General features: G+C 39.4%; 2 protein-coding genes across 3 annotated transcripts; one reads left to right on the top strand and one right to left on the bottom strand.

The window, feature by feature from the left end:
* Window positions 1-85,089: 85,089 nt before the first annotated feature.
* Window positions 85,090-151,553, bottom strand: LOC136857410 (type 1 phosphatidylinositol 4,5-bisphosphate 4-phosphatase). The gene is made up of 7 exons (XM_067136060.2): window positions 151,233-151,553; window positions 150,843-151,009; window positions 129,975-130,184; window positions 123,630-123,679; window positions 118,163-118,253; window positions 117,790-117,844; window positions 85,090-87,668 (listed from the first exon to the last, which is right to left on the bottom strand). The coding sequence occupies exons 1-7, from the start codon at window positions 151,324-151,326 to the stop codon at window positions 87,583-87,585; spliced, it is 753 nt and encodes a 250-aa protein (XP_066992161.1). The 5' UTR covers window positions 151,327-151,553; the 3' UTR covers window positions 85,090-87,582.
* A 117-nt stretch (window positions 151,554-151,670) lies between these two features.
* LOC136857407 (WW domain-binding protein 11) lies at window positions 151,671-249,386 on the top strand. 2 transcript variants are annotated; one of them, XM_067136056.2, is made up of 9 exons: window positions 151,671-152,038; window positions 152,157-152,282; window positions 177,151-177,248; window positions 205,362-205,791; window positions 215,191-215,414; window positions 231,095-231,551; window positions 239,293-239,563; window positions 241,603-241,700; window positions 249,071-249,386. In XM_067136056.2, the coding sequence occupies exons 1-9, from the start codon at window positions 151,975-151,977 to the stop codon at window positions 249,175-249,177; spliced, it is 1,875 nt and encodes a 624-aa protein (XP_066992157.1). In that variant the 5' UTR covers window positions 151,671-151,974; the 3' UTR covers window positions 249,178-249,386. The 2 variants fall into 2 exon arrangements, with proteins under 2 accessions (XP_066992157.1, XP_066992158.1); XM_067136057.2 differs by lacking the exon at window positions 151,671-152,038 and adding an exon at window positions 175,582-175,671 and having other exon boundaries at window positions 152,172-152,282.
* Window positions 249,387-266,078: the final 16,692 nt, after the last annotated feature.

Genomic DNA, 266,078 nt, shown 5'->3' with positions numbered 1-266,078 from the left:
CTTCTAACAACATCGAGGGTGGCAGCACCTTTCAGGAATCCGCTGGTGGATTTGTCCTGGGATGAATTCCTCCCTTTTGTCCCATTCGTTTACTGTGCAGCGACCATCACACAGGGAAATAAAACAGTATTATTTGGTTCCACAAATATATCCATTACCATTAGATTACCTCATAGTATCTAAGATTTAGTTCAAACTAACAAGGGAAATGTTGAATATTGAATGAAAATTGTCTTGTAGAAAGCAGGTGCAAAGTTGACTTCTAAAATGAAGTGTATTTTGGCTGATGTTCATGCATTGAAAAGTGACAAGGCTTCATAAGTCGTGTAGCAACACATTACTGTATAGAAATACAAAAATGAGCTGTGTAAGGCATTTTGCATGTGTTCAGTTTAGAGTTACGGTCTATAATATTGTGTACATCAATCAGCGATTACATGATAATAATTCGTTCAAAAAGCACATCCATAAGGTTGTAGCGAAAAATGCACAACTGCCTGGGGATTTGCAGATCTCATTCTTGAAAAGGAGAAAAACATAGAGTAAAATCAATATAATTTATGAGATCATTTATGCACTCAACAGCAATAACATTTATTTAGCATTTGGCGTTTAGTGCTGAGAATGTCAGAACATACTCTGCTCATATGGTGCAGGTCTTTTCTATTTGACACCCACAGGCGACCAGCACATCTGGGTGTGAGATGACGAGGTAGGGAGAGGGTGAAACCCCATGTCAGCACATAGCCTACTTCTGTCAAATAACACCAAGGGTCAGTTCAAGGCTTAACGTCTTCGTCTGACAAACGAATTACCATCAACTTATCATATGCCTGCACTCCATTTGGAATTGAATCCAGGCTTTTGGCAGGCAATCGAGTAGAAATTGTATACCACCACCTCTCCTATTCTGCTGGCCAACACTCTGACTGTGAACATTTTTTTGATCTATGGGTCTCAAACTGGCTAACCTTTTCTCTCTGAGGTATCTGTGTATGCATGTTCCATTCGAGGTTATTTTGGATATTTTGACACTAGCTAATATTTATTTTATATTTACAAAGTTTTAGGGCAAACATGAAATTAAAACATTGTTTCTTCACATTTTCATCAACATTTCATAATTATTCCTACATTTCCTCCTATCACATTCCACAGAATCATTAACTAAGATATAATCTTTACTATCCTTGTAATAGTCAGGTTTGTCATCATTACCTAAAACATCTAAATATCTAAAATATCATCTTCCTTTAAACTTTGTTTACTAGTGGATGCAGCCATCTTGAGCTGTCAAAGAATAAGCCAATGGACAATCATCATAAGAATATAGTTCTCACGATGTATGTAGCTGGCATCTCACATTGAACAAGAGAACCGGATCATACAACTAAACACGGGACTGGGAGAGAGCGAGATGTTTGAAATACGAGTTGACTTGTGGTTGGGACAGCGAAAGACACACAGATTTCAGAGTTAACTCGAGAGTGGGAGTGGGAGTGAAAAGGTTGAAGATCATTGCCACCAGGCAGGCAAACAGCAGATAAAAGCATATGGACAAACGACATAAAGAAAACATTCAAGGCAACAATATTGCATAGCATTTTGGAGTCTACTATGTGCCTGCTTTGTGCAAGTTGTTTCATTTAGCTGCTCAACCTACACTTCCCTCGTGGAAATATTTGTTGCATCCTGCAACGTGAAGTAAGGGAAATGATGTTAATTTATTTTTTGTTATGGAGCAAAACTGCTTTTGAACTTAATTTTTAGAAATTGAGAAACAGTCACCACAGACATACATGAGTAGAATCCGTCATAATGGTTTTGTGCCTCAAAATGTTTTATTAGAGCATGGCCGACTTGATGCATCGCTCTAGCTAGCTCCTTACTGGCCTTAACAATTGGGTTCACGCACTGTAATCGGAGTAGTTACACAGCTCGACACGTGGCGCTGGTGGCCTAACTATTTGCGGTAGAAATGCATACTTCTTTATGGAAAAGATATTGACTTTGATTGCCGATTTATCGTAATTTAGAGTTATGGAGAATGTTACATAGGTTAATACTGTTAAAATGATTAATCCTAAAGGCTACTTTCATTGATATGTGCCAAAATAACATAGTGAAATGAAACTGCGGAGAGATGGACTAGTCCAATTGTGAGGAATAATAGTAATCGCTTTTATTATCATGGCAAGAGTTTTAAAATTCTAAAATTCTTCAAGTGCTGCTCTCAGGAAGGGAGCTGGACAAAACATAAAAGTCTTACTTTTTTCTATATTCGTTGTATGGATAACGTAAATATTTTGACTCAAATGTGTTTAAATTTTAATTTCAATATATGTAGTGTCAGATTACATTTCATTCATACCTTGCACTAGAATTTTAAATACGAGGCGAGTTGGCCATGCGGTTAGGGGCGCGCAGCTGTGAGCTTTCTTCCGGAAGATAGTGGATTCGAACCCCACTGTTGGCAGCCCTGAAGATGGTTTTCCATGGTTTCCCATTTTCGCATCAGGTTGTACCTTAAGTACAGAAGGAGGCTGATTCCTTCTCACTCCTAGCTCTTTCCTATTCCACCGTCGCCTTAAGACCTATCTGTGTTGGTGTAACGTAAAACAAATAGCAAAAAAAGAAGAATAATTTTAAATAAAGTTTCAGTGAGAGAAAAATATTTTGAGTAAATACATTGTAAACTGTTCATTGCTCAGGTAACCACACTTCATATGTTGGTCTTACTATCATAACAGTAATGGTTGTTACTTGTCAGTGTTTAAATGTTAAAGTTCATATTATCTTGGATAAAAATGTGTTGTGTTGCTGTCATATGGCAAATACGACTCCACCTAAAGGATTATTCAATGAAAGAAAATTTTGGGGTAAAAAAATACTCGATTAGCATGATTAGCTGCCAACCCCAGAGGCCCGGGTTCAATTCCTGGCCCTGCAACGAAATTTCAAAAGTGGTACAAGGGCTGGAACGGGATCCACTCAGCCTTGTGAGGTCAACTGAGTAGAGGGAGGATCGATTCCCATCTCGGCCATCCTCAGAGTGGTTTTAGATAGTTTCCCACTTCTCCTCCAGGCAAATGCGGGGATGGTACCTAACTTAAGGCCACGGCCATTTCCTTCCCTCTTCCTTGTCTATCCCTTCCAATCTTCCAATCCCCAACATAAGGCCTCTGTTCAGCATAGCAGTTGCAGCTGCCTGCGCGAGGTACTGGTCATCCTTGCCAGTTATTTATATAGTGTCTCATGCTCCAGGACACTACCCTGAGGTGGTAGAGGTAGGATCCCTCGCTGAGTCCAAGGGAAAGGCCATCCCTGGAGGGTAAACAGATTAAAAAAGAAAGCAGATAAATACCCTAAATAGAAACGGAAAACTAAGATGAAAGTGCTAACTGCTTTGAGCCACTCCGTAGTTTTGTCCTGGTCTACAGAGAATTCGTGAAATGATAGTGTCTCTTTGCTCTTTTCTTTTCCTGTTCGAAATATAAAAAGGCACACAGCAATACATATTCGAATATTTCTGAACACAGTTAAAGAAAAGCAAATCACTACACCATTTAAAAAAAACTAATTAGTGCATAAATTAAAATTCTTGTTTAGGACAAAGTTACAGCGAGAAATCACTTGGAGTCACTCATTACATTTCTTCTTGTTTGCAGAAAATTTCCGCTCAAAGTACGAAAAGGTGCACAATAACGTCACTAATTCCAAGATTTGTAAACACAATTTTAAAAATATAATCGCCACACTACACAATAAAAAAATAAATCACTAGCACATAACTATCAGCTCTCAATATCAAGCCAACAAGCACCTCATTGTGAACACATTGCCAACATTTACGACAGCAATACAATATAAATAAAACTGCAAATGCGGCAATTTGCAGTACACAGCTTCCTGTCAGTGATTAGGAGGCCAGGGCTCCAGCGGCATTATGGTGAAACTGTCCAATTACAGCTTGATGCTGGGCTTCACAAACAATTGTCAAGGGCGGTATAAGGAGCGCAGCGAGGGATCCAGTCGGCCGATATTAGAGTGACATTCAGGAAGTTTATTTTTTGCTCCAGCATTATTATTTTTTTCAGCTTACATTAATCACTGTGAATTACCATAGCCTATTTTATCTACTCATTTCAGTTTGTCATGTCTGATACCGTAAACCAAATGCAGAACTTGCTGCTCAGTGCATCAACTTTAGATTAATTTCATTACAACATTTCCACTTGCAAGGTATCACTCATTGTCTGGAAGCTGTAATGCCTACACCTTTCATTTTAGTTCTTTTAAGTATTCACAAATATAAGTACACCATGACCTTCATAGTGCCACATTTAGTTGATGTGTTGCAGTAAAATGACACCACTTCAACGAAAATGATGTCGCTCTGGCCGATGGATACTGCATCACAGTTTTCACTACTGACTATCAACAGTCCACAAACTCAGTTTAAAATAATCTTGAAATGCATACATGTGATGTTTCAGATTCGGTAGCAACCTCTAAATGTTAATGCTACCTAAGCAAAATTATATTTTCCCATCGCGGTAGAGATTAATTTTAAAATCCAAGATATATTAGGTTTTACTTGAATATATTCAGGCAGTAAACAAACTTAAAGCTCAAATTTAAATGTTTTGTACACCTAGTTATGTAAGTGTCCACAAGATGTCATAAAACTTCACTGTTACTTTCCAAATTCTCAGACAAATTTCTGTCACAGTACAAAGGTGGAAAAAAGAAGTAGGGAATTGAACTACATGTGTGTTTTTGAAGACTGTGATGTAGTTCAGTGCATATCATACAGCAAAAAAACATTTGAAAGTGATTTATGACCAGAAGATAGACAAAAATTTCATTGCCTTTTCATTTTAATATCTTCTTTAAAATTTTATTCTAATTTTTGAGCTGTCTCTGCAAATTTTTAAAATGGTATTTGTTCACAAAATTAAAATTTTTAACAGCAACATATGTATTCTGGCTTTTAATATTGGTTCTTTAAAGGAACCAAAGTTTATATTTTAAAAAGATAAGGGGTTAAAATTCCCACCCTGGTGGTATGTTGGTTTAAGGAGATGAACGCTCCATTCCAGTAATGCCGTCAAGTTGTCTCTCCCACTGAGGTGCATAAGCAATAGAAAGCATAATTGGAAACTAGCTCTTAACTGGTGCTGAATAAATTCTTAAGGCCTGGTTTATTCAATCTCAGTTAAAAGAACACTAACACACTGTTTGTTAACATAGCATTCAAAATTTAGCAGCATGTTAAGATTCTTGCATTTATCCAAACATTTCCTGAGAACTGTTAGCTAACACGGTGTTGAACTCTCACAAGAGTCATGATCATTGAGAATCTAGATGGCAGTGGTAGAACCATGGAGTTTGTGAGTGCATGTCGATGCGCTTTTGTTTGAATACAGCTGTAAACCAAGGCACGTGAAGTCATCGTTTATTCAAATTTTTTGTCTCGGCCGTGAATTTTCTATTGCTCTATAGACTAATATGAAAAAAGCTGAGAAGAGAATGTATGGTTCAGATTTCTCTTATTTTGGAAATAATTTCCAAGTATATACCAAGTGTTCTCCCTAGGACCTTTTTAATAGACCCTGCCGTTTTTACAGACTGCCCGACTAACATAACCTAGATGTGTGTTAGTTTCATAACATTAATACGTATTTGAGTCAAAGGGTATTCCAAATGAAAATGTAAATACTGCAAAACTGTTTATTTAAATGATAAATCTTCACTTTTGTCAGCACAATTGCATCAATTACATCCAAGTTCAAATGTTCAGCTTGACTATCTCGTACTATCGTGCACGAGCAGTATTCAGATTAGCATGTGAGCACTAGATTCCGCATGGCATTCTACAGCAACCAAGCTGCAAGTCCCAGTGTTACAAGATGATGAACGAGCAGCAGAACACTAGAAGTTCAAAAATACCATACTCTTATGTCTTGTTTGTGATAACTAAAGACTGGATTATATGCAACTTAAAAAGCTCGAAATAAGTATGAAAAGTGTAAAAATATGCAACATCAAATAATAAAAAGTAAAGTAATGATTAGTTATATAACTTATATTATTTCAAAAACAACATACAATTAGAAATTTTTATTCAGAAAAAAGTATTGTTTACAAATTATTTTACATTTTGCTGCTATGGTAAACAGAAATGATCAGTTACTGTTCCAAATGTTCAGTAGTAAGATTGGGTCATCGATTGCTCAAAACATTTTTATAAGCAGAAACGGACCGTTCGACATCAACTGAGGTAACGACAGTATTTGAATTAGGGTGCTATGTTGGCACTTATTGTTTCTGGCAAAAGTTCACCCATCCAATTAATAAAACTGTATATTTGACACAAAGGTTCAAAGCCTGGGTTATTGTTCAAAATGTTTGCAAACTTTTAAGTTTCTTCGGGAATACCTCTCTGGCAAGGAGGAGTTCACTAGACAAATTTTCTTCATTACCTGAATAGATTCAGTCAACGCCAAACCTTGAGTTTCAAGCTTTTTTAATACTCACAGGTATATGAGAAAAATGACTGCTAATGACTGCAGTGTTTTTCTGAATACTGGAATCATTAAATGCTTCCTTGCACTGACAAACTGCCACAGCCTCTACACTATCGAAGTCGTTTATTACAGCTTTGATTGCCTCGAAATGTTCATAGTAAAATAGCGCAGTTTCGATCCAGGTACCCCAACGAGTTACCACTGGTTCGGGAGGTAAAGGCACATTTTGTAGTTTTTCTTTGTAGGCCTTGATGCGAGCAGGTACCTTAAGAAACGCTAAACACTTTCTTTGTTGATGAAATCAGTTAGTTTACATTCCCAAACATGGATCGTACTTCTTCAGCGAGGCGATGTACTCTGTGAGCAAAGCACGTCGCATGAATCATATTCATGTAAAATACTTGGAGGGCTCTTCCTGCTTTGATCATGTAGGGAGCAGCATCTGAGAGAAACACAAACATCCTTTCATCTGCAGAAGATTCGGGAAATATCTTTTTAATGCCCTCATTCACAAATCTGGCGATCTTAGAATGTTTTACATTTTGTTAATTCTTTGCAGGCCACCAAATAGGGAGAAGGCTCTTTTTTCTAATGCACCAACAATTAAATTAGCAACATAACGGCCACAGTTGTTGGTAGTTTCATCAGCTGAAATCCAAATGATGATATCCTTGAGTTCATTGCGAATTTCTTCCAGAACATGTAGATAAATTGTCTGCATGCAATTTTTCATCTGGTATATTTTAATTTAAGCAATATTTGCGCAGAAAACCTTTGAGGATAGGGTTTGTAAGTTTGTGAAGAGGAATATTACTTGCAATGAATGCTTCACACAGATCCATGTTAAAGCGATTTTTGTCGTTTCCTCTGGAGGTTAAATCACTGCAACTGTTACTTGCCGCTCTTAAAAGTTGTTGTCTTGGGCCTTTCTTTTGCATTCCTGAGAGATGAAGACTTGTCTTGACTTGCTGGTCTGTTTGAAACTTTTTGTGCACAAAACATTTTCTTTGCAAATTCGACAGTATAACTTATTTCCATCATAAGTAAATGTTCCAGGATGGTCAGCTATCCACGAAACAGCATTTCGTTTTTCGGGTGGCATGGTGCACTGCACGTTACACACTACGCTTTGAACTTTGTACAAATAAATAGAGAACTTAACTGAAACAATAGACGTGTGACAAACAGTGTGCGTAATTTATTTGCATCGGCGATGAATCATCGCTATGGCAGGTAAGGGGATCAAGCGGGTGCGTGGACGGCAGATGCATTGACTCTGCTCAGTTATATGTCGCGGTCACTATAAAACATTAAAACAAGATAGAACTTGAGCCCGCCCTTTTGGATTTCTAAAATATTGTAAATACACTTCAGCCTCAGATTTTGTACATTTCTTAGGTTTTGTTCAATGCTTGTTTTAGATGTTGCAATAAGAGCCATATTTTTTCCGGTATGCCAGTTCAACATGGTAAATTTAAAAGTTGATAGAATAAAATTATTGTTTAATACAATTCAATGACTAAAATACTAATAATTTCAATTGAACGTATTGTAGTAATTGAACGATCTCTTTAACATTCTCTCAGTTTATTGTTATATTTTGTTATGCGTTCTATATGACACTAAACTATATAACACTAACGTATGGAAATATCCAATCAGATCCAAGATAGAAATATCCAATCAGATCCAAGAGCACATATGTGCATGAGCGAGCAATATTTAATAATTGCTGGGTCTCGCAAACAAGCAAAATCTGAGGCTCGAGTGTATAGCCCTAAAATATGCATCATCGCCAGTTTTTAGTTAAAATGTGCAATAACTGGTGAAAAGGGGCTAAATATGCCAATGCATATACAACATGCAAATGCATATAAATCGGTCTTTAGTGATAACACTAAAATAGTTCAATTTTACAGTTAATATTTACCTGTCCAGAGGTGCCAACTACTATGGATTGTCCGTAATTATTACGGATTTCACCTCACGATTACAGAATTACGGTCCAAGGGAAAATTATTATGGAAAAGCTGACATCACGAAAAAATAATTTTCTATGAAAAAAAAAAAAGAAAAGAAGGAAAAATGTTTAATCCTTTTGAGCCTTTCTCCTAAATTGTGCTCGTTTTAATGCTTATGAGTTGGCAACAAAACTTATTTGATCGTGACTTCCTTTTGCTACCCATAAGCGTTGTAATATTCATTGTGAATGTAGGAGCTGAGACGCTGCTCTTCTCCGCTATAAATCTTTCAGTAATGTTGTATTTGCTGTGTTAAGTGTACCTGACAGTTGACAGAAAGATTGAGAAGTAAGTGAGGCCTACATTAAGTACATCTACACTGGAATCGCTTATGGTACAGAAGACGAAAATATCATTAGAGTGAGAAGGATGCTTCAAGGAAAACTACACTGAAAAACAGCTGCTGGGTGAGAAACAAGCTACAAGGAATGTTTTATCACAGAACTAACAGGTTGCGTGCAAATGTTATTGTGTAATATGATATACTTTCGAATAGATTGCTAGAGGGAAGGGCAAAAGGGGTGTCATTATCGAGAAGGAAGGAGCATGCTTTGGACTTGACTCAAATTTTATCGGGAGTGGAGGGCGATTACTGATAATCCACTTCAAGGGTTGGCACCTCTGCCTGTCTGATATTATTGTTAATGCTCTGAGAGGAATAAATTGAAATTTGATCATATTCATTTTTTACATAGTATTTGCCACTGTTCTGGCGAAAATTTCTGGGGAGAACACTGTTATAGAAAGTAAGTAAACTAATGAATGCGTGCTCAAAGTGACGCTTGGCAGAAAACATGTAGTTCATTCAATCTGCATACTGACATTAGTCAACGTACATTCGAGCAACTGAAACAATTGTATGAAAAACATGTCTTCTGTTTGTAACTCTGGAAAAGTCCTATCATATTACAAATATTCAAGATACAGAAGTTCTGCATCTAATTCACCTGCCATATTTTGAGGTAACAAAGAATTTAACTGCTTGACCCTGGGCAGTAAGTTAACTGAGAGTTTAGCAGATTGTTAGTCTTAACCAATGTTGATTAAATGCTAATTTTGTTAAGTTCACTGTTAAATTATTTTAATAGGCAGTTAAATGTTAACTGAGGTTGAATAAACCGGGCCTAAGAGTGTGTAGATGGTGTATACTGATCTCTTGTTGCTATACTTCTTCCATCACACTTGACAAGTTAAGCTCATTCCTAGTCTCTAATAGCAGCATTCTGTGGCCTAACATTCCATACGTGTTACATTGTGAAGAATATAGTGAAATAACAGTCGATGTGTGTTTTTTCTAGTCAGGAGGTGCATGTGGATATGGACATCATTATTTTTGTTATTATAGAAATGTTCATCCATTGTTAACAACAGATATGAAATTTTGTTGTTTGTACCGACATTCCATTTTAACGCACATACTGAGCAGGGCTTCACAAACTCCAGTTCCTCTGCTGACTGCCAGTATTGAAGAATGTCGCAGGGGAGGATTGACTGGTGGAGAAGCTCTGTACCAAGTACAGCAATATGCATATCTTTGAATGTGTCAGTGGTTGCATTGTGTGCTATTACAAAGTCTGTGTACTGTATAAGGAAGGGTTCACTGCAGTATGATGATGCAATGGAGAGGACCATCTGTTGTCAGAAAGTTTTGTGACCATGATGCAATCACTGTCATGTGATTGGAACATTCTCACAAAATATATTTGTCTTGTTTTCAGTCGCAGTGACTGTGAAGACCAAGAGAAAGTTCGTTGTACAAAATTCAATAATAGATGCTCATTTATACTTATACTGTATCTCATTTTTTTTGTTATTTATAATGCAATAAATGTTTGCTTTGTCATTAGTATGTTTCTTCCTTTCCTACCAACACCCTGGCCTTGCACTCACTGCTTCCAACGTGCAGGTAGTGAGGCTAAATAAAGCGGGGGAGGGGGACACACCCACACCTTTGAACATAGAAAGATTGGACGTGTTAACTTTTTTTCAGCAATAGAACTGAATACTAAAAGTATGACAAAAACACATTATTACTTAATATGCCTACATATTTAGAAATTAAATCTATGCCATTATATATAATTTATTATTCAAAATGGAGGTGTATCATGGCTACTATTTTGCAGGTTCTCTGATAATTTCCAAACACATGAATACTGTATTTTTCTACGATTCTTTCTTTGTTATGATTAGTAATAAATTATAGCTACAGTATGTACTAGAATCAGTGAAGTCCATCAAGTATAATTATTTTTTTCATGAAGTTATTTTAAAGCAGTCAATTTTTCATTAATTTTCATTTCAAAATGTATTTTTTAAACTTAACCAATGAAGCTAGCCAATAATTGTATTATATATTCTTCTTCTTCTTCTTTATGAAATATACATGTATGCAAACTTTCATCTTAATATCTTAGAAACTTTCAGAGTTATCAGGGAAAAGGTTCTGAAAAAAGTTACAGGAAATGAGCAACAGACTTACCGATAAAGGGCTTGCTTTGGTGAGGTGACAGGGCTTCACGTTATAAAGAGAAAAGTTCAGTTTTAAATGAAACAAATAAATGAATGGAAGAATCACATTTTTGGTTGGTCAAAGGCATTGGTCCCCCCTTAAGGACAATAGCTCCATGCACTTGATTGCAACATTTGTTGCTGACACTGAAATTGGGAAACCATTGATAGTCCACAGTGGAGATATCTTCATTTGTACAATTCTTCTTACTCTCATGCAAATGAAGTTATTTTAAATCATATATATAAGGATAGAAACACAAAATAGCATAAACAATGCCAGCTACACTTCACAGGGAGAACGGAAAGATCTTAGAACAAGCAACTGAACCTATGGCAGCTGATCAAAACTAGAATTCTCTTTTACACTCCGGTTGGCGTTAACACTCATGGAGGCACATGAGAGGAAAGCTGTCTGATCTTATTTATTACTCAGATGCTACTAACATATGAGAACCAAACTTATCATAGCGTATAAAATTGCCAAAAATTTGTATGTCACGTCAGGATAAAAATTTTCTTCGAGCCTTAGCTCGTATAAATTTGTAATGATTGGATACTTCGTCTTTATACGAGGGGTGTTCAATATATAAAGCAATACATTTTATTTCTTGGCCAATTCCGGTCTTTAAAAGAATGGAATTTTGTTTGGGACATCTTTGAATATTCCCACTTCGTCTTGTAGAGTTTCATTAATTTCTGATAGGTGGCAGCGCTTAGCCTTCAGATCAATGTATCACGGTCAAACACTTCACTGCTGAACTTGACGTCTCCGTTGGTAATGCTGACACACTTATCCACCAGTTGCAGTATTCAAAGCTTTGTTCCCGCTGGGTTCCTCGACATCTAATGGAAGACCATAAAGAGCATTGCTTGCTCGTTAGGAGGCTGAAGGTGACAATTTCTTGTCAAACAATGTCACAGCCGGGCTGAGTGGCTCAGACGGTTAAGGCGCTGGCCTTCTGTCCCCAACTTGGCAGGTTCGATCCTGGCTCAGTCCGGTGGTATTTGAAGGTGCTCAAATACGTCAGCCTCGTGTCGGTAGATTTACTGGCACGTAAAAGAACTCCTGCGGGACTAAATTCCGGCACCTCGGCGTCTCCGAAAACCGTAAAAGAGTAGTTAGTGGGATGTAAAACAAATAACATTATTATTAACAATGTCACAGGTGATGAAACATGGATTCATCACTTCAAACTGGAAACAAAACGGCAATCCATGGAGTCTAGAGAAATGAATTTCATTTTATGGGTCCGTATTGAACTTTGATTAAACGAAATTAATATAATAAGTGATTTGAATCCACCTTTTCAATACAAATTAAAGTGTTTACTAAATAAACATTCAGTGGGACTAGTTTCGACCTATTTAAAGGTCAACTTCAGCCATATTGCATGTAGAACAACGTATTTGGAACCAGTTGTTTTAAAGATGGTCTTAAAACATAGAAGTTTAACAATATTAAAAATATATTTTTAGAATTTCCTTAAAACACTTTTGTTCACTTAGCTGTGGGAATATATGAGAAGAAGTCTTTTTAGTATTCTTCGTAGTGTTCAAGAACGTAGATACAAGTCGAAATTCACAATCTTGATGAGGTATGGAATTGGGCATATATGCATTAATAGTTGTAGTAGAGAAGAAGAAGTCTTGATATTCTTCGTATGACTGCGAAGTGTAGATACACTTTTACACCTTAAATCAAATATATATGTCTGATGAGTCTAGTGTCAGACATAAGACGAAACGCTGGTTGATAGAGCAAACACCTGAAAAGCCTTACATCTGATCTGTTTTTTTAATCCATGGAGTGGTGCCACACCCACTCTCCCACCAAGAAAAGGTTCAAAACCGTACCCTCAGCTACTAAAGTCATACGAACAGACTTGTGGGATTCTGAAGGTGTTCGATGTCCTCCCTCGTGGTGAAACAATCAACTCTGTAGGGTATTGTGCTACACTAACAAAACTGAAGAAATTATTTCAGCATGTTCATAGCCACAAAAATGCAAACGAACTTCTCCATATTCACGACAACATAAGACCTCATACAAGTCTGCGCACGCAACAGCAGTTCACAGAACTTCACTGGACCGTTCTTCCTCATCAACCATACTGCCCGGATCTTGCACCTTTTGACTTTCGCCTGTTTGGCCCAATGAAGATGCACTCCACAGGGAGCACCACGTGGATGATGGGGAAGTTACCAATGTAGCACGACATTGGCTCCGACATCGACCAGTCCAGTGGTACCATGCAGGCATACAGACCCTCATCTTACGGTGGCGTAAGGCCATAGCATTGAATGGAGATTTATGTTGAAAAATAGGGTATTGTAGCAAAAGGATTAGGGAATAACATGGTGTATTTGAATCCTCAATAAAACCAACCCACTTTCAGAAAAAAATGTGTTGCGTTATACTGTGTATTGAACTCCCTTCATATGATGAATGTACTTGGAAGTTGTGGGTGCATGCGTGAGAGGGTTTGTATAAAAGAATACACTATGCAAGAGCAGCAATCCTGGTGAATATAGGCAATGTTCATGTGCTATGCTGATATACTACTCGGCATGTAAGCAAATAGTGACTTACGAGGTTATAAGTACCCTACTGCCATTGCTGTATTAAAGCATTTCTCCTGTAGAATTGTAAAAATATATGAATAATACCAGGTAAGTAGAATTGTGGCATTTTCGAACAATTAATGCATTTAAGAACATAATTGGCGTGAAATGACAAACGCAGCATTTTATTAATACAGTCTTATTTCGTCCAGTTCTTATGAATAGAATTCAATTAAGTTGCCTAAAAAAACAAGAAAAGTCTGCAAGAACTCCTCAGAAAATGAAAGCAACGTTACCTCCCCTACAAAGATCAATTCAGAAATCAATTGCTACGAGGTATTGAAAAGGGAAGATAACAATCAACTCATAGTGATACGGACCTTATGGTAAGAATTGCAACATTAACATGGGATTGTTTCTATGATAAGTTCCTTCTGACAATGAGAATCAGTTCCAATGAAACGAAACATCGTTATCAACCTAACCTAACTTTGACTTGTCTTTGGTACGGTTTGCAGACTTTGCCTTTGTGTATTCTTACTGACTTACAGCATGTGTATATGTACGGTAATCTATTTGGCTGTGTGTATTATTACAGCGTGATTTCACTTCAGCGCAACAAGTAATAGCAAATTTCAAGAAGGGAGCTGAATAGAGATGGGGAATCTGATTCTTTTAGAAGAACCGATTCACTAAAATGATTCGTTCATTTAATTCGTTCATTCCAATACCACGTGACGGAGAGCCGAAAGCGAAACCATGGACTCAGATGAACCATTCCGTTATGTTCTTTATTACTGCTACTGCTTTACATGTTTGCAGGTTGCAAGAAGTGAAATGTTCAAGTTATAATAATAATAATAATTGATAGCATATTAACAAGAGTACTATCCTTTTTTTAGAGGTTACAGTCGAAAAATGCTACACAACTGTCTGACTAATCCTTTCCAAACTTAAGTAGCTACCATTCGAAACTATAGGAGAATCGAATTTGAAATTTATAGTAGATATGAACATTTTGTCGCCTTGTTTCACACGTTAGTTCAGAGAACAAGAACGTGAACGGGAACCTTGAGATAAACTTAACCTAACATTTCGCAACGAGCTGGAAGTTGAGTGTATATTAAAGTTCTAAGAAGTGTGTGACTTGAAACTACGTGATAATTTCTTATTAAAAAAATATATTTTTTCCTGTAAGGTTAGGTTAGGAGTATTTGACTTGTGGACCGGACTTTTAGTTCAGATTAAATAAAAAATAACAGAGTCGTTCTTCACAAGTAGTCATTGATTCAAAAATGGTGGATACCCGATTTGGCGATATCACTGCCTGCTCGATGTGCATCCGTTGGCTGCTTACACTGCCTGCTCATTACAACATTTTAACACGGCACAAAATGAAACACTCCGGTTACAAATACCCACAGCAGATGGCAGCACCAACCGGCTCCAGACTTGTCGGAATGAAATAGCGGGAAGTAGGGGAGTACTGTACTTGTTTCCAATGAAAATGGTGTACTGCTCCATGCCTTCCTGCAAATCAAAGAAAGGGAAACCAGAATGCCATGGTATTTCTTTCCAGGACACGGGCCTTTTCAGGAGATCCAGTTGAACCCATGTTTAGTTCTATAAGAATGGGAGGAGGGTGCAATGACATAACTGACTCCAGGGCTGCTCAGAATTCCATAAAGAGAATTCTGAAATCCGTTATTTTAATGTTCACCGATGGTGCTAACGTTATCCAAAAAAAAAATTCAAAATTTTCTGCCTCAGTATTCTCTCCTGGACTTGACGAAACAAAACCAGTGATGCCGCTGAGTATGTACTTGATTTATTGGAAGATGTTCGTGAGCCCTCTAAGTCAGTATGTGTCACTTTTTGTTTTTTGTTTTTTGCTATTTGCTTTACGTCGCACCGACACAGGTATGTCTTACGACGACGATGTGATAGGAAAGGCCTAGGAATTGGAAGAAAGCGGCCGTGGCATTTGCCTGGTGTGAAAATGGGAAACCAGGAAAACCATCTTCAGGGCTGCCGACAGTGGGGCTCGAACCAACTATCTCCCGATTACTGGATACTGGCCGCACTTAAGCGACTGCAGCTATCAAGCTCGGTGTGTGTCACTTTAGAAACTGCTTCCCAGGCATTAGTGTGTGGTTATTTAGTGCGTGTAATCGAAGAAAAAACAGAATGCAGCACGCGTTTGAATAACGTTTCCACCTCAGTTAATGCATCCCCATTGATGAACTGCGCTATCCCCAGCAACGATTTATTGGTCTAATTATGGGGCTACAGAAATTTGTTGAGGCGGCTCTACCGTACTGAAAGAAATCTCCAAGTCTGCTCCAGACTATAAACAACTATGTTCTACCCTCTTTGTGCCAGTGTAATATTTTAAAGCGTTTTGGTAACAATAAGCACCAGGAACTTGTGTCAGAAACTGTGGTGGCCAGATTCGTAAACCTCTACTTAGTAATGTAGGGAAGTATCATACAAACAAATTTTCCAGGTTTTCTTGTTCGTCGAAACCTCTTTCTCGAAAAGTCCTGAAGCAACCACTCTCTACAGCACCACTTTATACGTACAATTCTTTAATTTTTCTGTTACATTCAGATTTAAAATTTTGCTTGTATGCTTATCTAGCTGTATTCGCGCGATAGGTGGGTACGTCTGGTGCTGCCATCTAGCGGCAGATTGTTTGTAAGTCGTGTTACACGTTTGAATATGGAATGAGCAGGCAGTATAAGCAGCCATCGGATGCAGATCGAGCAGGCAGTGGGCGATATGAATCAGAACCACCGCCGTCTCGATCCTCCTATACTGCCTGCTCTATGCGAGCCTTTCTGCGACTACGCTGCGACAAAATTTCTCCGCTAGATGGCAGGCATAGACGCACAATGTTCTAAACTTATTCTAATGACGACAGCCTACAAAACACTATGTAGTATGGTCATATGTTCACTGAAGCTCGTAAATTACATGAGTAATATTAAATATCGGCAAAATTACCTGTATGAAGTTGCAGTTGGCCTCTTCATGCACAATTTAAAGATTTTCCTGGACGAAGGCTTGGAGTGGTACCATACTTTTTGTGTTCTTGCCTACGCAATATAAACAAATAGAGGTCTTACGAACTTGGTTAGGATAATATCACTAACAGTTTGCTGATATTCTTTGACCTCACACTGTAAAAAGCACATTCTGAAAGGTTTTCTTTGCTGGTTGTTTTGCGTCGCACCGATACAGATAGGTATTATGGCGGCGATGGGATAGGAAAGGCCTAGGAATGGGAAGGAAGCGGCCTTGTCCTTAATTAAGGTACAGCCCCAGAATTTGCCTGGTGTGAAAATGGGAAACCTCGGAAAACCATCTTCAGGGCTGCCAACAGTGGGATTCGAACCCACTATCTTCCGGACGAAGGCTCACGACTGCGTGCTCTTAACCGCACGGCCAACTCGCCCGGTATTCTGAAAGGGAAGACGTCGCAAGTTCTCGTATTAAGCTCGAACGTTTGAAGGACGTCGAAAATAGGGCACAGCAGCTTCAGCGAACTCCTGCATATGCTTCACCAGAGCAACAAAACAAGGTTTTGAATATCGAGCTCCTACTCTGTCCTGATGCATAATCAGTTCCATTTAGCGGTTTCGAAGCTCTAGGCAATGAAATGTTGCTGACACAAATGCACACTCCATCCTCTCTTCAACAACATGAACCTAGTACCCGCAAATTAGGATTTGATTTCCTGTTTTTAGTTTGATTGTATATTGTCGACTGGATATCTGAGGTTGTCCAAAATGTCTAAACATGAAGACGTTTGCATTGTGATTGTCCGTCACAATTCTTATCACAAGAAATCCACTATCCTCCACGGCTTGAATCACCTTCTGAAAAAATCTGCAGCCTGTTTCCAGTCATTCGACCGGGTCAGGAATGGAATGAATAAAGCCCCCATCTAGCAGCGAGGATAGGAATTGTGCCGGCTGCGCAAGCCTGTCGCACTCCTCCGGGGTAATGTTTAATGAATGACAGATGAAATGATATTCGAGAGTGGTGCTGGAATGAAATATGACAGGGAAAACCAGAGTATCCAGAGAAAAACCTGTCCCGCCTCCGCTTTGTCCAGCACAAATCTCACATGGATTGACCGGGGTTTGAACCACTGAAACCAGCGGTGAGATGCCGGTGCGCTGCCGCCTGAACCGCGGAGGCTCCATCACCTTCTGAAATAAGGTGTAAAGGCACAGATGCGAGAGTAATCTGAGGATAACCAATTACTTCCTTTATTAGGTCCTTGCCTAGATAAAGCCGACAGCCGCTTTTCTCTTAATTCCCTTCTAGACGGTATTCCATGGAGTCGTATCTTTTCTGGCTGTGAACCACCTTGCCGAGATTGGCAAAATGGTACACAACAGTTGAATATTTCGGGGAAAGAATCTGAAGTTTCAGTTCTACGAAAAATAGGACTTACACAAACGAAAAGAAACAAGTACCAACACCTTAAAATCACTTTTGAAATATCTATTAGCGTAACATGATTAATTCATTTCACGGTTCTATACAAAATATCTCTTGTACGAACGAAAGTGACCAGACACGTTTACTTATTGTACGAAAAAACTCAGGTTTACACACACATTCATGCACCAATAACACAGTGCTACACCCAAACTAACAGCGAAGATTGTGCGTCTACTGCTGCACTCTTACGGCGACTTGGAGAAATGTCGGTAGTCGCGCCTTCCTGTGTTAAAATAGTGGCATAGAGCAGGCAGTATAAGAGGATCGAGACGGCTGTGATCATAACGAACGAGGAACCAAGGAACGAGTTGCGGCTGCCATCTCTCGATTCAGATTTCGATTCACAAACGAGTCGATTCATTTCGTTCACTGAATCATGATTCAATCGTTCAGTGCAATGATTCGTTCATTTTGAATCACTCGTTCAGAATCTCCCCATCTCTAGAGCTGAATTATTGTTCACCAGGCAGACATTGGATGATTGCGGTTAAATTTATGTATCAAAAGAGGGAGAAATATATATAACATTAAATTGAGCGAGGGTGAGAAAAGAGTGTTTATACCGATATCCTTAATTCCTCACTGAGCTTGAAAACTGACTTAATTATGAATATCTTGGTTTATGATTTACTTGGGTAAGGAAACCTCCATTATTGATGCTTACGTTGAGGTTAATTTGTTATGTTTATGTCTGGTGATTTCAATATGTAACTAGTCAAGTTGGCAGCAGTTATGAGCCATCAGGGAGTAAAGAATACAGGGAGATGCCTTGGAGTTCTGTTCTGTTCGTGAAGTTGATTTGGGCTCGTTATTTCACCCAAGATGCTTTGGAGCTCTGAGAGTGAAGCCCAATGACAGTGGTCTACATAGGGGACGTGGACGTAAATAGGCACGAGAACGCATACTCTTTTTTGATAATCAAATCTATCACAGCTCATTGAAGTGAATACGGTGTACGCAAATTGTAATTGCGGGAATTTTCAGATGCTAACACTGTACGACACGCTAAAATGTAAAAGTGATACTAATATTTAGTTGATGTAGCTCTTACAATGTCGTGTTGTGCATACGGTTGCAAGAATCCGAAATCCAAAAATATTCCTGGAATAACATTTCACAGGTAATATTCTAAGTATGTAGTACAGTACATTATACTACCTCCATTGTATTTCGGAGTCTCAGAAGCACCACCCATTTTTTGTAAGAATTTTTAGCTTAGACTTGTTGTTTATCGTCAATTTTTCCTGAGTTTTCCTGTTCATGAAGAAAGGAGAGCAGAGTGGATTAAAGCAATTTAAAGGGAAAATTGGATACCTTCTCCTTACACCAGGATATGTTCAGCACATTTCAAACCGGAAGTATTTGATCGGTGCATAAAGAAAGTTGTTTTGAAAGTGAAAGCAGTACCTACTATTTTTAAAGCGAACCCTTCTTACCTACAGAATTAGAACACTCGAGGCCTAGGAAGTTTTCCAGTTTCACGCCCTTCGTGGCCCTTGTCTTCCTTTGCCCGATACCTTCATTTTTCGAAGTGTCGATCCCTTCCGTTTTTCCTCTTAATTAGTGTTAATAGAGGAAGATTGCCCAGTTGCACCTCCTGTACGGTAGAATGAGGAGCACGGAATCCCCTGCCTATCGTAAAAGTCCCTGGGGAGATGGGGGTAGTAGGACAACACCCACGGTATCCCCTGCTTTTCGTAAGAGGTGACTGAAAGGGGCCCCAGGAGCTCTCAGATTGGGAGCATGGGTTGGCAACCACGGGGCCCTTAGCTAAGTCCTGGCATTCCTTCCACTTACTTTTGTCAGGCTAATTTTAATCTATCATGTCCCACCTCCGATGATCAACTCTTGCTCTTTTTCGACCCCGAGGCTATAAGAGTATTCGAGGGCTAGGGAGTCTCATTTTCTCAGCCTTCATGGCCCTTGTCTTTCTTTGGCCAATATCTTCATTTCTCTCTGATTAGTGTTAATAGTGGATGGTTGCCTAGTTGTATTCCCTCTTAAAACAATAATCACCATCACGTGTCGTAAAAGGCGATTAAGGGCCTAAGGGTCTCTTAACTTCGGAGTGTGGGTTGGCGTCCAAGGGGCCCTTAGCTGAGTCCTGCATTGTTTCCACTTGTGTCAGAGGACGGTTTACTTGATGGTTTTACTTCCTATTAAAACAATCACCACCAACACCACTCCAAAATATTAGTAAGCAATGTTGCTAAGCCCAGTTTGGTGATTTATTGCGCATTCCCCTAAGCATTCAGATTGCGGTATGTCATTATTAATAGCCTATTCCTTATCTTTACTGATATGTGGTGAAGATTTGCATCTACTGTTTTAATATACTTTTTGCTTTACGTCGCACCGACACAGATAGGTCTTTTGGCGACGATGGGACAGGGAAGGGCTGGGAGTGGGAAGGAAGCGGCCGTGGCCTTAATTAAGATACAGCCCCAGCATTCGCCTGGTGTGAAAATGGGAAACCACTGAATACACTGGGTTTATAGTACCGATAGTCAACTAGCGAGAGGGTAGATGAGAAACGCTTTCTTAGAGCTTAGTAAAATAGCATTAACAGGTCTGTTTTCCAGAAAATTTTGTTACAGTTGATCGCCGTGTTATTTTGAAACGATTCTACTTAATTGAGCGATTCGAAGTTTCCATACTCGCGAGAAAATGTCTTAGTTTGTATATATCCACAACGTAAGAACTGCCATGTTTTGGTAACCATGGGAGGCGTGGCCGTTGGCTTCAAGCGATAGCCACAGAGAGTAGTGTAGCGGGCAGCTCCCTGTATTCTTTACTCCCTGTGAGCCATTAAAGAAAGAGAATAGGGCGGCGATATTAGCTGTATAGCCTTACGTGACGAGTGCTATACATTCTGTTCCTGTGTGTTTCCCATGATTGATGTACTAGAGTTGTAGAAGATGTGGTGTACTGGGAAAAAAATAATGTCTGTCTCTGGGCCACTGACACTAGCTTGAAGAACATGAAAAATTACTAAGGGGGTGGTACGTAAGCAATGGAGTTGGTACAGAGAGGGGTATTAGTTCAATGAATTTATATTCCTTTGAAAATTTGGTTTTATTGTTCATTGGAAACAAATTCATATATCACATTTTACACAAGTTGAGTTGATGCGTTGTGGTAGGCTGTAATCGCTGGACTCCGGGATGGTTACTGGGCACGGTCGGAACAGGAACCACGCCCGTCCTGGATGCAAAGTTCTTGATGTCCCAGGATTTCTCGAATTTCTAGGTGCACACGTTGCGGGGTTCGATCTCACACGAGAATACTGAGAGGTGAGGCGTGACGCGCACACAAGTCCCCCGTATGGCATTCAACTCACTTGTAGCACTGTTAAATAAATAAACATTGGATTTTAAATACTACATTCATTCATTGCAAGTGGGATATGTCAAATGTTAATGAAAATGACACTTGAATCTTGACTCAAACACCTCGTTGAATCACAAAGGTTCATAAAATTACCGCTTGAAAAGAAAACAATTAAACTGAACATCTGACCACACATTGCATGTCAGCCGAATTGATGCTTGGGAAAATTATGTACAATTTACAATAACTAGTTCACGTTGTAAGTCCGCTAATATTAGCATGACAGACTGGAATGTTATATTACATCAATAACCTTTATCATCACTGTTCCTAACTTACTGACTTCTTCAATTTTATAATCAGAACACGATGTTGAGCGCAGTATTCACAGTTTGGACATAATTAGCATGTTCGTGATAAATTAAGCAAATTTAATGGCATTCGGAAATGTCCTATACTGCCTAATGATTATCAAAAATACGTGCACTTGAAGACTTGTTCAGCACTGTCTTTAAATAATTATTAACGTTAAACTGCAGGTGGAAAGAGTCTGACACTGTCCGTGAAAAATTATTATGAAGTAGAAATTAGAGGTTTAAATATGGCACTGAAAAATTCTACGTTCTCTTGGAACTTCACAAGTGGACAACACAAATTCAAGTATGGCATTAATATTCTATGTTCCCACAGTTTGTTACGAAGACACAAGTTCAAATGTGGCACTCGGAAATATTCTATGTTCCCACAGTTTGTTACAAAACACAAGTTAAAATCTGACACTCGGCGATATTCTATGTTCCCACAGTTTGTTACGAAGACACAAGTTCAAATGTAGCACTTTGAAAAATTACAAAACTCACAAGAAAAACTCTATGTTCCTTCAGTTTGTTACTAAAACACAAGTCCTAATATGGCACTTGAAGAAAAATACTAAGTTCCGCTTCCACTGGAACCGAGCACTAGAGATGCAGAGTACCGGTATCGATATCGACTGGACATAGGTTCGATCTGCCGCACTTGCAACCGAGCTCGATAGCTGCAGTCGTTTAAGTGCGGCCAGTATCCAGTATTCGGGAGATAGTAGGTTCCCCTGAAGATGGTTTTCCGTGGTTTCCCATTTTCACACCAGGCAAATGCTGGGGCTGTACCTTAAGGCCACGGCCGCTTCCTTGCCAGTCCTTGCCCTTTCCTGTCCCATCGTCGCCATAAGACATATCTGTGTCGGTGCGACGTAAAGCCAATAGCAAAAAAATAATAATCCGATGACACTGGCTAAATACTGTATGTATCTTCTTCCGAGGCAGAACGATCACGTAGCGAAAATCAGATAATATCGCGAAGCGAAAAAAGTAGAAACTTAAAACATCGTACATCCGGAAGCATTACAATCTACATACCCTTAAAACATCGACAATAAACATACACTTATGTTCACAAAACCACTAAATTCATGACTCGATATACTTTTCAGGTTGAGGTTCAAAAAAAAACATAGGCTAATATATTACAACACATGTAGGGAACTGAAGAGAAGTGAAGTGAAGTGAAGTGAAGTGAAGTGAAGTGAAGTGAAGTGAAGTGAAGTGAAGTGAAGTGAAGTGAAGTGTGAAGACATCAGAGCGAACACCACTAACAAGAAAACTCAACAACTGTATCCGAAAAACAATTCTAGTAAATTACGAAATGTCAGTCAATTGTTATTATAAGTATAAAGTTCGTACTTTGATGATGATGATAATGACGGGATGAAGATACACATAAAAATAATACAAGAAAGTAGGTAACGATACCTTAGCTGACTTGCTTGTGTACAAAATCCATTCTCCTCTCCTTCTGCTCTGCGAAGTGGTTGATGACACGTTCGTTGAAGTTAGGAAGTCCCAACAGCTGTTTCTCGATGGAGCACAGCAAGAGCGTTAAGTCGGTCTTCCTCCATGGTATTCCTAGTGAACGACTTAATCCTTTTCAGCATTAAGAAGCACCTTTCATTTTCTGACGTCATCGGATAGGTAGAAATAATTCGTAATAACTTAATTGACTCGGGAATAAGTACTTCCAGGTTGTTATCACAAATGCCTGTCAGAAGAGTTAGGGCACCTGATGCGTTAGCAAATTCACTTCTGCCGTATAAAAATGAGAGTTCATGCCTTAGTTCAATTTGGTTAGTAGAAAATAATCTAGCAGCAATTTCAAATTCAGTTTCCGGGAACAGTATCCTATACCTCGGAAATAAACTAGGCTGGAAGAGTTTGGCAACAGACAAATGGTCACTGAGCAAAAAACGGTCCTCTATCCCGGATAAAATAACATCGCACACCTCTCTCGCTGCAATCTTTCCATTATCTTCAAACCGACTTGAGCCTGCTGGATTTCCATCGGTGGTGTGTGTGCCATTAAGCCAGTGATGGTCGTAATCGAGAGAGTTTCTGACTCGTTGCACGGATGAATTGAAATTAGATATAATTTTTTGAGCTTTTATACTATCAATTTCGCGGTGCTGAAGCTCGTTGAATAGAGAGTCACAGTGAGGCATAACTTTAGAGAATAGCTCTAGCCAGAATAGAAAATCGGGATCCTTCAGTAGATTCCTTAGGCCTACGGCTTATCTCACTGTCGAATAGTCATTATTGTCATCGGCGATCTTCTCGAGACACTCCGATATTTCATTTCTGTACATAAAAACCGTTCTTACACATCGTGCCTTGAAGCTCCACCTTGTGGCGTCATTTCTTGGGATGCGCCTTTTTACCACTTCGTCCAAAACAGCAGTTCGTTTTGCAGATTTTGAAAAAAAATGATGAAAATCTTTCTAAATTACTAAAAAAATCCAGACCTGCTTATTCTGAGTGGCACATCGCTCAACAATTAAATTTAATTGATGCACGTAGCAGTGCACAAAATGAGCATTCTTGTAAACGACCTTGACCCTTGCTTGAACGCCAGTCTGCCTTCCACTCATTACTGAATGGCCGTCGTACGTCTGCGCAATGACTTTGTCCGGAGTTTGGTCCAGCTTAAGTTTTGCCATCTCCTGGAATACTGCAGGGGTAATGCCTTCTGCTAAGTAATTATCAGGCAACACAAAACTTACGAATCTTTCATTTATTTTGCTACCAATCTCGTACCGTACAACAAAAACGAGTTGAGATGAGGTGTAACAATCGGTGGTTTCATCAACTTGAATTGCCACAAAATTTGTTTGAGAGATTTCTTCCGAAATCATTTGATGGCACGCGGCATAGATTGAATTCAGAAGCTCGTTCTGCATGGTATTAGATAACCCAACAAATACTCTGTTATTTGCTCTTTCGATATGTTCTTTCAGTGTGCTATCTAGCTCTGACATTAAGTTGACTAACCCTCGAAAAATGTCTGAGTTATCAGACGTGTGTATCTCATCGTGGCCCCTGAGCGCTAGTTCAAACTTCCCACAGAAGTTAATGGCATCAATTAATTTACTAAAAATGTGTCGATTCTTCGAAACCTGTTCATTCGATTGTTTAATTTTAAGTCTAATTGGCATCGAATATCTACTCTACCAAGCATAGCAAATTCAATACCAGCGTTTATATGTTTCTCGCTCATTTTATGCTTTTTCACTTTTTCACCTAGGTGTTTTATGTCTGATACCCCGACTGATGTCCATGGAGCGTCAACGTCATTCATTGCTAAATAAGAGTAACAGAAGAACGCATTCTTTATCTCACATCCCCGCAGCCAGTCAGCTTGCTTATAAAGTGACGGACTGAATACCCTAATATGTGCATTTTTGTTCTTGTAACTCTTCTGTACTTGTGCAATATTTAAATTCGGTCGAGGAGACCCTAATATCTTTAATTCTATCCTATGTTCAAAACTGAAATTCCAGTCACTACTTAAAATATTATTTACAGAATTCATCTTCCTTGTCTTCCTAAATTAAGACTGTAACATTCAGTTTTCAAATGGGCAGGTAAGTACTAAACACACGAATGAAAATATTAAAACGACACTTAAAACTGAAGGTAGAATTTACAACGTTTTTTAAACTATTATGGTACCGTAGTTTTATCTACTGAACACTTGCACAGCAACACTACACTACAATGGCATTTAAACACACACACATTAGCCGGCTAACAGCTACTGCAATCACGGCTACTCCTGTTTCACTGATCACAAACGACAATGACATTCACGAGAACAAATAAACAATGCACGCCAGAATTCCTTTCGGCTTCCTCAAATCTCAAAGCAATGTGACCAACGTACAAATAGTGCCGTCACCTTATGATTAGATTTTAAATCTTTATTTTAGCTTATTTTTAGAATTGAATTGTTTAAACAGTCAGTCTAATGGAATCCATTGTTTTGTAAACAGTTTTGGAATTAACCTCTAACAACAGTTAACGTAAGACGTGGGGGAAAAGGCCTAGGTTATGGCGTATGCATATATATCACGCATTTCGAGTATGCATGGATTTGAAAATTATTTAAAGGTCGTTTGAAGGCCGATGGAATTGTACACGATTCATAAGAAGCGGGTTCTTACTAGTAGAAAAGTTGGCTATAAGACTGAGTGTCCCATCTGAACTGCATCAGTAGTATAATTGGACAGTTCGGCGGCCGCCTCCGCCTCCGGGCTCCCAGTGGCCCCTCCGCCTCCGCCGCACGGAAGGCCCTCCCAGGGGCCCGCTCCGCCACCCGCGGGAAATTTGAATTTGTAAACAAAGCCACGTGCTTTTTGACAGCTGTCATCGACAACAACGCATCGCTAGCCTCACTGCTGCCATCTTGACGGGCCTCAACCTCAGTGGTACCAACTTAACCTAACTAGCGCGAGCTTTGAATCGGTAAACAAATCCACGTGCTTTTTGACAGACAACAACGCATCGCTAACCTCAGTACTGCCATCTTGACGGGTCTGAACCTTAGTGCTACCAACTTAACCTTACTAGCGCGAGATTTTAATCGGTAAACAAATCCACGTGCTTTTTTGACAGCTAACATCCGCCCTCTTTAATCAACAGAGCACAGTGCTGTCCTCTTTAGCTGCATATCTTTGAAATCCGCCATATTTAATCAAGATATCACCGTGCTGCACTCTATGTGGTGGCGGCAAATTCCACATGCTTTACAAAGCCACGTGCTTTTTTGACAGATGTCATCCGCCATCTTTAATCAAGAGAGCGCCGTGCTGCACTCTATGTGGTGGCGGCAAATTCGAAGTGCTTTACAAACTCACGTGCTTTTGTCATCCGACATCTTTAATCAAGAGAGGACCGTGCTGCCCTCTTTGTGGTGGCAGCAAATTCGAAGTGCTTTACAAACTCATGTGTTTTTTTGACAGCAGTCATCTTTAATCAACAGAGTACCGTGCTGCTATCATGTGGGCAATTTCGTTAGCTGTCATGCGCCATCTTTAAACTAGAGAACACCGTGCTGCCCACATGCGGGCCATTTCGTCAGCTGTCATCCGCCATCTTTAATCAACAGAGCACCGTGCTGCTATCATGCGGGCAATTTCGTTAGCTGTCATCCGCCATCTTTAATCTACAGAGCACCGTGCCGCACTCTTGCGACCGCCATCTTTAATCTACAGAGCGCCGCGCTGCACTCTGTGGTGGTGGACAATTTAAAAAGCTGCCAAGAGAGCATCGTGTTAGCATCTTTATTCTTTGAGATGTAGTGGCGCCAAATTCCACATCCGCCATCTTTAATCAAGAGAGCACCGTGCTGCACTCTTGATCGTAGTATTGGACAATTTAAAAGAAGCGATTAAGTATATAATCGAACAAAGTACTCGATACAACATATGATCAGAACATCGATTGGGGGTATACCTTTGTTCTAAGAGAAAAGAAGACTGCAGTTTTGAATAGCTTGCGTAAGATAGCTATTGTTTGCTTAGCATAACTTGCACCTAACATGCTTGTTGTTACATCAGGAAAGGTAACTGGCTAAATCCTGGTCTTTCAGCGCTAGGAAGGGCATCTAGCCGTAAAACAATAGTTCAAGAAACTGTGATTTAAAATCTAGCTGTAAAACAGATTCTTGTGTCAGGAAGGTCATCCGGCCGTAAAATAAGTCCTTTCAACTTAAAATCTCATGTTAGGAAGGGGGCAACCGGTCGTAAAACAGGACTAGGAGTAGGAGAGCGGCAGTTAGCTGCTTCCTGGTGCATTACAGGTGTTATGCCTTACGAGTAGCTATGTACTAGCACCGAGTTTCGAATAAGCAGACCCTAGAACGAGAAAATATATCTGGGATGTGTTTTTGAAGCATGCCTACACACACGCGCGCGCGCAAGCTGCATCCGGCTAGCGAGCTCCTACCGGAATATGTTTGCCTCAGCGAAGTACGAAGTCCACTGCACGCGTACAGTTCGCATTAAAATTATTAGCAGCTTGTAGAGCTGAGCTCGAACCTTCTTGTTTAAGGTACTCATCGACACTCCATACAGCCATTTTCAAGAAAATTTTGGAATTTTTATTGGCCCATAGGAAAGTATCTTTTATCTAGTTTCCAGAAATGTATAATTTATAAATGTTTTCTTGCTATTTAGCTTATTTATGTACATTTAAATGATCGGTGCGCACGTGCTTCAGCAGCTGTCACTTTGACAACTTGACGTTTCTGGCTTGATATTTCAATATTATTTCATTCAAGACGCGGGATGTGTTTGAACGCTTCATTTCTCATACTCAGAAGAAGTTAATTTTCCTGGTGGGCAGCAGATAGAAACACTAACTATGTTGTATTCTTTGACTAAAGGGTCTTTCTTCCTTGCCACGTGTTCATGTGAGTGATAGTTATTTTGTACATGTGGTCTTCATGTTATATTTTGAAGGATGGGCTCCAAGTCTCGTACGCAAAATAGGAGAAAATCGCGCGTGTTTCAAGGGAATTAACACACTAAGACACCTACGGAATTTCAAAATAACAAGCGTTACTGATAGTGTGAATAATCATGTGCCAAAAAGTGATTCACATAGGTTAGGTTCAGACATTGTAAATACTGACGTATTTAGTGATGTTAATTTTTGTTCTGGGAACGTTCTGTTTGATTTTGTCTACATACTATGATTTTATTTTTAGCATACCCTGAATGTTTTACATGTGGTAGTTTAGTTATAAACGAAGTAGATAATAATAGATTGGTTGGGCCATTTCTATTTTATTATCATGTAAGATCAAACACAAGAAAAGACGAAAAACCCTATAACTTGGAGTAATGGACAGTATTTGCCACTTTAACAACGGCTGTACGTCAGAACTGGACATCCTCAAGAAGGCTATTATCAATCCAGGCAAGTGTATAGTGTCCAGCGTAGGTGCCGCAGATAAGAAGCACCTTACTGTGGCTCTGAAGCAGTGTACTCCTGAGCAAAAACAACGTCGAAGATACTTACGGGCGAGGAGGAAGCACAAGATTGACCTAAAATCCCAAGAAGGAGGCACCAGCTATGCATCAGGAGGCTTTTAGGAGCATAGGAGTAAGCTATTTTACTCTAAATGTGTATCTCAACTTGACTTTTTATCACGTTTAATTTTTATCAGCATTTGTCATTACTTTGGCAAATGAAATCTACACTTAGAATAGAGATATTAACTTCATTCAAAAACTAAATTGTAGCTAAATAATTCAGCTATGTTGTATAGCAGAATAATGCAATTACATTGAAGTTAAGGGTCCGGACCCCTGCAATTAAATTATTTTTCTCTATGAGAATAAATCAATTTATGGAAAAACATGAATAAATTTGGCCTTATGAAAGCTACGAAAAATATGCTGCTATGTAACACTCAGAACGTATTGCAAAGCAATCTGAAGCAACAATGAGTCTTTTATGTTGAATAGGAGCAGAGATATTACGTCCCAAAAATGTTTGATATTTTTCAAAATTTCTTTGGAAAAACCCCCAGAAATTCATTTTGGATTATTTTATGCCAGAAATCCACTAGTTTAGAATCCGTGATATAACTTTCAAGAAAATATAATAACTTTGCTGAAATTTCATCACTAGCGGCGGTGAGTACCTTAATCGTAGTATAAATACGTCTGCTTGTAGAACCTGTATATTTCGGTACCTCAGCGTTTCGTGTTGTTGCTAACAGGTAGGGGATACTTTGGATGTAGGCTTAGCTTAATAAAACTCACGACAATGTCTGGCCTCTATGGGTTGAAACTTGGTTTCTTCCGAACATTGCAACTTTAGTCTATTGATAAATAGCTGTTCTCTTCAATCCTCATGCTGTAGAAGAGGTTAATCTTATAATTTCAAACTTACAACCATGTCCGACTTCTATAGGTTGAAACTGGGTTTCTTCCGAACATCGTAACATTTAGCCCATTTCTATTGATAAACAGTTGTTCTCTTAAATCCGCATGCTATAGAAGAGGTTAACCTTATAATTTCAAACTCACAACAATGTCTGACCTCTATAGGTTGAAACTGGGTTTCTTCCGAACATTGCAACTTTAAGCTAATCTCTATTGATAAATAGTTGTTCTCTTCAATCCTCATGTTATAGAAGGGGTTAATCTTATAATTTCAAACTCACAACCATGTCTTACCTCTATAGGTTGAAACTTGGTTTCTTCTGAATATTGCAAAATTTAGTCTATTGATAAATAGTTGTTCTCTTCAATTCTTATGCTATAGAAGAGGTTAATCTCATAATTTGAAACTCACGACTATGTCCGACCTCTATAGGTTGAAACTGGGTTTCGTCCGAACATAGCAACTCTAGGCTAGCTGACTTGTCCTTTCGTATCGTATTATTACATCTGCTTTTACGCTACGTAATAAAGGTCTTTAATTTAAAATAGCTAGGTTAGCTGTTAACGAACCAAGTAACTTTTACAACCTTCATTGTATTTAGCATTTTACGATAGGAGAATTAGAAGGTGTAGACAAGGAAGAGGATAATCTCATGATTTCAAACTCACAACCATGTCCGACCTCTATGGGTTAAAACCTGGTTTCTTCCGAACATCGCAACTCTAGGCTAGCTGACTCGCGCTTTTGTTTTTAGCACTCTAGTGTTAGAAAGTGTAGATATGGTAGAGGTTAATCTTGTAACTTCAAACTTACAACAATGTCTGACCTCTATAGGTTGAAACTTGGATTTTCCCAAACATTGCAATCGCGCGAGCTGACCTTCCCAGTTTCGATCTGCTGCAGAAATCCTCGGCATTAACAGTAGGTTCGATCCTGGCTTAGTGCTTAAATACGTCAGCCTACAGAACTCAGCGTAAGACCCTCAGGAGAGCTCTTGTTGCATAAACATTTAGTTCCAACTGTACTGCAGTTGTCAGCGACTCTGATATCCGCTTTGTAACAAGCAGCTTATTTACTCACTGCAGTCTGCGTGATGCGCTCACAGTTCTTTGTGTGTATGTTTATTGCGTGCACATCCCCGTCTAAGTACTGTCTGCTGTGAATATTATTCTTCAGCCTTCAACTTAAGGTAAGCCTGAACTGTTAGCTACTGTTTGCAAAGCAACTTCTACGCTAGGTAATAAACATCTACATTAATATATTTTTGTTCTTTTTAGGTACAACTAGAATATTATCATTCGAGTTACAGGCTTGAAAGTACGCATTTTATTCATCCGAGTAACAGTCTGCAGCGCGAACATTTTAAGGTATGTTTCGAACTTTGAGTTGTACGTTTGTAAAGATAGCTAGGCTAGCTGAAGTACCCTTTTATATTCCTACACTACATTCATATATGTTTGTTCTTTTTTAGGTACAACTAGAATATTATCGTTCGAGTTACAGGCTTGAACGTACGAATTTTATTCATCCAAGTAACTGTCTGCAGCGCGTGCATTTTAAGGTATGTTTCGAACTTTTAGTTGTACGTTTGTAAAGATAGCTAGGCTAGCTGACGTACCCTGCACTACATTCATATATGTTTGTTCTTTTTAGGTACGACTAGAATATTATCGCTCGAGTTACAGGCTTGAACGCACGCATTTTATTCATCCGAGTAACAGTTTGCAGCGCGTACATTTTAAGGTATGTTTCGAACTTTTTCTATCGCAACTTTAGTCTATTGATAAATAGTTGTTTTCTTCAATCGTTATGCTATAGAAGAGGTTAATCTTATAATTTCAAACTCACAGCAATGTCTGACCTCTATAGGTTGAAACTTGATTTCTTCCGAACATCGCAACTTTAGTCTAATCATAAATAGTTGTTCTCTTTAATCTACATGCTATAGAAGAGGTTAATCTTATAATTTCAAACTCACAGCAATGTCTGACCTCTATAGGTTGAAACTTGGTTTCTTCCGAACATCGTAACTTTACTCTAATGATAAACATTTGTTCTCTTCAATCCTCATGCTATAGAAGAGGTTAATCTTATTATTTCAAACTTACAGCCATATCTGACCTCTATAGGTTGAAACGTGGTTTCTTTTGAACATCGTAACTTTAGTCTAATGATAAATAGTTTCGCTCTTTAATCCGCATGCTATAGAAGAGGTTAATCTTATAATTTCAAACTCACAGCAATGTCTGACCTCTATAGGTTGAAACTTGGTTTCTTCCGAACATCGTAACTTTAGTCTATTGATAAATAGTTGTTCTCTTTAATCCTCATGCTATAGAAGAGGTTAATCTTATAATTTCAAACTCACAGCGATGTCTGACCTCTATAGGTTAAAACGTGGTTTCTTCCGAGCATTGCAACTTTGGTCTATTGATAAATAGTTGTTCTCTTCAATCCTCATGCTATAGAAGAGGTTAGTCTTATTATTTCAAACGTACAGCTTTGTCTGACCTCTATAGGTTGAAACGTGGTTTCTTCTGAACATCGTAACTTCAGTCTAATGATAAATAGTTGCGCTCTTTAATCCGCATGCTATAGAAGAGGTTAATCTTATAATTTTAAACTCACAGCAATGTCTGACCTCTATAGGTTGAAACTTGGTTTCTTCCGAACATCGTAACTTTAGTTTATTCATAAATAGTTATTCTCTTCAATCCTCGTGCTATAGGAGAGGTTAAACTTATAATTTCAAACTCACAGCAATGTCTGACCTCTATAGGTTGAAACTTGGTTTCTTCCGAGCATTGCAACTTTAGTCTATTGATAAATAGTTGTTCTCTTCTATCCTCATGCTATAGAAGAGGTTAATCTTATAATTTCAAACTCACAGCAATGTCCGACCTCTATAGGTTGAAACGTGGTTTCTTCTGAACATTGTAACTTTTAGCTAATCTCTATTGATAAATAGTTATTCTCTTCTATCCGCATGCTATAAAAGAAGTTAATCTTACAATTTCAAACTTACAGCAATGTCCGACCTCTATAGGTTGAAACTTGGTTTCTTCCGTACATCGTAACTTAAAGCTCATTTCTATTGATAAATAGTTGTTCTCTTCAATCCTTCATGCTAGTTGATCGTTAGTAATTAAAATTTTCGTTTTGTTCTTTGCGACTCGAGGGAAGGATATTGAGTTACTATAGTTTTAACAACAAGAGTGCTTCTACTTTGTTAGTTATAGAACATTCATCTCTCTCTGTTTGCTTTTTAAAAACTCACGACAATGTCTGACCTCTATAGGTTGAACATCGCAACTTTAGGCTAATCTCTATTGGTTGTTCTCTTTTCAGATGTTTCCCTGCTCGCAGTGTAAAGAAATGTTCAGAAGACGTGACATCCTCACACGTCATGTAAAATCGAAACATCGTGAGGCGTCTGACACGTTTTCCTGCGGGCAGTGCAACGTTACGTTCGCAAGGCGAGATAACTTTATGCGCCATATAAAATCAAAACACCCTAGCATAACATCTGCTTTATGTGAAGTTCGTGGTGTGTATTTCGCTAATGTAGAGCGATACGAGGCTCACTTAGTAGAAGCACATCAGGTATCTACTTGCAATCATAACCCTCAGGTAATAGGAGAAAAGCGTAAAAAACGGATGTAGCTGTAGAAAGAACTAGTAGTAAAAAACCAAGAAAAAATCATGAACTTCAAACTATTCACTGCGAGCACTGTAACACTGATGTACCATCTTTACATTTTCAGGGTCACTTACGGAGTAATGCTCATAAAAATAATGCCTGTCGAAGTGGTAGTAACACAAACATCGAGGAAATTAATACTGGATTTAAAAGTAGGATTTCTAGTTGCAGAATTCGTGCTAGTCAGAAGTTTCAGAGTACTGAACACTTTTTAAATTGCATTCAACTGGATGTACAACAACTTCTTGCTAATACTTTGTCCAATCATAATTTATTTAAAGTTAATTTCGAACTTTTTGCGTTGTATATTAAGAGCATAGATGAATCCGAAATAACGGACATTAAATCATTTAATACGAAGAATTTTGTAGTAAGTGAGTCGACTAATTTTGGTGATGTACTTAGGGATGTCTCGAACATTATTTCAACTAAGAGCGATGAATTTCAGGAAAAGGAATCAGGGTGGGCTTTAGTTGAAATTTTGTATCTAGAAGTTAACATCAATAAGTACAATCCTATGCGTGGATGGGATTCAGCGAAAAGAAGCTTTGTACACATCCAAAACAATGACGAAGCATGTTTTGCATGGGCGGTGATGTCGGCTTTAAATCCTGCGAAATCAGACGTAGCTAAGAGAACATCATCTTATCCACACTATTCAACGCAACTAAATTTAGATAGCATAGAATTTCCTGTGCAGTTAAAGGATATTAAGCGCTTTGAAGAACTAAATAACATTAGCATTAATGTGTACGTGTAGAAAAAAGTCTGTAGTAGGTCCTCTGTATTATACATGTCATAAGGAGAGTACTCATGTTAACTTACTCTATATCGAAAACAGTGAGAATAGCCACCTTTGCTGGATTAAAAATTTGAGTAGACTTGTTGGTAGTCAGTTGTCAAAACATGATGGTAAAAAGTGGCTATGTGATGGATGCTTGCAGTATTTTAGAACTGAAGATCAGTTAACGAACCATTCCAAGAATGGCTGCAATCATGTACGTACAGAGATACCTACTAGAGGCAAAATATTTTAAAATTTACAAATTACGACTAGCAGATATGGGTACCTTTCGTGATTTACGCAGACTTTGAAGCCATCCTCAAGCCATGCAGCACATGCTCGCCTAATCCTGACAACTCTTTCACTAATACTACGCACATGCATGTCCCGTATAGCTTCGCGTATTACATCAAGTGTAGTTATGATAGTACGCTTAACAAGTTAGAGCTGTATCGAGGACCAGATGCTGCTAAAGCATTTTTAGAAAGACTTGAAAGTGATGCAGTACGTCTTGGCGGTATTCTAAACAGTAAAATTCCTATGAAACCGCTCACCGAAATTCAGTTAAATGATCATGAACGTGCTATAAAATGTGGCATTTGTGATGGGGAATTTTCCGAAAACGACCCTAAAGTTTTTGACCATGATCATTTAACTGGTTTCTACAGATGCGCCACTCATAATAGCTGTAATCTTAAGTACAGAGTTCCAAAATTTATCCCTGTAATTTTTCATAACTTATCTGGTTACGACTCACATTTCATCATTTAACAATTTGGAGCTTCAGATGAATAAGTAGATATAATCCCTCAGAATAAAGAGCGGTACATTGCATTTGCAAAGTCTGTAAAAGTAGATGAGGAGCATTCTATAAAACTGAGATTCCTTGACTCGTTTCACTTTGTGGCGAGTAGCCTCGATAAACTTTCTAGTCATTTACAGCCAGAACAATTTACGGAAACTCGACGCGTTTTTTCCTGAAGAAGCGCAGTTTAATTTACTTCGGCGTAAGGGTGTTTTTGTTACGAATATCTTGACTGCTTAGAACGCCTCCAAGAACGTGCTATACCATCGAAACAATCATTTTACAGCTCGATAAATTCAGCGGATATTAGTGATGATGACTATTTACACGCACAACATATCTGGGAGCAGTTCCACATTCAAACGTTAGGTGAATACTCCGACTTATATTTAAAGACGGATGTACTTTAGTTAGCTGATGTTTTCGAAAATTTTCGCTGTGTTTGCAAGAAAACCTACAGCCTTGACCCATGTCAGTATTTTACAGCGCCTGGGTTAAGTGGGGATGCCATGTTAAAATACACGCAAGTGAATTTGGAACTGCTAAACGATATTGATATGGTGCACTTTTTATAAAATCGTCTATTCGAGGCGGTCTAAGTCAGTGCAGTGGGCGGTATTCCAAGGCAAATAATAAGTACATGCCGAGTTTCGATTCTAGTCAGGAATCTCAGTATATTGTTTATCTCGATGCTAATAATCAGTATGGGTGGGCGATGAGTCAGCATCTACCGGTGAGTGGTTTCCGCTGGCTAACGCAGTGCGAAATTGATGCTTTACAGCTGCACGCCCTAGGCGATGAAGCTGATAAAGGCTATTTCTTCGAAGTTGATTTACAGTATCCGAAAGAGTTACACACTTCTCATAATGACTTACCGTTCTGCCCTGAAAATATGAAGTTCCCGTACATCGCATCAACGACGAAAACGCTAATTGCTAATTTGTGTGATAAATCTAAGTATATCATTCATTACCGAAATTTAAAACAGTGTTTGCAGCATGGTTTGAAGTTATCCAAAATTCATCGCGTACTAGAATTTAATCAGTCACCGTGGCTAAAGCCATATGTCGATCTAAACAATAATTTAAGAACAAATGCAGTTAACGAGTTTGAGAAAGATTTCTACAAGCTCATGAATAACAGTGTGTTTGGTAAGACTATGGAAAATGTTGACAAACGCGTTGATGTAAAATTGATTACAAACTGGGAAAATATTAAGAAAAGGTATGGTGCTAACTATTTAATAAGTAAACCAAATTTCCACAGTTGTACCATCATACATGAGAATTTAGTTATTATACAGATAAATGGTGTTAAGGTTAAGTATGACAAACCTACCTACGACGGCTTTGCATTACTTGAATTGGCTAAAACACTCATGTATGAATTCCATTACGATTATATGATGAAGAAGTACGCTCGTAATGCGCAATTGATCTACACAGATACCGATTCGTTTATTTATCAAATCAAAACTGATGACTATTACAATGATATAAAGCCAGACATGGGTAGGTTCGATACAAGTAACTATCCTGCAAATAATCAATATCATCTACCGCTAGTGAACAAAAAGGTTCTAGGTAAAATGAAAGATGAATGTGCTGGGAATATTATCGATTCATTTGTAGGTACTAAATCCAAGTCATATTGCATAAAACTCTTAAATGAACTACAAATAAAGAGATTGAAGGGGGTTAAGAAGAATGTAGTTCAGAATCAGCTAAGTTTTGAAAACTATAACAATTGTATTAAAAGTAATCCACCTATTTTACATAAGCGAATGTCTGTCATTAGAAGCAAGAAGCACCAGTAGTACACTCATTTAGTTAGTAAGGTAGCCCTTAATAGTGATGATTGCAAACGGTTTGTCATTCCAAATTCTACCAACACTCTAGCCTGGGGGCATAGTAGTATTGATAGGTACTACTTTACATAAAGCAGGTGTGTGTAAAAAAACATTATGCTAGAGGTGTGTACTTTGTAATATATATGTTAAGCTGTCTTACATCACAATTCACTGTACATATTGTATAAAGATAGGGAGAGGTACGCTGTGAGCGTAGTACGACAAGTTTAAACTTGTACATACAAGAATTGCGTCGAGGATAGGAGAAGTACGCTAACATCACTACGGTAAAATGATTCGAGATAAAACTTGTACATACAAGATGTAAATAAATAATGTAGAATTGGCATATTCTTTTATTTTAGATAAGGTATTACCTTCCTCCCGCTCCTTATTAGCAAGATAGAGTTTTGTTCAATAGTATATCACTCAAGGAAGGAGAGTAAGTATGTCAAGAAAGAAGGTGTTGAGCAGATTCGTAAGTATGTTATCGTCTAGCTCATGTTGAGGAGAGATTTTTTTCTGAACAGCGTTTGATTCTAGTCTTGCAATGCAGTGTTCAACAACATCGAACTCTAGTATGTATATATGTTTTTGAACGGTAGTATGTGTTCAAGTCTAAACTTGCACACTCTTGCTTTTGCAATGCATGTTCGATAGAGATGTACCTTGACAGAGGAAGAAGAGCGGCTTAGTAAGTATGTTGAGAAGAGAATTTTTTCATTCTAAACAATGTTTGATTCTAGTCATGCAATGCAGTGTTCAACAACATCGAACTATAGGTTTTCTAACAGCAGTATGTGTGTTCAAGTCTAAACATGCAGTTACGCGATACGTGCGCTGTCTTATGCATAAGATCGCGTTGAATGTTCGATAAAGCTATGCCTTGGCAGAGCAGGACGGTGCTCTGTAGATTAAAGATGACGGATGTGGAATTGTCCGCAACCACAAAGAGTGCGTCACGATGCTCTGTAGATTAAAGATGGCGGTCGCAAGAGTGCGGCACGGTGCTCTGTAGATTAAAGATGGCGGATGACAGCTAACGAAATTGCCCGCATGATAGCAGCACAGTGCTCTGTTGATTAAAGATGGCGGATGACAGCTGACGAAATTGCCCGCATGAGGGCAGCACGGTGTTCTCTAGTTTAAAGATGGCGCATGAATGCTAACGAAATTGCCCACATGATAGCAGCACGGTACTCTGTTGATTATAGATGACTGCTGTCAAAAAAGCACGTGAGTTTGTAAAGCACTTCGAATTTGCTGCCACCACAAAGAGGGCAGCACGGTCCTCTCTTGATTAAAGATGTCGGATGACAAAAGCACGTGAGTTTGTAAAGCACTTCGAATTTGCCGCCACCACATAGAGTGCAGCACGGCGCTCTCTTGATTAAAGATGGCGGATGGCAGCTGTCAAAAAAGCACGTGGCTTTGTAAAGCATGTGGAATTTGCCTCCACCACATAGAGTGCAGCACGGTGCTCTCTAGATTAAAGATGGCGGATTTCAAAGATATGTAGCTAAAGAGGGCAGCACTGTGCTCTGTTGATTAAAGAGGGCGGATGTCAGCTGTCAAAACAGCACGTGGATTTGTTTACCGATTAAAATCTCGCGCTAGTAAGGTTAAGTTGGTAGCACTAAGGTTTTGCCCCGTCAAGGTGGTAGTACTGAGGTTTGCGATACGTTGTTGTCTGTCAAAAAGCACGTGGCTGTCAAAAAGCACGTGGATTTGTTTACCGATTCAAATCTCGCGCTAGTTAGGTTAAGTTGGTACTACTGGGGTTTAGGCCCGTCAAGATGGCAGTACTGAGGTTAGCGATGCGTTGTTGTCTGTCAAAAAGCACGTGGATTTGTTTACCGATTCAAATCTCGCGCTAGTTAGGTTAAGTTGGTACCACTGAGGTTTAGGCCCGTCAAGATGGCAGCAGTGGGGTTAGCGATGCGTTGTTGTCGATGACAGCTGTCAAAAAGCACGTAGCTTTGTTTACAAATTCAAATTTCCCGCGGGTGGCGGAGCGGGCCCCTGGGAGGGCCTCCCGTTCCGCGGAGGCGGAGGAGGCCCCTGGGAGGGCCTCCCGTGCGGTGGAGGTGGAGGGGCCCCTGGGAGCCCGGAGGCGGAGGCGGCCGCCGAACTGTCCAATTATACTACTTGCATCCTACTGCCATCTGTGAGCGCAGAAGTTCAGCGCTGCTCTGCCAATTATCGATCGAGTTCGACAATATGTGCGTAGTTATTTTGTTTTTTCCTAGTGGTTGTTGGAGATCGTGAAACCAAACTGTTGGAACATGGTCACAGATACTTGGTTTTTTAAAAGAAACCCGATTAATAAGATGAAGACGGGCGAGATGTGGCTGATTTTCGACCCTGGTTAAATTTGTGGCCAACCGGCCACAAATTCTAGTTGGATTTGTGGTTTGTTTATCAACTTATATTTGCTTCCGAGAAATTGTAAGTACCCTGCATGATGAAATCTGCATGAATCCACTTTCCCACCGAGGTATCTCCACAATGTTCAAGACTTTTGGTTTGGACTGAACAAGTTAAAAGATTCGAATTGCGAGTATGTTTTAAACTACGGTTATCAAGAGGAATTTCTTTATCACGCGGTAGCCTTTACTCTGGCGTTAATAAGATGTAATTTTGTTAAAATTGAGACTCAGATTTCTTATGTGTTGGTAAATTTTCATTTCAAAACTTTTTGTAACAGATAGTTAAGCGTTATTTCGGTGGATCACAGATAAAAATCAGTAAGTTGGAGTTGTTTGGTCGATGTCTATCTCATAATGTTTGGAAGCCATGTTTTAATCGCGACACGTGATTCGTTTCTATGGGCACTGTTGTAAACAAATAATATGGATTCCCTGTGATGATAAAACAGCTGATGGCTGTCGATTGTATCTTTGATCCGGTGTGTGGACTCGTATTGTACTCCAGTTTACTAATTCTAAAATTGAAATACGTCTTCCTTTCCTATGATTTAATTTAATTACGATTGGGTTCTATTTCACCTAAATCTTGGTAACATTTATTTGCCACTTCGGTTATTTCATTGAATTATACTAGACGTGTCGAGAAACAAGCCTCAACTTACCGTTAATTATTCCACTACTGCTCTACAAATTAAATTGATTGCTTAATTTGGTTTTCAAGGATTGTGATCCCAAGGTTTATTTTTTATATTTTCAAGGGTCGACCCAAGTTATATTATCTTTTCTTTTAGTGTGATGATAATTTTCTTCTTTTCTTTTAATCATCGAATTGTAAGTTCGAAAGTTATTACTGTCCTTTGAGAATTGAAGTCCAGATCCATTAAAGTTGGTTTAAATTTTTAATCTGTCTTTCCTTTATAGTTAGTACATTCTCTTGGGTTTTGATTCACATAGCCTCTGGCACCGAGTATCCGTTTTTCATGCCTTTTCTTCTTTGGACATCGTGGTAAGTATTTCATTTCCGTACTTTTCTTGTAAGGTCCAGTGTTGCCAAACTACTACCGATTGGGAAGTTTTGGAGACACCAAGGTAGAGTTGGTTGTTATACTGTTGTGTTGTAACAAGGTACATTGTAAAATGGATGGCGACGTTGCTACGGGCTCTGCCGGACAGACCATATAACCTTCAAGTATTAAATGCTCTAAGCATACACCCCGCCTGCACTCTTCCTTCCCCTGACAAGCCTAAATCTTCTTCCAAGGCTCCTCCCGCACCCCTCACTGTTGTTAAACTCAAGGAGCTCACTGAGGGCTCTACTGCCAGCACCCGACCGCCTAATGTCTAAAGAGAAAACATTGTGCTGGACTAAAGAGAAAACATCGTGCTTCCTGAACGGATGCCACGGTTAGACAGCCTTTGCCATGTTTTTGAAAACAAAAAAGCGAAACGATTACAGCCAAAACAATAAAGATAGCATTGTATAACTGAATAACACAGTACCATAAGTTAGACTTTGATAATTTGTCCATCTCTTTATATAATCAGCTACGGAGTGAAATTATGTTACGTGTTTTAGTAAAGGCGGCGGGGCGGCGCCCAAAAGCCCTTCATGCACGAACCGCCACTGGTGTCCTGTATGTGGCTGAAGTAGTCCGGATAGGTAACAGGCGATATCGTGCGTCGGAGACACTAATGCGCTCACGATAGGTCGCAAACGTATGCCTTCTTTATGAATTTTTGGATGCCATACAATTCAGGAGGTATCAGGTCCGAGGATATCAGTTTCTTCTGTATTTCGGTTGCAGAACTGGAGTTTTTTTACTAGCCTGTGGAGTTTGTTCTTAATGAGGTTGGTAGGGTTTCTTATTTTCCTGTATGTAGAATCGGTGAGCAATTGTTCTATTTTCAGTGTGTAGTCGGTGTGTGTCATCGCCGTAACGTTGCCTTTATTTACGGGGAGAATTACTGTTTCCGTATCTTGACGTAGTGTTTTGAGGGCATGAATTTCTTCTTTGGTCAAATTGGATGGTGGTGGCTTTGAACCGCAAACTACCGTTCCTGGATGTCATAGTAAAACGCAACATCAATAGTGTGCTGTCGTGCCCTGACTTACATCTACCTGGATACCTCGCAATCGTTGTCGACAGGTTAGCTTCTTGTGAATGCAGAGCGGGCCGGAGGTGTTTTGTGACGATTCCTCTTCATTGATATGCGTTTTTAAATGCCGGGTCATCTCGGAAGTATTCTGTGTACCGGCCATTCACATTACACTACCATACGCCGGACTTGCTCTCCACAGACTTACCGCAATTTTTAACGATCAGCTGATGCTCCCGCTCATCTGACGTCACTCTAATGCCTCACACATTATAGAATGAACTGTCGATCATATAAATACGCCTCACTTCGCGCACCTGGGCAGATTGAACGAGAGCCCGTTCCCCGCTGGTTGTGCGAGCACATCACACTGGACAGAGGTGGATCACTAATCGCTTCGACTGCTGCTGTTTTGGTTTCAGGTGAGACATAGAGAACAAGTCATATAAAATATCGTCGCATTCATCTTGCTAAGTAATGACGGAGTTGGGAGAATCACGCAATTACACGGCACTAAAATCCATTTGTGTTTTTGGCTACTGATCCTTAACGCAAGCTTGAACTTACACGCTTTACGTATTTTGAACTACTTCACTCTTCAAGCAAATTCTATCTTCATGTGCCTGCCACCGAGCTCGATAGCTGCAGTCGCTTAATTGCGGCCAGTATCCAGTATTCGGGAGATAGTAGGTTCGAACCCCACTGTCGGCAGCCCTGAAGAAGGTTTTCCGTGGTTTTCATTTTCGCACAAGGCAAATGCTGGGGCTGTACCTTAATTAAGGCAACGGCCGCTTCCCTCCCACTCCTAGCCCTTCCCTGTCCCATCGTCGCCATAAGACCTATTTGTGTCGGTGCGACGTAAAGCAACTTGCATGTGCCTACCGTTACTCTTATTTTTTGCCGGGTGTGAAAATGGGAAACCACGGAAAACTATTTTCAGGGCTGCCGACAGTGGGGTTCGAACCTACTATCTCCCGAATACTCGATACTGGCCGCACTTAAACGTTACTCTTATTAGAATTCTTTTCGCGTCAGTCGTGTCTCTCGGTTCCCTCATTCCCGTCCCGCCTCCACCCCTCATCTTGTTTGAAATTTTGTACGATGGTGTGGTATTAAGTATTTAAATTTAGGACTGGCTTGTAATGAACTTAACTATCGTCTGATCAATCTCACTGTTGATTCTTTTGAATTGTTACTTATTAAGTTAAATTTATGAGACTTGTTAACGATTTGGCATAAGTGTTTCCACGTCTATGCATCTGTATTAACTATATAAGGTTTTTAAACTAGTGATGGGCAGAATGAGAAAATGTCTCAATTTTTCTCGAGACTAGCGCAAGCACTGTTTCTCGCGAGAAACTTCTAGAAACCTCGAGAGCATTGTGTGGCGGGCAGCGTGTCGTAGGCCTACAGGTAGACAGAGCTGAATGCTGTTTGTGCCGAGTATGCAAATAGCAAACCACGCGCCTTCTCATTCCGTAAATGTGTGTCAACAAGCGACTAGGGCGTTTATTACTACCGAGGTATATTTTGACGCAGTATAACATAATTATAAAGGATACGCGTTATGGCACTGTATGCACTGGTAGGTACACGAATGAATAGGCTAAGTACAGAAACTGACGGCTACTGTAGGTACACGTACCTGGACACTAGAAATGTACATTATTCGAACTCAAGACGAAGCAAGATGCGCCTTGGTGCATATGCAACCACCATTACGCAAGTGTGGAATGTGTAATCTAAAATGCTTTAGTTTGCTACAATTCTTTCGAGAGGTAGGTGTACATCGTTATCGGACCCCACATTCAATATCATATGACCACTGCTTGTGTTTACCTGATATTTTGGTGACGAAGGAAAAAATTCTTTAGAGGGTTATCGAGTATTCGCGATATGACGATGCAATGTGTAATTGTGTCTAGTTGCACGCGACAACTTGAAGACTATGTCCGAAACGCAACGCAAGTCGTGGATGTCTGTTATTTTGAAGAGATGTGACATAGCTCACCCCGCTGTGTTGCTTGTTCAAAAGAAGTAAAATATGTCGGCAGAAATACTTCTGGGATGATCTGGCACTTAAAAACGCAGAATATCAATGAAGAGGAATCGTCACAGAACACCTCCGGCCCGGTCTGCATTCACAAGAATCAATGACTGCGAGGTATCCAGGTAGACGTACATCCTATCTACAGTTATTAAATTATCCAGGTTATTCAGCCAAGAAGTCCACCTGAAATAACACCTGAATAGTTTAAAATTCTGACATTCTGTTTTCACTTTCGTTAATGGTATTAAGGTGCTCATAGTTCAACATGAAGTGCATTTCTAGGCTTTTGACACATTTCTATATGAGAACTGCTGATGATATACTATAAAGCTTACGCTCGTAGTTTCTGGGACGTCGCACAACTCGCAGCACACGAGAATCGGTCTCGAGAGCGTTGCCCATCACCCCTGTCGAAAGAATTGGAGCAAACTCGGGAATTTTATATTACACGTTCCACTCATGTGTAATGGTGGTTGCATATGTAGTAAAGCACATCTTTCCGCGTCTCAAGTTCGAATAATGCAGTCTCTAATATCCAAGTAGGTGTACATCCCATCTTCAGTTATTCACAAAATACGCAGTTATTCAGCTAAGATGTCCACTCCAAAAAGGTCGTGAACAGTTTAAGATACTGACATTCTGTTTTGACTTTCGTTAATGGTGTTAAGGGGTGCATAATTAAACATGCAGTACTCTTCCAGCCTTTTGACAAAATTTATTGGCGCACACGTTTTCATATGAGAACGTTATTTCACGCAATAACTGCTGATAACATACTATAAAGTTTACACTCCTAGTTACTAGTACGTCGCACAGCCCGCACTACAGGAGAATCGGTTTCGGGATTCTCGCGAGTCTCGAGATCTGCGACGTCAGTCTTGAGAGAGAGCGTTGCCCATCACGAATTTAAAATAAACACATACCATTCACGTTCAGTATTTGCTTCAGTATCCATCAAATTATATTTGTTATGCTTTGTACCTCCTGGTCGGTTGTGTACCCACATTCCAGGAAAAGGTTATTTTTATTATTATCATCGAAATTATATTTTCATTTAGTTGTATATCTAGTTACCATCCTCTACATCCCGGATCCCTCTAGGGTTAAAGCTGTACTCTGTCACTGAGCAGTAGCTTCGGCCTAACATACGGTCAAAATGCAAAAATGTAACAATGGTCTCAGTCACGCAGTATAAAGCACACACACACACACGCGCGCGCGCGCGCGCGCGCGTCTTCCCATCACCAATCATCACAAAACCAGGCCGTTCTAACATTACTAGTTAACAGAGCTATAGCTATATCAGGCGCAGAACATCTCAAAGATGAGAAAGAACACCTCACGAGAACCCTATGCGAGGGCTAGGGAGTCTTTCATTTTCACGCCCTTCGTGGCCCTTGTCTTCCTTTGGCCGATATCTTCATTTTTCGAAGTGTCGGATCCCTTCCATTTTTTCCCTCTGATTAGTGTTATATAGAGGATGGTTGCCTAGTTGTACTTCCTCTTAAAACAATAATCACCACCACCTCAGAAGTGTCTACTCGCTCAATAACATCAGGCGAGTCTTTAGAAAATCAGAAGGAAACAGAGAAAAGGCCGCCGTAGAAGAAAACAACGGGAAAGAAGAACTGACACGCCCGAAAACAGCAATACTTCCATACATTAGAAACACTACAGACATAATCGGCAAGATACTGGACAAATACGACATAAAAACCATCTGTAAACCTCACTGGACAGGTCACACAATGAGAGAGTACAGGTTTAACATTAATATTATTGATGATAATAATAATAATAACTAAACACTTTTGTGCACAGTGGAATATAGCCCAGAGGGATCCGGGATGTAGAGGATGGTAACAAGATATACAACTAAATGAAAATATAATTTCGATGATAATAATAAAAATAACCTTTTACTGGAATGTGATATACGTGTGGGTACACAACCGACCAGGAGGTACAAAGCATAACAAATATAATTTGATGGATACTGAGGCAAATGCTGAACGTGAATGGTATGTGTTTATTTTAAATTAGTGAAGGGCAACGCTCTCTCTCAAGACTGACGTCGCAGATCTCGAGACTCGCGAGAATCTCGAAACCGATTCTCCTGTAGTGCGGGCTGTGCGACGTACTAGTAACTAGGAGTGTAAACTTCATAGTATGTTATCAGCAGTTATTGCGTGAAATAACGTTCTCATATGAAAACGTGTGCGCCAATAAATTTTGTCAAAAGCCTGGAAGAGTACTGCATGTTTAATTATGCACCCCTTAACACCATTAACGAAAGTCAAAACAGAATGTCAGTATCTTAAACTGTTCACGGCCTATTTGGGGTGGATATTAGTGTCGTGCAAAGCACGCTCTATGCTCGGTTCATATTTGGCGAGTATGGCTATGATCGAACCTCTCTTCTCACAGGCGTGGCGAGCTATGTTCGTTCGAACTTGCCCCTTCATACTCGCTCCTTCACGCGCTGTCTCAGGCACAGGTAGAAGTGCTCGCTTCCCCTCGTTCTTGTTTAGCCATACTCTGCTGCTTGTTTCGCACACCTTTATCTATCGAAACATTCGCTTTTGTCTCAGTGGTGGGCATGTAACTGTCAATAGTTAAACTCGTATTTTTAGACTGTGATTCTACAATATACTGAACTTGGGCGGCCTCGTATATATAGGTAAGCAATACTGGAAAATAATGTATTAAATGTGGCTCCTGTCGGAGAAATGATTAATGAATTTCACGTGCTGCCACGTGTATTCCTCCTGGCTAGCATGCTTTACTGCTTTTATACAGAAACTAGTACACATTATTAATGCATAAGCTATATATTTCACTACTAAATATACCAAAGAAGTGAAATGAAATGACGTATGGCTTTTAGTGCCGGGAGTGTCCGAGGACAAGTTCGGCTCGCCAGATGCAGGGCTTTTGATTTGACTCCCGTAGGCGACCTGCGCGTCATGATGAGGATGAAATGATGATGAAAGGTGACACATACACCCAGCCCCCGTGCCGGCGAAATTAACCAATTAAGGTTAAAATTACCAACCCTGCCGGGAATCGAACCCGGGACCCCTGTGGCCAAAGGCCAGTACGCTAACCATTTAGCCATGGAGCTATACCAAAGACATTTTATATCAACTGTTCAAGTTAAGTCATTATTATAACACATACAGTTACAAATAAACCTCAACAGTAATCTAAAAAATCCTCTTTGTTTAAGGTTTTCTATGACTAGTGCACAAGCTCTAGCTCCGACCTGGGAATTAATTGCAAACGAATTATTTATTCTTCTGATTTTTATGAATGAATAACAAGTCATTGACTTGGTCTGGGTCTAGTTGACTCCTACGACTCGTTAAAAGTATTTCAGCTTTACTAAACTTTCTTTCGCTACTTGCACTGGTTGCCGGTATGCACAAAGTATGTCTGGCAATTATTGACAGAGTAAGCAGACTGGTTTCGTGTTCCTTACACCATCGCAGTAGGTCGTCATCATCTTCACCAACATTCATATTGCAATACATCCCTACTTCGTCCCCAGCAGCTGAGCTGCCGCTTATCCATTCACAGAATTTGTTCTTTTTCTTGATGGACATTGTAATAAAATCACTTAATTAATTACACACAGCAAATTATTTTATGAACCTGATATATCAGATGTTATATAGATACGTCTGACTTCGTCTATTACGCGCTTCCTTTCATCTTCTTCTAACATTTTTAGGTAACGAAACGGAGACCATAGAAATGTGGCTATTTTTTGTACGGTTGAGATCTGTGCCTTTCCACTTAATAGCTCGTAAGCTCTGATTTTTAATTTATGGATTTCCTGAAAGTAAAATCAAGGTTCAACATAATATTAATGTAATGACTATATGCATATTACTTAAGTGGCAGAAATTGAAGAAGTCAAACATTAACAAATACCTCACTGTCCGATTCACTGACTGAGCAGTGCTGCCGCAGTTTATGGAACCACAAGAATAATAAGTGAATTGCTAGTGCTGTGCCATGTTCCAGATCATCGGTTGCTAGTGATTGGCAACGCTCTCGCTCGAGACTCTCGAGACTGACGTCACAGATCTCGAGACTCTCGCGAGAATCTCGAGACCGATCCTCCTGTAGTGGAAGCGACTACGGCGTTCATTTCTACCGAGGTCTATTTTGACGCAGTATAACATAATTATAAAGGATACGCATTCCGGCATTGTATGCACTGTTAGGTACACGAATGAGTGGTTTAAGTACAGAACCTGACGGCTACTGTAGGTACACGTATCTGGATACTAGAGGCGTGCATTGTTCGAACTCGAGACGTACCAGTAACTACGACTGTAAACTTGATAGTATATCATTGGCAGTTATTGCGTGACATAACGTTCTCATATGAAAACGTGTGAGCCAATACATTTTGTCAAAAGCCTGGAAAGGAAACTATGAACCCCTTAATACCATTAACGAAAAAGAAAACAGAATGTCAGTGTCTTAAACTGTTCACGGCTCATTTGAGATGGACATCTTAGCTGAATAACTATGCATAATTTGTGAATAACTGTAGATAGGATGTTCACCTACTTGGATACTAGAGGCGTGCATTATTCGAACCCGAGACGGGGAAGATGTTCTTTGCTACATATGCAACCCCCATTACACATGAGTGGAACGTGTAATCTAAAATGCCCGACTTTGCTCCAGTTCTTTCAGCAGGGGTAATGGGCAACCCTCTCGAGACCGTTTCCCGTGTGCTCCGAGCTGTGCGACGTCCCAGTAACTATGAGTGTAAGCTTGATAGTTATCATCAGCAGTTCTCATATGGAAACTTGTGCGACGATAAATTTTGCAAAAGCCTAGGAAAGCACTGCATGTTGAATTACGAGCTTCTTATAATACCATTAACGAAAGTGAAACAGAATGCCAGTAGCTTAAACTGTTCAGGAGTTATATCAGGTGGACTTCTTAGCTGAACAACCCGTATAATTTGTTAATAACTGTTATTAGTATGTAAACCTACCTGGATGCCTCACAGTCCTTATCAGCAGGGTACCTTCTTGTGTTCCAGACCAGGCCGGAGGTGTTCTATGACGATTGCTCTTCATTGATATTATGCGTTTATAAGTGTCGGATCATCCCAGAAGTATTTCTGCCGACGTATTTTATTTCTTTTGAATAAGCAACACAGTGTGCTGTGCTATGTGACATCTCTTAAAAATAACCGACATCCACGACTTACGCTGCGTTTCGGACATCGTCTTCAAGATTGTCGTGTACAACTGGACACAATTTCACTTTGCACCGTCATATATCGAAGTACCTAATTATAACGCGAATACTCTATAACATTGTAAGGAATTATTTCCTTCGTCACCAAAATATCGTTAAACACAAGCAGTGGTCATATGTTATTGAATGCGGGGTCTGATAACGATGTACACCTACATGTCGAACGAACTGGAGCAAACGGAAGCATTTTAGATTACACATTCCACTTATGCGTAATGGTGGTTGCATATGCAGCAAGGCGCATCTCGCCTCGTCTCGAGTTCGAATAATGCACGCCTCTAGTGTCCAGGTACGAGTATTTACACTAGCAGTCAGGTTCTGTACTTAGACCACTCATTCGTGTACCTAACAGTGCATACAATGCCTGAATACGTATCCTTTATAATTATGTTATACTGCGTCAAAATAGTCCTCGGTAGAAATGAACGCTCTAGTCACTTGTTGACACGTATGTACGAAATTGAGGAGGCCCGTGGTTGTCTATTCGCATACTTGGCACAAACAACATTCAGCTCCGACTACCTGTAGGCCTACGACATGCTGCTCGCCGCACAAGGCGGGGACAACGCTCTCGATATCTCTCGAAATTTCTCGCGAGAAATAGTGCCTGCGCTAGTCTCGAGAAATCCCGAGAAATCTCGGGACCTCCTCTTAGACTGCCCTTCACTGTCGGTTGCTTCTTTGAATGTTTTTTGCTATTTTGCTTTACGTCTTACCGACACAGATAGGTCTTATGGCGACGATGGAACGGAGAAGGCCTAAGAATGGGAAGGAATCAAGCGTGGCCGCAATTAAGGAACAGCCCCAGCATTTGCCTAGGGTGAAAATGGGAAAACATGGAAAACCGTCTTCAGGGTTGCCGACAGTGGGATTCGAACCCACTATCTCCCGGATGCGAGCTCACAGCTTTGAATGGTTTAAGGAAAGCTACCATCTCTCCTGCAACCTAATAACTGAAGCCATCTAACTTTTGGAAGGTATTATGATTTCGCAACAGCGCAACAGTTTGATCATACTGCTTAAAAACAGACCCTAACATCGTATAGATACTATTCCACCTCGGCATTACTTCTTGCTGTACCGTTGTTTGAAGCTGGGCAGCAAGACCGCTATTTTTCAGATACCTCACTACTGCCTTTGCGGCGTTTATTGTGTTTGCAGATACTGGAGCATCTTCCACAAGAAATCTCGTTTCATCGAATACGCGCGAAAGTGCTGTATTTATGCAATGAACAGCACAAGGCAGACGTCTATGTTCTTCGAAAGCTTTCTTTATGTTTGAACCCTGATCTATTACAAAAACATGTCTTCTTTCGTGAACTTCCTCAATTATACTTGCACTTGTTTTCTTTGTATTTGGAAATTTTGTAGTAAAAAATAAAAGCACAATACTGATTAGCTTCCACTCTCTGTCTATATGCTGCATAGTCAGCGTCAGATATGGGTTTGGTTGTATTGGTCAGTCCACATATCAACAGTAGCCGAGCAACATTTGTCGTGCATAGCAGAAATAATCAGCGGCATTATTTCGCTTCGTATTTAATCTCTCTTTGCTTGGAAGTTTCTATTGTTGGTGGAAGGATGCGGTAACACATCAACAATATCTACTTTTGCAAAATTAGCACCGATATTAATCAGTTCTTGCCCTATTTCTTTAAAGACTTCTCCAGCAACAGTGTTAAACGGTCGGAAATCTTTGGCACACATGAAAACACACGCGCCAGTTATGGTTTGCTTTGTAATGCCGGGCAATACTTGGCGAGAAAGGCCAGCATTAAATTTGCAAACGCGTCCTTTTTTAAATGAGTTGGACTGGAATTATGTGTTAACAGTGCATTGCACATTTCACAGGAAACGCACCCTGTCTGCTGACTATCTGCAGTGACTACAAGCAGAAACTTCTTCCAGACATCAGAACTGAGCCCATCTCTCTTGATTAGTTTATATTCACTGCTTTGAATTTTAGCCATAACGCTGTTCGTCGATTCACGTGGCGTGGTGAACTTCAACTCAAAACTAACAGGTAACTCAACCATTCCATCGCCCTTTCATACCTCCAAATTCCCGGGCTTTGCTCTATGTAAACAAGGGGTTCCCTGTATCTGGAAAACCGCATTGCTTGCAACGTCAGTAAAGCAAGCAAGGCCATCCTTCCTAGTCAGCCCAGTCAGCAAACTTCGTTTCGAACATGGCCTGTCGAACGAATTGGGAGCAAACTCGGGCATTTTAGCTTACACGCTCCACTCACGCGTGATACTGGTTGCATATGCAGCAAGGCACATGATGTTCTGCCTTTGTTACCCGTCTCAAGTTCGAACAATGCACGACACTAGTGGATATCGTAGCTGAGAAGCCTCCGTGGCTCAGACGGCAGCGCGTCTTCATCTCACCGCTGGATACCGTAGTTCAAATCCCTGTCACTGCATGTGAGATTTGTGCTGGATAAAGCGGAGTCGGGACTGGTTTTTCTCCGGGTACACCGCTTTTCCCTGTCATCCTTCATTCCAGCAAAACTCTCCATTATCACTTCATAACATTTATCAGTCATTAGTAAATCACCTTGAGAGTGGCGACCCCATTGTAATAACAGCCTATGTATGTTTCATTCATTACATCCCTGACCTGGTCAGAGACTGGAAAACAGGTTGTAGGTTTTCATTTTCATCTTAGCTGAATAACTTTGCATAATTTGTGAATAACTGTAGATATCATCAGCAGTTCTCATATGGACACGTGTAAAAAGCCTAGGAATGCACTTCATGTTGAACCATGAGCTCCATACCATTAACCAAAGTGAAAACACAATGTCAGTATTTTAAACTGTTCAGGAGTTATTTCAGGTGGACTTCTTTGCTGAATAACCCGTATAATTTAATAACTCTAGATAGGATGTACATCTACCTGGATACCTCGCAGTCATTGATTCTTGTGAATGCAGACCGGCCGGAGGTATTCTGTGACGATTCCTCTTCATTGATATTCTGCGTTTTTAAGTGCCGGATCATCCCAGAAGTATTTCTGCTGACATTTTACTTCTTTTGAGCAAGCAACACAGCGGGCTGTGCTATGTGACATCTCTTGAAAATAACCGACATCCAGGACTTACGTTGCATTTCAGACATAGTTTTCAAGTTATCGCGTACAACTAGACACATTTACACATTGCATCGTCATATATCTAAGTACCTAATTATGACGCGAATACTCGATAACACTCTAAGGAAATTTTTCCTTCGTCACCAAAATATCAGGTAAACACAAGCAGTGGACATATGATATTGAATGTGGGGTCTAATAACGATGTACATCTACCTGTCGAAAGAATTGGAGCAAACTCAAACATTTTAAATTACACATTCCATACTTGCGTAATGGTGGTTGCATATGCACCAAGGCGCATCTTGCCTCGTCTCGAGTTCGAATAATGCACGCCTCTTAGTGTCCAGTAGTGATGGGCAACGCTCTCGCTCGAGACTGACGTCGCAGATCTCGAGACTCTCGAGACCGATCCTCCTGCAGTGCAAGCTGTGCGACGTACCAGTAACTACGACTGTAAACTTGATAGTATATCAGTGGCAGTTATTGCTTGAAATATTGTTCTCATATGAAAACTTGTCAAAAGCCTGGAGAAGTACTGCAGGTTCAACTATGAACCCCTTAATACCATTAACGAAAGTGGAAACAGAATGTCAGTATCTTAAACTGTTCACGACTTATTTGGGGTGGGCATCTTAGCTGAATAACAATGCATAATTTTTTAATAACTCTAGACAGAATGTACACCTACTTGGATACTAGAGGCATGCATTATTTGAACCCGAGACGGGGAAGATGTGCTTTGCTACATATGGAACCACCATTCCACATGAGTGGAACGTGTAATCTAAAATTCCCGACTTTGCTCCAGTTCTTTCGACAGGGGTGATGGGCAACGCTCTCGAGACCGATTCTCGTGTGCTGCGAGCTGTGCGACGTCTCAGTAACTACGAGTGTAAGCTTGATAGTTATCTTTAGCAGTTCTCATATGGAAATGTGTGTGACGATGAATTTTGCCAAAAGTCTAGGGAAGCACTGCATGTTGAGCTATAAGCTCCTTAATACCATTAACGAAAGTCAAGACAGAACAACAGTACCGGTATCTTAAACTGTTCACGAATTATGTAAGGTGGACTTCTTAGCTGAATAACCCGTATACTTTTTAAAATTTTTAAATGCTATTTGTTCGGGGCGTCGACCTAGAAAGATCTTTTGCCCCTACTTGCAACAAATGTGAGGCACCTGCGCTTATTTTGTAAAAGGCGGAAGTGTAATGTGTTGCATGCGAGGAAAGAAACGTTAAGGACGACACAAACACCCAGTCCCCAGGCCAGGGATATTCATCATTTACAATTAAAAACCCCTCACCCGGCCGGGAATCGAACCCGGGCCCGCAGGGTGACAGGCGGACACGTTGCCCCTACACTGCGGGGCCGGACCGTATAATTTGTTAATAACTGTTATTAGGATGTAAACCTACCTGGATGCTTCACAATCGTTGTCGGCAGGGTAGCTTCTTGTGATTCAGACCGGACCGGAGGTGTTCTGTGGCTATTCCTCTTCATTTATATTACCTGTTTTTAAGTGTCGGATCACCCAGAAGTATTTCTGCCGACGTATTTTACTTCTTTTGAATAAGCAACACAGCGGGCTGTGCTTTGTGACATCTCTTCAAAATAACCGACATCCACAACTTACGTTATGTTCCGGACAGTGGCGGTTTCTGGTATAGCGCAATGGAGCAATGAACCTCCAGTTTATATCAAATTTTATTCAACTACTTAATATTCATAACTCCCTTGTCAATCTCGAAGGTCTTGCTTAGCCCATCTATCCGTAATATACTCGTACTGGCTTTCAATTAATGTGAACTGCGCACGTTCCGTGGCTGGATACTTGTCTGGAATGAACCCCCTTCGAAGGCGCTCTCTCCGTCCGTACCTGGGCGAAGGGAGTGGCGACGTGCGGGGGGACATCGGCCGGCACGTAGACAAGACCAGGATATCGCTGAAACAGATATCCGTGGTTTACGCATGCGCAATATGCCACTCTCTCTAGTCGTGTTGTCGGGGGTGTTGGGGCAAGGTAGACTGACCTTGTGTTGGGGTATGTGCCTGCCATCTGTTGCCCTTACAGGAATTCAGCTACGTTGCAGAAAATAGCGCACATAATTAGCGCTAGTGTTGAAGAGCATCATTACTGCCAGCAGTCTCATTAAACTGCCAAATTTTTCCCAAATTTTGCCTTCTTTGGAATAATACTTGAGGGGGAATAACTACTTTTTGGAGAGAAAATTAACTTAAAAATCACCGGGGCAAAGAGTAGCGGGAATGTAATACCAAAGAAAACGCTAATTGCCTAGCCACAGGAGTTCTTAAAATTATGTTACCAAGATTGCGAACATACATCCCTAAAGTTTACTCTGTTTTTCAAGTGTGATGCTAGTGTTTACAACAGTTTGCAATAGTTATCATAATTCGTAATATTATTGTACGCTGTGAAAGCGTGTGAGTGTTTTTCTGCACTGTTGTACCGTTCAGAAACTTAATTTTTAGGACATAATGACGTTACAATATTTTCTCCGTGTGTGTATTTTTGTGCACTGTAGTTGCGTCCATAATTTTTGTTCCCGGGAAAGGTAAGGAGCTACATAATGAGTTTGAACAGTGATATGATACTTAAGAAGACAACCTTTCCTTCTCTCTCTCTCTCTCTCTCTCTCTCTTGAGCGTAAACTTAAGATTAAGGATGCCGGACGCCCAATGCCTGATCTTGATATAACGAGGCATCCTAAAAGTAAAAGTAATGAAATCGTGCGTAAATTCAGATTGGATTTATACCGTATAAAATAATCGAGTGGATCTGTGGGTGCGAAATTACTAACATGTTGATTTGTTTTCCTTTTTTATGATTCATGAGTGATGACAGCGAAGGGACTTGGACCAAAGTCGGATTGGTAGATATAGGATATCTGTCCAAAAAATAATAATAAAGAAACACAGAAGTTCTAAATCTCATATGCTTGCCCAGTTACAAGTCGATCTCCTGGGAAGACACGATAACCGTCAGTAATTTGACTGTGCTTACAGGCAGTCTGTGGAAAGAGACAACGACCAAGTACGGAAAATTCGTTATGTGCTGTGTAAAGTTCTGTGGCGCTTTTGAGATGGCATTGCGTGGGCATGACGAAACAAGTGAATCATCGAGTTCTGGCATATTTCGAGGCCTCGTCAATTTTAATTCTGAAATTGACGTTGCATTAAGAGACCATCTGTCCAAAGCTACTGTTTTCAAAGGCACCTCGAAAGACATTCAGAATGATTTGCTTTCGTGCATGTATGAAATCTGTCGTGAGAAAAAAAATCACCACAGCGCACTTCATTTCGGTAATCGCAGATGAGACCACCGATATATCAACTACAGCACAATTTGTTATCATTCTTCCCAACGGTAAGCCAGTTGAAAGATTCTGGGGTTTCCTCTACCCTCTAGTCATGATGCTAAGATAATAGCAGAGTGTTTAAAATTTTCTTTGAGCGAAGTTGTGGATAATAGAGATAAGTTGATTTCACAAGGTTACGATGGAGCAAATGTAATGAGTGGTCACCATTCAGGGTGCAAGTTCTCATCAGGGAAGATTTTAGGCATGCACCGTTATGCCCATTCTCTGAACTTAGTCATGGCACAGGTGACAGGGGGGTATATTTCCTTCTGTTGAACCCCCAGTGACGAAAGTCACGCGCCGCCTCTGGTTCCGGACATCGTCTTCAACTTGTCGCGTACAACTAGACACAATTTCACATTGCACCGTCATATATCGACGCGCGACTACTCTATAACATTGTAAGGAATTATTTACTTCGTCACCAAAAATATCGGTAAACACGTTACTGAATGTGGGGTCTGATAACGATGTACACCTACCTGTCGAAAGAATTGGAGCAAACTGAAGCATTTTACATTACACATTCCAGTCATGGCGTAATGGTGGTTGCATATGCAGCAAGGCACATCTTGCCTCGTCTCGAGTTCGAATAATGCACGCCTCCAGTATCCAGGTACAGACGTGCACATTAATGGTGTCCCGACATAAACAATCAACACTGTCCCACCCCAGTACTGAAAAGAAGGGGAGAGAGTGAAGGGGTAGTGTTGAAGGCCAATCCAGTACAAAACAAGGGGGAAGGGAGTGAAGGGGTAGTGTCGAAGGCGCAATGGCTCATCTTCTCGCTTAACGCATTGCTGCATGGACTGCATGCAGACAGCCCGCTACAAGACTTCGTTGCGATCGAAATGGGCATAGTGGCGGATGTATTGAAGTACAGCATTAGGTTACCTACTCGTCCGGCCGCCCCGGGTTCGATTCCCGGCCGGGTCAGGGGGTTTTAATTGTAAATGATTATATCCCTGGCCTGGGGACTGCGTGTTTGTGTCGTCCTTAACGTTTCTCACACTCAACACTTCCGCAATTCCAATTACATGCAGGTTCATATATTGTGCAAGTAGGGGCAAAAGAACTCTATAGGTCGACGCCCCGAACAAATAGCATTTTAACATAAATAATTATAAAGTAACCTACTCTGATAATTACAGTATTAAGAGGTAAAGGAGGTTTTTAAAAGAAAAGTATATTACACTAGTTAGGAATATTTTGTAACTGCGTTATATCGGGTCTACCAATCCTTCTCGTTCTTGTCATATTTCTATCCATCTCCAAACTGTCTTAAGACTGCATGGTATTGCTTGGGGGACCATGTGAGCCTCCCACATGCCAATAATACGTTCTCGATTCACCTGTGATAGGATAGGAGCCATCTTATTACAATGTTACGGTATAACGCCGGAATACACACACTGTGTATTCAGCACTATCTGTTCACTCCCTTCCCCTCCTTTTCAGTAGTGATGGGCGAATGATACGGAATGTCTAGCAGGCTCGAGTCGGCCCGATGCGCTACGTAGGCTCGATGCCGTATCGAACCTGTTCGAACTGTCAGGCAACACCACACATCGACTAAGCGGAGCGCGGACGGACAATTCGTCCTATTAGATTACTACTAGGTACACTCAGTATATTTATGTGTGGGGGGTGGTGAACACAACGTTCTCAGTGAACGGAAAGAGCATTTGTTTAAGTCTTTCTGGCAGTACGAACAACAGATTGGTAATATTTATTTCGTTAATATGTACCTTTGCATTTTACATTTTGTCCGCTCTCCAGAAATGCGTTTTTGTATAACTTTGTCGTGTTTTGCAGGCTTAATGTTGTTAATCATTACTTTCAAGTACCGATAGTTAACATGTTTTTCGCATGCTACGAGATATTATTTTCTCATTAATAATTAGTAATACTTTTTTTTGCTATTGGCTTTACGTCGCACTGACACAGATAGGTCTTACGGCGACGATGGGACAGGAAAGGGCTAGGACTGGGAAGGAAGAGGCCGTAGCATTAATTAAGGTACAGCCCCAGCATTTGCCTGGTGTGAAAATGGGAAACCACGGAAAACCATCTTCAGGGCTGCCGACGGTGGGGCTCGAACCCACTATCTCCCAGTAATACATTATTATGTCCGCCTCTGTGGTGTAGTGGTTAGCGTGATTAGCTGCCACCCCCGGAGGCCCGGGTTCGATTCCAGGCTCTGCCACGAAATTTGAAAAGTGGCACGAGGGCTGGAACAGGGTCCACTCAGCCTCGGGAGGTCAACTGAGTAGAGGTGGTTTCCATTCCCACCTCAGCCATCCTGGAAGTGGTTTTCCGTGGTTTCCCACTTCTTCTCCAGGCAAATTCCGGGATGGTACCTAACTTAAGGCTACGGCCGCTTCCTTCCCTCTTCCTTGTCTATCCCTTCCAATCTTCCCATCCCCCCGCAAGGCCCCTGTTAAGCATAGCAGGTGAGGCCGCCTGGGCGAGGTACTGGTCATCCTCCCCAGTCGTATCCCCCTACCCAGAGTCTGAAGCTCCCGTACCCTGCCCTTGAGGCGGTAGAGGTTGGATCCCTCGCTGAGGTCGAGGGGAAAAACCGACCCTGGAGGGTATGCAGATTAAGAAAGAAAGAAAATACATTATTATAATAGACGAATTTGTTATTAGTTCAGACAGAGCAGACCATGGCCGGTAGGAAAAAGTCATGGACTTGGGACTAGTTTGAGGAGCTTCCAGACAAACGAGTAAAATGCACTCGAAGTGATAAAATATTAAAACGATAGTAAACATATATCGACGATGATAAGATACTTAAAAATTCATAATCTTCGTCCTTCGTCGAATGACACCATTCCAAATGACACCTCCACATAAACGACGTCGAAATATGCAGGTAAAATATTCTTAATAGGTTCCGTTTTGTTTTTCATGAATAGCACAGTGGACGGCCGCTCGCATTAGACTGGCGAAAGGCTCAGAATGTCCGCCTAGACAGGGTCTGCATAGTTACTCTACTGTTGAGGTATACAGTTTATACCGATTTTACGTGCGTAAGCATTACGTTATGAAACCATCAATTTAGCCATTGATTGGCAATTAGTCCGCCTCTGTAGTGTAGTGGTTAGTGTGCTTAGCTGCCACCCCCGGAGGTCCGGGTTCGATTCCCGGCTCTGCCATGAAATTTAAAAAGTGGTGCGAGGGCTGGAACGAGGTCCACTCAGCCTCTGGATGTCAACTGAGTAGAGGTGGGTTGGATTCCCACCTCAGTCATCCTCGAAGTGGTTTTCCGTGGTTGCCCACTTCTCCTCCAGGCTATTGCCGTGATGGTACCTAACTTACGGGCACGGCCGCTTCCTTCCCTCTTCCTTGTCTATCCCTTCCAATCTTCCCATCCTCCCACAGGGTCCCTGTTCAGCATAACAGGAGAGGCCGCGTGGGTAAGGTACTGGTCGTCCTCCCCAGTTGTATCCCCGACCCAGAGCCTGAAGCTCCAGGACACTGCCCTTGAGGCGGTGGAGATAGGATCCCTCGCTGAGTCCGAGGGAACAACCGACCCTGGAGGGTAAACAGATTAAGACGAAGAAGAAGATGGGCGATTAAAGAAAACGATGCCGAAAACCGTAGTAGTGGGTCGTAAAGCCAATAACGAACAATGAGGTTCTTTACTTCTATGGTTATGGCCCCAAACAGGAAATAAACGCCCCTTACATCCTCGTTTTAAAGCGCTGGGGATATCGGGCTAGAAAAATATAAGGGCCAAGAAAGAATAGTCCCTAATAATTTTATTGGCTTTACGTCCCACTAACAACTTTTACCGTTTTCGGACACGCCAAGGTGCCTTAGTTAGTCCCGCAGGAGTTCTTGTGCGTGCCATTAAATCTACCGACACGAGGTTGACGTATTTGAGCTAGTGATGGGCAAACGATACCCGTGTTCGAGCGGGATCGAGCCGACTCGATACGCGCCGAGGTTCGAGCCTGTTCGAAGCAGCTCGAGCAATCACGTGACCGAACAGGCTCGATCCTGCTCGAACACGGGTATCGTTCGCCCATCACTAGCTGTAGCCCGAGTCAGACTCCGCCTTCGGTCACGAAACTGCACGAGCTTGCTTCGAACAGCCTCGAACCTCGGCGCGTATCGGGTCGGCTCGATCCTGCTCGAATACGGGTATCGTTCGCCCATCACTAGCTGTAGCCCCAGTCAACTGCGCCTTCGGTCACGTGATGACTGCTCGAGCTTGCTTCGAACAGACTTGAACCTCGGCGCGTATCGGGTCTGCTCGATCCTGCTCGAACACGGGTATCGTTCGCCCATCACTAGCTGTAGCCCCAGTCAACTGCGCCTTCGGTCACGTGATGACTGCTCGAGCTTGCTTCGAACAGACTCGAACCTCGGTGCGTATCGGGTGGGCTCGATCCTGCTCGAACATGGACATCGTTTGCCCATCACTAGCTGTAGCCCGAGTCAACTGCGCCTTCGGTCACGTGATGACTGCTCGAGCTTGCTTCGAACAGACTCGAACCTCGGCGCGTATCGGGTGGGCTCGATCCTGCTCGAACATGGACATCGTTTGCCCATCACTAGCTGTAGCCCGAGTCAACTGCGCCTTCGGTCACGTGATGACTGCTCGAGCTTGCTTCGAACAGACTCGAACCTCGGCGCGTATCGGGTCGGCTCGATCAAGACCAACTACAATTACATCAGACCGTAATTCAGAATAAACATGGCGGACATCGGTGTGTGATATGAGAGTTTGAGGGAAAGGTTATGCATGTTTATTTCGAGTCACCTAAAGAAAATATCACAAGTCGAACGTCATGAAATGCAACTCACTAACTCAAAATATGAATAATTAAAGACCAAAATTAGCATTATAGCGTATTGTAAGTCTAAATGAAATTTCAGAGGGGAAGAAAACGAAGGGTGTATGAACGTCAGGTTGAAACAGACACAGAATAGCCTATAAAATTATTTCACATATAAATCTCCAGTCAGCAAATACGATATATAGATATCAACAAAGAATATTATTAACCTTACATGAAATACTATGTAACACCACCATTAACCATAGCCCATTATGTAAAACACGCAAACAAATTTCCCCAACAAAATTTCAACCCTCCAAAATCCACCTGTATTGTTGAGTAGGTACAAGCGATATTTGTATGATACACTTGACCATCTAAAGCACTCGTCAGCTTAAAACTCACCAGAATTGATGGTACAATTGTATTTTATATATATATAAAAAAACATAACCCTCATGTTCACTCCACGGGAAGTGGGGTTAGGTTTAGTTTACGCATGTTCATTGTAAAACGTTGAAAATTACATCATTCTTGCACCACCGTTTAATAATAATTATTCTCTAAATCATAAATTTTAGTCATGATTTCTGGGACTGATTTAATGTTCTTTGTAGTAAGGTACGTTGGCTGATAAGGCAAATGCTGGGATAGGCATCATTAGTTCAAACTTCGGAAGTTTGCGCGGCACTCGAATTAGACCACCACTTTCTATGGGTATACAATACATTTGATTTCAAAAATGATAAAATGATTAATCCACACAACATTATTAGTCCTATAACTCGGTTCGAAGTTTTCCTTACGAATGCTCTTAACCCAATTTTGTCTTAATACTAGGTCTTTTGGAAATGGGAACACTGAAGCTCTTACTCATCCAGGCACACAGCACATTAAACTATAAACATATTGCATAGGTAACTAAAAATGAAGAAAAGACTTTCAGAGAAGAATACGAGAATCAACATTAACCCTTAACTATGGACGTGCGGTCAACATGACCGCGGTGGAAAAGTAAACACGTGCCACTCCTCGCTTATCGCCCTGCCAGTATATTTGCTTGCAGTACCTTTCTATTTTAAGGCCGCTACACACGACCCAATCTGCTGGGCCCGATCTGCAGGGTCCCTGCAGATTGGGTGGTGTGTAGGTGGTGTGTAACCGTGCAGCTGCGATAAGAAGCTGATGAGTTTCGTAGCGGCCTGGGTGACCGCACGTCCATGGTTTGAAGCAGTCTTCAGTTGATAGTGCTGTGTGTAGCAATGAGTCAGCGTGCAGGTACTTCGGCGAGTGTCCGAACATGTGATGCAAATTACGAAGGAACAATTACAGAGTGGTTTGAAGAAGACATGAGTGATGTGGACGATGGTGATAGTGAAATAGAGAGTGATCACAATACCGATACTGAGACTGAAGGAGAGGGAGAAGAAGATGAAAGTTCCGCGCTACTGCCTGATGATTCACGTTCTAAGTGTTTTTATGGTAGAAATAGGTACAAATGGTCGTCTGCGGAACCTCCACAGAATGTGCGTACACCTCGTCACAATATCGTGATTCACCTTCCCGGTTTGCGCCCTTCAGCTCGAGTTGGAAACAGTGTGGATTCTGTTACGGCATGGACACTAATATTTAGTGAAGAAATGGTGAACTTACTAGTGCGATGGAAAAATGTGAAACTCAGTGCAATGAGAAGTAATTACCGAAAGTCTACCCGACCAGAATTACAAAATATTGACGCAGTTGAAATACAAGCTTTTCTAGGCCTTCTTATTTATTCGGCGGTTTGCAAATCTAACAAAGAGGACATCGCTTCAGTCTTCGCAGCTGACGGTACGGGCCGTGAAATATTTCGTCTTGTGATGTCAGGTACAAGGTTTTCCATTCTCCTGTGCAGCCTGCGTTTTGACAATCCTGAAGACAGAACGCAGCGGAGAGAGACAGATCCTATTGCACCCATATCTGAGCTTCTGAATATGTTGATTCAGAACTCTCAAAGGTGTTACTCCATTGGCACAAATGCAACAGTAGATGAGATGCTAATTGGTTTCAGAGGTCGGTGTAAGTTCAGAATGTATATTCCGAACAAGCCTGAGAAATATGGAGTGAAATTGATGTGCCTAACCGATTCGAAAAATAGTTATTTGTACAATGCATATATTTATGCAGGGAAGGACACTGATGGAATAGGTCTTTCAAGGGAAGACAGAAAATTTTCAAAGCCAACTCAGGCAGTTCTTCGTTTATCGGAACCAATACAGCGTACAAATAGAAATATAACAGCTGACAATTGGTTCACCTCCGTGGAGCTTGTTCAGGAGCTGAGGAAAAGGGGACTCACTTATGTTGGGACAGTAAGAAAGAACAAGAAGGAAATTTCAACTAACTTCTTGCCTTCCAAGCAGAGGAAGGTCGGTTCCTCTGTGTATGGCTTCACGAAAGACATAACTCTTCTCTCACACGTTCCGAAAAGAAACAAAGCTGTTTTGTTAGTATCCTCTATGCACCATGGGAAAGCAATTGATGCGGACACGGGGAAGAAAGAGATGATTCAGTTTTATAATTCTACGAAGTCTGGAGTAGATACTTTGGATCAGATGTCAGCCACCTACTGCACAGGTAGAAGAACAAGAAGGTGGCCGATGGCAGTCTTCTTCCGTATCGTCGATATTGCAGCTGTGAATGCGAATATCTTGTATCAGTCCTATCGCGAGAGCCCCCAAATGACCTGGCAACATTTTCTGAAAGAACTTGCTGCTCAACTCACTAGGCCACACATGATAAGAAGATTATCAAATCCCAGGATCCCAAGAGATATTCGAGGCGCTATCTCTAGAATTTTGAGCATCCCTGCGGAGCGTATCAACATTTCCGAGGAGAAGCTTGAAAAACGGATAACTTGTCGTCTGTGCCCACCAGCAAAGAAGAGAAAAACATATTACAAGTGCTACAGATGTGAAAAACCAGTATGCTTGGAGTGTACAAGGAAGATCTGCTTCGAATGTGTTGAGTGAGAGTAACATTGAGGGCCAAGTTCAGTGCTTGCAATTTCCACCCCAACAAGAGATCAGTCTAATGTGTCGTTAATTTTCAGTGCAGTGGTTCTCAAACATCTTTAATACCCAAGTTAGGGTCAATTTTTGTTGATAGTGTAAAGGATACGTGTGTGTTTAAATGGAACAGTGTATTCTGAATAACGAAAATTGCTGCGACTGCAATCTGAAGGTATGAGGGTTATACAAATTAACAAATGGAAAATATTTTTGTGGTTTTGGGTTCAATAAAGTGTAATTATTCAAATAAAAGCAGCTAGCAATTTATCTCATTAACCGTCCCTTCCGTAGTCAAATTAATTTTCATGCGGTCTCAGTGACCTCACGTCCATGTTGATGCCACTGAAAATGTACGTCAATAGCTAAGGGTTAACCTTATCACCACCGATATTGTTGGAATACGGCACTGAAAGATGATCTGTAACCTTCTTAAGACTATAAATAAATATAATGTACGATTAATAATATTCAAATTTCCGTAAATATTTGATAACAACACGGCTTACACAAATCAAAACAAACGCATGCTAGCACTCCAGCTGCCGCCATTATGGACAGTTTCGATAGGTCGGTTAAGGTCTGAGATATTGTAGTTAGTCTTGGCTCGATCCTGCTCGAACATGGGTATCGTTTGCCCATCACTACTGATAACGTAGGTGCGTGCTTTCACATATTACTACATTCAGTCATTGACGTATATCTTATGGGGAATAAAGATTGCCCATAAAATTAGAACGCTTAGATTATGATAATATACAATGAAAAGGACAAAGCATGTATCCGAAACAGGCCCCGCGTATTAACAGAAGTATTTCCTCCCAAGGCAGTACTTGTGTGCCTTATAACAACTGGACGTTTGGCGCAACATTATGAATAAAAAAACCGAACCAAACACCATGGCGCAACAGCCCCGAAAGGCCATGGCCTACCAAGCGACCGCTGATCAGCCCGAATGTCTGCAGATTACGAGGTGTCGTGTGGTCAGCACGACAGATCCTCTCGTCTGTTATTCTTGGCTTTCTAGGCCGTGCAAAATTATGAATACAGTAATATTATTGTTACAATGTCATGCTTTGGGCGGGTAAGACAGCTGTGCAGAGCGGCAGGCGATGTTCTCCTTCTGTCCTCAATGTTCGGGGGTTTGAATCCACTCCTTGGAAAAGAATCACCTTTTTTGCTCTTATAGAAGAATTTGAGTAAGAAAGGATTGACATTTTTGTTGCTAGTTGCTTTACGTCGCACCGACACAGATAGGTCTTATGGGGACGATGGGACAGGAAAGGGCTAGGAGTGGGAAGGAAGCGGCCGTGGCTTTAATGAAGGTACAGCCCCAGCATTTGCCTGGTGTGAAAATGGGAAACCACGGAAAACCATTTTCAGGGCTCCCGACAGTGGTGTTAGAACCTACTATCTCCCTAATACTGGATACTGGCCGCACTTAAGCGACTGCAGGTATCGAGCTCGGTGGATTGACATCTCATCAATCGTGTACACAAATACATCTTTTTTTTTTCTTTGCTATTTGCCTTACGTCGCACCGACACAGATAGGTCTTATGGCGACGTTGCTATAAATATTATTATGCAGCAATGTTACTGTCTGATTGCCTGAAATATATATGAAAATCAAACGTGACTCGAGATTTCATGCTGTATCCTTTACCATAATTCTGGTCAATCGGTCCGGTAGTTTTGGAGCACACCTGGAACAAATAAAACAAGACAGCATCTTATGGTGTTATATATCCTGACCCTACCAGGTATCGAACTCGGGACCCTTGTGACCAAAGGCCAACGCGCCTGTCATAGAACCATGCAGCTGAGCGAGAAATTTGTCAACAACTGAAGAAAAAATCATACATTTTTAGTCTTATAGCCATTCAAATATGTTACTATTACGACACGTTTAATGGTTTACTTTTTATGTATTTATACGGCCCAAACAACTCATTTTAGTAGACAGTTGGTTTATTCGGATGGAGACATTTGTAACGAATCATCGCACAAGCAAAAATTTTGATTGTATCCAATATATAGGTATGGGTCGAAATTATATTGTGTACAAAACGCACGGAAGTAACAGTAAAGAGGACGAACCGGTACTGTCCAGCATAATACTCTTACATAACCTTCTCAAGTTTGCTGGGTGTTAGTAACAGCAAGGCGCTAGAATGCGGCGCGTACAAAAGCTCGAGCTAAGCTCGAACTCCGACGTCATCTGTTCGAGCAGCTCGAGCCGGGCTCAAGCACATAAATATTTTTCAGTATTGGAGTGGCTTTCAACACTATACCTTTACTCTCTCCCCTCCTTTTCAGTACTGGAGTGGGGCAGTGTTGATTGTTTATGTCGGGACACCATTAATGTGCGTGCGTACACGCGTACCTACAGTAGCCGTCAGGTTCTGTACTTAAACCACTCATTCGTGTACCTACCAGTGCATACAATGCCAGAATGCGTACCGGTATCCTTTATAATTATGTTATACTGCGTCAAAATAGACCTCGGTAGAAATGAACGCCCGAGTCGCTTGTTGATACGTATTTACGAAATTGAGAAGGCCGTGGTTGGCCCGCTCCACCACCACCACCCGGGAGGCCTTTCCAGGGGCCTGCTCCTCCTCCCGCGGGAAATTTGAATTGGTAAACTAAGCCACGTGCTTTTTGACAGACAACAACGCATCGCTAACCTCACTGTTGCCATCTTGACGGGCCTAAAACTTAGTGGTACCAACTTAACCTAACTGGCGTGAGATTTGAATCGATAAACAAATCTACGTGCTTTTTGACAGCCACGTGCTTTCTGACAGACAGCAACGTACCGCAAACTTCAGTGCTGCCATATTGACGGGCCTAAACATTAGTGCTGCCAACTTAACCTTACTAGCGCGAGATATGAATCGGTAAACAAAGCCACGTGCTTTTTTGACAGCTGTCATCCGCCATCTTTAATCAAGAGAGCACCGTGCTGCCCTCTTGCAGGTAATTTCGTTAGCTGTCATCCGCCATCTTTAATCTACAGAGACCCGTGCTGCCCTCTTGCAGGCAATTTCGTTAGCTGTCATCCGCCATCTTTAATCAAGAGAGCATACAGCAGCACTCTTTAGTTGAAATGTGGTGGTGGCAAATTCCACATTCCCTTGTTTGGAAACAAACTCACGTGCTTTTTGTCATCCACCATCTTTATTCAAAAGAGCGCTGTGCTGCACTCTTTAGTTGAAATGTGGTGGCGGCAAATTCGAAGTGCTTTACAAACTCACGTGCTTTTTTGACAGCTACCATCCGCCATCATTAATCAAGAGAGGACCGTGCAGCCCTCTTTAGCTACATACCTTTAACATGTGGTGGCGGCAAATTCGAAGTGCTTTACAAACCCATGTGCTATTTGACAGCTATCATCCGCCATCTCTAATCAAGAGAGCACAGTGCTGCACTCTTTAGTTGAAATGTGGTGGTGGCAAATTCGAAGTGCTTTACAAACTCACGTGCTTTTTCGACAGCTGCCATCCGCCATCTTTAAACAAGAGAGTACAGTGCTATACTCTTTAGCTACTTTCCTTTGAGACGTACAATTTGAAAAAATTCGACAGCAGCCATCTTTAATCAAGAGAGCACCTTGCTGCAGTCTTTAGTTGAAATGTGGTGGCAGACAATTTGAAAAGCAGCCATCTTTAATCGACATAGCATCGTGCAGCACTCTTTATCGTAGTAGTGGACAAATTCTACGTCACAGATGTCATCCGCCATCTTGCATCGCAAACCTTAGTGCTGCCCTCTTTAGCTACTTACATTTGAGCGGACTATTTGAAAAATTCTATTTGACAAGCTGTTATCCGCCATCTTGCATCGCAAACCTCAGGCTGCACTCTTTAGTTGAAATGTGGTGGCGGACAATTTGACAGCAGCCATCTTTAATCAATAGAGCATCGTGCTGCACTCTTTTGCTGAAATGTGGTGGCGGGCAATTCCACGTGGCAGCTGTCATCCGCCATCTTGCATCGCTAACCTTAGTGCTACCCTCTTTACGACACTGCTGGTAATTTAAAATCCACGTGACTTTTTTAACAGCTGTCATCCTCCTTGCATCGCAAACCTCAGTGCTACCCTCTTTAGTTGAAATGTAGTGGCGGATAATTTGAAAAATTCTATTTGACAAGCTGCCATCTTTAATCAACACAGCTACCGCTATCTTACATCGCTTACCCCGGTGCTGCACTCTTTAGATGAAATGTGGCGGCGGACAATTCTATTCGACAGCAGCCATCTTTATTCAACAGAGTACCGTGCTGCTATCTTTACGGCTACTACATCGCTAATTAGCACTTAGAGCCTACTACACAAGATGGCGGTGACTGTTACAGCCTCTTCCTCTATTAAGACATAGCATTATCGAACAAGTTTAAACATGCATCGGGAAAGCTAGAGTAAGCACGTGCTGCAGTGATGACGTCATTGTGCATGTTTTCTTAAGAGTAAGTAGGTGAAAGGAATGCAATAAATATGCATCATAAAAGCAAGAGTGTGCATGTGCTGCAGCGATGACGTTATTGTAGGTGTGCATGTTTAAACCTGTTCGTTGACTAAAAGCTTTAGTCTTCGAGAAACAGTGATAGAGATTGGAGCGCAAACATGACGAAAACATTAATAGTTGATGTGCAAGGCTTTAAAGTAAACGGCAACAAATTTGTGTTTAAAGAGGTGGCTGTGTTAGATTGCAGTGTGTTGTTGGCACCAAACCTTGTTAGTTTAGTATTTAGCCCACCGTTCCCTTACTGTTTGCAAACAGATGAAGACAAAAAGCAGACTCAATGGATTGAAAATCATTTAGGTTTGAAGTGGGAAGAAAAAGAAATACCTTATCGTTTTCTACCTTTTATGATGAAGGCACATTTGTCAAGAGCAGATCTTGTTCTTTTAAAGGGTTGTGAAAAGAAAGAATGGTTGCGTGATTATCTACCATCATCGTGTGAAATTATCGACAAGCATGAATTGGGGTGTCCATCATTAAAACTCTTCCAAAAGAGCATAGTAGAGAAACAAGTAAACAGTCTTTACAACATGTATGCATGCTCTTTGATTGGTTGTGTTGCAGTGCATACCGGGAAGTGAACAACATATGTAAACTGCAGTGTCGAAATAACCTTAGTGTAAAAGAAACATTTGTAGAGTAAAGACATCATGTCATTTCTAACAGGTACTAAGTGTAACGCAGTTGAAAAGGCGATCGTAAAGTTTTATGCATGCAAAAAGAAATTAAACACTTTTACTGAAGAAGAGTAAAATGCATTACCAAAGGCATTTTTGGTTAATGCAGCTGCGACTGCTGTAAAGAAGATTTGGGATAAGGTGCCTCGTGAGTGGACTCAAGATCGTATTTTGTCAGAGTTTCAAACGTGTAGTTTACATCATGAACACGTGAATTCAGGTAGAAGACCTTCTGTGAGACAGTGCCGTACATGTCAAGTAATTGAACTGTATCACGGACCTAAAACTAACGAGTTGTCTTCTCTTATAAACACTTATCATGGCTGCGGAGAGAGTAAACAAGGAAAAGGTGAAGAAACGTGCTGGGAAAAAAATGAGGAAGCATGTTGGGCGTGAACTCATCAATAAAGTGATTGATCTCCTTTTCTTCGAGCTTCATCTCCCCTGCGGCCCTAGAACACGTTCGCCTGACACGTAGTTACATGCTGCCTGCAGAGAGTATGTCGTGTAGCTGTTAAAATCTGCTTCGTAAAGTTATGCTGTGTGTGTTATTACCTAGTGCTTCAGCTGCTCAGAAGAAGATAGCAGCACTTGTCGTTGTTGGTGCAATAAAACGAAAACTGAGTGACAAAGACCGTAAAAGAAACAAATGATAGAAATGTATATATATATTCTAAAATAAATATGAATTGTCAAAACATATTACAGGTGTTATTTAATCCTACAGCATGTCCTAGTGACTTAGAAGAAAGGCGAGGTAGAGGATTAAAAGAAAACACACATAAGATTTAGAGTACATCCTCTTTATTAATCCATGAATTAACGCTGTTATTAAAACCAAGCCATTTAATATACAGTTTATTTCCACGACGTCGAATAACACGTTCAACTAAATAGTGATCAGGATATTTTGTTTTCTGCAGTTCTTCGATGTAGAATCCTCCTTCAATAGGCTGTCCTCTGAGATCGCGAAGTAAATATGTAACTGGATTAGTAAGCTTAACACTTCTGATTTGAAAAATTTCAGTGCTCCAATTAGGTGTGTATCCTTTTGCAAAGATAGACTTGTGTTTGCTGATGCGAACAAAATCACCTCCTTTAAAGCGATAGCGACGTGGATCAGCTGTTTTTTATAAGATGAATAGCATCTAGACAAGGTGTATTCCTTGTAACAAGACGTGGCTTTGTTCCGATAGTGCGATGAGGTGTATCGTTGTAAGTAGATAAAAGTCTAGGTAGCAGACCAATCCAACGATATGAACCTTGTGCTGTAAATTCTCGCCACATCATTGTATTGAGTGTACGATTAAAGCGTTCTACAACACTTGCCTTGAGATTGCTGAACGAAGAGTAGTGTTGAATGCCAAGTAACATGAGGTAAGAAGAAGAATCCTTGTTGTAAAACTCTTTACCTTGATCAGTTTGAAGAAGCCTTGGGCAGCGTTCCGATTCTTCAACAATACGTTTAAACGCTTCTTTAACTCGAGCTGCTGTTTTAGAACGCACGGGTTGTGCAAAAGCAATCTTCGTGTACACATCGATAACAGTAAGTAGATACTTATACCCCTTATTACTAGAGGCATATGGAATCATTTCTACTAAGTCTGCTTGCCAGAGATCTTCTTTTCCTCGTGTAATAACGCGCCTGCGACAGTAGGAGCGACGTGCTGGTTTATGTAACTCATGTGCGATGTTTACCTTTACAGGTGAGATCTCCTCTTGACGAGCCACTACAAAATAATACCGGCATAACGTAGTTCTCTTTCTATTTCTAGAATTTCTGATCCGTGACCTGTGTGAACAGCCTCTTGCGATGCTCTTAAAAGTTGTAATCGTTCAACGAGTAAGTTTGGGTCATTCAAGTATCTTACATCCACATGCGGCAACAAAGGCTTGTAGATAACATCAAGTCTACGTGCAGTCGGAAACAGCTAGAAAAAATCACGATACTTGTAACTCTTATTTGCATTTACAGCTTCTGTTCTCTTGAAATTACGTCGTGTTGCGTCAGTAGCAAAAGTATTGCTTTATATTTTTTAAGATCATCTTGTAAAATTATATCCTTGTCAGGTATTCGTGAGAAAAGAAGTTCTAAGAGTCCTTTCGTAGATTTATAGGCTACACCTTTTAAAAGGAGTTTGTTATTAATCTTAACATTTGAATTTCCTATCCAGAAACAGTCATCTTCGTAGCGAATACCGTAGGTAGTGTCAGTTTGTCCTGTAAAAAGGTTTTCTATATAAGGTGCAAAGAGAGATCCATAGGTATCTTGAATAAAAGTTCTAAACTGATTGCGATACTCTGGTGTTATCATAACCTCAGACAAAGATGGTAGATTTTGCGTCGATGTAGTAGGTGTTTCAGCAATAACATCTGTAGTTAAAAACTCAATACGCTTAGATGATGATGTATCAATTTCTTCTTCTTCCTTATCTTCCTCTTCTCTATCTACATCCTGCTTCTTCTCTTCCTTAACTTGTTCATGATTTTCTTCTTCTTCATGCTTCTCTTTATGATATGATGTATGCGTAGAAGCAAAACTTGAAGTAGACTGCGGTAATGAAGTAGAATTAAAAAAAAAGAGTGGTGTACTTAGTTGTGTTTTTAAAAATAAATCCGTGTCTGCTTGAATACGTTTAAGCTCTTTAAATTTCCGTCGAATATTGTTTCGAGCTTGGATGATATGTTTTGTAATTTCCTTGCTAGATGTTAACATGATGATAGTTTCTAATCAAGTAGTTACTGTAATTCTGTGTTAATGCATATAAAATGATCGAAACCTATGCGATATCGTCCATGCTGAACATCACTTTGTTTATCAATAACTAAAAAGCTGTAGCAGTATAATGACCAACATTTAGCACATATACGTTTAAAGTCATCGAATGTCATATCAGTGTTAACATGATCGTTATACACATGTAGCATGTTGCGCTCATCTTGCCGGAAAAGTACAATAACATTTGCGTTGTCGCCTATCAACTGCTTAGGCACACGAGAATTGGTTTGACGCAAATAGATACAATCAACATATTTATGCCGACCCATACTAAAGAATGCACGTATAACGTTTTGCTGTTCTGTTGCGACATCATCAAAGATCATAAGAGAATTAGGAAGCACATCGTCTGGTGATGGTACTTGCTCATGCGAATTAAATTTAAAATATCTTATTCCATCTTTAACTAGAACGTGCATTACAGTTTGTAGAATAGTATATAGTGGTTGATAGAGTGGCTTTGCAAAATCGTAAATATTCTCGAAGCGTACACCATTTACAGACGTAATAAGTGTAATTAAAAGATTTGTTTTCCCGTATCCCGATGGGCCTGATATAATACATCGAACAGTAAAAGGAAACAATGTTCCATGAAGTTTTCTTGTAGTTGTACTAGAACTAGGTAAGAGATGTGGTACAATGTCGGTAACAGGTAGTGTGTCTTGCTGCTGTATAATCTTCATGATAACTGAATCATAAAGTACGTAATAGTAATATATATATTAAACGAAACATGAGGTAACGGTTAGTTTATGATTTGCTCTTGACTAGTAAAGTCGTGTACAGCATGGTGAAACAACGATATCCAAACGACATGAAGAAGAAGAAAGTAAAAACTGTTGGATGGAAAGATGTTATAAAGGCTGCGCAAAAAGCTATTCGAGGGGAATACAATCCTCGTGTAGCTATTACTAAGGCATTACGCGCAGCAAGAGCGAGAATTTCTCCAAGCTGCAGAGCAATATTTAGTAAACGTGCACGAATTATTCCTGTACCAAAACGAGGAGAATTTCTTCCTGCGCTGTTTGTTGGCCTAGCAGCTTTAGGGTCATTGCTAGGTGGTGCTAGTGCTGTAGCGAGAACTGTCAAAGCTGTAGAAGAAGCGAAACAACAGTTGAAAGAGAGTGAACGTCATAACAAGACGATGGAGGCAATTGCATTACGAGGCAAAGGTGTGAACATGAAGCTAGCGCCATACAAGAAAGGGTTTGGTATCTACATTTCTCCAAAAAACGTCTACTGAATGCACTGCCACATCGAGCTCTAACGCATGATGAAGTTTTTACGTTTGCTAAACAACTAGGAATTCATTATTTTCGAGGAGTGTATATGCGCCATCAACTACAAGCGCGCCCACGTGAACGTGAAAGTGCCGTAATTAACTTGGATAACAGTCGTGGACCTGGAACTCATTACGTTGCTTATGTAAAACGTAAATCTAAAGTATGTTATTTTGATAGCTATGGAGACTTACCTCCTCCTTTTGAGCTCATACGTCATTTCGGAAGCAGTGCAGACATTGTTTATAATAAAAACCGTGTGCAAAACTTTAATACACGCATGTGCGGACGATTATGTCTTATGTTCTTATATCAAACCCAGACAGTAGAGAAAGAGCATTAGTGTCTACGTGATGACGAACAGTAAAAGAACATTTGCTGTACGTGGAGAAGGACCTGAAACAACCGTCTATTTTAATCCGCCAATCGAACTTGGCTATCAGCCGCATAGTCTTGGACTAGTATCGTTTGAAAGCTACAATAACATCTATAATGTGCGTGATGGTGTAAACAAGTTCTATTACGATTAGTATGTGCTAACACTACCCTCAGGTAGTTATTCAGTAGACGATATTCATGACTATATTGAAAGTACGTTAATTGATCAGTTTGGAGAAGATAGTTTTAGTAATCATAATTACAAGTTCTCAATCACTATAAGCAACATTACGCATAAATGTGTTATTGAATCATCATTTAAGATTGACTCCAAATCACAACCTGATTATATTTGACCATTGCTTGGATTTTCATCGAGGGAGCTCCTACCGAACGTACGTTACGAGTCTGATCAACCTATAACACTCTTCGATGATTATCATGTGAACATTACTTGTAATATTATTACAGACTTGAATAGTAATCTACAACCTTCGCACGTCCTGCACGACTTTATTGTTACAGAGGAACGTGGATATACTATTTGTGAGAAACCATCAGTAGTTCTTTATCATCCTCTGTCTGTAAAACACATTAGCAACATTACTCTTAGACTTGTAAATAAACATAATCAGCTTATTCATTTAGATCGGTACGCGTACGTAGCTTACAAACTACATCTCCAACCAGTATGAAAAACATCTATAAAACACGGTGTACATTCCGAAGACATACTACATATGTGCAGATACTCATCGAGTTAACAGATACCCATAAGCAGATACTCCAAGATTTAGGATACACGCTACTACAACAGAATGGAAGAAATGCTAGACATTACGAATACAGTAGAAACTCGTGAACGTGTAGTACGAAGTGAGCTTCATTCCAATCAACATTATAAATAACAATGATGAAATTCATTTTATTATTAATCAGCAAGATGTAAAGTCGGATGGAAGTGGACCAAACACATCACAACTAAACAACCATGCTCTAGCTTTTCTCTTTTCTGAAGCGCAATATGAAGTAAATAATGTTGAAATACATAGAACGAAGAATGTTGGTACTACAAGTGCAATGAAACTCTACCCTTCTTTATGTGATGAAGAAAGTAATCTTTTGTGGATGGCGTCCAAAAGCTACTAACAACTGGATGATTAATGAGGATGGAACTTTTACGGGTATGTTGTCACTGAAACATATTTTTGGATTCGCAGAAGACTTTACACGTATTATAATCAACGCAAAACAAGAGCTTATTCTAATCCGTGATCGAAGTGATTACAATTCTCTTAAAGCAGTAGAAACACCAGTAGAATCGAAAATTACACTACATCGTATACTGTGGAGGATTCCGCATGTAACCTTATCTGATCGTGATTTACCTTAGTGTGTGCTTCGACATCGTACGCTATGGAACAAAACTGTAAATGCGCGTGCTGTTTGCATGCTCATACGCAACATCTTATTTATCTTACACGAGTGAGTGAGGCTATTAAAATGTTCTATAAACATAGAACGTCGATGCCGAAACATCTTATTCAATACTTACCGCCAGGATTTTTATCTACGTACGCTGCCTCTTACGTGCATAACTTTTGGGACATCCTTCCTCTACACAGTAAGATGTCGATCGAAGTAGCTTTATGCAAAAATTGTCAACGACATTACAAGCATCGAGGAGAAAATGGTGATGAGTGGGATGGACCAAATCCGAGGATTGAACACTGTACACAGTGTATGAATGAACTTTCCCTAGTACCTCATGATTCAGAAAAGGAATAACAACAACGTAAGAAGTGTATGATCTTCTCTGTAAATCATAACATACTTAGTATAATATATTTCTAAATGTTTCTGTTTAATTTGAATGTTGCAGGAGGCATACTGCAAAACGTTGTTAAGAAGCATACCAGCCTTGTCAGCAGCAAAACGAACACTGTTGTAGTACATTGTAAACAAATATTTGATCGCATTCAAAATGTTGTACTTATTGCATTCCTTTCACCACCTACTCTTAAGAAAACGATCAGGTCTAAACATGCACAACGAAGTCATCACTGCAGCACGTGCTTACTCTAGCTTTCCCGATGCATGTTTAAACTTGTTCGATAATGCTATGCCTTAACAGAGGAAGAGGCTATAACAGCCACCGCCATCTTGTGTAGTAGGCTCTAAGTGCTAATTAGCGATGTAGTAGCCGTAAAGATAGCAGCACGGTACTCTGTTGAATAAGGATGGCTGCTGTCGAATAGAATTGTCCACCGCCACATTTCATCTAAAGAGTGCAGCACCGGGGTAAGCGATGTAAGATAGCGGTAGCTGTGTTGATTAAAGATGGCAGCTTGTCAAATAGAATTTTTCAAATTATCCGCCACTACATTTCAACTAAAGAGGGTAGCACTGAGGTTTGCGATGCAAGGAGGATGACAGCTGTTAAAAAAGTCACGTGGATTTTAAATTACCAGCAGTGTCGTAAAGAGGGTAGCACTAAGGTTAGCGATGCAAGATGGCGGATGACAGCTGCCACGTGGAATTGCCCGCCACCACATTTCAGCAAAAGAGTGCAGCACGATGCTCTATTGATTAAAGATGGCTGCTGTCAAATTGTCCGCCACCACATTTCAACTAAAGAGTGCAGCACTGAGGTTTGCGATGCAAGATGGCGGATAACAGCTTGTCAAATGGAATTTTTCAAATAGTCCGCCTCAAAGGTAAGTAGCTAAAGAGTACAGCACTCTGCTCTCTTGTTTAAAGATGGCGGATGGCAGCTGTCGAAATAGCACGTGAGTTTGTAAAGCACTTCGAATTTGCAGCCACCACATGTTAAAGGTATGTAGCCAAAGAGGGCAGCACGGTCCTCTCTTGATTAAAAATGGCGGATGATAGCTGTCAAAAAAGCACGTGAGTTTGTAAAGCATTTCGAATTTGCCGCCACCACATTTCAACTAAAGAGTGGAGCACAGCGCTCTCTTGAATAAAGATGGTGGATGACAAAAAGCACGTGAGTTTGTTTCCAAACAAGGGAATGTGGAATTTGCCACCACCACATTTCAACCAAAGAGTGCAGCATTGTGCTCTTTTGATTAAAGATGGCGGATGAAAGCTGTCAAAAAGCACGTGGGTTTGTTGCCAAACAAAAGCGAGTTGAATTTTTCAAATTGCCGCCACCACATTTCAAAGGTATGTAGCTAAAGTGTGCAGCACTGTGCTCTCTTGATTAAAGATGGAGTATGGCAGCTGTAGAAAAAACACGTGAGTTTGTAAAGCACTTCGAATTTGCCGCCACCACATTTCAAGTAAAGAGTGCAGCACGGTGCTCTTGATTAAAGATGGCGGATGGTAGCTGTCAAAAAAGCACGTGGCATTGTTTTCAAACAAGAGCATGTGGAATGTTTCAATTTGCAGCCACCACATTTCAGCTAAAGAGTGCAGCACGGTGCTCCCTTGATTAAAGATGGCGGATGGTAGCTGTCAAAAAAGCCCGTAGCTTTGTTTCCAAACAAGAGCACGTAGAAGTTTTCAAATTAACGCCACCACATTTCAACTAAAGAGTGCAGCACGGTGCTCTGTCGATTAAAGATGTCTGCTATCAAAAAGCATTTTTCAAATTATCCGCCGCCACATTTCAAAGATATGTAGCTAAAGAGGGCAGCATGGTGCTCTGTTGATTAAAGATGGCGGATGACAGCTGTCAAAAAGCACGTGGATTTGTTTACCGATTCAAATTTCGCGCTAGTTAGGTTAAGTTCGTACCACTAAGGTTTAGGCCCGTCATGATGGCAGTACTGAGGTTAGCGATGCGTTGTTGTCTGTCAAAAAGCACGTGGCTTTTTTACCAATTCAAATTTCGCGCTAGTAATGTTCAGTTGGCAGCACTGGAAGAGACCCCTGGGAAGGCCTCTCGGATTGTGGTGGTCGTCGAGGAGGCCCCTGTGAGCCCGGTGGCGGTGGTGGCGGCCGAATCCCTGTATTATACTACTATAAAATTAAATAACACCACACGATCGAACAAAATTTCAAACAAGATGAGGGGTGGAGGCGGGACGGGAATGAGGGAACCGAGACACGACTGACGCGAAAAGATTTCTAATAAGAGTAACGGCAGACACATGAAGATAGAATTTGCTTGAAGAGTGAAGTAGTTCAAAATATGGTGAATCGTGTAAGTCCAAGCTTGCGTTAAGGATCAGTAGCCAAAAAACACAAATGGATTTTAGTGCCGAGCAATTGCGTGACTATCCCAACTCCGTCATTACCTAGCAAGATGAATGCGACGATATTTTTACATGACTTGTTCTCTGTCTCACCTGAAACCGAAACAGCAGCACGTGAGCTCCATAGCCGCAGTCGCTTAAGTGCGGCCAGTATCCAGTATTCGGGAGATCGTGGGTTCGAACCCCACTGTCGGCAGCTCTGAGGATGGTTTTCCGTGGTTTCCCATTTTCACACCAGGCAAAAACTGGGGCTGTACCTTAATTAGGGCAACAGCCGCTTCCTGCCCAATCCTAGCCCCTTCCTCCCTCATCGCCGCCATAAGACCTATCCGTGTCTGTGGGACGTAAAGCAAATAACAAAAAAATAAAACAGCAGCAGTCGAAGCGACTAGAGAACCACCTCTGTCCACTATGGTGTGCTCGTACAACCAGCGGGGAACGGGCTCTCGTTCAATCTGCCCATGTGCGCGAGGTGAGGCGTATTTATATGATCGACAGTTCATTCTAGAATGTGTGAGGTATTAGAGCGACGTCAGGTGAGCGGGAGAGTCAGCTGATTGTTAAAAATGGCGATCAGTCTGTGAAGAGCAAGTCCGGCGGATGGTAGTGTAATGTGAATGGCCGGTACACAGAGTACTTCCGCGATGATCCGGCACTTAAAAACTCATATCAATGAAGAGGAAGCGTCACAGAACTAGGGTTGGGCACCATGTCCCTGTTTCGGCACAAGGTGCCGGTGCACAGTTACGTTCCGCTGTTCCAGAACACCGAGTGTCAATTGTTCCGAAACATTCTCAAGCGAGCCGGAGACACTGACTCGCTGTCCCATCAGAAGCGCCGCTATGCACTGCCCTTCGCCTACTAGCTGAACTGTGCAGCGGGCGCACGGGACGCGGGACTGCAACTGCGCAGTGTAGAGAGAACTTCGAGAGGCAACATTACATGCTCCGCGCCAGTGGGAACTGGGAGTGTGCCTGTACGGAACGTGCTGTGTGGTGTGTGCCTGTGTGTAGTTATGGCCATGGTCCAGCATAAAGCTGCAGGGAACGTGAACGAACAGTCGGAACACTGAAATTCGCGCCCAATAATCACGTTAAAGGCTGCTATTAGGTTAAGATTTTTCCGGTCAATATAAAATACTCATAACACGGTTACAATGGCAGTGCAGGTGTTTAAAAGTAACCAATTCAAGAATATTTTCACCAGTTGAATGTAATGGCCTGTATTGTGAGTAATTAGTGAGTAATTAATATCTCGAAAATTTCCCTCAACACTTTCTCGGGGATTGACGTTAAACATTAATTTGGACTTTAAGGAAACTTTTAAGCCCAAGAAAAATATTTTTAATTCCAAAGCGACGATCCATATAACTGGATGAATACATTGTTGTACTTTCCTGCTGTTAGGCCGGGCGCACATTGAGAAGCAGTTGGCCGCAGAGCAGGGAAGAGCAGAGCAGAACACCGCGAAGCTTACGAAATTGCGAAGTGGATGTGAGCGCACATTGCCACGCAGGGTCTCGTCGGTTTTCAGAAATAACATGTTTTCTTTAGACTCTGTGATACTGGGGCATCCAGTATAAAGAGGCTCTTTTTTCTTTTTCTTCAAGCATTCGCGATTTTTCTCATTTTGTTAGTCATCTTCACAATTTCCCTTGTGCTGATGGCAACGCGGTTATTCAGCTTAAGACAATCGCAATAAAAACAACCACCTTCGCCAGTTTACAAGACTGAACAATATTTCTATGTTACCGATATTCGGCGTTCATATGGACTAAGCAAAGAATTTAACTCATGATTATTTTTTATATTTTTTACGTCGCACCGACACAGATAGGTCTTATGGCAACGATGGAATAGGAAAGAGCTAGGAATGGGAAGGAAGCGACCGAGGCCTTAATTAAGGTACAGCCCCCCCCCCTGCATTAGCCTGGTGTGAAAATGGGAAACCACGGAAAACTATCTTCACGGTTGCCGACAGAGGGGTTCGAACCCCCTATCTCCCGAATGCAAGCTCATAGCAAGGCGATCCTAACCGCACGACCAACTTGCATGGTAAATTCATTAATAGGATCACAGTGGGGGAGAGGGAAAAATATGTATTTACAAATGTACTGCTAGATTTTCATCTAGTTGTCACAAGACACAAGATACTAAAATCAATCAACATTGACAATCTGTTGTGAACGCGTTTGAATTTATATTTGACAAGACATGATAAATGATTTTCCGTATTTATCTCTTCACATAAATGTGATGATGGATGACGGCGACGGAGTCGGCGATGATGCTCTCCATAATCAACATTAGATCTTTGTCTTAAATTCTATATGTTGCGAGAACTTGGGTCATGGATTGTTTCATAGATACATGAGGATTACATGCTTTTGTTTAACGTCGCACTAACATATCGAAGGTTTTCGGCGACGGAAGAAGGGTGGAAGATTGGGAAGGTAGCGGGCGTGGCCTTAATTAAGGTACAGCCCCAGCATTTGCCTAGTGTGAAAATAGGAAACCACGGAAAACCATCTTCAGGGCTGCCGACAGTGGGGTTCGAACCCACTATTTCCCGAATGCAAGCTCACAGATGCGCGACCCTAACCGCACGGCCACTTGCTCGGTGGATTACATTTTAGGCCTTTCTCTAAACTACCTTGTTACGCAGCGTGAATAAAATGATTTATAGCCTGGACTGTAGTGCCTTATTCCCCGAATTTACATACCGATTTTAATTAAATTCTCTTCAGCCATTTTCTCACGAACATACATACATACATATATACGTACATACTGCATTGCAGTCCACATGATTCACATAGTACCTACAAAACATGACGAGACTGAATGGCTGTGGTAATTTTCTCCTCCATTTCTTAACTGCGTGACACGTGCGCAGGAAACTGTTTCGAAGACATCGCGTGGTAGGCGGAAGTACGTGCAGAACCGGCCTGCTCTGCTCTGTCCTGCCGTGTCTGTCAACTTGCGATGGTGCAATGATTTGTGTGGATTACAAAAATCTGCTCTGCACTGCACTGCTTTAGCTGCTCCGCCTGCGTCCCAATGTGCTCTCTGCACTTCGAATTCCTTCCCTCTCAACTTCCATTTTCTTCAATATCTCGAAAATTTCCCTCAACACTTTCTCGGGGATTGATGTTAAAAATTAATTTGGACTTTAAGGAAACTTTTAAGCCCAAGAAAAATACGGGTCATCGCTTTGGAATTAAAGATATAACTGGATGAAAAAATGTTGACACTCCAACACAGGGCGGCACACAGCCGGTATCGACAGGCAGACACAGCCAGGGCCAACTAATCTATCTAGTGCGGCCTTGGCACAGCACGTTCGGTTTAGGCACATTCCAGCTGAAGCGGAGCATGTCCTGTTGCCTCTCGAAGTTCTCTCTAGGACGCAGTTACAGTCCTGTACCCTGTGTCCCGTGTCTCGGCACTCTGTACCGAAGCACTCCGCCTCAAGTTCCTAATGTTGCGGAACAAGTGAATGTTCCGGTCTGCCCAACCCTACACAGAACACCTCCGGCCCGGTCTGCATCCACAAGAAGCTAACCTGTCGACAACGATTGCGAGGTATTCAGGTAGATGTAAGTCGGGGCACAACAGCACGCCATTGATGTTGCGTTTTACTAGAACATCCAGGAACGGTAGATTGCGGTTCAAAGCCGCCACCATCCAATTTGACCAAAGAAGAAAATTCATGCCTTCAAAACACGTCAAGATACGGAAACAGTAATTTTACCCGCAGATAAAGGCAACGCTACGGTAATGACACACACCGACTACACACTGAAAATAGAACAATTGCTCACCGATTCTACATATAGGAAAATAAGAAACCCTACCAACCTCATTAAGAACAAACTCCACAGACTAGTAAAACATTCCAGTATTGCAGCCGAAATACAGAAGAAACTGATTTCCTCGGACCTGATACCTCCTGAATTGTATGACGTCCAAAATCCATGAAGGCATACCTCTGCGTCCTATCGTGAGCGCTATAGTGTCTCCGACGCACGATATCGCCTGTTACCTATCCGGGCTACTTCAGCCACATACAGGAGACACTGAAACCTACGTGAAGGACTCTCTCGACATTTCATCCAGCTCCTTAAGGACCAATCAATCGAAAGTACGGACTTGTAAGTTTTGACGTAACGTCGCTTTTCACCAACTTGCCGCTAACAGAACTATTTCCGTTATTAGACCAGAAACTTCCAGAAGACCTGTCAACACTAGCCAAGGACTGCCTTAACGCCACTTATTTCTACTTTAATGGGGAGTTCGAACAGACAGAGGGCTACGATGGGGGTCGCCGTTCTCTCTAATAATAGCAAACATGTATATGGAGCACTTCAAACAGAAAGCCTTAGCCAGATCTACCCTGAAACTGAAATGTTTTCTCCATTATGTGGACGACACATTCGTGATCTGGCCTCACGGGTTCAATAACATGCAGCAATTTCTCGACCATCTCAACTCTATCCACGTAAATATTCAGTTCACCATCATCGAAACAGAGGTAAACGGAGAACTACTGTTCCAGGATGTAGTAAAACGCAACACCAATGGGACTCAAGTCACGTAGTATACAGGAAACCCACACAAAAACAGACAGGTACCTGCAGACCTCTTCTCATCACCACCCTTCACAAAAGCAGGGTGTTCTAACATGACTGATTAAAAGGGCCATAGCGATATCAGGCACAGAACACATCAAAGAAGAGAAAGAACACCTCATGAGAAATGGCTACTTGCTCATAACATCTGACAAGTCTTTAGAATATCAGAAGAAAACAAAGAAAAGGCTGCCATAGAAGAAAACAACGGGAAAGGAGAACTGACACGCCCGAAAACAGCGTTACTTAAATACTTTAGAAAACTACAGACAGGATCGGCAAGATACTGGATAAATAAGACATAAAAACCATCTATATAAACCCCACCAGTAAAAGACAATAGAACTACAGGCTCCTGGAATGTGCTACGTCAACGAAATAATACATCTGATCAGATTAACACATCCGTCCAAGCAAGAACCAAAACACAGGTATTTCAGCTGTAGCCAAGCATTCCTACGAAACAAGACACGGAATATCATTTAACAAGACCAAGATCCTAGCAGCTATCCATTGAAATCTGGAAAGGAAAATCCGTGAGGCTATCGAATCAGTAAACACCCAAACAGTATGAATTTAGGATATAAAATCAGCAATTCTTGGATGCCTATCATACATAGATGAGGACATACAGACCACAACATAAACACGCAGGACAAACGTCTAAATTACATAACAGCACAGGCAAGTCCCACTACCTGGCGGTGACACACATTTTCCAGAATTCTCACAAGACAGCCAGGGGACTTACGTCAGCCAGAAAGGGTAGGATATATAAGACCAAGGTCAGGAACACTCTTGTAGTGCGATTGCTGCCTGGGAGACTGATTACCTCGGATCGAGCAGGGGTGTTTCAATCGCCTTACCAAAGAATATGGCTATGTATTTGAAACGTCGACATACTGTATGTAATGTACAGAAAACAACAATACGGTTCAACCCGGGAAAAAGTACTAAATAAATAAGAAGAATCTTGCTGCACAGATTGCTCATGCCAGTTTATAAACTTGCAATACTCGTTATAAAGTTCATCTAAACACACAAAACTGGAGCTTCAAATATCACCAAATACTTCTTTATCACTTTTGTTGCATTCACAGTGAATATGCGACAAGTTATAGCGTGATAATTCATATCAATGTTGTTGCTGCCGAAAACAATTATATGGATGAGCTGTCATGTTTGTTTACACACATTTAGGCAGACTGGGGACGAGAAACTTTTGTTCTAAAAGAAACCGTACGGGGTCTCCCATATAAACAAAGTCCGAATGCATGGTGTTTGTACCCTGCAGTCCGGCAGTTGCCTCAGCCGAACTAAAGTCACACACAATCTTATATGAAATCTTACCTTGCAAAGGATGCTGGAAGTATCATCCTTCCTGGATTATACAGGTATTGTACATGGTAACCACATTTGGCTGATGCAAGAGTTCTGCCAATGTAATATTTCTGATTTTATTCGTAATGTTTTTAGTTCCTCCAATGTGCGAGGAATTTTTCGATACACTTTTTTTCTTTCGATTTACCCCACAAGTAAAAATCACACTGTTAGATCAGAAGAATGAAGGGGAAATAGGTCAGCACTGATCACTCTGTCTGCAAACATTTCTGAAATTGAAAGAAGGGAATTTTCTGCTGTATGAGCAGGGGCTGAATCTTGTCGAAAGCACCCATGCAATTTTTCTTCTTCCATTAAGTGATGGAACAAGGTCATCAAAATGTCATCTTCGTACACCTCTGTATTTACAGTCTCGAAAAGATAGGCCCAATTATTCATCTTGCACTAGAGTAGAACGCAGTCCGGAAGGCGGTTTCGTTGCGCAGAGAGAGAGACAGAAGTATGAGATGCGGTGATGCCAATGTGGCTACTCATAACAGCATGTATGTGTAAACATTTTTTCATCCAGTTACGTCTTGAATTCCAAAGCTATGACCTATATTTTTCGTGGGCTTAAACGTTTCCTAAAAGTCCAAATTCATTTTTAACATCAAACCCCGCAAAAGTGTTGAGGAAAATTTTCGAGATATTAAGGAAGGTAAATGGACGGTCCAGCTTCAATGCCGTAGGATTATCGCCGTTTTAATACATATCAAATATTGTTGTACGCAGAACATTTTTAATGAAATCATCGAGGACCGTCACTGGCTTCTTCCTCTAAGGGTTCTTTGGCGACCTGAACACCGCATCATTTTTATTTCTGAAGCTTGTTTTATCCACTGTACTCTTTGCAGGCTGATACCACACGCGAGTGCTGTCTTCTTTTGAAGCGTGGCAACATGGCGTTCCTCACCTCCGCCTATGAACGCCTGCTGCTGCATGCTTACCAAATACAAATACACTTTAAATACTATTTCCCTCGCCTGTCGACGGAATACTTGTCTTTTTGCTCTTCCTGGATCTATCGTACACACGCAAATAGTTCCCTAAATTAGTTGATTATGATATTTACAAATAAAACTCGAAACATTCACTCGTGACCCGCACAAATGGGCACCTCTTACTGAGATGATTCTATTGGCTCAGCGGAAAACACGTCATACTACAAAGCGCGCAAATGTTACTGCGCAACCCTCTTCAAACCGCCTTCCGGGCTGCGTTCTACTCTAACAGCATACAAAACACCGATCTTCCTATCATAATGAGAGACTTCGTAAACACCATTAGAATTTTCTGCACACCAATAGCAAGAGCTCGGACTGTTCACATGACCATTAAGATGAAACCAGGCATTATCCAAAAAGAACACAAGCTGTGGGTCGAATAAACGATCATTCAATGATGCAAGATACTACACTCAATATCTCTCTTGTGGCTGTATCAGCAGGTTTTAGACAGTGGACCCATGTAAACCTGTACGGTTAGACGTGATCAGCTTTGTAGCTCTGTATGCAGAAGAAATGGAAACCCTTACTTGTTCTGCTAATATTGTGAGCAATTTATACAGTGACCATTCAAGGTAGATACCAATGTTATCTAACTTTTCTTCTGTTACAACCGAGTGTGCACATGATTTTTATTGAGCTGTCCTTTAAGACAAATATTTCAAGCTCTCCATGGGAATCTAAATCTCTACCAACTGATGGCCTAGCAGACATAATCTTTTGTAAAAGAGACTTAAGTCCCTCATAGTGCATTGGCACTGCCTGCAACTCCAAGTAGCCTGTGGAGTGGCCTACACTAAATGCACTAGCCATGCGTATTGGTAGGTGCACTAGTTACCAAGAGATGAGCGCAAATTGGCACACTGGGGTGAAATGCTGGCAACCAAGAAGGACTTCGCTGGAAAATTGAAAATTTCCAATAATGGACCAATCATGTTGGAACTGATTGCCATGCTTGCTACTTATGAACAACATGCTTAGGTGCTGCATGTCGTTAACTAAGGACAAACTAATTACACACATCGCTACATCCTTGACCAAGATTTTCATTAGCATTACTTTTGTCTTATTTACGCACCTCTAGGACAGATTACATCATAAAGGGCAGATTTACCTGGTAAAAATGGTTTTAGGACAGGGCCAAACAATCAATCACGTACAATAGATACGTTTAATAATTTCCTCTCATCGTACATACAAAACTCACAATCAGCATAGTCTATAACATATTATGCCTGTCGTTTTTATTTTAAAATACAAGGGAATCAAATAAACCTTCCTACACAGTCAGGCTGAATAGCAGTAGCTGATCATATAGTCGAGATTGCACAGTATAATATCAAGACAATATATTCTGTAAAAAAATAGAAATCAGAGAACAGGTGGTCTAACCAAACAAGTGATTTCAAGCTGATGACATGTTCTGTCTCTTAAACCTAAAGATCAATTGTGCTGCCAGTAAGACAACTCTGATGACAGGATGAATTCTGTAAGAAATACAATCATGTTATTGTAACCATACTATTTAATACAAATCAGTCTACAGAAAAAAAATCACTGTGACAAGGGATGTGTGTTAAAGAGCACACTGGAGTGAGAGTGGTGGGGTGCTAGTGGCAAAATGACAGCAGGAAGAGCAAGGTACGTAGCAGCCAACCAACACGAGACACCACGGTATGAGTCTTATGTTCACCAAACTACACTGATCTTTAACATTTCTTTGAGGCAAGGTGACAAAGTCTAGATTCAGGCCCTTGTTCATTTCATGCAGGTGTTATTCATAACCTTTATGCTGCAAACTACAGACAACGCCCTGAGCTGTCATACCTGTGATCAGTGCAACCTTGGTTATTAGGGCTCAGATTTCTATGACCTAAAAATCTACAAATATGATGTAAAAGAAATTAAACCTTGCCTAGAATTTGTTTACAAGACAGACAGCAAACTGATCGCATTCCTAACATTCTTTTACCGTTCTGGTTTTGACAATTTATTGCTCGTTAAACCCATTTAATTTAGCTTCAGTCTCGATCGATAACTGGTCAACATGCTGGCCTTCAGTCCAAGGGGTCACGGGTTTGAATCCTTGCCAGTTCAGGGATTTTAGCCTTAAAAATATTGTTTTTATGTCCCACTAACTACTTTTAACAGTTTACAAAGATGAAGTGCCGGAAATTTTTCCCCACAGGAGTTTTTACATGCCAGTAAATCTACAGGCATGAGGCTGACGTATTTGAGCACCTTCAAATACCACCTGACTGAGCCACGATTGAACCTGCAAAGTTCGGGTCAGAAGGCTAGCGCCTGAACCGTCTGAGCTACTCAGCCCGGCGAGTTGAACCTTCAGTGGGTTGCGAACTGGATGTTTGTGCTATCTTCAACATCAGATTTCATCCTAGGTAGTGCTCCATCATCGCAGACCTCGCCCACCGGCATGAAGTAGAAAGATCTGCACCAGGCCTCATCAGAGGCCACAAGCCGTTATTTACATAATTTGACAACATAATATTTCTAACGAAAGGAAAACCAAATGCAAACAAAATCACAGGAAACCTGTGAATAATAGAACGGCTACAACTATTATACAATATTCTTGGTTTAATATTACAGTGACAAGAAATAGTAAAATATGTTATTACATGAGCAATAAAAACGATGACATTGTGTTAACAAAAGTTAGAAAAGTGTTTCATTCAACTTTAATTTGTAAAGAGAGACCAGGATAAAAACATGACAGTATAGAAATCCAAGCCCTGGTCATTATCGTGTTACAAGCTAGAAACCAGGTCCATTTTCATGGCATTTATTATACAGGACATAGTGTAAACAAAAAATATACTCCAAATGTCTCAAATATCATCTTTGATATTCACAGTGAAGCTTTCCCTGATTAGTGTGCTACAAAAGGTGAGTACAACTGGACAGATGTTGGCAAGACCACCTCACTTTATTTACATGAAGCCAGCTAGATATATACAGAGGAAGGAAGGTGCTGTACAGAACATCTAGAAGCAATACTAATGCTGACGGGTCTGCAACAGGAGCAGAACACTGTGCCCATCCTCAGGCTGCACTAACGGTCACTTTCACTCCAGTGCTGCCCGCTCACCTGCCATACATGAATACTGTTATCAACAGCCACGCACACGCCCTTCCCCATAATACCACTTTGTTGAGGAAGGGCACACGATCCATACAAAAGAGAAAGAAACCACTTATTATGACCCTCTGCAGAAAGATACCAACCTAAAATAATTTTTATTTTGTACATTAAAAGTATGAATTGATTGAGAAGCTATGACGAGAAATTCAAAACCCTACTTACCCTTGTTACACATGCACACCTGACGCCTCCCTCTGCAGAATACAATTACCACCAATTTATTTGGTGTCGGCACACACAAGCATTATTCAAACATACATCAACAACGTGGCATAGCTTCCCAACCAAACACAACACAATTTTAAAGAACACCACAGTGGAATGCATTGCCGAACAACTAAAAAAATATCTAAAAATCATTAATACACAAGACATTTGAGATCAAATTAGTTATCAACTTTAGGGACTTCTCAATTAAATTTCACTTAGTAACTATAGAGAGAGTGAGCAAGTGCAGAGGGCCACACCCCTGTTGCATTGTCGTCCTTTACATGGGCCCCTCGATAAGGCTCACTTTCATGGTGCAGTAGTAGATAGTACGGGCAAATGCCAAGATAGCCACCAGAAACCCACCTGCCAACAGAAACACATGGCAATGTGAGACGAGTTTCTTTCCACACTCACTACATTTGTAACTAGAGCCCAGATTTCCATGCAAATGCATGATTTTAAATAAGATGGTTATACTTCTCAAACTTTGCAAATATTCATTTTATGGCTCAATGATTCCAAATGACCATTCTTTTTCCCTGCATGTTTGCATGTTTTGTTTTTAGGAGAAAATTCATGCATAATGCATATTTTGAAGATTTTGGATTTAATAGCAAATATTTGGACGTTTAATGTTGTGTAATATGACTTTTCTTCTGACTTTGGTGCATATTTGTTAACTTTGCATGATAGTGCCTTTTATGAATGTTGGTGTGCAGAACTTGGGACCATTTTTCCATGTTTATACACAATGTCAGTTACTGAGACAGAGAGAATGTATTCCTGTCATCCTACGTGACAACCAAAGTACATATGGTAGATGTCCTATAATTCAATTAACCAAGCACTTTCTTATCTGTTGCTTGAGTAAACATCGACATATGCCGAAAGACCCCATGTCGATCTCTAATTCTCAGGAATGAGCTGTCCCAGTTATACATTGCTATAAATTGAACTGTAAATTGTGCATTGCGCAGTGACTGCTCATTTTTCATCTATGTTAGATGAAGCAAACAAAACTTTTCTAGCACTTCTGTGACGCCACGTTACTGAGATAGAAGCTTACAAACCTTCGTTTCGAAATGAACCCTGTTCCGTTGTTATCCTGGAATTTCCTACTCTGAACGCTCACTCAACACACGTCTTTATCGCAGCAGGCAATCTTTTCCAGTTATTGAGGACATTCAAATGTGTGCAATTTACGCATGGAGAAGTAGCTGTAGCAGCTAGAGATAGGTTGAACAAAGAGATTCATTTAAATACTGATTATGAATTGGTTAAGCTTATAAAAGACAAATTGTGGTGAAAATGTTAAAGACATACAGTATGACCTCACTTTTCCCCAAATGTCTTCATTTAATGATGCATCTGTCACTTCATGTGGTGTAGAAGTAAGTATCATTTTCTGTGCTTAAATAATGCACTGACATAAAAGGATGAGCTTAAATCAGGACAATTTGGAGAAATTAGTTTTACAATGTTTCAAAACAAACTAAATTTTTATAGTGCATATTTTCCAGTTTATTATTCATGTTTTGCCATATGATAGTGCATGAATGCATGCTATTTTGAGTTTTGATACTGCATGGAAATCCGGTCTCTATAACAATGCTATATTTTTCTGTGCAACTAACAAGTGTAAACTAAGAAAAAGTTTAGAAGAGCATGGCACACACAAATAAACATCTAGTGGTTCTTGGAAAGGAATGTGCAAGGGCCATAATGTCCATGAGTTCAACAATAGAGCAGTCCCTTTGATGCCAGTTTCATTGCTTGAGAGAAGTGAAAAGAGCGCAGTGGAAAATACAGTAGAAGTCTGTAATAGTGAGAATTCATAACAGCGAAAAATTTACTCACTTATACCCTATTTTTCATAAAAGTAACCCCCAACACATACGCACACACACATTAAAATCAGTATGAAACGGCAATCGGTTTGTTCAAACTTGTGTTTTTGTGGATGAGATCCATACTATGATTTACCCGTTAGTTGTTATTCTAATTCCATTATTATGTGAATGTGTGTGTTCAATTTCATTCTTAAAAAATGTAATAGTACATCACTTTGGCAAACGTTTCAGTTTTCTTATTCAAATAGTCACCTAACCTAACCAAATATGTATCATGAAAACATATTTCAACAGCCAGTAATCTTTCCACTATAAATATACATAGAAATAGTCTTTACAAAATTCAACCAGACTTGAGAAAATATACACTAACCTCTGAAATCAGCGACGAACTACCATATCTTAAGTGTATCACATTCTTACTTCATTTCAGTGTTATGTTCAGTCTTCAGCCCTAAGGCTGGTTGGATCCTCAACAGCTCTGCCATCAGCTGTCAGATGGCCTAGGCATCACTGAAGAGGTGTACTAGGGAAATGAGAAGTGAGGTAGTTTCCCGTTGCTTTCCTCACCGAGCCAGAAGTTGCTATTACATATCAGTCTGCCAAGCCCACTGAAATGCATGCATCAACTGACCCTATGAGCAACATTTTCACACCATTCATTGCAGGGACTGGCTGCACAAGGAATGGCATTACTAGCATCGCTCACACCTCAGTCATTTTCATATTTTCAAAGCCAAGGATAAGACAGAGACAGATCAATGAAAGTAACAAAATTGCTCTAGCCCATACCAGAAGACATAGTGCACTGTAAACACTAGGTCCTGCCAGCAAAGGCATACTTCATTTCAGTACATAGCGTTAAGACTAAGTGACCGTTTATTTCAGCCTTTATTTACTAATTGCCAACTGCTATCAGCCACGTTATTTATTGCAAAAACATGCTCTCCTCTTTCATTATGAATTTTGTCTACTGACAGTACACTAATTTACGGGTATTACCAATCGACTCCGGTATCTCCTTCGAATGTTGACAAGAGTGCTCGCTAGTGTACTATAGAAAACTATACTGAATATGATCGATCGCATCCTTGCTGTAACCAAAAGGTAGTACACAGTTTAATATGGGAATTTTCAAGGGACAGAAAAATACTGTCCTTACAACAGGGTTTTCGGTATATCCGTACTCACTATAGCAGACTTCTACTGTACTTCTGTTGTGGATGTACCGCGAGGGTACACCCACCCCGTTCATTTAAGTCAAGCACCTTGTGAAATGACATCTTACACTTAAAACAACTATAGAGCATCCCGAGTTAAGAAAAGACTACAGGCCTTATGGGCCTGCTGCCTTCCACTGTTGCAATACTCGCTCACTTACCGCGTCTTGGACACTGCTTGTGAAATGCAGTGATGACATAAAATTATACATCGCTTGGTACAGCTGTTGCAAGACTAATAATAATATAAATGTCAGATTATCTCCAGTCATTAATGAAATTACACTCATGAAATTTCGTTTTGCCATAACATTTCTAAGGATAATAGCCCACTGACTGTATCATTCGAAATAGAGTAAGAGTATGAACATGCAGGGATGCAAACTAAATAATAATAATAATAATAATAATAATAATAATAATAATAATAATAATAATAATAATAATAATAATAATAATAATTATAACAACAACAACAACATGCATATCCAGAAACCGAAATGATTGTCTTGTTTCTTATATCTGAGAAAGTTTCATGATTGTTGTTGCTTTAAGGGAGCGCAGTGCTGAGTCTATTAGGCCCAGAAACATTTCATTATTAAGGCAAATACTGTGTGGTTACAACACAGGAAGCTGACGGCAAGATATCTCTATCTCGGTGATGTATCCTTCAGCTCATTTCAGATAAATTTACTTGTAAGTGACAACAGATGCAAGGGCTTCATGTTGATCACAAAATACGATAACTTAAAAATATTTTTCCGCAACATAAAATACAGAATGAACTATTCGTATGATTTCTTAAAATCAGGTAGTTCGGGGTTGCTGTTTACGAAAGTGAGGATTGTGTTCAGAGTTGGCGGTTCATCTCTAAAAGAGAATTCATGAACAGTGCGCCGTATTCCACTTCTGACAAAAGCATCGTATTTAATGAGTCTGGCATTACTGCGAATTAACTTTTTCCTTTCCCGCTTCTTGCTGGGACTCTGGAGTGGCCCTTCGCTGGCTTCCTTCCTTATTTTGAAGACTGAAGACCTCGAAATTCCTAAAAACTTTGCGGCTTTATCTACTACCCAGTTTACACTTCGTCCTGGATGCTTTGTTTTCAAATGCAAAAATGAATTGAGCACCATTTGCCGTTCCTTTCACCTGATAACTTCACTACTCCTCCTTTTCACATGTTCAACTATAATTTAAATGTATTACACACTCATTATATAAAATACTAAACAGACAAAAACAATACATGATACACACAACCAAAAGCAATGCAATACACTAAAAATGAAACAATATACTGTATTTATAACAAAACACTATGCGCCCCAGGAAGACGATCACTTCACTCTGTCGAATATCTCCCTTACGTAAGCAATCACTGTAATGAGCGACATACACAAAAAGGGAAACATGCCGCACTGACCTCACCAATGATTCGCAGTGGTTAAGCTGAGTTATTACACGTGTTGACTACTGTACACACTTCCGTACTACACGCTGAAATGCGGCGCGCAATGCGACAAGCATGGCCGGCTGTTCCGTGTACTGAACCGCATATGCGATATTTAAAAGGATAAACTCAAAGATATCAAAATGATTTTATGTTTTCTTCAGTATTGTATGGCACAACCAATGCTTGTTTCATAAGAAAAATTATACATTTTGATAGGAATTCATTATAATTTTTATATACATGTAGAACTAAAGTGGGTCACACCAATAGAAGTGAAAGCCCATAAGACCTGTAGTCTTTTCTTAACGCTGGATGTTCTATAGAGCAAGAAGTTTGGACTTTGGTCAACAGATGTCGCTACTAAAGTGATAAAGTAATTTTGTGAGAGAGATGAAAAATTTTCCATGGCCATCCCCTCTCCTTTCCTCAGCCTACTGCTTTCTTCCCTTGTGTACCTCTCAGTTGGAGTGTTGTTTCCCTGCAGGGAAGGTGATTTACCGCTTGCTTTGTTTGACGTTGAGTAAGTGCGTAGTAAACTTACCGCGCTGTCTGACAGACGTATGATACCAATTCTGTCACTATTATTCGCGAATAACGGTATTCAGTATTGAGTATTTATTGTGATTATTGTGAGTTAGTATAACACTGTTGTTACAGTGCGTTTAATTGCTATAAATACTAAGGAAGCCACAATCAGGACCATCTCGGCGAGTTTTACGACCTAATGAACCAAACTTTGAACTGACATTCTGCATGAACTGCCTGAATCCTTTGAGGTTCGTAAAACGTGCTACTTTTGCGATCCTAAACTGAGAAGGAGAACGAAGTACCCGTGCCAGAATTGTGGAAAACCGATCTGCTTGGAGTGCGCCAAAAAAATCTGCTGAGAGTGCTTTGCGGATAAATGAACGTTTTTGAAGTCTAACGTTTTTTCTGTATATTTTGAAAATCATAGCTGTATCTGGACACAAAATGTTTTGAGTTGTAGTTATATACATGTAAAAAATAAGGTAACATATCCTGCGATAAAGAAAATTGTGCTTTCTAACAAACAGTGACTTTGAACCTTAAAATTGAAATTTGTGTTTTGAGTTTTCCAGTAATTTGATGTTTTAATTGTTTGTATGGTCTTTGTATAACACTGACATATCAGCAAAATGATCATAATAATCATATTGTCTAGATTTTTAAGAAAAACAGAGGCGTCTACATTTTTGGAGCATCATTAATATTTTATTATGTTTCTCTGGATTATAATTGTTTTCTTCTACCTTTTGCACAGACATGTTTGAAAACATATATTTAAAGGAATTAAGTTGAATCAATAACAAAAAATTAAGAACACATTGTTTAATTTAAAAGTAAATATCTGGAGTCTGAGAGACGTATGATACCAGTTACATTACAAACATAGATGATACCAGTTGAGGGTTAAAGTTGTCAACACTTCGACTTCCTTCTGCTCAACTTCGAAAGTGGCAAATAGGAAATTTCCTGTATTTAATTTTCAACCAATCAGCGTTTTCTACATATTTAATTATCCAAAATTGGGGATGTGTCGGGCATTAGTCCAGATATATCTCAAACCTTCCTCTCGGGTCTAACAGCTGGCAATTTTTCGAGCTACCTTGTGTTCTTGATCGTCCAGTGTACTGAGTGTGCTAATAGTGGAGACGGGGGCATTTCGCCCTTCATTTCTTCTTCCCACCAAGGCCCAGTCAAATGAGTATTCGATACTCCTGTAAAACTTAGTTATTTCCATTAAGTGGTTAAACTGTTAAGTGTTGAAGACAGTGAAATCTGTTTGAATTAAATATAGGTTGTGCCTCGAGAGGCCTGGAAACTACATTTTCAATGAGCAAAGATACTCGGGTTGTAATGGTATTATTTTAGGAGCTCAGTCTCCCTGACAATTCACAGAGCATAGATGCTCTTCCTATTTTTGTAGATATACTCTGTAAAAGAAATTGGGAGACCTGTCTCCTTAACTTTTGGGTGTATGGAGCAATAGTGTTCAAATAACACTTGTAAAATAGGAGCTTTCAGGTCAGATGATTAATTGACAACTTTGTTTATCTCCTGACGTCTCCTACTTTGTATTTAAACTGCTGTACCTGAAATCCTGTTCTGTCGCTGAGCGACTTGTTTGTTAATATTTTTGCAGTAAAAGAAAAAAGAGAAAAGAAATATACCTTTAATTTTAAAGCTTTTAATTAATCTTTTGATTGTAGTAGATAGACCCATTCATGCCCGCACCTTCTTTCACCTCTGTCCATCACAAAACACTGTAACAGTGGAGCTAACAAATAAAGGACTTCCTACTGCCTGTCCCTACATTTCAAAAACCCTCTAAAGATTAGGAACAGAATTATGGTATTGCTCATAAAAGGATAAAACGCATATGATCATTTTGATTTCAAGTGAATGTCATATTACAAACAGTGTTTCAGTTAAAGTGGTAAAACCTATGTACTAACCATTTAAGAACAAAAATAACGTTTAACTTGTATTCTACTTATACTACAATGTCAAGTACCGAACTGCAATTTCACATATATAAGCCAAACAATTTTTACACCAGATATAAAGATTACAATAATGCTGTTAGATACAATCATCATTATGGACACTCAAGGTTAGGCTTTAATTACTAATGAACCGACAGGCCTATTGCAAAATGAGTTACATATTTTCCTAGTTTAACTTTGGATTATTAGTGTGTATAGGACAAATTGTCTTTGAGGTTTATTATTTCTTATTTGTGGTTGTAATAAATATTGTCAGTGGTTTTCGCTTCTCTAGAAACCGCTCACTTAAAAATATATACATGGAAAACTACTTGTCTGATGGTAATGAAATTTTTATGGGTTATAGCCATATGTATTGATAGTGTAATATTCAGGCTACAATTTTTTTTCAACCATCCAAAGAAAGTTCTTTCCTATAACAGAAAACTTGGGTTCGTTTTGAAGCACTCAGTCGGGGTTATCAGAAACAACCACTGTAATCGTACAGTGTGATATTGAATTTATGAAGAGTAATATTGGTGGGAAGTTGTGTAATGATGAACTGCCCGGGAAAAATTTCCTCAGCGTGCGTCTATACTTTACTGAACAGAGTGCACGTCCTGACTGGTTTAGAAAGAGCACTGTCTTGCAAAAAGCAGGACTGATGATCACTGTAATATAGGTTTTAACACCTGCCACCATTAAACAGTTATTGCCCATCCACTGGGATTACTGAATCACCCGTACAGTATTTTAGAGCGAATAAAATTGGACAGAAGCTCAATTGGAAGAGTTAAGAAAACGTTTAAAATGTTGTGTCAAATAAAGTCTTATGAACATTGGAACACAAAAAGGTTACAGGAAGATAACCAGCATTGGACTATGGAAGAAGTTGTTGACAAAACAGCATAGTTGACAGGCGTGTGCGTTCACATGGCTCCCGCCAAATTCCAAGTCCATAAGAAGTTACTTTCTCAAGTGGCTTGTATAGCAGACCTTCAAATCTTCGAAGTGGATTATCAGTAGTCCAATTTTTAACTTGTGCACCCCCCTCCCCCTCAAAACATTTACGACTGAAATCCAAAGCACACCGATTGCCCTTTCCTACAGCAATCTATTCTAAAGTATATCATATTACAGAATAAAATTTGCTCATTACCTGTCAGTTCTGCAATAAATTATTTGTAGCTTGGTTCGCACCCAGCAGCTGCTTTTGACCGTAAGTTTTCTTGAAACATACTTCCCCCTGAGATGACATTTTCATCTTCAGAACCATAAGTGATTCCAGTGTAGATGTACTTAATGTAGGCCTGAATTTTGCCTGATTTTTCCTAACACTGAAAACTGTTTCTGAGGGAGAGTTGCTCTGAGGTACACTTAGTGCTGTAAATACAAAGGCCACCTGGAAAGTGGTACCCATGTGCACAATAAAGACACAGGAGTAAATATTAACAAATATACACATTTTTATTGGAAAGAGCATACTTTACACTACTTCTCCACATAATCTCCAAGCAAATTTAGGCATTCGTCATAACGTGGGACGTGTTTTTGTATTCCCGCGTCACAGTCCTCTGCCGCTAGCATATTGAGATACGTAGTCATGGCTCGTTTAAGTTCTTCATCGCTGTAAAATCTTTTTCCCGCCAGAAAGTCTCAGCTTCGTAAAGAGATGAAAATCCATAGAGGCCAAGTCTGGGCTATACGGGGGATGGTCGAAGGTTTCTCACTTGAATTCCTGCAAAAATTGTTGTGTTGTCGCAGCTGCATGAGGCCTGGCATTGTCAATGACACCTGTAGACAATAGACCTCGCCGTCTATTTTGTATTACCCGCCGTAAATTCTTTGCTTCACGATATGCAATAGCATTAATTGTGTCTCCATGGAGAATAAAATCAATGAGCAGTACACCTCGGTGATCCCAGAAAACAGTTGCCATGAGTTTTCTGGTGGACAGAACTGTCTTGAATTTTTTGGTTTGGTTGGTGAATGAGCATGATGCCACTCCATTGACTGTCGTTTACTCTCAGGTGATGCATAACAAACCCATGTCTCGTCCGCAGTAATGATGCGAGTGAGGAAAGAGTCTCCATCGGAATAACGTCCCAGAAACGTTAGTGCTGCAGCCATACGCTTGGTTTTGTGCTCCTCTGTAAGCATGCGAGGGACCCACCTTGCACAGATTTTTGAATAATGCAGAGGGTCTTTGACAATTTCACGAACAATTGTTTGAGACACATTAGGAAAATGTTCACAGAGTTCATCAATTGTGATGCGTCGATTGTTCCTCACACATTCGTCTATTGCGCTCAGCAGTTTGTCTGTAATGACAGATGGTCATCCTGAACGCTTCCCGTCGTGTGTATTCCCTCTCCCCAGGTTGAACTTGCGACACCAGCGCCGAACAGACGACTCGTCCATCACATTGTCTCCATACACCTCCGTTAATTGGCAATGAATATCAAGGTCGAACGTTTCGTGCATTAAGAAATTTAATCACGGCCCTCAAATCACAACTGGTGGGGTTCTCAATTTGTTTGAACATTTTAAACGATCACAGACACAACACAGGCAATGCTAGCATCACGCAACCTCGCACAGAGCAGGCAGACAAGCCACTGACGTGGTCTGACTTTGCCCAGCGGCTACCCGAGTCGTCAGCGCTTCATGCGGCGCTAACGGGTACTGCTTTCCGGATGGCCCTCGTACAACATTACTTAAGGTTTTATACTTAATTTGTCCAATTTCATTTTTAAGCTCTGCAATGTTGCCCTAGTTCACATCAATGTTAGGTCCATGGACACTATATTCAGGGAAAGTATCACACTGGTAAACTGCAAATTCCGCTTCAAGTTTGCCATGGTCAGTTTCCTGGAACAAACTTTGGAATCTTCAAACGAAATATTCAAGAGGTGAATAGGAAAGCTTCATTCTGAGACAGATGTCTGTAACTTCGGCATGATGAATTTCATCATAAAGGGTAAATTTCCTGATAATGTAACTGCAAGTTGCCATATAAAACTCGCTTACAGAATTATAAAACATCTCTTCGTAACAGTCATTATCTTTCAAGGATGATGCCCTGGCTTTTGCTCCAATTACCAAGTCCTCATTGGCTTTCTGGTATTTCCTCCTCTTGAATTCAACACTCAGAAGGGAGGCAGATTCTGACTGAATAGAACATGGCTGAACAAATCGGACCAATAGGTCAGTTAAAAGACCAGTAAATTTCCTCTAAGAAGATGTATGGCTGGAGCATCTTGCTGCAGAAATAAATTTACTGATAAGGGATCATCGGCAATGGTTAAGTTGCCAATCGTGATGGAACTTGGAAAACATATTGAGGTACACGTGAAAAAGATGTCTGCATCAATTCTGGGTTCCGACATTCATTAGGAACTAAGGGGCCGAAAATTTGCGACATTACAAGTTTCACAAGAGACACACCTCTGCACCTCCTCCCATCCAACCCTCCTCCTGGCTCACCACCACAAGTTTCCCTTCCCCCCGCACCTGCCCATCTACTTAGCTTCGTAATCTATAATCTTCATTTCCGTATTGACGAATTACACAATTAAAAATAGGAAAGGATTTCCACCAATCAATACTTGTTTATTGCTTATATTAAGTTACAGGACCGGTTTCAACCCCATATACAAGGTCATCTTCAGCTGAACCATGAATACATATTTATATGATGAAGCTTTGATTAAAATTGCATTGTCAAAGGAATGTCATATGATGATGTGCATTTAGTCACATACAAATGGGGCACGTCTTAACGTGAATTGGCATATATGTCAGTATGTACAATATTGCAACTGTATGTCTAAAATATTATGTTGAGGTCCTAAAATTAGTGTATAAAACATATCTTCACTTAATCTAACTTATATATATATATGTACAGGATAAAATACAATATATAAAAAAACATTTCGTGCACATGAACATTCGTATCTTGCTTGTTGGTCAATTCATCAACTCTCATATTTAAGTCCCATTTACAGTTGTACAGCAGCTGAGTGTACAACTGTAAATGGGACTTAAATACGAGAGTTGATGAATTGACCAACAAGCAAGATACGAATGTTCATGTGCACGAAATGTTTTTTTATATATTGTATTTTATCCTGTACACATATATATAAGTTAGTTTACGTGAAGATATGTTTTATACACTAATTTTAGGACCTCAACATAATATTTTAGACATACAGTTGCAATATTGTACATACTGACACACATGCCAATTCACGTTAAGACCTGCCCCATTTGTATGTGACTAAATGCACATCATCATGACATTCCTTTGACAATGCAATTTTAATCAAAGCTTCATCATATAAATATGTATTCATGGTTCAGCTGAAGATGACCTTGTATATGGGGTCGAAACCGGTCCTGTAGCTTAATATAAGCAATAAACAAGTATTGATTTGTGGAAATCCTTTGCTATTTTTAATTGCATCTACTTAGCTGTCGGACAGAACCGGTGCTACACTTTGCATATATAGGCTAGGCTAAATGTACATCTTTTTTTTTTTTCAAGGCGTTTCTTATTACGTCAAACTCTATTACATTCCATGTCGTACTCATATCAAAGTTGTCTATGCATAAAATTGATTTCTGCAATTGAAATGTGTTGTGCCTGTCACTGCAAAACATAAGTAAATCATTCATTATAAGCATAAATAAAAACATTCAACCTATATTCCTTACATCAGAGTACACAATACGGAAAATACCAGTAGTTTCAAAATTGGAGTTTATAATATTGTTGTAGTTCGCGATTTATTTTCATTATGAAAACTTTTTTTTTTTGCTATTTGTTTTAAGTTTCGACACCGATAGGTCTTATGGCGACGATGGGATAGGAAAGGCCTGGGAATGGGAAGGAAGCAGCCGTGGCATTTATTAAGGTACAGCCCCAGCATTTGCCTGGTGTAAAAATGGGAAACCACGGAAAACCATCTTCAGGGCTGCCGACAGTGGGGTTCGAACCTACTATCTCCCGGATGCAAGCTCACAGTTGCGCGCCACTAACTGCAAGGCCAAATTGCCGGGCCTATGACACAACTGATAGCGTACACAAAATGTCAGTTGGTGGGGGGGGGGGGGGGGGGACATAAAAAGAAGGTATGGACGTGTAACCAGGTTTTGATATCTCGAGGTACCGAACCTAATTCACTGAGATCCTCTACCCGGGCATGTCATTTATTTAAATAAAAATATAAAACGTTGGTTAAAGGGGGGTGATTTATTTTGTACTGGGAGGTGCACCCCAACGCTGCGCTTTTAAATCTTGCACCTAAAAGAACTCCTGTACTGGAGAAACTGTGAACTTTAAACTAGATCTACTTAAAACTTTACTCACAAGATGTACCACTAAAATCTGACAATTTTGTTATTGTGAAGTTTCCTGTACTGTGTGAATTTCTACTTTATTTGTAAACCATTCATCAAGAAGTTTGGACTTCTTCCACAGATGTCACTGCTAAAAAAATTATGATCATGCACCCTGGTGCGAAGTGAAAGAACTTTTGATTTAAAGAAGTTTTTTTTACTAATTGATGTTCATTTTTTATGGGTTGGCAATATTGATCTTTGCTTTATACCAGTTTTGAATTCAACCAATCAATTATTTCTGTAATTAATTTTCTACCAATCACAGTCTTCTTCAATTTCGAGTGTAACTTTGAAAGTACCCAATAAACATGAGGGGGTGTGGCTGGTTTATTCGTGAAAGGTCTAACTTTCCCCGAGGGTTTATAAACTGCGGATTTTCACGTCTCTTGGCCAATTGATCGTCAGCTTACTAAGTGTGTGTGTCAAAGGAGGAGGCGGGCGGCGCCTCTTTCATCAGGCAGCAGTACACCGACAAGGAAATGGCCACATAACATCTTTATTTCTTGCTGGCTCCACAGTTTAACCTGAGGGAAAGGTCTGAACCATTAACTATGTAACCTAGTTTTCCTAAAAATGTAACTTCTGCCGGCTTATGTAAAACTTCACAAAATCTTTAACTGTAAATCGGGGATAGAGAGTGATGTACCCTCTCGAACTCCCCTTCATATTGGGCTGAGGAGACTACGTTTTGTAACTGGTTTTCTTCCTTTCCTTAATGTTCTAATTTATTCTTATACGAGTCGCCTCCATAGTTTGGGAATAGCCCGTTTCATCGGCCTAGTGCCCCTTAGGTTTGAAGTGTTCGTATCTAGGAGTACAAGCATTCACCTCCTTTCATTTTGTGTTCGGGCCATTTATTTACTGTTATTTCTTTTTCACGAAGGCTGTATAGGTTGGGTACGAGATACCCGTTTCAATTTGTAAGCTGGGCCATGGAAGGCCAAAAGGTATAAGATATTTGTGGTGTTGCCTTGAGTAGGCTTGTGAACTGAGAGCCCATTAACTCTTTTTCATGGGTTGTAAAAGTGCCTCTGGGAGGCTTAATATTGCAATTTTGGGAGCAAGTGCTCCATGAATTTAGGGCACTTCTGCCCTTTGAACCAACTTATGCTCCTCTGTAAAATTTGAGCTGGGAGCTCAAAAAAATTGTAAAACTAGGGACTTGTAGCCCAAGAGTGTTAAAGTTCTGAAATCTCGGATTTTTCTAAGTCTTGTACCTGAAATGTCATTGTTATCTCACTAAGTGAAAAGTTGTTAAGTTTGTTGTTTTTTGAAAATATAACCTGCAGTTTACGTTTTAAATTCAATTCTTGACAGTAGTTAGACCCATTCACCCTGGCACCTTTGTACACCTCTGCGATCCACGGGTAACTCCGTATCACATTTAATGGTGGGTGATTTTAATTTTATATGTAAGGCCACTCTAGAGGAAACTACCGACAGCTTTAAGGCATTTCAGAAGTAAATAATTTAAGCATAGGTCAGACACGGTACCCCATCCCATGTTTGACCACGCCCAATGGTGCTCAAATCGGGTTTGTACCCACGAATGTGACAACTCACCGGAATTAGCAGGAATGAAAATAAAAAATGTAAATAAAATATGGATATATTAGTTTTGGTTATTATTATGTGTTAAACAGAATGTTATTTAAAGGATTTCAATAATTATAGTACGAAAAGAAGCAAAGTATAGCGCCTGTCCCATTCAACAGCTAAGTAGCCGGCACGCGCGGGGAGAAGGGGAACGAGCGGTGGCGAACCAGTTGCAGGGGGCAGGGTAGGAGGTGCAGAGGTGTCTCTAGGCAGGCAGTGTGCCGGTTTAGCATTGGCCAGCAGGTATTAATTGCTGATCACGCGGAACTTGAAATGTCGTAACTTTTAGGCCCCTTAGTCAACGCCCTAATGAATGTTGGCAGCCAAAATTGATTGAAATAATAACATTAAGTTATTTATTAGACCACCTAATCAATACAAAATCGTCTTGGATGATTTACATAAATTTGTTAGCTAATAGTGGTACATGTTTCGTCTTCCCTGAAGGCATCATCAGCCATAGTCTTAACCTTAAATTAAAAATAAGCGTCTAAATAACATGTAGTAAAGAAATGAATTTTAAAATCTTGGAGAAATTTGAAGTAAAATAACATTAAAAATAACAATGATGGTTTGAAAATACAATGTGATGAGATATAATAGTGGAAGTATTAACAAAATTAACACTAGAAGGCTGCTGAAATAAGTACAATGGATAAAACAACAGATTGTTATACAACAAGTAGTAAGATTGCATAAAAGTAAAGTTGATGGTCTGGCGGTTATAATTAGACGATGGCGAAAAATCGTATATAATCAAAGTAAAGAAGAGAGAATAAAAGTCAAAGTTAGTCGAGAGATCCGAAGTTAATCATGATCTTGAAGATAAAAGACGAAAGTCAGATGCATATGGTGAAGTTGTAGAACACGTTGAGGATATGAAGTTGGTGAATAGAAGTTGAAGAACAGTTTCAAATAGGATCACTATGGACCATCTCAAAATTTGAAGTGATGTTCAAATGTTGTAAATTGTGAGTTTGTAGATATTGTAGTTGAAAAAGTATATAAAAGTGGAATCTGTAAAAGGAAGCAAGAAACGTAGAGTTAATTGTGTGAAAAGATATTTGAAAAATATTGAAGTAGAATCGTGTGCACTTACCATTTGACGGTGACAAAGATAGCTTGTAACATTATGAGTTATAAGTATTTGCAACAGTAGACTTCTTGCTACGTGTGTTATAACTGAAGTTTTGTGTTGGAGGGGGATCTGTTTGCGTTGACGTAACTGTTGGAGGGGGGCTGCTATTGGTGGGAGGGAAGGAAGAGAGTGTATTACTGCGCGTGTTGTAACGGTGTAAGGCTATTGGAGGGAGCGATGTTACGGTGGGTGTGGCTATGGGTTTATTGGTTGTATTTGAATTAGAGGTACTAGCGGCGGGGGGAAGGGAGGGGGGTATATTAGCTGTAGGGGAGGTGGGAACTCTAATTGATGTGAGGTTGAAGATTTTTAAGAATTTGTTGGTGAGGGAAGTTGATTCTCGTAATAAAATAAGAATCTGTTCATACAAGGGGCTTTTTTTATCAATAGTGTCATTTAGATTCTTATCTTTATTAAAATGTTGGTCGAGGAAAATAAATAAGTTTTCATATTCTGTCATGAGTTTGCTTTTATCGACTCTTTTTAGGATATGGAGGTCTTGTTCTATTGTGGTGAATTTATGCCCGGTGTCCCTCATATGGTTGGCCATTGCGGAGAATTTGTGTCTTTGGGCATTGTAATGCTCGGCGTATCTGGTAGAGAAGCTACGGCCAGTTTGGTCAACATAAGAAAAATTACATGTAGAGCATTTTAATCTGTATATTCCTGATCCAGAGTAACTATTGTCTGTGATGTTAATAGAGTTGTGATTGAAGAATAAATTACGATTAGTGTTTTTTGTTGTGTAGGCTATTTTTATTTCATGCTTCATTAATGAATTGGTTATCGGGTAAATGCTATGGTTAGTGAACGTGAATTTAGCGTATTTTGGTTTGACGGATTTTAATGGAGTTAAATTGGTAGCTAGTTTCAGTTTGGTTTTATTGATGACTAGCAAGATACCCGTGCTTCGCTACGGTATTATACTGAAATTTATAATTGAATGAATTGAAATTCGCGATCTGACTCGTTTTCTATTATTTTACGGCAAGTTTCCATCCATTTTTCAATCTTCCTTTCCAGCAATCGATTTCGTACTTCCCGGGCTAGGCTCAGGTATTCCTCCCGGTCAGTTGGGTCTGTAAATCTTTGCCATCTTTTCCTATAATCATTTTTAATATGGATAAAATCCTTCAGGAGATCCGGCGTGGTGACATATTGGGTACCATGGCGGCACTGAACCCGCGGCCGGACTGCATTCTTAGTCATTACCCGTCCAGGACCCGTTTCTAGCGCGGTCCGCACATTTGACGACGGTCTGGAACATTATTATTATTATTATGTATTGCTGAAATGGCTGATGACAGGGAAAACCGGAGTATCCGGAGAAAAACCTGTCCTGCCTCCCTTTTGTCCAGCACGAATGTCACATGGAGTGACCAGGATTTGAACCACGGAGCCCAACTGTGAGAGGCCGGCGTGCTGCCGCTTGAGCAACGGAAGATCCTTATAAGTACATTAATAACAGTAAAGTTAATTGGTCTCACCTCCTTCTACACCCCACCGCCGTTAAGTTTATTTACCGCCAACCCCCCGCCCCAAAAAAAATTAAAAGAAGGCTTGTTTCTTTATGTTTAAGGGAGATTCCAAACACTAGTGTTCACGTCTATTACCTTCAGTTTTGAGATATAAGTATCCCCATAAAAATAATTTACTTTTATCACTTCATTTCACACTACTACCCCCCCCCCCCCCAAGTGAATTTTCCCGCAAAAATACTTGTTTCTTTAATAGTACAGGATCTTCTAAATACCAATTATCACGACTCTAACTTCTTAAGTTTTTTATTTTGGTGTTCTCATGAAAGGAATTCAACTCCTTTACACTCCCGCCCTCCAAGATGGTTTCCCCCCCAAAACGCGTTTTTCTTTGTTTTTAAAGGAGGTCCAAATACGAATTTTCACGTCTGTAACAACTTTAGTTTTTATTAGATGTTTGTATTCTCATACGATTAAGTCTAATAATTTTTCAATTCTTTCACCCCCCCCCCCCCACTTCATTGTATTTTCTGAAAATACGTGTTTCTTTACTTTTAAAGCAGATTGCAAATATCAAATTTCACGTCCGTAACATCTTCATTTTTGAGATATCAGTAGCCTAATTAAAATAATTCAACACCATTTTCAGTCACTTTTACCCCCTCCACCCAAGTGGTATTTTCGAAAACTAAAAATACACGTTTCTTTATGTTTAATAGAGATAAAAAATACCATTTTCAACTTCTGTAACATGTTAAGTTTTTTAGATATACTGTAAAAATTCTCATTTTAAAATTTCACCCCTTTTGAGTTCCCCTTATGTGGAGTTTCCAAAAACAAATCACCTATGTTTCTTTACATTTACAGGAGATTCCAAACACCCACTTTTTACGTCTGTAACATTTTACGTTTCCAAGATATTCTGTAGATATAGTCTTTCAAAAAATCACCCCAATTTGTCACTCCTGTTTAACCGCCATTAGTTGGATTTTCCAAAAACTAAAAAATACGTGTTTCTTTATTTTTAAAGGAGATCCCATATACAAATTTTCAGTTCTGTAATATCTTTCGTTTCTGAGATATATGTATCCTTTTTAAAGGCATTCAACCCATTTTCACCATTTACCCCTCCTATTTGGATTTACAGGAAACAAAAACTACGTGTTCCTTTATTTTTAGAGGAGATTCTAACTACCAATTTTTACATCTGTAAATTTTAAAGTTTTAAGATGTAGACACTCATTTTAAAAATTTCACCCCCCCCCCCCCCAGTATTCGGATTTTTCAAAAACGAAAAAATACGTGTTTCTTTACTTTTAAAGTAGAACCCAAATACCAATTTTTAGGTCTGTAATATCTTCAGGTTCTGAAATATAAGTAGACTCATGAAAGGCATTCGACCCCTTTTTCAACCTTTTTCACCCTTCCTATTAGGATTTTCCGTAAACAAAATATACGTGTTTCTTTATTTTTAAAGGAGATTCTAAATACCAATTTTCACATCTATAACCTTTAACAGTTTTGAGATATAGATACACACATTTTAAAATATTACCCCCTTTTCACCCCCGTTAATTGGATTTTCCAGAAACAAAAAAATACGTGTTTCTTTATTTTTAAAGGAGATCCCAAACACCAATTTTCAGGTCTGTAATATCTTCAGTTTCTGAGATATAAGTAGCCTCATTAAAGGCATTCAACCCCTTTTTCACCCCTTTTCACTCCCCCTATTGCGATTTTCCGAAAACAAAAAAATACGTATTTCTTTATTTTTAATGAAGATTCTAAATACCAATTTTTACATCTGCACACTTTAAAAGTTTGGAGATATAGATTCACTCATTTTAAAAATTCACCCCCTTTTCACCCTCCGATTAATTGGATTTTCCAAAAACAAAAATATACGTGTTTATTTTTTAAAGAGATCAAAGGTACCAATTTTCAGGTCTGTAATATCTTCAGTTTCTGAGATATAAGTACCGGTATCCTGATTAAACGCATTCAACTCATTTTTCCCCATTTTCACCCTTTTCACCCCTCCTGTTGGGATTTTCTGAAAACAAAAAAATACGTGTTCCCTTATTTTTAAAGAAGATTCTAAATACCAATTTTTACATCTGTACACTTTTAAAGTTTTGAGATATAGGTATACTCATTTTAAAATTTCACCCCCCCCTTTTCACCCCCTTAATGACGGAATATCCAAAAATCCTCTCTTAGCGAGCACCTACATCTTAATATGAATGTATCCACAAAATTTCATTCCTTTATGTCCAGTAGTTTTGGCTCGGCGATGATGAATCAGTCAGTCAGGACAAGTTATTTTATATATATAGATTTTATCAATCATATTCGTGTTAAATCCATTGAATTTAGCTATTTCCTTGATGAATAGTAATTCTTTCTTTAAATTAATAGAGGACATAGGTATCTTTAATGCTCTATATATTAAACTGTGATAAGTGGCTTTTTTATGTGAGTTGGGATGTAAAGAATCATTTTTTATTGTTGTTGGAGAAAAGGTGGGTTTTCTGTATATTTGGAAGTCGAATTTGTTCAATGCTCGTGTGATTTTGATATCTAAGAAGTTCAAAGAGTTATTGAACTCGTCTTCTTTAGTGAATTTAATATTATTATCTAAGTTGTTGAGAAATGATAGTATGTTATTGCTGTTGTTGATTTGTTTATCAAGGATAGCTATGGTATCATCAACATAGCGATGCCAAAGACAGAGTCCGTTGATGTTATTAATAATCTTACTATGTTCGAGATTATCTAAGCATATATCGGCTAGTATTCCAGATAACGGGTCTCCCATCGCTAGACCTTCTTGTTTGTAAATTTTGTTATTGAAGGTAAAATAGTTGTTGTCTAAAACGAAATTAAGTAATTTTAACCATTCATCAATTTCGATTTTACTCAATGTGCTATGTTTCAACAGATTGTTTTTTATGATGTTAATAGTATTGTTGATAGGGATATTAGTATACATGTTGGTGATGTCAAAAGAACATAAAACGGGGTTTGGTTGTAGACTGAACTTATTTAGGGAATTACAAAGTTCGATCGAGTTCTTTATGGGGTTGGAGTTGTGAAATTTGAAGTGTTTTTTTAGGAATTTGTGTAGGAATTGAGAGGTTTTATAGGTAGGACTATTGATACTATTAATTATAGGCCGAATGGGGACATCATTTTTATGAATTTTGGGCAGTGATCTGACTGTAGGTAATTTTGGGTTCATTACAGTTAATTTCTGATAATCTTGATCATTTAAAATGAAGTTAGAATTTTTAAGAAGGTTCTTTAAGTTACGCTGTATTTTGTTTGTTGGATCTTTGTTAATTAAGGTATAGGTATTGTCTGAAAAAAAGGTTTCAGTTTTATTGATGTAATCTTGTTTGTTCATTATTACTATGGTGTTGCCCTTATCTGCTTTTGTAATTACTACGTTGTTGTTATGGATTTTGGATTTCAGGTTTAGAATTTGTTTCGAGACGTTGTAGTTATTATTAGATGTTATCTCATTAATCAAAGTTGGGAGTTTCTTTTTTACTTCATATCGTACGTCATTCTGTTTATCAATTGGGATTTGTTTATCGATATTAGTTTCGGTTTCAGCGATGGTAGTGATGATGTCTTCTGCCTTTTTGTGATTAGGCCAATTATGTTTGATGCCTTTATCTAATAGATTTAATTCTTGGTTAGAGAAGGTTGCATTAGATAGGTTGATTGTAGTGGGAATGTTAGTCAAATGGGAAGGGGACACTTTGTTGTTTGTATTTTGGTCAGGAGTTTTACATTTGTTTTCTTGAAGACAAAGTAATTTATGGTTTAGGGTTTTCTGTTTCTTGTCTAATACGTAAGATAGTTTGAGGTCAGTGTACCTTAAAAATGAGCTCCATTCAAGTGGGGGTAATTTCTGAGAGATGGTCAAATGAGTCCTATATAATTGTAAATTTAGTAGAGATTTCTTCTTGTATAATAGTTTAATTTCATTTTTCAACCATATGTTGTTGACTTTCTTTTGAGTGGCATTAGATTTTGAATAGGGATGACTTTCTTTGTAAAGATTTGAGAAATTTAGGTACCAACTCTAATTTCAAGCAATCTTTAAGAAACTTGATATCTCTAGAAATCTTGCCTATTTTAATTTTTAGGTTCAAGTACTTGTTAGGTGTTACTATTGCCTGGTTGGCATTGACATTACATGTAATAAATATCATTTTTGGTCCGTATTGATGATATTTGATTGAAATATTGATTTGTATTGATTAGGTGGTCTAATAAATAACTTAATGTTATTATTTCAATCAAATATCATCAATACGGACCAAAAATGCCAAAATTGATGCCGACACCTTTTTTTACGTGTACCTCAATGTGCTTAGCAAGTTTCATCGTGATCGGCAACTTAACCATTGCCAATGTTCCCTTGTGAGTTAAAAGACAGGAAGTGTGCTCTGAAGAAAGCAGTAAAAGTTTTGTATGTGGGTCTTGTATGAAAGATTTTACAGTTTCAAACTGCTTGGTGCTCTCATTTTTATGGTGGGTCTCAATACAAAACGTGAGTGTCAAAGCTTCCCACTGCTCAAGAACTCTATTAATAGACTGAAGAACCGAGAGCCAACGGGTACTGAAAATTTCAAAATTTTTGACCCTCTGTGCCACAAACAGCCCGACATACTTTCAACGTGTTATGCCTTTTAGAACTCTTATCAAGATAGTAATATAACTGAACCAAAAAGTTCTCTACATTGACTGGTAATTGGACTGCTGCTTTTTGTGCACAAATGTGTATGAGATCACATGAATAACCCGAGACAAACAGAAGAATGCCTGTCCTTCACAAATTTGGCAACACCTTTATTTGCCCCTATGAATGTGTATGCATAGTTAGATGAAAAAGAAATGCAATTTTCCCATGGAATGGCTAAAGAAGACAATTCACTATTAATAACAGAGAAAATCTCCCCCTCACCTGTATTGTCTGTACTCTTCAACAATGACAATAGTAGAGTTGATATTTGGCCCTCTGAGCGTTAAAGAAAGAGACAATTATAGGATAAAGTTTAACTGCATTTGATTCCGTACTACCATTAGTAGCTAAAGAAAAAGGCGTTATTTGCAAAAGTTCACTTAATTTCTTTTTTTGCTTCAGATGCCGTGTATTGAACTAAAGCAGAGGTTTTAGTTCTTGCACAACTATATTTCTGAGATATTTCAGAGTCGGGAAACACTGATCTAAATAAATTTCCAGCATGGTTCGAAACTGATAACTGAATATTAACCCCCAAGAGAAATGATGTGAACAGCAATTTGGCATTTGTCACCGTAGTTTCATTACTTTTTACGAAGAAGAACGAAACAGACTGGTTTTGTAATTTTGATTCACCGTATGTGTGATGTTTCTTTGATTCCATGTGTCTTGTGCAATCATCTCGTACACAGTGAGATACAGAAAAATCACACGATAACACACTGCAGAACACGTGGTTTTCACTAACAAGTGAAGCAAGTAGGCATGGCCATTCCTTTGTGTAACCGTCTCTATATTTCTGTAACACTGCCATCTCCTTAGAACATGCAATTTGACAATTGCTCCGCTTCATTTCACCAATGACTTCTTTTCGAATCAACGACTAAGATAATTAGAATTGAAACGCGCTAAATATACCACTCGTTCTACGCACGCAACAGAGAGAGAGCCGAATGCACGCACTGGAAAACAGCGGAGCAAGGAGTAGAGCCTACTTCACGGCCGACTTGAGTCATTCTAGCTAAGAGAGCAGCGTATATGTAGCTGGTCGTGATTTCACAACGCTCGCGGGAAACAAAAGGAAGTGACAACCAAATATGTTTAGTTGTCAACTTACAAACCTTGAAACGAGGAGGGTTGACCAGTAATGTTCTAAGGGATTGAACATTTTACTTCTTTCCCTTTTTTTCGTAGAAATTAATATTTATCGTGACAATGTTGCTTTTCTGTAATAATTTTCCCTTTGACCGCAATCGCGAAGTGAAATGCGTAATCATTACAGACAATCCGTAATAGTTGGCACCCATGGTATAGTGATAACAGTTGTAACCACGCTGCGTATGAGTACTGCACGATTCTTTCTCAGTAACAGTGTCAGCATACAGTACTGTTAGGCAAGATAGCCGAGATAACTGGAAGAAGGGAATTTCAGCCCGGTATGGAAGAATATTCTCCTCGGTTCTTGACTATTTGCAGTGTAACACTGTAGTCTTATTTTCTGGGAAGAAACTCCTCTTGACAAATGTATTCAATTCATGTTTGACAGAAAATGTGAACGGAAAAGAAACAGTCTTATGAAGAACGACTCGATGGCTGAGATTGAAAACAGTGCATTTTTGAGATTGCACCATCAATGTGCAGCGTATTACAAACTCTACAACCTCCAAAAGTGTTACAACAAAAAATGTAATGTATTCATACCAGGAAGCACTTCTAACAGTTTTCAGTGTTCTGACAGCCACTCTGCTTAATTCGAAAGGATCATTGAGTTGTAACTTGTCCAGATAGCTATGTACACACTAATTTTCATAAAAATTATGGATTTTGAATTGTAACCCTTTTGTTCTCGGCCATCAAAATGTGATAAGGAAATTATCGTACTCTGGTTTTTCAAGACAAAGGAAATGAAAAAACTCGCATACAAGGACCCCAACGTAATTCGGCAGAGAAAAAAGATTCTGCTTTGAAGCTGGTACAAGCCTTATTGCAGCACCGATGAAATCACACAAATTTGGTTTACTTTAGTTAAGAAATATTCACGGTTGTTGCTATTAATATAGCAGTCTACATCTTTAACAAAGCGATCGTTTTATCTCTCTTAACTGGGCATGACGTATATATTCGTACGCTGAATATTACGGGGTAATGGGCATGACGAATATATGTACACATCTTTTTCCACGAATATCTCCTGGCTATGATGAGCTACTTTGCCGCATCTTGTATTGTCATTTCAATTTATGTTTTTTCCGCAAGATGGCAGCAAATACCACAAGTCATGCTTCTTGAAGCTTATTTGTTTTTATCTTACAACTGTGCGGTGCTACTTGTCAACAGCTGGCCAAATACGGCAGCATCTAGTTTTAAGTATAAGTTTGAAATGCTTTAATGATTGTGACAATTTATCTTCTCGAAGAGTGGTTTGATACAGATGAAGGTGAGTCTGTTAGTGAAAGTGGTTCAGAGAATGAGTGAAGAACAAGGTGAACAACATGGCGAATTGGATGAAGGCAAAGTGCTAGACATGTTTCAACTTTTCCCGCCGCATGGTGTTTCAAGTCAGAAATTCGTATTTTCTGGTGATAGTGGTGTAAATGTCGACTTCGACGATGAATCCAATGTTTTTGAATATTTTGAACAGTTCATAGGTGATGATATGTTCCAACTTATTGCTGAACAGACCAAAGTGTATGCTAAAGTTTTTAGAAGCCCATCTGAACTTGAAACCATGGCCGCGAGTAAGAGATTGGGTGGATACAAATCCATCCGAGATAAAAACTCTAATTGGACTTTTAATGCTGCAGGGGTTAGTTCATAAGCCAGAAAACAGTATGTACTTCTCAAAATGGGAAAGTATCGTAACCCCTTTTTATCTCAGACAAATCACTGCAGTTCTAGTGAGGTAAATGATGCAACTGACCATGAAGTTAATGTAAAATCTTTCAAAATGTCACTAGCATGATTTGTAATTCATAAGGCCCGGTTTCTTCAACGAATGTTAAGTGTTAACTCTGCTGTTAAGGAGACTTGACACACAATTTAGCAAAATGGTCGTTTCATCAAGGATTGTTAACTCTAACAAATTGTTAATACTTGTGTTAAATTAACCTGGCAGCAGCCCTGTGTTAAACCTCTTAACAACTGCTAAAATTTCAAAATGGAGGCATGTAGAAGACGTAAGTTTGAAGCTTTAGTGCTGTATGAGGACTATTTATAAACTGAAGAAGGCAAAGAATGACCCATACTAAGAAATAACTACTTTCTAGAGTTGTCAGAAGATATATTTCTAATTACCAAAGCCATAATGAACAAATACTAGACGATATTGAAAATAGGTTAGAGTTTCCAACAGTGAGGACAAATATCACGAGGCAGGATCCGCTTCGGACCACATGGAGGTGATAGAACAAAAATGCGAACACATTTTACTCAAACTTGTCAGGTCTGCAACCTAATAATTTCCGAAAAATGTATGAATCCCCGATACTAATGCAACCCCTGTATGCTTGAAGAGTTGCAACCTCAGCGAGTGAACCAGTGGCCATCGTACTTGTCTCCGAACCGCGACGTCTTGAGTTCGAGTTCCGCTATAGACATAATTTTAGACATATTAAATCATTGTTTCAGGGAATGTGAAGGTAAAATGCAAATAAAATGAATAATCAAACTGCAGTGGAACTTTATTTTCTACCTCAAATTAATATATATAGAAAGAGATCCAGCAGTAACTGTGAGAACGTTTGGGCCTATATTAATTTCAGGTAGAAAATAAACTACTGCAGTTTATGTACGGTAATATTTTTGTTCCAATTTTTATCTTGACATCCCTCAAATATTAATTTAATAGTCTTCTTCATCATCTGTTTACCCTCCAGGGTCGTTTTCCCTTGGACTGACGAGGGATACCACCTCTACCACCTTAAGGGCAGTGTCCTGGATACACCTGGGGAGGATGACCAGTACCTCGTCCAGGCGGCCACACCTGCTATGCTGAACAGAGGCATTGCTGGGGGATGGGAAGATTGGAAGGGATAGACAAGGATGAGGGAAGGAAGCGGCCGTGGCCTTAAGTTAGGAGGAGAAGTGGGAAACCATGGAACACCACTTCCAGGATGGCTGAGGTGGGAATTGAACACACCTCTAATCAGTTGACCTCCCAAAGCTGAGGGGACCCCGTTCCAGCCCTCGTACCTCTTTTCAAATTTCGTGGCAGAGCCGGGAATCGACCCCGGGCCTCCAGGGGTGGCAGCTAATCACATTAACCACTACACCACAGAGGCGGATATATTAATTTATTTTGCTCAAAAATCATAGCTGCCACGAGACTCGAATTCACATCTATGAGGTTCGCAGACAAGTACGGTGACCACTTGGCCATCACTCCGTTCCGCTGTGGTGTAACTCCCAAGTATATATGCCCTGCATTGGAATCGGGGACTCATCAATTTTTCAGAAGTTATTAGGTTGCGGACCTGACATGTTTAAGTAAAATTTGTTCGCCTTTTAGTGTTCTACCACCTCCAATTTGTCTGAAGCAGATTCTGTGTAACGATATCTGACCTCTTTTTTTCGAAAACGAAAGCGTGTTGACTTAAACCCTTATTCATCATAACGCTTTTGTTCCTCTTACTTGACATGTTTAAGTCTTACCGGACTCCGCTAACCATAACCTATAATAATGTCAACCATGTGTCCGTGTGACAAAACACTATTTCAACACACCACGAGCGCTTTATGTAAAGAAACAAAAGACGCTCACTGCCAAACACGTTCATAAATCTCACTGAAATGTGCTAATTTGTCTTTAACAATTGTTTTGTAACAAATGTTGGAAATGTGTTTGTGAAACAGGGCACTTTTAAACAAAGTGTTAAATTAATACAAATTGTTAGTTAACATTTGTTACGTAAAATTTAACACAGTTGAAGAAACCGGGCCAAATATTCCTTTCTTTTGGGTGCTAACATATGAAAAAACACTCAAATTTCAACCAGGTAAATGACCCTGCAGTTAATGTAAAAATGTATAAACATTCTCTAACATTAAAACTCCTTTATTTTACTTTTTGTATCACAGATGAATGATATTACTAACTTTTCTGCCTATCCTGCCGTGTAACAACAAACTGCTGAAAAAATGCACAGGGCAGGTTACACCAAGCACATCAATAATACCCAGTTAAGACAACTCGGGCCAATATAGGATTTTTTTTGGAGAGAGGTCAGTTTAAAACGTGATAAAAACAATCTTATCACAATTAATGTTTTACTCGCGAAAGTACGCAAGAAATAATAATAATAATAATAATAATAATAATAATAATAATAATGATTTTACATCCCCACTTTCAACGATTTTCGGAGATGCCAAACATACTATGCGTTAATGAAAGTGGAGACGACGAACGTATGAAATGAAACATTATGATAATAAAACGCATTACTGCCACACATGTAAATATCCATAAATGCAGCAAACTTTCCTGTTATTTATTTTAAATCTTTCCGTCGTGGAATTTTTGGCACTATCCGGGCAATACCATACCTAGCTTAAATGTGGTCTCTCTTATCTCATTTACAGCTGTTTAGGTACATCCTGATGTGATAAATGCAGAGAACAAGCATAAAATATACTTTAAAATAAGGCTCTGGCTTTCAAAAGCCACACACATCCAAAGAATGCCTCCAGTCACTATGTACGACATTCGGAAATAAACTCTTAATATATGCTAGTTATCAGCACGTTTCTTCAGCATGGCGTTATTTGGAAGGAGTGGCTTCTGATACACATATACCAACTGGGAATATCAGAGATCATCTTCAGAAACCGTTTGGGAATAGATTCTCACTGTTTGGAATCTATAGTCTGGAACAAAACTATATTTTAAAAGTTTCAAGAAGACAGGACCTCGAATGTTCTCAATTTACAATGGCGAAAAATGAGTATCCTCCTATTCAATACATCATATATTCCATCATTAGACAGAGCAAACAAATTCAAACATGTTTCGGCTCGCTTGAGCCATCTTCAGTGAAAAAAATTAGGGGGGTTGGAATAATTTACATAATATAAGTTGAAAAAGGAGCCTCCGTGGCTCAGACGGCAGCGCGTCGGCCTCTCACCGCTGGATACCGTGGTTCAAATCCCAGTCACTCCCTGTGAGATTTGTGCTGGACAAAGCGGAGGCGGGACAGGTTTTTCTCCGGGTACTCCGGGTTTCCCTGTCATCTTTCATTCCAGCAACACTCTCCATTCTCATTTCATATCATCTATCAATCATTAATAAAAATCAATTTGGGAGTGGTGACCCCATCGTACTAATAGCCTATATATGATTCATTCATTTCATTCCTGACCCGGTCAATGACTGGAAAACAGGTTGTAGGTTTTCACATTTTTTTTCAAGTTGAAAAAATGCTAAAAAACATAATGAAAGAGCAAATGAAAAAACAAACAAAAGAGAGCCTAGACGGAAACAAAATTAGCACAAATAAACAATATTTACATCAATATGCAGAGCAAAAAACAACTTATTGTGACAAAATTCAGTGAAACAGGTGTTAATTTAAAATAATAATTGAAACTAAAAACTGCGTTAACCTAAGAAACAAGGGAATGAGAAAAATGATGTAGATGGAAATGAATAATAGTAGCACATGGTGAGGTTGTGGACCTCAGATTACAAATTATTGGTTTAGTAAAAATGACAAAACAGTTTGAAATTGCTGTCAAAATCATCCTAGTAGAAACCCATCCCATCAAATTGGTCAGGAGGAGAGCGGGAGCAAACATTTTTGAGAAACCAAGCCTGATATAACCTGCAGGCGAAAAAACACCAATGAAATTTGAGGCTTTAGAAATGGCAGCATTCTCAATATCTTCTCAATCTAGCGGTCCCTTTCTTCATTATTGTTTCATAATGTTGGCTGGTGTCTTGCCTTATTATAAAGGGGTCGGAAGGGCCGCGTATAAAAATTGAGAAGCTGTGTTAGGTAGAAGACAGATGCATAGTAAACTAAGTAATCTAGTGGAAACCGTCAATGAAGTTCTAATCTGTAATGGAAAAAAAAATGAGGTTGTATGAGAAACATGGGTTGATAAGTAAAAAGTGTGGAATGGTTGTGAAGAAAGCTTAAAACTTACGGTGTGCAGTAGGTGGTTGTCCTCTCTAATGGCCTGGCCTTCTCAAAGTAACGGTCTCGCTCGCGTGATCGAGTCTATTGTTGGTTTGGCTGTGTGTGCTAGGATGGAAGGAGCGGAGCAGGGCTGGTGTGAGGAGGGGGGAGTGGTGGTGAGTCGGGGAGATGGAGGTGGGGTTTGTTTGTGTTATGGAAATTCTGACAAATGTATGGAATGAATGTTTCAAGTAGAATGTTCTTTTTCTCGCCGACTTCCATTTAAATTGTGAGTGGGGTTCATAAACTGATCTAAATCGATGTGGATGCTCTCGAGAACGTTGAGCAAGGTGCCTTTTTTCTCATAATGCAAGATCTTCAGGTCTTTATCTATTGAAGTGTATTCATGGATGGATGTTTTATGATGTTCACTCATAGCTGAAAAACGATTATATTTGAGAGCGTTGCGATGTTCGGCGTATCTTATGACAAAATTGCTGCCTGTTTAACCTATATAGCTGGAATTACAGGATTGGCACTTTAATTTGTAAACTCCAGAGTTCAAATATTTGTTGTTGATGTTGCTATTGTTATAGTTGACAGTGTGTGGATTGACAATGAGTTTGGAGTTGGTGTGGGAGGTTCTGTAAGCTATTTTGATGTTGTGTTTCTTGAAAATATTAGAAATTTGGTAAATGCTACTATTATTGAAAGTGAATGTGGAAAATTTTTTCTTTAGGAGGGGAATCTTTTACTCAAATTTCATTGGTGTTTTTTTCTCCTTGTCACAGGCTTTTCACCTGCAGGTTATATCAGGCTTGGTTTCTCAAAAATGTTTGCTCCCGCTCTCCTCCTGACCAATTTGATGTGAAGGGTTTCTACTAGGATGATTTTGACAGCAATTTCAAACTGTTTTGTCATTTTTACTAAACCAATAATTTGTAATCTATGAGGTCCACAACCTCACCATGTGCTACTATTATTCATTTCCATCTGCATCATTTGTTTTCTCATTCCCTTGTTTCTTAGGTTAACGCAGTTTTTAGTTTCAATTATTATTTTAAATTAACACCTGTTTCACTGAATTTTGTCGCAATAAGTTTTATTTTGCTCTGCATATTGATGTAAATATTGTATATTTGTGCTAATTTTGTTTCCGTCTAGGCTCTTTTGTTTGTTTTTCATTTGCTCTTTTATTATGTTTTTTAGCATTTTTTCAACTTATATTATGTAAATTATTCCAACCCCCCTAATTTTTTTCACTGAAGATGGCTCAAGCGAGCCGAAACATGTTTGAATTTGTTTGCTCCATCTAATGACGGAATATATGATGTATTGAATAGGAGGATACTCATTTTTCGCCATTGTAAAGTGAAAACCGTCAATACGGAATGATTCTAATATCTTGTAATGTTCTCAATTTGGAATGACGACACGCTGGTAGCAGGGAAAGCAGTAATCAGGTTTACTGTGTGGTAGGCTTACTTTTCAACTGACAAATGACTAGCCACGAAGTTCTTTGCATCGATATTGCATAATATGATACCCTTATTCCTTTTCTCTACGGGGTCGAATACGAAGCGAGACGAATCGTGACATCATAATCACAGGAATTAATGAGATGAAACGAATGATGTGATATGCGTAACTAAAATTGACTATATTTACTTTTTATGTAGGTCTAAATGTCGTGTTCACCATTTATTGCCTTTTTACACTTAGAAATACCGCCTTTCAACAAAAATAGCAAGTATAACTCAAATGCATTCATGGGTTTATTAAAGAAGAGTATAGAAAGTGTACCATTTATAGCTCTTTATAGCCTAGAAGTCACGTGTTCACTGAACAAAATCTCAAGTTATCGCATATTGGACCCCTGCTTCCTTTTTTTTTGTCTGTTAAAGTGGCAAAAAAGGGGGTCTAATAAGCGAGTAAATACTGTAACACCTTCTGTTGACTCACCCACATATGCAACATAGATCCCTCCATTTTTGCGAGCCAGCTCGTAAGTTCCAACCTGCAATAGAGGAACTGTCATTAGCAGGTTAAGGTGGAACAAGACATTTTTTTAATTATTTAGCTTATGGGAAAATGCACACAAATTTACTCAAGTACTTATACAAAATACATACATACACACACACACACACACACACACACACACACACACACACACACACACACACACACACACACACACACACACACACACACACACACACACACACACACACACACACACACACACACACACACACACACACACACACACACACACACACACACAAAAAAAAAAAAAGGTGCCAAGCAATCAAAATCCCATTATCATACTTACAGTAACTCCAATACCAACAGCCAGAAAAACTAAGCCAATTACAAGAAACAGGATTCCTCGGGCACGTGCAAAGTCTGGACCCACTGACGACCTATGGGATTAAAGAAATATTTAGAAATGCTAGACTGTAAAGACAATCTCCATCACACAACAACACAATTTGTAGATCATGTCCATACTTCAAACCACTACACTTAGAAGTAATGTCCAATAAAATTGCATACATTACGAAGCAGCCATAATTACTTTTAAAATTACTATTGTTGAGGTAAGAAACCTAACAGGGGTGGAATACGTAAATACAGGGAACAGATTGAGAGCAGCGACTTATTCGGCAAGCACATGTGGATAGTGCATACAAAAGAAAGACATGGAACCAAAATTTCGGCTGCAGTCTTCGTCGGCAAAGGATAAGAGTAGTAAATGATAGTGATCACTGTTTACAAATTGACTCTGTTCTGATGTAAAAGGAGGACAATAAGGCTGGATGCTTTCCTAGACCAGATTACCATCTGATGTCTGACTTCAGAATCTCTAAGGCAAGAAGGTGAAAAATGGGGACAAATGTTTCAGGACTAACTTGGAACAATGATCAGGTGTGATTTGATGGTGCCAGGTGTGAATGGGGACAGGAAGATCCACAACAATGGTTTCACAGCTGTTGGTAATTTAACCAACACAAAAATCTGGGGAGTGTGTTGAAGCTGGTAGATGAAGGGTAGTCATGATGACCTTCAAGGGTAAGACTTGGTAAAAGTAGTGCTGGGTACATGGAGACTGCAGGTCTTTCATAAGGAAGAGAGCCAGAAGCGGATGGGGGTTGGTATAGTTCAGTTTGGTCGGTACCTGAATATACCTGTTGGGATATTTTTTTTGGAGAAGTTCAACATTGCTCAGGTCTACGTAAGCACCATTTCTTAACATTAGGTAACCGCTCCTTTTCTCTCTTCGCTTCCCTATCTCCTTTTAACTCACAACAGTGTCTACTTGTCAACAATCATCACTATTATTATTCCATCTTCTTCCGCCTAGGGCTGCAGCCGAAAAGTATGGTTCCACGTCTTTCTTTTATATATACGCTGTTCACAAGTTATTACATTTTAACACTAGAACGCCTGGCGTGTATAACCTTCCTATAATGCCTGACTTCATAGTTGATTTTAACCCAGTTTATGTATACAAATTATATTTTTGTTTCTGGTTTTCTATGATTTTTTGGGCACAATAACTGGAATTACAGACCGTGGAATTATGTTTGGTAGTTTTGGTGGAGTTTGTCAAGACATTGCATGGTACTCAAACTACGGCTTGGAAAAAGTTAAGCGCAAGAAATCAAATAAGGAGCAACCATTTTATTAAAACATAAAAAAATAGTTGCTAATAATAAGAGTTACATCAATAACTTTGTACAGAACGAGTACTAGTTTTATAACATTGTAACAAACATTGCACTTGTCAATGTCCACAACAAATAAATTCCCAAATCCAATGGCGAAGTACCATATACACGCATTTCTCTCAAGGAGTCAAAGCGATTCCTTTGGGTGTCTAAGGTAAATTCGAAGAATGCAAGCGTAACTTGTAAAAGAGGAGGTGTTATCATCCTCACCTTACACAAAGTCATCGATCAGATTTTTTGAATTCGGAAAACTAAGACAAGCGAGTCAAAATTACTATCGGGAGTCCTAGTATTAAGTCAGTGCTCTCCATCCGTTTCCTATACATATGCAGTATATTAAAAATTGTTATCTGAAGTGACTAGCTAATGAACAGGTAACATGGACAGCTGTAACTAACCGATCTTCGGATTGTACATTGCTGAAGTAGATTAACACAATTCTTACAAGTTATATAGCAGGTCTGGTGTAAAGGTCGGGTACAAATACAGGTTTCATAGATTGATGTGAAGACTAGAATTAACTTAAAGTACAACATTATGTTTGTCCAACCCTTGTCCTGATTCTCTATGGGTCGGGTATGAGGTGAGATGAATATGCCGTGGCGGCTTTTTATGACCGGATGCCTTTCCCGACGTCACTCTCATTAGAGGAGTCAATGACATGAAATGAATGACGTGATATATGATAGTAGGAAGGAAAGGGTGAAACCCGGTGCCGACACATAGCCTACTCCAATTGAATAGCACCAAGGCTTAACTCCCCAACTGACGGACGAATCACCATCAACAGCGTCATACGCCCTTACTCCATATGAACACTGCGGAGAGGTTTGGAATTTAATCCAGGCTTTTGGCACGCAATCTAGCTATTAGAAATTGTATAACACCACCTCTTATACCCTGCCGGCCAACATTCTGATGGTGAAATTTGTTTCGACTAATGGGACTTGATTTGACCACTGTCAGACCATTTAGACTTCAACGCCTTAATGATCATGGCCACCCGAAGGGCTTAAAGTACAACATTATATTTGTGATATACCGATGTTTACAACTAGTAACTTGTTACACGTTAAAATTGTTACAGACTTTAAAGCAAATTTCCCTTTCGACTCTATAAGAAGCTACAGTTGCACCTTCCAGCTAATATTAACACAGCTGCTTACCACCGAGCAATCTTCCTCACTCAAACGTGCTTTAGGAAGACTGCAGCCTTATCTCTTCACATGAGATTATGTATTTAAACTCCACTTTGAGTAAACAGTAACATTTTTCTTCATCATTATTCTAAAGTTTGAAGTGTTCAGGCTCCAAACTTCTGTTTTTTTAAAAAAAATTTTACAACTTGCTTGACGTCGCACCAACACAGACAGGTCTTACGGCGACGATGGGACAGGAAAGGGCTAGGGGAGTAGGGAGGAAGCGGCCGTGGCCTTAAGGTACAGCCCCAGCATTTGCCCAGTGTGAAAATGGGACAACACGGAAAACCATCTTCAGGGCTGCCGACAGTGGGGCTCGAACTCGAAAAACTTATTTCTAACGTCCTTAAACAATACAGAGCGCCGTTTAACAAGATTCAACACAGCAATTTGGGTTCTTCTAGAACTACTAATATGCAACTCGTTACCACATTTTTAGACAAGGACATTCACGAAAGTACATAAATTACAACTCTTTGCAAGGCTTTACTATAAGAATATCTGAACTACTGTCATCCCTCTCACTCATTTTTTACGCATATACCTACATCATCCTCACTTTTGTCATTTGTAATTTATCTTAAAAAAACTACAATTAAGAACAATCAGGATCTTGATTTACCCAGGATATTATCTTTCAGGTTTGAGATTAATGCTGAAAATGCCCTTAAATCAAGGGCGAAACATATCCCTATAATTTTCTTCATAACATTTTATTCTTAATTAAAATCACTCTTTATGTATTGAATAAGTGCAATAAAATGAACAATTTACCATAGCAGAAATTCATTTCTTATAAAATGATACATAAAATAAAGGTAGAAAAGGCATTGCCTTCAAGTGCAATCATATATATCATTCAAGTTAAAAAATTAAAATACACAAAAACTAAAAACAGAATAAAACGGTTAACAAAAAATTAAAAGCAGATAAAAACTCACTTTTATACGTGATAAAACAGACCACTATCCCTCATAAAATGGATGACTAGGTCTGCTGATTGCTTGTCATCTCGTAAGATGAGGGAGACTGTCCTCTGAAATTTTAGACTATGGCGCAGATCGGCCAGGCCCATGCACTTCGTAAGGATGTATACCACGTAACGATGACCATCGCAAGTACACTTGTGGGGGCTTATCCCTTCAGTAAGTAGAAGTCTGTTGCTATACCATGGCCGAACCAGAGACAACGTAACACCACTGCTTCCCTCTGAGATGCCCGAAGGGAAGTCTTTGGTGCCTTCCTAGTTGGTTTTATCGTTCTCAGCTTATCCGGAAGAGGGGTGGCCTGCCACTTCATCTTCTGATGGGACATAACCAAATGTCTCAACTGAGAACGAATCTCACTGACTAGAACCTTGTAAGGCAACGAGGACAATGTGATAGCCTCCTTGGCAGCCCTATCAGCTGACTCTTTTCTCTCTACACTTATGTGGCTTGGGAGCCACAAGAACATGATTCTGGTGCTGGCACCTCCAAACACCCGGCCAGCAGGTCTTGGATACGCTGTACTAGCGCTGTACTAGAGGGTGCCGCGGGAAACATACATACAAGGTTTTGGCTTCTGCTGAGGAATAGTTTCATAATCAAGTGGAACCAGATTATACAAGTGAAAGCCAAGAATAAAATACCCTGTTTTCTTCAAACAGTTGAACACTAGAACCGCCGGAATATATTACATACCTGGAACCGCCAATGCGGTCATTTTGACCGCTATTTAAATTATATTTTTGTTCCAGATACGCACAGTCATTCATTATCGTCTTTTTACCTCTGTTTCTGTACATTGCTTCATGAATTTCAATATTTATTTATCAATAAAAAGATGCCACACACTCATTACACTGCCGTCAGGAACATGAGGCTACGAATATGGAGTAAGTCCTGGATTTTCGGTATGGTGAACAATCTAACCAGGTGTCATCTTCCCAGTCTGCTACAGTCCACTCCCTGATGCCATCAGTACCTAACAGCGCATTATCTGGCCACTGGCCATGGAAGGCTTTTACCTTGGTTGTCACATCTATGATACCATGCTTTACGGGTTACTGTTTCTACAGCTGTAATAGAATAATTGAAAACTTGTCAGTACTCAGCCTACGCGAGGCATCATAATTTGAATACGGTATAAATCAAGAAATTTCACCAAACTTGTTATGCTGATAGTTATTAAATACTAATAACTATTTACCTTCAGCCTGAACAACCTGGTTTTCAAAGTGATCTGAAACACACTTTCCGAGTTACCACTTGACTGGTCGTAATCTTCATATGCATTTTCTCTTTTTAGGCCCTTTATATCTGGACCACATTCTACATCAGATATATCTTCAGGAATGTCATGCAATAGACTCAGCAACTGATGGTTTACAAGACATGTTTACCATACTGTTGACTAGCTGATGAATGATAACACTACAGGAGACGCAGCAAAAATAATGTTCGTACAATTCGTAATATATCAGAGTTACATTGTTGTGTTTTTGAACATTACCGTTGTTGACAGGATAATTATAAGTAGATGATTATATCTCAACAAGAGATATGTGTTATAATACATTTTATTATGATAATACAGCGGTCAAAATGACTGCTCTAGCGCTAGTAGGTATACCCGTTACTAACGCCCCATCTATTGATGCAAAATTAATTATATTTAATATGGATTTTCCCAACCGTTAATCAGGAAGTCACTGCAGCTCACTATCCTATTTTAAAAAATTTAGTCAAAATTGAGTTTGAAAAATGTTTAGCGGTCATTTTGACCGCCCCGGCGGTTCTAGTGTTGAAACGCTAAGCATGCTCTGAACTGTCCTCTGTACAATACACCGTTCAGCCAACTAGAACCCCAAAAGCTTAAGACTACTTACACTTTTCGACAGTGAGGACATCTGGCAAGAGCATTGTTGAGTGTGTTGAACTGCAAAAGAGGAAAGAAGATGGTGACCATATATACAAGGAAGTGAAATTTACATAAACAGGTACAAAATGATTGTATCCAGAAAATGTTTACATAATGTACAGCCGTGGATACAATATCAATGTCCACAACAAATAAATTCTCATCTGCAACCTTAAATACACAAGCCACGCAACATCGTCCAACAAACTCTGCTGGCTCCGTCTACAAGACAGACATAATCTTCACTGCCTATCCTCACTGCAACAAACTTTATATGCTGTGAAAAGTCCCTTCAATGCTTGTGGTTGACTGTATCAAATGCTGCAGCGAGAGATTTTTCTACAAACATAGTTATAACTAGGGCCCGGATATTTTCCAAATGCATATGCACATATGCATTTTGAACACTAGTACATATTTAGATACACTTCCTCCTATGTGTGATTATCTAAAATTTCTGAACGAAATGAAAAATCTAATGAACTCTATATATGTTGTACATCTCTCGACACTACGAGAAGCCTTCCCTGATCAAGGAAAGTGCTTTCAGTATCACAGGCGGATAATGACCCTTTTCACAACAGCTATTTCCTTGCCAAGTTACGTCCGTCGACGGAGAACGATCATTTGTAACGTATAAATTAATTCTGTCCGACAACAAATTCATTGAACCTTGAAAATATTGAAAAACTGTTCATGACCCACTGCCATGCATCATTTTGTAAGCAATGAAACATGTTTATCAATTTAACACAGAGTTAAATTTAAATAATACGTTTGGTAAGTATTTTGTTTATTTTTAGTGCATATTTTCATCCATATTTTCAACATTTTTAGTGTATATGTGCATGCATATTTTTTAGAGTTTTTAGTGCATATATTTCCGGACCACAGTTATAACACACAGAAGAACTGTGAAAAAATGGAAATGTAGCTACCTGTTGTATGATTCAATTTGGTAATTTTTGACCGACATGCCTGATATAGTGCGCAAAACTTTCAGTGATACTTCACTTTACGGGGGTGAGGAGTAAGGAGGGAGCTATGCCAGTTCCAGTAACACTGCCAAGTGAATGAAAATGAAATCTGAATTGAATCGATAGTATGATCAATCAATATGAAATTTCTAAACCGTCGTCTCTGTGTAGGAGTTCTAGGTTGTTCCTGTGGTGTACCTAGATTTTCCTCACTCACGTTCAAGCTTAACCTATATTTTGACTTTGCTGTGTAAATAACAACAGTATTTAAAGTGTTGCAATTATACTACCACATGTCTCATGGCGATGCATAATATACTACCACATGTCTCATGGCGATGCATAATGGTTTCATACTGTTTGTGTCAGAGGTTGCCAATACAAATCAAAGAGATGAAAGTCAATAAATTTTGATTCCAAGACAAATGGCCCCTTGTAGTTTCAGTTCGCAATCAGAGATTGTGCTGACTTCCATTGCAGTAACGCACATCCGGTTTTCCCTTCCTCCCCCCCTCCTTCAACACACCCCCTCACCTACTATGACTATTATAATTCAGTTCTACTATATCCATTCTCAATACATTATAATTCATATACAGTGAAACCTTGTATGTTTCTCATTAACACGTTTTCCTGATTAGCATGTCAAATCTGAAGTCCCGACGCCCATTGTATCAAATCTGTATAAAAAATCCCTCACTTAACGAGTCACGATTTTTCGCCTTTACCGTTTAGTATGATCATATATTCCCCCGACCTGAAAATGTTCTTTGTCATCCCTTGTATACGGAATGCGATTTCCAATAGAGATAAGAACCCTCGCCACAGGCCGGTAGGAGAAAGTTGCGCGATAAGAGGAAATGACCTTGAATTCTCGAACACCGAGTACATTGCGCCTTCGAGGGGCAAACCGTTAGCTTAGGTAAAGTTGAGTTTTGCGTCACTGATTGGCAGCAAAGACTTTACACTAGAACAAGACAGGATGGTGCTAAGTTAAATAAGAGTAATAAATTCCACTGCGGCTATGAGCGCTGAATTCAGGTTTCTCGCGTTTTTTTTTGGCAAAGCTGTCCTGTTGACGTACATGGCTTATGGCTGGGAGCCATCCGAAATTAAGAGTCATGGAAGTTACCGCCACAAAATGTGTAACGGAAGTGAACTCTAGCAACCGTGCACTCGTTGGTGGATGGTCATGACAGGGAGACATCTATGATCATTTGATTTTCTCAAAGGGAAAAGTGGTTTACTTTTGTTCTATGGAAAAGTCTCTGTTGTCAGTAAGATTGCTGAATAACCCAGTGCGCTTGATTGTGCTTGTAGCATATTTCGCATTCCAACCAGAAGTTAGAAATTTATTTATTGAAAATCATTCTTGCCAACTTCAGAAACTTTCCTTTGTGCACTCGTTTTCTTTTTCCGTTTCTAGTTTGCTTATAAGCATTTTCAATTTTGTCTTGGTTGCCCACAATAGTGTTCAAAGTACAAGGTGCTAGTTTTAACTTTCGCCAACTCTACGTGTTTAAGATGTGGATTCCTATCTACTTGAAGGATTTTCATTTTTTCTTCATGATGAGTGGTTTCATGACCCTTTTCTTATAAATAGCTAGGCTATCACAAGACATACCGTATATACCACGCTACTGAACTTCTCACGATTATCCTATTAGTCCGTAAGTAGGCTGCCACGCAACAATCACTTCACTTTTTACCACTCAACACAATAAATTGAAGGTAAAGCGGTGTACCATTCATACAAAAATACAAACTGCTAGTCGACAGTTGGCACGTTTATTCACCGGCAAGTCTGTCTGAACCAATGCCGAGTACTGCGGGGTTTGTGTTCAAGATGACGGCTGAAGGCGCTTAATCACGAATGAAGAGTATAACTTTGCGAGAAATTCGTGCTCGAACAAAGTGACCAGCAAACAGTGTTTAATTACCCACTGGTCAGAAACCTAAGGCTTCAACTAACACTTCATTATACAATTGTTTTAGGAAGAAAGTGATCTGCTATAATATGTAGGTACTGTAGCTACTTCTATGAGCTGAAGGGCAAAAGAATGCAACTTTTTCCAAGTTTTTCACATCTTCTAATAATATCTTGTTACTTTAACAGGCTCCAGTAGAGAATCATTGATATTTGTTCTCTCGACTTTTTCACACATTCTAGTGCTCTCCTTTACGTCCTGAAAAAACACACACACAAAAAATGTAAAATGTACTAATGTGTGAAGTGATACCATCACCCTGTTGGATAGTTTTTAATGGGATATTCGATAGTATGTTTTCCCGCTTAACACAATTTTTTTCGTCCTCTCCTGCAGAAACGTACTAACTAGGTTTGACTGTACTTTTTATTTTCAAGTACTTGCTATATCCAAAATAATGATAATGATCTGATACCCCTAGTTCATACAGTATAGTATGTTACTGAGAGCATAACCTCACACAACAAAGTAGCTTTACCTTACAATGAATGACTCACACATTACCACAAAGCTGATATTATGACAAATTATAAATTCCTTTCAAAAGAAAGATAGCAGAGCATAGCATATGCAAGATATGGGTATCACATCAGCATCCAAGTACCACATGAAAATAAAAATAACAGAATTACGTGCACTGAGACAGGAAATATATATAAATACATTAATAGAACCATTCAGTTTCCAGCCCCTAAGGTGTACTCAAACAGGAAATACAGGATTTCAGGAGGACTGGTAAAGATATATTTCTAATAAACAAGCACAAGGCAAAAAATTTACAGCACAGACATATGGGTACTTGGAATTCAAACACAAATAGGCTACTATAGCATCATGGGAACTATCGCTTAATATAAAAATTAGTTTGAGGAAAGTTAATCGATTGGGTAAAGTCGGATTCAGTGCAATCCAGCAATATTATGTCCATAATACTTGATGTTATACGACTGATTCTTTGTCCGAAGGGCCCACTGATTGAGGTTAGACTTTAAATACTACATTTCGAGGCAAACTGCCTTTAATTACAAAAATCACTTACCATGCCCACTTCTCTGCCATCTACAGAACCTTAATACAACTATTTACACGTTGTGAATCACCTCCAGCACCATCTAAAAATTAGGACTGGAACTATATGAAACTGGCTACAGATTGGAACCATAAGCCCCTTAGAATTTCATAGGGGTGATACGAATCTCGAAGATAACCGAGGTCTACCGATTGAGCAATATGGAACCGAAGTATTACTAAAAGTTTCTCATACTATACCAAAATGTGAATAAACGTTGCCTTGGCAATGAAATTTTGAACAAGTGTGTTACCTTAGTCAGGTGTTAACCTTATATTTTCAGTAATTACTCAAAATTCTTACCCTCAAACTAGCATAAAATTAACAAAAATTTGTAGTAAAATTACTGCTCAAAAAGATATGGGAGGAAAATACTATTCCTGAGGACTGGAAGATGGGCATCATTGTACCTCTGTTCAAGAAAGGAAGCCGACAAAAATGTACTAATTACCGTAGTATCACACTACTGTCTCATGTCCTGAAAATATTGGAAAAAATAGAGACCAGAATCAGAGATATTGTTGAACCAATTTTGGAAGAAGAGCAGTATGGTTTCAGACCATGAAGGTCAACTACAGACCTTATATTTGCAATTAGGATGCTAATGGAAAAATGGAAAAAATATTTTTGGACATTGAGAAAGCATACGATAGTGTACCAAGGGAAAGAATTTGGCAATGCATGAAAGAACTTCAAGTGCGAGACAGCCTCATAGACAAAGTGAAAATGTTGTCTAGTGAGAACAGAAGCTGTATTCAAGTAGGATGTGGTTTGTCGGACTGGTTTGAAACAAAGAGAGGAATGCAACAGGGCAGCTCATTGTCACCACTTCCATTTATCATTGTAATGGATGTAGTAATGAAATCTATTAAAAGGAAAGAACATGGAGATATCAAAGCCTTCACATTTGCAGATGATGTTGCGATCTGGAGTGACTCAAAAGAGGAATTGGGAGAGAGAATACAAAGCTGGAATGAGGAGTTTAAGAAATATGGTTTAAACATCAGCAAGACCAAGACGGTGGTGATGAAAGTGTATGGGGAAGGAGCAGAACCAATAGTCATGTTAAATGAAGCTCAACTGGACAGCGTTCCAGTTTTCAAATAATTGGGTAGCGTTATATCAAATGACAACCTAGCAAAACATGAGGTGAACAATCGAATTAATAAGGCAACACAATTTTACCACCAAGTAAGACACCTGCTGTGGGATGAGCAAATACCCATGAAAACAAAAATGACATTGTACAAGTCTTATTATACACCAATTCTTACATACAGTCTCGAAACCACAACACTGACCAATAGAGATAAATCCAAACTTCAGGCAGCTGAAATTAAATTCCTACGCACTATGATCCAGAAAACCAGGAAAGACAAGATTAGGAATGAGAAAATTAGAGAAGAAGTAGGAATAGATGATTCTCTCCTCAATAAGATTCAGATATCAAGACTGAAGTGGTTTGGTCACATGAAGAGGATGCCAGTAAACAGAACTGCAAGGAAGGAATTTGACAGAAAGGTAGAAGGTAGACGACCCGTGGGAAGGCCACAAACGAAATGGATAGATTTAGTTAAGAGCGATGTACTGCTGAGAGGTCATGATTGGGACAAGTTGGTGGAGGAAGAATGGTACAAGGACAGGATGAGATGGAGGAGGGTCATATACCACACCTGGGAAACTGGAGATGGTTTAGGATGATGATGATGATGATGTAAAATTTTCAACACAAAACATCACCAATGAATAAAATTGGTGAAAATTTTAAAAAGAAAATCACCATAAACTCTTGCCACTGGTAATATCCTATAAGGCCCTACAACACAGTGGTAAAACCAGAGGGACTGTAAACCTTAGTGTCTCATACTGAATAGGAAAAGGAAGCAGGAATAATTCAAGAAACCGACTGACCCAAAACATCTTTGAATACATTGTAGGATTAAAAGCAACCATGAAGTCTGGAGGAGGCCAAGAAGGATGCAGAAACTGAAATCACAGCAGAGTTGATCCACAACAGAAAGGAGTTATAAAACAAATCAACAACCTTTAAAACATTCCACCAGAAGCAGTCATACAGTAGGCTCAAACTGATAGACCTAAGGAGGAGAGAAAAAAGTGAAAGAATGAAGAAATTCTGGAAGGATAAGAAAAGATTGGCTGAATGCCTCAGATTTGTTCAGTCCACAGTTTGTCAATATCGGAAGCAAATAAAGTGTGGGACATGTACATTTCACATTATAAATACTGCTTTTCACCTTAACTCTCTGAGCCTTACTTACCAGGAAGGTGTCATGACAATGGGCACAGGTGACGCGGCACATGCCGGGCATTGTGGCAACGGGAGGAGAAACGGGACTGGAAGCCAAGTTGATTATCCGCTTGCAGTTTGGTCGAGGACAAGCAATCCTCTGTGATGACATCTTGCATACCAGAAGGCAATTGCAAGGACATCGAACATACTTCTTGCCAGGTGGGGCACTACGGATTGGCTGTGAACATACAAGTGATTTATGAGAACTTATATACGAGCTTGAAAAATAATAATCCAATCTCCATTAGTGCTATAGAGTAGAACATAATAGACCACTGTTTTCAACTATCTGCATTTCATCGAGATCTAAACTACCAGGGATGTAGAATAGGTATAATTTTTCTTAAATAAAAATGAGAAATTCTTACAAGTCAATCAATACCATTTACTACTCATTATTCATTTAAGTATACATGTTTCGCCTTCTTCAGGGCACGATTCATTTTAACATCAATTAATAAATGTTAAAACAACTTTTACATTAACATTTCCCGAATCAACCATCCAGAAATTTCAGTCCCATCAATGCTAAATCCTGGATCAAGAGATTTTCAAGAAACCCTATCTGACTAAAGGACTTCCACGAGACACTTCGAGATCTTGAAGTTAACGACCCGTCAATGCGACAATCAAAGCAAGTAGAGTACTGGAAAAACGATTGGCGGTGAATTTGCATAAGGGACAATCTTAGCATCGCAGTCGGGTGGTATTCTTTAGAGAATCCTCTGAAATCTAAGCAGAGAATAGCCACGATAACTGGAAGAAGACGTAGCGCATTTCGACAGCTCGACTTGAAGACTGAATGAGTTGGTTCAGGGTTAGATATTTATATTTTTACTTTCTTTGACTGTATCGCAGAACAGGTTATCGGCACCTCTCTCAGGGCATTGTATAATCACCGAGCTTTCAGGCAGGATTCAAAACTGATCCTTAACACAAATCTAGCTTATCATATGCAAATTATGTTATCTAGACCAGAACAGATGTTGCACCTTACATACGTAAAGCAATGGGAGGTCTTGGGATTGCCTGTTACTATTTTGGTCCTAATATAAAACCAGGAATTTTATGTTTTTGTGTTAAAATGTCATAAAAACCGCAGTCGTATTATTGGCGCACATTTCATTTTAAAAAGTGTATCATTTCCCAGTTGTACTCACTTGTGCAGCGAGCGCGCTTTCCAGTTGAGCTCAAGGTCACAAATAACCGTAATTTCTGAAGTTTTCATTTTTTTCTCTTTCCAATTTGATTGTAATTAATGACTGGCAGAACTGAATATCATGCATTCCCGAACTTTTGGAATCGATACCCACATTCGAACACATATTCTCGAGTTCAAAATAACCTGTAAATGCCATTGTAGGCCTAATTTATGCGGTACAAGATTTCCAGAAACTGACCACGAACAATACACCGGTGATCAAATTACAATGGAAGATTAAGAAAAGAAGGGATTTCGCCATTATGTTGCTCACTTTTGTATCTAATGTGCTTTATTTCATTAGACTGGAGAATTAAAAACTACCTATTATAGATTGTTGTTTGGATTGGCGTTATTAAATTTTTCGAAGAGTTCGGCTGATCCACATTGCTGAACTGAAAGAAGTTTTCACAGAAAACAAAGTTTTTCTGGTAAATCTGAATATAAAGTATCGAGGTTTCTAACTCGCGTACCAGCCGGGCTGAGTGGCTCAGATGGTCGAGGCCCTGGCCTTTTAACCCTGACTCGGCAGGTTTGTCCTGACTCAGTCCGGTGGTATTTAAAGTTGCTCAAATACGTCAGTCTCCTGTCAATAGAATTACTGGCACGTAAAAGAAATCCTGCAGGACTAAATTCTGGCACTGCAGCATCTCCGAAAACCGCAAAAGTAGTTAGTGGGACGTAAAGAAAAAATCATTAACTTGCGTACCGGTAATTAATGTTTGAAGCCGGTCAAGTGATCTAACTTGCCTGCCTCTCATCCGGATGGCCCGGGTTCAATTCCCGGCCAGGGCAGGCATATTTACCAGGATATAAGGTCCATCCAGTCTTCGTGATTACCTCTGAGAAGCTGTTTAATGATGAGATGGCGACCCCAGTCTAGAGAGCCTGGAATAACGGCCGAGAGAATTAGTTACCTCGTAATCCACAGGCCTTCAGGCTGAGCAGCAGTCGCTTGGCAGGCAAAGGCCCACTGGGGCTGTAGTTTGATTTGGGAGTGTTCGTAAAATTATAACACACATTTCATTTTTGTAATGTTTAGCCAAATTGTTGATGGTTTTCATTCATTCCCGGATTTTCAGTTTTTCCATGTTATACCTTTTCTTTTTGCGGTCTCCCAAAAAATGGAGAATTTTTTTTTTGCTAGTTGCTTTACATCGCACCGACACAGATAGGTCTTATGGCGACGGTGGGACAGGAAAGGGCATGGAGTGGGAAGGAAGCGGCCGTGGCCTTAAGGTACATCCCCAGCATTTGCCTGGTGTGAAAATGGGAAACCATGGAAAACCATTTTCAGGTCTGCCGACAGCAGGGTTCGAACCTACCATCTCCCGAATACTGGCCGCACTTAAGCGACTGCAGCTATCGAGCTTGGTAAATGCAGAATCGAGGTTCCACTATATATTCTAATTAAAATCCTTAAATCAAAATGGAATGAAATTTATAATGAGAAGCACATCTAATCAAGTTATAACACAGGCAGCAGTGTGCTGGTCCCTCACCGCTGGATTCCGTGGTTCAAATCCCAGTCACTCCATGTGAGATTTGTGCTGGACAAAGCGGAGGTGGGACAGGTTTTTCTCCAGGTACTCCAGTTTTCCCTGTCATATTTCATTCCGGCAACACTCTCCAATATCATTTCATTTGTCATTCATTAACCATTGCCCCAGGGGTGCAACAGGCTTCAGCAGCCGGCACAATTCCTATCCTCGCCGCTAGATGGGGGCTTCATTCCATTCCTGACCCAGTCGAATGACTGGAAACAGGCTGTTGATTTTCATTTTTTTCTTGAATAGATTTATACAAATCAATACAGGATCAAATAAAATACCTACTATGGTTAAGTTTATCAACAGGATTATTTGGTACGAGATCTGGGAAGGATGAAGAGGAAAGCAAGATTTGTTCTTTGTAATTTTCAAGCAAAGTATAATGTTACGAAAATGTAAACTTTGGGCTGGGGAGACTGAGGAGTAAAGGAGCAAGCTGCTTGACTGAGCAATACGTTGCAAGTTATAAACTTCATGTTTATGGTCCATATTGATCATTATCTGACTTCAGTAGAAACAAAAAGAATCTTAAATACAATGTATATTTACATGAGTAATATATACATAATAAAATAATTTTTTTAAAGTAGGACATGTCTTGCTCCTATTTTGGACATCTTCAGCTGCTTAGAAAAGATGGCAACCACTAAAATTCACTTCTTAGGTTATGTTCATAAAAGTTCTTGAAAAACATTTTTTTTCTTCAAAATGTCTTAAAAAAAAACACTATAAAAAGATAGGAAGACAATATGACCTGGAAGTTTTAGTAGATATGTATGACAACATTATGCGAGTATGAATAATAATTTCATGTGGCTATTTCTAGCCGAGTGCAGCCCTTGTAAGGCAGACCCTGCGATGAGGCTGGGCGGCATCTACAATGTGTATGTAACTGCGTGTTATTGTGGTGGAGGATAGAGTTGTGTGTGGTGTGTGAGTTGCAAGGATGATTGCGACAGCACAAACACCCAGGCCCCGGGCCACTGGAATTAACCAATGAAGGTTAAAATCCCCGAGCCGGCCAGGAATCGAACCCGGGACCCTCTGAACTGAAGGAAAGTACGCTGACCATTCAGCCAACGAGTCTGACAGTATTAATAATAAAAAGTGATTAAAACAATTTTAGAAGTCTCTTAAGACTTGTTGAAGAACATATGATTAGACCACCACAAACACTGCAAGAACTTATCTTGTTTTCGTTTTTACAGGGGGGGGCTACACTTGTAAATAATTTAGGTCGTTGCTTGTATCTAAATGCTTACTATAAATTTATGAATAAACATAAGATATTGGGTGTTAGAATATATGTTTGTATGGAGGTATGGAGGAACCATGGTTAAAAAGAGACTCTGAAGAGAAATGTTAGAAAGGGTGCAAGCAATGTACAACTATGTTCGAGTACTGACCCCAGTTGGAAAGACAGAATGGTTCAGGGATAAGACTCGACTAAGACAGCAGAGTGTGCTGTCACCTCTTGTTTATAGTCATGGACAAAATTGTAAAGGAAACAGAGGAAACCTATGGAGATAAAGAGATGACACTGCTATTTGCAGATGATGTGATCTGGCGAAAGAACAGCAAAGATATACAACAACCACTAGATATACTGAACGAAAAAACTGAGAAGTATGGCATAAAAATCAGTACAGAGAAAAGCACGACTATGGTGATGTCGAGAGGGGAAAGGCTAGGAAAGGGCACTGTAAAAATTGGAAGTCAGAGTCTGGAAATTGTGGACAGCTTTAAATACCTAGGAAGTGAATTAATGCAAAATGTTAGGGTGGACATGGAGATTAGCAGGAGGGTACAACAGAGAAACGCATTCTACCGAAGTGTAAGAAAACTTGTTTGGTGCAAAGAAGTACCAAGAGAAAGTAAAGAGATAATGTATAAAATGTACTATGTACCCATACTGACTTATGCAGCTGAGACTTGCACTTTGACGAGCAGGCAAGAGAGTAGAATTCAAGCCAGCGAGATGAAATTCCAAAGTATGATAGGAAAGAGAGTGAGAAATGAAGATGTTAGGAAGTTCGGACAGGAAAGCTAAATGAGAGAGTTGAAGAGAATTAAGGTGGTTTGGATATGTAAAGAGGATGGAGGAGAATTCCAAGACGGATTGCTGGAGGCAAAATGCGAGGGCAAGAGAGCAAGAGGAATACTTAGAACGAGGTGGTTTGAATCGGTGAAGAGCGGCATAAGAAGACTAAATTTAGACTGGGACAAGATCGTGGAAGAGGAATGGTGAAAGGAAAGAGGAAGATGGAGAAGTGCCATAAATACCCCGACCCAACAGGAGCTGGATAAGGGGAAATGATAATGACGGAGAAGGGGACTCCTTGAAGTTAGATTGGGATGACGTGGTCTTGGATGTGGAAAACTGATTAACTGATTTTGTGCAAGAATTGAAAATAACAGAAGGTAGGGAAAGATAAGAAAAGATTGAACAAGTCATTAAAGAAATAGAAGCTAATGGGAAGGGGACTTTTTAACCAGACATACCCCCCATGTTTACTTGCACTCCAACCAACTCACTTAGGTAACAGCTACCAGCTGTTTGATGCGTATTGTATCTGTGTACAGTGTTGCGTGAAGGGGAACGTGTAGGGGAAGTGGAATGTGAGGAGGGATTGTGAAGGTCTGGGAAGGATTTAAGTAGGACGAACTGTTGGGAGGTGGGAGTTTGTTTATTTTGAATACATGTTTGTCTCTTTGGAGTTGTTTGAGTATGTGTGGGACTTTATAATAAAGTGGGTATCTGTTGTCGATTATATAGTTGAGATTGTCACTTAAAGAATTGGTCGAGAAAAATATAAATATTTTCAAAGGTGTTCATACGACTACCTCAAGAATATGGCTAAGAATGAATAAATCCTTTTTGATGGATGTAAAGGTATAACCCGTCTCTTCCATACTAAGACTCATTGCCGAAAATTTCTTATATTTCGTAGCATTTACGTGTTCCAAATATCTGGTGGGAAAACTTCTACCCATTTGCCCAGTGTAAGAAGCCTTAAAATGGGCACAGGTGAGTCTGTAAATTCCAAAAAGCTGGAATAATCTTTATTGGAGGAGATGCTGTTATGGTTGAAAAATGTGCTCTGATTAGAGCTGTAGGTTAAAAGGACACTTGAAATTGTTTTTAAAATAAATTTGAAACTTGACAGATGCTAGGGTGGTTGTACGTGAAAGTGGCATATTTAGACTTTTGTTTGTCGGGAATTAATGTAGATAAGTGCATATTTTCTACTTTGTCAATGATTTTGTTGATAAATGATATTAAAGCCATTGAAAATTGCCATTTCTTGTATAAATTGCAATTCCTTGTTAAATTCTCTACAAGATGAAGTTTAATGGCACGGTATATGAGACTACGATATGCTGCGAGTTTATGTGCTTTAGGATGTAAAAAGCCAATTGTAGAAATGATGACTAGTTTTAAGTCATAGACGTCTGCCTAAACAACATCTAAATTGAGTATGATCTTCCAATGCATAAACAATGTTCAGCCGCTGTTTAACTAGACATCATTTAAAATTTCAATATTGGTTTGAAAATGGAGATAGAAGTATCTTTCATGCAACTCTTTGCTTCTCGCAACCATTGAAATTAGTCTGTGCGCGCCTCAAATGCCAGTCAGCTGTTTGTCTTCCTACAAATTACTCGTATGGTTAAGGCAGCACGAACATGAATTGCCCTCACATAAGAATATCACTTTCGGTGGAAATTAAATCTCAATACTATTGACACTAAAACGACGCGCACCGCATGGCAGTGTAGCTTTGATTATAGCGTTGTTGCAGTGAGTGTAATCTACTTGTAAATGGCTTTGACAAATGGAAGATGAAACAATAGTAATGTGTAACTGAATGTGTTGTACAGGCCAAATAGATGTAGCTTGCATTCTGGAGATCATAGGTTCGAAACGCATTATCGACAGCCCTGAAGATTGTTTTCTGTAGTTCCCTATTTTTACACCAGGCAAATACTAGGGCTGTTATTATGGCCACGGCTCTTCTTCCCCAGTCCTCCTCTTTAAATAATAATCAGCACCACTTGCCTTTTCCTATCTCATAGTTGCCGAAAACTTATCTGAATTGGCGCGACGATTATATATACAAAACATACAATCTACCTTTTAGTTTCCACTATTATGTGTGCTTACTTTGCTATAAATGTAAGTGAATCCCTCCCGGTTGATGTATGTGACAGCCCTCTGACAATTAGGACAAGAAATTCTGACCTATAATTCCCTGAAAATTACCCCATGTATGACAAAATATATCGGTTACCAAGAACTGTATTCAAGTTGACAGTTAAGGACTGTCCTCCGAAAAGCAAAATCTTATTTTAAGCTCTACCTCCCCATACATTTCAAATGAATTGCTGCGATTTCGCAGCGGGCGACCCACAGAGAGGCTGTCGGACTAACCTCTCTTCCCGGAATCGTCTCAACATAATACAATTTAATGTTTCATGGTACATAACCTCTGATTGTGATTCACACCTCTCATTTGAGGTTAAACAGTGTTCTCGGCAGTGTTTAAACATGACCGGTTGAACATCGTTTTAGACAGTGTCTAAGTGATAAATAACGTCTCTGCAATGCGGCAGCCATACACAGGCATTGTTTCACCGTAGACATAGTCTAAACACAGTTTCTGCAATTGGCCCAAAGAGTTATTCCTCATTGTAATAGGTGAAAAGGTCTGTTTTCAATATTTCTCTATAAATCTATTATGAATGATGGTGACGTCAAGAAAGTTTAGGTATTTATTTAGTCTTCAACTGTAAACTTTGAGGTGATGAAGAATTTTGGTGCTACTGTTAACTTGTTTGTCTGTAATGATAAAAGTGTCAACATATCTAAGCCATAATTCTGAGCCTTGTATTTTTTTTGAGGATCTTTGTTTTTTCTACGTCATCTAAATAGATGTCAGCTAACATGTCCAAAGCTGGGGCTTCCATTAATAAACCCATACCTGCCAACTTTTAGAAATAAAAAATAGGAAGGTTCTTAATTCTTGGATTTCATCACATATAATCTATTGCACCACAGCGTAGGTGAAAAAAGCTCAGGATTAAAGACATATCTACAGTTACAGTGCGAACAGACCATTAAATGTAAAATCTTAAACTAGAAAACAAAAATGGTTACAAGAAAATTTACCTAACCATACTTATTTATAACACAGACATACGAATAATATTTATGTCTCACCGACTCGCGCAACAAAATGCATAATAGTTTCCTTTATTAGATGGTAAAATGAAAGGAAATTTATCGGTATCTCTGAACACTTGCAGATGTTTGTTATATTTTTTGGCCATAACGAGAAGAGAAAATACCAGAAATTGTCACCAACACAACTGCCTGAAATACATTCAACTCATTAAAATTATGCACCGACGCAAAACTACCACATACAAAAAATTCAATATGTCCCATATATTATTAATACACAACTTTGACAGGGAGTGAAGCACATAAATGCAAGAAAAAACACGTGGCCTACATCAACAAAACTACGCACAGAAACGATGTTAACAACACGCGAACCACACAATAACAAACTCATTCTTTCGTTCCGATTAACTGAGTCGCTAACACGCACTAGCCCCTCTAGCTTGCAGTACGACTCCCATCCCAAATCTCCAGCTGTATGAGGCACACACGCTGCTGTGGTGAGCAGGAAACAATACATGAAGGCGATGGACAAAACACAAAAAATAAAGCATCAAAAAAATACACTTGAAAATGAGGCTGCATAATTTACACAAGCACATAAGAATTTATCCTTTATCCTAGGGAAAGAATATTGACCATACTGGAGGTTATAAAACCAAACCCCATGACGCAACTAACCGAAGTGCCATGGACCACCAAGCGACCACTGCTCAGCCCAAACGCCTGCAGATTACGAGGTGTCATGTGGTCAGCACAACGGATCCTCTCTACCGTTATTCTTGGCTTTCTAGACTGGGGCTGCCATCACACCGTCAGATAGCTCCTCAATTGTAATCACATAGACGAGTGGACCTTGAACCAGCCCTCAGATGTAGTTAAAAATCCTTGACCTGGCTGGGAATCAAACTCGGGGCCTCCGGGTAAGAGGCAGGCACGCTACCCCTACACTGCAGGTTATACTGGCCAAAAATAGGAAGTTAAAATAAATCGGAAAATCAGAAGGGTAGTTAAAAAATGGGACGTTTCTGGGTAAATCGGAAGGGTTGGCAGGTATGTAAACCTAAGTATCAAATTTTCTGATTAAAAGTGAAAGAATGAAAGAAAGGGGAGGCTCTGGCGTGTTAGATTGTCTTTGATGATGTTGATTTCTTTTGTTGATATATTTGAACACATGTTCGTGATGTCGAATGGACACATTATGTGGTAAGGTGAAATTTCAAACTTTTGTAGTTTTTTAAAGGGGATTTGCTATCGAATCTATAATGTTTTGTAAGGAAATTATTAATAAATTGTGAGACTTTATATGTCAGACTATTTTTAAAGTTAATTATGGGTCTGATGAGAATATATATATTATTAAGTTTACAGCTCAAGACTAAGTAGATAAAATCCTAAACTTTTGACATCCCCATCATTTGTGATGACAATAGGTTATATACAAGATGCATCAAAAACTAACCTTTTCACCTATTACAACAAAAACTATGCACAGAAACTATGTTAAATCGCGAACAACACAATAACAAACTCATTATTTTGCTCCGATCAACTGAGTCGCCAGCACACGCTAATCTCTCTAGCTTGCAGTATGACTGCCGTCCCGAATCCCCAGCTGTATGAGGCGCACACGCTGTGGTGAGCAGGAAACACAATACACGAAGGCGACGGATGAAACATTTCCAACATAATCAAAAGGACTTTATAATAGATTTTATATGAGCAAGTGTTAACAAGGAACTTTTTTTTTACGTTATTAATACATCAGCTTCAATAGGTTTTTAAGAACACTAGGCCTACTAGACCAACAAACAATATCTAAGAGACTGACATTTTCCATAGATGTGAATGTGAGAACATACCCTTTTAGAGAACATACTTTCACAAACACATTATGGACATTAGTGAATAACATTTCTGTTAAGTATTCAGTGTTTATGACAAAACTTTTTTTTTGCTAGTGGCTTTACGTCGCACAAGTCTTATGGCGACGATGGGATAGGAAAGGGCTAGGAGTGGGAAGGAAGCAGCCGTGGCCTTAAGGTACAGCCTGCTGTGAAAATGGGAAACCACGGAAAACCATCTTCAGGGCTGCTGACAGTGGGATTCAAACCCACTATCTCCCGGATGCAAACTCACAGCTGCGCGCCCTTAACCGCACGGTCAATTCACCCGGTAAACTAAATTTTAGTGTGAAGTGTGAACTTTTAAAGAATTTTATATATGTTCTTTTTGTATGTATGTTATAAGTTTTTAAGTTTTCGTTTGTCAGTTTAAGGGGTCCTAAAGAGACCAAAACTAGTCCTAAAGTAATAAAACAGGCTATTTAATACAACTGATAATGCGTTGGGGTGGAACATCCTTTAAGGGACCTTCAATGAAATTAGGAAATCAACAACATGGAACATGAAAATCAAATGATATTACACTGCCATACCTGCCAAGTATTCCGTTTTTTCCGTAAAATGTACGGATTTTCAGTGTGTTTTATGGTAGTACGGATGAACGTTATTGTACGGATTTTGTATATCTGCATTTTTTTTCACTTTCTACAGTCAAATCTGATTTCTTTGACTTTCGATAGTAGCTGGTAATACGAGATGCAGTGTTTGAAATTCAACCGGTATATGTATCGATAATCAGTGCTTTTGTCACCTATTCGACCTCCACCCCTACTTTTGATTTTGAAGAAAAGAAATCAATGAAAAGTAGCATGCTGTGAATTTACATCTAACAACTTTAGCAACTGCTTCCTAGCAGCTGAAAGGCTTTGTTGTGTGTGAATATGAGTAATATGGGCGGTAGTTTTGAAAATCACGGAATTGTGCAACGAATTTGTAAGCGATTTAGTATATTTAGTGGTGTCCGCAATGAGTTCAAATAAAAAAACGATATTACCAACCTGTTATGAAGGCATATTCTGCTGAATTTCTTTGTTTTATATGGAAAGACGAAACATTTGCATTCTGTTCCATGTGCTTGTGTGATATAAACGTTTCTCACAGAGGAAGAACAGAATTAGTAAATCACATTAAATCTGTTAAACACGTCTCCAATACAAAATTGGAGGATGGCAGTCAGAATTTTTTTTTTTTACCACTTCCGGATCCGACCTTGATTTAGTAAGAGCAGAATGCTTGTCCACTTCATTATTAATTGAACATAATATCCTGTTAGCTGCTGCCGATCATGCTGGTGCTCTGTTTAGGAAAATTTGTGGAGCTGATGGTGTTCTTAAGTATGATAGGATAGCATTAGCTTTCTGTTCTGACTCAACTGCACAGCAATGCTGAGTGTAAATGTGTGTTCAGCTTGGTGAAAAGGAACCAAAATCAGTTTAGGTCCTCAATGTCAAATGAAATTCTGGATTCTATTTCTGTTTTAGAAACCAGAAGTACTGGTCCATGTTACACAAATAGTTTTCCTCCAGAATTTCTGAAGAAATAAAAGAAACCAAATCATCTCCATCTGTCCTCTCCAACCTGTGATGAATAATAGCCTGCTTACTGTGAACTTGACAGAATTTTGTAAACAAGTATACATGTTTAGTTTAATTTTGATGGCGACATTCATACTGTCAGCCGTAAGTTTAAAGTGCATAAAAACACTGTACTGTGTGAACTGTTTCCAGTGTTAAGTGAAAATAGATAAGCACTCATCAAGATGTAACTTTGTTTAAGAAAGTAACTTCAGGGGTGATCATAACATGTATTTGACTTGTATCAGTATTGTAATTCCTCCCCCCCCTTTCACTATGTCTTAAGACTTTGCAACACGTGAGCATGTCGTCAAAAATTTTCCACTTTAAGATCTTATGGAATTCTCTTTGGGAAAGTTGGCAGGTATGCTCTCCATTCGCGGAATATTTTGTAAATTCCTTTTCAGCAATATCTGGAAGAAAACATTTATTACTTTTTCTACTGTAGCACATGGCTATTTCATGAAGTGTGTTTTTGTGCAATTTTAGTAGGCTATACTACAAATTTTTGCTGTACAAGCAGAGAAACATATTTCTCAAGGCTAAAGGTACTGAGAAATTAAGGGGAAAATATGTGTCATTGATGTGATGCTACACAACCACTATAAAGGCAAACTGCTGAAGTCTTAAGTGACCTCCCCAACTAAAATCTTACAGCAGATGTCTAACAAACGAGTTGAAATGGTATACTGAACTCCAAATGGACTGCAATCCTCAGTAGAAGGCTTATCATCCAAGGGGTTGAAAGATCAGAAAGCATGCTTTGATTGTATTCTTAATATGAACTGAAGAGTAACATGTTCCCTCCCATTATAGGGCATCAGCTAAGTTACTGCAGCACTTTTGCAGCAGAGACATCTAGGCGCGATTGCAGTGTCATTTGTTTCTCCATCACAGATTTCTCGCAGTGGACATGATCAAGTGGTGCACAACCCTGCCAACTTACGAACTAGTGGTGCACATTGTTAAGTGAAAGCATGCTGGCTAGCGACAGAGCCATTGGTCTGGATTTGTTAGGTCCAGCTAGTGACAAGAGCCACTGGTCTGGATTGGTTAGGTCCAGCTAGTGACAAGAGCCACTGGTCTGGATTGGTTAGGTCCAGCTAGTGACAAGAGCCACTGGTCTGGATTGGTTAGGTTAGATCCGGCTAGTGACAGCCACTGGTCTGGTTAGGTCCACATAGTGACAAAGCCATTGGTCTGGTTTGACTAGTGACAGAGCCACTGGTCTGGATTTGTTAGGTCCAGCTAGTGACAAAGCCATTGGTCTGGTTTGGTTAGGTCCGGCTAGTGACAAGAGCCACTGGTCTGGATTGGTTAGATCCGGCTAGTGACAAGAGCCATTAGTCCGGAGTGATTAGATCCGGCTAGTGACAAGAGCCATTAGTCTGGAGTGATTAGATCCAGCTAGTGACAGAGCCAGTCTGGAGTGATTAGGTCCAGCTAGTGACAGAGCCATTAGTCTGGAGTGGTTAGGTCCAGCTAGTGACAGAGCCATTAGTCTGGAGTGGTTAGGTCCAGCTAGTGACAGAGCCATTAGTCTGTATTGGTTAGGTCCCAGACTTTATTGGCAATGAAATTGAGTCTGGGGGTAGCAGCTGCGAAATGTTTTACATGCGCCTAGTATCTCTTCAAAAATAAAATGGGAACAAGAAATAACATTAAATTCATTAACTTGTCGTATGTTTTCTTTTTCAGATGGTTTATAAATTTATTTATGCAAATTAGTTTTGGCAGACTGAAGGGGACAACAGTTATGAATTGACTGAGTCGAAATTCAACAGAAGATGCTTGAGGTATCACAAATTAGTTAGGTCCACCTGTCAATACAACTGATTATACAACTAGTATATATTGCTTACTAATTCATACCATCATCGTAGATGTTTCGAGAAATTATTCTGTTCTTCAGCGATAATTAAAAAAAAAGAAAAACATTAAATACATTTCATTTTGGTTCCATATTGACAATTATGTTACAAAATTTGAAGAAACTAGTATAAATGTTCCATCTAGTCAATGCATGAATTCATTGCATTGAATAATGAATATATAATATAATAGCTGGAAATTTTATAATGTCCGATAACGCACCAACTATATTGGTAAGAAATAGAACTATTGAGATTTTAATGTTTTAAAATAGATATTTTATTTTACGGTTTTATGTGCATGTGTAATTCAAGCATCTCCTTAGTGATTTTGACAATTTTATGATCACTAAAGAAGAGAACAAATGATTTGAAAACTGCAAACGAAGGGCATAAAAATGAAAGACTCCCTAGCCCCACAATCTCAATATAGTCTAGGTTGGAAGAGAGATTTGACCAGGTGGCAGGCATGCTACTCCTATATCACGAGGCCGGCTAACATTGTGTATCACAAACAAAAAGAACTGTTAAGTGAACAAACAAAAAATGGGAACTGAATTTTAGAAACAAATACATTAATGAGCGTTTGTCGTTGGTGTATGGTAGGACTAATTAGTCACATGTGACTTTTACACTATAAATTAGTGATGGGATATTTGATTCATTTGATTCCGTTTAAGTTACTGAATCAATACAGTGATCCAATTCAAGGCGCATTAGAGTCATCATTCCCATTACATATGTTCAGTGTGTATAGCATTCAATGCTTGCTGCTGCAATCGGGTCTTCGATCTATAAACTTCTTTCCTATGTGTCAACTAGTTTTCAGATTCAGAAAAGCCTTTTCCCTCTAGTGACAAGTCCATTAAATAAGCATACAGAATTACATGAGGCTGGTACCGAGCTTGATAGCTGCAGTCGCTTAAGTGCGGCCAGTATCCAATATTCGGGAGATAGTGGGTTTGAACCCCACTGTCGGCAGCCTTGAGGATGGTTTTCAGTGGTTTCCCATTTTCACACCAGGCAAATGCTGGGGCTGTACCTTAATTAAGGTCATGCGGCTACTTCCTTCCCAGTCCCCTTTCCTGTTCCATCATCGCCATAAGACCTATCTGTATCGGTGCAACGTAAAACCAATAGAAAAAAAAATTACACGAGGCTGGACAGGAAACACGAGTCTGTTACAAGCAGAAAACAATGCCATACCCAGCTATGTGCCTTAGAGGATATCTCCAAGCGACAGGAGTATGAGAATAAGTTGAGCGAAAAATTCATACAGGAGCAAAATCACAGAGGTATGTGGAACGTGGAAGACAAATGGAAGGTGATGAAAGAGATGATTAACCAGGTAGCTACAGAGGTGTGCAGGATCAGCAGCAGTCAAAGAAAATAGAAGACAGACAAGATGGTGGAGCAAAATGTTAAGTGGTGGCAGCCAAGAAGAAAGCATGGAAAAGCTATATGAAATCCAAAAGTAAGGAAGACAAATATACAACTAAGAAATGCAGCAGGGAGGGCAGTCAAGGAAGCTAAAAAGGAATCCTGGGAACTGTCAGAAGGGAAATAGAAGAAAGTTATAAGGAAAACCAAAGAAAGTTCTGGCATGTGGTGTAGAGCTTGAAGGGAAAAAGGGGAAAGAAAATCAGAAACATTAAGGATAAAAATAACAGGCTGAAAATCAACATAAAGGACATCCTGGAAGTGTGAAGCTAATATTACTCTGAAACCTTCAAGGAAAGCAATAGAAAGGTGGGCATGATAGCAATGAAAGAGGATAACAGTGGAGAGAGAGAAAAGGAAAAAGGTATTAGATTGAAGGGAGTGCACGAGGCAATTAAGGTTACCAAGTCTGGTAAAACAGCAGGCTGGAATAATATTCACCTAGAGTATGTGAAATTTGGAGGAAGAGAACTAGAGAAATGGATCTGGGATCTCTTCAAGTTTTGTTGGGGACTGAGAAAATACCAGAAGATTGGGAGCAGAACATCATAGTTCCCATTCACAAGATTGTCATAATTACAGAGCGATATGCTTAGCATCAGTTTTCCAGAAGTTATATCCAACTATAATAGAGAAGAGACTTAGAGAGCAAGTGGAGAAAGAACTGGAAGAAGAACAGGCTAGATTTAGACCCCATTGGCAAACAAGATTGGATCTTTTGTTTGAGAAATGCAGCAGAAAAGATCCTAAATCGGGAAGGAGAACTATTTGCAGCATTTATTGATTTGAAGTCTGCATTTGACAGAGTGCCAAGAGAAGAGCATGGATGGCTTTACAGAAGGCACATATTACTCCCAAACTGACTAGGGTGATTAAAAGCTAGGGTGATTGAAAGTATATACATGATGGTTATAAGTATAGTGAGGATAAATGGTCAAACCTCAAAGGAATTTGCAATGGAAAGAGGTGTCAAGCAAGGTGACTGTCTTAGTCACACCTCTCTTTATAATATTCATGGATCAAGTTATTAAACAACGTAAGAGGCGAACATGTAAAGCTGGAAATTTCAAGATAAGATCAGTGTGGATACAGGCATTGAAATGAAATGATGTACGGCTTTTAGTGTCCGAGGACATGTTCGGCTCGCCAGGTGCAGGTCTTTCGATTTGAATCCTGAAGGCGACCTGCGCGTCGCGATGAGGATGAAATGATGAAGGCAACACATACACCCAGCCCCCGTGCCAGCAAAATTAACAAATGATGGTTAAAATTCTCGACCTAGCCGGGAATTGAACCCGGGACCCTTGTGACCAAAAGCCAGTACGCTAACCATTTAGCCATGGAGCCGGACGATATGGGCACTAGTCTACGCAGATAATATCACTTTCGGCAACAGATACAGATAAATTACAGAAGGCAGTGATTGAATGGGGGTGCGCACTCCAAGGTAGGGAGATGGAAGTTAATGTTAGTAAAAGTAAAGTTATACACCTTACTAGGAAAGAACAAAAGGACCTTAACGTCGAGTGGCAGAAGCAGATTTTAGAACAGGTTCAGTAGTTTGAATATTTAGGCAGCATCATAACAGCAGATGGGAAAGTGGATTCTGAAATAAATCACAGAATCAATAAAGCTAACAATCTATATAATAATAATAATAATAATAATAATAATAATAATAATAATAATACCATCAGAAGAAAGAGAGGAGTTACCAGGAAAACAAAAATAAGAATATACAAATCAGTATATCTTCCAGTGCTGACTTATGGATCTGAAAGCTGGACACTGCAGAGTAATTTAGAGAACAGACTCACTGCCACAAAAATTAAGTATTTGCATAAAACAGTTGAAAGGACAAGGAGGGATATGGTTAGAAATACTAAGATAAGGGAAGAGTGTCTTAACCAAGAACCACTGATTAATTTGAATGAAAAAAAAAAGGAACTTATATGGTTGGGGTACCTGTTGGTGAGGGTGGAAGAGGAAAGGAAGCCTAAAATATTCTAAGCAAGACCAGAGGGAAAAGACTCCAGCAGAATAGAGAAGATTGGCACTGGACTGGACTTCATATGGGAAGTGGCTGAAGGACCTGACGCCTGCGAGGGCATAAAGGGAAAAGAGAAAGATGATTTCAATTTGTAACTAGTCAAGTTAGCAGCAGTGGTGATAGATTTTAAAAAATAATAATAATGCAAAGCGATATTTGCTTTTTAGTATATAGCCTTTAGGACTGCTCACTAACAAGTTTATCCGAGCGAAGCCCTGCTTAGCAGGAGGCTATTGCCTTTAAGGGATTTCGAAGGCTAGATTTAGATTTAGCCGTATGAGCAGAGCACTAAAAGAGATTTCTCAAACTCTCCTAATGTTCAGTTGCCTCTTACATTTAGAAGCAGAGATAAAGCAGTGAATACATTTTTTTTTTTTTTTTTTTTTTTTTTTTTTTTTTTTTTTTTTTTACAACTTGCTTTACGTCACACTGACACAGATAAGTCTTATGGTGACGATGGGATGGGAAAGGCCTAGGAATGGGAAGGAAGCGGCCGTGGCCTTAAGGTACAGCCCCAGCATTTGCCCGGTGTGAAAATGGGAAACCACTGAAAACCACCTTCAGGGCTGCCGGCAGTGGGGTTCGAACCCACTATTTCCCGAATACCATCAATTTGTCTGGCTCTGTGGCTAAATAGTTAGCATGAAGGCCTTCGGTACATGGGGTCCCAGTTTGATTCTGGAATGTCTGGGATGGATTCTCAATAGATTCCTCTGGCTCAGGGACTGGGTCGGGCCCCACTTTAGCAGACATGCAGGTCACCCATGGGAATCAACTCAAAGACCTGCACCAGATATTTCTGGAGGCCGTACACCATTATCATCATCAATCAAGCGGCTTTATCCTTCATATATCTGAATCTTCATGTCCACTGCATTCAGCAAAAACCACTAAAGCCACTGTGCACTCCAATAACAGAGGTGATGTCGCTGTGCAACAGGCAAGAGAAACAAGTCCAAGATTGCTGTATTTTCACATCGTGACTAGCTTCGCGAACACTGATGAATGTACATAATTGCAATCGATAACGACTGCACCAAGCTATGAGATTCTGAAGGTGATCGTGATCAGATACAGAGAAAGAAATTTCAATCTGTAAAAAAATCAGTCTGCAGTGATAAGAATCCAAGGCTATGAAAAGAAGCAGCAATCCAGAAGGGAGTGAGGTAAGGTTGCAGTTTGTCTCCTCTCCGTTTCAATATTTACATAGAAAAGGTGATAAAGGAAATCAAAAAGGAGTTTGGAATAGGAATCTCAATCCAAGGAGAGGAAACCAAAACTCAGATTTGCCAATCATATTGTTGCTCTGTCTGAATATGCAGAAGATCTGGATAAATTGCTGAATGATATGGGTACAGACTAAGAGAAGGAGTACAAGACGAAAATTGATGATATTTGCTTTACGTCCCACTAACTACTTTTACGGTCTTCAGAGACGCCGAAGTGCTGGAATTTAGTCCCGCAGGAGTTCGTTTATATGCCAGTAAATCTACCGACACGAGGCTGTCGTATTTGAGCACCTTCAAATACCACCGGACTGAGCCAGGATCGAACCTGCCAAGAAGATGAAAATAAATAAATCCAATCCAAAAGTAATGGAGTACAGTCAAATGAAGTCAGGCGATGCAGGAAATATTAGCGGTTAGGAAATGAAGTCTTTGTAGTCGATCGATATTGTTACTTTGGTAGCAGAATAACTAATGATGGCAGAAGCAAGGACATAAAATGCAGACTAGCACAAGTGAGGAAGGCCTTTCTTAAGAAAAGAAATATGCTCACTTCAAACAATGATATAGGAATTAAAAGGACCTTTTGGAGACTTTCGTCTTGAGCATGGCATTGTATGGAAGTGAAAGATGGATAATAACTATTGTTCGTTCCATGAGCATTGTATGGAAGTGAAAGATGGATAATTATTGTTCATTCCATGTTAAGAAATTAGTATTGCTCTTATGACAAGAAGGTTCCCATATTAAACGGCTCTGCTCAACAGCATCATGAGAAAACCGTTTCATATATATTGATGAAACTCTGTACTTAAGTTCAAAATGAAAGAAGGAAGAAAATAAGCTGCAAATTATTTTTTTTAAATATAGGTAGGGGTTGTAGGCTGGGGGCTTATTTCAATTTTTACAGCAACGTGGATAAGCTACTGCACGTACAAAACCTCAGTATTGAAGTTCAAGGCAAACTGGGAGAAAATAAATAATATTTATAGGCTTGGGGTGGGCGATGCGGTTAATTGTATTTAATAAAATTGCCAAGGTAACACCATGTACTACTGTGTCGTCACATCATCCCCACACAAAGAATGGTAACAATCAAATGTGCTTCTGAAAAAGTGGTAAAAATGTGGCAAAAATTAAATGCGCTTAAGAAACAAAAGCTAAATAACAAAACCAAGCAGAATTTCTGTATCAGTACAAGTTATGCCGTGATGGATCGCTGCACACCTCAGCATCAAAATCTTGAGTAACAACTGCTGTACATTACAAGAATAAGCTGCCGGCGATTCACAGCGTAACGGATTAGGCCTAACCCAAACCACACCAGAGCAACTCAGAAGAAAAGACTTCTTCAGTTGGTTTTTGAGGGAATCGTAAGCAGAAAAAACGGCAGGGGTAGACCAAGGTATGAATATAATGAACAGATTAGAGTATTACTCGCGCAACTTTTAGCGATACCTGGTGTTACAGGGTGGGGAGTAAGGAGGGAGCTCTTCCGGTTCCGATAATACTACCAACTGAATGGAAATGAAATCTGAATTGAATCGATAATATGATCGATCGATATGAATTTTCTAAACCTTTATTATCTTAAGCCAACAACTGTGTCACACACACACATAACATTTCTTGATGCAAATCTTGTTCCTAGCATGAATTGTATAGTTTGGCTTTGCTGAGTAAACAACAACAGTACTAGTACATAAAATGTACGCCAGAGGTCTCATGGCAATGCATAAGCGATTCGTAGTTTGTGTTTCAAAGGTTGCTAATACGAATCTCGAAGATAACCGAGGTCTACCAATTCAGCACTAGAGAGTCCAGGTATCACTAAAAGCTGTGCAAGTAATAGATATAGCATAGGATAGGATGACATGGAGTGCTGCATCAAATCAGTCTATGGGCTGACCCAAACACACCTAACAGCATTTAAGGGTGTCTATATATAAACTACCAACAACAGTTTTTTTTGTTTTGTTTTTTACCCGAACCAAAAGAACAGTACACATTTCAATCATCTGACCCAACAGGTTGTGTCAGGAGTGTTCAGTAATAGCAAAAGTGCAACTAAATACTGCTGATTTGTCTTCCTTTTTCCTGTGCTTAGCCAGGTTTCTTCTTATCTTGTACTTCCCATACCAAGACTAAAGATCTGTCAGTATGATACTGGAATGAACATGGAAGTCTGCCCTCCCAAGGTGGGAAGCAGAAATATGCTTGTCAGGGGCTGAGTAGAAATGGATGTATGCATAACTGTGATTGCTGAGAACCTATCTACTTCAAAACTGCAGTATAAGAAGATTGGGATAGTGCCCTTGTCCTCTAGCATTTTCATGTTTGTCTCCTCTGCTCTTTCTGATGACCCTCTTCCCACTCGACTTATTTTGTTTACCCTATTTTGTGATCCCTTTTATGTTGTTCTCTTTTTATATATTACCAGATATCAAGTCTGGATATTAAACAGGTTCATTTAATGAAAACTGTTAATATTGTTACAGCTGTCAGAGTCATAAGTCATCTGAGGTTAGAATATGTGCTATAAAGTTATAATTTACATCGTTCTTTTAGTCACTATATAGGCCTAGAGTAAATGTATTAGATCTAGATGTGAAATTCAGATCAGATTCACAAGCAGCCAACTGATGTCTGTGAAAAAATGTTAAAACATTAATTCAGCCTGAATACTTAGTAAAATTAATATAATGTTATAAACTGGAAACAGAAAATTCTGTGGCTATTAAGGACAACACATGAGATGTTGAAGTTATATAATCCATCCGCTAGAAATAATATATTCAAAAACGTGCTCGTTATATAACGTACGGTTCAACTTACAGTTGCCTCATTGCACTGGGAACACTTGACAACATGTTGGCTTCGCTTCCCAGAGATGTCAATCAGCGACTGACAAATGCGGCATGTGACCATAGGTACTCTGCTAGCGGCAGAATAAGGAGGGGGCAATTCATCAGGCCCAATTGGTGATACTGTAGCATGTTGGCCTACGAACAAACATTATTAACCACAATAAACTTTTAAAGTTAACAGCACAACCCATTAAGAATAACTTCTTTGGAAGTTAATCCACATATCTTTGTATGAATACCTGTGAGTCACTGAGCTAAGTACAAGGTTCAATTCGCGAACTTCCAACAATTTATGGCCAGTATAAAAGTGGAAAAGCATGTTTTATATGTATGACAAAGCCTTGTTAATTTAGCTTACCTGCGTCGTATTCAGCAGTGGTATTGTTAGAATACACTTCACGATTATCTTTTTGAAGTAAAGGCTGCCTTTCTCCGTCACCCATATCACCCATGTTTGATGACAGAAGTCAGGTCAGCTGGATTTTCTTGTTCCAATCACTAATGCTGCCAACCAACCGTATAACTAATACAATAACATGAATTCGCAGAACCTTCCCAAAGATTTCAGAAGTTACATAAGAGATGTTAAATGCATTAGCACTTTAGAGCACTATCATATACCCCGAACACTTGTGACTGAATTCCGGTAAAACCTGTCTCGCTCCTCACATCTCTCATTTTCAATTACATTTTATTGGCAATTGCATTTTGCTCTACTAGAGATTTCTAGCGGCAGGTTGCTATACTACGAACAGAAATTTTCGACAGTTCACATTCTCTTTGGTTCTAGCGATGATCACAAGAGCGAAGCATAAGCGCAAACGCTGTTTAGTTGTTATTTGTATGAAAAGTAAATAATTTCTGTACACTTTGTGGTCACGTATCGTTCACAAGTTTCTGCAATATATCTACAGGATCTACAGCAATCTTGAAATCTTCTCTCTAAGAAGGACGCTTTGTCATAGAAGTTACGTATTCCCATATGTGTTAGTAAACTTAGTAATGCTTGACAGTTTTTAATCGGAAAGAAAAACTGCTTGTTCCTGGTACTGATTTGCTTGACATTTCCTTCATACTGCTTAAAACTAACAAGCACAACCATGGGTAGAAGATCAATAAATACCACTAAAAGTGGTAAATATATGAATCCGACAGACCAAGCTAGTAAGTGCCTTTCTCCGGATATTTTTCCTAACCTAAAATGTGCCTTTGAAGTTGTCACTCTTCATTGCAAGATAACCAGCTACGGTGTAAATCTTCAACTTACACTTTTTACTTTTAGGAAAAGAGGCTCGTAAAAAAGAATTGAAGAAGAATAAAAAGCAGAGACAGATGGTGCGGGCAGCTGTTTTAAAGGGGAAGGATCCAGTCCAGCTAATAGCAGAAATGGAAAAGATTGACCAGATGGGTAAGTTTGGCATATGGATTTTCTGCTGTTCATCTGAGTCACCCACACTTGTAGCTTAAGCATTCTTCTTCATCCTCCTTAAAACCCTTTACCCTTTAGAGGGCATGGCAGCCCTGTCCTGATTTGCTGTGCTATAATGGTGTGGGTGTCTTTCTTGGAGTGTCTTACTGTTAACCTCTCCCTCCACCTCAAGCTTCTCAAAGGTGCGTGGTGTTCTTCTGGTGATAAGTCCATTGTATCAAAGGTAAGACTAGTTGATCCATTTGAGAAGTCTACTGTGGATGACTTGTCCTTCGTGCACAGACATATTGTATAGTGTTCAATCTAAGAAATCATGGAATGCATCATAAAGCCACATCTCAAAGTCCTCCGTTTTTCTCTTATTGGCCTGTTTGATGATGATGATGCTTGTTGTTTAAAGGGGCCTAACTATTGGCCTGTTTGATTATATTCGTCACAGATGCATTGATGGCAATAGGGAATATGTGGAAGTGAGCCAGCTACAGTTTTGTGTTTGTAACTGTCCAGTCCTTCCACATTCTACTCTGTATGGTCATTTTTCTCTTAATTTCATCAAAATGTCCTCCTGTGTTAGAAATTGTATATTCCAAGTAGAAAAATTTGTGGATGGCCTTGAAACTAGATATATCTTTTGCACTGGGTTGGTTGATTTGCTGTGTGTTGACAGTCGTCACCTTTGTCTTCCTTCAGTAGAAATTCAGTAAGACTACATTAGTTTTATAGCATGATAAGGATGTAATATGTTGGAAATTTTAAGTGGAATACCTTGTAGAGGAGAGATGTGTTCAGTGCGACAGTTAAGAACACACCCGCAGTCCCCCCAGAAGTAATTTTGCTTTTATAACCTAATAGAATTTATCACGCACCATAGTCCATCACCTAACTACGTACCAGCTTTTCCATTGGATGAGACACAATGGAATATAACGTCACTCCCAGCAATGAAGTAAAATAAATTCCATTACCAACCCGCGCACAAGAAATGCACAACTGCCCAGACCAGTGGAGGTGTCACGCAGGATACTGGAGGCCTAGGGCCGCTTCGCGGCTTTAACCTGGGAGCTTACGCCCCCGGACCCCCTTTGATTGATCCAGACCAATGGTCTAACCAATCCAGACCAATGGAGGTGTCATGCGGGATACGAGAGGCCTAGGGCCGCTTCGCGGCTTCTAACCTTGGGGCTTACACCCCCAGACCTCCTTTTGCTTGATCCAGACCAATGGCTTTGTCACGAGATTCGTAAATTCAAAAGTAGCGCCGCTGCACTAGGACTAGTTCCTTATATGAACAGTTGGCAGCTCCGTCCACTGGACGATCAAGCCCTTCGCAAGACCCAAGCAAGAGAGATACAAATGACAGTTTAATTGCGCCTAGATGCGTGCGCTGGAAAATGTAAGTTCTGTTCATTTTGAGACCATATTCCTTGTTAGTCAGCATCAGCTTATTCTTTGTGATAATATTTAGTTCCTATGCACTAGCAGCCAGAATCAGTGTGTCGTCAATGTACCTCAGTGGCTGCTATTCTTACCCCTTCCCAGTCCTTAAGCACTTTTCTCATTATCATATCCCTTTATCAAATGTAGCCACGTCAGTGCAAATCCGCTGTGCTAAGGAATAAGGCAGTAGCTACATAAATAAAAAATAAAGATTTTTTTGGTATAGACCCTAGTTGGAATCATCAGTGTTCTCATCATGATACAACCTTAAAAAAAGGAGTAACATGATTTATTGGCCAATAGGAATGCAAGTAGCTAGTTCAGCAATTGACAATGGCAAATGTTGCCTTCTGGGGGTGGATGGTGGGTTCAGGGACATCACAATGAACACTCTCTCTTCTAAAATGATTTTTCAAGTAAGATTTGCATAAATTCCACTTCCTAATAATGCTGCTAAGGTTGGAAGTCACAGGCTGCAATTTTACCACAATTTTTTCAACATCCACAATGATAGAATGCAGCAAGTAGAGACTGCACAGTAAGAAAGCAATATCTACAGAAGTACTGCATTTTAACGTTGTGTTTTCATTCTGCACTCATTGACAGAAGGAAGTACATACCGGCACATTGCTACCTCATTCATTTTATTGTTGGTAATCATTGTAGTAAGAAGTTGTGACAGAAATAAATTTTCCTGGTTGTTTCATAGTCAACCCTTTGCCGTTCCCATTTAAAGGCGGATGCCCGGCCATAATTACAATGTTTTCTGATAGTCATTTAAATCCCAATCGGCACAGCAGCATAAATACCACCTGTTAAAAGAAAATAACTAGAAGTCATACAAATGAAGATATAAATGTAATTTATTTTGCATTTCGTTCCTAAATGATTAGTGCATATAAATGTGCACTCACTCTAATTTTGAATATCCACATTTCGCTCCTGCTGGTATTCCAAAAAGCACCTCGTCCTGCACAGTGGTAGACCGCACTGCTTATATTTGAATGTTGTTTGTTTGCCCCTCACAGAAGCTATCCTATTTATAATTTATAAACACAGAGCACACATTTTGGCACGCTCAGATATCTTCACAAGAGAATTAAATCATTTAGGGGTGGACAGCCGATGGGTTAACTTCTTTTCCTGCCCGTACGTTTGTGAGACGTGAAGTTCCCAATCAGCTGTTGCACAAAGTTGCGCCGGAAGTTCAACTGTAAGAGCTGGTTGGTATTCATATCATAAAGAATGAATATGTTCACAATGCATGCATTGATCACTAAATGAAAATTAAATTTCCACCATTTTTTAGACGATTGCCAAACCCCGTAGTATTCTCTTTTCTGATCATTGATGTCCACGCCACCCATACGTTTTTTTGTAACTTATAACAGTACGAGGGTCTCCCACAAGTCCAACCCCTCATCTACATCATGGACGATGGGCAACATCATCAAGTAGGGAATAGCCTGTGGGGGTGAAGTACAGTGGGGACTGTGTGGGCCCCGAGACCGTTACGGTAGCTGTGAAGCCCCTACAGGAATCCTGAAAAAGATGGCGGCTAACAGGGCTCTTGTGAAGTCACGACAGGCCTAGCAAGCCGGTGATGGATATTAACCCGCTTTCAAGGAAACGGGGAATGATAAGCTGGACGGATGTAATAGACGACGACCCTGGCGAGGAACAGGATTACAAATTGGCACACTGAATATACAGACATTGACCAGAAAAGTAGAAGAGGTTGTAGACATTATGGAAAGAAGAAAACTGGATGTAATAGTGCTGGCAGAGACTAAGTGGAGGGGTGAGAGTAGGAGAAAGCTGCGAAATGGTTTTTGGTTGTACTGGATAGGAAATGGTGAGGGAAAGCGAAATGGAGTAGGAGTGGTAGTAAGAAAAAGATTGAAAGAGGAAGTAAAAGGGATAAGTGACAGAGATAAAAGTCAAAACAACAGTCAAAGAAAAACCTGGACAACTGTACATGTGTATGCTCCACAAGCAGGATGCACGCAACAAGATAAAGATAACTTTTAGGAAGAATTGGAGAGACAATTGAATGGACAAAATAACGTGGTAATGGAGGACTTGAATGCCCATGTAGGCATGGAAAGGAAGGGTTATGAGAACATGCTTGGAGTGGAAGGATGGGGAAATAGGAATAAGGGAGGAGAAAGACTACTGGATTTGCACAAAAGAAATGGGATGATGGTCGGGAACTCGTGGTTCAAAAAGAGAGAAAGCCATAAGATAACGTGGTATAGCAGTGACTGATCTAGGAAATCCATAGTAGATTACATGATCTACCACTGGGAAATAAAGAGGAATGTAAGGGTAATACCATCAGAGGCCCTAGATAGTGACCACAGACTACTGGTAATGAAACTGAGCACAATGACGGAAAGGAAGAGAACAGAGAAGCAAGAAAGACGTATCAAAATATGGAAACTGAAGGAAAAGGAAACCAAGGAAGAATATCAGGAAAAACTAAGATTGAACGTACCAACAGATGATACAAAAACAGGAGAGGAGGAATGGGGAAGGTTCAAGAGGACACTAGTAAAAACTGCAGAGGAAGTTTGTGGGGGAAGTAGTGCCAGGAAAAGATGCAAGGAGACCCCATGGTGGAATGACAGAGTCAAAGCGGCAGTTTGAAAGAAGAATAAAGCTTTCAGAGTGTGGTTTCAACAGAGGAGAACGGAGACAAGACAAGAATATAAGACAAAAAAGGAAGAAGCTAAAAAGGTTGTAACAGAGGAGAAGAAAAAATGGATGGAAAAGTGGACAAACATGATGGAAGAGGATTGCAAAGGAAATAAAAAAGTACTGTATGGAATGGTCAAGAGGAAGAGGAAAGGCATGAGGGAAGATGTTATAATGATAGGCAAAAATGGAAATGAAGTGCAGGAAATGGAGAAACTCAAAGGAATGTGGAAGGAGTATTTTGAAGAATTACTAAACCCAGAAGGATGCGCTGAGGAGGAAAGTCGAAGCAGGGAGGAAGTAAGAAATATGGAAGAAGAAAAAGACTTAACATGGGCAGAAGTGGAGCTAGCCCTGGACGAGATGAAAGGAGGGAAAGTCCCAGGGTTAGATGAAGTGAGTATTGAGATGGTGATGTCAGCAGGAAAGATAGGGAAACAGTGGCTTTATCGTGTGTTGAAAGTAATATGGAAGGAAAGGAAGACCCCTGAAGATTGGAAAAAGGGGGTAATCATACCCATTTTCAAGAAGGGGAATAGAAAAGAGTTTAATAACTATAGGAGTCGCATGGATATGCCACTGTGCAAACGTGTTTGAGAAGATCCTGGAGAATAGAATCAGAAAGAGGGTGGAAGAAAAATTAAGAGAAGAGCAGTATGGTTTCAGATCAGGAAGGTCCACAGTTGACCTTATATTCGCAGTAAGACAACTACAAGTGCATCATTATGAATGGGGTAAGCATCTTGTGATGGCCTTCGTGGACTTTGAGAAAGCTTATGACCGTGTGTGTAGAAACAAGGTATGGGAAGCCTTACAGAGAAAAGGTGTCGAGGAACAGACCGTAGAAAGAATGAAGGAGATGTACAATGAGAGAATCAGTTGTGTGAAAATAGGAGGAGAGAGAACAGGCTGGTTTGAGCAAAAAGGTGGGTTAAAGCAAGGAAGTGCTCTGTCACCTTTGCTCTTCGTAGTAACAATGGACGAGGTAATGACAAAAGTGGCAAGGAAAAATGAAAGTGATGATGTTTGCAGATGACCTGTTAGTCTGGGGAGAAAAGGAAAAGGATATCCAGGAACAGTTAGATGCTTGGGTAGATGAGGTGGAACAATATGGAATGAAATTTGATGCCCAAAAGAGCGAGATAGTGATCACAACTAGAAAGAAGGAGAGACCTACGAGAGGGATAACGCTTGGAGGGGAACAGGTTAGGAAGGTAGAGAGTTTCAAGTACTTAGGAAGTATCATAGAGGAAAGTGGAAGAAATGATAAGAAAATAATCGAGCATGGAAGGCAAGCAGGAGCATTCCTGAAAAGTGTCAGAAACCTGGTTTGGAGCAAGGATGTCCCTCAGAGAAGCAAAACGGTAATATACAGGATGTACTGTATACCTGTTCTGACATATGTAGCTGAGACTTGGGTAATGAGGCAGAGAGCCGTGAATAGGATACAGGCATCATCATCTCATTAGTCGTTGTGTTCATTACTGAGCGTCGTGACCTCATAACTCTTATCATTTTCGTGTTGCAACCTTGACAAGATGTCTCCAACCCGAGCGTTTTTCACATTCCGTTAATATGATCTGAAGTGGTAGCCCAGTGATCTTCTTCGCCTGATCTATCCATCTGCTTGCTGTTCTTCCTCGTGGTCTACTGCCTTCAATTTTGCTTTGTAAAATTATCTTTTCCAAGTTCTCTCCGTCTCGTCTTAAAATGTGGCCAAGGAACTGGGGGTAACGCTCACTCATGCGGGAAGATAAGCGTTTCTTGATGCAGAGTTCATCCAGAATGGAAACATTAGTTCTTCTTTCTGTTCAGGGTACACGTAGCATTCTCTGCCAACACCACATCTCAAAGACATCAATGCGCTTTTTGTCTTTAGCATTCACGGTCCAGGTCTCGCAGCCATACAAAAAGACGGAGAACACTAGTGATTCTACCAAGCGCATCCTCATGGCTTTTGATATTGCCCGGTTCTGCCAGATCTTAGTAAGTTTAACCATTTCAGTATGACCTAAGACAATACATCTTTTTACCTCTTTATCACAGCTTCCTGTGTCATTGATGACAGACCCCAAGTATACACATTTCTTAACTATATCCAGGTCCTTTAGGCATCCCGTAAGTTGGATTTGATCTTGCCGATCAACTACCATTAGTTTGGTCTTTTTGATGTTTATCTCTAGACCATACTGAAGACTAGTGTTCTTCACCCTTGTAAGCAGGTCGTGAAGTTCCTCTTCACTACCAGCGATGAGAGAAGTGTCATCTGCAAAGCACAGGTTATTAGTTTTTCTGCCACCAATCGAGATTCCACCATTCCAGCCATTGAGAGCTCTTTTGATAACACACTCTGCATATATGTTGTATAGTTGAGGTGATAATATACAACCTTGCCTTACTCCATTTGTCACGTTGAAAATGCCTGAGAGATCACCATCTACCTTTATGGTTGCTGCGTGGTTTTTATACAGGCTTTTCCATAACGATATTAAATGTAGTGGAATCCCAAATTCCTTTAGCAGCTGCCACAACTTGTCCCATGTAACACAATCAAAGGCCTTTTTGTAGTCCAGGAAGCAAATAAAGGCAGGGACACAAAACTCATGACATTTCTCAATTATCTGTCTCATGTTCAGGATAGACTCTCGTGTTCCTTTACCTGCAACAAAGCCTGCTTGTTCTGCGGATATCTGAGGTTGCAGGAATGGTTTTAGGCATTGATTTATTATGTAGAGCAGAACTTTGCTTGAATGGGACATTAATGCGATAGTACGATAATTGGAACAATCCCTTATAGACCCCTTTTTGTGAAGGGGGATTGGTATTGATGTTGTCCAGTCCTTGGGCCATTCACCAGTTTTCCACACCATATTGCATACCAAATGTAAAACACGCATGCCCTCCTCCCCCATCACTTTCAGTATTTCTCCCGAAATATCATCCATACCTGGGGCTTTGTTGTTTTTCAAATGATTGACAGCATTCACAATTTCTGTGAATAAAATATCAGGTTCTTTGTCATACCTCATAGAAATTTCCTGTTTGGCAGAATTATTTCCTTTGCAATACAGTATTTCACGTATTCTTTCCCCCTCTCTATTGCTTTGTTCTTATCAGTAATAAGGTTGCCATCGTCATCTTCAGTCACCCATGTGTGTGGTTTAAACTCACGGGTAATGCTGATGACTTTTTTAAAAAGATCACCTGTTTGATTCAGCCTATGATGTTGGTCTATTTCTTCACAAATACTGGTGAGATACCGTGTCTTGTCAGTTCTGCGTTTGCGCTGTATTTCGTGGCAAAGTTCACTGTATGCTTCTTCGCCTTGCTTGGTTTGAATGTCACGTTTCTTCAGTATGCTCCGCTCTTCTGTCAGCAGTAGAGTGGTGTTCGATATCCAGGGGTGCTTAGCTTGGGAAGAATTAGTAAATGGTTCAGGGAGAGAAGAGTTAATGATTGACGAGGTTATCCCATGTTTGGGAGGCTGATCCTTCCTCCTGTACTTGCAAGAGTTTTGGCCTTATTCTTTCCCCAAAATCTTGGAGAGCATTTTTATCAGTAATGCAAACCTGTGTCACTCTCTTCTTCTTGGTCAATTTCAGTTTGATCCGCATTTTCATGGATAGCATAATGTGGTCACTACCACAATCTGCTTCAAGATAGGTTTTGCAATCCAGTATAGAAGTCCGCCATCGTTGCCTCGCCAAAATGAAATCAATCTGATTTCGAACCATATCGCCAGGAGAGATCCATGTGTATTGACGCCGTGGGTGATGTTAGAAGAGAGTATTGCAGATAGACTGGTTATTGCCAACACAGAACTCCAGTAGACGCTCACCACGCTCATTTCTCACGCCTAGACCATGCCTTCCAACCACATGTCTCAAATGATTGTCTTCAATTGTCTCACCTATCTTCGCATTAAAATCACCCTGAATGACTAGTATTTCCTTCTGAGGAATCTTTCTGATGGTGTGTTCCAGCAACTTGTAGATTCATCGATTTCTTCATCTAGTGCAACTGCAGTAGGAGCATAAACCTGAATGAAGTTGATCCTACACGGAGAAGCATTCATCTTAATGGAGATGATTCTGTCAGAGACAGACTCATATCCGACGACAGCACTGGCTAGTATTTTAGGAATCACTACAGCGACACCATTCCGACTGAGATCCTCACTTCCAGAAAAACATATGGTGTTATCTGAGTGAGTGACAAAGTGGCCACAACCTTTCCAATGTGTCTCGCTGAGTCCAAGTATGTCCAGATTATGTAGGCTCATTGCTCTTTCAATGATAGCCAGTTTTCCTGTCTGTAAGAGACCTCGTACATTCCAGGTTGCAATCTTTCTAAATACGCGCAAAGTTGCTGTGGACTGATTTGCGCGTTCAGATGCTCCTCTCAACCATGTCTCCCCCAGAGATCCTACTGGGAGACTTACTCCGGACACTGATTTATGATTGAGTAAAGCCATGAGGTTGTCTTGGGAAAATTAACAGTGGTGGTTTCCCGTTGCCTTCCACTGACCCCCTATTCCACTCTGCTCACCAACCCAGCTTCCCGCTGGGGTTGTTACCCAACCTTCCACTGGGTTGCTCGGCTTAACAGGGGCACCACGTGTAGGTAGGAAATGGAGAATTGAGGTGAGAGAGGCTAAGAGAACTCTCTTGTTGAGTTCTTATATTCGCATCACACCTCCATTTAGCCAGAGTCTCAAGGTGGTCGCAGAGACTCTCCCTAGGTCAGTTCCCAGGGTCCAGAATACAGGCAAGTGAAATGAAATTTCTGAGAAGCAGTATAGGAGTGACAAGATGGGATAAGATGAGAAATGAGAATGTCCGAGATATAGTAAAGGAAGAGCCACTACAGAATAGGATAGAGGCATCTAGACTTAGATGGTATGGACACATGAAGAGAATGACAGAGGAAAGGATACCGAGGAGGATGCACAAAATGGAGACAACAAGTAAACGACCAAGAGACAGGTGGATAAAAGGAGTGGAAGAGTGTGTACAGAGAAGAGGAGAGGACTGGGCAAAAGTGACTAGGGAGAAGTGGTGGGAAGACAAGAGGAGATGGAGAGGCTTATGTTCCAAGCAGACTCGGACAACAGCTGGAAACTGCAGATGATGATGATGATGAACAGTACGAGGACACGCAATTTCTATTTCTTCATTGCCTTTACCACTTTTTTTTTCAGTGTACTATCATTCACAGAATCTAAATTTGTTGATAGCATAAGAACCTCTGCGATTAGACGACATTGTGTGAACTTGAACAAGAATAATCTCTAACTAAAGACAATGATTATGAAGTAGGCCTGCGTGGGAAATATACACAGGAAATGCTGTCAACAAGGTCCTGACAGCTTGCTGAGTCAAGGAAATACAGTATGGTTTCACAAGACCCTTCAATATTTCGGTCAACACACTTCTAATGAACGTGAGTAGGACGAGCATCAGCATGGCAGGCAAGTGACAAATTTTGAGCGTTAGGGACGGCAAAGAGTTAAATGTGTTCACTTCAGTGTCATCCATAAAATAGAAGTAATGAAAACTTAAACTTTGATGTCAATTTTCTCAGTTTTCAGGTCCTCCTCAATCCTTTACCCTTGACGGATCATGACGGCATACTAGATTTTCTCCAAGGCTGGTGGTCTGTCACTACAGTCGTAAGGGTTGCATCGTAGAAAGATTTCCCCACCAGACGCTGCAGCTGGTCCACTCATCTTATTGGATGTCTTCCTGGCGATCTCTTGCCATTAATCTTTCCCTCCACCACAAGCTTCTCCAGAGTGCCTGTTTTTCTTGTGAATTATTCAAAGTACCAGAGGTAAGCCTTGCTAATCTGCTTGAGAAGCCTAGTCTGAATGCCTAGTTCTCCCAGCCCAGTCCAAGAAATTTGGAGAATGCGTCGGTAAACCCTCATCTCAAAGGTCTCCATTTTCCTCTTATCTGCATATTTGATTGTCCAGTCTCAGCTGCAGAGGTGTTAGTGGGGAATATGAGGGAGTGAGCAGGTTGCAGTTTTCTGTTCTTTGTAACTGTACGGTCCTTCCGTATTCTACTCAGCATTGTGATGGCTGTCCTGGCCAAGCCCGTTCTTCTCTTGATTTCATCAGAACACCCTCCTGGAGCCCAAGTAGACAGATTTCTGGATGACCTCGAAACTAGCTTCTCCCTCGCATTGGGTTGGTTGGCTGGACTGTCGACGACAATCATCACCTTTGTCTTTCGTCTATTCATTTTCAGGCCATATTCCCTTCTAATTGATATCAGCTACTCCATAAGGACCTGTAGTTCCTGCGCACTAGTTGCCAGAATCAGCATGCCATCAGCGTACCTTACCCCCGATGGAAATACCTCCTTTCCTGTCCTTGAGTACTTTCCTCATTATGTGCTCCATGTAGATATTGAAAAGGGTGGGGGAGAGAATGCAGCCCTGCCTTGTACCATCTTCTGCTTTGACATTTCTGGACATTGCTTGGTTGACCTGAACAGTTGCCACCAGTTGCTGTGGGACCCCACATTTCTGGAAGAATGGTTCAGAGGTGTCCATTTCACCGAATCACATATCTTCGTGTAATCAACGAATCACAGAAAGGTTGCAACATTTAACTCTATGGCTTTTTCCACAGTCTGCCGGACATTCAGAAATTTGCTACCGGGTGCCTTTTTCCTTAGCACAGCTGAAATATGGTCCCTTATATTTCATAGTTTCAGCTCAGATATACTGATGCATAATACTTCTCAGGACCTTTTAAATGGGCGCACAGCTCTGCCATTTTTACAGACCGCCCAGCTAACATAACTTAGATATGTGCTAGCGACATAATATTTTTAATAGAAATTTGATTGATTGGGTGTTCCAAATTAAATTATAAATACTGTAAAACTGTTTATTACGAGGGGGGATCAAATATAAACAGGATTTTTTAAAATTTAAATTCATTTGTTGAAAAACACAACGCAATTATAATTTATTTTTCCACATAGTTTCCTGCTTTGGAAATGCATTTGTCCCAGCGTATGGGCAGCTTTTTGATGCCCTCATCGTAAAAAGAACAGGGTCGTGTCACCAGCCTGTTGCGCACAAAGTCTTCCACACTGTCGTCATCTTCAAATCGTTGCCCTCGTAGAGCTTCTTTAAAGTGGTCTGAACAAATGGAAATCGCAGGGCAATAAGTCTGGGCTGTAAGGAAGATGATCAAGTGTAGTCCAGTACCTCTGACAGACCTCTAAACGTCTCAACTTCAGATTTTCCATCAAAAGGCAAGGGACCCATCTGGAACACACTTTACGGAAGTGTAGATCATTTGTGATGATTGCTTGACAACTCCCATAACCGATTCCAGCTTGTTCTGCAATTTCTGATACTCTCGATCGTCGTCAGTAATGTCTTTAACCGCACAAATGTTTTAATCTATAGCGCTGGTCCGAGGGCGGTGATCGTGTTGTTGATTTTCCACACGTTCTCATCCTTCCTTGAACTTTTTATGCCAGGCAAACACACGCGTCCTTGACAATGTTTGATCACCGAACTGTGCAGTCAATCTCTGGCAAATTTCCGCCGCTGTAACTCCTTCATGAGCAAGAAATTTTATAATTATGCATTGCACAGTGGAAGGGTGCACCTGTTGCTCCAACATCGTGAGTGTTACTGACGAAACGGTGGTAAATATCTAACAGCACACTTTCCCCACTCCTAACGGTCCCGCCTAAGCATAGCAGAAGCGCGGGGCCAGTTTTACCAACTGTTGATGTTCAGGAACAAAAATCCCATTTATATTTGATCGACCTTTGTAAATGATAAACCTTTATTATTGTCAGCACAATTGCGAGAATTACATGAAAGTTTAAATGTTTAGCTTGAATATCACGATGTCCCGAGGGAAATACATTGAAATGTTATCATATTTTTACATTATCTTTACTCGATGGATGCAGCTGTACGCATTAACCAGCTTCGGTGGTGGGGCCATGTGAGGCAAATGGAGGGGGATAGGTTACCTAGGAGAATAATGGACTCTGCTATGGAGGGTAAGAGAAGTAGAGGGAGACCAAGACGACGATGGTTAGACTTCATTTCTAATGATTTAAAGAAAGAGGTATAGAACTAAATGAGGTCGCAGAACTAGTTGCAGATAGAAGATTGTGGCGATGTTTAGTAAATTCACAGAGGCTTGCAGACTGAACGCTGAAAGGCATAACGGTCTATAATTATGTATGGTGTCATTTTTTTTTACATAGTATTCCTCACCAAGCTACTCTTTCCTGCCACCTGGCTGATGAACTTTTCTTGGGAGAGCGCTGACTTCTTCACCCAATTTACTCACACTCTGAGCCTCTAGTGTGCACAGAGTGTTTGGGGGGTATCTCACAGTAGCTGTCAAACAAATTTAAATGCTAGTTCTCAGTGAAATCTTATCATCAGGTAGGCCTACCTTTCACTGGTTGTAAAAGAATTTTATTGACACTCGATGGTGGCTATCTGAATATGGGTGAGTAAAACAAGATCATACTTTTATATTCCTGTCATAGTATTTCCCCTGTGATTAAGTGCTTTTTTTTTTTTTTTTTTTTTTCTTTTTCATATTTACAGGCATCTTCTAACAACCCTGTTCAGATCTAATGTTCCAAATGTTTCATTTCTTCTTTTATTTATCATTAATTCCTCCCTCCTTTCCAAAATAACATTCAGAATGTTTACTTTTGAATACTGTTTAAAAAATAGCCTACCTTGATAATTGATGCAGTACTTTCTGCACTGCTTCCATACTGTTAAATCAGTGCACTTAATAGAGTTGCCAACTACTGTGGATTTTCCATAGGTTCTACAGTTTTCTCACATGTACTGCAGTAATACGGAAATGGCACTGGTTATTATGGATTTCTCAAAATTGAAATGTTCTTTATAAATTCTACATTTCCCCCACAAACATGGGGAAAAAAGTAGTTTCACATGTTGGAGACTCAATGTTAGAAAACAGTTTGTGAAAAAAATTACAGAATAGCATCATTTGTGTACAACCATTTTTAACAGCTAGTGTAACTTAACCTCTTTGATGAATGTAAATTTCCAGCATATGTGCCCACTTTCTGTTCTGTTGCCTGTAATTTAGTATTGAGTTGCCTCTGCTGATTTTTACTTCCATTGCATGTTTTTGTTGCAAATTTATGGTGTGTAGTACAAGAATTTATTTTGGTAAAGTCAAGAACAGCATAAACTAAAATAATAAAGAAGTTGTGTAAACATAAGAACAATGAAGAGCAGAGTGATCGTGGACAGAAGTGATCTGCATCAAATCAGCATTACCGAAAGTAGTACACAGAAGGACTATCAAAAATTTCACCGCAACATATATTCTGTGGAGCATGCAAGTGTGATTTTTCAGTTAAACATGGAGAATACAATGACTGTCCACACTGTAGGAAATCTAAAAATAAAAAAAACATGAAGAGTATAGATGCATCAAAGGACAGTGCAAGACACTTTAGTTTCTTATACGACAAAAAAATGGCAGTAATAGTGTTGTACAGGCTGAGTGTTATTTCACATGTTTTTTGGCTGAACACAACCTTCTGTTATCTTACTGACAAGGTCAACACAAGGATACACGCAGCCTGGCTGAAGTGGCGAATGACAACAGGCGTCACCTGCAACTGTCGGATGAAGGACCATCTTAAATCTAAGATCTACCGGACTGTTATCTGTCCTGGTGCTCTCTACGGCACTGAGTGTTGGCCAGCTATGAGGGCAGTTTGATAAGTTCTCGGAATCACCGCTAGATGTCAGTGCTAGAGCAACGAGTTTCCCGCGCAATAATCACACATCCTTTGTGAGTGAACACGTGGTGCGTCAGTGCTTTAGCTGTAGGAGTGTGGTAGTGACGACTCTTTGTTGTTGTTCCCGCGTAGTGATTTGTGACAATGGAAAAAAACTGAGATTCGAGCAGTGATTAAATACTTTGTAAAGAAAGGTATGCAAGCAAAGGAAATTCATGCCGACTTTCAGAACACACTGGGGGACTCTGCTCCTTCATTTTCAATTGTTGCCAAGTGGACCAGCGAGTTTAAATTTGGTCGGGAGAGCTTGGATGATGATCCGCGTAGTGGACGGCCAAAAAGTGTTTATCGCAAAAGTGCATAAAATGGTCATGGAGGATTGTCGACTGAAAGTACGGGAGATTGCTGAAGCTGTAGGGATGTCTTCTGAACGGGTATATTATATTTTAACCGAAGAATTGGGTATGAAAAAATTATCCGCAAGATGGGTGCCGCGGCTCTTGACATTGGACAATAAACGCACCAGATTGGAAATGTCCGAACAAAGACTGGCCTGTTTTCAGTGCAACCACCAAGATTTTTTGCGCCGGTTTGTGACTACAGATGAAACTTGGGTCCACTACTATACCCCAGAGACAAAACAGCAGTCAAAGCAGGGGAAACATGCTGATTCACCGCCACCAAAGAAAGCAAAGGCAGTGCGTTTGGCCAGAAAGGTCATGGCCTCAGTTTTCTGGGATGCAAACGGCATTCTGCTGATAGATTATCTTCCTACTGGCCAAACAATTACGGGGCAATACTATGCAAACCTCCTAGACCAACTACAGGAGAAGATACACGAAACAAGGCCTGGTTTGGCAAGGAAAAAGGTCATCTTTCATCAGGACAACGCTCCGCCGCACACAAGTGTTATTGCCATGGCAAAACTTCATGAACTGGGGTACGAATTGTTGCCACATCCACCTTATTCACCTCATTTGGCACCATCAGACTTTCATCTATTCCCCAAGCTGAAAATTTTCCTCGGTGGACAGAGATTTCTACAAGGGAAGAACTGACAGCTGAATTGGAGAGGTATTTTGCAGGCCTGGAGGAATCTCATTTTCGAGATGGGATCAAGGCATTGGAACATCGATGGACCAAATGCATTAGTCTACAGGGAGACTATGTTGAAAAATAAAAGCAGTTCCACCGAGGTAAGATACTTCATTCTAGTACATTCCGAAAACTTTTCAAACCACCTACGTATGTTCTATCATGAATTCTTGTATAACCCTCGAAGCGGTAGCTGCAGGTCTACTTCACCAGTAAATACAGGTAGAAGAAGTTTTGAATATTTCCATCAGATGGTAGCATTCATCAGGCATATTTTCTCTGTGGAATATGGAATGTTTCGGTGTTAAATACATCCATTTACGTGTGATATCTTTGAATCAAACAAACAAGCAAACAGCTTCTACTAGAGTGTAAGGGGTATTTTTTGGAACCAAGATGTCCCGAAGAAATGTAAGAAAGTATTATATTCAACCTATTATCAACGTATGCAGCTGGTTCGTGGACTACAACAAAATGAGAGGAGAGTAGAATACAGGCAGCAGAGATGAAATTCCTAAGTGGTATAGAGGGCAAGACCAGAAAGGATAGAATTAGAAATGAAGAGATAAAGAAAAGGACAGGAATCTTGAAACTTCAAGATATGATAGAAACAACAAAGCTAAAGTGCTATGGGCATATGATTGAGAATGAGAGAAGAGAGAGTGCCAAAAAAAAAAAAAAAAAGAAAAAAAAGAAAAGCTTTTTCAGAAAAGTTGACAGGAAAGAGACCACGGGGAAGACCCCTCCGAAAGAGGTGGACAGATTCAGTGTGGGAATGCATAGAGAAGAGGGGAGGAAAACAAAGAAGATGTACTTAAAAAAGGAGAAGAGTGGTGGAGAGACAGGCAGTGATGGAGGTCCGTGATTCACAACCCAACCCAGGAAGCTAGAAATGGGAAATGAAGATGATGATGATCTTTGAAGCAAATGAAGGTCGCATTTTATACAGCTTTGAGACACGTGTTGATTTTCTTGTGACTTTCTTTCATTATTTACTCCATGTTATGCACACACGACGGCTACATTTTTGGATTTAAATGATGAAGATATTGTAATAGAATTAAATGCATCTGTAAATTCCAGGCCTACTGCAGCAGAATGGATAAGTGTTGTGCCACCTGAGGTAGGTGGTGAACACCCACCGGTTAGAGCTCTATCAACTACCATACTTTTTATTGAATATTTTTTTTAATTTTTGAGGGGCATTTACAGGGGCAGAAAATTTTAAAAAATATTACATTGAGGGTAGATGAAAACCTTTTTTTCAAATAGTCCAGTTCATGCTGAATGTTTCAGTGTATTACATGTGCATATTCTCTCAATAATACATCTGTCAGAGACATACATCAGGTACCGCGAATGTGTGTGTGTGGTGCACACCCACCGGTTAGAGCTATTTCAACTATCGGTTCAAGGGTTAAGGTTACAACTCCCAGGAAGTTATTCACAGATGGGGAATTCATCAAAGAATATATGGCTCAGGCAACAGAAGGGTTGTGTCGTACTTAATTACAGTACAACAGCCGTTCCATTTTCTACTTTCATATGCTATTGTTACTCACCGCATCAGAGAAATGGCACTGGTTGTTTGAGAGCTGCATCACTTCTCATAGCTTATCCTTTGGCACTGTGCAGTCCAACCCAAAAAGACACTACTTTCCTAAGGGTTTAACATCACAATTAATTAAGGCACAGCCCCAGCATTTGCCTGGTGTGATAATGGGAAACCATAGAAAACCATATTCACCACCATCTCCCGAATAGAAGCTTACAGCTACGCAACTCTAAACTCATGGCTAACTTGCTCAGTAAAAGAGACTACTGAGGGGGAGGGGGGTATTTTTCCAGGCTGTGATGGGATCTGCGAATGCCGTTGACTGCACTAGGATCACCTGGTGTCTGTGGCAATGGATGGCGCCCCAGAAATGTGAAGCCACTGATCTGGGTATGTTGCTTTCGAGCGGAAAAGAGTTTGTAATTCCAGCAGCTGTGATCCCATTGAAATTAGTATCTCGTTCGTGGACAGTTGCTGTGCTGGAAAATGGAAAATGCCAGTGGTGTGATGAAAACATTGGTGAATTTTATTAAAACTTGAAGTACACAAGGCGTCACTCACAGGTAATTTCAGGAAAACTTAAAGAGAATTTGGTGCTGAACATGGAGCTGTTCTCTGTCACTCTGCAGCCTGCTTGCAGAACTTTGGTAGGATGTTACAAAGGAAAGTGCCACTTCTTGACATGAAAGGAAACTTGACACAGAACTTAGCGATCCTACATTGGTAGCCTGACTTACCTTCTTACCTTCTTGTCGATCTTCCTGGACATCTGTCTTCAGAGGCAAGAGACAATTAATTATTGATAAGATTAGTAAATTGTAGGCGTTCAACATAAATGAATTCATCGTTTGTGAGAAGACACGGCACACTTCTTTATGTTAACAACAGTTATTACTGGAACAGTAAATCATTTAATGACTGAATTCCAGCACTGATTGACATTTACGATAAATGTGATTCTAAGTTTGAAGACATTGAGACTATTGAAAAGGAGTTTCAAGTTCATGTGGTCCATTTCTTTACAGAGGGGTTTGATAGCCGAGTGGTATAGTCACTCACTTCTCACCAAGGTGGCTGCAGTTCAAATTCCAAATGCAGAAGGGGTCTTTGAAACAAAAAGTCGCGTCCCTGTGGATTGGATTCCACATAAAAATTGAAGCGCCGTTGCTGCGACGGTGATGTCAGCAATCTCATAAAATTATACAAGCTTGTAGACGTGATAATAAGCTTCTGGGCTTTTGCCATGTCTGAAAACAAGGTGGAATTCTTTGTGTTTTGCCGAGAACTTTGCTCCGCTTCTCCAGAAGAAAATCTCATCTGGTCAGGAGTAAGACTTCTCTATTGAGAATTCCACCTTTTTTTTTGACACTGCACAAGATTGAAAGCTCAATTCCAGGCCGTGAAAGCATCGGTCTAAATATATGGGCTTGCTTTTATTGGCCTTGAAAAACAGATTCAATAATACTACTAGTATTAGCCTGGCAGGGTTTTACAAGTTTTTTAAAAAATCTTTGCACCAGTTTCCACAGCTGCATAGAATAGCTGCAAAGATGATTGCCTTCAAAGACTTTCTTTTAACTGCCAACATCACACACTATTTCGGTAGACCAGTAAATCAGATGGAAATTACTCAGGTCATAGTTTTGTGGCATACATTCCATTATTTACCAGGTCTTCCTTATTTACATCCTAATCTGACAATTTCACAGGACCAGTACATGTTACAGTTAATTAATTAATTTACTTACTTTTTTTTTTTTTTTTTTTTTTACATATGCTACCTCCACAACTTCCTCATAATCTTTACCAAAATATATGACCCCTCAGTTGCTGGTTGGTGAGTAACCTCCCAACACACACTACTGGGGGTTGCAAAATGGAGTTTGATCCTGAATAAATACACACATACATATATATATAGAAGTGTGTGTGTGTCTTTCTCTCTCTCTCTCTCTCTCTCTCTCTCTCTCATACCAGTATCTTATTTCTTGAAGCAACTGTATTCCGAGTCCAATTATCTTGCATACGTATGCTTTCAGTACCTCCTTAACAGTTCTCTTCTCCGTAGGCATTATAAGTTAACTAGAAACAGCACAGTCCATTAAATTATTATGGACCTCAACCTGTCTCAGTACAACCAAACTCTCTTCATCATCATTTTCATTTCCCCTTGTCCAGCTCCTGCCAGGTCGGGGTGTTGATGGCACTTCTCCACCGTTACCTCTCCTTCCACCATTCCTCTTCAGTAATTGTATTCCAGTCCAGTCTTCTTTTTCTTATACTGTTTTTGACAGAGTGCATCTTGCTCTGTACCTCCCTCTTGCCCTCTTCCCTTCTATCTTAGCCTCCAACACTTGTTGTGGTATCCCTCCCCCCTCCATCCTCATAACATGTCCAAACCATCTCAATTTATTCTTCTTCATCCTGTCACTCAGTTTTTCTACCCCTATCTCTTTTTTGATCTCAATATTTCTTACTCTGTCTCTCCTTGTCTTCCCTACCATATTCCTCAGGAACTTCATCTCACTGGCCTGAATTTTACTCTCATTCCTTGCTGCCAAATCCATGTCTCTGATGCATACGTTGATATAGGGATATAGTACAGCTTGTACATTATCTCTACATTTCATAGGAACTTTTCTGTTCCATACCAAGTTCCTTACATTCTGGTAGAACGTATTTACCATTTGTATCCTTCTGCTGATCTCCTTATCCAAACTTGTATCTTGCATTATTTCAATTCCCAAATATTTGAAGTATTCAACAACCTCAACGTTTTGCTCCCTGATACTAATGATTCCTTTTCCTTCTCTTTCTCCTCTTGTCATCACCACTGATTTTCTCTTCTCCACACTGATTTTCATACCATATTTCTCAATATTGTCATTTAAAGCTTCTAGTTGGATTTGCACTTCTGTATTGTTGACTCCCCAGATCACTATGTCACTATATTTGCATATCCCCTCAATATCTTGCAGTTTTTTCTTTCTTTAGAATTTCATCCAAAACCATTATAAACAAACATAAGTGGAGACAATACACTTCCCTGTCTTTGCCCAGTTTGGTTTCTAAACCAATCTGTTCTCCCCACTGGACTCTGGGCACTACTGGAACAATTCTTATACATTGCTTTCACTAGTTCCTTTGATTGCCTCCCACATCCTTTACTGTCCAGGGTTTCCAACACCTTTTCTTTAACAACACTATTGCATGCCTTCTCTAGATCGGAATCTGCAGTGGAAAAGGTGGACTTCAGAACGTTGGGAATAGTATGAGTACACTATTCATTTCCTTTGTTAGGATCGGCTGCAAGGGCGTCTGTTCCTCATGTAAGGGGCAGCCTGAATAATTGCTGGGCAGTAGCTCTGAAATACCTTTGGGAGTGGCGACCCCATCATAACAATAGCCTAAAATGAGTGATGGTAATTAGCAACCTCATATACCTTTCTTTTCCCAATATTGCCCCACACAAGTTGATATCTGAACTCATGATGCAAAATAGTTTTAAATTATGCTCTAACAGGAGAAAAACACAAAATATTCAATACTAAGAGACCTCTACACCATATATACAATATGCATAATAATCTGAAGCCTGTCACCTACCCGAGATTCTTCTGTAACACTTGTAATCGAATCAGTTAGAATAGAAAGGGTACATGTGATATTTTGGCTGCAGTTGAGCTACTGGGAAGTGGGGGACTTGGACTACTCAAATTAAGTTTGAGTGTAGAAAGGATACTTGTGTGGTACATAGGGCACTGAAAAAAGCTGTTATTAATTTGTGTTCAATACAAGCTTCATGAAAACAGCCTCTATGACCAACAGAAAACATTCCTGCCAAATAACTTATCCATCCAAACAGTGGAAGCAACAAAGGATTGATACATCTAGGAGGTACGTGTTGAAGACATTTCGTCCTTTAAAATGTGGTGGCCTAAAAAAATATAAGAAAACTCAAGAATTGTTCCACCCAGGAGTTCCACGCGGGCAGAGGGAAAAATTAGAAGTTTCCAGTTATAAATGCTTACAGCCATGATAAAAGGGAAATGTTGCGGTCAGCACAATCGATGGAGAGACTTTGGGACACATATTCATGCTTGCTACACAAACTACTATTCCTCCTCTACCTCAAGATAAAGCCTCTTCAGCAGGTTGGGTTTCAATAAGACCCCAAATGTTAACAGATCTAATGAAGCTTAAAGACTATGTGCTTCGGTACACCTGTGATGAACCTACAGGTAGCCCACAACAGTCAGTGAAGCAGCTGACCTTCGCAACGAGAATAGAGGTGACGAAAGTGATGGAGATTAGGCAATCTTAAGGGTTTTCTGTTATACCATTCTACGAAGGCAGATGAAATATAAACAGCAATTCAAATGTATTGCTGCTGTTAGTAATAATTCTGAGACGGGGCTTTCCCAGGGTATTGGTGGGGGTGTCTGGAGAAGGGGTCTTCGTGCACGAACGATGGTGGACAGTTGGGTTGCTTCAGTACGCCATAAGTGAGCAAGAGGTGCACACGTCTGTTGCGCAACGCATCGCTATCAAATTTCTTGCAAACCAAACCTTCAGAAATGTTGAGACGGTTCCACGCACAGTGTGGGGAACAAACACTTTTGCAGACTCCAGTGCATGAGTGGGCTAAATAATTTGTGAAAGGAGACCGCGGAAAAGCATCGCTACAGACCACATTGTTGCCATTCGTGACATTATTGGTGAAGATCGGCAAATTAAAAAAAAATTTGCAAATTGTTTTAGCCATAGGAATAAGTTACGGAAGTGTTCAAACCATCAACCAAGATGAACTCCTTTTCAGAAAATTGTTCATTCTTTTCCATGAGAATGCAAGGCCATATACTGCCTCTTTAATGCGGTAAAACTGGAGGAAATTCACCAGACACCTCCTGAACACCCTCTGTACAGTCCAGATTTATCGCCCTGTGACTACCATTTGTTGGAGTACTCAAATAAGATCTACTGTAGGAGGACAGCGGTTCGATGATGATGCAAGTGTAGAAGAGTTTGTGCGCAAGTGGCTCTGCACAAGTCCCTCTTCTTTCTATCAGGTCGGTATAAAAAACTTGCCAATCCAATGCAGAAAATGTGTATTGAAGGCAGGACACTATGTAGAAAAGCGATCTCTATATGTGTATTCTTTTGGTTGATGCAATACATTTTTTTAAAATCCCATTTATATTTAATCTGCCCTTGTATGTTTGCACAACATACACATTCATACTGCCTTTATATTCTAAGCCAGGGCCTCTCAGGGTGCATGCATTGTGCACGGTGCTGTCTCTCTCTTTCCCCACGCCTGTCTTGCTCGCTCCCCCTGTCTCCCTCTTCCTCACTTGCTCCGTAGCGCTCCAAATCCGAGCTTAGCCGAGTAGCCCAGAGACGAAGCGTTGGTCCGAGCTGAGCGGGGCTGATGCACTGTGCAGGACCTCTGCGCCGCTGTCTGCACACGTGAGATTTTGGGCGTTTGAGAGGCCCTGTTCTAAGCAGTAACCAAAAGATTCATTGTTATGTAAATCAGATTATTCTTTAACAGTAATGAAGAAAATTGGTGCTGATTTTATGTTATAATAAGCACTCATAAACATAATTTTATGTAAAGTTGCATATTATAGCAGCCTTCCCTCATGCATAAAACTTTCAGAGGTTCTCTGGTATCTTTCAGTTTGTTCTAATTTTCTCTTTATCATTGACTTGTAGCAGTAACCTCTCAAATAAACACTGTTTTCAGTTCCACATTAATTTTACAGCTTTTCAAAGAGTACAAAATAAGATTGCAGTGATTATGAAACTTCAGTTCAGTCCAGAAAGGGGACAGCAGTAAATTTCTACTGTCCTCTTGCATAGAACCAAAATAACAAAATCAATATTTTTTAATAACAACTGACTTTCAGGGGCACCCTCTCTGAGGCAGTGTAGCATAAAACCTTTAGAAAACTTCATGTTACTTATAAAACAGTTTTATTTGTTTTTCTCAAAAACATGATTTTGTAACATGTACCGTTTTGGTTGAAATCAGTTCAGTTTCATTGCCACCTAAAACTTAAAATCCTTGATCCTTTGAGTCACACTAACACTCATCTACATCACAGTTATTACAGTCAGGAACTTTTACAGTAATGTCATTGCGCTGCCATGAAAATTGATCAAAATAATTGGAGTTCTACTGTATGTGTGATATTTTTGAATTTGTGCTTGCTTTAAGTACTAGCCTCATGGTATAGGGTTTAGCGCGCCCCCTTATATCCAGAGGCTTTGGCTTCAATTCCAATCATGTCCACGGATTTTAATTTTTGACTGTGGGCTGGAGTGGGGTCTGTTCAGCCTTGTGAGACCAACTGTGAGGACCTGTCTGATATGTGAGGTAGCAGGCCTGGGTCACAAACCGAGGAATATGGCACTCCAACATCTGCAGGCTATTTGGCTGTGCAATAGTTGTCTTGGCAAGCCGATGGCAAAAATCGCACTATGTGCCACAAGGTTTATCTCCCCCCCCCCCCCCCCTACCCTTTAGGAAACAAAATGCAACTCAAAAGAAGATAATAGAATCTAAATGAAGGAAAGAGTATGACGAGACCTTACGCGATAGGAGAAGGTTTGATTGAAGAGTATGATCTTGATCTGTTAAAAGGATATTCAGATGTAAAAATTTTACTTTTTGCTGTTTAATTATTCTCTTTATTTTCCAAAGTTTTATGGTTGGATTTGGATGAGTTACCTACTAATTGGACGAAAGCAGTCTAGAACCAAAGCTACATGAAGAATTGCAACAATTATAAAGGTATTTCCATCATTATTCGAAGTAAATATTTGCTGATGTTGTAGAAATGAGATCAGTGCATTCAGAATGAAAACTATATCTTTTTGCCTACTGAAGTGCTGTCAGACATACGTCAGATCAACTTTGAAAAGAGAAAGCAACATGCATCGTCTGTGTTCCGTATCTTCTGCAATATATATATATTTTATTTTTTCCGTCCTTCCCATGTTCACAATTCCAGTATTATTGGTCCGTTATTGGAAATTATAAATTAAACTCATTCTTGGTTGCCAGCATTTTGCTCCATTGTGCCAATTTGGGCTCATCAATTTTTAACTAGCACACCTTCCAAGACTCAGGGCTAGTGCATGTGGAGGAGGCCATTGCCCAGGCTACTTCGAGTCACAGACAGTGCCAGTGCACTATGAGAGACTTGGTCTCCTTTACAAAAATTGATACCTGCTAGGCCATTAGATGATATAGATTTCGATTTCCATAGGGATTGGAATTATGAATTTACTCATTCAGGACAAATACGAGGCATGTTTTTTAAGTAAGTACCACTTTGATATAGAAAAAAATTAATGACATTTTAAAAATAATTCTATTTTTACATGTAACCTGTACCGTAAACTACTTTTCAGCAAAGTTCCAAGCCTATTGAGGTACTTGTCATATCATGAAAGCAGCTTCTGAATTCCATTCTCATAGAAATCTGCCGCCTGATGTGCCAACCACTGCAGCACAGTCATTTTTACATCATCATTGTCGTGACGCTGACCTCCTGAATGCTTTTTCAAGTGCAGCAACAAGTGGTAGTCACGAGTCTTCAGTAATGACAGACGGTCGCCCACCACGCTACTCGTCATGGACATTAGTATGGCCTTCTTTAAATGCTCTAACCCTTTCCTTCACTCATAGTGAACACACATTACACATCATTAATCCGCCGATGAATTTCAGCAGCTTTCACGTCTTTCGCAAAAAAAAAAAAAAAAAGGAATCGCAGTGCGTACTTCACACTCGGCGGAACCGTTAATTGTCAGAGGCATTTTCAGTTCACACAAAAATGCAAATACGGTCAAATGCTTCCGTAATAGCGTTTGTGGCTAGTCTACAGATGTATGTACTGAGTGTGGATGCTCTTAAACGACAACCAAAGTTCTGCAGCTGTCATACTTAAAAAGCATGCTTGTTATTTCAAGTTCCCTATAGGAATCAAAATCCATATCATCTTGTGTTCATCCAGTTTTCTTCTCATTCTATTGTACTTCCTTGTAAAACAGTAACCACCTTATTCTATTCTTTTGATGTCCAGACTGAAGATCTGTAAAGAGTGAGCCCTCTAATTAACTGAATGCTTGCCTGATTCTCCTCTCTCTGATGGAGCTGGGTAATGGAAACAATCTCATTGAACCATTCTGTTAGAATAGGGGAAAAACTGTGAGTTGTCCACTGTCAGTGTGTATCACTTCCGTCAACCTAAATCCACCCTTTCAGAATACAACGTGCTGCAGCCTCCGCCACTCAACGAGAAGGTCCTCAAAGACAAGAGGAAGAAGCTGAAGGAGACTCTGGAGCGGGTGATGACCATGTATGTAAGTATCCAACGTTGTGAGCTTGATCTGAACACCGCATAGGTTAGCTGTCGAGTGATTTCACTGTTTGCCAGGCTGAGTAGCTTAGGTGGTGCCTATTGAATTGGGAGACTTGATCCCGACTCAGTCTAGTGGTATTTGAAGGTGCTCAAATATGTTGGCTTCATATTGGTATATTTATCAGCTCATAAAACAACTCCTGAGGGACAAAATTCTGGCACCTCGGCATTTCCAAAAGCCATAAAAGTAATTAGTGGTATGTAAAACAAGTATTATTATATTATTTATAGTGAATTTAAAAATAATAGGTTCTTCCGGTCTAACTGTGAGCATAGCCCGTAGTAAAAATAGACAATTCAGTAAAAATTGAGAATGAGCTGTGCACTCATTCTGGCAGCTACGTCGTGTTTCTTGATGTATTAGTTACGAGCGTATTTCAGCAGATGGCAGTATTATCTGTGTAAATCAGAGAATTTATGATATTATCTATGAGTGTGCATTAGTAGATGTCACTCAATGAGCTCTAAAACATGGCTTCTTGTGGCAAACAAGTGCTTTATGAAAGTGATATTATTGATATTATGTAATCGTTATCCCTCATATCTAGAAATAAAACAGGAGACTTTCCTAATATGTAGATATTCTTACAAATTCACGCAAATATGAAACGTGCAAGTATGAAGAATGAGATTTCCACCTAATCAATACTTTATTACAAATGTTTAAAGTTATCTACATTGAAACAGTACCGGTTTCGACCTGTAAAAAGGTCATCATCAGCTGTTGGTGAACCTGCTTAATAGCGATTGTACGTAAACATTATTAAAACTAACTTAACAAGAATGCCTTATTCTAATATAATATTACTATTAAGATATATACATATGGTACAATGAAACATGGTAACTTGTGGTAGGCTGTAAAACAAATTCCAGTCATAATGAAATACAAGATGCTGTTTCGAATTCATATTCGGATGTCAGTAATATTTCCATTTGTGCATAAAATTATAATTACATACCTTCAAGATCATCTTCACTCTGAGTATCTTTGCTAACATCGCCTTCCCTGCCACTGTCGTCACATAAAAATATATAAATTAAAATTTCATAAGGGCTCCCATCTTTTTATTGTTGTTGTTATTATATTGTTATTATTATTATTGTTGTTGTTGTTTTTGTTGTTATTATTGAGCAATTATTTTTTATATCATTTCCATTATTGTTATTTTGTAATTGCAGTGTGATTTTACATTATCAAAATAGGGTAATTCTAACAGACTCTTTTTTTTAATTCGCAGAACATGATATAATACTGCATATAAACAATTTTAAAATCTCAAGTGATAGCTGACATGAAACAAACATTTTTCTAAACTAGATGCTTAAACAAGCACAAAGAAAAAAAGAATCATGCAAATATCTCCTGTAGGTACAGAGATATATATTTTTTAAATCCTTAAAAATGTCCAGTCCAGAGCGTTTGTTAGGGATATTCAGTCCCAGACCGGAATGGGTTAAAACAATTTATATGATGATAAATATCGGTGCGCATACTAATAAACAAAATTTTCTAACACAAACAAGGAAATACGTGGATAAATTTTGGGATATCCTTGAACAACTAATAAACCTACATACATTATGATTATAGACTGTTATGCCTTTCAGCGTTCAGTCTACAAGCCTCTGTGAATTTACTAAACGTCGCCACAATCCTCGATTTGCAACTAGTGTTGTGGCCTCAATTAGTTCTATACCTCTTATCTTTAAATCGTTAGAAACCGAGTCTAACCATCGTCGTCTTGGTCTCCCTCTACTTCTCTTACCCTCCATAGCAGAGTCCATTATTCTCCTAGGTAACCTATCCTCCTCCATTCGCCTCACATGACCCCACCACCAAAGCCGGTTTATGCGTACAGCTTCATCCATCGAGTTCATTCCTAAATTAGCCTTTATCTCATCATTCTGAGTACCCTCCTGCCATTGTTCCCACCTGTTTGTACCAGCAATCATTCTTGCTACTTTCATGTCTGTTACTTCTAACTTATGAGTAAGATAGCCTGAATCCACCCAGCTTTCGCTCCCGTAAAGCAAAGTTGGTCTGAAAACATACCGATGTAAAGATAATTTTGTCTGGAGCTGACTTCCTTCTTACAGAATACCGCTGATCGCAACTGCGAGCTCACTGCATTAGCTTTACTACACCTTGATTCAGTCTCACTTACTATATTACCATCCTGGGAGAACACACAACCTAAATACTTCAAATTATCGACCTGTTTTAGCTTTGTATCTCCAATCTGACATTCAATTCTGTTGAATTTCTTACCTACTGACATCAATTTAGTCTTCAAGAGGCTAATTTTCATACCATACTCATTGCACCTATTTTCAAGTTCCAAGATATTAGACTGCAGGCTTTCGGCACAGTCTGCCATTAAGACCAAGTCGTCAGCATAGGCCAAACTGCTTACTACATTTCCACCTAACTGAATCCCTCCCTGCCATTTTATACCTTTCAGCATATGATCCATGTAAACTACGAACAGCAAAGGTGAAAGATAACAGCCTTGTCTAATCCCTGTAAGTACCCTGAACCAAGAACTCATTCTACCATCAATTCTCACTGAAGCCCAATTGTCAACATAAACGCCTTTGATCGATTTTAATAATCTACCTTTAATTCCATAGTCCCCCAGTATAGTGAACATCTTTTCCCTCGGTACACTGTCATATGCTTTCTCTAGATCTACGAAACATAAACACAACTGCCTATTCCTCTCGTAGCATTTTTCAATTACCTGGCGCATACTGAAAATCTGATCCTGACAGTCTCTCTGTGGTCTGAAACCACAACAAAATGAATAAAAGTAATGTTAAAATTTTATTAGGAGATTTTATTCCCCAATTACAAGGGGGCGGGGGGGTATAGATATCGTTGGAAAATAGGCTCCACATAAATTTACAAACAAGAATGGCGAAAGACTTGCTGAACTTCGCAGAGAGCATAATCTAATATCTGAATCAACATATTTCAAAAGGAAACCAAAATAATCTTAAAACTTGGAAGCATCTTGACTGAAGGAAAGGCAGCTAGACCATGATTGTATGGATAAATGTTGCCATAAGTAAATTTAGTGTGTAAGTATAAAGAGGAATTATTTTATTTATTATACAATCTTCCTGCAACAGCTGCAGGTTGCCCAAGGACAAAGAGTACCTTAACAGCAATAATGGATACAGATAAAGCAGATACAGATAGTATGAGGTTATGTGTAGGCAAAAGAGTGAGGCACGTCAGACATTTATCTGAGGTCCGCAAGCATGGTTCTTGAAGATCATGATGGACTTCTTGAGAGTAGTAATGGTGATGTTATTGATGAAATATATATTCAACCCAAAGTTGACAAAATATTTAGGTATGGTTCCTGAAGCACCAAACATCAAGCCAATTACAGAGATGGATGGGAACTTGTACTTTTGCTTATAGAAGTCCACCGTTTCTTTATCAATTCTTCTTTTTTTTTTCACATCAACCTTTTCTGGCTGGTTTTCGTTGGTCTCAAATCAAATTGTTGGATCAGTGATGAAACCTTCAGAACAGGATGGCTTAAAAACAATCATGTCAATGCGTCGGTTGCTTCCTCTGTTGGAGAGACAGTGTACTTCTTCATAGACATTATAACCTTGTCCTCTCAAAGCGTTAGCTATCATTGATCTGGCTACATTATGACTTGAGGTGCGTAGTAAATCACCATGTGGACAGACTCCCAGGACATGTAGGAGAGTTTGAACTCTGTGGCAACGCCGACAGAAACTGCTGCCCTGGGGTCTGCCAGGTACTGTACGCACAGCAGAGACATTGGCATTCATTTTTATTGCCTCATGCCGTTCATTGCAAGACAATCGTTTATGATCTCGAATCCATGTATTTGTTGGGGTATACCGTTTAAATAAGACGTCTCCTTTGTCTTTATGCTCTTTCTTGCTCCAGTTGTCAAAAGCTCTTCTTCTCAGTTTGAGTCAAACTTTCTTTGTATCGACAAAATCATGCCTTTTGTCTTGAATAGATTCTGTTTCTCGTACATTCAATGCGGTGGGGCTCATACTGACTTCTGACATAAGTTTCTTGTTGAGTGTAAAAGAATGTTATTGGAAGATTTAAAAATTTTGCATGCATTAATATGTTGCAGATATATTTCCCATGGTGCACAAAATAAACTCAGACCTTTAAATTTCATTTCAGCGTGTATCATTCATTCGTGACATCCACGGGAAGTTGCAAAAATTCCTTTAATGCTCCCCTAACCATAATATCAGCATAATTTTAAATTTGACTGGAATCTTTTGTGGTGGTATTGTCTGTAATTTGTGTACCAAACTGGGGCAGATTGACGTGTTTATGAGTAGTACAAATTTATCGGAATGCAAAAGTGGTGAAGAAATGAGGAGCTCCAGGGTGGTTTTGAGCTTATTTAGGATGTTAACGTAAGAAATTTCATTTTTATTTAGGACCTCGATGGACTGGAAAGTAATTTCATTCTCCTTTCTTCAGACATGGTTTCTGTTTTTCATCTGCTGTAAATAGTTTTTCTTCTGATAGGTGACCATGTTTGATGCATATTCCTTTACATTTTCCAATATTGATGTTAAGCAAGTAATAAAGCTGACTCAAAAATCTTTTCCAATAATAAGTACATCATCAGCAAAACTTAGTACTGTTAAGGCTTCATGATCTGGACTTAATTGAAAGCCATATTGGGTAGATACTGACGTTTCGCTAAGGTCATCCAGAATATGATTGAAGGCGAGATTAAACAGGATTGGTGACAAAGGAGAACTTTGCATAACTCCCCTAGTTATCAAGAGAGGTCTTGTTTTGCTTCCCTGCGTCTGAATTTGTGCGAGCGTTCCTGTTTGCAGATTCATGATTAAATTTGCAAGTTTGGTTGGAATGGGTAACGACTTTAGTGTCTCATTTAAATGAGCATGACCAATGTTGTCAAAGGCTTCCTGTATATCTAAGAATATAATAGTCAGATTGGCATGTTTGTTTTAGGCTTCACAGAGAAGAGAGTTGAGTGTCGCAATGTTGACATGCGTTCCAGAGGAGTTAGTAAATCCTCGTTGATTGGGGTTTGGGGCAACATGTTCACGGAGATGCCTGTCAAGGACCCACTCAGTTATTATTCTTATCACTGAATAGATTGTGATAATCTCCAGTTCTTAATATTGAGTGTATCTCCACCTTTCTGGATTAGAACTGTCTTGGCCTTTTTGAAGATGGAAGATACAACCCTAGTTTTCAACATACATGTGGCAATACGAGATATTATATCAACTGCAATACTCTCTTTAATAACTCTGACGAGGACGTGGTCTGGGCCGGGTGATGTGCCAACGGCTATATGATTAACAGCAAAGTTCATTTCATCTGGGCTTATAGTGTCATTAAATAAAATGTCAATTTGTTCCCTATCAATATCACTTGTACAGGATGGGTATTTGGATCGAATCATGTCATTAGGTTGCTCAAGAATTTCAGAGAAATGATGGTGTGCGGTGAAAATGAGCGTAACCACATTACGTGTTTTTGACTCGGGTACATTATATTATTATAACAAAAAAAATCTGTTTATCTAAATGAAAGTTAACAATTCTCACACAAGATAGAGTCAAAGTGGAATAGAGTATATACATTTGTGAACATTTGGCCTTTTAAAAAAATCTTGCGTGGGTAAGTATACACAGTGATTTCTTTAACTTAAATGAATCAATATATACAATATTACATAATTATGATAGTTGATACTATAACATCAGACAGTAATACCGGGTTGAGGGGTTCAGACGGTTGAGGGCGCTGGCCTTCTGACACCAACTTGGCAGGTTCGATCCTGGCTCAGTCCGGTGGTATTTGAAGATGCTCAAATACGTCAGCCTCGTGTCGGTAGATTCACTAGCATGTAAAATAACTCATGCGGGACTAAATTCCGGCACATCGGCATCTCCGAAAACCATAAATATAGGGACGTACAGCAAGTAACATTATTATTATTAACAGACAGTAATGCTTCTGCCTTTATTCATGAAAGAGTTCACTGTTAGATACCTTGTCCAGAGGTTCTTCTGGATGTTATCTTGTAGTGCACTAGCATGGATATCACTTCTCAATTGGAAGGATACACAGTTTATGGATAGGTCTCTTCAGCACACCAGAACTGCATCGCACAGTCGCCACACGCACCAGGTCGTCGGCACCAAGACGAACTGCTTCAGCGACTCCACATCTCCAACAGAGCGGGGCTAAGTTGTCATCCTGGATGAGAACAACATCGCCTGGGCAGAAATTTGGATGTCCGTTATTCCATTTGTGGCATTGTTGCAGTGTATTCAAGTATTCGTTTGACCATCTTTCCCAGAAGTGTTGATTCATTTTCTGGATGTATTGCCATCTGGAGAGTATGCTAATAGGAGTTGATATGACATCAAACTCAGGTAAGGATGTGATGGGCTTACCAATTAGAAAATGAGCAGGTGTGAGGTAAGGAGATGTCTGAAAGGTTATCGTTAATTTTGATCAGTGGTCGTGAGTTCAGGCAAACTTCAGTTTGCATCAGCAGGGTAGTCAGTTCTTCAGAAGTGAATGAAATAGAGCCCATTACTCTTCTGAAGTGGTTTTTGACGGATTTTACAGCTGCTTCCCATACTCCTCTGAAGTGGGGCACGGAAAGGGCAATATGCCATGTTAGTCCCATTGATGTTGTAGTCTTCATTAATTCTTGCCTCAGTTTGCGATCTTTGATGAATCTTTGAATTTCACGATTTGCTCCAACGAAATTTGTGCCATTGTCACTATAAATGTTTCAAGGATGTCCTCTACGGGATATAAAACATCGTAAGACTGCTAAAAACGCACTGGTGGTAAGATCTGACACTAGTTCAAGCTGTGGAGCCTTTGTTGCTAAGCAAATGAACAATGCAATGTATGATTTGGATGTGATCTTGCTGCGCTTGTTGCCAGTTTTTGTTCGAATGGGACCAGCAAAATCCAGACCCACGTTTGTAAAGGGACGAGAAGGCATAATATGCTCCTTGGGTAAATTAACCCATAAGCTGTTGCACCTAGTTTCTTGCAGATGAAACATGAGTGGATGCACTTCCTAACAATTTGCCTTATTGTTGCGATCTAGAATCTTTGACGTAGTGATGTTACTAGAAGTTGAGGACTGGCATGTAAAAGACGTTTATGTTCAGCTATTATTATCAATTTTGTCAAATGATGATGAGCTTGCAATATAATTGGATGTTTAGATTCGTAGGATAGTGGTACATTGTAAAGTCTTCCTCTTATACAAATGCAGTTGTCATGATCAAGTATCGGATTAAGATGCAGTTGCTTAAGTATTCGGGAGATAGTGGATCGAGCCCCACTGTCTGCAGCCCTGAAGATGGTTTTTCGCAGTTTCCCATTTCCACACCAGGAATGAAATGGCCACTTCCTTCCCACTTCTAGCCCTTTCCTGCCCCATCGTCGCCATAAGACCTCTCTGTGTCGGTGCGACGTAAAGCAACTTGCAAGTATCAGATTCAGGTTCTTCATGTTACTCGTAGAACTCGCTTCATTATTCTTCCTTAATTCTGATATTTCTTCGGCATACGTAAGTTCCAGAGTTATCTTGATGCATTTTTTTTTTCAAGGCTTTGTCAAGTTCCTTGGCTGATAATGGATCAAAGTTGCAATGTGATGGCTTCTTGTGGCAATTCGATATGAATCGCATACAGTATCTAATTACACATTGTAGATTGAGTAATCTTGAGAATTTTATAATGAAATGATCTTCGTGAACGATGACTGTGAGTGTTGTGCAAGTTCTTTGTTCAGGTAAGTTCTTGACCATTGTGGAATTTCCTGTCTGAAGGCGTGCAGTGGGTTCTTGTTTTAACCAATGAGGTCCATACCACCAAAGGTTTTTACTAACGAGAGATGTTGGTTCTTGTCTTTGTGAAACCAGTTCTGCGGGATTGGATCGAGAGGATACATGATGCCACATTCTTGCAGGAATAGTGTCCTATACCTCTGCTACGCAGTTTGTGACAAAGGTCTTCCATCTAGTCGGGCAGGCAGAAAGCCACGCTAATACCAGCATGGAATCTGTCCACATGTTGATATTGGTGGTATCGAGAGATAAGCTGCTGAGGGTTTTCCTCACGAGCTGAGTTAAGAGCACAGTGCCGCAGAGTTCTAGACGAGGCAGTGTTATTTGCTTTAGAGGGGCTAACCTTGATTTAGCACAAAGAAGCTTAACAGCAGTCTTCCCGTCGTGGTTGGTGGATCTGATGTAGACACAAGCACCTTTCTGATGCATCACAGAATCCATGAATTTGAATGTTCTTTACGATCCCATCAATCAGAACTAAATGAGGTACTTTTGATCTCTTTGATGTGTTGAAGCTGGCTAGAGAGATCCTTCCAGTCTTGCATAAGTTGTGTGGTCAGTGGGTCTTCCCAGCCTACCTTTTCCTGCCAAAAACATTCCATGAAGATCTTGTAAAGAATTACAGTGGGAGCTAACAAACCTAAGGGGTCAAAAATTGCTGTTATTTCAGATAGAAATGATCTCTTTTGACCTTAGTTTTTAACCAGTGGCATGGAATGGGATCACTAACAACTTGGAATTCATCATTGGAAGGTTGCCATATTAGGCCTAGAGTTTTTACCATGTCGCTGTTATCATCATTGAGTTCATGTTGATTTTCCTGCAGATGAGCTGGAATGGATTTAAATAGGTCCCGACTGTTTGTCCACCATTTTCGAAGAGCGAGTCCTCCACATCTCTGGAGATCTTGAATCTTCGTTCTTATTATCTGAGCTTCTTGAATTGAGTCTGCATTGGACAAGCAGTCATCTACGTAAAAATATCTTTTGAGAATAGCGGATGCTCTAAGAAAGCATTCTCCTTCATCGATGGAGAGTTGCTGCAGGCATCTTGTTGCTAGAAATGGTGCGGATGAGCTTCCATAAGCAACTGTCGTGAGGGTGTATGCCTTAAGTGACTCTTGTGGATTTTCTTGCCATTATATATGTTGAAAATGCTGATGTTGTGGAGCAATCTTTATTTGCTGGTATATTTTCTCTATATCCGCCGTGAATGCTATTGGTTTAGTGTGAAATCTTAAGATTTTCTTCTTGTATTGTGGGACCTATAAGAAGTATATCATTTATGCTAGACCCATTAACGGTTTTGCTGAGGCATCAAGTACAACTTGAGTTCTTGTCGTGCTTGTTTGCTTGAATACAGGATGATGTGGCATGTAGTAGATATCATCATGAGTGTTCATCTGATCAACCTTTTTCATGTGTCCAAGCATTTCATATTCTCGCATGAAGTCCGTGTATCTCTTATGCAAGTCCTCATTTTGCCGAAGTCTTCTTTCCATTAGATAGAAGCATTGAATAGCCATTTCTCTTGTTTTACCAAGTTTTCATGGTCTTTCTTCAGGGGAAGACTTACTACATATCTTCCAGATTCATACCTTTTGGTATGTTCTTGAAAATGTTATTTACATTTCCTTCTCACGGGAAGAATAAACTGTATGGTTTACTTCGTAAAGTTGCCAAACTTTCTGTATTTGACCTAGGGTGAGGTCACTGTGAAGAAAAAGTGATTGACATTGCTACAATTCCTCTTGGGATGTTAGTTGATTGTAACTGTCGCTGAGGATCCAGTCGAGTTGTGTGTTTTGCAGCACTGGATAATCACCTGAACAATCCTTTCGTTCCATTTTCAGGAGTCACATTAAAACAGATGCTCCAATAAGCAGATCAGTACCCTGAGGTATATAAAAACTTGGATTTGCTAGAGGAATATTCTTAGGTAAGTTCCAATTTTCATAATGTATGTATGAAACAGCTACATTGCCCGTTATTTTTGGGAGCACGACGCAGTAAATATTGAAACTGTAGTCATTTACAGTAGAGTAGACTTCTAGGTTTACTGCTGATCAGAATACGAAGAGAGATCTCTGAAGGATTGCAACATTGTGTGGTGTTTATGCCTTTTCAAGTGAAGTTGCTGAACAGTCTTCTCTGAAACAAAGTTGCTCTGGGAGCCATTGTCAAGGATGGCTCGAACTGTATGAAGTCTTCCACTGGAGTCTTTGATCTTAACAAGAGCTGTGCATGAACCCTGGGTTGAAGTTTCATAGAGCGGTAGCTAGATTGTTGGTGGGTTGTTTCGAGTTGTGCATGTGTTTCTGATGACTTGTTAGTTACCTGTGGGTTTGAGGAATTTCTCCTACCATCATGTAACAAGATGTGATGCCGCTTTTTGCATTGTTTACAACTTGTCTTGGATGAAGATTTCCATTTACAGTATGTGATGAATTGAGACAGTTGCTGCATAAGTTGTTATCTTTTGTGATATAAATCTGTCACTGATGTCTTTCTGTAGAAATTCTGAACATGTGTAGAGTTTGTATATGCCATTACAAATACAACATTAACTACTGATGGATACATAAGATTTATGTCATCATTGGGTACATCTTGGGGTGTTGGTTGTTTTCTGTGTTCCAAAACATGAAGATGATTAAGGTTTGATACTAACAAGCATAACTGCAAGGTTAGTCATTTCTTTTCCAAAAATTTAATAAGGTCGTTGAAACTGATCCTGATTTGCAAATTTATTTTTGAACTCAAACCTCACCTTTCTTTCAATAGTAGTTCGATTAGGATTAAGTCTTGAATACTGGGCTGAACATTCAATGCCTTAAGTGCTTCTAAATTACTCTGGAATATGTTTATTAATGAACGAAGCTATGATTCGGCAGTTCTTGGTTTACTGGTGACTGTTATAGTTGTTTAATATGTTCTGAAGCAATAAGTTTGGGACAGTGATATCTGCCTTTTAGTAAATCGTAGGCTACTGTGAAATTTGAATCTGAAATACTTATATTCTTTATTATATCCTTAGCTTCACCTTTCAGAGACATGAGAAGGTAATGGAATCTTTCAATGTTTGATAAATCTTCGTTTACAACAAGAATTTCAAAAGTATCCCTAACATGTCGTTAGATCACTGTCGAAGCTGGCAGGTTAATTTTAGGGAGCCTAATGTTTCTTTTGTGGTTGATGCTATTTGATGTCAGGGAGTAAGCATCATTATAATTTTCAAGACTGATTGACGTTTGCCTGGCTTCTAATACGTCATATAAGTCTTTGAATTCCTCTCGATACGTATCATGCTGCGCATCTTCCACATCATCATTTAGTTCCGAAGTGGACTGGACTTATTGGAATTGTTCATTTAACGATCGCAGTCTATTTAATTTTGCCTGTATTAAAGTAGGTTGTGAGTCATCTAACTCTGTGTTGACGAAAGTTTTTATGCAGCAGAGACCGGCTTTTAATACTCCTCTTTTTTTTAATGGCTTGCCTATTGTTTACTTCATCCATCTTTATTATTTAATATTAGTCACGGTTTAGAAGTGCTTGATCTGATATGATCATGTACTTGGAAGATTGTAATTAATGATAATTGATATGATGTGCAATGATACTGCTAAGCACCATCTTAAGCAAATTGAGATGCAATTTATGTACCTTGTTCAAACACGCGATGCGAGCGATCTCATGAAGGCCGTGTCTAGTCTACTTCGTTATTTGAAGCTGCAGTTTTTGTCAGCAAAATTTAACCTCTAAGAAACAGCTTGTGATGTTTTATAAATATTGATGTATCCACAAAGGTGCACACAAAAAGCTGTCAGTTGGTACACTTACGTATTTGGAACTATTTATCTACACATTGCACATTAAACACGCATATAACCTAACTGCTATCACAAACGAAACACTCGCATCGGAAACATCAACACACCACCATTTTTAACAAATGCCTATCACTAAGCACATGCCACATGGAGATTGCAACCTTAAAAAAAATTGACTGCTGACTGTTCACACGCATGTCTGCCCAAACACAGCACGAGGCCACAAGTATACTCCTGTTAAACCATAACTCCAGCTAAGCAACAACTCATCTCCAGCATCAAGACCACATCCTTATATATGTGCCTGGCCAAGCTTTTAGAAAGATATCGTCCCTGCCAGGACAAAACCTCCTATGTGAAATAATTTTAGCTTAGAACTTTGGCTGGTGAGGTTCTGTCATCTAAGGTGCAATATCATGTGCATATTGTCAAGGCATTCTCGCTCTTCACAATGTATGTGCTGCGTGTCAGTATATCTCCAAACCATATTATCACATAGGAGGTTTTGTCTCGGCAATGATGATATGTTACAAAATACCTTCTAGTAAGTTCTTGAGTGTATAACAACATAGTTATAATGTACAGAATATTCTACAATCATCTCGTCTTACCTAGTGCCATTCTGGATATTACAATGTGTTACACAATACTGTAGCAGATTACACATCATATATACAGGTGATAATAAATTATATACTATTAATTACAGGTGCTTATATTAACTGAACTCATGTAAATGTCTATATACAGCAAATGTTTCATGACATAACCTCACAATGCTATCATTCAACTACGTAAATAATAATATTAATACTATATGGATGGAAACACTTTATAGCCATACTTTAGAAGTCATAATAATAATCATAATCGTAAAATAATAATAATAATAATAATAATAATAATAATAATAATAATTCAAGCTCGACACTTGCATTATTTACCCAGGGGTGAGAGAATAATATTGCTTTCAAGTTATATCCATTTATCACACTTGTGTCAATATAACTTCTCAAAATGATAAAGATATTTATGTTACATGAATGTACATTCATTTCCACCCTCCTTGGCAGAATTCTTATCTTGAGATTCCCTCATTATCCGGCCCGGAGGCCTATAATGTGCAGTAAAAATGAGCGCAACCACATTACATGTTTAATTCTGGTATATTGTATTATTATAACTAGGGCTCAGATGTTTAAGACCTAAAAATAGCCCAAATAAGCAAACAAATATGACCTCAAAAGCAATGAAATATGACATAAAAATTACAAATATGACCCAAAAAAGATTAATCTAAATATGGCCATTTTTAAAATAAGTTATAAATCGAAATGGCAGTTCCTTTGATACATATTTTATCGTCGCCATAAGACCTATCTGTGTCGGTGCGACGTAAAGCCCCTAGCAAAAAAAAAAAAATATATTTCTTAACCAAATTCTTTATTCTTACTTTCATATTAATTTTCTGAATATCATGTTCAGGAGTCATTCACAGTCTATGTTCCTCGATTTACTTATCAAACATTTTTGAATACATACCTATAAACTACTAACTTTACTAAGATTATCAGATCACACAATATTTTAAAAGTCAAAACATGTTTGCACCCTTTATTGGTGGTTTAAAATATGAGAAAACTAGAAATCAGTCTATTTTTTTAAAAAATATTTTGGAACGTTTAAGCCCAGATTACATTAATATTATAGCCGTGAAAGCATCAGTGGCTACATTAATATTACTCAAATGCGTTAAAGTTTAAATTGAACACCACAAAATGAATTAATGTCTTTCGATACATTATGGTATGGCGACATGGCAAATAGTGCAAACTCACGGAACTTTTTCATTCTTCTCCGTGGGTGGTATTGAAATGTATGACAATATTCATCTTCAAAGCATCAGGCATGAAAGACCTCCGATTATCACTTAACACATTCTTGTAAGAAGAGAAGCTCCTTTCTACGTCACAAGACGTTATTGGTGCATATTTAAATAATATTAAATCACGGCTGTCGAGTATGCACTCATCTTGAAACGTACTGGTGCCTTCTCCTCTAAGAACATTATTTATCTTGCACACGCATCGAAAAGCGTCACTTCGATTAAGCACATTAAGCAAGTTTCCATTTCACAGTGACGCCAACTATTCCATGTGCTTGTTGTGCTGAAAGTTCAACACTTCTCACAATTTCAATACTTGCATAAATTTCTAAGCTAGCAGCTTCTAAATGAGTAATTGCTTTCAATATAATTTCAAAGTTCGACTTAATATATGCCAGACTTTGACAAACAGCAGGAAAACAATTCCTCCACAATCTTGATAGAAGGGGCAGAGTATCCACTTGTATTAATTACAGATGTGATATGGAAAAGCAGTTTTGTGAATACTAGTTCTCATTCGGAAAGTTCACAATGATTTTGCACAGCTACAGCTGTCGCCAAACCGCCGAAATATGACGTTTCTACGAAAATAGCTCAAAATATGACCTTACGACAAAAAATAGCCAAAATATGCATTTATATGACAAATAAAAATCACTTAATTGTGACAGTAATCATCTGATTTGCACCAAAATCCAATCATGTTGGAAAATAGAGACAAAGAAACAAATATGACTTTTCCTTAACATCCCTGCTCTAATTATGACAAACAAAAATCTGCCTATCTAAATGAAAATTAAACAGTTCTCACATAAGATAGAGTCAAAGTGGAATAGAGTATATACCTTCGTGAACAGATGGAATATTTTACCATCAGTGCAGAAAGGCTATTAGATGTATTTTAAATTCATTGGAACTGGGTAAGCTGATGTTTGTATCTTTCGTGTGTTTTATTCGGTCCTGTTTTGTTGCCCATTCAAGCTTGGTTGTCTGTTTGTATTGCCTGTTGATTGTCCGTGGTTTGTTTACTTTTCCTGATGGATGTTTTGGGGCCAGGGAGTAAATCAATCGCTGAAGCCAAGAACTCTCACCAGATGTTAATCTCATGGTTAAATTGCTCATCTGTCAAATTATTTAAAAATCTGCTTCGCCACGGCATCATTTTCTGCTTAAATTCATGTGGAAAAGCGTTAACACCTTTAGTTTCCGTGTTAGCATGAGGGTTAGTTTTGTGAGCGATTGTTTTGAAATTTTGAGAGGGATCAAAGACCTGTCCATTTCTAGAAACTAAAATTTGACGGTGAATATCAGGATAAGCTCTGCTGATGTGTGTTTTGAGTAATGACATCCACAGTGAGGCTTGCTGGTAAACTTGGATGAAGAATTTGAGATGCCTGAGGAATTCCTAAATTGATGTGTAACTGTTCATTATCTACAAAGGGTGAGTCCTGAGATAGTGACTCGTGAGCTCTTGCTATGTGTGTGTTAATGCCCTTCTTTGTAAACTTTCTGTGATGTATCTACATACTGTGCCCTTCCTGTGTCCAGGATGGGTCATGTAAAAGAAACTCCAGCTAACTATCATCTCAGGGTAATCTATGCATATTTTTGTTTTACGTGGGATTCAAGGCAATGTTGACACGCTGATAAATATATCACTTGCCATCTAAACATGATGGACGTCTTCATCTGACGTATCGTTATAACGCAGGAATATTAATTAGCAAACACTTTCATCCTAATTTGCCTTATTGTTTTTGAAGCTATGGATAACACCTCGTATGTCGTAACTATTATCATTTATTCAGAAAAATATAATGGATAAAGAAATAAAATCAATGAATTGAAATTATGAAATTAATTAATTAAATCTGCTTTGATTGCTTGAATCATTGTCATTGATCACAGTTAGATCTGTTGCGTATTTTACAATGTATTAGCATTGAAATGAACTAGTATTTCATTTATACATAATATATGCCAGCTAGACCATTATACTAAACGGAAAAGGTGATCTAGAAAACATTTTAAAAGAACAAAGAAGAATCCTGAGGAAAATTCTCGGCCCCTGAAAAACAGAAGATGGTTATAGACTGAGGTCATGCCAAGTGACAGAAGAGCTTTCCAACATTGCAGCAGACATCTGCAAAAGAAGTCTTAAAATTTTATGGGCACGTCCACAGACTGCCGGCAAGTGGACTGACACACAAAATTCTCACCTACATAGAACATCTAAAAAATATTCCATGGGTACTGGAAGTGAAGAAAGATCTGGAAAAAGCCCAGATGAACTCAACTGACACCGCGGACAGAAACCTCTATAGGAAAAGAATTAATGGATGGAAAGTGTAACCAGAGAACGAAGTGAAAAAGAGAACTGAAGCAAGTGGACAGAAGAAAAAAAAAGATCCACGGAGAAAGGATGAGAGCTGTGTGGCAACTCAGAAAACAGAATCGTTATAGCTTTGCATGATCCATTGGGTCCATCCACAAATAATAATAATAATAATAATAATAATAATAATAATAATAATAAATGCAAACTTGCATGGGAAATTTTTAGGGTTAAATTAAGTTGTTATTCTTATTTATGCACATTATTTTGTGTCAGTATTTTAGTTCTTCTCTTCTTAGGACAGATACTATATATTGTGTCTATCTCCGAAGTATCACTGAATTTAAGCTTAAGGATAAAGATAAGATTCTTATTTTTAAAACAAACATGTGCTAATATTCATTTAAAATCGTAATGTCAACCATCCTATATTGAGCTAATCTCCAATCAAGATCAATTATATAACGTAAATAATAAACTAGATTCTCAAATGTATTATAAATTTATCGTGTGACCTTATGTGATTCAATCAAATATATATATAAGGAATACCACTGTCAGAAATACTATGTGACTTCTATCCATTTGGAATTATTTATAGAAAATAACAATGATTAATCATGTCAATTAATGCCCGCCATAGTTAATATTTGAAAACATGTGACTTTACAGTAGAATTGCTAAGTTAAAATAGTCAATTAAATGTACTACTCTTTTCATAAGGATTCATTTTGATGATCTACCCTGTTATAATATCTTATACCGGGCAAGTTGGCCGTGTGGTCAGCGACACGCGGCTGTGAGCTTGTATTGCAACTGATAAATATCATTATGGATCCGTATTGAAGATACTATATGCAGGATGCTAATTAGTTTATAATATCACCTATTCACTACATTAAAATTTTAAACAATTAAGAATTTATCTTTATTTCCCTATGAGACATGTTTTGCTTTTCATTCAATGCATCATCAGTCACAATACTACCTCAAGGCATAAATCAGGTACCTGATTTGTATTTAAATTATAATTACTAAGAAATAATATTGATATATTACAGTAGGGAGTCAATGAGAAAAACAGTGTTCAGTGATAATATGGATACCAACATATCAGCCGTTGGCTGTAAATTACCAGTTGTGAAGGATATGAAGGATAACAGCGTTAAAATGTTAGGGTATGTCTTATAAAGGTTATATTAACATATTTACATGGGGGCAGTCTAAGGAAAGGATATAAGTGACTGGCACCAATACGTAAAAGCACAGGGTATTTAACATTGTCCAGCAGCAGTGGTTCGACATGAAATATTGACGTTACACTATCAGAAATGTTAGGAAATGAATTACTAATTTTCAATGAGAAAAACAATGTTCATTAATATATGGAGTTAAAAAGGATTATATTCACATATTTACGTGGGTGCAGTCTAAGGTAAAAGATACAAGTAGTCGGCACCAATGTGTAAAACCACAGGGCATTTTAACAGCGTCCAGCAGTGGTGGTCTGACATGAAAAAATTGTTGCTACTCTATTAGAATAGTTAGGAAATTACAAAGCTTATATTAACATATTCACATGGGAGCAGTTTGGGGAGAAAGGATACAAAATGTCTGGCACCAATGTGCATAACTATAATTTCTGCTGTTGGTTGATGATCACAGTATTGACAAGGCAACTACACAGTATTATGCAGCAGTGGTTTGACCTCTGTTCATATTATTTGGAATGCTAGGAAAAATATTTCAGCGTTTTGTGAGATTGCCAAATGAGGCTCCATGAGGAGTGTCGTCATTACTGGAAGCTGTCTGGTTGAAGTCCCGGGTTCGTAAATATGGCTCCAATAAGCGACGGTTATTTTGGCCGGTGTGGAAGGAAATTTGATTGTGTGTCGTAATATTCAGGTTCAATTTCGGTGTAGTTGAAAAGAAAGGTCGTTAAGTACAGGGTGCATTGTGAACGGCAACAATGACGGCCGTTATTTGTTGATAATAGTGTTTCAGGGAACATGTTGCGGGGTTAGAATCACTTGCTTAAATGGAGTTTTTTTTAACTTCTTGATAACTTTTTGAATGCTATGTAAAATATACCAGCATGAGAAAGGTTGACGAGACTTTAAACGGAGGTATTGTCGTTAGTGAAAACATGAAAATCATCGGGACAAAGTTTTGGTTTGTGATGCTGGCCAAGTGACATAGAATGGAGTTTTATATTTAGTGTAATCCGCAGTGGAGGGATCAAATGTGAAAGTATGCTACGACTGAGTCGGAGTGTACGGCTAGGACGAGTCATCTTCAGTTCTGACTGTGAAGTATAACTGTAGTGGCACGCCATGATGGTGCTGGTGCATGCTGGATGCTAGTGTGTTGTTAAAAGCTGTGGTGGATTGAGTGGAGGTTATCTGTAATTGAGATATTATTGTTAAATTGGTTTAAAAGAAAAGATCGAGGTAAGTAAAGAAGAGTAAATATTAGTATTACATACCCGATATGCCACTGAAAAGCTGCTTGTTCGGGGTTAAGTGTTGTCTGACTATGAAGGAAGCTCAGCTAGTATTCCGCGCATGTGTTTGTGTGGTCATGATGGAGGGAGGGGGAACATTTGGTAGGAAGGAGCTATGGGCTTGAAGTTCACGCGCAGAGGAGAGTTGACAAAAAGGAGGGAGGTAGAGCAGAGGGGCGAGCTTGTATATGTGTTGGGAGTGCTTGTTGATATGGTTTTGAGATGGAGAAAAAGGGAGGGGTGGGGTGGACTGGTGTGTATGGTCCCGAAAATTAACGTGGATAGTGCTGTTGTCAATTTTCTATATGCAGTTGAGATGTTTTTTTGTGTTGGGTGTTGTTGTGTTTTTGAAGATCTTATGGTTCTTACTTCTCGTATTGTATCCATGGGGTCGTAGTGGAAGGGGAATTGTTTGGGAGGGAGGAGTTATGGGCTTGCTGTCATTGCGTAGGGGTGAGTTGGCAGGAATGGGGGAGTTAGGTGGGAGGGGGAGTGTCTGTCAACGTGTTGGGAGAGTTAGTTGATGAGGTATTAAAGATTTTAGAAAAGCTGTTGTCTGGAAAATTCATTTTTTGAAGCAAAATGGGAATCTAATCATAAAGGGGGCTTTTTATATCTATTACATCATTGAGATTTTTGTCTTTATTGAAGTGTTGATCTAGAAAGATGTGTAGGTTCTCAAATTTGGTTATTACTCTGCCTTTCTCAATTCTTTTAAAGATTTTTAAATCTTGTTCTATTGTGGTGAAGTGATGGCCAGTGTCCCTCATGTGGGTACTCATTGCGGAAAATTTATAATGTTTTTGGGCGATGAAGTGTTCTAAATAGCGAGTTTGGAAGCTCTGGCGAGTTTGTCCGATATATGAACAGTTAGATTGTGAACAACAAAGTCTGTATATACCTGAGCCTGCGTAGCAGTTATTTTTTAGGCTGACATAGTTTAGGTTACAAAATATGTTCTGATTTGTGTTCTGTGTTTTGGAAGTGATGTTGACATGTTTTGTAAGGGGGTTAGCTATCTGATGGGTAACTGGATTAGTGGATGTGAAAGTTGCGTACTTAGTTTTATTGGGGAAGGTTGTATTGTTACTTTTAGTTTTACTTTGTTCATAATTTTGTTGATCGTGTTGGTGTTGATGCCGTCGAATTTGGCTATTTCTTTTATGTAATCAAGATCTTTTTTTTTTAATTGTTAGGCGAAAGGGAAATTTTTAAAGCTCTGTATATTAAACTGTAGTAAGAGGCTTGTTTATGGGAGTTGGGGTGTAATGAATTATTATTTATTGTTAGCAGAGTGAATTAATTAATTAATTAATTAATTATTGTTCAATACAAAAGTTAATAATTTAATAATAATTACTTCACATTCAACAACAAAATACACCACCAAAAGATTTAGCTATGGGAGACGCTATTTCTGGAATTTTAGCGAACATCTACATGGACAATTTAGAACACAATAAAATAATAAATAACATTAATGGTCGTCATCTCTGGCTCCGTTATGTTGACGACACTTTAGTTATCATCGACAAACAATGCAATAGCAGCGACAACATCCTCTTATTTTTAAACACTTTAGACAACAATATAAAATTCGCAATGGAAGATGAGAACAGCAGCTCTATTAACTTTTTAGACATCAACATCACACGAATGAACAATAAGTTTGACTTTCAGATCTACAGAAAACCCTCCTTCACTCCGCTAACAATAAATAATAATTCATTGCACCCCAACTCCCATAAACAAGCCTCTTACTACAGTTTAATATACAGAGCTTTAAATATTTCCCTTTCGCCTAACAATTTAAATTTTTTTTTTTTTTTGCTAGGGGCTTAACGTCGCACCGACACAGATAGGTCTTATGGCGACGATGGGATAGGAAAGGCCTAGGAGTTGGAAGGAAGCGGCCGTGGCCTTAATTAAGGTACAGCCCCAGCATTTGCCTGGTGTGAAAATGGGAAACCACGGAAAACCATCTTCAGGGCTGCCGATAGTGGATTCGAACCTACTATCTCCCGGATGCAAGCTCACAGCCGCGCGCCTCTGCTGCATATATTAACATAATATTCTGTATTTTATGGAAGATCCTAAGGTATTCTACTTCTAAACACTTTACATATTATATGGCATAATCTGTTATGATTTTTTTTGTTTTATTGGAATGATATTGTCACACTATTAAATCACATTCCCTGACTGAAGCATGTCTTATTTCTTAAGAAGAATACCTATTTCCACTAATACACCAACACAATAAAAAAGCCACACATGACAATCTAACACAACTTGAATAATTCTAAAGATATTAACGACCTAGCATCTACTTTTCAACTACAAGCAACCTATATTTTATTTTATCTAGCATTTAAATTAATTTGCCTACAAAACTTATCTTTGTCCTTTCGTTCCCGGTATTAGATAATTTCTCGTTTGTTATCTGCAGCTTTGGTTCGTGACCATTCTCTAGCGATAGACATTGGATTGTCATTTGGGATTGTAGCTTCTCTCAGCTCTCATCTCAGCTCTCATCTCAGCTCGATTTCATCCGGACAGTCGGCCCCATAGTCTTCTTAGAAACTCACAGCGGTCTTGTCTTACGCAGTTTGAAGATAAAAATGTGTAGATGGAAACAGCTGTAATATTCTGACATGATCAAAGCCTTCTAACATAATTATATCAATGACAATCAATTCAGTATTGGTTTATGTAGCTCTAACTTCACGCAGATCGCCAATATGTCTGCTATTGCTTTAATTTTATATGTCCTATCGAGTTGTTAAATGAACTGATATATAGAGATGCATTGTATTGAATTCCTACTTATTTAATCAAGGCCTAGACTATGCGTTCTTCTTGATGTTCTGTCTTTCACTCTTTTCAATATTTAATGTATATAACGTATGTATTATATTATTATTATTATTAGATTTATGCATTATTCTTTAGTATAATCATTATAAATATCTCTTCCTTTGCAGAATTACTTCAATTTCAATACTTTCAAGATTTGTATTTTGCTTCTCTACCATAGGATGTCCGCTTTGCTTGAATGCTTGTTCATTATGATTCTGAACATTTCAACTTTGCGCTGCACCGTATTCCTTTGACATTTTACAACATTTATGCATTGTGTTCAATTTCGTTACCGGTAATCTCGTTCATCTCGATCCAACTTAGTTTTACTCTTGGAACAATGGAACGGCACAATACATATACACATACATTATCATTATAGACCGTTGTGCCTTCAGCGCTCAGTTTGCAAGCCTCTGCAAATTTACCAAACGTCGCCACAATCTTCTATTTGCAACTAGTGCTGTGGCCTCATTTAGTTCTATACCTCTTATTTTTAAATCGTTACAAACTGAGCCTAACCTTCAACATCTTGGTCTCCCTCTACTTCTCTTACCCTCCATAACAGATTCCATACTCTTCTAGGTAACCTAAACTCCTCCATTTGCCTCACATGACCCCACCACCAAAGCCGGTTTATGCGTACAGCTTCATCCATCAAGTTCATTCCTAACTTAGCCTTTATCTCCTCACTCCAAGTACCCTCCTGCCATTGTTCCCACCTGTTTTTACCAGCAAACATTCTCGCTACTTTCATGTCTGTTCCTTCTACCTTATGAATAAGATATCCTGAGTCAGCCCAGCTTTCGCTCCCGTAAAGCAAAGTTGGTCTGAAAACAGACCGATGTAAAGATAGTTTCGTCCGGGAGCTGGCTTCCTTCTTACAGAACACTGGTGATCACAACTGCGAGCTCACTGCATTAGCTTTACTACACCTTGATTCAATCTCATTTACTATATTACCATCCTGGGAAAACACACAACCTAAATACTTAAAATCATCTACCTGTTCCAGCTTTGTATCACCAATCTGACATTCATTTCTGTTGAATTTCTCACCTACTAACATCAATTTAGTCTAAGAGACTAATTTTCATACCATACTCATTGCACCCATTTTCAAGTTCCAAGATATTGGACTGCAGCCTTTCAGCACAATCTGCCATTAAGACCAAGTCGTCAGCATAGGCCAGACTGCTTACTACATTTCCATCTGCCTGAATCCCTCCCTGCCACTTTATACCTTTCAGCAGATGATTCATATAAACTACGAACAGCAAAGGTGAAAGATTCAGCCTTGTCTAACCCCTGTAAGTACCCTGAATCAAGAACTCATTCTACCATCAATTCTCACTGCAGCCCAATTGTCAGCATAAATGCCTTTGATTGGTTTATCAATCTACCCGTAATTCCATAGTCCCCCAGTATGGCGAACATCTTGTCCCTCGGTACCCTTTCATATGCTTTCTCTAGATCTACGAAACATAAACACAACTGTCTCTTCCTCTCGTAACATTTTTCAATTACCTGGCGCATACTGAAAATCTGATCCTGACAGCCCCTGTGTGGTCTGAAACCACACTGGTTTTCATCCAACTTCCTCTCAACCACTGATCGCACCCTCCCTTCCATGATGCCAGTGAATACTTTGCCTGGAATACTAATCAGTGAGATACCTCGATAGTTGTTGCAATCCTTCTTGTTCCCTTGCTTATAGATAGGTGCAATTACTGCTCTTTTTGCAATCTGAAGGTACCTTACCAACACTCCATGCTAATCTTACTACTCTTATGAAGCCATTTCATACCTGCCTTCCCAATATACTTCACCATTCCAGGTCTAATTTCATTCCTGCTGCTTTATGACAATGGAGTATATTTACCACCCTTTCCACTTCCTCAAGCGTAATTTCACCAACATAATTTTTTTCCTCCCTGTGAGCTTGATTGTTCGTGACACCACCAGGAAAATTTCCTTTTACGTTGAGAAGATTATCAAAATAGTCCCTCCACCTGTCCAGTGAATCCCTGGGATCTATTATGAGTTCACTTGAATTACCCAAAACGCTGTTCGTTTCCTTTTTCCCTCCTTTCCTAAGATTTTTTATTACTGTCCAAACAGGTTTCCCTGCTGCTTGACCTAGCCTTTCCAGGTTATTACCAAAATTTTTCCACGACTTCTTTTAAGATTCAACAACTATTTGTTTCACTCTGTTTCTTTCATCTAGGTACAATTCCCTGTCTGCAACAGCCCTTGTTTGGAGCCATTTCTGATAATCCTTCTTTTTATGCTTATAAGCTGCTCTCACTTCATCGTTCCACCAAGATGTTTGCTTTTTCCCTTGCTGTTTCAACTACAGTATCCCTGTATGCAACCCATTGTTTTTCTATATCCTGAATATGCTTACTGTCCACTGTTCAGAACTTCTCACTAATCATATCCATGCAATTCTGTCTAATTTCCTTGTCCTGGATATTTTCTACCGTTATTTGTTTGTGGACAGATTTCACTTTCTCTATCCTAGGCCTTGAAATACTTAGTTCACTACAGATCAGATAGTGGTCTGTATCGTCGAAAAATCCCTGAAAAACCCGTATATTCCTAACAGACTTCCTGAATTCGAAGTCAGTTAAGATATAGTCTATTATGGATCTGGTACTCCTAGCCTCCCATGCGTAGCAGTGAATAGCCTTATGCTTGAAGAATGTATTCGTAACTGCTAAACCCATTGTAGCACAGAAGTCCAGCAAACTCTTCCCATTCCCATTAGCTTCCATATCTTCTCCACATTTACAAAATATCATTTCGTATCCTTCAGTTCTGTTTCCAACTGTCGCATTGAAATTGCCCATTAGCACTATGCTATCCTTGCTGTTGACCCTGACTACGATGTCACTCAGTGCTTCATAAAATTTGTCAACTTCATCCTCATCTGCCCCCTCACATGGGGAATACACTGAGATAATTCTCGTCCTAATTTCTCCACCTGCCAAATCTACCCACATCATTCGCTCATTTATGTGCCTAACAGAAACTATGTTGGGTGCACTAGTATTCCAGATAAACAGTCCTACCCCATACTCTGCCCTTCCCTTCTTAACTAGGATTATATAGTCCCAGCCACCTGAGCACAAGGAGGGCCATGACTCAGAATTTGTCTGAGATGCCTACTCCCTTCCATCGCAACTTGTATTCCGACTCTCAGGACCACTTACTAGGCCAGTCATCCGTTGCCCATGGTTCTCGAACTAGGACGTGACTACAGTAACCATAAACCATTGTGACATATCTTGCATTCAATAAATGTAGGCACAGCACTTGAAGTTCTTGATACTTAACCGAAAATCGACTATGCTCTGGTGTGTGTGGCTAATCTGTAATAGTGTGGTTTTTTTTTTTTTTTTTGTTTTTATTTTATTTTATGATCTTACCGAGTCAGTTAGTTCTTTCCATTGTTAACACAAAGGTAAACAGCTGATATGAAGTATCAGAATAATAATAATAATAATAATAATAATAATAACAATAATAATAATAACGCTTATAACTTACATCATCATTTGTACACCGACAGTAGTACAGAAATCGACCGACGAAGCCGTCATAGATGGTACCCCACAATGATGTCACGTGCGTTGTATGACGGTAATATCACAGAGGAAAATCAGATGCAGACCATTGAAATAATCTGTGTGTTTGGGTCATCAGTCCATAGACTGGTTTGATGCAGCCATCCATGCCACCCTATCCTGTGCTAACCTTTTCATTTCTATGTAACTATTGCATCCTACATCTGCTCTTATCTGCTAGTCATATTCATACCTTGGTCTACCCCTACCGTTCTTACCACCTACACTTCCTTCAAAAACCAACTGAACAAGTCCTGGGTGTCTTAAGATGTGTCCTATCATTCTATCTCTTCTTCTCATCAAATTTAGCCAAATCGATCTCCTCTCACCAATTTGATTCAGTATCTCTTCATTCGTGATTCGATCTATCCATCTCACCTTCAACATTCTTCTGTAACACCACATTTCAAAAGGTTCTATTCTCTTTCTTTCTGAGCTAGTTATCGTCCATGTTTCACTTCCATACAATGCCACGCTCCACACGAAAGTCTTCAAAAACATCTTTCTGATTCTGATGTCAATGTTTGAAGGTGAGCAAATTTCTTTCCTTAAGAAAGCTTTTCCTTGCTAGTGCTAGTCTGCATTTTATGTCCTCCTTACTTCTGCCATCGTTAGTTATTTTACTATCCAAGTAACAATATTCATCTACTTCCTTTAAGACTTCATTTCCTAATCTAATGTTTCCTACATCACCTGCCTTCGTTCGACTGCACTCCATTACTTTTGTTTTGGACTTATTTATTTTCATCTGGTACTCCTTACCCAAGACTTCATCCATACCATTCAGCAACTTCTCGAGATCTTCTGCAGTCTCAGATAAAATAACAATGTCATCAGCAAATCTCAAGGTTTTGATTTCCTCTCCTTGGACTGTGATTCCCTTTCCAAATTTCTCTTTGATTTCCTTTACTGCGTGTTCTATGTAAACATTGAAAAGGAGAGAGGACAATATATGATATCATAAAGGTTCTACCACAATACTACTACTCAGTTAACTATATTGTAAGATTTGCTATATAAATCCAAAATATCCAATCAAATGTCCACATGTAGCACCTAACCTAAATTGTCGGTATCATATGTAAGTAGATCAGACTGTTTGGCCACACATAATATGGTTACGAGATGATGCAATTCTTACTCATAAGGGCCTAAAGATGAGATACTGCCTTAAATGTCCTAATCAGATATTGTCTTAGTTAATGTTTGAAATATTCGTAATATGGAATACCATAGCAACTACTCGATGAACGTAAACAAACAATACGTGTACTATCCTGTAAGTATGTGACAAAGCAACTATAAATGCAGAAAACTACACAAGGCACAATGTAAACAAATAAATAAGAAACATGAATATTAACCGTAATAAAATGTCAAAATATCAAGATCAGGAAGTTTGTCTTGACTACCAAGTCACAATACTTACAATATTTAAAGGATTTTTTTTCTGATACTTATGTCTAGTATACTAGTATTCTAAAAGTTATTCACAGTTCACATTTACTACACCACATAACATGATACTGTACATGTTTCACTCATGAGTAATTATCCTCGAATTTTGTATTAAATAAATCACTTGTGCTCACAGCACTGAATAATTCCTTAGATAAAGGGGGTAGAATTTGCTTCTGTTTGTATTCCAATTTACTTCGTTTGCTTATAGCAGTGTTCATTGTTGTCCTATGGTGGATCTGTAGAATAATTCAAAAATTTTCACGATTCCCATCAATGGTCACCAAAATCGAGTCAACTGAAAGTTCACCAAAATTCACACATAAATTAGCAGCTTCTCACGATCGCGCACCAGCATCTCACATTATATATCACTACTTTGCACATTGTTCTGCCGATCACTACATTGTCAAAATTAAACTGAAATTCACACCACTAAAGAAGAAGAACATAAAAACTAATAAAGAAGAATTATGACCACACTACTTAATTCAAAATTACAAATATAAGGAAATTATGCAGACAATGAAATTGACAGATGGTCTTGAAGAATTGATACCAATTCTCAAAAGACAAGCATCTTTCAGGTAAGTTATGAATACCATGCCAGAAAAACTGCTTGTCTTTTGCGGCAAACCGTTTGTCGAACCATTTTTCAACTTCCTCGAAATTGCTGAAGTGCTGCTCTGCGAGCGCGTCTCCCATCGATGCGAAGAGGTGATAGTTGGATGGCGCCAGTTTGTGGGGGTTCAACGGGTACGGAAGGATGTCCTATCCAAGCAGTTTCAAGGTGTCTTTCACTGGTTTTGCTGTGTGAGATGGCGCATTGTCGTGTAACAAAATCACTTTGCCATGTCTTCTGGCCCATTCCAGTTGTCTTTCGATCAATGCATGATTTAAATTAATCATTTGTTGGTGATAACATTGTGCATTAACAGCTTCAAGAGTTCATAATACACAATACCACGCACTGTCTTTCATATTGAAATTTAAATGGTGGAAAGCATGTCTTACATGTTCTAAACATTGGAGCGTGTTCACCAAATGTTTCTACCAACAAACAATGACTTTCCAAAGCCTTTTTCTTTTGATCAAATAAAAAAAGCAATGCGTGTCAGAAATGTTCTTTTTCAGGCACAAACATCGACATGATCACTCTATGATACAACACAGACGCTAGTGTTTGGTGGACTCAACTTGTGTGTGTTGGTAGGTTAATGTCAGATGTGTCAATTCATACACTGCGTACTGTTCGCTGGCGCCATCTCTTAGTGAAACCGGAAACAACTTATTCATACACCTGATAGTGACACCCCTAATTTAAAATGAATTACTAAATAAATATTGTTAGATAACATTTTTATTGTGTATCATTGGAAGTGCAACATTCTTGTGTAATTAACCTGCTAAATGTTTTGCAAAATAAATAAAACAAAGAATGCAAGTAGCGGCACTTGTTGAACGTGCCAAAAGGTCAAGTTGTGGGCATTCTTTCTAATTCATTGTTGCTTGTTGTGATTGAGTCATGAAATATTTCTGGTAATGGTCATAAAAAATGGTTTGCTCATATCTGTAGATGCCCTATGTTAAGGATATCAACCAAAATAACATCCGTGCCCCTTCTTCGAGGGTTCAGTATGTAGCTCATTGTTTGTATGAATGTGCTTCAGGACAAGGATGACCCTGACAAATGGGCCGAATTGAAACGCATGGAGGTGGAATACGAGAAACGCCGCATCGCCATGGTGACGTATGCCGAATCGGTGCGGCATGCCCAGCAGGTCCAGGTGGATGACATTCCGCTGCCAACATTACAGCTGCCCAACGACCCGACACTGTACGTGAACTTGCCATCCCAGATCCCTCTTCCTACCGACCTACCCAACCCAGTGTTGGGTATGGTTCCGCTGCCCTTGCTCCAACCTGCGGCCATCCCAGTGGCTCCCGCTCATGGAATCCTCAAGAAGACCTCTGCTTATGGTGTCGCTCCAGCCAAACGGAAGAAGCCTCCTGGAGTACCTCCAGGACCCCCTCCAGATCTTACGGATGATGAGGAGGAGGAAGAGGAGGAAGTGCCACCACCTGCTGCTGAGAAAGCAAGTAAGTGCTGAAGTCTTTCAGATGATCTTAGTGTTGTGTTATTAATTTTCTCTGGCTGCATCGGCAGACTAGAAAGACATTTCCCTCTTAATATTTTTTCTCTGTAAAGCAAATATACAACAGGAAAAAGAATTACTAACAGAAGTGTGGAAAATTGATCATCCAGGTTGATTGAAAGACATCATAATGGAAGTTAAAAGCAGAGTGAAAGGACAGTACCTCAAGAGATCACTGTAAGTTTAAGTGTTAATATGAGGGCTGTAAATAAAGTAGTGGCAACGTAGTCGAGACACTGCAGGAGATCGGGCATCCGCAAATAGGAACTGGCAGCGGTCAGTTGGAACTGTTGTCGATGTATAATGTGCATTTGACTGGCATACAGTTGGGATTGTTGTTGCTGTCTGACATTGAAGTGAAGTGTCGATTTCACGGCTCTAAAGCATGTTTTCCAAAGATGATCAGCATTCATGGATTAAAATCAAGGTCGCCCATGGCAAAAATACGTCAGAATGTTATTAAGGATTATGCGAAGCCTGTGGCGAGATTGCATTGCCATATAGGACGGGTGCACAATTGATCAAGGCATTTCGTGTAGGTCTGAATGGGACTGCAGATTTGTACTGCACAGATCGCCTCTCCATTCCTCAAGATCATATTGACATCGTGAGTGGTCTCCTTTCCATAGACAACAGATGGACTGTCCAGGAATTATCCTTAGAGGTTGGTCTTGGTCATCAAATGGTATGGCACATATCGAAAAAATTTCTTAACATGAGGAAAATTGCACCCCATTTTTGTTAAACATGAACTCACCGACATACAGAAATGACACCAGTATGCACTGGCTAGCATCCACCTGGGCAGATACCGCAACAAACGAGGCGCACTTCTGCAGCGTATTGTCACCATTGATGAGACGTGGGCACAAGACAGAATTAAAGCTTCAGTCGAATTAATGGCGTCATCCTGGTTCGCCATGTGCACAGAAATTTTTGACAGGAACCCAGTTGGGTGTAGCTTATGTTGACTGTGGCATACGACTACGAGGGTATTATTCTTAGGTATGCTGTGCCTGAGGGACAAACTGTCATCAGTGATTACTATTGCAGATTTCTGGAGCGACATTTGCGTTTGGCTATTCGGCGCAAACGTCCATGTTTATTGCAAGACGATCGCCCTATCATGTTGCATGACAACACACGTTGTCATGTTGCAAACAATTCAAGCTCTTATTACAACAGGCGGCATTGGGAGGTCTTGGAACAGCCTCCGTACTCACAAAACATGAGTTGTGACATCATCATGATTCCGAAATTGAAGGAACCCCTCCGAGGCCTCCGATTTCCTGACGTTGCATCTATATTGGGCGCAGTAGGACACTCCGTTGCTGTCATCAACAGAGAATGCCTTGTCAGCCGTCCTCTACGGCTTCTCCCCCTGTGGGTGGGGGCGGTACAATAACACCCACGGTATCCCCTGCCTGTCGTAAGAGGCAACTAAAAGGGGCCCCAGGGGCTCTGAACTTTGGAGCGTGGGTTGGCGACCACGGGGCCCTTAGCTGAGTCCTGGCATTGCTTCCACTTACTTGTGCCAGGCTCCTCACTTTCATCTATCCTATCCGACCCCTCTTGGTCAACTCTTGTTCTTTTCTGACCCCGACGCTATTAGGTTTGCGAGGGCTAGGGAGTCTTTCATTTTCACGCCCTTCGTGGCCCTTGTCTTTCTTTGACCGATATCTTCATTTTTCGAAGTGTCGGATCCCTTCCTTTTTTTCCCTCTGATTAGTGTTATATAGTGGATGGTTGCCTAGTTGTACTTCCTCTTAAAACAGTAATCACCACCACCACCTCTACGGCTTCCTGCTATTTGGCAAAAGGTAATAGTCTTTGCGGGTGACTTCATTGAAGGAATGTAATGCAATTTTACTTGTTAGTTGATTAAATATTGCGTTCTATCAATATTGCCACTGCTTTATTTACAGCCCTCATATAAAGGAAGATCTTTATTGGGGTAATCACACTAAAGAGGTTGTAAATAAAGGTTACAAATCTCTTCTCATGGTTTTGAGTGTATTTAGGGATTGTAGAAGGATGTAAAGGAGAGAGCATAAAAGTCACTGGGAAGGTCCTAATTATTAATGGTTATGAATTTCATGTTTTTGGTCCGTATTGAACTGAGAATAATATATAAGTAATAATAATAACAACATAAACGTTTCCACCTTTTCAATACTAAAATATATTCACAAAATTATAAATTACACGGTACTAGTTTCGACCCATCTTAGGATTTCGCCAAAAGTGATCTTTGCTCCAATACGGCTGATGATGACCCCTAGATGGGTCGAAACTAGTACCGTGTAATTTATAATTTTGTGAATATATTTTAGTATTGAAAAGGTGGAAACGTTTACGTTGTTATTATTATTACTTATATATTAAGGTCCTAATTAGACTATGGTTCCAGTATTTGAGACCGTCTCCAGAATGACTTGATTCGAGAAAGGGAAAAGATACAAAGAAACACAGAGTGATATGTTCTAGGTGATTTTCGACAAAAGAGTAGTGCTACAAAAATGTTGCAGTCTTTGGGCTGGGATGACTTGGCAGTAAGGAGACAAGCTGTTCAAATCGAGTGGTATCTAATACAAAGAAACACAGAGTGATATGTTCTAGGTGATTTTCGACAAAAGAGTAGTGCTACAAAAATGTTGCAGTCTTTGGGCTGGGATGACTTGGCAGTAAGGAGACAAGCTGTTCAAATCGAGTGGTATCTAATATCAGTATAATTCGGTCCATTATTGGACAGTATAAATTTTCCAGCTAACTCATCACTGTTGCCAGTGCTTCGCCCCAGTGTGCCAATTTGTGTATATCAGTTGGTAACTACCACACCTACCAAGATGCATGGATAGTGCATATTGTGGAGGCCACTACTGCTCCTAAAACATTTTTATTCCTCCTCTGAAGGCGGAGGCGGGCCTCTTAGACGGTGATGCCGTCCCTCAGGCCGGGAGATTCGTTACGGTGAAGGAGATGCTTGGAGGAGGTGAGGCGGTTGGCGGCCGTGGCCTGTACTAGGAACTGTCCTGGTATTCGCCTTAGTGCAGGAATATGGAAAACCACAGAAAACCATTCTCAGTACAGCCGACGGTTCGGGCCAGCCGTGAGGTCCAGCCCTGTCCCGTCTTCTGAATGCAAAGGCGTAGAGCCACGGTAGTGCCTTGGCCAGCCCTCCTCTACTTGGTTGGCCGGTCAGAGTGCAGAGCTGTTGGACCACGGACCAGCCATGGCCACTTATGGACCGAGACCCACTCTGCGTCTACCGACCCCATGGACGCCACTGTGTAGGCTACATAGAGCCACCGGCAGTGCCAATGCACTATGAGAAACATTGTCTCTTTTTCAAAAATTGATGCGGCTAGGCCATCATATGTTATAGAAATCAATTCCCATAGGGAACCTGAAATATTTGTCCCGGATGGGTAAATTTATATTATCAATATAATTCGTCCATTCCTGTTGCCAGTGTTAAGTTAGCTGGAAAATTTATAATGTCCAATAACAGACCAGTTTTATTGGTATTTTAAATTCACTCATCCGGGACAAATATTTCACGTTCCCTATGAGAATCAATTTCTGCAACAAAAGTGGTATGTTCTGAGATGTCAGTGGAGAGATGATGTGGAATGACATTAGTAGACAAATAAGCTTGAATGTTTTTTTTAAAGTAGGAAAGATGATATGAAGTAGGAATTCAAAAGGGCAAATTGGGACAAATATTTGTTAATAGGAAGAGGAATTAGGGATTGGAATGATTTATCAAGTGAGATGTTCAGTAAATTTCCAACTTCCTTGAAATCATTTAAGAAAACACTTGGTAAACAATTAATAGAGAATCTACCATCTGGGCGACTACATCTTATTCTAGAACAAACAGTACAGTTTAAATACTGATATTATAACTTCACTTATGTTTCCTTTCTAGTACAGACAATTACTTCTAAATGATCTGTGTCTTCCTCCTAGAGGCTGTTCGGACCCGTGACATAGCACCACCTGAGGTCATGCGGTTATAGGAAAACAGCAAAAGCCTATTTTGGTGCCATAATAACGTGAACTAGGCATGAAAAGTTTGCCATTGCTGTCCTCGCTGGGTCAGAAAGTGCTGTTGCAGCACAACAGGCCCTATGAGTAATACATTTCATATCTCTCAGATGCACTAGTCATGGTCTGAATGTCGTTACTCAGCACCAGTTTCCGTATTGTCACAGCTATAAAAAGATATGAGACTTCCGTGGAATTCCACTATAGTCCATATGCAGTGACCTCCACTATATGCACTAGCCATGCACATACCTGCCAACTTTCCCGATTTAGGCAGGAGACTCCCGATTTACAGTTTTTCCCGCCTTCCGATTATTCTATTATTCCTCCCAATTTTAGCTTAATTTTTTGTGAATTTCAAACAGTTGTTTTTAAATCCCGCCATTTCAGCTTTGTATGCCAGTGGCCGGAAGTCCTTCGCTCATTGGCCGCTTTCAAATGAAATATTGGTGTTATTAATACGAGAAATGCACGTGAATGTGTGATGTTTATTGAAACTTGTATATCACGACGCGTGTATCGATTGTCAATCTTTCGTTCTCGCCTGCTATGTTAGTGTTCGTTTACATTAGTCTAGTCGATTCTAGAGACTAGTCGCTAGATTTGGAGTCTGTTTTAGTAATTTAGTGACAGAATTTCATTTTAGTGACTAGTGACATTTCTAGTGATTTTAGGAGACACTTGGGGACAATTTTTGCAAATTTTAATTTATTGCTTGATAAAAATAGCATTGCGCTTCGCATAATCACACGGGCGCGAAATGCAATATATTAATCTATGCATTTGCTAAATAATGCCATCTAAGTGCTTGACTGATTCACACGTGCTGAGCAAGAGTTCATACTATTTTCGAAAGGTTTATCGGAGACTGATCATCTCACTCGTATACCTCGTAATTCCTGTGAGGGAATAGAGATGCGCAATTTCTAGCCTTGTATCCTCGTATAGCAAACAGTCGGGTTTTCAGACAATAAATTTTATAATATATACCATTGTACTCCGTATTGCACAGGACATGTAGAACAAGCAATTTTGACCAATTGTATCTCCTGATTTCTCCTTATTTTCTTATCAAAATCTCCTGATTTTGGGTTTTGTAAAGATGGTGTGATTAGGTTATCCTTCAATAGGTGTTCCCAGACAATGTTTAAAGCGTATGTCAAGAAGGGGTCTGTTTGTACAAAGATTTAAACTCTTAGCAGCATGTAAGGAACGCTCTGCCATCTGTTAAATATATCTGGAAGCTGGGAAAAGTTAGAGGTTCAAAGACAATCTAAGAGGGAATAGTCATCATCGTCATCATCATCGTCGTCATCATTTCCCTTTATCCAGCTGTACCTGGGAAGGGGCAAATATGGTTCCTCTCCACTTTCTTCGGTTTTTCCACCACTCCTCCTCCAACACTGTGTCCCAGTCCAGGTTTCTTTCTATAATACTGCGTTGGATTGTGTCCTTCTATCTCAATTGTGGTTGTCCACAGCCTCTCCTACCTTTCATTTGCATTTTCATCCCCTTTTTTGGCATTATTTCATCACTCATTCGCTTTATGTGCCCAAACCATCTTAATCGGCTGTTCCCCATTCTATCATTCATTTTTTCCACTCCAATTTCTTCCAGAATTTTCTCATTCCTTATTTTGTCTCTTCTACTCTTCTGTATCATACTCCTCAAGAATTTCATTTTGGTTGCCTGTATTCGACTCTCATCCTTCTTTGTCATTGTCCAAGTTTCTGCTCCATAAGTTGTTATGGGTACGTAATACATCTTGTACATAGTTTTGTTTGCTTCCATTGGCACATCTTTGTCCCATAACATGTTTCTTACACTATGATAGAAACAGCTTCCAGCTTGAATCCTCTTACTAATTTCAGCATCCAGTCGAGCATTCTCAGTTAAATCACTCGCCAGGTATTTGAACGTCTCCACTACTTCCAGGGGCTTGTCTGCAAGTCTAATCTGACCTTTCCCTTCTTTCTCCCCTCTAGTCATAACAAGAGTTCTACTCTTTTCTACACTTATTTTCAATCCACATTCTTCGATCTTCCCATTCACGACATCCAACTGTTCTTGAACCTTCATGTCCTCTTCTTCCCAAATCACAGTAAGCAAGTGATAGTATTCTTCCATAATCAGAGGAAGTGCACACTCTCTGGCTTGACAGGTAGTAATCAAACATGGCTGCATGCAATGACATTACCAAGGATGAAAATCACATATATCAGAATGTTAATGGAAGTACTAGTCGCTTAGCAACCTGCTAAGTACAGAATGTCTTATGGGTTAGGGTATGCCTTTGCATGCAGTTATTGGAGTGATCATTAAATGATTGGACTTTATGATCACTCAAAGTTGGCTGAACTTAGAGACCTATCAGTGTCTCATGATTCACCGGCACATACAAAACGGATAATAATACTAATAAGATCATTTTCAATTCAGATAAAATAGAGAATAAATGTATATTTAATAAATCAGGAATTTACAAATTAACATGCCAAACATGTAAACAACGATACATAGGACAGTCCGGAAGAAGTTTGGCTATAAGGTACAAAGAACACGTTAATGCGGTCAAACATAAAAGATATTCGGCAATGGGAGAACATATGGTTGAAATGAATCATAAATTTACAGACATTTCCAATGACATGAAATTATTACATTCGACCAAAAAGGGAAAAATGATGAATGTTTTGGAAAATTTAGAAATTTACCTTACACAAAAATGTAATTCTGAATCAAATTTAAATGAGAAAAGTACAGAAGATAACCCACTGTTTAGGCTAGCATATAATCATTTAAGGAACAAAAAGAAGAAGAAAAGAAAAACTTGAAGATCCTAAATTTGTATAGTGTTCTCATCCAGTTCAACCAAAGTTGTATGTATTGATCATTTTTATAATATTTCATAAGTTCTCTTTACTCTTTGATATGATGTATTGGGACACAATACTCCTTCAGATTGTAAAACAAAAGAGTGTGTCATATTGTGTTATTCTTTGATCTAACCACTGATGAAGGGAATGGTTGAGATTTCCCGAAACATGTATGGTTTAATTAATAATGTTTCTTTCATTTAATGAGTGTATTGATCAAGGCGGATTTAAATAAACTATTATAAATAGTTATATTATACATTGCAACATATGCTACGTAGGGTTTACCTTGTCCTATTAGTTTCCCTCGTGGTTAGAGCCACACAGCTGTGAGCTTGCGTCCGGGAGATAGTGGATTCGAACCCCACTGTCGGCAGTCCTGAAAATGGTTTCCCATTTTCACATCAAGGAAATACTGGGGCTGTACCTTAATTATTAAGGCCACGGCCGCTTCCTTCCCACTCCTAGGCCTTTCCTGTCCCACCGTCACCATAAGACCTATCTGTGTCGGTGCGACGTAAAGCAAATTGTTAATTACTTTCCCTGGCAAGCCTGAGATACAGAATATAGTACTGTGGTATAAAGTTACAGTTTTGTGACGCTAATATTCATATCTATAATTTTTATTAACGTGCCAGAAACCAACAACATGGAGCTATTACCATTTCAACACCGTTTTAAGTGCCACCAACCCAAGCCGGGATTTGAACCTGCAAACTCGGACTCAGAAGGACAGCGACTCAACCAGCTGAGCCACATGAAAAGTAGGCGTTTGTGATTATTGTTATAAATAGATGCAGTTAGTATTTTTACAAATGTTTTATGAGGAGCATTTATTAAGGCATACGTTTTCCAACTGTCCTAAATGCACGAGGCCGGACAGAAGAACTAGCTGGAAGCTAAAGAGCCTTGCAGGGGTGTCGCTCGCTACCTTCTCTGTTCACTTTTCCAAACCAAACTCCATAACATAACAGCCCCGAAGGGTCATCGCCTACCAAGCGACCGCTGTTCAGCCCGGAGGCCTGCAGATTATGAGGTGTCGTGTGGTCAGCACTACGAATCCTCTCCGCCGTTATTCTTGGCTTTCTAGACTGGGGCCGCTATCTCACCGTCAGATAGTTCTTCAATTATAAACGCGTGGGCTGAGTGTACCTCGAACTAGCCCTCAGATCCAGGTAAAAATTCCTGACAAGGCCGGGAATCGAGCCCGGTGCCTCCGGTAAGAAGCAGACACGCTACCCCTACACTACGGGGCCAGCTGGTTACTTTTAGGTCCCCTTATTTTAAAATTTGTCTTAAGGCATCGTGCATTCGATTCCCGGCACTGACAGAGTTAAGAAAGGCATGGGATGGGGAAGATACAGCCTTGTTTTTGGGTGCAGTAGAGTTGGCCTCGAGTCTCCCATAATCAAAATATCTACTACCTAGAAGGTAGTGACCTTCACGGGGTGTAGTACCAAAGTGGCTCCTCTTTATAGGAAGACAAATTAAATGAAGATTCTACTTCCTCACAAACGAAGAACGATATTACCAATTTTACGAACAGTTTCAATGATGAAGCCGGTTTATGTTAAGAGTACAGAAGCTATGATTGTACTAGTAACAATCAAAACCATCAACATCTACTGAAGATCCGTTACCACACTCGGTAGGACCGACTTTCTTTTCATGTCCACCAGGCGAGTTGGCCGTGCGGTTAGGGCGCACAGCTGTGTGCTTGCATCCGGGAGATTGTGGGTTCAAACCCTACTGTCGTCAGCCTTAAGATGGTTTTCCGTTATTTCTCATTTTCACACCAGACAAATGCTGAGGCTGTACCTTAAGTAAGGCCACGGCCGCTTCCTTCCCACTCTTAGCCCTTTCCTTTCCCATCGTCGCCATAAGACCTACGGTGCGACATAAAGCAAATTCTAAATAAAAATTTAAAAAATCTTTTCACAACCCCTTCCAAGGAAAAGATGCTAGTAGATCCTTTGTCGCTACGTTAATTTTATATCTTGGCGTTTTTAAGTTGTTTGTACCGAACGTAAAACAATGGCTGATCCTCGCTCTAGTTTCAGGAAACATTTTGGGGGGGGGGGTTCGGCCCCCCTTGGCTACGCCAGTGATTTGTATAACTTAAAAGTAATGAGAATAAATAGAATCCATTGAGTGTAGCTGCTTTAAAATTAATAAATATTGCAACATTTAAAAAAATTCTGTTGAAAATTAATTAAAGAATTTTGAATTGTCCTTATGGATTAATCAGTATGCTGAACCTAGTGGTTTCCCTATTTTTAGGGCAGCTATCCTGAGTGGGTTTTCTCTCTCTTATTGATGTATTAATTCTAGTTTTGTTGTATTGTGATAGGTTGAATGGCTCGAATTGTGAATAGAAATTTAAATGATGAGCTAAAGAATGGTGACATTTCCCTCAGGCGATGACAAAGATGCAGGTCGTCCACGCACTATCCGTTTTGCGGATGATGATGAGAGGCCTGCCGTGGAGGAGGAGAGAGCAGTGGAAGCCACAGCCGCGCGGGAGCCCGAGAAGGAGAAGGAAGCCGAGAGTGAACCCGCTCCCCAGACCCCGAAACCCACCACACTGCAGCAAAAGATGTTGGCCATGGCTGGCCAAGATATCGACCAGTTCATGCGTGAGGTCAGAAGCAAAGTGTTTTTAGACTTATGTTGTTGGTTTTAAATTTTTGTCAACAGTGCTTTGAGTGCACTCATCTTTAGAAATATATTGTTGTTTGATTATCAGTCCATAGAATGGTATGATGCAGCTCTCCGTGCCACTCTGTCCTGTGCTAACCTTTTTATTTCTACATAACTACTACTGCCTACATCTGCTCTAATCTGCTTGTCATATTCGTACCTTGATCTACCCCTACCGCTCTTACCGCCTACACTTACCTCAAAAACCAACTGAACAACTCCTGGGTGTCTTAAGATGTGTCCTATCATTCTATCTCTTCTTCTCATCAAATTCAGCCAATATATAGTAGTTAGTCCGTTATTGGACATTATAAATTTTCCAGCTAATTCATTCCTGGTTGCCAGCGTTTCGCCCCAGTGTGCTAAGTTGGGCTCATCAGTTGGTAAATAGCACACCTTCAAAGACGCATGGATAGTGCATACCGTGGAGGCCACTGAGTAGGCTACTTGGAGCAGGCAACCAGGAATGAGTTAGCTGGAAAATTTATAATGTCCAATAACGGACCAACTATATTAGTATTGTAAATTTACTCATTCGGGACAAATATTTCAGGTTCCCTATGGGAATCAACATTTGTATCAAATTCTGCCAAATTGATCTCTTGTCATCAATTCGATTCATTATCTCTTCATTTGCGATTCCATCTACTGATCTTCTGTAACACCACATTTCAAAAGTTTCTATTCTCTTTCTTCCTGAGTTACTTATCGTTCATGTTTCACCTCTATACAGTGCCGCACTCCAGACGAAAGTCTTCAAAAAAATTATTTCTAATTCCTATATCAATGTTTTCCGGCTATCTTAACTGCAACATGGGAAAGCTAGTCACTAGGTACAAGGTTGCAGCTATGAAGGGGTGATCAAATTGCAGCCATTCGAACGATTCAATGTGAGCTTGCATTTGAGCTCCAAAGTGAAGCCTCTCATTATTATGAAGCTAGAACACTCCAGTGGACTGAAGAACTGAACTCCTACAGTTTATTGGCAGAAAGTTGCCCAAGACCGTCCTGACTGGAAAGAACTATTACAGTGAAACCTTTTTAGGACATTTCTGCAGGGAATAAGGGAAAAACAATGTGCTAAGCGAGAAAACATACTAATGAATGTATGAATAAAAGTATCCAGCAGGGATATGGAAACACTGGACACAACTTTTTCCGACATTGGGCATTTACATGTTAAATATATCCACAACTTTCTCAAAAACATTACAATTTTAACAATTTTTGTGGAACTTTTAAAAAATTCACCTTATTACCCAACCACATTATGTGCTTTTTTGATATTACTAACATGTACTCGAATGTGCTGGTCAAAGAAACTGTAAATATTATCAAGGACAACCTCGCTAAACATTAGAAGACTTCTTAAGAATCCTAAAAACTATTTTACTTTTAATGGTAAAATTTACCATCAAGATGGCCTAGCTATGGGAGATCCCTTATCTGGCACCTTAGCCGACATCAGTTTGGATTCTTTGGAACATCATAAAATTTCAACAAATATAAAAGGCCTTAACTTGTGGTTTTGGTACATAGATGACATGTTCATAATTATTAATAAAGAATTTGATAACAATAATGATATTTTAAATTTTTTAAACAACCTAGACCAAAATATTAAATTTACCAAGGAAGACGAAATCAACGGATCCTTAAATTTCCTAGATATCACAGTAACACATAATAATGATAGCTTTGACTTCCCTATTTATAGAAAACCTATTCACACCTTAACAACAATCAGAAATACTTCATTACATCCCAACTCTCATAAACAGGCTACCTTTCACAGCTTAATTTACAGAGCCTTAAAAATCCCTCTATCACCTAAAAACCTAAAAGCAGACCTCATTTATATAAGATTTATCAAAAATTAATGGGTAGGAATCAGAAATAACCATTTAATCAGCAAGATCGAACTCAAATTAGCAACAAAACTGATCCCTGACAGACCCAAAAATCCAAGTTTATTACCTTCACTTACAACATAAAAAACTAGCATAGCCTTTAGAACAACCAACAACAACCAAAAATTATTTTTCAATCACAACACAGTTAATTCAAACAGCAACATTTATTCAGGTTCAGGCATATACAGGCTCGCTTGCACACTATGTGGCATCTTGTACATTGGATAAACAGGCCAAAGTTTTCACACCAGGTACTTGGAACATTTTAATGCCATCAAACACAAGTTTTCAGCTATGAGTTCCCATATGAAAGAAACAGGACATCATTTCACTACTATAGATCAAGACCTCACAATTATTAAGAAAGTAGGTAAAGGGAAATTGATGAATGCATTAGAAAACATCTGTATATTTTCAGACTAATACTATAACAAAAATCTAAACCTCAATGATATAATTAACATGAAAAACCCATTATACTTTATTATTTTTCTCGAGATCTACAGTAACATTTGATCCGTTAAAGAGAAAAATAACAATGTCCAGGCTATGACAAAATTCACTCTTTCAAACTTCACATAGTGTGCAGAAAAAAGAAAACAAAATAATGCACGCAATAAACAGAAATGAACATACAAAATAATAAGAAGAAGAATCAAACGTACTCCTTGGACATGCCATGAAATTCCTCGGATACTCCAGAAACGTAACCCCCAAAGTGAGGGTCACCACGGCAGTCATCTTCGGCCCTTTCGTGCCACATCCAACGTCTCCCCTGAATATTTCTATTGTCTTTCCAGAATGTGCAGTTTAAATAAAATATAATTAAAGACATAATGAAGTTGAAATAAAATAAGCGGTATTAAGAATGTCAAAGACCTTCATGCCCCTCTTCACTAGACATGCAAACCCTTGCATATTCCATTCCTCTTATCTTTTTTTACTTGACCCACTCGGGGTTGCTGAGACCAGACTTACGTTACATCACTAGCCGGGTATGTGTACCTCATCATAATGTCTTCGCTACACTTACATTCTGCCATTAAGTATTCTGCTCATGTTGCAACTTTATCCTTGTACTACTTAACTGTTCCTGCTCATCATATTCAACCAGACTTAATCAGTTTAAATACCAAGCCATACTCCACATTAAATTTACCATCATGTCCACCAAACCAAAATTTACAAACAAACACCACTTCTCAATTCTCATCCCTCTCAACACTTAAAATCTGCCATTACATATATCATCACTTTTCCATCTCCACATTTCAGCAATAAATAAACACACTTCATCACCAACCGGAAACTCTATCCAACTCCGCAATAATTCACTTACACTTAACATTCCCAATCAACTCTAAATTATCTTACTATATACCACTTACAACTTACTCCATTATTACCCTATACCTATTATACCAACACATACCACCATCACCATCAAGTTCACTATACAGACACACCAAGTACAACTTCAACTCCACCTCATAAAACACCTCAAGATAATTATTCAAACAAATACCACTTCTCAGTTCTCATCCTTCTCAACACTTAAATTTTGCCATTACATCATTACCTACATATTCAACCATGCTTAATCAATTTAAATACCAAGCCATATTCCACATTAAATTTGCCACCACGTCCACCAAACCAAAATTTACAAACGAACACCACTTCTCAATTCTCATCATTCTCAACACTTAAACACACTTCATTACCTACATATTCAACCATGCCTAATCAATTTAAATACCAAGCCATATTCCACATTAAATTTGCCATCACGTCCACCAAACCAAAATTTACAGACGAACACCACTTCTCAATTCTCATCCCTCTCAACACTTACATTCTGCCATTACATATACCACCACTTCTCCATCTCCACATTTCAGCAATAAATAAACACACTTCATTACCTACCGAAAACTCCATCCAACTCCGCAATAATTCACTTACAATTAACAACCTCAATCAACTCTAATTATCTTACTATATACCACTTACAACTTACTCCATTATTTCCCTATACCTATTATACCAACACATACCACCATCACCGTCCCGTTCACTATACAGACACACCAATTACAACTTCAACTCTACCTCATAACACACCTCAAGACAATTATTCAAATTTACACCACTTCTCAGTTCTCATCCCTCTCAACACTTAAATTCTGCCATTACATATACCACCACTTCTCCATCTCCACATTTCAGCAATAAATAAACACACTTCATTACCTACCGAAAACTCCATCCAACTACGCAATCATTCACTTACACTTAACATTCCCAATCAACTCTAAATTATCTTACTATATACCACTTACAACTTACTCCATTATTTCACTATACCTATTATACCAACACATACCACCATCACCGTCAAATTCACTATACAGACACCTACCTCCAACTCCATATACTCCAAACACATTTAATCACTTGCCATCATATCCACTGTACTCTCTCCTCCGCAACATACATATTTACTACAACTACTTACTAACATTATTAGCGATTTTACTTCTTGTTACGATACCCTCCCACGAACCTACTACGGTGGCGTAGCAGGGGGAGAGGTGATACTCCCACGTGGCGCGTCCCAGGTGGCGGATAGGGGGTTCCTAACCGGCTTGCCGGCGGACTTGAGGGAAATAAAATACCTCTCGCGGACCAAACACACTACCCCCTGCGGGTGGGGGACGCACATGTAGAATACACCCGCGGTATCCCCTGCCTGTCGTAAGAGGCGACTAAAAGAGGCGACCAAGGTTTGACTGAATTAGAACCATGAAACTACTTTTGATTAGTACCATCACGCGTGGAACACCATCGGTCGCTTTTACTTGCGAGTAGTACCACTCTGAGAAACACCATAGGTCTGCGTTACCTTTACGATGTACAATACTTGTGAGTAGTACCATAATGTTTGGATCACCGTGAGTTTACGCTACCTTTGATTAGTACCGCAGCTTGAGAAATACCATGGTTCTACTTTACTCGCTACATATACCATTCTGAGGAGCCTTAGACATGGATTTTGGACCCCTTTAAACATCAAGCATCCTCGATTCAGGATTGTGCTTCATGAGTGGGCCCTTGGTCAGTAATGACTTATCTATGATCTTTTTTGAGTTGGATCCACTCCTTTTTTGTTTGCTCGTTTTTTGTTGTTTTTTTTGTTTTTGGTTCCTGTCCATCCATTCCTTCTTCATGACGGTTTTTTTTAAATTTTGGTCAGTGGATGATTTTGATTTTTTGTTGTCATTTCTTTTCGTACCATTAGGGGCCGATGACCTCGATGTTAGGCCCCTTAAAACAACAATCATCATCATCATCACGATACCCTCATCCTTTTGTTTTATTCCCCATAGTTCACTTAAGCTCCTGTCCCTTCCAAAGCCACCCCTGCTTCCTCTACTCAAACACTCTTCTATCCTCTTCCTGTGTACCTCTGCAGTATCCTTTTCGCTTTGTACCTTCATAACTTCATTGCATTCTCTTCTCTGACTTTCTTCTTCACTTGCTGTGCCCGTAGCTGCATCCCTAAGCCTTCCTAATCTCACCCCTTTGTCTGCCACTCTTTCTTTTTCACTATTAGCGCTTACGCTTTCACTAAGTTCCACTCTCTGTCCACCTTCATTCCCCTTCCTATTGTCCTTGTTATCTCCTATATCACTATCATTCACTTGCCTATCATCACCACTATTCACTACATTTCTCAACCGAACGCTATCATACAGGAAACATCTAACCAACCTAGCAGCCAAATTAAGGTCACGCAACATCATCATTCACAAACTTGCTGGCTCCACATGGGGAGCCTCTGCATCTACTTTGCGTACTTCAGCTATGGCGCTGGTGCTTTCCACAGCTGAGTACTGTTCTTCCGTATGGATCAACAGCTCTCATGCTAAAAAGGTGGACATGGTCCTGAATGAAACAATGCGTGTCATAAGTGACACAGTAAAATCTACTCCTCTTTTCTGGTTGCCAGTGCTCAGCCACATAGAACCTCCTAGAATTAGAAGATTGAACAACTTGTTTAGAGAATACAGCAAGATATTAACCAATCCTGATCTCCCTGTCCATGAAGATGCTAACGTCAGATTCAGCCACCTCAAATCAAGATCTCCTCCTATTCAAACAGCACAGGAACTTGTTAGGAGGGATTTCAATCCAAAAGCAGATTGGTAACAAGAGTGGAACAGCATAGCTCCGACTCAATGGCGGGCATTGTTCAATTATAAGAATCTTCCAGCTGGCTTTGATTTGCCCCGCAAGACATGGGTAGCCCTCAACAGAGTCCGTACTAACCACGGGAGATGTGGTTCAATGATGTTTAAATGGGGTACGAGATCTTCCCCAGCCTGTGACTGTGGTGCAGTTAAACAGACTATCGACCATATCGTCACCGAATGCATTGGAAGGGCATTCGCTGGATCTAGCCAGGACTTTGTGGTGGCTTCTGCTGAGGCCATACAATGGCTAGAGAATTTAGATCTAAATCTTTGAACCCTTTTGCTTGCATGATTGTTTTCAATGTTATGTGTATATCTTATAATTATGTATATAATGGTATGTGCTTACTGTTCATTTATATTCAATCTTTGTATTGTTTTGTGTACGTTACCATACGCTAATAATAATAATAATAATAATAATAATAATAATAATAATAATAATAATAATAATAATAATAATTTTAAAACATCATATCTCCATTCTAAATAATCTTAAATGATCGTCTTCCAGGACCCCTATTATTTTAATAAACACAACCCTACCCTGTCCGCCCCCACAAACCCACCGCTACTAATAACACATAAACTTAATGCCCTGTCTAATCCCCCCCTCCACCACACCCACCTCCCCTAATCTCACATCGATATAACACCAAAAGCGCAAGTGTCAGTCATTTCAACGCTACCATAGCAACTGATTAACACTATAACAGTCGAAAAGATAAAATGAAATTACATACAACGTTTTTCTTTAACTCACCTTTACTTTCACCAATTAACATCATAATTGACAAAGGGGTAAGTGAATTTACACTCATCGTTTTTTTCTTTGAACTCTCCTTGCCTTCAATTTCATTCCTAAATACGAAACTCTCCTCTTGTTACAGACTTTAAACCACATTTTCCTTTCAACTCTCTATATAAGAAGCCGCAGTCGCACCTTCTAGCCAATATAAATACAGCTACTTACCATCGAGCACTATTCCTCGCTTCTACAATGTGCTTTAAGAAGACTACAGACTTATCTCATCACACAAGATTAACAACAAACTAGCAACTTAAAAATTTTGTTTTAAACCCCACTTGGATTGATCAAGAATACTTGTCTTCATCATTATTCTAAATGCCGTATTTACGCGAATAATCCCCGCCACCGAATAATCCTCGCGCCCTAACTTCAGCGAGGCTCATTTTGAAAAAATAAATGCCAGGATTGTCGCAAATAAAACCCGCACCCCACTTTTATCCCTCAATTTTTTAAAAAAGTTATGCGGGGATTATTCGCGTAAATACGGTATTAATCTGTTTAAGCTCTAAATTTATTTCTTACGCCCTCAATCTTTACAGAGCGCCTTTTAGCATAGTTCAATTCAAAGCCGAATTATCTGTGTTCTTATGGAACTTTGTAATTAAGGCTACTTACTATCAAGCATTTTTTCTTGCTCCTACAACATTAGTCTTAGGTCTGACACTAGACTCATCAGAGTGGGATGTGTCAGACCCTACCCACTGACGCTGGGGTGTATGCAGGTGAACTTATCAGAAGCCCTATACAAGAGGCACGGTCTGATAACTGCATACGGGAGATAAAAACTCCACAATGGAACTATTGCCCGCCTAGCAATTCCGAATGTAAATTCGAAGTTCCCAAGGAGGGAATTATATATTTTTCCCACCAATAGAGCATGTCAAAAAACAGATCAGATGTAAGGCTTGGGAACTTAGAATATCCATTCGGAATTGCTAGGCGGGCAATAATTCCATTGTGGAGTTTTATCTCCCATATGCAGTTATCAGACTGTGCCTCTTATATAGGGCTTCTGATAAGTTCACCTGCATACACCTCAGCATCAGTGGGTAGGGTCTGACACATCCCATTCTGATGAGTCTATTGTCAGACCTAAGACGAAACGCTGGTTAATAGAGCAAATGCCTGAAAAGCTTTACATCTGATCTGTTTTTTGACATGCTCTATTGGTGGAAAAATATCTAATTCCCTCCTTGGGAACTCAGAATTTCCCTACAACATAATTTAAGAAGGCAGCAGACTTATCTCATCACAAAAGATTAACAACAAACTCTGAACTTTAAAATTTATTTAAACTCCACTTGGAGTAATCAAGAACACTTTTCTTTGTTATTATTCTAAAGCTGTTTAAGCTCCAAGCTTATTTCTTACGCCCTCTACCAATACAGGACACCTTTAAACAAGGTTCAATTCAACGCAGCAATAATTGTGAACTACTAATATGCAACTTGTTACCACATTTTCAGACAAGGACATTCATATAAGTATATAAATTAGAACTGTTTGTAATGCTTTATTATAAGAATATTTTAACTACTGTCATCCCTCTCGCTCATTTTTTGATGCACGTACCTACAACATCATCCTCACATTTATAATTTGTAATTTTTCTTTAAAAAACTACAAATAAGAGCAATCGGGTTTCTGATTTATTATCTTTCAGGTTTGAGATTAAGGCTGAAGATACCCTTTAAAAAATGGTGAAACATGTCTCTATAATTTACCTCATAAGTTTTAATTCTTAATTAAAATTACTCTTTAAGTTTTGAATAGGTGGAATTTAATAAATAATTAATATTTCTTTGGTTTTAATGAGGGTATTTTACGCCGTGTATCTGCATGTACAGTGAAAAACTATAGGCCTATCTACCATTTCTAAAGATGAGAGGGAAAGTATTAACAGGTGTGAAAAACATGAGAGAACAAATATGAAAACCTTTTCTGCTTGGGATTGTAAAATACCAGTACACTGAAAGGTGTGAAAACACCAGACAACAAATTTGAAAACATGTGCACACGGGCCAACAAAAATATCGAAGTATTATTGCAGATCACACTCTTTCTAAAACAAATGTTAGTAGGAGCCTTTTATTTCGGAGCAATGGGTTATTAAACATTATTTTCTGGTCACACTCTTAGACTATGAATTGAACATTTTTTTTTTTTTTTTTTTTGCTAGGGGCTTTACGTCGCACCGACACAGATAGGTCTTATGGCGATGATAAATTGGACATTACACTCGATCATGTCCAACTGAGATGAATGACTTTTGCCGCCATTTTTATTTATTTATTTATTTATTTATTTATTTATTTATTTATTTATTTATTTATTTATTTATTTATTTATTTATTCAGGATCAGCAACAGCATAACGCCGAATTACAACGATCTGAGTTATGTACAATAGATATGAATCAAAAATTAAAGATATATACATATTTAAAAAGGACACAAATGTACGCAGTGAAAACTGTACAATTCTATATAATACATATTTACATAAACAACGTTATTAACAAAGAAAAATACATTTACAGTAAATACAGGAGCAGAACGGGAAAGTACAAGAAGGAAAGTTAAGTTATATGATAAATATCATGACAGAAGGAAGGAAACGTTACGAAGAGATCTAGGTTGTTGTTGATAGATAATGTATTAAACATTGCTGGAATACGTACCGAAAGGGACCTTTGGGTGAGAGAAAGCCGGGAGTAACGAGTATGGAATAAGGTCTTCATTCTGGTATTACGGGATGGGACATTGAGGGGGAATAAGGAAGCTAAATCTGGAGACCTAAACAGACCATTAACTGCTTTGTATACCAGCTTTAGGTCGGCTACTTTCCTCCGAGCAGAAAGAGTCTTGAGGTTCAGTTTCCCAAGCACTTGGATAGTGCTTAGATTGTGACATGCAGGGACCCTGGCTCTGACGATAGCACAGAAAAAAGATTGTACACGGTCAATGTGGTTGAGGTTTGAAGAAGCAGAAATGGACCAGACTGGAGAGGCGTATTCAACAATAGGTAAGATACAGGAGACATAGAATGCTCTGAGGGCATTTACATCTGTGATGTCATAAAACCTGTACAGTAAACCAAGGAGTGACATAGCACGTGAGGTAACCCTGGTTATGTGCGAGACAAACAACAATTTACTGTCAAAATGCATTCCTAGGTCTTTTTCATTGTCAACAAGAGCAATCGGTTGGTTCAGTAGGTGATATTCTTGTAGAACGGGGGATTTACGAAGTGTGAATGAAATGGTGGAACACTTGGAGGGATGAGGTTTAAGACGCCATGTAGTACACCAACCTGACAGTGAATCAAGTGCATTTTGCAATTGGATTGTATCTGTAGGAGAAACGATCTGCTTGAAGATTCTACAATCATCAGCAAAGAGCAGTATTTCACATGAATGGTGGGAAACAGTATCGATAAGGTCATCAATAAACAGGGCAAAAAGAAGTGGACCAAGGACACTACCCTGCGGGACACCAGAGAGGGTGGTGGTGAGAGAATGAACTGCATCCATCAAGAACAACGTGCTGTAGTCTTTCGCTCAGAAAGCTATTAATTAGAGCTAGGAGTCTCCCATGCATGTTAAACCGTTCAGAAAGTTTGTGCGCAAGAAGGGTGTGATCCACGGTATCGAAGGCCTTTGCAATGTCGATATAGCACACATCAAGTTGAGAGCGAAGGCCTTTGCAATGTCGATATAGCACACATCAAGTTGAGAGCCCGCGTGGATGGCAGACGTGGCATGATGGAGGAGGATAGCCAAGTTAGTTACGCAGGAGCTTCCAGGAAGGAAACCATGCTGCTGAGGGGATATATATGGATTTGTAAACGCAAGCAAATGCTGATGGATGATCCTTTCACAAATGATTGATAAAGCAGGTAATATAGAGACCGGGCAATAATTTGCAATATCCGACCTCTGTCCACCTTTAAGAACGGGTGTGATATACCCAAGTTTCCAGGAGCTCGGAAAGTAGCCGACTGAGAAGCACCGATTGAATATCACACTAATAGGGTATGAAAGAGTTACTGCTGTATTCTTAAGAAAGATAGGACTAAGACCATCCGGACCAGTGGGTTTATTTTCTGACAAAGACGAAAGTAGGGAGTACACTTCAGATTCAATGGTGGAAATATTACTGAGGCTATGGGAAGTAACAGGTTTGATTTTAGGAAAATCAGCATACTCTACAGGTTTAACAAAATTAGAGGTAAAATGTTCATTGAATAATTCAGATCTATCTGCTCCACTGGCTACAGACTGGTCCCAGGTTACTACTTCCGGTATTCATTTATTGTCTCTTCTGTTATTTATAAGTGACCAGAACCTTTTACTGTTGTGTCTTACTTCAATGCAGGCTCCGTTAATATAGTCAGAGTAATCCCGCCTTAATAAGTACTTGTGGTGTTTGCGAAGGTCCGAGAATATTTTATAATTACTCTCGGAAGGCGCATTCTTCCATTGTCTCCAGGCTACCGATTTTTGTAGTTCAGCACTTTTAGTATCACTTTTCTTCCAAAGAGGGAATTTTCTGGACATCGAACGAGTAGGAATGAGGTCCCGAATCACAGCAAGCATCCAATCATAAAATAAATCCACCGCATCTTGAACTTCACCCACATGCAACAAATGCCATGGTAACAGGGACAGGGTACGATTCACAGTCTTGCCAGTCAACTTTACGCCACACAGGCACAGAGCTCCTAAGGACAGGTCGATGACATCTCGGAGCACGGGGAGGGGTGAGAGTGAAAGTTGCTTCAACGGACTTGTGGTTGGAGTTAAAAATATTTCATCCCACAGAAACAGATGAGGGCTCGTTATAGGAAAGCAGGTAGTCAAGAAGACTATTTCCGCAGGTGTTTTCCAAGACATGCTGTTTGAAGTTCAGTCCAGTAATATAGTGGTCCATATACCATTTGTCAAGGCTATTAGAAGGCTGACCTAAATGTTATCTTTGGAATGAACGGCTTTAAGCACAGAGGAAAGAAAAGCTTCAGAATAGCTGAGATAAGAATGAGGTGGTCTATAGAAACAGGAAAATAGATATTTTATGTTATGAAATGTAACTTCAACCCAAACAGCTTCATAGTCATTCATCAGGTCGGAGCGTAGGGTCGCATGCCATTTAGATTTGACAGCGATTAAAACACCCCCTCCCCGGGATCCTGTTCTACGATCGGCCCTGAATAAGGAAAACTCTTTTGAGAGTGGGATTTCAGAGTCTAACACAAAATCCGTCAACCAAGTTTCACTTAAGGCGATAACGTCGAAAGCAGCTAATTCCTGAACATGAAGTTCACAGTCTGTAATCTTTTTTTTTATGGACCTGATATTTTGACAGTTCACGGAGCACTCATTATTCGTTGTCGGCCTAGGGTTAATTTGCACATCACCAGACAGGAGTAACAGTGTTAGTAAGAAACTTAACGGGGAACGGCGCGCATGACAGCGTAATTTCAACGAATCGTGTGTCGATGTTGGGACCTTAAGAAAACAAGACAGGTTAGCCGTCGGTAAGGAAGGAAAATAAAACTTATGATCCGAAGTTAACCAGACTCCTGCCTGTGACAGGGCGAAGGAAGTTTCCACGTTCCATTGCGTACCTGCAGGCGGATCACTCGCAGCAGTTGAGGACGCCGGCCCCGTAGTGTGCGTAAGCTTGTCACACCCCGACCACGTGGCGCACAAACACAATCTCAATGATTTCACCATTATATCGTCACACATCGCCAACTCACTACACTCCACATCACCACTAAATTCCTCGGAAGAAATTCCAACACAATTCGAGACGGCAAATCCTTGATTAACCACACATATTACTAAAGTAGCACAGAGGATACCCACACTGAGATATTCACTCGCCGCCATCTTGAAGACTTTTGAATTGAACAGAACTTCAATCAGCTTGAGCGATCGAGTCAAAACTTTAAGGTGCAGGTTTCAACATTCGTGACCTCTGCGTGCTTATTCCAGTTCACTATCTGACAGAGATTAATTTTCTCTCCATTTATTAAGGAATTTTACAACATTTTCCGTGTCAATAACTAGGCTATCACGAGACAAATATGCACCATGCTAGTGCCCCCTTCACCAAGAATGAAGACTTTGTAGAAGAGCCATGGAGAAAAAAGTAGATAGACAAGATCGGGAACAAACGTCATAAAGTCACAGGACGACAAAGGCGGCATCTATGATCTCCGTGGGCTAAGTTTGCGTGTACAATAAATTTCAAAGAGTCATCCATGATACCGAAATCAATGAGTACACAAGTATTCATCCGTAAACCGAACCAGATAAAGGCAGAAATGGCCGGGATATGGCACACTAGTCAATTTCATACGATTATGTTCCGAATCCAGATATAGGCTACCGTATCACGCGACAAATATTAGCTATACTTCACTCTACCACTCAACACAAAATACATTTCTACGTTCTGAATGGAATGCGAAATACAAGCACAAATAGGCTCACTCTGCTATTCTGCAATCTCGCAAAACTGAACATTCCTGAGGCCAACGGCTTGCTCCCCGGAAGTGCAACAAGTTCAAGAAGGCCTTTTCCCGTAATCACGCAGCTGTGGCGATGGCTCCTACCTGAGTTGGGAATCATGTTTCTTTTAGAGGGATGTAAAATACAGTAACATTTTCAGGTCTAGGAAAAATGTGATCATTCTAAGCGGTTATAGCGAAAATTCGTGATGCGATAAGTGAGGCACTTTTTATATAGATTTAATACAATGAGAATCATGACTGCAAATTTGCAACGTGCTAAGCGAGAAAACGTGTTAATGAGGAATGCACTAACGAGGTTTCACTCTACATAATTATATTGCTCACAGACGTTAAAAGAGGCAGAAAATGATGATGACTGGAAAAGAACAAACAAGTAGAGTTTGCCTTTGTCCTTTCATGTTTTGAATCTGTTTCTCTCTCTTCCCGCGGTGACCTGTAATTAAGTTTATCCTATTATGTATTTAGAAGAATCATCATCATCATAATCAGCTTCTTCTTCTTCTTCTTCTTCTTCTTCTGGGTCGGGTTGTGAATCAAAGGCCTCCACATTTCTCTCTCTCTCTCCACCATTCCCTTCTTTCCTCCAATATTTCTTCTTCTTTTACTCCTCTCTACATTTTCCTTCACTGCATCCATCTATTTCCGACCCTTTCCCGTTGTCTTTTTCATATTATTGTCTCCATAAACACACACACTTTGGAATTCTATCCTCTTCCATTCTCATCATGTGTCCTTAGCAGCTTACTAGTCTCTGTCTTGTCCTGCAGTTTAAGGAATCCATTTCTCTCCCCAATTTCTACGTTTCTGAACTTACCCTTCCCAGTTATTCCTGTAAGGAATTTCATCTTGGCAGCTTGGATTCTGTTTTCATTATGTTTCATTGTTGTCCACATGCCTGCCGCATGCGTCAGAATTGGTGTGTAATACGCTGAGTACAGGATTTTCTTGCATTTCTCTGAAACATCACGGTTCTATGAATATTGAATTTTCACGACCGCATTGTAATCAAAACAGACTTTCAACCTACTAGGTCATGTTATGTATATTTAGTACATGTTGAAGAGATGTTAAGTGTAGAACAAAAATGGCCAACCGGACACCAGTGGGATCCGAACCCACAACCTCCTGATTTTGCATCGGTTGCTCTACCAATTGAGCTATGGTGGCCTAGGCCATCTTTGTTCTATTGGAAAGGATCTAAGCTACAGGTCTGGCACTACTGCCATCACACTTAACATCTCTTCAACACATACTAAATGTATGTAACACGACCTAATAGGTTGAAAACTTTTTCGATCATGGTTCCACACTGTACCTCTCACGTTGGTAAAACCCGTTGGCTAGTTCGATTCTCTTCCCAATTTCTTTACTTTCCCATCTTCTGCAAGTATGTTCACCAAATATTTGAAGCTTTTCACAAGTTCTAATGATTTTCCATGTACTTCAGTATTCCGTTTTACTTGTCTAGTACCTCTCCTCATCACTGCTGTCTTCCTCTCACCTTTAGATGGATATGACTAATAATATGTGCGCTAGAGCTATTGTATCATAGTTTTAAAATAAATTTTTGTCAAGGTTAATCCGTTACATTTCTAGGCAGAAAATAAATTTGTATTTGTGTTAATGTGTCCAATTTCTTTGATAATTATTTAAGTGCAACCTCACTATGATGTTTTGTGTGAATCAATCTATCTCTGACTCAATCATATTACTAATTGAAGACAACATGCAATATGCTGTTGGAGAGGGATAAAATACATCCATTGTACCCGCTGCCTGTCATAAAAGGCAACCCCCGTCCCAGAGTGTGTGATAGAGTCACCGGTGAAATAAGACCCAAACACTCAAAGGGTAGAGAGGAGGAGCTTCTTCCCTACCATTGCATAACTCCATGTGCTCACTGTCAGAGAGGGGCATCTATGAAGAAACACCTTACACTCTCTCTGCACCACCCCTCTCAGCTGTGGCTATGCGCATCTCTTTATTGTTCCTAAGTGTGGAGATAAAAGGGATGATGTCTTCTGCCCAATGCAAGTGTAGAACAGTTATTAATGAATGATGCCTTTGGAAGTTAACATACTTCTTATTATTTCTTTCTCAGATGGAGGAAGTGCACCGCAAGCGTGAACAGGACCGAGCTGCAGATCTGAACGCCCGCCTGTCTCTGCTCGACGTAGACTCCGGCGACGATGCCCAAGACAGCTCCAAGGCAACAACCGCCCCCACTGCTCAGAAACCTGCAAGCAGTAGTGGAGAAGCAGAGGACTCGCAGACTCTCCAGCCTCCGGGCACAGCTCCTGCAGACATGAGTGTTCCGCCTCCAGCCCAGACTCAGCCTCCTCCAACAGCTCCCACTATACCGACGGGTCTGCCTCCGGCACCACCTCTGGGTATACCGCCTCTGATGTTCCGGCCGCCGCCGCTTCGTCCCGGCATCCCTCCGCTGGGTATTCGTCTCCCGCCAGGTCCTCCACCCGGTCGCCCTGGTCTACCTCCAGGCCCTCCTCCAGGTCTGCCTCCAAGACTTGGCATGAGACTACCTCCAGGCCCACCTCCAGGTATGAAATTTTATATATATATATTTTACAAAATTATTATTTATCGTATGGCTTTGTAGTGCTGGGCGTGTTCTAGGACATGTTCGGCTCGCCTGGTGAAGTCTTTCTGTTGACTCCCACAGGCGACCTGCACATCTGGGTGTGGGATGATGATGGCAACGAAAAAGGGGGAGGTTGAAACCCGGTGTCGGCATGTAGTCTACTCCTTTCGAATAACACCAATGGGCCTGCTCAAAGCTTTTATGTCCCTGTCCGACGATGGACGAATCACCATTAACAGCGTTATATGCCCTCACTCCGTATGAGCACTGCCGAGAGGTTTTGGAATTTAATCCAGGCTTTTGGCACGCAATCTAATGATCATGCATGTTCGGTCTTAAGGCTGGTTGGATCCTCAACAGCTCTGCCATCAGCTGTCATAGATGGTCTAGGCATCACTGAAGAGGCGTACTGGGGAAATGAGGAGAGGTAGTTTCCCATTGCTTTCCTCACCACGCCAGAAGTTGCTATTACATATCAGTATGCCAAGCCTACTGAAATGCCCGCACCAATCGACCCTATGAGCAACATTTTCACACCATTCATAACAGGAAATGGCTGCGTAAGGAATGGCATTACTAGCATTGCTCATACCTCAGTTAATTTCATATTGTCAAAGTCAAGGATAAGACAGAGACAGATCAATGAAAGTAACAAAATTGCTCTAGCTTATACCAGAAGACTTAGTGCACTGTAAACACTACGTCCCACCAGCAAAGGCATATCTACAAATTGTATACCTCCCTGCCGGCCAACATTCTGATAGTGAAATTATTTTCAACCAGCGGGATTTGAACCGGCTAACTGCTGTGTGAGACCTTATAGACTTCAATGCCTTATGACCATGGCCACCAGGCGGGTTTATTATTTAAAATAACATGTCCTAACCAACCGACCGAGCCCAAACTGAAATAAATGGGTTCAAAGTTTATATGGAGTAACATTATTTAACACATTGACTTAAACCTTGGCAAAAATACTCCAAAACATAAATAATAAAACCGTACTTTTTTTTTTTTTTTTTTTTTTTTAAGAGATTTTCTTGAAACAGCATAAATACTCTACAGCACATATATTGAAACACGTATTCCAGCATGGGGTTAAAGTAATACACCCCTAAGAGTTTTTGACTAGGGGGGCAGAGCCCTGATGTCAAAAATATTTATTTCTCTGAAACTGTTCTACACACGAGATTGAAATTTCACATGATGGTTTCTCCTATATATATATATATATATATAAAACGGTATATTAGATTTTAAATAAAAGTTGGTCTTAAAACAATACACCCCTAAGGAATTCTGAATGGGAATGAAGCCTGTTGACAAAAATATTCATTTCTCTGAAACCATTTGACTTAGAAAGTTAACATTTCAAGTGTGTTACATAACAGGTTGGAAAAAAAAATTTAGGGAGTTAAACGGGTATTGAGATCCATAAACAAAAATACAAATGGCAAAATAAATTTTATGCCCTAGGTGTGAAGTATGAACTATTCTAAAAGCGTCCACCTGTAAGGGGTTAAATGTGATTATCTCTGGAGATGAAATTATTCATCTCTCCAAAACCATTTGACGCACAAAGTTGTAATTTCATAAGAAGGTCGTTCCTTTATGTCCTAGGTGTCAAATGACATAAACTTCAAAATATTTCTCACCTAAGAGGTTTTGATAAGGGTTGACTCTGAAAATCACAATATTAATTTTTCCAAAACTGTTTCAAGTATGAAATAAAAAATTTATATTTATGTCCTAGATGTTAAATAAATATTTAAAAATTTTCTACCTCTAAAACAAAATATTCATTTGTCCATTACTGTTCGACGCACGAAGTCAAAATTTTCACGTGTTGGTCACTTCTACATCCTAGATGTTAAATAAGATAGAGTTTTTAAACATTCCTTCAGTTCTAGGGGTTCAAATGATTGTTAGGTCCAAGAACAAATTATAATTCCTCCAAAACCATTTGATGTACAAACAGAGGGTGTATTTAAAGGCTCGACTGACAGTGGACTCCCCAAAATTTAAAACTTTTGGAAGATTACTTTCTGTTTGAACTTGTAGCAAATCACGGGTATCCTGCTAGTTATGTTACATGTGAGTCAGATTGCAGGAGAGATGCTTCAATATTTAAGGGAGAAAGGGAAGTTTAAAATGATGATCATCATCTCATATTACACTGCTCTCATTTCAGTTATCCTGCTAATTCAATACATCATATAATTCCTTCATTAGATGGAGTAATCAAATTCAAACATGTTTTGACTCGTTTGAGCCATCTTCGGGCAAAAAAGGGGGTTTGAAATAATTTACATAATACAAGCTAAAAATGTGCCAAAAAACATAATGAAGGAACAAATGAAAAAACAAAAGAGAGACATGACGGAAATAAAAACATCACAATATACAATATTTACATCGTCATATGGAGCAATAAACAACTCGCTGCAATAAAATTCAGTGAAAACAGGGGTTAATACAAAACATTATTGAATCTAAAAACTGTGTTAACCTAAGAAGAAAAGAAATGATACAAATGGAAACGAACAATAAGTGCACATAGCTAGGTTGCGGATCTCTTAGTCTACAAAATTTTGGTTTTATAACAATTCAAAACACGATGAAATCACTGTGTCAAAAATTCAGACTGAAAGTCTGCCTTTGTAGAAACACCACCACATCGAATGGCTAGGAGGGGAGCAGGAGCAAAAAAGTTTGAGAAACCAAGCCTGAGATAACGTTCAGGCGAAATGCATGTGACAAGTGATGGAAAAATGCCGATGAAATTTAAAACTTAAGAATAGCAGCATTCTCAATTTCTTCTCAAACTAGCGGTCCCACTCTCAATTATTGTTTCACAATGTTGGCTGGTTTGTTTGCCTTATTTTAAGAGGTCGGGAGGGCCGCGACAAAAATTGAGAAGCTGTGTTAGAGAAGATGACAGAGGCATGGTAAACTGTAAGTGACCATAGTGGAAACTGTCAATGAAGAGTGTCGCATGATATGAATAAAAGTGTTATAGTATCAATATTACAGTTTCTTCCTCATGGCTTTAAAACAATCGTTGAATTAAATGACCTGAATATGAGACTTAAATTCTACTATTCTATACATAGATAATTGGTTAATATACAATGTTATTGAGCTTAGAATGCTCACTTTGTACTTGCAGGTGTTCAAAATGATTCCTCAGAAACTCTCTAATGTCTTCTTCTTTCCTGGCCAGGTTTCCATTAGGATCCTCAATTACTTTGGTGGTTTCAACTGAATTCCTTTTGTTTTTTATCACTCTGAACAATACTTTCATATTGCCTCTGCGTCTTTGTTCAGTTTTTGAGTAAATTTCTTCCAGCACTTTATCTTCTCCTCTTCTGCTACTCTTTTAAGTCTCAATTTCTTGTCCCGGTAAACTTGTTACAAAATAGTACAAAAAGCTCTTTTAATCTTCCTAGCCAATACTAATTTTTTTTCACGTCCAGTTAAGACGAATGTTCACACATAAATAGACATGTTTCGCCCCGCATTGGGTCATCCTCGTTAAGACATGTATGATGTATTAAAAACATAGGAGAGGCACAAAATGATATGTTAGGTAAAAAGTTTTTTAGAATGCAAGATGAAAGTTAAGAAACTGTGAACTGTTGATCGTTAAAACAGTCTTGAGCTGGAAGTGTTTCTGTTTCAATGCTTTTGTTGTCCTTTGGTGTGAATCAACTGGTATCTGTATATTGTTGGCTTAGATTTTGTGTTCCGACATGGGCTGGTGTATATAAGCATTATTGAATTTGAACCGTCTCATTTTAGTCTGTAAAATGGATAATGCAAATTGAATTAAGGTTGAAAAGTGGTGACTAAACAGAACAAATATTTAGTTAAGTAACTTACATTACGTGGCCTGCTTGTATCACACGTGTTCTCTGATTATCGAGTCCAGCTCTCTACTAACTTGCTCCCACAGTCGTGACGCAAGACGTGTTGCTGCAAGGAAGTAGAGTGGGGAAATGGTGTGGGGCTTGCAGGACAATGGGAGTATGTGGAATAATGGGGGCAGTAACAGAAACTGAGTGTAATCATTGTGAGTTCTTTTGTTCCTGTTTTTTACTACAAATGATCAGAATAAAAGTTTCCCATATTATGTTCTTTTTTTTCATTTGTCTCATTTAAGTGGAGGGATGGTTTCTTATATTGATCCATACTGATGTAAAACTTCTAGTCCGACTCATTGGCTGAATGGTCAGCATTGAGGCCTTCGGTTCAGAGGGTTCCAGGTTCGATTCCCAGCTGGGAATCTGGCCCAGGGACTGGGTTTTTGTGATTGTTCCAACACTTTTCTCTTCATATTCAGACATCACACTACACAATCAACCACTGCAGAAACACACAATAGTGATTACATCCCTCTATATAGGGTTGGCGTCAGGAAGGGCATCCGGCCGTAAAACAAGGCCAAATCCACATGTCCAACACAGTTCGCACCCACGACTCCACAGGTGTGGGAAAAGCGGTAGAAGAAGAAGACTGATGTAAAAATTCTCTAAAATGTTCAGTAGTGGACCTTTTTCTTCACGATGTAGACGTTTTAGATCTTGATCTATTGTAGTATAATTGTGATTATAGTCTTAGGCCCGGTTTCATCAACACATGTTAAATATATACTAACAAGTAGTTAGTTAAAACGGAGTTAAAATTTTAACATCATGCTAGGTTTCTTGCGTTTCATCAAACTTTTCTTGTGATATGTTAACTAATCGACTGTTAACTCTCCCAATATTGTGAACTGGTGAGAATCAAGGAGGCAGTGGTACGAACATGCTGTTTTACAGCGCGCTCCGATGCGCTTTTGTTTGCATACAGCTGTAAAATATGGCGCGAGAAGTGAAACGGAATCGTAGTTCTAATTTTTCCTCCTTCGAAAAAGAGTTGTTAATTGAATTAGTCAGTAAATGTATATAAGTTATTGAGTGCAAGCGCATGGATGGCTTGACGATAAAAGAAAAGGACAAGGCATGGGAGAAAGTCCGCGATGGTTTCAATGGGGTTAACAGATACTTTTTTTTTAGCGGGTATCCACTGTCACCTAACAAAATCACTTCGTTAATTGTCCAACTTCAAACTGTGCTCCATTATGGGAGTTATTAAATATTGTATTGTCGTGTGCAGAACCAGACCACCTAGCAAGTATATCCCTGATTTGGAGGTTAGGCTCATTAATCACCTGAACATTAACAGAGAAATATCCCTTCCGATTACGATATATTTCAGCCCAATTGCCTCCAGGTGATTGGATTCTTACATGTGTGTAATCTATTGCACCTAGAACAAACACTAGGAAAACGGCTTATTTCATAGAAGTCGCGGATAATTTGCTGACGCTCTTCTACTGAAGGGAATGTAATGTTATATGCCTCCTCCTCATGGATGCTATTGCTGCAGACACTCGTCAAACAACTCTACTAACAGTGGCTTTAGAAATTCCAGCATTGTCTCTGACCATTATGTGAAAATAACCAGTAGCAAAAAATCGTAATATTATCAGTATCTGCAACATTGGAGAAAGAGGTTAAGTTTCTCTTCGTAGGATATTCTAACCTCACTCGAATTTTGTCAACAACCTTAGCAACGACTATTTTCGATAACCTGTATCTATAAAGAAATTCCGCATCCGTCAAATTTTCAAGTCATTACGTCGCTGAACTCTTCTTTGATCAGGATTGTTTTGTAAAAGATCTAAATAGAGCAATTCTGCATCGAAAGCGAGATTCACAGCAGCCATTTTGGAACAGGTTGCTAAATGCTAATGTTAGCCATTTAACATTGGAAATGGCTGATGTTAACTTTAATATGCAGTTTAACATTTGTTAATGTTAACAGTTGTTGATGAAACGCAAATTTTCTTAAATCGTAGGTTAAAATGATTTAACACCTTGTTAAGTAGTAACATGTGTTGATGAAACCGGGCCTTAGCCTTTAGCAGTCCCCTGCCACATCTGCAAGGCAGCAGCTTCCAGTTGAATTTATGTGTCATTTCCTACACAATGGTTTCAATAAACCCCCTAAGGGTGAACTCCTCTACCCATAGCCATTGGCTCTCCCTTAGTTTGTCAGGTTTGGTAACAGCCGCCCAATCCTCGGCCAGACAGTCACAAGTAGTACCGTCTACTGTCGCATACAGTGGCTGGATGTACCTGACCTAACTACTTTCGTTTCGAATATGGATCAAATTCTATTACACTATCATTGTTGGTTGTATTGCATGCCTCTGAATCGTGGACAGCTAGGAGGATTGAGACAAGCTCGATATCTTTGAATAGATAGTGATGTAGTGAATCCTTGGGTCTATCAACATTGGAGGAGAGCAGAGACAAAGGATGACAGAAAAGGCAATACCTAGAGCTATGATGGAGGGAATTGCACAAAAAACTCGGTGGACCAATGGTGGGATGAGCTGGAAAGAGATCTAAACCAGTAGTGTGTCTCAGGAGTTTGGAGTAGATTGGCAGAGACAAAGACAACTTGTTATGGCAGCCCGTGGTCTGTATTCACTTGGGGGGAAAGCTTAATGGAATATATACACATGAACACACTGAAGAATGCAAGACACAGTAATTGGACAGAGAATAAGCTGTACATCCATCTCGCTCTGTCCTGAGTAAGGGTACACAGTGCACACAAATGTTTCCAGAGTCTGCCTCTTTGTACATTTCTGACACAAAAAGTGATGTGCTAAAAATTTATAATCCTTTAAGTATCAGCATGACTAAAAGAAAGGATCACATAGATTTCTTGACTAGTTAATGCATTGAGATTTATCTGCACTTTGCCAGTAAAAGTGTTCAATTCTATGCTTTTAGAACAAGTTTAAATCATATCATCTTCTATAAATTGTCCTAAATGCACTTCGTCTCCTTCTTAATATAAAGAAAGTATGCAAGTTTATTGGTGAGACACCGAGCTCGACAGCTGCAGTCGCTTAAGTGCGGCCAGTATCCAGTATTCGGGAGGTTGTGGGTTCGAATCCCACTGTTGGCATTCCTGAAAATGGTTTTCCGTGGTTTCCCATTTTCACACCAGGCAAATGCTGATGCTGTACCTTAATTAAGGCTACAGTCGCTTCCTTCCCAGTCCTAGCCCCTTCCTGTCCCATCGTCGCCATAAGACCTATCTGTGTCGGTGCGACATAAAGCAACTTGTAAAAAAAAATTTTTTTAAAAAATATTGGTGAGACAAGAAATAGTTTATTACAAAAGTCCATAGCATGGGATGACATAAGTTTGACACTTTTTCTTCTGTACTGCCCAAATTAGTGTTAAAGCATACAGCATAATGCTCTAGTTCTATGTGTGTCAGAAGCTTGATCTATTGCTGTCTTAACAAGAGGCACTCAATAAATTCCAGAATTTTATTTTGATTCTACCAGCCTATTTTTGGAATACCATAAGAATCAATTCCTGGACCTCTAGGTTTTGCTCTGTGAATCCTGAGGTATTACTCCAGTGGACACTATTTGAATAATAGGTGTTGGTGTCATTTTAGAGAGTGATTGGGTTCGCCACTCAAATGAACTATGGGGATCTCTTGGATTAGAACCGATAATCTTTCACATTCTTGGATTTGCTTTGATTTTTAGAGTTAGGAAAACATTCTTTTTATTTTGTTGTCTTCTTGATAGCTGTCCTGTTCCTTAACATTAATTCATGTTGCAGGCATTCCACCACGCATGCTGCGTCTGCCTGGCCCTCCCCCTCGATTACCTACAGGCCTACCCTTACCTGGAATGCCACTGCCTGTATCTGGTGTACCATCTCCCCTAACTACCATAACTGTTCCTGCTGGCCCGACGACAACTGCTCCAACTGCCACTCCAAATGTCTTGACTGCTGCTCCCCAGCTGATCGACCGAGCGCGGGAAGGGGCAGCTGCAGATGGCACCAAGAAACAGCAGGGAGCTACCATCGAGGCCAAGCCACAGATCAGGTGAGTTTATGTTCATCAGTGGTGAACCACTTGTTATCAGAATATCTTTGTATTTTATTAATTTAAAAACAATTTAAGACTTTATATTTTAAAACTTCCTGAATTATGATGGTGATAATCTCAAGTTCTTATGACAGAGCAAAAAACCATTTGGACTTGCATTACTGTTAAACAGTTATTACGTTTCCATTAATGTACTCCAGTTTCATCTATTTAGATTATTAATGGATTTAAGTATTTTAGCCCTTTATATTAAGAAAATAAATTTTCTCACTTCGAACATTGATGTAGGAATTAGAAAGATGTTTTTGAAGACTTTCATCTGGAGCGTGGCATTGTATGGAAGTGAAACATGGACGATAACTAGCTCATACAGAAGGAAAATAGAAGGTTTCGAAATGCAGTGTTATAGAAGAATGCTGAAGATGAGATGGGTAGATCAAATCACGAATGAAGAGATACTGAATCAAATTGGTGAGAGGAGATTGATTTGGCTAAATTTGACAAGAAGAAGGGATAGAATGATAGGGCACATCATAAGACACCCAGAACTTGTACAGTTGGTTTTTGAGGGAAATGTAGGTGCTAAGAATGGCAGGGGTAGACCAGAGTATGAATATGACAAGCAGATTAGAGCAGATGTAGGATGTAGTAGTTACATAGAAATGAAAAGGTTAGTGCAGGATAGGGTGCATCAAACCAGTCTATGGACTGATGACTCAAACAACAACAACAACAACAAAATTGTAAATCACTGGAACTAGAAGTTACCACTCTTGTAACCTTGCTTACCTTCCAAACAAATTCAGACACAAAATGGAATATTGTAGGATTTAAAGACGTTGAATCCGACAACATTAAATATGCATCTCGTTTTATGAAAGATGATCAGATCAGTAAATATCATCTCTAGTCTGTAACTGTCTTTGTTTTCATGATAGGAGCCAGAGGACGATAACTAAATTCTTGGCCGATTTCTGCAAAAGGTTCGGTCTCACCAAAGCCCTTCTTAAATCAGTTGCTTTAATTGCATTCAGAGGTTCTATTTGTATATCTAGGAGCCATATGTATGGACCATAAGGGCACTGTTCCTTAATGGCTTAGTCACATACTTAAGACATCTATATCTATTTACTTCCATGTAGTTGATTCATTTACCTTATGTCCGACTCATTGGCTGAACGGTCAGCGTACTGGCCTTCGATTCAGAGGGTCCCGGGTTCGATTCCCGGCCGGGTCGGGGATTTTAACCTTAATTAGTTAATTCCAATGGCACGGGGGCTGGGTGTATGTGTTTTTCTTAATCATCATTTCATCCTCATCACGACACGCAGGTCGCCTACGGGAGTCAAATAGAAAGACCTGCACCTGGCAAGCCGAACCCGTCCTGGGATATCCCAGCACTAAAAGCCATACGACATTTCATTTACCTTATATTTGGTGCTCTTTGTCTACTACCTGTAAATAGTGTGGGAAGGTTTTGAAATAAAAAATAAAATATACAGTATATGTGGAATACAAGGTGAGAGGGAATGTTGTACCACAGTACTTACAACCTTCAAACAGAAAGTGAACTTGGAATGACTCAAGTGGTCCAGTGTGGCCAATAAAGTCAGTAAAAATATTTTTACTAGTATTTTTATGTTCCATTACATAGCTTGTTAGACCATTTATTTTATGTTTCATTTTATTTCCAAACATATGTTTTACTGAATCTCTACTTGCATTAAAAATGGACCTATAAACACTTAATAGTGATTAAAACTATATTCTATCCTAGCAGATGTTTTAGCGATAGTAGTTGCTTATTAACATGGACTAAAATGAATTGCACATGAATGCAAGATATTCCATGCTGCAATTAAGGTTGATAACCCCTGTAACTCATGTTCATGTTGATGGAGTGTCCATCCTTGGCATTGTAATTTATCTGCATGGAGGTGTCTATTTTATTTACGAGAAATATTGACCTTAGCAATCCTTGTTAACTAACTTGAAGGTAAATCAGGATGTTGTTGTTATTATTATTATTATTACAGGAACTTGAGTGCAGATGTTACTAGATTCCTTCCAACTGCATTGCGAGTGAAGCGAGAAGACAAGAAAAAGAAAGACGTGAAAGGAGCAACTGTGGCGGGTGAGTCCTTACATCTGAATTGCCAGTGTGATCAGTTGCACTGTGTGAGGTGGGAAATGCCCCCTAATGTCCTATATTTCTTCAAAAGATTTTACCCCCATCGCTCTAGACACATTTTCTATTGCACCATCTCCACTTTTGGAAATACAGTAGAAGTCTGCTATAGCGAGTACCGTTATAACGACAGCTTTTTTTCTGTGTATTGTCCTTCGGTAACAGCAAGAACCCTATAATTGATGCATCCGTTATTACAAGTGATTAAGCGTGCGTAATTTTTTCCATTATCAATATTTATGCACTCCAGCGATTATATTGAATGTGATCGATCATCTTCGAAATAGATTTTTTGTTATTACAAGATATTAGAATCATTCCATATTGACGGTTTTCACTTTACAAAGGTGAAAAATGAGAGTATCCTCCTAATTCAATACAATAAATATTCCGTCATTAGACGGAGTAAACAAATTCAAACATGTTTCGGTTCGTTTGAGCCATCTTCAGTGAAAAATGAGGGGAGTTTGAAATAATTTACATAATATAAGTTGAAAAAATGCTAAAAAACATAATGAAGGAGCAAATGAAAAAAGGCTCTCTTTTGTTTGTTTTTTCATTTGCTCCTTCATTATGTTTTTTAGCATTTTTTCAACTTATATTTTGTAAATTATTTCAAACTCCCCTCATTTTTCACTGAAGATGGCTCAAACGTGCCAAAACATGTTTGAATTTGTTCACTCCGTCTAATAACGGAATATTTATTGTATTGTATTAGGAGGACACTCTCATTTTTCACCTTTGTAAATAGATTTTTTGCTTTGTGCACGAGCGAGCTCTTTATTATAAACTATAAATTTAATTTTTGTTCCGTATTGAAGTGCATACTAACAAGCTCTCTCGTCGACATTTGAACTCAAAGGCGATATTGGAATTGATTAGTAATACTCGTTGACTGGTGTTCTATAAGCACAGTTTGAAATGAAAGAGAACTTGTTTTCGTAATAAATGCGTAAATAACGTGGCCAATAGCAGTAGTTGTTAACTCATTAGAAATAAGGGCTGAAGTAAATGATCGCTTAATTTAAAAAACTATGTACTGAAATTAAGCAACAATGTGATAGCCTCAAAATACAGCACCGAGTGGATGACTGATTTCGGAGGTTAGTTTATTCAGTAAAACCTTGTTAGGCGTTTCTGCTGGGGACAAGGAAAGATAATGCGTTCAGCAAGTAAACCTACTCTTGAATACACAAGTAAAAACTATCTAACACAAATATATAAACACTTCATATTTTTTGTCTACCATTTCTTTTTTTTGCTAGTGGCTTTACGTCGCACCGAGACAGATAGGTCTTATGGCGATGATGGGATAGGAAAGGCCTAGGAGTTGGAAGGAAGCGACCGTGGCCTTAATTAAGGTACAGCCCCAGCATTTGCCTGGTGTGAAAATGGAAAACCACGGAAAACCATCTTCAGGCCTGCCGACAGTGGGATTTGTACCCACTGTTTTCCGGATGCAATCTACCATTTCTGAAGATGCGATGAGAGTATTAAAAGGCGTGGAAAAGACAAGAGATAATATGAAAACCTTTTCCACAGGGGCTTATTAAATATAAAGAGTGTATTAAAAGGTGTGTAAAATACCTGATAACAAATACAAAAACATTTGCAATGCGGCCCCTTGAAAGTATCAGCACATTATTGCAGATCATACTCTTCAACCATGAATTATTTGGCAATTAACCCTTTCCGGCCCTTAGCGCCCGAAAGCGCCCGACTGTTCATTTAGCCTTCCGGTCCTTAACGCCCGAAAGCGCCCGGCTGCATTATCTGCATTCGTCTGCGATCTGTGAGGTAGTTTGTTATTTTTCTCATCAGTGAAGTGTTTATAAGGCATTTATGAACACGCAGTGCAATCTACAAGTCTTAGGAAATAAAGGAAGAAAGATAATCTGTCTTGACGTTGCCTAGGCAACGGTCTTGAACTTCCGCGAGCGCGGGTCAGCTGTTTCGTTCGTAAACATGGCGGGATTGAATATCGCGTATATTGAAACTGAGCTGAATGTGGGCGAGAAAAGTGACACAGAAACCTTGAGTAGGGGTGCAGGTGAATTTTTAATGAGTGAATAATAAATCAACGAATATAATTTTAGTGAAAACAGTGATATGAATGAAAACGAACATCGATAAATCGGACCTGAATGCGATGCCACGGCAATTCAGGTAACACAAATATTACGTTTCGTTACTCTGAATGATTAAATGGATGGTGTTGAACCTGCGCATAATTCGGAAAGAGTATTAGGGGAAAGAGATTGATTTTTATGTATGTTAGGCGGAGAAAAATTATTCAGTGACATAGCCTATTGCGCATATAACAATGCAGCCTTCAAACAGTCGCATTCCGGTAAGATAAAAACAGAATGGGAAGACACTTGCCCAGATGAAATAAAATCTTATATACATGGGCATCATTCCACTTCCAAAATCACGTGATTATTGGTTTTAAGGGATTCAGACAACATGTGAATGTGACAAATGCAGACTGTCTCTGTATCGAGTATTACGAGGATTGGTGGGGGGGTGTGAAAAACACATTATGACTCAATAAACAGAGAAATGGATGTGATGGTATATATTCTAATGTTATTGAAAATTTGAATTCATTGTGATCAGTAGTTTTTACTGTATTTAACTTTTTCTGAAAAAATACGGTCTGCTTCATTTTTTGCTAAATAATAGGTTGAAACCTGGGGATAAGCAGAGTGAAAATGCGGGCGGGAAAGGGTTAAACTCGGCCACTTGCAAGAGAAGTGACTTTGATCATCATCTTGAATGTGACAACATTTCGATTGACTCGAGTCGAAACTTGATGGTGCGAGTTTCAACATACGTGCCACCATTGAAAGATGCAGATACCTGTCCACTTCCTCAATTTATTGTCGTTAATAAACTATTTCACGACTTTTCAGTATCTATAACGGGGCTACCACAAGATAAATATGCACCGCGCTAGTGAATTTCACACGATTATGTTCCTAATCCTTACGTAGTCTATCATGCTACAGATATTTGCTACCCTTCACTGCATCACTCAACACACTCTAACTTCAGAATGGAATGCGAAATATAAGCACAAACAGGTTTACTGGGTTATTCAGCAATACCAACGAAAACCAGAGACCAAGACTGAACTTCCCTGAGGTTAATGGTTTGCTTCCCGAAGCTATAATTTACTCTCTCAAGTTCTGGAATTCAAGGTCATTTTCCGTTTTCACTTTTGCCTCCTGTGGCATGGGCTCTAATCTGTGTTGGGAATTATGTTCCTTTCATGAGGGATGATAAAGAACAGTTTCAGGGCTGGGGAAAGTGTGATCGTACTGAGCGGTAATAATGAATTTTGTGATGCGATAAATGAGGTATTTTTAAATAGATCTAATAAGACATGAATCGGGACTTTTAATTTACGAAGTGCTAAGCAAGAAATCACCTTAATGAGGAACGCGCAATATGAGGTTACACTGTATTTTCTCGCATCTGGTTAAATTTCGGAAAGGGTATGCTCGATTAATTTATCGCGAAAAGATTATCATTTACTCTACTCGTGCTTGAAATAAGTTTTCATGGTACATATGAGGTTAAGTTAGGCTAGGTCACTGTTTGGATAAGAAAACTGAAAAAGTTTGCCACAGAAGCCACTGGAGTGATACTAGTCCAGTTTTTCAGAATGGAATTGAACATCCGCATTCACGTTGTCTTGAAATTAGGAAAATAACTTATGAGTTGGCCGTAGTATGGGAATCGGAAAAATTGCAAATTTTGAACAAACAGATTGCCATTACATACCGATTGTAATGTGTGTGGGGTATTCCTGACTTTACGAAAAGAATTGGATATAACGACAATGCACTATACCATTATGAATTCTCACTATAACAGACTTTTACTGTACGTTTGGGAGATAAAAATTTGAGTAAAGTAAAAGCTATGATAAAATATTAGTTCAATAATATCTATTAGATTCTCAGATTTGACGCAAGGAAGTTTAAACAGTTTTTAAATTAATTTTTATTTAGTACAACTAGAGAACCTTTTGCCCACAACTGCTTCCTGATCAGATTCCATCACTCTAGCCCCCACCATTGATAGTATGTTCCTCAAAAATTCAATGGTCATCAGACTGATGAGAACAGGATTCAGCTGTCAGATTTTGCTGAAATAAATTATCTAACTCTGGTATTTAACACACTGCTTGCTGGAAAGAAGACTTTTACCGGATCTGTGTTTTATCTCCTCCAGCTTAATGTCACCATCTTCCAGCATTTGGGGGCAAGTGCGTAAGTAACTTCCCTCACAGTGAGAATAAACCTATAATTTATAAAACACAAATTCAGATCCCAGACGAATGCAGCATACTCCATACTGCAATCTAAGGGTGGTATCCTCTGTCACTCAAGTTAAAGTTGGAGTGTCCACACTTCTATGCCCAAAACTTGTTGAAAATTCCAGAAAGAAGGTCAGAAGATATGTCAAATACTCTGACGACCATCAAATGGATCAAAACAGTCTCAGAGAATTTGACTAGTTAGATTGGTTTAGTAAAATCACTAGCAAAAAGAACCATTCCAGGAGATTTTTATAAGGAGTACATATCAGGTTCGAGTGACTAATGGCAACACAACTGAAATCGGTAGAAGAGAAAAGTTGCTAAAAACTGTTGAAGATATTAATTTTACCCATTCCGGTTGGAAAGTTTCTTTGCCTGATTAAAAACTAGACCTCTGACCAAACTCCCCTATAAATGTAGAAATCCAAAATAGCTGGAGATAAGAAATTCACTACTTAACTGGATGAGACAGGAAACTCTCTTTCATGCCATCCATCTATCCATTCTAAAGAAAATTTAGAAACTCTGCTGAAGAAAAATGTTGCATGACTAGATGGGATTTATGCAGCACTACTAAAAAATTCTAGATCAGCTGCACAAGGCTTGGTTCATTTTTCATTTCCATGCTGCAGTCATTTGGCTTCTTCCAACCTTCAACTAAAATCATGAATGAACCCAAATCTTCCGTAAAATTACGAACCGATACCTCTACTTTGTGATACAAATTATAGAAAGACTTCTCCGATACACAGCCCATTAAGAGCTGGGCCTGTCAAGGCGACTCCTGCCCAGCCAGATGGCCTGTAGATATTGAGTATCACATTGTTAGTGTGATAGCGTCATTGCTTGGCTTTCTTAACTGGGTATGCTGCCTCTTTTATCAGACAGCTTCTCAGTTGACCTCACAAGGCTGGGTAGGCCACATTCCAATTTTCAGACTAAGATTACAAATCTTCGGACTGGCCGGAGAATCAGACCCTGGACCCACCGTCCAGCCAAGAGGTAGACATGCTACCCCTACACCACATGGCAGGCAATTATAGAAAGGCCAAGCTTAAATCCCTCTTAGTCATGACTGTAGTTACTGTAGATTCCAAGTGCTCTCCATATCCATCTACTTGGAAGCTGGGTTTGTGAAGAGTTTGTCTTCCTAGATCTTTCAACAGCATATGACAATCTGAAAAGATTGGTGGTGATGATTGTTTTAAAAGGAAGTACAACTTGGCAACTGTCCTCTATATAACACTAATCAGAGAGAAAAAGTAGAAGGGATCTGCCAAAGGAAGTCAAGGGCCATGAAGGGCGTGAAAATGAGTGTTCCTAGGCCTCAAGTCTTCTAATACTGTCAGGGTCAGGAAAGAACAAGAGTTGACCAAGGGAGGTCGGACAGGATAGATGAAAGTGAGGAGCCTGGAATAAGTAAGTGGAAGCAATACCAGGACTCAGCTGAGGGTCCCGTGATCGCCAAACCATGCTCCAAAGTTGAGAGCCCCAGGGGCCCCTTTTAAGTTGCCTCTTACAACAGGCAGGGAATACGGTGGATGTTATTCCATCACCCGCACCCATGGAGAAATCTGAAGAGAGGTCTTCTAGTCAAACTGATCTAAACTATTAAAGATTGTCACCTTGCCAGCCTGTCAATCAGCGTATTTTCAAAAGTTTCAAGATTTCGAAGAGCCCTAGACTGACGATTTATTCTGTTGTGTTAAGCTGAGGATGTTCCCCATTTCTTCCAGCTTGAGCTGATAGGTCTCCAGCGCAACACTTGACTTGAGGATAAATTCCTGCAATCCCGATATTAAAAAAAAAAAAAAAAAAAAAGTTAGGTTTTTCAGTCTGCCAAAACTAATTTTGAGTAATAAATTTATAAACTACCTAAAAAAGAAAAACATATGGGAGTAGAGAGACATTGTCTTTTCACTATTGTTATTTCATTTTGATGTTTTCCAAATTTGTATTCCCCTCATCACTAGATGGTTCACTCTAGGCTATGTGTCATACTTTCATAACCTGTATGCATCTGTCACTGTATTATTCTTACTTCCTTTCACTCACTTATCTTCAACCTCGTTGTAGGACGTCCACCTTGCCCCTCCCCCTTGCCTGACTGACTCGCACTCATTTTTCTCGGTTTTTCTGCCACACACTTTTCTTTCAGTCTTCAACTCTATTCTATCCTGTCAATCTTTCATTGCACTTTTATTTTATTTTTATTAATTATTTATTCTACCACATTTGTCCTTGATTCTTCTTATGTCCTTACTGTTTACTTTGCACACTTATATATGATGGAATAAGTCTCCTCTTTAATTGGAGCTTGGAATCTAGTGACATACGAAAGTACTACTTGCTATAGACCAACAGTAGAGCATTGTTAAATTCAAAACTTTATTATTACAGAAGTCTTGTCGTTCGCGAGCAATAAGATTTTCTTCTGAACACACGGAGTGTATTTCTCTGCAAAACTTAAAGAATTTCACCTTGTTTTCTGATATGGCAAAAGCCCAAATGCTTATTATTATGTGTAAGAATGGATTACAATCATCAACCATGCTACTTAATAACCCTATCTGTAAATATACATTCCTGGTACAGCTCAGGTAGAACAGTTTCTATGTAGTGTACATAGATGGGGATTGGTAGAATCACCTTATTGCAACAGCAGTTTGGTCACTGACATTATAAAGCAAATTTTATGAGATTACCCACTTCAAGCTTCTTCTGGAAGCTTGGAGAATCTAATCTCATCCACATCTGAAGCACTGCCAAGGATTGAGACCCTAAATGTTTCAACCACAAATAAATGAGCATTGACAAAGTCTCTGTAAGCAGCTATATGTTTTGTATATTCCTGTACTTGTATGCTTGTCTTCACTTTATTGTATTTCTGATTGTTGATTGCTAAATATAAATTCTCCTTAGGATAAAATGAAAGGTTTTTAACAAAACACAAGTTTACTAACGAGTGTGGTATCGGTGTTCACAGAAGCAAGAGCAGAAACCATGGTTCCAAAGCCTTCTCCAGCTGGCACTCAACTGACCAAAGACGATGCCTACATGCAGTTCATGCGAGAGATGGAAGGACTACTGTGAATGTGTGCTATCATGTATTGTGGATACTCTTCTGCCAGTTACTTTCTGGGACAGTCCCTGTGGAAATACGCTTCTTGAGGCAGTGCACACCTACTAGTGTTATATCCCTATAGCACTGTACATTCAAACAAACTTGCGTTTTGAATGTAGAGAGTTAGAGAGTTACAAATTGTAAATAAAATATATACAACTCGACTGAAGTCACTGAATGCAACAAGACTCATTTTCTATACAGAGTGCCTTTTTTCTTCACAGCTCTAGTCTCTCTCTTATGACCAGGTGCATCACCCTCAGTTATGACTTAACCATGGTAAAATGGATAGCTTACCACAGCTAAGTTGAATTTCTGTTGCATCAAACCCGGTTTTGAAATTTTTGATGTATTACCACAGTTAAAAGTGTACCGGTAGTGAGTGAGCAGTGAAGGAGCTTTTACAATTTGCTTTACGTTGCACCGACACAGATAGGCCTTATGGCGACGATGGAATAGCAAAGGGCTAGAAGTGGGAAGGAAGCAGCCATGGCCTTAATTAAGATACAGCCCCAGTATTTGCCTGGTGTGAAAATGGGAAACCATGGAAAACCATCTTCAGGGCTACCGACATCTAACGGAGGTTTTGACGCTTACGTACTCTACATAACCTCATAAGTAAGTTGTATATTACGTTCATCCAAAGTGTTGTGATCCAATTTAAAAGTTTACCGGTCGTGAGCGAGCGATATAACAGCACATTGCGTGCATCCAAAGTGCCGTGATGTTATCGTTAAAATGGATTTGGCACCACATCTTGTATATCTACAGTATCTTGAAGATGATGAACAGAGAGAGACAGGGACAGTCCATTTGAAGATTGGTCAGACTCCTCATTTCAAAACATGTTTCAGTTGGAGAAGGAGACTCCTTGTTGCAATTTATAGGTGACCAACTCGAGTTCCCTACTTGTAGAAATAATCCTGTTTCGCCAAGATATCATCTAAATCAATGACCATTTCAGTATCAAATGCACTAAAATTTGGTGTTCTCATTCGCCCTTTCTTTCTATTCACAAATATAAGGATAGGAAGCTTCCACCTAATCAGTACTTTGTTTTTTCTTATTAATGTACAGGACCGGTTTCGACCTTTTTAGAGGTCATCTTCGGCTAGTCATATATTATAAAGTTAACGTAACATATAATTAAAACATTACTAAATTCAATGAAGAGGCGTCATATGATATGAATAAAACTGTTATAGTATCAATATTACAGTTTCTTCTTCATGGCATTAAAACAATCGTCGAGTTAAATGACCTGAATATGAGACTTAAATTCTACTATTCTATACATGGATAAGATATATTTGGTTAAAATACAATGTTCTTGAGCTTAGAATGTTCACTGTGTACTTGCAGTCCACACTAAAACTTTAGAGCTGAGTTGATAAAACACACGTGATTACACAGGTGAGTTCATACAACGTTCTCGTATTTGTATACTTATGCTACTAGATTACACTTATATAACCAACCATTTTGTCTACTATTAACAGGACTGTGAGTATAAAACATTGCTGGATCCAGTGATAAAAGTTATATGATATGATTGTTGGTGTTTACACTTACGTAAATGTTCATAAAGTTCATTGTCTGCATTTGTGATATAAAACTTCTTCAATCTACATATGAATAAATCTTAATCTATCAGGTACAATATTCTTCAGTTTAGAATTGTTCCATGGCATTCATGCCATCCAACATTAAGGCTTATATCTGTGCTGGGAAACATTATGTAGATACTCACTGGAATTTATGTAAAATTATAGTATTGGTGGTTAATCTTGCAACGTACTTTCCTGAGTTTTGTGTTAACTATTTTCGTTAAAATATTGTGACATATTATCTTATTCCATTTTAGTGACACACTGTACAGCATTTAATTAGTGTGAAAGCTCCCTCTTCACAGTTATGTTGTTGGAGATGTCAATGATCTGTAAGAATAGAAAGAAAAGTGAAGTGTAAGAAACTTTTCGTCTGGCAATTTGGAATGTCAGTTGAACGTGGAATGAGTGTATGTGTACTTACTGCCGCTGTTGACTTCTCGATGTGTGCTGCTCGGAAACACATCGTGCACTGCTTCGTGTACGTCTGGGGCTGGTGCTTGTGGCTATAGAGGGGAGGGTTGGAGGGGCGGGAGGAGCGTCTGTTACGGGAATTAGGGTAGAGCGGGGCGTGTCTTCTGGCAGTTCTGTTTTGTGACTCTTTTTAGGTAAGTTTTTTAGGGGAGGGATAACTGTATTGAAGAGGATATTGACTTTATCCGTGATGTTGGTTGAAATTTGGATTGGCGTATTGATCTAAACTGATATGAAATTCTTCCATTATATTGAGTAACGGGCCCTTGGGGTTTACGCTTAGGTCTCCATGTCATTTTCGATACTTGTAAATTTGTTTGTAATCTTCAGTATGTTGACCTATGGATGAAAAGTGATTATGTTTTATGGCATTAATGTGCTCATTATAGTGGATTAGAAAGTTTCTTCCAGTACGTCTGTTTCCATTCACAACTGTCACACTTTATACGATACACTCCTAAATGATTGTATTTATTTTTGTTATTGATAGATTTGGTATTATGTAAAATGTTGGCATTGTTATGTGTGGTTCAGTAGACTATTTTTAGGTTTCGTCTTTTAAAAATGTTAGCTATGGGATATATATGGGTGAAGAGCATGTAATCTTTCTTGGATTTGTTGGCTCTGGTCAGTTTTGATTTAGGTTGATGTTTTATCTTTTGAATAATTTAGTTGATCATTTCTTTCTTGTATCCATTTTGTTTGGCTATTTCGTGGATCAGATTTAGTTCTTTGTTTTGTTCTTCTTGTGTTAATGGTATGTTGAACGCTCTGTATATCTTGCTATGATATGCTGCTTTTTTTGTGTGCGTTAGGGTGAATAGAATCTATTTTTATTGTATTAGATGTATGTGTAGGTTTTCTATATATTTTGTACGTTAGGTGACTTTCGTGCCTGGTTATAGATATGTCTAGGTAATTTATGGTACGGTTATTTTCTGTTACCATTCTGAATTTTATGTGTGGGTCTATTTTGTTTAATTGTTCTAATAAATTGATTTCGTTGGTGAATCTATTGTCTGTTATAACAAAAATGTCGTCTACGAATCTGCACCAGAATGTGATGTCTATTTTGCTGATTTCTTGATACTCTATGTGATCTGCGTAAATCTCGGCTAATATACCTGATGCTGGGGATCCCATTGGTAAACCTCGTTGTTGGTAGATGGATTTAATGAAATTTGAAATAGTTATTGTTGATGGCAATTTCAAGTAATTTTATGAATTCTTTTATTTCAAGAGTACCTAATTTACTCTGATTTTTTTTAAAGTTGGTTTCTATTAATTTTATTGTTTTTTGTGTAGGTATATTAGGGTACATATTTGTTATATCATATGTGTGCGTGCATATGGAAAGGGACCACATGTTGGGTATTGAGATAAAGGTACTGTCCTGTTCCATAATATGTATGTATTTATTTATTTATTTATTTATTTATTTATTTATTTATTTATTTATTTATTTATTTATTTATTTATTTATTTATTTATCGTATGGCAAATACATGAACAGTGCAATAAATTACAGGTTTATATCTACATTATTTACACAGGTAATTGCCTGTGGCATCACCAGGAAAAATTCACTCATTTCTCCATTAAAACATCTCAGTGGGCATTCTTGTGTGATGTGCTTCACAGTTTGCCTCTCAGCACCAAAGTCGCAGCAGGATGATGACTTTTTCCTCCATTTATACAGCAGATCTGCACACACACACCATGGTTAGTCCGGATCCGGTTTAACTTGGACCATACTTTCCAAGGTTGTTCAAAGCCAGGTACCTTCAGTGTAATGCATGGCATATCTAAGGATTCTGCTGAAGCAAATTGTCTCCATTCATTAGACCATCTCTCAGTCAGATTGAAATGATTGGCTATAAGGTTCTCCGCCGTACAGATGGGTGGACGTCTTGACTTAAGTCTGTCTATATGTAGGTGGGGGATATCCTCATGAATGGGCATTCTTTGGTTATTCTGGATCTTATTGTATTCATTCATCAGAGCAGTGCATCTACGGAGGTGGGGTGGAGGAATATGGCTTAGTACAGGCAGCCATTGAATTGGAGTTGATCTGATCGTGCCCGTGATCATTTTCATTGTGTCATTTAACTTAACATCTATTCTCTTCACATGAGGAGTGTTCATCCAGACAGGGGCACAGTACTCCACAGTAGAGTAAACTAGACTTAGTGCTGAGCAGCGTAGAGTAGTTGCACTTGCACCCCAAGAAGAACTACACAGTTTTCGAATTATGTTGTTACGTGTCTGAATCTTGGCAATGTTCTTTGTCAGATGTTCTTGGAATGACAGTGTTCTGTCGAGTGTAAGACCTAGATATCTGGGGTGTCTATTGTGGCGGAGGAGAGTGTTATCGAAGTATACTTTGAGGTTCCTTGAAGCCATTCGGTTGTTTAGATGAAAACAAGAAACTTCTGTTTTATTCATACTGGGTTGGAGTCTCCATTTTCGAAAGTATTTTCCTCAAACAGAGAGATCTTTTGTCAACGTTTCTTCTGTCTGCTCGAAGCATAGGTCTTTAGTGGCAAGAGCCCAGTCATCTGCATACCCAAATTTCCTGGATCTTGTGGATGGTATATCTGAGATATATAAACTGAACAAGTGTGGGGCAAGCACTGAACCTTGCGGGAGTCCATTATTTAGTTTGTTGGGTTCAGTGATTTCATCCCCCATGACTACACGAAATGTTCCGTCACTCAGCATGTTATTTATAAGATGGGGCCAGACTCCTACATGGAATCACTTTAAGGAGTTTGCTGATTACACCTTCTCTCCAGCCTTTAAGTCAATAAATGCTACTGAAGTCTTTTGTCCTTGCTGGAGTCCTGCTTCAGTGAAGGAAGTTAGTGACAAGACTTGGTCAGCACAGCTTCTTTGTGGTCTGAATCCTGCTTGTTCAATAGGGATCATTTCCAACACTTTTGTTGCAATTCTATTCAAGATTAGCCTTTCAAGTAATTTATAGCATACACTAAGCAATGCTATTGGTCTATAGCTCTCTGGTGCGTCATTAGGCTTTCCTGGCTTTAGGATTGCAATTATCTTACTCATTTTAAATAAGCGAGGTAGATTACCTGTTCTAAGAATGTAGGTTAGAAACCTAGATAACCATAGTTTTGTACTTGCTCCACAATTAATTAGAAACGCAGGATGAATCCCATCAAATCCTGGTGCATTACTAGTTTTTATGTAACTAATATCATATAATTGAATTGAATGCCTCCAAAAGAAATTAAGGCCTTAAATTAGCATGTAATTTTACAACATAAGATTTCATAACTTTTCAGTAGAGCTGTTTAAAAGTTTGGTTACTTTGTGACACAAATAACTACTAAACTATTTGGAAGTTACACTGGTGTTTACATTTTCATGTTCACTGATATTCTGACAGAATTTTTTAAAATAAAAATTACCAAAAATTACGGTCCAATTGTTTCGTGGAGATCTATCTGTCGATGCTAAGTCTCTGAGGTTTTATAACTTGCAGAAGGTCACTGAAGACAACTAATTGCAACACTACTGCTCTTTACGAAAATTATCGCATACCTTAATGATCATTAATCACAACCAGCATAAGACAGGTATATCAGTTATTCATGCTGAAGCCTGCGTTTTGGGCATTATGCCCTTTCACAGTTTGGTCCCGATGTCCTACCTCTCCACAGTAGCTGCAGGTGGGTTGAGACCTCTTCTTTGGGGAGAATTTTCTTGGAGTTGGTGGTTTTCTCTTCTGAGACTTACTTGTTTCTTTAGGCGTTACACTTTTTGAAGAAGATAATGGTGGTGTAATTATTGGCAGAGGAGGAGAAACAGAAGCTGGCTCCGTAAGATTTTCACTTGAGGTGGTTGGTGGCAGTGTTGTTGGAGCAGCGAAAGATGTTACAGCAGGACATAGTACATCTTTCTTATCTTCTGATACAAAGGGTCTAATTTTTTCGTGGAGATACATCTGTCTATCAATGCTAAGTCTTTGAGGTTTGAAGGTCACTGAAATCAGGCAGTGGATCTTCTGGAAGGGTGGTGAGGGGTACTTTGTGAGAAACTATGGATTTCTTTGTCAACACTACACCAGGGTGCTCTTTCATATACACAAAGTGATGTATCTGGGCTATTTGTGGAATGTTTTTTCATTCCAGCACGGAACTTGTTTTGCCAGTCATAAGTAGGAATTGTTACATTTCCGGATTCTGTGTCAACAGCGACAGGAATAACAGAGGTAGAAACCTGACAACTTTTACGGGTGACATTAATTACATCATACCAATATAAATGGTCCAATATTGGACATTATAAATTTTCCAGCTAACTCATTCCTGGTTGCGAGTGTTTCGCCCTCGTGTGCTAGGTTGGGCTCATCAGTTGGTACCTACCACACCTACCAAGACGCTGGCTAGTGCATACTGTAGAGGCCACTGTGTAGGCTACTTGGAGCCACCGGCAGTGCCAATGCACTATGAGAGACTTTGTCTCTCTACCAAAAATAGATGCCTGCTTGGCTATCAGATGATATAGATGTTGATTCCCATAGATAACTGAAATATTTGTCCCGAATGAATTTTTGGTAAGAGACAAATTCTCTCATAGTGCATTGGCTCCAAGTAGCCTACGCAGTGGCCTCCACGGTATGCTCTAGCCAGCGTCTTGGTAGGTGTGGTAGGTACCAACTGATGAGCCCAACCTAGCACACGAGGGTGAAATGCTGGCAACCAGGAATGAGTTAGCTGGAAAATTTATAATGTCCAATATTGGACCATTTATATTGGTATTATAAATTTACTCATTTGGGACAAATATTTCAGATTCCCTATGGCAATCAACATCTATATCATTAATTTACATCTTCAATAACTTCACCTTCATTTTTCCGGAATGCTGTCTTGAAACTACCAAAATACAAATCAGGTTGAAATTTTGTGTGTCCCACTGGCAAAAATGAAATTTTACCACTGCTGTTCTTCCCTGTCATAACTCTCCACATGAGGTATCTCATTAAGAAGTAGTTTTTATTTTACCCAACACAGTTATCAGCATGGAATTCTAAATGCTACTCACCTAATGAAAAATTTTCCAACAAGTGATGTACAAGAGATAAGACAGTATTTACTCCTTTACCCGCAACACAAGCTTCTGGATTAATGTACAAAACAAATTTGTAAAGTGGTTCACACGCTACATCAAAGAGACCCGCTTTGTAGCCTGTAAGAAAGAAAATCGATCCAACTTTTTGCGTATCATATGATAAGTGCACCTGTTGGGCAAAATCAAAACTATAATGCATTGTGCCTTTGTATGTGTTACAGCTATGTGGCCCAAGAGACAAAGGTGTTCCCAGTTGTCTAATTCCTTGTCTACAATTCTCTATGGGTTTTTTTTATAAGCAGTCCACTCTGCTTGGACGTGATTAGGATGGTGTATAGCCTTCTCCATCAGACTTCTTTTTTCCTCCTCATCCATAATTGACAGTTACCCTGTTACAGTTTGATGGCTTTGACAAGTCATACAAAGATAAGTCTTGGGTTTCGACCAAGACGAGAGTGTTACAGGAATTCTCTCTATTGATTTACAACTGTCAGAGTATAATGTATGAACGTACTTCTTAGGCATGCAGGTTGGGAGAAGCATGAGACCACTTTTTCGTTTTGTATGGATCCGGCCTGGCATGACAAGTGCATTTTGTTCACGGAAATGATTCATCAAATTCACTGCATGTTTACAATCATCAAAAGGAATAGATTTTATCTGAGAAGTCTTTAATACTTTTCGGTGAATTTTAGGCTGCACCCCTTCTTTCTTGAATTGTTCCTTTAAGCCTCTTACAGCCACAAGCGAATACAAATCGAAAAAATGACTGACACACCTCCCACCCTCTGAAGTGATAAATTGTGTAAGTTTCTTTCCTGTCATAATTTTTTCTCTTATTAGCTGTCGTCATTGGCTGGTTTTGTACTAATGCACTCATCGCACCCATCATTGATATGTGATGGTGATTGACATGTTCACCACAATTGTAATCCAGTTCCTGGCATTCTATTTGTGAGGAATGAATGAAGCTTCATTAATACGTGGTGGTGATTGACATGTTCACCAGAATTGTAATCCAGTTCCTGACATTCTATTCTTGAAGAATGAATGAAGGTGATATAGCTGTTGATTCCCGTAGGAAACGTGAAATATTTATCCTGAATGAGTAAATTTATAATACCAATATAATGGTCCGTTATTGGACATTATAAATTTTCCAGCTAACTCATTCTTGGTTGCTTGCGTTTTGCCCCTGTGTGCTAAGTTGGGCTCATCAGTTGGTACTTAGCACACCCACCAAGGCGCATGGCTAGTGCATACTGTGGAGGCCACTGCATAGGCTACTTGAAGCCACCAGCAGTGCCAATGCACTATGAGAGACTTCGTCTCATTTCCAAAAATTGATTCGTGCCTGGCCATCAGATGATATAGATGTTGATTCCCATAAATGCAGGCAACCAAGAATGAGTTAGATGGAAAATTTATAATGTCCAATAATGGACAATTATATTGGTATTGAGAATGAATGAAGCTTTTGGGAAAAAAAATAGTGCAATTTCTTGTACAGCCACAACCCTTATTTATAAATTCTTTAACCTCCTCCGTATATTTGGAGGCTGTTTGAACTTTGGGAACATCATGTAGAACACTTACGTCCGCATCAAACAGCGTCCTCCTGCAACTCATCTGTTGTGAAAATTTCAAAAGGTTCACTTTCCTCAAAATCACTATCCTCAACAGAATTTTCACCTTCAAACTCGAGGGGTGCACTGAAGTAATCCGAAATAACATTCGATAGATCCGGCGGCAAGTCAGTGTCTGTATATTGTTTTGAAGCTTTCACAATAACATCTGCTGCATCACTAGGCCCTGACATAGTGAGAATTATTACTCATTATTTTGGAACCTAGTCTAATTTAAAACGTTTTAATAAACTTAAATACACAACTATATGAATAATAAGGAGAACACCACATTTCTCCACGCTATGAAGTACACTGAAAGACTGCATCAGTATCGGAAGTGTTTGGAGCAGAGAGGATGTTTATGAAACCTTTTACCTTTATTAAAAGTGCCCAGCTAGGGTTTATTTATCATAAGATAAGATATCCGAGTCATCTTATCTTATGCTTGCACAGCTATGAGCGCAAGCGTGTGGACCCTCGCTTACGATGCAAAAAGTGGTCCCTTTTCTTGGTATTAAATAAACCTCGTGTTTCAGCAGTGATTATTGTCAGAGGGCTTTTATATTCACGCAGTGAGTAGATGACGGTCTAAGCAATACATAGGTATCTAAAATGAAAATTCCACATTTTCTCCCTTCATTTTTTTTTTTTTTTTTTTTTTTTGTGAACTGTTGACTAAGAAGTGGTCCCTTTTCTTGTGCACACACACTTATGATGCTAAGTTATGGTGTTGCTCAATTTTTAGTTATTTTGTAATATTGCAAAATTCTATTGAGTTCCGTTCTGTTTTTTGGCCAAAAATACATAATGTTTTCTAAGAAATGTTTGACTGAATTGTGACAATTTTTAAGTTGGATTGCAAGAGACTATCCTCATTTTTTCCGTATTGAAAGTACATTAATACATTTAATGTATTTAATATATTGAATAGGTGGAAATCAAAGTTTTATTGTTCTCCTTTTGTAAGTTGGACTCTATCTGTAGTTTATGATGGGTCTTATCGGTATGTTTTTTTTTATGAATTTTCGAATATGCTTTCGCGGTTGGTAATTTAGGGTTCATTATGATGAGTTTTGCGGTTTAGCTTTCATTGAGAAGAAAGTGAGTGTTTTTCAATAAAACCTTAAAGGTTTTTTTTTTTTTTTGGATGTTGGTAGTTGGGTCTTTATGTTTAATTTGGAAGGTATTATCTAGGAAACATCGTTTAGTTTTTGCTATGTATTCATTTTTGTCAATAATAACAGTGGTATCGCCTTTATCTGCTTTTGTTATTAGTAAGTTGTTCTGCTTGATTTTATCTTTGAGTTTTTATATTTGTGTGTTGTTAATGAAGTTTGCGTTGTTGCTATTGCTGCTTATTCTGTTAATGTATTGTGGTAATCTTTTTTAATTTTGTGTCTGACTTCATCACGTTGTTCGTGAGAAATTTTGATTAGGGCGTTTTCAGTTTCCGTAATAATAGTAGTAATATTCTGGAAGGTTGAAGTATTTCCCCAATTATGTTTGGGTCCCTTACTCAGTATAATGGATTCTGTTTTATCAAAATTTGTATTTGTTCGATTTTTCATGGGTGGTTGAAATGTGTGTTGCTTTCGCTAGGTCTAATGGGAAAGTTACTGTTGGGAACTTTGGTTCTGTAACTGTCTAAGTGCGTTTAATTTCCTATTTAGTGTATTCTGTTTTTGAATGGGCTATGTCTGTTAGTTTTTCTTTGGTCATATGTTGGAAGTTGTCCCAGTTACTATGTGGTAGATCATGAGAAGCTCTTAAATGTGTTTCATATAGTTTGTGTTAAGGTGTTGTTGTTTTTTTCTATAGAGAAACTTTATTTCTTCTCTTAACCAAATTTTGTTTGTCTTTTTCTGTATGTTATGTGACTGGGTGGTGTTTCTGTGTTTGTTGTATTTTTTAAGGAATTCAGGTGTTAAGTAGTTCGATAGACATTCTTTTAGGAAAGTTATGCTTTTAATTACGTTTGTTATTTTGATATTTATAGGCAGTTTGTTTTGCCTGGTTGGCTACAATATCATAATCTATTAGTTTCAAGTCCGTATTGATATTTCCAAATATAAGGATAGGAAGCTTCCACCTAATCAATACTTAGTTTTGTCTTATTAATGTACAGGACTGGTTTTGACCACTCTTCATTGAATTTAGTGATGTTTTAATAATATGTTACATTAACTTTAGAATATATGACAGCTGAGAATGACCTCTAAAAAGGTCGAAACCGGTCTTGTACATTAATAAGAAAAAACAAAGTATTGTTTAGGTGAAAGCTTCCTATCTTTATATTTGTGAATATCAAATATCAATACGAACATGAAATTAATAGATTATGACTTCCTTTCTATATCGGTTGTTGCTCATCACCTAACCTAACCCAAAGAAGATATGACAGCGAAGATTCTGGACGTAATTTATGAATTCCGGACATTAACAACTGTATAAATTAGCGACATATGACTGTCAGAACTGCCTTTTTAATAAATTAAAGACAAGTGACTGTTGAACTTATTACTGCCTTCTGAATGCCAATTTGAATTCCTTCCGAGGGCAATAATAGTGAAAAAACGAGCGTCAAGACACTGCGGTTTTAAAAACAAGGATTAGCAATGGTGCAACAGGTTAATGACAATACCACAGGAAGAGTTTTACCGCAGTTTCATAAAGCCTGATCTTTATCGAGAATGGTGCACCCAGACATTAATATTGCATTTAAATGTGTGTGAAAACTTTTCTGAAAGTTCTTACTTGTAGATACTCTTGCTGTATCAAACTGTGTTACAGTATACTCTTAATAGAGATTTAATGGATATAACTGGCTATCTCTAAAGTCTTTTGACAGATTTTTTTTTTAAAGTACTATATTTACTTTTTTATTATTCTACCTCACGTATTAGACCCCCCATGGCTTGCATGTAAGGACCCCCACTCCAACATAATTCATCAGTAACAGAGTCTTTCATAGCGCTACAATAACAGACCAAAATCTTATTTTGGATGTTATTGAATCGACGACAATGCCATAAAAAATCGAAAAACTCGTAATTGAAAACTATACCAACTCAAATTTGGGCTTGAGGCAATCAGGGAGGAAGGGGAGACCAATGCCATGGCCTTGTGAGAGAGACAAGCGAGAGAATTTGAATGCTTTTTGTATTCACAGAATTTACTTGAATCCATGTTATCACTGGAAGTATACAGGTTGCTCATTTGAGGCATGAAAATTGTATTTGTAGTATTAAAATGGCCTTGTAATAACACTCAACATGGATTAGCTGTGTTTATACTGCTACACAGCTGAAAGCAACGGGAAACTACAACCATAACTAATTCCCGAGGACATGCAGCTCTCTCTGTAAGGGGTAAAATATTCCAGAGGTAAACTAGTCCCCCATTCGGATCTCCAGGTGCGGTCTACACGAGGATGGATCATCATGAAGATGGATACTGACATTTTGCGAGTCGGAGCGTGGAATGTTAGAAGTTTGAATCATTGTGGTAGGTAGAGAATCTGAAAAGGGAGATGGATAGACCAAAGTTAGATGTAGTTGGTATAAGTGAAGTACGCTGGCAGTAAAAACAGGATTTTTGGTCAGGTGACTACAGAATTATCAACACAAAATCAAACAGGGGAAATGCAGGAGTTGGTTCTATAATGAATAAGAAAATAAGGCAGTGTGTAAGGTACTATGACCAGCATAGTGAAAGAATTATTGTTGTCAAGATAGACACCAAACCAATGCCTACCACAATAGTGCAGGTCTATATGCCTACTAGCTCAGCGGATGATGAGGAAATCGAAAGAACATATGAAGAGATAGAAGATATAATACAATATGTAAAAGGTGACGAGAATCTAATTGTGATGGGAGACTGGAAAGCAGTGATAGGCCAAGGAAGAGAAGGTAGTACAGAAGGAGAATTCAGATTGGGACAAAGGAAATAAAGAGGAAGTCGGCTGGTTGAATTCTGCACTGATCATAATTTAGTCCTTGCCAGTACTTAGTTCAAACACCACAAACAACAGTTGTATATGTGGACGAGACCTGGAGACACTGGAAGGTATCAAATAGACTTCATTATGATTAGGCAAGAAACCAGGTGTTGGATTGCAAAACTTTCCCAGGAGCAGATGTGGACTCTGACTACAACTTGTTGGTCATGAAATGCCATCTGAAGTTGAAGAAATTGAAGAAAGGAAGGAATGCAAGGAGATGGGATCTAGACAAGTTGAAAGAAAAGAGTGTGAGAGATTGTTTCAAGGAACACGTTGTACAAGGACTAAATGAAAAGGTTTAAGAAAACAAAATAGAGGAAGAGTTGGATAGTCATGAAAAATGAAATCAGTAGGGCTGCTGAACGAATGTTAGGAAGGAAGAAAATATCAACTAAGAATTAGTGGATAACTCAGGAGATACTAGACCTGATTGATGAACGACGAAAATACAAGAATGCTAAAAATGAAGGGGGCAGGAAAGAATACAGGCGATTAAAGAATGAAGTGGATAGAAAGTGCAAGTTAGCTAAGGAAGAATGGCTGAAGGTGAAGTGCACGGATTTGGAAGGTTGTATGGTCCTAGGAAAGGTAGATGCTGCATACAAGCAAATCAAGGAAACCTTTGGAGAAAGGAAATCTAGGTGTATGAATATTAAGAGCTCAGATGGAAAGCCACTTCTAGGGAAAGAAGACAAAGCAGAAAGATGGCAGGAACATATCCAACAGTTGTATCAAGGTAAAAATGTAGATGATTTGGTTCTGGAACAAGAAGAGGTTGTTGATGCTGATGAAATGGGAGACCCAATTTTGAGGTCAGAGTTTGACAGAACTGTGAGAGACCTAAATAGGAACAAGGCACCTGGAATTGATGACATTCCCTCTGAATTACTGATTGCTTTAGGAGAAACCAGCATGGCAAGGTTATTCCATTTAGTGTGTAAGATGTATGAGACATGAGAAGTACCATCCGATTTTCGGCAGAATGTTGTTATACCTATTCCCAAGAAAGCCGGTGCTGACAAGTGTGAAAACTACCACACCATTAGTTTAGTATCTCATGCCTGCAAAATTTTAACATGTATTATTTACAGAAGAATGGAAAGACAAGTTGATGCTGAGTTGGGAGAAGATCAATTTGGCTCCAGAAGAAATGTAGGAACATGTGAAGCAATCCTGACTTTACTTCTGATCTTAGAGGATTGTATTAAGAAGGACAAGCCCACGTATATGGCGTTCGTAGATCTAGAAAAGGCATTCGATAATGGTGATTGGAGGAAGCTATAAGATTCTGAAGGTGATTGGGATCAGATACCGAGAACGAAGAATTATCTACAATCTGTATTAAAAATCGGTCTGCAGTGATAAGAATCGAGGACTTTGAAGAAGCAGCAATCCAGGAAGGAGTGGGGCAAGGCTGCAGTTTGTCCCCCCTCCTTTTCAATGTTTACACAGAACAGGCAGTAAAGGAAATCAAAGAGGAATTTGGAAAGGGAATCTCAATCCATGGAGAAGAAATCAAAACCTTGAGATTTGCCGATGATATTGTTATTTTATCTGAGACTGCAGAAGATCTCGAAGTTGCTGAATGGTATGGACGAGTCTTGGGTAAGGAGTACAGGATGAAAATAAGTAAGTCCAAAACAAAAGTTATGGAGTGCAGTCAAACGTAGGCAGGCGATGCAGGAATGTAATTAGATTAGGAAATGAAGACTTAAAGGAAGTAGATGAATATAGCTTGGGTAGTAAAATAACTAACGATGGCAGAAGTAAGGAGGACATAAAATGCGGACTAATACAAGAAAGGAAGAGCTTTCTTAAGGAAAGAAATTTGCTCACTTCAAACATTGATATAGGAATTAGATATTTCTGAAGACTTTCATGTGGGGCGTGGCATTGTGTGGAAGTTAAGCATGCACGATAACTAGCGCAGAAAGAAAGAGAATACAAGTTTTTGGAATGTGGTGTTACAGAAGAATGCTGTTTGACGAGAAGAAGAGATGAATGATAGGACACATCTTAAGACACCCAGGACTTGTTCAGTTGTTTTTTGAAGGAAGTGTAGGCGGTAAGAACGGTAGGGGTAGACTAAGGTATGAATATGACAAGCAGATTAGAACAGATGTAGGATGCATTAGTTATGTAGAAATGTAAAGGTTAGCAGTGGATAGGGTGGCATGGAGGGCTGCATCAAACCAATATATGGACTGATGACTCAAACAACAACAACAACCGTATTTAAATAGCAATAATGCATTTTCTACCAAAAATTGGATCAACACTGGCCAAGTTGAAAAATATTGTTTATTGGGAACAAAAATTCTGAATTATTCTCAAACATAAACTAAATTACAGTCTCAACCATTTGTAAAGAAATTGGAAAGGAATAAATGAGTGTCAGATCAAGTTTTACATTGTCTCTGTTCTCACAAAACGACTGGAAGCCATGCAGCCTAACAACATGTGAACTGCTGAATGTAGAAAGGGAGTAGGTCCACTATTCACAGAACTTGTTTTTTTTTTTTTTTTTTAACTGGAAATTGCATCTTTAAACCAGCCGCTTTATTTTCTACTGATAGGGAATATCTTCCATAAGTAGAAGTGTGTATGAAATAATCACGAGGAATATGCATTTGATGCTTGCAGAGAACATGTCCTGAACATGTTTCCTTCCTGCAGAAAATAGTTTTGTACAGTGGTAGACCTGATATTTCTATAGGTGCTTGTGGGGAAACAGAATGATGTTTATTATTAGTGTGAGCAAAATAGATGCTTCATCTGATGATGGAAAGTGTAGGTCTCCAGAGAGAAAGAGAATAAAAGATGTAAGGACATCTCTGTAGTTCCCAATATTCTCACTCAATATGTCGAGTTGCCCTTGTACTTCCTCTCTGTTTGTTCCCCAAGCCACATCGTCATCTGCAAACAGTATTACCTTCATCATCATCATCTGGGTATTCTTCCAGTGGGCCGGGTAGGACTTTTGTGAACTATATTCCTCCATCGGTTCCTGTCATTATAGAGTTCCTCTCCTTTCACATCCTGTAGTCTTGTTCCTTTCTCGATAAGCTCTGCATTTATTTGGTCCAGCCATCTTCTTCTGGGACGTGGCAGTGATTATTTTTCTAAGAGGAAGTACAACTAGGCAACCATCCTCTATATAACACTAATCAGAGAGAAAAAAGGGGAGGGATCCGACACTTCGGAAAATTAAGGTATCGGCCAAAGAAAGGCAAGAGCCGCGAAGGGCATGAAAATTAAAGCCCTCGCAAACCTAATAGCGTCGGGGTCAGAAAAGAACAAAAGTTGACCAAGGAAGGTCGGATAGGAAGATGAAAGTGAGGAGCCTGGCACAAGTAAGTGGAAGCAATGCCAGGACTCAGCTAAGGGCCCCATGGTCGCCAACCCACAGTCCAAAGTTCAGAGCCCCTGGGGCCCCTTTCACGTAGGTGGTTTGAAAAGTTCTCGGAATGTACTAGAATTAAGTATCTTACCTCGGTGGAACTGCTTTTATTTTTCAACATAGTCTCCCTGTAGACTAATGTATTTGGTCCAGCAATGTTCCAATGCCTTGATCCCATCTCGAAAATGAGATTCCTCCAGGCCTGAAAAATACCTCTCCAATTCGGCTGTCAATTCTTCCCTTGTAGAAAATCTCCGTCCACCGAGGAAAATTTTCAGCTTGGGGAATAGATGACAGTCTGATGGTGCCAAATCAGGTGAATAAGGTGGATGTGGCAACAATTCGTACCTCAGTTCATTAAGTTTTGCCATGGTAATAACACTTGTGTGCGACGGAGCATTGTCTTGATGAAAGATGACCTTTTTCCTTGCCAAACCAGGCCTTGTTTCGCATATATTTTCCTGTAGTTGGTCTAGGAGGTTTGCATAGTATTGCCCCGTAATTGTTTGGCCAGTAAGAAGATAATCTATCAGCAGAATGCCTTTTGCATTCCAGAAAACTGAGGCCATGAACTTTCTGGCCGAACGCACTGCCTTTGCTTTCTTTGGTGGTGGTGAATCAGCATGTTTCCACTGCTTTGACTGCTGTTTTGTCTCTGGGG

This window comes from Anabrus simplex, chromosome 1, assembly GCF_040414725.1.
Source record: "Anabrus simplex isolate iqAnaSimp1 chromosome 1, ASM4041472v1, whole genome shotgun sequence".
NCBI classification, from domain to species: domain Eukaryota; kingdom Metazoa; phylum Arthropoda; class Insecta; order Orthoptera; family Tettigoniidae; genus Anabrus; species Anabrus simplex.
This window is presented reverse-complemented; position numbering and strand designations above follow the sequence as displayed.

What these genes read in the sequence shown, in the direction of transcription:
- LOC136857410 (XM_067136060.2), bottom strand. Translation starts at nt 151,326, where the DNA reads ATGGGTGATATGGGTGACGGAGAAAGGCAGCCTTTACTTCAAAAAGAT. An exon ending in CACTGCTGAATACGACGCAG is followed by an intron (nt 151,010 to 151,232) that starts GTAAGCTAAATT and finishes GTTTGTTCGTAG; the next exon opens with GCCAACATGCTACAGTATCA. An exon ending in GATCTATGTTGCATATGTGG is followed by an intron (nt 87,669 to 117,789) that starts GTGAGTCAACAG and finishes TTCTGTTGGCAG; the next exon opens with GTGGGTTTCTGGTGGCTATC.
- LOC136857407 (XM_067136056.2), top strand. Translation starts at nt 151,975, where the DNA reads ATGGGTAGAAGATCAATAAATACCACTAAAAGTGGTAAATATATGAAT. An exon ending in GAGGCCAAGCCACAGATCAG is followed by an intron (nt 239,564 to 241,602) that starts GTGAGTTTATGT and finishes TTATTATTACAG; the next exon opens with GAACTTGAGTGCAGATGTTA. An exon ending in GAAAGGAGCAACTGTGGCGG is followed by an intron (nt 241,701 to 249,070) that starts GTGAGTCCTTAC and finishes CGGTGTTCACAG; the next exon opens with AAGCAAGAGCAGAAACCATG.